This window comes from Homo sapiens, chromosome 1 (genome assembly GCF_000001405.40).
Source record: "Homo sapiens chromosome 1, GRCh38.p14 Primary Assembly".
In the NCBI taxonomy this organism is placed as follows: domain Eukaryota; kingdom Metazoa; phylum Chordata; class Mammalia; order Primates; family Hominidae; genus Homo; species Homo sapiens.
Genome location: NC_000001.11, coordinates 214,345,971 through 214,584,821, shown reverse-complemented (window position 1 = coordinate 214,584,821; position 238,851 = coordinate 214,345,971). Strand labels below are relative to the sequence as shown.

The following is a 238,851-nucleotide window of genomic DNA, read 5'->3' as shown; positions in this document are numbered from 1 at the left end:
GTGTATTATATACTGTATTCATACAGTAATAAAATGAGCTAGAGAAAAAAATGTTGGCCGGGCACGGTGGCTCACACCTGTAATCCCAGCACTTTGGGAGGCTGAGGTGGGTGGATCATGAGGTCAGGAGATCAAGACCATCCTGGCCAACATGGTGAAACCCTGTCTGTACTAAAAGTACAATAATTAGTTGACAGTGGTGGCATGTGCCTGTAATCCCAGCTACTCAGGAGGCTGAGGCAGGAGAATTGCTTGAACCCAGGAGACAGAGATTGCAGTGAGCTGAGATAGCGCTACTGCACTCCAGCCTGGCGACAGAGCAAGACTCCATCTCAAAAAAAAAAAAATTGTTATTAGGAAAAGCATAAAGAAGAGAAAATACACTTATAGTACTGCACTGTATTTATCAATATCATAAGTTTACAAGATGAATCATCTGTCTGAAATGGTGGGCAACTGCAGCTGCCAACCTCAATCTACAGACTGTGCAATTCAACTTTTATATCAAGCAATTCAGCTTTTTCTTGTAATGTCATGACCTTCTCTGCTTCCTGGGAGTACTACCAGTATCACTAGCAGCACTTTGTATGGGTTCCATGGTGTTATTCAAAGTTTACAATATTACACTAAACATGATGAAAAATACACAACAAGCACGAAAGGTAACTTTTTATTGTGATATGAAATTTACTAGAGATGAACTGCTCCCGTGGAGATGAATAGCCTCACACAGCATTTTAAGTTGATACAACACTTGAGCTCAATGCAATAGCAACAGAAGGTGGTTATGAAATTATCACAGTAGTACAGTATGTACTACAGTTAATTTTATGCAGTTATGATTTAATACTGCATTTTTACATTGGTTTACATTTCTCTCGACTGAATGGTACCATGCACAGTCTGTGTTCGTAGGCGTAAGTTTTAATACATTTTAACTTTTTATAATAAATTTGGGCATATTTTATGGTAGTAAATGATAAAATAGACTAGTAGCTACATATATGTTATGCATTTGTAACATATCTTTTTCTTAATGTTTTGATATTTTTAGAATATGTGGTTTCTCTGCAAGTTTTTTCAAGCTGTCAAAAATCTCCAAAAATTTTTTCAATATGTTTATTGAAAAAAAAACCCTCATATAAATGGACCTACACCATTCAAACCCATGTTGTTCAAGGGTCAACTGTATTTCTAAAAATTAACACAAGTTAATCAGGGAAGAAAAGCAAATTTAAAAACTTTGAAAAGAGAAAACATCATCATTCTGGAATCAATTACTTCCCAGAAATTTAAAACACATTCTTATAACTCTTGCAATAGTCATTTTTACGAAGGAACTAAAATGATTTATATATTTTTAAAATCTCAGTAGCTCCTTAGGAAAAATGCTTATCTAATGCTTATTTCTTCCAAAGTGTGAAAATCAATGTATGTTACATTTTCCCTTTCTTGGTTGGAAGCTTGATCCTCAAGAAAAGTGGCTTTTACGAGCCCAAGTTTCCAAAAAGACAATGTTACAGCCAAAATAAACCTCGCGACTTGCAAGACAAGTTTGCTCAAGGAGCAAGTTTTTATCATCGTGTGACTAAGTTAAGGATCAATTTGTCTCTATCTCATTTTCAATAATAGTTTTGACCCAGGTGTTAGATTAACCATGGACTAAGGTGCATGATTCTCCTGAGCTCTATGACCACGTGTCTTCACATCTTGGAATGAAAGTGAAGGAATTCCCTAAATCAGGAATACAGCTTCAGTGCCCCTAAGAATAACATGGAAAATTTTTTTTTAATGTTTAATTTGAGGCCATACCTAGGTATTGGGGTAGATTACAGAAATCCATTTTATGAATGAAGCAGGCATCTGTGTGGTCAACAGATAACATATACATATTTCCTGGTTGACTTCTATTTTCCTGGCACCTCTCTGGTTTAACATGTGTCCCAGAGTTATTGCTGTTGTTGCTTTAACAAAAGATTATTATTATTAGCTGCGTTAAAATAAGCCAGGACTGGTTTAGTGGATAACTTTGAAATAGGACGTAGGACTCGACTCTGGAGGCAGGGCTCAGACACCTGACCTAATTGAGGACTAGTTAAAACAGGGATGGGGTGGAAACACCTTTCCATATAAGACATGCCCACCAGTGTGCCATGTCAGTTTACCATTGCCATGGCAACACCCAGAAGTTACCACCCTTTTTCTAGGAATTTCTGCGTTAATCGCCTCTTAGTTTGCATGTAAATTAAAGTGGGTATAAATTTGACTTCAGAACTGCCCTCAGCTACTACTCTCAGCACACTGCCTGTGGAGCAGCCCTGCTCTGCAGGAGCAGTCACAGAGCTGCAGGACTGCTGGAGCTGTAACTCCGCCACTTCAATACCTACCGCTGGCTTGCCCTTGAATTCCATCCTGGCTGAACCCCAATTTGGGGATCATCTGCCCTGCATCAACTTTGTACTTCCATATTGTAGCATAGTCTTCCCTAGTAGTGTGTGAGATACATGTGCCATAAACAGAGTTCAACACTTAACAAGTGGTTAAGTCTGAGCTATCAGTGATAACTTCTTTCACCTTTCTTAAACCTTTCTTAAGGCACAGGTAACTAACTCCTCCATTTTAAGGATAGCGGCATATCTCATGCTGGCTTGAAAAAACAAAGTGTGGTTGCATACGGTGACTTAGGACAACTAACTTTTCATCCCAAAGGATGTGGGAGAAATACTTGTTGCTGCTGTCCCTGGCACCCATCTGGTGTATGAGTCAGTTGTGCCTTGGCCCCAGGTGGGGCCTGCAAGATGATTAAGGCACAAGGCTGCCAATCTGCCAGACAGTGGGGTCAGTGTGAAATGTGGGAAATTAGAAACGTGGTGAATGTGAAATACATGCAGGAAGTGGAGGCTAAGCATGCCTACCATAAAGCTTACACAAAGTAGTGTGAGCAATCCTGCTAAAATGGTTTTGGCATATACTAGATAGGGTAAATCTACAACTATTTATTTACCCTATCATTTGGTAACACTTTTCAAAAATGTTGTGATGAACTCTCTCAGCAACAAAGAGCTCAAAAAACAAAACAAAGCAAAAAAGCATGTTTAATGAAATTTCAAATGCAGATTTCTCATTTCTAAATAAAGTTGACGATGAAATATAACGTGCATAAAATATTTGCCAACATTTATCAGCCTCCTTGGGGCCTATAGTAATGAAAATTAGAAGACATAAATATGTTAAGGAGGCCCCAGAATTTACTTCAAACCTTAGCTGTTATTTTAAGCTTTTCTTCGACAGGCATGAAATATGAAGCAATAGCTGCTAATATATTTGGTTTAATTAACAGAACTCTGCAAACAGCTCATGATTTCTGTTTTATGTGTCACCAGCTGCTTCAAATTAAAATTTAATTAATTCCAATAATTGTTCAATATTTTCATGAAATTCAGTGACTCAAAGCTTTTGAAAGTTCATCTGACTTTATTGTGTCTGCTATTGCAAATTCAGTGACAAAATTTGTGAGGATCATATAAATACAAATTCTGGTGATGCACACATTATATTTATTGTCAATTAGTTTATTGATAAATAAGAAATCTATAAAGCAGAAATGTTCTAGAAAACTTTTAGAGAAACGCTATTATTAAAAACAAAACTTGGAACCAAGCCAGACATGGGAGAGTGTCTGTAGTGCCAGGCGTTCAAGAGGCAGAAGCAGAAGAATTTCTTGAGCCTACAAGTTCGAGTCCAACCTGGACAACATAGTGAGACCCTGTCTCTAAAAACAAAACAAAAACTTGGAAGCAAAGAGATATTAAAATTTATCCTATAAAAGCAAGGGAAGACTTGAGTGAATAAATAAGGAAAGCTTAATCCATTTACAGTGTTTAATTTTGAAATTCTATAATTGTGCCTTAGAATATCTACATTTCTGGAATAATCTTTTGATGAAGCTTTTTGTAAAAACAATTTCATAAATTTGTATTCTATGCCAGAATGGAATGAAACTGCAAAAACTAATAATTGTGAAGCATCTATATACAAAATATTTTAAAGTATGGAGACAACTTACTAACAAGTTTTGTCTTACAAAACTATTAGTTAAAGACATCTACTCTGAATGGAGGCAAACAGGAGGTATCATATCTGGGAAAATACTTATGCTGAAATATTTACACATTTCAAATAAAAAGAATAATATTGAGAATTTCCTTCATTTAGCAGAATTTGTTCTGAGCTTACCATAAGCCTCACCACCTGAAGAAAGAGTAATTTCTCAATTGAAAATATTGTAAGCTAGATGGTAGAGTCAATTGAAAAAGAGTATAACAGGCCAGGTGTGATGGCTCACGCCCATAATCTCAACACTTTGGGAGGTCGAAGTGAGCCGATCACTTGAGTCCAGGAGTTCTAGACCAGCCTGGGCAACATGACAAAACTTTGACTGTACAAAAAATATAAAAATTAGTTGTGTGTGGTGGTGTGCAACTGTAGTACCAGCTACTTGGGAGGCTGAGGCAGGAGGATCACTGGAGCCCAGGAGGTCAAGGCTGCAGTGAGCCGTGATTGTGCCACTGCACTCCAGCCTGGAAGACAGAGTGAGACTCTGTCTCAAAAAAAAAAAGTAGGCGATTTTATGAAGAAAATTAAAATGATAAGACCACATTAAAAAAAAATACACTCTGTAGAAATATCTCAGTAAGAGAGTATTGGCAAAAAACACAGCTATTCAAAGTACTTTATTTAAAGTACATGAATATGGGCCGAGCGCAGTGGCTTATACCTGTAATCCCAGCACTTTGGGAGTCCGAGGCAGGCAGATCACCCTAGGTCAGGAATTTGAGACCAGCCTGGCCAACATGATAAAACCCCATCTCTACTAAAAATACAAAAATTAGCCGGGCATGGTGGCATGTGCCTATAATCCCAGCTACTCAGGAGGCTGAGGCAGGAGAATCGCTTGAACCCGGGAGGCGGAGGTTTCAGTGAGCCGAGTTCACACCACTGCACTCCAGCCTGGGTGACAGAGTGAGACTCCATCTCAAAACACACACACACACACACACACACAGAGTACGTGAATATGTACCAACAATTATTCTGTTTGTATTATTTTTAAATTCAGGTAATCAACATAAACATTTCAAAACTTTAATGTACATGAGTTACATGTTTTTAAGAGAGATTTATATTTTTGAAAAAAAATTTTTTTTTTTGAGACAGAGGCCCGGTCAGCATGTGGAGAAGGAATGTCACAAGAACTGATCCTCTGAGCTGTAGTTACAGGGAAGGTGCTCCTTACCTTTAATGTATCACCAAATGAACAGACAGCAACTTTTGTGACTTCCTAATACTCCAGTCCTTACTTCTCAAACCAGAAAAACCCTAGACAAATATCTTGCAACAATTTACTTCTTTCCTCTTTGTCCCCAGGGGAGTCCTGACTCTGGTTTCTTTATCCTCCCAATCCTAAAACTACTTCCTCTTTTGAATAGTAATCTACCTTCTGAGGTAAACTTACCTTATAGTAACTTTATAAGCTTTTATTAGCCACAGGAAAGGTTACACACTGAGGTGTTTTTTTGTTTGTTTGTTTTTTGTTGTTTTTTTTTTTTTTTTTGAGATGGACTCTCACTTTGTCACCCAGGCTGGAGTGCAGTGGTGAGATCTTGTTTTACTGCAACCTCTGCCTCCCAAGTTCAAGCAATTATCCCACCTCAGCCTCCCAAGTAGCTGGGTTACAAGCGCCTGCCACCATGCTCGGCTAATTTTTTTTTGTATTTTTAGTACAGGTGGGGTTTTGGTATATTGGCCAGGTTGCTCTCAAAGCCCTGACCTCAAGTGATCCGCCTGCCTTGGCCTCCCACAGTGCTGGGATTACAGGCGTGAGCCACCATGCCCAGATATTTTTGTTTTTGTTTTTAATTCTGTGTTGAAAATAGAAATTTAGGAAATTTTGAGAGTAGATGCAATATTTGATCAGTATCTGGGGCCTGCCTGACTTCATAGGAATCTAGTTCCCAATATATCCATCAAAAAAGCTGAGCAGGGACCAGGTGCAGTGACTCATGCCTGTAATCCCAGCACTTTGGGAGGCTGAGGCAGGTGGATCACCTGAGCTCAGGAGTTCGAGACTAGCCTGGGCAACGTGGTGAAACCCTGTCTCTACTAAAAATACAAAAATTAGCCAGGCATGGTGGGGTGCGCCTATAATCCCAGCTCCTCAGGAGGCTGAGGCAGGAGAATTGCTTGAACCCGGGAGGTGGAGGTTACAGTGAGCCAAGATCATGACACTGCACTTCAGCCTGGGTGACAGAGCGAGACCCTGTCTCAAAAAAAAAAAAAAAAAAAAAAAAAGCTAAGCATTGAAAGAACACCTAGTTCAATGCCAGGCACATAGTGAGTTTACAACAAATATATGTGAAATTTGTGAATGAATGAAAGAACTCCCAAATAGTTGAAAATCATCTAACTGTACACTTTCAGCTATTTGGTAAAAGAAAGTTGTCAGGAAATGAGAAGCAATAAAAAGTTGGTGGATAAACATTTTTCTTTCTGCCTCACACTGTATTAGTCCGTTTTCATGCTGCTGATAAAGACATACCAGAGACTGGGAAGAAAAAGAGGTTTAATTGTACTTACAGTTCCACATGGCTGGGGAGGCCTCAGAATCATGGCCAGAGGTGAAAGGCCCTTCTTACATGGCTGCCACAAGAGAAAATGAGGAAGATGCAAAAGTGGAAACCCCTGATAAAACCATCAGATCTCGTGAGACTTATTCACTACCATGAAAACAGTATAGGGGAAACTGCCCACATGAATCAAATTATCTCCCACTGGGTCCCTCCCACAACACATGGGAATTATGGTAGTACAATTCAAGATAAGATTTGGGTGGGGACACAGAAACAAACCATATCATTCCTCCCCTGGCCCTCCAAATCTCCAAATGTCCTCACATTTCAAAACCAGTCATACCTTCCCAACAGTTTCCTGAAGTCTTAACTCATTTCAGCATTAACCCAAGTCCACAGTTCAGTCTCATCTGAGACAAGGCAAGTCCCTTCCACCTATGAGCCTGTAAAATCAAAAGCAAGCTAGTTACTTCCTAGATACAAGGGGGTGCAGGTATTGGGTAAATACAGCCATTCCAAATGGGAGAAATCAGCCAAAACAAAAGGGTGTACAGTGCCCATGGAAGTCTGAAATCCAGCAGGGCAGTCAAATTTTAAAGTTCCAAAATGATCTCCTTTGACTCCAGGTCTCACATCCAGGTCATGCTGATACAAGAGGTGGGTTCCCATGGTCTCTGGGCAGCTCTGCCCCTGTGGCTTTGCAGGGTACAGCCTCCTTCCCGGCTGCTTTCACAGGCTGACATTGAGTATCTGCTGCTTTTCCAGGCACACAGTGCAAGCTGTAGGTGGATCTACCATTCTGGGGTCTGGAGGATGGTAGCCCTCTTCTCACAGCTCCACTAGGTGTGGGGACTCCAATTCCACATTTTCCTTCTGCACTGCCCTAGCAGAGGGTCTCCATGAGAGACCCACCCTTGCAGCAAACTCCTGTCCGGCATCCAGGCATCTCCATACATCTTCTGAAATCTGGATGGAGGTTCCCAAACCCCCATTCTTGACTTTCTGTGCACCCACAGGCTCCACACTATGTGGAAGCTGCCAAGACTTGGGGCTTGCACCCTCTGAAGCCACAGCCTGAGTTCTATGTTGACCTCTTTCAGCCACAACTGGAGCAGCTGGGATGCAGGGCACCAAGTCCTTAGACTGCACACAGCATGGGGACCCTGGGCCCTGCCCATGAAACCATTTTCTCCTTCTAGACCTCTAGGTCTGTGATGGGAGAGGCTGCCACAAAGGTCTCAGACATGCCCTGGAGACATTTTCCCCATTGTCTTTGGGATTAACATTCACCTCCTCGTTACTTACGCAAGTATCGGCAGCTAGCTTAAATTTCTCCTCAGGAAATAAGATTTTCTTTTCTATCGCATTGTCAGTCTGCAAATTTTATGAACTTTTATGCTCTGCTTCCCTTTTAAAACTGAATGCCTTGAACAGCACCCAAGTCACATCTTGAATAATTTTCTGCTTAGAAATTTCTTCCAGCAGTTACCCTAAATCATCTTTCTCAAGTTCAAAGTTCTGCATATCTCTAGGTCAGGGGCAAAATGCTGCCAGCCTCTTTGCTAAAACATAACAAGAGTTACCTTTGCTTTAGTTTTCAACAAGTCCCTCATCTCCATCTGAGATCACCTCAGCCTGGATTTCATTGTTCATATCATTATCAGTATTTTTGTCAAAGCCATTGAACAAATCTCTAGGAAGTTCCTGTCTTCTTCTGAACCCTCCAAACTGCTCCAACCTCTGCCTGTTACCCAGGTCCAAAAATTGCTTCCACATTTTTGGGTATCTTTTCAGCAACACCCCACTCCTGGTACCAATTTACTGTATTAGTCCATTTTCACACTGCTGATGAAGACATACCCGAGACTGGGCAAAAAAAGAGGTTTAATTGGACTTACAGTTTCATATGGCTGGGAGGCCTCAGAGTCATGACAGGAGGCAAAGGCACTTCTTACATGGCGGCGGCAAGAGCAAGAGAAAATGAGGAAGATGCAAAAACAGAAACCCCTGATAAAACCATCAGATCTTGTGAGATTTACTCACTACAAGAACAGTATGGGGGAAACCACCCCATGATTCAAATTATCTCCCGCTAGGTCCCTCCCACAACATGTGGGAAATACAAGAGTACAATTCAAGATGAGATTTGGGTGTGGACACAGAGCCAAACTGTATCACCCACCCTAGAGCTCAGTGGACAAGGTGAAATGCAAATGAGCCACAAATAAACTGAGGCAATATTTCTATCTCTTTTGCTTGCTGAAAGTTGGAGAAGGAGGAGCAGCTGAAGGAACCCAGCTTTTCTCTCTTGGCTGGTACTAGAGAGAGAAGGGGTATAAAATTACCCCTATAGTTCCTTCTGGGAGAAATTGCTTCTGAGATTCTAGAACCAGAAAACATTAACACTTCAATATTTTAAAAAACAATGAAGCAACACTTTTCGGATTAGCATGACTCTTTGTTTGTTTGTTTGTTTGTTTGTTTGTTTTGAGATGGAGTTTCACTCTTGTTGCCCAGGCTGGAGTGCAATGGCACGATCTCAGCTCACCACAACCTCTGCCTCCTGGGCTCAAGCAATTATCCTGCCTCAGCCTCCCAAGTAGCTGGGATTACAGGCATGTGCCACCACACCCAGCTAATTTTGTATTTTTAGTGGAGATGGGGTTTCTCCATGTTGGTCAGGCTGGTCTCGAACTCCTGACCTCAGGTGATCCACTTTCCTTGGCCTCCCAAAGTGCTGGGATTACAGGCCTGAGCCACCATGCCCAACAACTCTTTAATTACCAGAGAAAAGTTGTTATTTAGTGAAAGTCAAATAAAACAGAATATATATTCAGGATATGTAAAGGTGACCTGTTAGCCATAGCAGTTGAGGAGTGATTTTTTACCTTCTAGATACCTATGTAGTCTGATAACCAGGAAGTAGCACAGCCTAGAGTGTAGGCATTAAACCAAAGACAGGTCCCAGCACTACAACTTGCTAGCTGTGAGGTGTTGGGCAAATTACTCAACCTCGCTTCACCCTTATCCAGCTAAGGGGGTTGTTCTGAGGATTATGTGAAATAATTTGTGTAAAGCTCTTAGCACCACGCTACATGGTGAGTACACAAAAGATAGTTATTGGTACTTACTCTCCTGCTCTTCTGCATAGGTTTTGTCATCTAATCAACTATGATTTCTGCTGGAAGAATGGAGGCAATTTGTATACCTCATAGCAAGTTCATAAGGTATATTAACCACAGGAAAGGTTATATGGTGAGTTGATTGTTGCCTAATTTGATGAGTCAGATTGTTTTCTTTTTTTCACTTCTGTGTTGAAAATAGAAATTTAGGTCAATGTCTTGCTTCGGGCAGAAAAGCATTCTTTTTTGGTTACCTGTCTAAAGTAAGAAAGTAACCACTCTTCATGTCTCACCACCTATCTAGACCCACAGCTGATGTTAATAGATTTCCTTTGGAAACTTGAAGCAGGAGTTTTAGGACAATATCTGTATATGGCCCTTAAACCAGGAAATGTAGATTAAAGTAGAGTTCACAGTCTTATCTCCAAGTGCACCCAAAATGAAAAATTTAAAAACCTAGAACACAGAGATTTTTCAGTTGAAATAATAGACAATTTATGTTTGTGGGCAGTTATACCAGATCAGAGTTCATTACTTCACTCAGCCCATGGTGCAATGTAAAAGAAAGCTTCACAGTGAAAGACAAAGTTGATGGGAATCTTGAGGATAGCTAGGAATAGCCAAGGTAGTCTTCCCATTAAAAGGAGCTAATGTAAAGAATTACTCAGTAGGTTTCTAGGTTGCTAATGATCATATAGCCCTCATTAGCAGTAAACAAGCGCCTATTTAATCAATCCAAGGTCTTAAGGTATTATGAACTCAAGAAAGGTGAATTGCCTGTTATTTCTACTAAGCAGCATAACTTTAACAAAGCTGATAGATTTTAAATGTTCCCAATCTTCTCTCTGGCTCATGAAACTGGGTGCTGGCTTAATAACCTTAGGCCATAAAGTACTGTAACATGTTGGCTCATGCTGGGTGGCAACAGGTTTGTTTTTCATGATTATGTAATCTGAATTCCTTTTCCAAGAAAGGATTTGAAAATGAGCTATTAAATTGGATTGCCAGCAAGCGTATAGTCGAAATGCACATGTTTGTTAACCCTGGTAAGCCCAGACCCTTCCTCTCAAACTGCCACCCCACCACACCCCTCTATAAATTGGTAAACTATAAATCGAGTGTGACCCATGAGAAATGTTATGCGGTAGCTTGTTGATGTATACATAAAGGCTGAAAATGCCTACTAAGAATTTTTAGAGAGGATATTTAATCTGCTCAGTCTTAAATAGCAACCTAATCAGCCACGCAATATGGGCAATTTGTACACTAGTACTCATATTAGATTTGCTTTAAAAACTAATATGTGTTAAAATGTTGTGCTAAGGTACAGACTGCAGCAACTTCAAAGGCTTGAGGTGCCAGGTAGGTATTTATTGACTAGAATGCTATTTAGAAGAGAGGTTCACATTGTTCTTAACTTCCAAGACAAAAACTTAAAACCACAGCAAGTAACTGCTTGGAGTTTCGCATTCCGTACTCCTGCAACTCACAAGCGAACTTCCTGTTCCTTCTTGGCTGGCAGACGTGAAGGCTAGACGATGATGAATGGTTTGATTCTTGTAGTTGGAGAATCTGCCATGGCTTTCAGCCCTTAAGGCTTTGTGTGCCAGGCCAGGTGTTATTAAAAAAAAAAAAAGTTCTTCGCAGAGATTTGGATTTCACTTGATGATAACAGAGCATGGACTGAGGCATTTGGGCAAAGATCATATCTAATAAAGATCCGCACACCCATGTACATCCCAAAAAGGAATGTTTCAGAACACTTGAGAAACAAACCTGGAAACCTTTAAACATTACCTGGAATCTTGTTAGTAGGTTTCAAGAACTAAGAAAAAATAAGAAGAATGGAGGGTGGGGAGAGGAAGAGAAAGAGGAAGAAAAGGAAGAAGATGGCAAGATTCTTGGGCCAACATGTTTTTCTTTTTCATGGGGGAAATGGCAGAGTTTTTCCAAGTGAGAAGATAATTCTGTGCTTTCCTTTGCAGCTTGTATACATGGACATATGTTTTTTATGAGCTGAAAGTTAAATGCTAGGATTTCCTTCATTGCCTTCACCAGCTAGTGCTATATTAAATGGATCCTAGGTCAGAACCTACTAGAAACCGTGGGTGAGTGGGATAGGTTGTAATGCCAGCAGTGTGTGTGTGTGTGTGTGTGTGTGTGTGTGTGTGTGTGTGTGTGAGAGAGAGAGAGAAAAACAGGAAGAGAGGGAGGTAGAATTCCAGAACTGGTCCTTGTCTGGAGTAGCTATGAGTCTGCTTTGAAATTTAAGTGGAAAACAAGTTGAGAGAATACTAGAACAGTAGTTATTCAAATAGCAGGCTCAAATTAATTGCTTAGGAAAAACAGTTCACATTTTCTTTTCTGCCCCATCACTTCAGCAGTTTTAAAGATCTTATGGTGAAAGGACAGAATCTTGAAATTAGGTAATGGGGATAGGGCAGGTGGAGGGACAGGGGGAGCTGAATTTTAACTCAGCTGAATTGGGGACTAATTTCCTTGACAGTTCAAAAGTTCTTAATGAAGGCTTTCTGCCAGAAAGAACCAGCGCAGGCCACTACCCAGGCACGCTGAGGCCTGTTCCTGCCCCTCTTTCAGAGAAGAGGAGGCTTATAGCTGTCTCCTCTGAGGCAGCCCCTCCCTTGGGGAGGGCATTCCCTACCTGAACCTTCTGACCCTTCCCCAGTTCTCCATCACCACCACTGTGTTCATCCTGACTTTTATGCCTTCTTTCACACCCTGCTTGGAATTCTCTTTCCCCACCTCTCTTGAACCCAGCCCTTCACCTCCTTCCAGGCCCAGCCCAGGTCCTCTAAAAAGCCTCAACTCACATGGCAGTCTCCTCTCTGTAAGCCAACTTCAAGTTACTACAGTTTTCACTATTTCTGGTAGAAGCTTTGGGCTAGCTGGTCAACTAGAGACAAAGGCCTTTTCTTTCCTGGCTTTACTTTTTTCTTTAAAAAAAATCATAATTTTATGATCTCTCTGCCTGACTTTTATCATTGTTTACCGTACCCGCAGAATCTAACTGACGGACTTTTCACAGCTGTTGCGTCCAGGCAATATGTTATTTCAACTTCTCAATCTGTTGCACGTCAACCTAGGCCCATATTTGGTTTTTACTGAAGTTCTCTGACATTAGAATTTAAAAGCAATCCAAAAGAATGGAAGCTATTTCTCTGACCAGGACAAGACAAACCAAGGAAGAAATCAGTGCATCGAGGGCATATGATGCTACTTACATTCGTCTTCTCTGAGGGACATATGCAGAGGATTCACGGAGAGGGACTTTTCAGAAATGTGCTCCAAAAACAGTAGGGAAAACCCTTTCTCTATTGGCAAATGATGTTTTAAAGTCTTTTTCGAAGAAACAAATGTAGAAATGTTTTTCTACTGAGGCCTCCTTAAGTTTTAAAATCTCCTTTAAAAATAATACAGGGAATAGAGCTTCCAGGACAGAAATTATTCTTTCTCATGAGTGTAGACTTCTCTACCTAGGGAAGTCTAAAGGAAATTGAGTACAGTCAACCTGCAAGGGTGAGCAGAGATGATTAAAATGCACTGATAATTCAGAATCCCATTTCCACCTCATTAATTTCAACCTCTGTTCCCTTCTGTTGGTACTTCTAAAGATAAGAAAAGCAGACCAAATTGAAGATAATATCCTGTCACCACTCCTGCCTTCTCCCAACCCTGAGTGTTCAATCAGTTGGGTGGAAGATCATTATCAGAAGAAGGAGGCAAAGCAAGTGGTTCACATGACTGACAACCCCACTAGTTTCTCCCTCATCCCTTCACTGTGCAAAGATTGTAGATGTCACTTATTTAATATGGATGAGAATTAATGAAAATCATGTCTAGTCTTTGTCTGCTTCCAATGTGTCAATACCTCAGATTTTGCCATGTTTAAGAACCTTAGCGTCATTATGGCTAAAGAAGTCACCTGACTACAGTAAGTGAACTTCTCCATCTCCACTCTCCCTCCCATTATCTGGTAAGGGGGGAATTTTGCATAGCTTTTTGCAGGACATGCCTGTTAATTGATTGAGGCTCTGTCTCTTTCAAACAATGTTTTCCTCTGCCATTTTACAATGTGTACTCTTCCTATTATTGTATAAGAGGGAAAGTGCATCATTGTTCTATCATTATAGAAGAACTATTTTCTTGCAAGGAAAATTTCAGTATTCACGAATGCTAAATAACACATCTGGATGCTAATTTGGGGGAACTTCAGACATTAAGTATTCTGAAATAATCAGCTTCGAGTGCAAGACTATTTGGAGTTATAGGAATCCATGGTGAAGACAGAGGAGGAAATTAAAGCAAAGATATAAACAGTAGAGGCTAGAAGGAAAAGGAGTCACAGGAGGTACTTTTCTGTGAGTCAGAGTGAGCCTGACTCAAAACCGTGAACTGGACAAACATCTTCCCTTTTCCTTTCTTTACCAAGACCTGCTTAGAATTCCCAATGGCAGGATAACCATCACTACTACTTGTGGAGTTTACATTTTTACAGTGTTTGATGCTTAAACATTATATCTAATTGGCAACATTTTGGAATGGAAAAATACAGGTGAGGGGGAGTTTATAAAAGCAATTCCCTAGCCCAGAAAGTCTATTGCATGTCAAAAGTGTCTCAGTCCAGCCCTGGGAACAGTAATAAGGAAAATATTCTAGGCTCTTATCAAGATACTGATAGGAGGAAATAAGATGCATATGCCAACTACATAAAGATGGAAAAGAGTCAAATCTTTCTAGCAGAGAGTGATTGGCTAGCTTTATGTGTCAACTTGGTGAGGCTATAGTACCCAGTTTTCAATCAAACACTAATCTAGGTGTTGCTGTGGAGGCATTTTGTAGATCTGGTTAACATCTACAAGCAGTTGACTTTAAGTAAAGGAGATTATCTTGGATAATGTGGATGAGCCTCCTATAATCAGTTAAAAGGGCTTAAGAGCAAAACTAAGATTTCCCTGAGGAAGAGAATAAATTCTGCCCCATGACTGCAGCTCCTGCCCAAAAGTTTCCAGCCTGCCAGCCTTTGCTACAAATTTCAGACCTGCCAGCCCTGACAATGTGAAAGCATCTGGCTGGCTCTCTGTCTATCTATCTATCTATCTATCTATCTATCTATCTATCTATCTATCTATCTATCATCTATCTATCTATCTATCTATCTATCTATCTATCTATCTATCTATCTATCTATCTAATCTACCTACCCACCTACCCATCTATCTGTCTGTCCATCCATCCATCCATCCATCCATCCATCCATCCTACTGGTTCTGTTTCTCTGGAGAACCCTGATACAGAGAGTGATCTGGAAGACCTGAGGAAGTGATATTTAAACTGAGCCTTCAACGGATAAGGAGCTGACTATGTGAAAAGCAGAGATTAACCATGCCCCTTACACAGGGAAGAACATACCCAAGGGCCCTGAGATAGGAACAACTTTGGCATAAATAAGATCATGAAAAAGAAATCAGTATGTTGGGCACAGTGCACAGTGATGACTCAGGATGAGGTTGGAGAGGTTTGCAGAGGTTAGATCATGCAGGATTCATAGTAAAATATTTGGGCTTATTTTTCAAACTACTGTAGGAAGCCATTGAAGGTTTTTAACTTGGAGAAAAATGGCTGCATCATGGAAAAGAGATTGGAGGGGCCAGGAATGGAGGCAGACAAACACTTAGAAGGTGACTGTAGCGGTTCAGGTGGAAAATGATGGTAGCTTGCCCTAGTGTGTTGGCAGAGTGTGGGAAGAGGTGAGCTGATTGGAGATGACATGATGGGATGGACGAAGAAGGTGGTGGGAGGTAAGGGCATCAAGGATGTTCCTAGATTTCTGGCTTGAAGAACTGCGTAGATAGTGGTGTTATTTAATGCAACAGGGTAGACTGAGGGAGGAACACAAAGCATGCAAATGATGTGTTCAGGTTTTGTTTTGTTTTATTTTTTGTTTTTTGTTTTTTTGAGATGGAGTCTCTCTCTGTCACCCAGGCTGGAGTGTAGTGGCGCGATCTCAGTTCACTGCAACCTCCACCTCCGGGGTTCAAGTGATTCTCCTGCTTCAGCCTCCTGAGTAGCTGGGATTACAGGCAAGTGCCACCACACCTGGCTAATTTTTTTTTTTTTTTTTTTTTTTTTGTATTTTTAGTAGAGACGGGGTTTCACCATGTTGGCCAGGCTGGTCTCAAACTACTGACCTCAGGTGATCCGCCCACCTCGGCCTCCCAAAGTGCTGGGATTATAGGTGTGAGCCACTGTGCCCAGCCAAGTGTTCAGTTTTGATAGTGGAGCTCAGAAGAGAGGGTTCAAAATGAGATATAAATTTGGGAGTCATAGTATACAGATGGCATCTGAAGTTACATGAATGGTTGTGATTAATCGAGGAGAGAAGACAGAGAGTACTCAGGACTGAACCCTAGGTAATGACATTTAGAGATAAGGTAGAGAAGGAACAGCTAGAGGGATGGGGAAAAAAGCCAAAAACAAAAATGAATGTTCCAAGAGGAGTTGTGCTTCAGGAAAGAGGTCTAAGTCAACATGTGAAATGCTGCCAAGAAGCCAAGCAAAATGAGGACAGAAAAACAAACACAGGGTTTGGCCCCATGGCCTAGCTGTGAGTCCTGATGTCTAGTAATCTACTTAATGCTTTCTCACTTGCCATTTACAACGTGCAACAGGGAGCTCACTGTCACGGCTAATTCTAGGTGGTCACTGGACCTGCTAGGTATCGCTTTTCATAACCTGATGTACACAAGGGCCTGTTTGTTGTTGTTGTTTTCCTGAAGGAGGAAAAAGAAAAGTTGATACCTGGGCACCTGAGGATATAAAAGAAGGACAGGCTGTTCTGCACTCCCCAGCCTTGCCTCAGAGACCATGCATTATCTATAGGAGGCACCCTATGTAAGGATGAATTGCTTTGAAGATTCAAATATCCCAAGTTCTGGGTTTGGAGACTTATTTTCTTCCTTAATATTGTTTTTCCTTTTTTACTTCATGACATTTAACTCAATTTTCAGTTATGAATACATTTGGCATAATAATTTATTTGACATTTATGTCCATGTGGGACTGTAGCTTCCATGAGGCAAAGAGCCTGTCTAGTTTTGTGCACTTGCAACTAGAGCCCAGCATGAGGCCTGGCAGATAGTAAGAGTTCAAGATATAGCTGTTGAATTAATAAATGATGATGGGATGTGTAGAAATAGAAAATTATAGCCATAAGCTTATAGGCATAAACAGAGAATTAAAAGTCAGTGGTCTGTGTTTTCCCACATATGTTAATTTGCTACTTGTTTACACTGCTATTTTCCACTAATAGACAAGTGGTAACAGGCACTAGAAATTTAAAACACTGTATGAGAGATACACAGGAAATTGAAGAAATTTTATGTATTAACATTTTAGAGACAGTCATTAGTATATTTTAGCTGTAGGGCACCTCAGTACCCAGATCCTGTGCTGGTGTTTGGAGACTAGGCGATTATTTTTTATTGGTATATCCTGAAAAACCCAGATGTAAGATAGCTATAGTCCTAGAACTGTGGGAAATCCACTACTAGCGTAGTTCCTACAGCATTAGCCAAAACCACTGCTTTTTAAAATCAGACATTTGGGGGAAGGAACATGTGAGGAAACTGTGAACGTCTGAGGCCAGAAATGCACCAGAGAGTTATCTTAGAGAAATCAGCAAATCATACAATTTTAGAATTAAAGAAGTCTTCAGGCCAATTCCCCTTATTGTATTTTTAGGGTAAAAGGGCCTATAAGTGAACTGCAGAGTCACACAGCCAGCTGTTACAACTTGTCATAATCACATATGTCTGACCTCATGTCCCAATCCTAAATCAAAGGTGTGGGTATGAAAATTAGTGTAGATATTGAATTCATACTTAATAATCAATGCTGCTGCACATAATATTAAAAAGCCTATGCTGACAGCTCTGGTGATTTACCTTGACTGAGAAGCCACCCCCAAAATATGTATTTCATAAGTTTGGAATTTTTATATTAGGTTTTCTCCAAAGTAAGGCACTGCTGAACTTCTGTGATGAAATCTCAATTTTAGTACAAGTGAAAATGTCACTTTCTCCCCTTACAAACTCTTGCTAAGACACGGTGGTGAGCTCACCATGTGTCACACAGGGAGGCCGGAGCCCAGGCATGGCTACCAACAGCTGGAATGGAGGGTCTCTTACACATGAATCATAAATTCCTATCCTGCCAATTTTTTAATAAGTCACTTATTTCTGCACATTTTTGAAGAAACTGATAGTTTTGTACAAATATATATTAACATTTATGTTCTTGGTTACAGAATTTAAGAGATGACTAATCCTCCACAGATACAGGGAATTTCTCAAACTTTTTTTTTGTAACATTTGCTTTCTACACTAAAATTGATACCAGTGCATTTGCTGGCTGCAAATCAGTAAAGGCACGTATTCAGTCATATATTAAATACACAGAGGAATGTAACTCACTTTGCATAACAGCTATTATTTATGAAATGTTTTGGTCCTTATTTTTGCATTGTTTACTTCCTTTGTATGATTTTCATATTTTAGGAATTATGAAGTTAGGATATTCTTCTATGTTTCATTTATAGCTCTTACAGAAAAATGCTATTTTAGAGAAATGATGGTCAATGTTTCTACTGAGGATTGTTTTCTTGAATCTTATTCCTGTTTTCATTTCATGATGTCATAATATTTGTTGAAGTTTTATGTCAAGCATCATTTAATTTGAATGATTCTTCTTTAAAGAATACAGAAAAATGTGGTAGTAATATTCTTCAAGAAAATTAGCTATTGAACATTTTCCCTATATTCTATTATTTAAAAAAAAAACACATTCTTCATCATTATCAAATTTCATGTATTTATTCAAAATGCTTTGTTAAGTACAGGAAGAGAGAAAGATGATGACAAAGACCTGCTTCGGTCTAAATATGGAAGATGTTTTAAAAGTTCAGCCCAAAACATGTCTTACTCAACCTTGTATTATCATCATTTAGCAAACAGGAGGGGCTTATTAAAGGTTTTTGAAGCCAGCCATGGTGGCTCATGCCTGTAAATCCAGCACTTTGGGAGGCTGAAGTGGAAGATCCCTCGAGCTCAGGAGTTTGACACCAGCCTGGGTAACATAGAGAGACCCCATCCCTACTAAAAAGAAAAAAATCAGCCTGGCATGGTGGCATGCATCTGTGGTCCCAACTACTCAGGTGGCTGAAGCAAGAGATCACTTGAATCTGGGAGCTCAAGGCTGCGGTGAGCTATGATTGCACCACTGCACTTCAGTCTGGCTAACAAAGTGAGAGCCCATCTCAAAAAAAAAAAAAGTTTTGGAATTCATGTTAACATTACCTTATGTACATGGGAAAAAATTATCCACATTAGTCAATATTAATCTGCATATAGCTTGTAATAGATTACATTCTACTGTTTATAAGGAGTTTGTGGGAAAACTGGACAGAAACATTATCTCCCTAATTGGAGAAATTTTAACAAAAAGATTACATTGATTTTGTAGAACATATGGAGCTGCCTTAACAGATGGGTGGGAGTAGGTGGTTCCCTGCATGCATAAGGACCCTACAAATTCATCTTTCTGCTTCTTGTCAGAAGACAGAATAATAAGATCCATGCACACACTAAGTCTTTTTAAGTAAGGTCCATGTAGATATGATACTTAGTTTCTATTTATGTTTTTATGCTTGCCGAGTTTATTTTCTCCTTTTCTTTCCTGGACAAGTCTACTGTGATTTACTAACTAGCTATTTTAATGGAACAATTCTAGCTGAAACAGATGCTTAAAAAAACTGAATTAATAGGATTGACCAGTTATTTTTATGCCCAACACAAAGGTTACCTGTCTAAAGACTCAGGTCTCCTGACTTCAAATCCAGATCATAAACCATGGGGTGTGTTTGTAAAGTTGTGCCTAAATTTAACAAAATGTAAAAATCAAAATCAGTAGTGGCATTCACAATTTAAGGGAGCCCTTGGTTATATATGGCTACTTGTTTTTAGTGAAGATTCCTTCTAACCAATCCAAAACAAATTTGTTTCGTAAGTTCAAAATTTTTATATTGTGTTTTCTCCAAAGTGAGACACCTTTGAACTTACTCTGACAAGTTCAAATCCCAAATTTGACACCAACAAAAATGTCACTTTTCTCCATATTGTTAACAGTTTGAGATATATATATATATATATATACATATATAACTAAAAAAAAAAAACTTGTCTCACCCAAATATGTGGAATGACTCACAGTCAGCATTTTATAGTAGCTAAGGTTTAACTTCAGATTTTTCTTGCATCAAAATATATTTACATATATAAATATATAATTCATAATACATTATTTATATAATACATACCACATAAAACTTTTGTCTGCATCAGTATAGAGTTAAAGTGATTACCTTCAGGGAATGTTAAGACAGAAATGGGATATCAAAACAGACAACCCATCTTTTAATTATGTACTTCAACATTGTTTGAGATGAAAATATATTATTTTGCTCTGGGAGGCCGATGCAGGTGGATCACTTGAGCCCAGGATTTCGAGACTAGCCTGGGCAACATGGCAGAGACCCCATCTCTACTAAAAATACAATAAAATGGTCCCAGCTACTTAGCAGGCTGAGGTGGGAGGATGGAGGATGGACGCTTGAGCCATGGGGGTAGGAGGGTAGCAGAGATTGCAGTGAACCAAGATTGCACCACTGCACTCCAGCCTGGGTAACAGAACAAGACCTTGTCTCACCAAAAAAAAAAAAAAAAAAAAGAGAGAGAGAGAGAAAAAGAAAATATATTATTTTGTAATATATATTTCTCTTAAAAACTTTTAGGTTTTTAACTTTATTATTATTTCATACTTTTTCAAAATTAAACATAATACATAATAGTATAATTAACCCCCACATAGCCATCACCCAGCTTCATGAGTCATCAACTCATTGCCCAATCTTGCTTTGCCTATATACCCCTTTCCCATGTCTGTGTTATTTGGAAACAAAACCCAGATGCCAGAACATTTCAACCATAAGTATTTCAATAATACTCTAAAAGAGAAGGATTCTTTAATGTTACATAAACTCAATGCCAGCTATCACATCTAAAATATTTTACAATAATTCCTTAATATCTATCCAGCCAGTGTGCAAATTTCTTCATAAAGAGCATAAATGGCTTTCTTGTTTTAGAGTTTATTTGAATTAGGATACAAGTAAGGTCACATGAGATAGATAGTTGATATGTCTTTTAAGTCCTTTTTAATCTATAGAGTACTCCTATTTGTTCCCCCTCTTTTTGAAATGTATTTGTTAAAAAAAAATTTCCTGCCGGGCGTGGTGGCTCACGCCTGTAATCCCAGCACTTTGGGAGGCTGAGGCGGGTGGATCACGAGGTTAGGAGTTCGAGACCAGCCTGGCCACCATGGTGAAATCCCATCTCTACTAAAAATACAAAATTTAGCCGGGCGTGGTGGCACGCACCTGTAATTCCAGCTACTTGGGAGTCTGAGGCAGAAGAATTACTTGAACCTGGGAGGCGGAGGTTTCAGTGAGCCGAGATCGTGCCATTGCACTCCAGCCTGGGCAGCAGTGAGACTCCGTCTCAAAAAAAAAAAAAATTTGCTATTGTTTTCCACAGCCTAGATTCCTCTGATTGCGTCTCTGAGTCTGTTTGAACATATTCCTTTGTTCAGGTATTTTTTGTAAATTGGTAGCTGAATCTGCTCTACAGATTTGGTAGATTGAGGCTATCTTTCTCAGAACAAAATGGTGATAGTCTAATGTCTGATCATCTCTGTTTTTGTCATGTTAGCAACCACTGATAGTCATGCCTGGATCCATTACTGTACCAAAAGCCACAAAATGGTGGTATTTTAATTTTATCATCCTTTTTCATTTATTATCTAGAATATTTCCATAATGGAAAACCCATTCTCATCTATGACTAATCAGTGGTATCATTTTTTAGAAAAAAAGATGAATGATTTATTTCTATCCATTTATCGTTTTTCAAAATAATAAGTTGGTTCCATTGGTGACTAATTACTTTTTTTTTCTTGCACCATCGTGAACTTAGGGATTTAAACACAGTTGAAGTGTTTCAACTAATTGCCATTATTTTCCTGTTGATGGTAAAATTGGCCCTTCTTTAGCCATGAAAGTGTATTTCAAGGTAGTTTCTGAGTCATTTGGTCCTTTGGTTATGTATAACTTTTGTGCTATTTTGTTTTTGAGACAGGATCTTGCTCTGTTGCCCAGGCTGGAGTACAGGGCTGTGATCACGGGTCATCACTGCAACTTCAGTCTCCTGGGCTGAAGCGATGCGCCCTTCTGTAGCTGGGAGAACAGACACATGCACCATGTCCAATTTTTTTAATTTTTTGTGTACATGGGATCTCGGATATCACTTTGTTGCCCAGGCTGGTCTTGAACTCCTAGGTTCAAGCAGTCCTCCCTCCTCGGCCTTCCAAAATGCTGGAATTATAGGTGTGAGTCACCACACCCAGCCTCTATTCAGGTTTTTAGCCCTTTTTAAAATCAGGTTGTTAGATTTTTGCAACTGAGTTGTAAGAGTTCCTTACATACTTTGGGAATTAACCCCTTATTAGATATACAGTTTGCAAATATTGTCTCCAATTTTGTAGGTTACCTTTTCACTCTGTTGATTATTTTGCTGTGCAGAAGCTTTTTAGTTTGATGTAGTCTCACTTGTCTGTTTTTGCTTTTGTTACCTGTGCTTTTGGGATCATATGCACGAAATCATTGCCAAGGCCAGTATCGTGAAGTTTTCCCCTATGTTTTCTTCTAGAACTTTTACAGTTTCATGACTTACATTTCAATATTTAGTGTGTTTTGAGTTTATTTTTGCATATGGTGTAAGATATGGGTCCAATTTCATTCTTTTGCTTGGGGATATCCAGTTTTCCCAACACAATCTGTTGAAGAAACTGTCCTTTCCTCATTATGTATTCTTGGCACCCTTGTTGAAGATCAATTGACCATATATGTGTGGATTTTTTTCTGGGACCTCTGTTTTATTTCATAGGCTTATATGTCTGTCTTTATGCCAGTAGCATACTGTTTTAAATACTATGGCTTTGCAATTTATTTTGAAACCTTGATACCAAAGCCAGACAAGGACGCACAAGAAAAGAAAATTACAGGCCAATATTCCTTTTGAGTATACATATAAAAATCCTCAACAAAATGCTAGCAAAAAAACAAATTCAACAGCACGGTAAAAGGAGCATACACCATGACCAACTGGGATTTATTCCTCAGATGCAGGGACAGTTCAACATATGAAATCCACTAATGTGATATACCACATTAACACAGTGAAGGAAAAAATCACACCAAAACCCATGTTCTTTTGTAAGTTTTCTTGTATATTTTTCACCCTGAGACCAAGAGTTTGCCATTTCTCCAAGGAGCCCAGGTTTCCTTTAGTAGGAAATATTTGGAATAAAATAAAATTTTTAGCTGGATGGATAATTTGATGTGATCATCTTTAAAGTCTCAGAAAACCCTGAGTGTAGTGCTGGGGTTAAAAGCACAAGGTTTAGAGTCAGACAGATTAGAGTTTGAGCCCCAGCTCTATCATTGACCAGCTTGGTGATCTTGGAAAACTTACAAGGCTTCTGGTTTGGGACAAGACAGAAAAGCAGCATGGGCCGGGCGCGGTGGCTCACGCCTGTAATCCCAGCACTTTGGGAGGCCGAGGGGAGCATATCACAAGGTCAGGAGATGAAGACGATCCTGGCCAACATGGTGAAACCCCATCTCTACTAAAAATACAAAAATTAGCTGGGCGTGATAGCATGCGCCTGCAGTCCCAGCTACTCAGGAGGCTGAGGCAGGAGAATTGCTTGAACCCGGGAGGCAGAGGTTGCAGTGAGCCGAGATCGCGCCACCTCACTCCTGCCTAATAACAGAGTGAGATTCCATATATTAAAAAAAAAAAAAAAGGAAGAAAAGACAAGCAGCACAGCAGCACAGACTGAGAGTTGTCTCCTGGAGGAGATGCCGCAGGAAGATAGAGGAGAAGATGGATCTTCAGGCTGTGCTCAGCAACAAACCGCAGAAATCCTTGGGGTAGATAGAAGTTGATTTGGTCCACTGGTTAGCAGGTGAAGTGGGTCTGAGGTCACAAATAGGGAACGGGTTTGGGAAAAATTTTGTTTTAGTTTTGCCCTTTCCTCATCCCCTAGGCAGATTCCCTGTGCCACTCCCAACTTGGTACTGCAGAGGCAGGACATTAGCAGTACAGGCTAGTGGCAGCATGATAGCTGCAAGGCAGTGCCATAGCTTAGTGTGCTTATGAGCAGATGGCAATGCATGTAGTTGGTTTGACCAGCCCCTGAGAATTAACCCCCTCACCACCGCACACACACATACATCCCTGCTGTCACTACCCTGTGGGCATCCACTTATGATAGAGTGGCTGTGTCCAATAAAAGATTATTCAGAGGTTGCTTGGAGACCAGTTGAGCACAATGCTATGCCCCTCACATAATCACACACAACAACATAGACACCAATTCACCTGGAGAAGCACACGCTTGGCTAGAATTGTGCCCCTTTCCATGGATGCATTTTACTAGTAAGGCAGCAAATGGTCCCAAAGGAACAAGGATAAGCTCAGAGGGAAAATTCTGAGAACTATAAGTTTGAGAAACAACAAACCAATGAAACAGCTTACACCAGAGAAAGTAGAACTAATGGAAAACAGAGAAAGAATTTCAAACAAAAATAATAACAATAATCTGTCATATATTTCAAAATATCTGGACGAAAGTAATTTCTAGCCTAAAGAAAAGAAATATTTGGCTGGGGGCAGTGACTCATGCTTGTAATCCCACCCAGCACTTTGGGAGGCCGAGGCGAGCAGATCACTTGAGGACAGGAGTTCAAGACCAGCCTGGCCAACATGGTGAAACCTTGTTTCTATCAAAAAATACAAAAAAAAAAAAAAAAATTAGCTGGCTGTGATGGCATGTGTCTGTTGTCCCAGCTACTCAGGAGGCTGAGGCAGGAGAATTGCTTCAACTCGGGAGGTGGAGGTTGCAGTGAGCCAAGATTGTGCCACTGCACTCCAGCCTGGGCGACAGAGCAAGATTGTCTCAAAAAAAAAAAAAAAAAAAAAGAAAGAAAGATTGATTTAAGGTGATGAATATTTCAATTTAACTGATTTGATCTTTATAAATTATATGAATGTATTAAATTATCACAAGTGCCATGAAAATATGTACATTTATTATGTATCAATTAAAAATAACATTTAAGAAAAGAACAAATATGCTTGAAAAGTTGAGAGAAGATACTAGAAACATGGAGTGAGAATAGACAGTTCAGTAAAAGAATTAGAAATATTGAGAATGAATCCTGCAGTTATTGAATAAAGAATTTGATGGATTGCTTCAATATTCAAGGTATCTAGTAAAGACATGATCTGGAAGATTAAGTCAAGGAGTTACCCTGGGATGCACTAGGAAAGGATAAGGATAGAGAATGGAAAAAAAAGAGAGAGAAAATGAAGGAATTTGATAATCAGGTGTCCAAGTCTATTAGAAATACCGGAAGAAAAAACAAAATGGTGGGAAGCAAATGGTTCAAGTAATAATGACAGAGAACTTCCTAATGTCACACAGCTAGTAAACTGCAAAACAAGGAGGTCTGCCCAGGCAATCTAGCTTGAGTATACTATATGTGATTAACTGTTATTTACTGCCTTAGCTGCACTACCTCAGAAGCCGGGCTGCAGGGGGAGAATTCAGTTAGGAATAGGAAATAAAGGGGGAGGAATTATAAAATAAACAGAAGAGAGGCAGTGCTTGAAGTGAGGAAGAGAATGTGTTAGGAATGAGGATAAAGTGTGGGTGTCTCAACTCTATGTGACGAGATCCTAAATAAACAAACAAATATCAAAATCCTGAAAATATGGAAAGCCACAATCTAAAATAGCAACAAAAAGAGACAAGTTACTTCATCTCTTTAATCCTTAGTTTCCTTATCTATAAACAGAAGCGATTGTAACACCTATCTCCTAGGGTTGTTATAAAGATTAAATAACAGAATAGATGTAGAATTCAGAGAACAGGAAAATAACTGGCAGTTAGTTATTTTTATGTGAGAAGAGACTCTAATAAAAATAATAAAAATTTTATTTTTTCATTTAATAGATATTTGTTGGGTTGGGTGCAGTGGCACGTACTGCAATCCCAGCATTTTGGGGGTCCGAGGCAAGTGGATCACTTGAGTTCAGGAGTTTGAGACCAGCCTGGCCAACATGGTGAAACCCAGTCTCTACTAAAAACATGAAAATCAGCCAGGCGTGGTGCACGCCTGTAACCCCAGCTACTTGGGAGGCTGAGGCAGGAGAATTGCTAGAAGCTGGGAAGCAGAGGCTGCAGTGAGCTGAGAATGCACCACTGCACTCCAGCCTGGGCAACAGAGCAAGTCTCTATTAAAAAAAAAAAAAAAGTCAGTTCCTCTTTCACCATTTGAAAATTTTTGTCTTGCACGTCACATGAAATCAGAGGTGTCCATCATGGAGTGAAGTCCAGCGTTTGCCTTCATATGTTAATCCGCTTTTTCTGGCTTCTAAGATTTATTATTTTAGAAGACACATCTGCCTCACAGTTGAGGCAGAAGACATCTTAAAACTGAGTTTCCCAGACAATTTGCCTTTTCTCTGCTGGCCACAGGAAGTATCTTTCAATCCTCAGTGGTCATTCCAAACCAGTCCCCTAATTGCCCTTGTCCAGGTCTGTGGGAGTTACTCAGACATGTTTGAAGTACCAGAGTCAGTCACACTCTGAGTCACCCCCTCATTCTAGGGGAGGCAGCCAGGAAGCAGCCGGTCTTGGGGGAGGTTTTGATTTAGTGCTGTTGGATTCTCTTACACAACCCTGCCCATACCCCGTGGGTAACCCTATCTCACCCCTTCAGGCTGGGGTGGCCATGTTCTTTAGAAAGGCATCCCAAACACAACTCGATCCTTCCTCCCCCAGTGAAGGTTGTTCCTTGTCACTAATCACAGCAGAAGATTCCTTTCAGGTCCCATACCTCTCAGAGAGGTGTTCTGGTCACAGCTGCTGATATCGGAAACAAATGCATCCCTGTTCTTATTTGACTTTCCAGACACCTCTGAATTTGTAACCAGTCTGGAAGCCTATCCAGTTTGCATCTTCATGAATCTGGTTTGCATTATTATTTGTTGACAGCTTTATCTAGGTGTTTAAAGTACATTAAAAAAAAACATTAAGTCTCATAGTCCATGCATAAAATTTTTTAAAAAGCCCAGAACTAGGGATATAAAAGACAAATGAATGAATTGCCACCTATTTAGGGCTTTATTTAAATTTGGCATCTAGGACTACTATAAGGAGAAGAGTCAGTGGCCCATAAGACTTAAATCTGGCCGGGTGTGGTGGCTCATGCCTGTAATCCCAGCACTTTGGGAAGCCAAGGCCGGTGGATCAGAGGTCAGGAGATGGAGACCATCCTGGCTAACACGGTGAAACCCATCTCTACTAAAAATACAAAAAATTAGCCTGGCGTGGTGACAGGCTCCTGTAGTCCCAGCTACTGGAGAGGCTGAGGCAGGAGAACTGCTTGAACCCCAGAGGCAGAGGTTGCAGTGAGCCGAGATCGCGCCACTGCACTCCGGCCTGGTGACAGAGTGAGACTCTGTCTCAAAAGAAAAAAAAAAAAGACTTAAATTCAGCTTTCTCAGGCTTTTCCTTCAAATAAGATACAGTTTCAGAAAGTCAGTGCAGCTACAAATATTACCAGAGACAGTGTCAGCAAGAGGGCTACATCTGGACTGGCCCCTTTGATCTAAACATCATCATTATGAGAAGGGAAAGACTCCTAGCTTCAAATAATTTTCTTCCAAGTTTGGTGGGAAAGGACTAAAAAAAATGTACATATTGGAGGAGGGGTATCTGTTGACTATTTAAGTCAGAAATGTCCTGGCTAACTTGACTTTTTACAACATCATCACTTTATCTCCTATGAACAATGATTTCACCTAATATCTATTCTCACTATCATGCCACAAAATGGCAGCAAGTAGGTATTTTGGAGAGTACTAAATGGGGCTAATTACAGATATCATTTACCTGCTCTCATTCAACTCCGTGAAGGTGTTATTGGCTCCTTGGCCACTCACAGTGAATTCTATAGCTGTGTACCTTCCTAGGAGTTGGCCCAGGTAGAGATATAAACAGCACGAAGAACAGTTTAGCTCAGTTCATGAATGAGAAATTAATAACTAACTATTCTTAGAAATTAGGGTATTTCTGACTTTTGGAGATTGATGTCACGAACAAAAACTATTCCACATTCTGAGAAAGTCAAGAAAATGTGACTTCAGGCCCGCCAGAGGCAGCCTCCTGTGTGCTAGAAGGACCCTTCACCCAACCTGACGCCTCTTGGACTCCACGTGGCTAATAGGTGAGGACATTAACTCATAGGAATCTTGGAAACTAACAAAATAAATAGTACCTAGGTATCAAAGTCCTTCGAAAGGACTTGTTCTCTGATCTTACAGTAGCAGCTTCCACTCCCCTTTGTAATGGCTGCGCTCAGAAGAACGTGAAAAAAGAAGGATTTAAAACAACTGGAGACACGTACTCCAGACATGTCTTTTCCCATTACCCCAATTTGATATCAGCGAAGTACCAGCTGTCCCCTGGTAAACTTTGGTGATGGAGAATTTTAAACACACACACTATCTTGCTAATGCTTTTATTTTCTGTTTTCACCATATACTTTCTGCTACTTCCTAATGCTATTCCTGACATACAGCAGTGCTGAATAATCTGTACAGCAACAAGGTGGAATAGAAAGAACACAAACTGGAATGAGAAAGGTCCAGGTTTGAATCTTGGCTCTATCATGTACTTAGGTACTGCATGGCCTGGTACACATATAAATACAGGGCACTTGAAGTCTCAAGTTTATTTCCATGTTAAAGCAGACACACACACACACACACACACACACACACACACACACACACACACTTACCCCGCAACCACTTACCTCGGTGTATTAGTCTGACTGAGCTGCAATAACGAAACAGTAACAAAATACCACAGGCTATGTAGCTTACACAACAGAAATTAATTTTCTCACAGTTCTGGAGGCTGAAAGTCCAAGATTAGGTGCTGTAAGGGTTGGTTTCTGGTGAGATCTCTCTCCTTGGCTTGCAGGCTTCTCATTGTGTCCTCACATGTGTAGAGAGGAGGAGCTCTGGTGTTTCCTCCTCCTCCAAATTTATATGTATTACACACCACACCACACACACACACACACACACACAAATATGATTCCATTTATATGAAGTTTAATAACCAGCAAAACAAATCCATGGTGGTAGAAGGGTGATACTGACTAAAAAGTCACACAAGGGAATTTCCTGAGGAGATGGACGTTTTCTATATCTTGACCTGGGTGGTGGCCCCATGCATGTATACACATGAAAAGGTCTTCAAGCTGCATCTACACTTAAGAGTTGTGCTTTTTATTGAATGTGAATTGTATCTTCCTAAAACACTGTCTAAAAATATTACACTCCTCCCAACTCCCACCATAACCCATCTCTACCCTAGACCCAGGGCATAAGATACAGAAGCAGAGGATTCAGAGAGGATGTATATTTGAAAAAGCTTCCCACTTCTCTCCATTACTCCAAGTTGCTAAACATCCTTTTAGGAATTGGAATTAAGCTGGACTATATACATACATGTACATATAAAACTTAAAAATTTGTAAAAGGCCCCTAGAGATCATCAGAGTTTTCTTAACAAAGCAGGCTTACTTTCCAGTTGGCTTTGATTTGGGGAACTTGTTCTGCTTTCAGTGGCTTCAGCATCTTTGAAGGTGTAAAATGAATGCATTAATGAGAGGAACACATTGGGGCTGGGAGGAATTGTGGAAGCCCACGGGATTCTTCTTTGTATTTGTAGTTTGAATTGGGCTTATAAGAATCTGGTAATTGCTTTGAGAAATGTAATATTGATAAGTTCTTACAATTGCAAAGCTTTAAAGCAAACATGTAGTGATGTGTTCAGGACCTATTCCATGAGTCGAATTCCTTTTCACCCTGATGTAGTATAAGGAGACTTGAGTGTGACAAAGATTTAGGAAATGGGTTTCTTTTTTCTTTTTGAAAGAAGCTTGAAACTAGCTTTTATATATTTATCCTGAGAATGAAAGGTTTTTGTCACTTCAAGCTGTACTTTCTATTTAGAAAATATTCTTTTTTTTTTTTTTTGAGACGAAGCCTTGCTCTGTCGCCCAGGCTGGAGTGCCATGGCGCGATCTCGGGTCACTGCAAGCTCCACCTCCTGGGTTCACGCCATTCTCCTGCCTCAGCCTCCCAAGTAGATGGGACTGCAGGCGCCCACCACCACGCCTGGCTAATTTTGTATTTTTAGTAGAGAAGGGGTTTCACTGTGGTCTCGATCTCCTGACCTCGTGATCCACCCGCCTCGGCCTCCCAAAGTGCTGGGATTATAGGTGTGAGCCACCGCGCCCGGCCTTAGAAAATATTCTTATTTGTATTGCCTTTCTGTGATCTATTCTAAAGAAAAAGAAATATGGCTAGTCAGATACACTCTATAGGCTTTTAAGTTAATAACGCATATTTTTTTTCTTTTTCAAGAGAGGATCTCACTCTGTCACCCAGGCTGGAGTGCAGTGGTGTGATCTCAGCTCATTGCAGCCTCGGTCTCTCAGGCTCATGCAATCCTCCCACCTCAGCCTCTCTAGTAGCTGGGACTACAAGCCTCGAGCTACCATACCTGACTAATTTTTGTATTTTGTGTAGAGTTGGGGTTTCGCCATGTTGCCCAGACTGTCTTCCTGTAAGTAAAATTATCTAAATTTTTAAAATGTGTCCACAGGGTTAGTGCTAAATCTTAGCTTTACTTATCATTGAACACTCAGCCACATTCATTGGAGTCTCAACATTCATTTTCATCTGAAGGCGGTGTGAAAACAGTCCTGTCCCCAGACACTGGCTTTATCCACTGGCTTTATTGCTTAGCTTCCTCCACAGGCATGCCATCTATCTGGAGAAGAGTACTTTGATGGAAGTTTAGTCCTGGGAAAGACCTCAGAGATGAACTATTCCAACCAAGCTCTGCCCTCTTTGCCACACTCTACTTAGAAAATAAATTCAGGCCTAGAGGTGAAGTGCCTTGATCAGGGTCCCAAGGCTGGTCAGAGGCAGAACCGGAACCCTTGTGTCTGCCCAAGAAGGACAACAAGTCCTTTGCTGCTTCTTTTATGCCACAACAGCCTCAGGGTGCTGTGCTCAGTTTGGTAGCACAGTGATGTTAGAGCAACACAATATATTTCCTAGTGTCTTTTCACTAGAAAAGACACCAAGCAAGAGGTCTCCCATCTCCCAGGAAAGAGCAAAGGCCAGAGTTTTACATTGAGATCCTGAAGGCATTTTCTTATCTTTAATCCTAATCCTGTTTGGGTCCAATTTCAAAGAGATGAAGAGCATGCACTTTAGGCCTGACAGACTAGGGCCCTGATCATATCTTCCTAGTTGTATGACCCTCAGTGAGACAGGTAATTTCTTCATGCCTCACTTTCCTCATCTAGGAATGGGGGAGTGCTTTCCACACTTTCTGGAACACAGTCAGGCACTGCCTAATGTTTTCTTTGGAAACCCAGCACGTCTGTACAGCTATTTCCTTTAAAATGTGAGAAAGTTGATTTCCCTTCAACCTTTTCTTTCCATCACTTTTGCATTGCACTCGGCGTTTTCTCTAATTTACAGTTCTAGAGATTGGCAGATGCTCGAAGAAAATCAGAGTCACTACGGATTTATTTATTTTATTTTATTTTATTTTATTTTATTTTTTTGAGAGGAGTCTGGCCGTGTAGCCCAGGCTGGAGTGCAGTGGCGCGATCTCGGCTCACTGCAACCTCCGCCTCCCAAGTTCAAGCAATTAACCTGCCTCAGCCCCAGAGTAGCTGGGACTACAGGCGCACGCCGCCACCCCCGAAACATTTTTTGAATTTTAGTAGAGACGGGGTTTCACCGTGTTGCCCGGGCTGGTGTCGAACTTCTGAGCTCAGCCAATCCCCCAGCTTTGGCTTCCCAAAGTGCTGGGATTACAGGTGTGAGCCACCGCGCTTTTTGGTTTCCAATTCTCTTCCCCAAGAGGCCAGGAATTTTTGCATGAGTTGCCGGACACTGAAGTGATTTGGGACAATACATTGTGTGCCAACGACTTCAAGGTCCCTTTTCAACAAAGGACTGGAATCTTACCGAGATAAATCCCAAGACATGTTTGTAGCAATGCAAAGGACCACAGAAATCTAGACAAATTATTTAATTTTGCAGCTACAGAAACCTAGGATCTCAGGGGCTGGGATACTCCTCAGTTATCCAATCGGGCAGGGCCTAAAACCCAGGTTCAGTCGCCTGGCTCCGAGCTTTTTCCATCATACCAGCTGCGTCTCATTAACTCCACCTCCGAAAGTGCTAAGGAAGTTCCCTCCCAGTGCCTACCCAGGCAGGGTGGGGCGATTCTGTGGCATGGAACAAACCGGGAAAACGACATTTTCCAACTCTCAGCACACAGGCTGCTTTTTATCATTCCTACGGGGCGGGAGGGGGCAGGGAGAGAAGGCTAAGACACCGGGTCCAGTACCCAGAGATTCTAGGGAGAGATCTCTGAGATTGCCTACTTGGTGAGGCCACCTTACTTTCTCCTGGTCTGTTTTCCCCTGTGGGGTGGCTGCATGAAACGTCCTGCTTGGAGGGTTCCCCAATATAAGGTGGACTATTCTGAATGTAGGTCGGGGTGAGCAAGTTCCTGCCGCCGCCCCGTCTCTGCGGTCCTCGGAAGTCTAGGTGGGCTCTTCCTTGCCTTGCCTCTTTCTCCCCAACGGCGGGAGCAGCCCAGGGTTGGGGTGGCTGCGGTCGCCTTGCTCTCTCCACTTCCACGTCTCTTACTCCAGGGAGTTTCATCCGGTCCTCCGTCCTCGGCCCCCACCTTTTAAAACATTTTCCAAAACTACCCCATTAAAAGTGTGCGACTTCTCCGGGCCTGCAGAAGGAGCTCCTGCAGCCCGGCATTCCTCGGATTCCAGCGCTGTGACGTCCCCAAGGACGGCGCGCCTCCAGCTCGGGAGCTCGGGAGCTGGGGCTCCACGTTTCAGCGCGCGCCCGCGGCGCCCCCGGCGCGCGCCCTCCCGGGCCGCATTCCTCCCCGCCCCCGGCCGCGCGCCCAGCGCTCCCTCCGCCTCCCGGCCCCCAGGGCCGCGGAGCCCGGCTCTGGGGTGGGGGAGCCGTGGCCGCCGGCGCCTGCTCCGTCCCCTCCCACTCGCACGGCCCCTTCCTCCCTCCTCTCCCGGCCGCTCGCATTTCCTGCCGCTCTGGCTCTCCCGGCCCCTCAAAGTTCTTTCCAACTTTTTCTCGGCGGAGTGAGCGCAGCGGGCGCAGACTCGGGGGCAGGTTGCTGTGCTTCTCCGGGCTCAGCCGCCTGCTCTCCTGGCTCAGGTCCTCGGGGAGCCCTAGACAGACATCAAGTGGCCACTGGCGCTCCTTCCCCTCCCAGCTGAGCCATCCTCCCCGGCCTCCTCGGGCGGGACAGCCCCGTGCTTAGGTTTTTCTCCTTTTCTCCCCCGGTGCGCCTCTGCTCGGACTCTCGCGCCGGGATCGCGGCGGAAACCTCCCTCCCCTTTCGCCTCCTGCGGCTCCTTCCCTTCGCCCCTCCTCCGCCAGTCACTGGAATCAATTCCGTGGGGAATCGGCTCCGCCGCCGCGAAGGACAGCCTTTCCGCGCGGGACTCCGGGGCGCCACGGGGGCCATGTAAGCAGGTAAGCCCCGTCCAAGCCGGGAGTTGGGCCCGAGGTTGGAGGCCGCCTTGGCGCTCCGGGCGCCCTGCAGATGACTTGGGCAGACGCTGGCAACGCCAACTTGCGATTGGCGCCCCGGGACGCCTGGCAGGGCAGCCTGGGGCGCGGGGTGGCCGGGCCGCAGGGGTGTTATCTCGCGGTGGGAGCTGCCCGCGGTGAGGCGCAAAGCTGGTCCCGGGAGCGAGCTGGAAGGTGAGCGCAGTCTGGGGAGTTTGTGGTTAAACCCACACCCTGGTCCCCTCTCTCCATTCCCTTCTGCGTTTTGGGAACGAGAGAGGGCCTCGGAAGGGCAACTAGAGATACCTAGACCTTGGGGGCTAGAGGATGAAAGACGAACGACGTCGCGGTCGCTGCAGCGGTAGGGGGATGCAGCTGCCCGACGCTCCCAATCACACCCCACCACCACCGGGAAGGAATCTTGAGGGGAGCGGAGTTTTCCTGCCCTCTCACTAGGCCCCAGTGGTGCCACCGAACTCCTGGGCGTCGAGGCTCCTACTTGGGTGGTCGAGCTGGCTCGTAGAAAAAAAGCTGTGGCCAAACAATTTCAGATCAGGTCTTCACCTCAAACTTCCAAAGTTGTAGGTATTAACAGCCTCTCCTTCCCCACGTGACCCCCAGATCTCAGGTTTGAATACTTGTAAATGGGGTTTACACCTTTTCGTTTGGAGAGAGCAGTGAGGTAACGCTGCCCCTATCTCCCTTTCCCTCTCACTTCCTTGGGTTCTTGTTCTCCAACCTTCTCATCCCCACCTACAATTTCAGAAATTGTGGGGTTTCCGCTTAAGTCTAGGGACTGGCTGTCGCAGGTTCTTTGTGAAGGTGAGGAATCTCTAGACTGCAGGTGCGGGCAGTTACAGAGTTTCCACCAATGTGTTAACTTCTTGAAATGGATTAGTTTACTCATTCATCCAACAAACCCAGCTTCTACTCTGCTAGGAACAGGATAGAAAGATGCTAAATGAGATCACAGGGCAGGAGTCTGCAGCCTAGTGGAGGAAACTTGAAGGCCGGTGAAGAATGATAATACATGGAAGAGGGGTTCTGTGAGAGTCTGAGGCGAGCTTGGTCCTGGTGAAGGGTGCACTACACTTAGAGGATAGAGGTTGTGCTCCTCTGGAGGGTGTATTCCAGGCAGAGGAAACAGCTCGTGCAGAGTGAACACAAGAAGGACAGAAAGTTTCCCTAGCCATCTGGGGGCCTGAGGGGCATTTATGGCCATGTTGGTGCAGTGTTGCTGGGATAGCATTCTCTCCACCCCCAATATCAGAAATAAATCTAGAAGCACGTTAGCCACTTATGGGAACCACAAGTAGCTTACCGAGGAGCCAAGGCCTCCCTAATTGGATACACCTCCATGCCTGCTGCTGTTTTACCACAAGCAGCTGTTGTATGATCATCTACATTTTAATTGGCCCATGCTCGGTTTCATTAAAATGGTATTGATTCTTCTTTTTTGTCCCCCACATTCAAGCAATGATTCCTTTTTTAAAAAGGCTGTTTGACAGCCGTAGGTGTGGTAATACCGCAGCATTACGGACCTTGTATTATAAAGTTAGCTAATTGTTTGGTGATGAGGTTGAAGCTTGTGCCATAGAAATGACAGCCTTAATGAGCGGGAGCTGAATGGCATGATGCCCTTTTTGCCCAGTCTGAATGGGTGGCCATGAGGTGCAAAATTCGTTCATCTGTATGTCACTAAGTTTGTTATACTTTTCTCTGCTTTTAAGTCATTACTATTGCTTTAGCACAGTTGTGCTAAAGTCGTTCTTTTCTCTGAAACTTTATGAAAATAGAAAACACTATCTTGCACATTTTTGTAGACTAATGGCCCAGGATTCAGCAAATCCTGCCTAGAAAAGTTTCTTACAATGCAGTAGCATTCTGTACGTGGTTTGCCTTTCAAGGGTGTCTCTTCACTGGACTGAAGTGGTGTTGTAGTATTGTTCATAGTGGCTGAGTCCTGGCTGAGGTGGCAGACATCCAGCTTTTGGTGACCTCAGGCCAGTACATCAGAGTGGGAAGAACACACTGACTTCCTACAACTTTGGGTGTTTATCCAAGCCCCTCTACCAGCATCTTTTCTTATCTCAGGAACAGCCCCTTCACAGAAGTTTTCCTGAAGGTGTAGGGACCTGCATGAGAGAAATGGCTGAAGAGAAGCCCACTCCCACTAATCCCAGACATTTGCCCAGTTTCCATCATTGGCTTAAACATGTAATTATTATTAACACTTGAGTTATTCAGATTTGTGCATACTGTGTCATGCTGGTAGCTGTAATAGAAAGGACAGTTAGGCTTTTAATAGGGAAGCACCATAAGGAATTCAGAGAAAAATCAGAATTTTTAGAATAATTCTTATTTGCCCTGAACGGATGGGCTAAGTGTCAAGAACTATGAGGATTTTTTATTTTCCAGTGCCTTCCTTCCTTATTAGAGGTTTAAATTTGCTCCGGGGAAGCAAACATCAACCCTTTGATTACATATTATAGCCCCCCTGGGTTCCATATTCTTGTCATTTTTGAACAAGGATTTCATCAAATTCTTGCATTTGAGCTTCATTACTTAGTCACCAAATGCTGTGTTTTTAAAAAATTCATTTTAAGCCTGAGAACAGTGCTGTGAGCTTTGTTAGAGATAAGGCATGAGAAAGACAAGATGAAATACTTAATTAGCCAATTAAGGAATGAGGGAAAACAAACACGAAAGCTTTGGTAGGGAGGAGGTTCAAGTTAATGTTAAAATACGCTTTTGGATCTCCCCTTACGGATTTAAATTGATTTAATTTACGCTTCCTCTGTATGCATCCCATGGAGGGCTTATTGAGTGGTCCAAGGGGTATGTGTGGCAAATTCTGTAGCTTTTCCTGGCTGTCAGTGTGCTGGAGCAGGCGGTCCAGGTTTGGGAGTTTGAAATATAGCTAGGTTGGAATTCTAGCGCTGCCATTTTTTAGCTGTGTGATGTTGGATGGACGTCATAGCCCTTCTGAGCCTCAGTTTCTTCATCTGCAAAATGGATCTGGTAACATTTGGCCTCTCAGGATATGTATGGAGAATTCAGTGTCATGCTGTATAACAGTACCTCACACAGAATAGGTCAAGGATGGCTATTTATATGTTCAAGGACTTGTATGTGGCCATGAATGTGCTCTTTGTGTGTGATTTTTTTCAGCAGCCTGAATTCACATGTGTGTCAACATACACATAAAGCTTTGTTTTTGACTTTTTTTTTTTTTTCAGTCTATTGGCTCAAAATAAACATGTTGGCTGGCAGCTGCCATGTGGCTCCTCCTACAAGAGGAAATTGAGAGGTGGGGGACCAGGCAGTAGAGAAGTTTGAGGAGGGAAAGCCACTGAGAGATTAGAAGGGCAGAGAACAAGATCCTTTTCCTTGTATACTTCTTACTGTAATGATGGTCCAGTGTTTTATATAAGGATCCTTGTATTTCTAATGTTGAAATCTAGTTGATTAAAGAATGTTAGGATAACTCTGTCTGCCTTTAACTAGAGTACAAAAGCTAGCTGCTGTATCTTTGCAGCCTTGATTTCCCTTTTTGAAGCCCAAATATAAACAGTAAACTGCAACACTTCTAGTGTAATGCCAGCCACTGGTTATTTGAACTTTAATGTTGTCTTTCATCTGAGAAGCCTAGAGTATTTGACAAACGTTAAATCATAGATCTTCGTATCAACCTCAAAGCGGAAGGGAATGTTAGAAGGAATGAACAATGTTAGAACAATGTTAGAAAAAAGGGCAGGTATGCAGCGTGTGTTCTTGAAACAGGATGGCAAAGAATTGGTTAAATCTTTTCTGCAGGATTGCGTGCAGGGCTGGAGATCATATGAAGGTATCCTACCCCTTTGGGGAATCGGGGAGAGAGCCCAGGAAAATGCAGGCCTGACCTGGACTTTTGTAATAGGAGGGGAGAGGAAATGTATCTTGCCCAGACCAGCAGTGCCTTTGCCATATATTGCATGCATGCTGATTATGAAAATAAATAATCTTATAATTATTTATAATTCTGAATTAAAGGATATGATGCAATGCTTGTGGATGAAGGACACAGAGTAGCTGTGTAAAAGGTAATAGTGACTAAGTGCCTTTTTGTGTGATAAGGGTAGTTCTGGCTCTAGGTTGGGTTATAAATGACATATTAACATTGTTTTACTTTCCTTTCCTTTTTCCTGTTGGTTCTGTGTTTCTTGACTTTTCTTCCCCCCTCAAGCTTTTGTTTGATTTTCTTCAGGATCCTTGCAATTGGAAAAAACATTTCATAGCCATTCTTAGATCAACCTTACATGTAAAATTTGATATGTAGTTGATTTAGCTTAGTTTCCTTAGGGGCTAAATTAGGCCCAGGTCAAGAGTTTCATCTTGAGCCTCGTCAATTAGTTTGACCCCGAGGACTACTGCATATCCAGAGAGCCGTAACCCTAGCTGGCCATCCCGTAAATGCTTTATGTTGGTCAATAGGGAGGAGTCTGGTGAGAAAATGAGAAAGGGATCCTTTGGTGATGTAGCATCGTCTCTAAGTAGAAAAATATCCTCTTCACGTTTAGATTGTTTGAGATTTTAGTGCTGAACTGTATTCCTAAGTTAGGAAGCCATACCATGTGGGCCACTGACTTGATCTACTTTGCCTTACAAGTTTTGCGTTCACAGGGAAAAATTACTCACAGTTGAAAATTAGCCACAGTTCCTAATGCATATTTTCGTATGAAATGTGTACTTTATTTCTACTTAATTTCCTTGTGTCTTTGGAAATTCACCTCTGGGGGTTAATTTGTTCACACTACATTCCTCAAGTAATTGGGGCATTAGCCAAGGCAGTAGATTGTCAACCTCCAGTGAGCATCACCTGCAGGGCTTCTTAAACAAAGGTTGCCGTTCCCCATGCCTACCTCGGTTTCTGGATTCAGCACGTTTAAGGTAGGCCTGAGAATTTCCATTTCCAAAGAGCTCCTGGGTGATGCTCTTGGTCCTGACCAACTGCATTTTGAGAAGCACTGAGCTAAGAAGTCTTGCTTGGTTCACCCACCCCTGTTCCTCAGGCTTGGTATGGTGGTCACTTTTTCACTGCACCAGTTTGAATGATTCCATTCCTGGTTGCTTTAGAGCTGCAGAGAGGCTTGGTTAATGGCCTCGTATCCCTAGCCAGGTTCATGTAAAGCACTAATTAGATGTTTCCATGTTGCTGGATCTCCTTGGCTATCGTCTCCAGTCCAGACCTCTCTGCTTGCTACCAAACAGTTGGGTTTATCTGGTGCTTAGATCCATCTGAGTGTCTGCTATACATGCCACATCCTACCTGTCCCAACTTGAACTCTCCAGTTTCTTGTCACAAAATGTGCTGCTTCCAAATTACCTATCTCAGTGACATTGCTATCTATTGAGTTAGCTGCTCAAGCCAGGCATTTGGAGTTTTCTTCAACCTGTCATTCTTAGCACCCTCAATCCCTTTCTCAAACCCCAGTAACAAATCCCATCAGTCATTAGGTCCCTTCGAGTTTGAGTCTGTAAAAGTATTTTCCATTTGCTCCTTTCCCTCCATCCTTACTGGCCTCTTGAGATTGTTCCAAGAGCATTGCTGTGGTTTGAATGTCCCCTCCAAAACTCATGGTAAAATTTGATTGCCATTGTAAACAGTGTTAAAAGGTGGGACCTTTACGAGGTGATTAGGAGGAGCCTTCATGAAGGGATTAATGTCAGATTTGTTATCTCAAGAGTAGATTGTGATAAAGGGAGTCTGGCCCCTGGTACCTTTCTCCATGTTCTGTGCTTGCCTCTACCTTCCACCTTTGCACCATAGGATGACCCTGGCCAAATACCAGCACCATGCTTTTGGACTTTTCCAGCCTCCAGAACTGTGAGCCAAATAAACTTCTGCTCTTTATAAATTACCTAATCTGTGATATTCTGTTATAGCAGCAGAAAATTATTTTTACTCTTTCAGCGCTGCAGAAAGGGTTTTTGATCTCAAATTTTTGAAGATTTTACTTTTTTGAGTACTATTTAATTGTTTTTCCCCTTATGATATGGATTCCTATCTTCTCATACCCATCTGCTGCTCTTTCTCTCTATCTGTGCTAGCGCCCCTAACACTTAGTGGTGTTTAATTCTCTTCTCCTTTGTTACATTCAGACCCAGAGTGGTCTTACCCCTTCCTGCCTGCTTAACCTCTTTGTGGTCAACTAAGGCTCCACCTTCACTCTGCTCCTCCCCACTGAAGCCTTCCTTTCCTTTCCTTTCTTTTCTCTTTCTCACCTCCCCTTCCCTCCTCTTTTTTCTCTCTCACCTCCTCTTCCCTCCTCTTTTTTCTCTCTTACCTCCTCTTCCCTCCTCTTTTTTCTCTCTGTCTCTTTCTTCTGTTCCCTTCTTTTTTTTCTTTCTCGTTTTGAGATGGAGTCTCGCTCTGTCTTCCAGGCTGGAGTGCAGTGGTGCTATCTCGGCTCACTGCAACCTCCACCTCCCAGGTTCAAGCGATTCTCCTACCTCAGCCTCCTGAGTAGCTGGGATTACAGGCATACAGCCACCACACCTGGCTAATTTTTAAATTTTTAGTAGAGATGGGGTTTTGCTGTGTTGGCCAGGCTGGTCTCGAACTCCTGACCTCAGGTGATCCTCCCACCTTGGCCTCCCAAAGGGTTGGGATTACAGGCGTGAGCCACTGAGCCCAGCCTTTCTTTTCTTTCTCGTTCTTTTCTTTTCCTTCTTTCTTTGACAGGGTTTTACCCTGTCACCAAGGCTGGAGTGCAGTGGGGTGATCATGGCTTACTGTACCTTGACCTCCTGGATTTAAGTGATCCTCCTACCTCAGCCTCTCAAGTAGCTGGGACCACAGGTGCCAGCCACCTTGCCTGGCTAATTTTTAAAAAATTTTTGTACAGATGGAGTCTCCCTATGTTCAAACCCAGGCTGGTCCTGAACTCCTGGGCTCAAGCGATCCTCCTACTTTGGCTTCCCAAAGTATTGGGATTCCAGGCGTGGGCCCCTGTGCCCAGCCCATTCTTTTCTTTATAGTCCCATAGCACTTTGAAATTACCAGCATTAGTAAGTTTACCATATTATGCTTGTTTACCTTCCTATCTCCTCTACTAAGTTACAAGCCTCTCTGGTAGGGATCTTATTCAGTTCATCTTAGGTGGAGGTTGGGTAGCCATAGCCATGATGACGATGATGTTGCCATTTTGCAGATAATGAATTGGAGTTGATTATTTTTTAAAAGTGTGGCCGGGCGCAGTGGCTCACGCCTGTAATCCCAGGATTTTGGGAGGCTGAGGCAAGGGGATAATGAGGTCAAGAGATCGAGACCATCCTGGCCAACATAGTAATAACCCCCGTCTCTACTAAAAGTACAAAAATTAGCTGGGCATGGTGGCGTGCACCTGTAGTCCCAGCTACTCAGGAGAATCACTTGAACCCAGGAGGCGGAGGTTGCAGTGAGCTGAGATGGCACCACTGCACACCAGCCTGGGAGACAGAGCGAGACTCCATCTAAAAAAAAAAAACGTGTTATAGAATCAGTGAATGAATGCATTTCTGAAATGCTGACCTGAGGGATAAGAGCTCAGCCTAGTTTGTGATTTATTATTTATTCTTTGATAAATAATTACTATGCTCTGGGAAAATTACATCTTGTTAATGACTATATGTAATTTTTAAAAATTAAACAGATATCAGTATGTATTATACATATCTTATTATCTTTGTTCATTTGAGGAGACAAATTCCATTTTTAAGCTATTTTCTGAAGTTACTCATACTATGGTTCTTAATATTTTGCTATACTTGGATACTTAAAAAACATGGTAATTTTTCCTCTCATTTTCAAGTCTAGGAAATGTTGTAGATCATGGGAGAATAAATATCACTGAAGGGTTAGGAAGGAGGAACATCTCAGGGTTAAGATATAAACCTTTCAGGTTTGGATTTACCGATTAGAATATGCTTAGTTTCCGTCCTATGCATTATTGTCTTTTGTATCATATAGAAAAGAGAAAAAGGCAGAATACCCCATTATTCAAACTCAAAGTTACTAGTTTTTACAGTGAGAGAAAGTTGGAGAGACCCTATGACACCATGTCAAGGCAGATTTGCCAGCTCACGCATATCCAAGACAGCCTGTTCTACTTATGGAACTATAATAAGCAGCAGTGATATCATTGATATTCCCCCCCAAATCACAAGCTTGGCTCTCACCGTTATTTTAGCTCCTAAGTCAACGGGATTAAGGCAGATTTCATGGTCATGAAAGTGAATTTGTCATGAATTACGTATATACTTCAGCTTGATGTTTAAGGTTCTCCACAAATGATTCCCACGTGGGCGTCTGATTTCTTCAGATTTATGTCCCACTATTCCTCAGGGTTATGCCAAACTGCAGGTGTTTCCTGAACAGGCCCAGTCATTTTCCACCTAATGTTGTGCTGTTTCCTTGCCTAAAAATCCTAACACTCATCATTGCCTATCAAAACCATCCCTCCAAGCCCTCCTTCAATACCACTTTCTCTGGGCAGCCTTCCCTAATCTCTCTCTGGGTCAGGCCCTCTTGCCATTCTGGCCTTGGCATTGACCTCACTGTGCCCTGTGTCCTGGTTAACCTACCTCACCCCCTCACTGGCCTGTCAGCTGCCTGGGAACTGCCACTGCTTCACTCCCCCATGTCCCTGCCTGTAACTGTCCATGCAGGTCTGCCTTCCCCTTGCCCAAGAATGCCCTGTGAGGCTGAGGCTGCCCCCCCGCGTCATTATGACAGACACCTGTTGTGGCACCACTTTGTGTATGCTGTCCCCTCTCTTGGTGCGGGCACCAGTCTCCCTTCTATGCTAGAGTCTTTTCTAAGGTATGTCTGATATTTTCGCTCTCCTGCTTAAAATCTTTCTTGCCACCATATATTGTTTACACATATACACAGGCACACACATACACATTTTCTTTATACCTTTACTACATATATACATGCATACTATATGTGTGTGTACATATAACATACATACTATATGTGTGTGTACATATAACATACATACATATATATGTGTGTGTGTGTAGTAAAAGTATAAGGAAATACCAGAAGGATAAACACAAAAGACAGGGTATGGTGAGCAGGGGTGGAGGTGAGGACAGACATGTGATACTGTTTTGTTTCCTAAGCTGAGTGATGGAAACGTGTGTTTATTACATTCTCCCTTCTAAAATATTTCATTTAAAAACTGCTTATGATTAAAGTACACACTCTCTAGCAGAGCACTCAAGGCTCTGCACAGCTCTTTTTTAAAAATGTAAACAGAAAGTCTCATTTATTTTTGTCTGAAGCACACAGGAGCTCACTCAGCACAATACAATAAGCGAATCATACAAATATTGAGAAAAAATATTCCCATGAATACATATGTATATATTCTTAAGAGCAGCAATCAGGAGTTTAACAACAATGTAAAGTGGTTTTCTCTAAATAATGCTTTCTGATGGGCTTTTGGGTAGGAAATGGACAGGTAAATCACCATCACGTAACAGATGAGCTAAGAATAACATCTGTTACCCAAGTCACTGGAACCCTGTGGCCTGCGAAAGCCCTCTTGGAGTTTACATTTAATTCCGTCATTGGCCTGGTTGACTTCCACATTTCACTAAATTTGGACAAGATCAAGAAACTAACCCCTCAACTCTCAATCTCTCATACTCAGGGATGTGGGAGGGAAGGGCAGGTGAGATCAGGTGTGAACACAGTCAGGGCTCTGCATAGCTCTTGATCACACCTAACTTCCTAGCCTTGTCTGGCCTCTCCCCTAAACATCTCTTGGCTCCCTGTGAACCTTCTCCAAACATTTCTCAGGGTTGAAACCTTGTTGCTTTGACTTATGCTGTTATTGTTACTTTCTGCCCCCACTGCAATTCTTTTTTACATCTGATCACATAATCTCTTTCTGATTCTTTAATGTGTATATGATTTTTATGTCCTTTTTGGAGGTTTTATCTGATGTTCCCTTTTTATTATTAGGGATAATAATATCCCTAATAATAGTTATATTATCATTGCCATCTTCTCTGCCTTCCTATAATACTGTACTGTTTGCTTATTTTCACACCTTTGGAGACATATTTTGTAATTTATTTATACTTGGGTTTATGGCATCTGATGCAGAGTACATGTTCAATAAATGTTTAGGGAATTGATGAGTAATAGATGTAAGAGAAATGTTTCTAATTGAAGTAATTTTTTTAAGAGTGTGTCCAAAAAAACTTCAAAACAAATTGAAAGGAATATTTCTTGGGTTCAATATCTGAAATTTTGTTTGTAAATCTAATGGATTTACACATGGATTTCCTAGCTCTAACCCATGATTTGTATTAGATACTCTTCTTCTGCTTTTCCCATTTGCTTTATGGTGGTGGATTTTTTTTTTAAATAAATAAATAGCTGTTCACGCTCCTCGTCCTTTCTTTTCCCCCATCACCATGGAGTAGCTTCATGGTTGCTGTAGTAGTATCTGTGGACGTGTGTGAGTCCCAGTTGGGAAGTAGCTCTAGGCTGTGAAGTGGTACCACTTGTACAGAGTGATTTCTGCCATCAGCGCTGCTTGCTCTGGGGTGGAGAAGTGACACCTCCATTTAGAGGAGAAGCTGCAGTTTATTTTTGTGGCAGATGTGTCCCACTGAAGAGCTGTAATAACCATAATAAAGGAGGATTATGCCGTATTAGGTTTATGAAGGGTGCACCAGTCTGTTTCTAGGGTCAGTGGTGACAGCTCAAGCCAGCAATTAGGTTTCATTTAAGACTCCAGGAGGCAATTAGCATTCCCTTCTGCCCAGGAAATACTGTGATCTATTAGGCCTATTCTTTTGCATTATACATTTTGTAAAATGTGCTTTAAATGATGAAGGTACACATTTTTTGACACATAAGCAAGTCTTCAATTTATCATTTGAAAAATGGGGCTGACTTTTAGACTCCCTGTGTGTTTAAATCCGTGGGTTATAATGACTAACATCCTGGGTGGATTGTGCTTTTTAAATCAGTACATTTTTAAAAGATCATATATATTCTTTTATTCAAAGGTAAGGAATTTCTTATGGAATATTATATAATTATGTGATTTATGAGGGGAAAAATGGGACTGATGTGAAACAAATTAAAACTCCAAAATAATGAAATGACATCTACCAGTCTTAATTATATTCTTTAGAAAATTATTGTTTTACCTAAGAAGTGTCTAAAAATAAAGGCTGGGGAGGATGATTTGTGCAGTGCTTCTGCTGAGCAGCTGTTTGGTTGTTCCTAAAATGAGGCACGTTTTCTGAGTGCCAGGTTAGGTATGAGTGTGTACTTTGTGCCCCTTCATCCTTATGAATGTGTTTAGGAATTTTAGCTTTGCCCGTGAATATGCACTAATATTTAGTAGTTATTCAAACTGCTTTCCTCCCTCCTCCTCTCTTCCCTCCTCCCTCTTCTTTATTGCCTTTCTCACTCCTCCCTCCTCCTTCTTCCCTTCCTTCCTTTGGAATAAATTAGCTCAAATAATAGTAAATTATTCCTTTGGAATAAATTAGTTTGGAGGATTCTGATAGATTAATTACCGTATATGTATTCAACATTAATATCTTTTTGGGTATGATAAAAGAGAATGCACAGTGAGCAGCACATCAGGCCAGAAGTGCAAAGACCACCTATTTCCATGGGGCAATTAGGCTATCTCCTTATTGTTTGGTTCTTGGTTTACATTTTTTTCTCATTTGTAGATGATAAAACTATAATAGTGACTGAGCTCAGTACTTTGAAATCTGTGTGTGTTGACATTAAAGGCTCTGAGAAGTCTTGCAGTAAATGAAAATGTTTCAAAGCTAAATTCATTTTAGTAAGAATCTTTTAAAAAAAATCTATGTTATGGAACACCTGTAATATGGAAGGGCACTAATAGTAAATGGAATACCTACCAGAGAAATCTTGGTTTAGAAGTTACCTGGATAGAGAAGACATGTTTGTGGTCTTTAAGAAACTCAACATCTAATTTAGACCATGTAGTGGCTTGGATCGTTAAAATGATTAAACATTTAAAGTCATCATTAGCAGACCAGAACTAACTTTAATTTTTTAAATAGCTAGACTTTTGTGTTTTGTAGCACATAACAAGAGCAAATTCAAAGCAAAATATCAGGAATTATTCACAAAATCAATTTTCAAGAAAAGTTTAAAGAGCAGTAGGCATTTAGTTTAATGTCTTTATAGTACATTGAAGAGTAACGTTCAGTTTAAATTTGAGACACTGAGAATCTCATCCTTCAAAGAAAAATTCAGATATATCCATTTGGCTTATGGAGGCTAGAAAATGTGGTTAATATTAATATATACAGTACGGAAAAATCTTTGTTCTGCAAATTCTGGCCTTCTGCCCTCTGTCTCCCCCACTTACTTAGTTAGAATACTGCCAAGAAGCAAGCAAGCAAGCAGGCTGGGGAGTTGTAAGCCACTGAGAGCTTTAGAAATGCCATTGCAATTATTTTATTAATAGCTGCCTCTGTTCAAATTGTTTTGTGTAATTGGGCACGTAACAGGCATTGTGAATATAAATAATATGAACAGCTTTTCTCCACCATGGCCTCTTTACTTATGTCAAGCTAATTTGCTCAGTATTCTCTTCATCGGTTTTCCCCACTCCTATCTTTGGCCTTTTATACAGCAGAGCTTTATGTATAGAAACCCCCTTTCTGCTATAACCTTTAAACTTGTAACAACATTATGAAGGAGATGTTATTTTTATCTATAGTTTATCCTTGAGAAATGTGAGAATTAAAGAAGTTATTTGCTCAGCTCTCACAGCTAGTAAGTGGAGTAAGTGGCATGTGAACCCGTTCTCTCTGATTCCACAGCCCAAGTTCTTAACCACCACGTTAGGCTCAGAAGTCTGTGTAGGTCAAGTACATGTGTTCCTTCCTCCTTCCATTCATTCTTTCCTTTTGTCTATCCACCAGCTTGTTTAATAAATGCATTTTGATGTTTTCGAAAGTGGAGATGTTTTTCTGTGGTCATAATCTTGAAAAGAATCAGCAACTAATAACGTAGCCTTTAGCCCCATGTGGCTGTTTAGCATTTGAAATGTGGCTAGTCTGAGTTGGGATATTGCTGTCAGTGTCAAATACACATGGGACCTTGAAGACTTGTTATCAAAAAAAAGTAAAATATCTCATAATTTTTTATTTATTATATGTTGACATAATATTTTGTGTATATTGAGATAAATCTGTTGTCAAAATTAATTTCACCTGTCTTGATTTACTTTTGTATGTGACTACAAGGGAATCAACAATTACATAGGTGGCTTGCATTTATGGATCACATTATATTTCTTTTGGACAGCACCGTCATAGATGGTTATCAAACTACTCTTAGGAGCCCTAGTTCTTCAGTGATGCCTAAGAGGACTGAAGGAAAAGTAGTTAGAGACAGAAAGTAAAAGTAGTTATAGGTGATGGTAAAATGTAAGCCTGATGACACCTTAGATGACCAGCAGAGAGAGACTGATATTAATTGGCCTTTAGTTAGTATAGTACTTACCGTGTGCAAGTGCTTTGTCCAGTGGATTATCTTTCTTGATCCTTACGGCAACCCTGTGAAGTAAGCACTATCTTTGGCCTATTGTAGATGAGACAACTCGGGCTTAGAAAGGCTAAGTAACTTGCACAAGATCCTACAGCTGGTAAATAAATACTGGTTTACTATGTAACATCATGGCATGCAAATACTAGTGAATGATGGAGCCTAGTGTCAAATCTGGGCATGAATCCAGAGCTTGTGCTTGTATCCACTCTTCATCACCACTTCTCAAAGGCAAAAAGGAAAACGTTACCTAGACCTGATCTGCAGCAGCCCTTCTGCTCATTAGTATCTACCGGGGGTACCCATTATTTTCCCTAGCAGTGAAAGGTATCATCTTTAAACTAGGGAATATAGTAAAAACCATTGATGTTCCAGGAATGAGCTCAAGTTATCAGGAAATGATAAAAATCAAACTGGATGTGCTTCGTTTACTAACTCAAGGTTGTCCTAATTAGAAAGATATTTAAAATAAATTGTTTTTAGAAACTTGAAGCATACCAGATTCTTTTGTAACTGAGAGACGTGGGTATATTTCATAGCAAGTACAGATTTTGTAAATACAAATATTAGACATTTTTTCTCTCAGTGTACCAACATGTTTAAAAAATTGGTATAAACTTAGCCACAAACCTATGACCAGCTATTTAAAAATTTTTTGATGTTTTTTATAGGTTGGCGCAAAAGTAATCACAGTTTTTGCTATTAAAAGTAATGGCAAAACCCACAATTACTTTGACATCAACCTAATAGTTAATGTTCATGTGTAGACATAATTTCATACTTGTAATTTTATATACTCCTTCATAATCTATACATAATTTCTGTATTTTTTTATTTTTTTGAGACAAGATCTTGAGATCTTCCTACCTCAGCCTCCTGAGTAGCTAGGAATACAGGCATGTGGTACCATGCCCAGCTAATTTTTTATTTTTTTGTAGAGACAGGGTATCACTAGGTTACGCAAGCTGGTCTCGAACTCTTGGGCTCAAGTGATCCTCCCGCCTCAGCTTCCCAAAGTGCTGGGATTATAGGTGTGAGCCACCATGCCCAGCTAACTTGTAGTCTTAATAACTAATATTTGTAGTATCTTTACAATTGATATACTATAAATCCTCTTAATATTTTTTAAAAAACTAATTAATTTTTTAAAGACAAGGTCTTGCTCTGTTGCCCAGGCTGGAGTGCAGTGGTGTGATTATAGCTCACTGCAACCTTGAATTCCTGGGCTCAAGCAATCCTTCCACCTCAGCCTCCTAAGTAGCTAAGACCATAGGTGTATGCCAACATCCTGTGCCAAATTTTTTTATTTTTCATAGTTATGGGTTTCATCATGTTGCCCAGGCTGGTCTCGAACTCCTGGCCCCAAGTTATCTCCCCCACCCCCACCCCACCCCGGCCTTGGCCTTCCAAAATTCTGGGATTATAGGTGTGAGCTACTGTACCTGGCCTTTTTTTGTTGTTGTTATTATTGAAAGCATGCACATTTTACATTTCTTGCTATCGCATAGAAGATGATAGTGAAAATGATTCACATTAATACTTTTTTTGCTGTTGAATTTATTTTAGGATTAATTATGAGTGAGATTGATATAGTGAACATTTTTGTGATTCTTGAATCATACAGATGCAATGGAATTTCTAATGTAGGTCATAAAGATAAATTCAGTGGTAACACAGCTTTACCCTCATATAGGTGAGGGTCTTTGAGATCTTGCTTTCACACAATGTTTGATGACAAGGAAGTGGATTATCTCAGCAAATCCTTTTTTTTTTTTTTGAGATGGAGTCTTGCTCTGTTGCCCAGACTGGAGTGCAATGGCATGATCTTGGCTCACTGCAACCTCCGCTTCCCAGGTTCAAGCAATTCTCCTGCCTCAACCTCCTAAGTAGCTGGGATTACCGGCATGCGCCACCAGGCCCGGCTAATTTTTGTATTTTTTAGTAGAGATGGGGTTTCACTATATTGGCCAGGCTGGTCTCCAATTTCTGACATCAGGTGATCTGCCCTCCTCAGCCTCCCAAAGTTCTGGGATTACAGGTGTGAGCCACCATGCCCAGCCCAGCAAACACTTTCTTCTAACTCTTGCTTTTGTCTGTTTTTTACAGTTGCCTTCTTTATAATCTGACAAAAGAATTGTTGAACCCTAAATCGTACATGTGAAAGGTTGAATAATAACCTTTGCACTAGATTTACTTTTGCCATAAGTGTTCACTAATCTTTATGTCATTGAAGCAGACAAAGCGTGTTGGATAGAAATATTTCTGTTATGAATATGGTATGTACAGAATTGTTGAAAAATATATTTATAAAGAGGTAGCATCTAAATGAGAATGAAAAGATGTGGCGATATAGATGTAGGTGCAGATGAAGTATAAACAGATACTTCATTGACAAAAATAATTATAAATGATTATATCATTTTCAATTAATTTCTGGTACTCATTGGCTTGCCTTATATCGATATCTTTTGTGTCTACCTATTTTTTATTTACTTTTTCATGACCTTTTTTCAAATATATGTTTGCTATATCCGCTACTATATAACTTGTCATGTTTTGATGAGAAGTTATTGTCATCAAAGAGTGGTAGTGTAATGAGAAGCATGTAACGTCATTGAAAGCTGTTGTGCGAGGGGATGGTGAATAGGTTGTCTCTTCACATCCCATTGGCCAAAGTATATCACATGACCAAGCCAAGACTCACTGGGTTGAGGACTTCCACTCATCCCACATGATTCCCAGGCAAGTCACAGGGAACTGGATGGGATATCTTATAGGAAGGGAGCAAAGATTCGGGATCAATAATTCCGTCTTTTATTTATTTATTTATTTATTTATTTATTGAGAAGGAGTCTTGCTTTGTTGCCCAGGCTGGAGTGCAGTGGCGCGGTCTTGGCTCACTGCAAGCTCCGCCTCCCACATTCACGCCATTCTCCTGCCTCAGCCACCCAAGTAGCTGGGACCACAGGCACCCACCACCATGCCCGGCTAGTTTTTTGTATTTTTAGTAGAGACGGGGTTTCACCGTGTTAGCCAGGATGGTCTCGATCTCCTGACCTCGTGATCCGCCCGCCTCGGCCTCCCAAAGTGCTGGGATTACAGGCTTGAGCCACCGCGCCCGGCCAATAACGTCTTTTATTATACCACGATTGGTTATTTAACCATTCTCTTGTGGCTTGATACTCAGATTTTCCCCAATTTTAACTATTACAAAAAGTATCACTATAAACATAGATGAACAAATTACATTTATTTTACTTGGAGAGTTCTTCATTAGGGTTTAGTTTCCAAGGTAGGTTCTGTGGGTTAGAGGCAAGAATTGCTTGTAGATCTTGTTACATATGGCCAGATTGCTCCCTGGAAAAACTATCAGCTTATAGCAGCATCATCAATCTTTAAGTTTACAACTTTCCTCACATCCTGCTAGTGCTGGGTTTTGAAATTTTCATTTTGTTGATTTCATAATTGCTTACCATTTAATTTTTGTAATTACGAATGATGGTATTTAAAAAATATTTAGAACTAATTCTATTGTTATTGATCTATTACATTGAGTAAAACAAGAGCCACTTATAATTTTCTTACCTTGTTTTGAAAGTCATTAAAAAATACAAAAACACAACTCATTTTCATCCTCCTTGTTTTCTTGGCCCCATATTTTTCTCAGTATACTACTTTTTTTTTTCTTTTTCTCTCTCTTTTTTTTTTTTTTGTTTTTTGAGACGGAGTCTCACTCTGTCGCCCAGGCTGGAGTGCAGTGGGACAATCTCGGCTCACTGCAAGCTCCGCCTCCCGGGTTCACGCCATTCTCCCGCCTCAGTCTCCAGATTATTTGGGACTACAGGCGCCCGCCACCACGCCCGGCTAATTTTTTGTTTTTGTATTTTTAGTAGAGATGGGGTTTCACCGTGTTAGCCAGGATGGTCTTGATTTCCTGACCTCGTGATCTGCCCGCCTCGGCCTCCCAAAGTGCTGGGATTACAGGCGTGAGCCACCGCACCCAGCCTTTTTTTTTTTTTTTATTTAAACCGCTGAACTTTTTATTGGCCTCCTGCTCCCCAAAGGGTACCCTGCTTCTGCTGGCTTAATGTCTCAGAACTTTAGTGTCGTTGGACTGAGACACCACTTTGCCACTCACTTTGCGGCAGGTGGTGGTCTTTTGAATGGTTTGCGTGGAGTTGCTGCTGTCCATCACCAAGATTGAAGATTGAAGTCCTCACCGTCTTCCAGCAGGCAGCGGTAGGTGGTGACCCTAGCCTCCAGCTTGGCCTTGATGTTCAGCAGGGCCTCGCACTCCTGGGCTTGGTGTTGCGCCTCTTCCTGGGTCTGGGCCAGCCCTGACGCCAGGTGCAGCAGGATCTCGTTGAGCTGCTCCATCTGCAGGGTGTAGCGGACCTCCACCTCCCTCAGGCTGTTCTCCAAGCTGGCCTTCAGATTTTTCATGGAGTCCAGGTCGATCTCCAAGGACTGGACCGTACGTCCCAGCTCCGTGAGTGTCATCTCAGCAGCTCCAACCTGGGCGGACTGGGTGGTGACCACTGTGGTGCTCTCCTCAGTCCGCTCAGACCAGCACTTGTCCAGCTCCTCTCGGTTCTTCCGAGCCAGCTTGTCATATTGGGCCCAGATGTCTGCCATGATCGTGGCGAGGTCCTGAGATTTGGGGGCATCAACCTCCATGGTCAACCCAGAGCTGGCAATCTGGGCTTGTAGGCCTTTTAGTTCATCTTTGTGGTTCTTCATGAAGAGCAGCTCCTCCTTGAGAGCCTCGATCTCTGTCTCCAGCTGTGGCCAAGTGACATTGGTGTCATCAGTGACCTTGCAGAGCCCGTAATGCTGCTCTCCACAGACTGGCGCCTGAGAGTCTGTCTCATACTTGACTCTAAAGTCATCAGCAGCAAGATGGGCATTGTCAGTCTGCAGAACGATGCAGGCATTGTCCACAGTATTTGCTAAGATCTGAGCCCTCAGGTCCTCGATGATCTTGAAGTAATGGCCCCCAGTCTCTGACCTGGGGTCCCTTCTTCTCCAGGTGCTCCCAGATTTTGCTCTCCAGCCTCCAGTTCTCGATCTCCAGGCTCCTCAGTCTGTCCAGGTAGGAGGCCAGGTGGTCTTTCAGGCTTTGCATGGTCTCCTTCTCGTTCTGGATGCCTCCTATTCCTGCCAGGCCCCCAGCCATCCCTGCGGCCAGGCCCCGGGACCCCAAGCCATCCCAGAAGCTGGTGTAGCAGGACACGGAGATCTGGAAACCAGAGCCCCTGGCACGTGCATAGGCTCTGGCCACGCTGTTGACCAGCTGGGCGGCTGGACAGAGCCCAGGGACCAGTAATTGGTGGAGAAGTTGGAGCAAGTGGTGAAACTCATGCTGTCTGGGGAGGAGAACGAGAGGACAGGACCCAGGCTTTGCCAACGACCTCAGTATACTACTACTTCAATACATATTTATTCTGACATTAAAATAAGACAGTGAAAAAGTAAAAACAAAACATACTTGATACAAGGTTTTATAACTTTTATCTCAATCAAATCATAGTAATTATCACTACAGAATTGAACAAGTGGTCAAACCTGCTCAGATTGCTGAGTTTTGTTTCATATTTTAAAGTCTTAGGAGGGAATTTATTTATTGCCCTGTTGCCTAATATTGGATGGCTTTAATTCCATGGTTTTCAGAATTGCCTATTGCCATATGGTTTACATACAAAATACCACCTGAAACATAAGAACGGGTCTTTCCTACGGCTTTCCCCCCACAAACTGTAAATGAAAACTTTTTATTACTGACTGTATCCTCTCATTTGGTTTAACTTACAAGTGTCATGTTGCCTGCTGTTACACTTGTCTTTGGCGTCTGCTCAGAAATAATGGTGTCTAGACAGACCCATAAATATCCTGGGTTATAGTTCCTCATTTAAGGCTCTGAGACTTCACAGCAGGGGCAAGAAGACTTGCAGGGCAGATACGAGAAATCTTCAGGCCACTTAATTCAGAGTCCATTGGCAGAATAGGCAGAGAATGTGTGTGTGTGTGTGTGTGTGTGTGTGTGTGTGTGTGTGTGTTAGGCTGGGTTGTAGAGATGGGTTTTGGAAATGATAGTTGGGTCTTGAAACTACTATTGGAGTGCAAATGCCTCCTCCCTCATTTGGCGGAGAAACGTCAAAAATCCTCAGAACGGAAGAATCCATTCTCTTTATTTTGGGACACAGCCTGGTAAAACTTGTAAGAAATTATGACAGCTCTGTGGGAAGCAAGTGCAAGTGTGGGAGAAGCAAGTTGATGTGTGAAGCAGACATCAGTGTGTGAACCAGAGTTTATTTGAACAGTAGTAGTTGCTGGTGGCAGAATGTTAAAAATGTGAGTATTAAGAGTATTAATGATGTGACTATTAAGACTTGGATTAGTGTTGAAGAAATGTGAACTTGAATAGATTTGCTATGAAAGTCTTCGGATTTTTTTTCCTGTAATGGATTTTATTTCAATTTCAGTTCACTTTATATGAGTCTCCCTGGAATTCATTGCAAATTTCTTTTGAAAGGTAAGGACCCGTTTGTTTATGAAGTTTTGATTTTTTAGGAGGTAAATATTTGAGGCAAAGTTGGTACTGAGGTTCAGAGTAAATGGGAATGAGGATGTTTTATATTAATATAGAAGTTAAGTAATTACAGAGAAAAGCTTTTAAAAATTAGTGCAGTAAAATAGGGTGCTTGTTTATATTGAATTGTTAGATATCTTGGCTGAATTTATAAAAAGAAGGTTACTACTGAACTCTTAAAAGGTTATCGTACTCGTCGTAAATATTTTCGTAAACTGCTAATAGTTTTGACAACAAAAGGAGTGCTTATCTTTGGAATATATTCTCCTTCACTGAATTATTTATTTTGGAAGAGTTGAGGCTAAGGGTGTAAAATATATTATAGAGCCAGGCATCATGGTGCACGCCTGTGATTCCAGCACTTAGGGAGGTCAGTGTGGGTGGATTGCTTGAGCCCAGGAGTTCGAGACCAGCCTGGGCAACATGGTGAAACCCCGTCTCTACAAAAAATACAAAAAGTAGCCAGGCATGGTGGTGCACCCCTGTAGTCCCAGCTTCTTTGGAGACTGAGGTGGGAGGATTGCTTGAGCCTTGGAGGCAGAGGTTGCTATAAGCTGAGATCCTACCACTGATGCACACCAGCCTGGGTGACCGAAGGAGACCCTGTCTCAAAAAAAAAAAAAAAAAAAGAAAAGAAAAGAAAAAAGAAAGTATTATAGATTTTTAGAGCTTTTTGGTTAGGGGTTGATCACTTATGGGACCCCACACTGTGTTGCCCTCAAAGAGTTACTGTTACCATGTTCACTCCCTAATACTTTCTCCTTGCATTTTCCTTCCATTCCTTTTTTCTTCCCTCCTAGCCTGAATGTTGGCCTACTAGTGAAATCTGCTTATGGCCTAACCTGATGGGTAATTAACAGACAATATGTTGTAGTTGTTGACCTAAGAAGGCCTGAGACTATTAGTCTGTTTTAACATACCTGCATCTATGAGGTATCTGTAGTCAGCTCTGTTTTTCTTAAGTAGAGGTTTATCCATTACCAACAGTGAATGTTCAATGCAAGGAATAGCTTTTTAAAACATATGGCAAATTTGTGGTTCTTTAGAATCCATTGTCATATAGTGGTTAATATATATATATATTTTTTTGAGACACACTCTTTCGCCCAGGCTAGAGTGCAGTGGTGCCACTTCGGCTCACTGCAACCTCCACCTCCCAGGTTCAAGCGATTCTCATGCTTCAGCCTTCCAAGTAGTTGAGACTACAGGCATGTGCCACCATGCCCGGCTAATTTTTATATTCTTAGTAGAGATGGGGTTTTGCCATGTTGGCCAGGCTGGTCTCAAACTCCTGGCGTCAAGTGATCTGCCTGCCTCAGTCTCCCAAAGTGCTGGGACTACAGGCATGAGCCACCGTCCCCAGCACATGTTTGTTGATGTCCACAAGTTGTTAGAGGTTGTTTATAAGGAGGATGGTAGCCAAAACTGTTAATTTCTCCCATGTCTCTGTAGAAGGAAAACCTGTGCAGCACGCTCTATTTTGCTAGTGTACTCAGTTGTCAAATAGATAGCCAACTTGTGTGTGACCAATCGTCTTTTCTCCTTCACTCTGCTGCTTTGAAGACCTTGGTCTCTGAAACACATACTTTTGGTCAGGTATCTATGACCATAGAGATTAGGACCCATCTTCTTGACTTTTTTTGGCAGAGAGACAGTGTCTCACTCTGTCATGCCCAGGCTAGAGTATAGTGGTGTGATCACAGTTCACTGCAGCCTCAAACTCCTGGGCTTAAGTGATCCTCCCACCTCAGCTTCCTGTGTATCTGGGGCTACAGACATGCGCCACCACACACAGCTAAATTTTTTAATTTTAATTTTTATTTTTTGGTAGAGATGAAGATCTTGCTATATCCCCAGGCTGGTCTCAAACTCCTGGCTTCAAGTAATTTTCCCACCTTGGCCTCCCAAAGTCTTAGAGCTACAGGTGTGAGCCACCATACCCGGCCCCATCTTCTTGACTTACATAGGCTGTGGGTATCATCAAGCTAAAGCCCATTTTTTAAAACAACCATACCTCAATTCTTTTTTTTTTTTTTGAGATGGAGTCTTGCTCTGTCACCCAGGCTGGAGTGCAGTGGCATGATCTCGGCTCACTGCAACCTCCACCTCCCAGATTTAAGTGATTCTTGTGCCTCAGTCTCCTGAGTAGCTGGGATTATAGGCATATACCACCATGCCTGGCTAATTTTTGTATTTTTAGTAGAGATGGAGTTTCACCATATTGGCCAAACTGGTCTTGAACTCCTGACTTCCAGTGATCCGCCCACCTCGGCCTCTCAAAGTGCTGGCATTAGAGGCGTGAGCCACTGCGCCCAGCCCCCATACCTCAGTTCTTAAAGTATCTCAAGAATATTAAAACCAATTACCCTACCACTCAAGTATATCCACTGTGTTTTTATATATTATTTCTAAACTTTCTATTAATTATATAACTGTAATCATGTTATATATTTAGAATAATAGTCACATAGAGCAATATATTGTGAGAATACTTTTTCTGCTTTTCTTCCCATTTATCTTTTTAGTCACACTTTTCTCTGTTGCCACATATTCTTAATATACTTAGAATGTTAATGGATGTATAGCTCATTGAGTAGTATGTTATAATTAACAATTTCCATTTGTTGACTATTTGGGTTATTTCCAGGTGTTTGTTTGGCTACTATAAATAAAATACCATTAACGTCTTTGTACATATAGTGTCTTTTTTTCTTTCCAGTTATTCCTTTGGGTTGAATTCCCAGGAGTAGGTTTAATGCATGAAATAAAATAACATATACATTTTTATGTTCTTCGTTGCCAAAACTTCTCTTCCAAGGATTGCCCAGTTTACATACTGCCAGATTTTATAATTTGTAAGGCTGTATTTAGTCACTGTTTTGTTTTATACATGAATATTAAATATTTATTAAGATATCGATGACTTAAAGTTAGAGTGTCTTATTGCAATATTGATCCTTGGTAGGTGCTCAGTAACTTTTGACTTTAGAGAGGAGTGACTTTAGAGAGAAGCTGTCGAGAGAAGTGCTTATCAGTGTTACTATTTTCAATATTGTAACCATTCTTCTTTCTGTGTATCTTACTGATGCTTAAACATTCCTTACAGACTTTTAGTAAAAAAGCTATGAAGAGAAAAACATTTTAAAACCACCAGACTGCATTTGGCTGATAGGCTGCAAGTTCAGCTTACCTACTTTCTCTACCACCTTACAGATTTTTCTACTTCATTGTGTTTGACTAGGCATGTGTTCCTCAGCATGCATTTCTGCCTTAGTCTGAGATCCAGTCCATGTTTTAGCCACATGACCGTTCAGAATCTTGGAAGCAAGAGGAAACACTGTTATGTCAATAGAAGTTTTTGGTTAATAGAAAGGAATGCTAAATAGGAAATTATTAAAAAATATATAATTAATTTTTAGAGAAGACTCTGAAATAGCAGTGGAATTACTGATGCATGCTTCAAGCCTATCCTCCTTTCATTATAATGGTTAGGGTGATTAAATCCCTTTATTCAGAATTTTTGAATTCTGAAGTGATTTCCCCAGATACTAGGCCTTTTGGGTTAAGAATGAGCTGAGTCCCCTTGAGAATTAGGGCTTCGCAGTATAAATTTCTAAGTTGGCATTGGTTACTCCTGATCGAATGCATAAGATCAAGTTCTGGAACAGGGAGAGCAAAAGTATAGACCCAATATATTCTGTAGAAACCTCTGCCTGCACGCAGACAGAAACCTACAAATGTCCTTTACCATCTGGTCTAATGTGTATGTCTTGACCGGAGCTTTCCTCTGCAGAAGGTGGGGGCTTTCCTGCCAAGGCTCTGAGATCCGCACCTTCTTGCCTTATCACCTTCTGTTTTTTTTTTTTTCTTTTTTGGAGATGGAGTTTTGCTGTTGTTGCCCAGGCTGGAGTGCAATGACGTGATCTTGGCTCATCGCAACCTCTGTCTCCCGGGTTCAAGTGATTCTCCTGACTCAGCCTCCCCAGTAGCTGGGATTACAGGCATGTGCCACCATGCCCAGCTAATTTTATATTTTTAGTAGAGACAGGGTTTCTCAATATTGGTCAGGCTGGTCTCAAACTACCAACCTCAGGTGATCCCCCCGCGTTGGCCTCCGAAAGTGCTGGGATTACAGGCGTGAGCCACCGCGCCCGGCCCACCTGCTCTCTTTACCACTTCATGACTTTCTTTCCTCTCCTCTGGTTTTCTAATTTTTCCTCTTTTCTGTCTCATCACTTCTTCCACACATCTCAAACCTAAACTAAACCTGGATTTTTCAAACACTGATAATCAGAATGCCTATTCTTCTCTGCTGTGTTTGGGCCAGTCAGTACTTGGATATAATCTTGGGTTCCTTTCATTGCTGTGGTTGTGGTGATCTAAGAACTGTTTTTTTTTCTACCAGAGCTACCTCTCTTTTTCTATTTTTTTTTTCTTTTAACCATCTGGGGACCTTGAGTCCTTACTTAACAGATTCTAAGGGTAGTCAGTCTCCTTGGAGTGTATATTTTATTGGCAATTGAATATATTCAAATGGCATTTTTCCTTTAATTCCTATCTGACCTTTAGAAAATCAGATAGTGACTTTTGGAATGGTATTTGAATTACTGTTGGTATGTGTATACTCTGACTCCAAATTAATGTTAGTCACTTTATTGTCTAAAAACGCTACCCAGGCACCATTAGAAGTGACTCTAGCTTGGCCGGGCGTGGTGGCTCACGCCTGTAATCCCAGCACTTTGGGAGGTGGAAGCAGGCGGATCACCTGAAGTCAGGAGTTCGAGACCAGCCTGGCCAACATGGTGAAAACCCCTGTCTACTAAAAATATAAAAATTAGCTGGGCGTGGTGGTGTGCGCCTGTAATCCCAGCTACCCAGGAGGCTGAGGCAGGAGAATCGCTGGAACCCAGGAGACAGGGGCTGCAGCGAGCTGAAATCATGCCACTGCACTCCAGCCTGGGTGACAGCGCAAGCCTCCGTCTTAAAAAAAAAAAAAAAAAAAAAGTTGACTTTAGCTTGTTCCTTGAGAGTCCCTTAGGCCATGTAAGATGAAACTACTCTGGGCAGATGTGTAACGGGCCAAGTCCATTTTGAATTTTTGCACCTCCTCCTACCATCCCCCATCCTCACCCATGTGGTCTAGTGGAAAGTGCACGCCTGTGGAATTTCAGAAACCTGAGTCCCAAGTCACTAATTAGCTATTTTGGTTTTAGGCAAGTTACTTAGCCACCCATGACTCAGTTTCTTTGTCTTTGTTGACTTAGTTGATCTAGTAGAATATGATTCCTAAGCTTCCCAGCTGAACACCTCTGTACAGATTCATGAATTCTAGAAAACTTTTTGTTTTAACTCTGTGGTTGAATTTGCGGTCAGAGTGAAAGAGGAAACTTCTGTGCTGTTTACTCTTCAGAAGAAACTAGTTGCCAGGTTTGTTTTTGTCCAGGAAAGATTCAAGTAGCAAATTTAAATAGTAAATTTAAACTTTTGTTTTGCTGTGATAAGTCATGTTATTTGAATGATCTTAGCATTCGCAGCTGACCCTTCCCATGAGAAATGGGACTATAACGTATGCAGTATACTTGTTTTTACATTTGTTTACATTACAATTAATTTTGTTTGGATATATTTTCAGAGGTTCACCAGGTTTGTTGGGATCATTTTAGAAAAGTGTCCCGTCAGAGGTTGGAAGTGGTTGGGGTAAGAGGTTTAGTAGAATTTAGCCGAAGTTTTGCTCCACTGTGGAAAAAGATACATATTCTGTTGTACCTCCACTGCCCTCTGCAAAACATTGCCTTCTGTCACAGTGCTGGCACCGACTTCTGAATCTTCGCAGAGATTTAGTGCTGATTCTGTGTAGTTCTTTAAAGTGTTTGTGGGACTGCTATATGTTACATATATACCTCCTTGGCCTCTCCTGAGCTGTGGTTTGCTTCCTTTTGGGAATTGCAACATGATCTCCAGGGTTTTGGGTTTCCTGACACCCTCCATGGCAGATTCCTTTATAGTGTACACTTACTACATTAATTTGTTTTGAAAGTTTCATAACTTATTTTGAAATAATTTGAGACACTTGGGGTGTTTCAAATTCTGGGCTGGAAATCTCTAGAGAACAGGATGTGATAGACAAGAGAGAGAAGAGAAGATTGGGAGGTGGGTGAAGGATTTTGAAATAGGAAGCCATAGCTGATATGTTAGAGATTGCTGGAGAGGAGCATAGTCTGAAAAAATAAATTTCACAGGAGATATGTTGTCTTTCCATTGATCCTATTATATTTTGAATCCTTCTCCACTCGCCCCCTCCCGCCTTTTTTTTAAGAGATAGGGTCTCTCTTTGTTGTCCAGGCTGGAATGCAGTGGCACGATCATAGCCCACTGCAGCCTTGACCTCCTGGGCTCAAGGGATCCTCTTGCCTCAGCCTTCCGAGGAGCTGGGACTACAGGTGTGCAGCATCCTGCCTAGCTAATTTTTACATTTTTGTTAGAGACAGAGTCTTGTTTTTTTGCCCAGGCTGGTCTTGAACTCCTGGACTCAAGCAGTCCTACTGCCTCAGCCTCCCAAGTAGCTGGGATTACAGGCATGAGCCACCACGCCCAGCCCTCTTCACTTTTACTGCCTTGATACGTGCATACTGTTTCCTCTTCTAGGCCCACTTCATATAGAAGTAGTTTCAAAAACTTGTAAATCAGCTTGCAATGAGGAATTGATTTTCTTATAAGAAAATCGTTCTATAGAACGATGTGAAAATTGGTGCTTTAGTTCTCAGCTGTCTGGCAAAAGCCTTCTTGCCTCTTATGTAGCATACTATAGAATCTAGTCAGCCAGACGTGGTGGCTCATGCCTGTAATCCCAGCACTTTGGGAGGCCGAGGCAGGTAGATCACCCGAGGTGAGGAGTTTGAGACCAGCCTGGCCAACATGGTGAAACCCTGCCTCTACTAAAAATACAAAAATTAGCCAGGCGTGTTGGTGCATGCCTATAATCCTAGCTACTTGGGAGGCTGAGGCAGGAGAATCACTTGAACCCAGGAGGCAGAGGTTGCAGAGAGCCGAGATTGTACCACTGCACTCCAGCCTGGGTGACAGAGCAAGACTCTATCTCAAAAAAAAAAAAAAAAAGAATCTGATTACTCTCAAATACTATTTCAGTGCAAAAATAGATTCCCAGCCCCAGTGTTCAGTGACAGGAACTCAAGGATCCTGGTCAGCCACCGCAGGAGGAGGAGGGACTCCAGGCCTTGTGTTGGTGGCCAGTACTCCTGGGGCCAGCAGCCCAGATACCTCCGGAAGTGGGGTCACTGAAACTGCACTCAGGGCCCCTAGTTGTCAAATCTGTGGTTGCTTAACAAGGGGGTATGTTCTGAGAATTGACTTATTAGGCAATTTAGTCGTTGAGCAAACATTATAGAATATATTTACACAAACCTAGATGGTAGAGCCTACTACACACCTAGGCTAGATGGTGTAGCCTATTGCTCCTAGGCTACAGACCTGTATAGCATGTTACTGTACTGAATACTGTAGACAGTTGTAACATAATGGTAAGTATCTGTGTATCGAAACATAGAGCACAGTAAAAATATGGTATTATAATCTTCTGGGGCTACTGTCGTGTATGTGGTCCGTCATTAATTGAGATGTCATGTAGTGCATGACAGATTGCTCTGGGTTCATTCTTGGTTAGGAAGGACTTCCAGTAAGAGGTATATAAGAAAAATGGGATGATATGGGGATATGTGGGGAAGTGGATGTGTTTCTGCGAGAGACTGTGTTGACCTCGGGATGCCAGGTTCAAGGGCACTGCCTCTATAAAGATGGATCTGACCTGTCCTTGTAGATCCTATATTGTGACAATGTAAGGATTGTCCAAGGATGAATAGCACATTAATCTCCCATAACCTTAGGTGCCTCACTAAGTATGATTAAGTCTTAGGAGTGAGAATAATTTTCATTATTTTGGTCTGTAGTCAGCTTCTGATCACCACCACAATTTCAAAAGATCTCGATTTAGTGTTTCCCTGCTTCTGAATAGGCCGAGTGACTGCCTTCTTTCTCCTCAGTCTTATCTTGCCAGCATTTTAAATGTAATTGATATCACCTGCAATTTTATGCCGTCCTAAACAAGGAGTTGCCCACATTAAGTCTTTTAAAACACCATGGCATTTATTTTCACAATTGGTTGTCTTTTGTTTATAAGTAAAGCTTTTACTGCTTGCGGTCTTTACTTTTGCCCTCTGGTGGTCTTCATTTTCACTTTTCTTGTCCTTTATTTAAAACGGCCTTGAATTGGTTAACTGCACTTCTCAGCAACCTCCTCCACTTACCACCATTTGGTGTAGGCTCAATGAATGTTAACTGTTTTTTACGCTGGTTTAAACTGAATATAATTAGGACAGCGAATTTGTTTCAGAACCTGATGGAAAACAGGTATTGCATATATATTTAGTGGTTACGTTCTGCGGGCTTGGATGTTTGTATCCTGCTTGTTCCTTTTCTGAACACAGATAGTTATTTGAGTTGAATTAGCTATTTGTTGACTGGCCATTTTGCAAGTTACTGTTTTTGAAAACAAGATATTAATTTAATCAAAGCTTACTTTGGTAGTGATTGTACCTACTTCCAAACTTGCCGTAGGTTTCCATATTCCATTGAAGCTACTTTTGATCCTTAAGATGCTACATGACTGGTATGAAATCTCTCATAGTTGTGGGGAAAAGATGATATAAGAAGCTTCAGGCTGGACATAGTGGCTCACACCTGTAATCTCAGCACTTTGGGAGGCTGAGGGGGACAGATCACTTGAGGCCAGGAGTTCAAGATCAGCCTGGCCGACATGGCGAAACTGTCTCTACTAAAAATACAAAAACTAGCCGGGTGTGACGGTGCACACCTCTAATTCCAGCTACTAGGGAGGCTGAGGCAGGAGAACTGCTTGAACCTGGGAAGTGGAGGTTGCAGTGAGCCGAGATCGTGCCACTGCATTCCAGCCTGGGCAACAGAGCAAGACTCCATCTCAAAAAAAAAAAAAAAAAAGCTTCAGATTTATATTTTGTTGAAGATTAAGTAAAAAAAAAAACAACAAAAATCTTATGAAACATGGTTTTAGGTACCTTCTGACAAACAACTGGGGGATGTGCTGCATCAGTTCTGCCCATACTTTTCCTAACTGCGTATTTTCCTACCTTTAGTTGTTTTTCTTATTGAAGTCTTCTAGTTCTTTTGTTCGTGTGTGTGTGTGTGTGTGGGTGTGCTTTGAGATGGAGCTTCGCTCTTGTTGCCCAAGCTGGAATGCAGTGGCGCTATCTCGGCTCACTGCAACCTCCGCCTCCCTGGTTCAGGCGGTTCTCCTGTCTCAGCCTCCTGAGTAGCTGGGATTACAGGCACACGCCACCACGCCCACCTAATTTTTTGTATTTTTTAGTAGAAATGGGGTTTCACCATGTTAGCCAGGCTGGTTTCAAACTCCTGACCTCAGGTGATCCACCCATTTTGGTCTCCCAAAGTGCTGGGATTATAGGCGTGAGCCACCACGCCTGGCCGTTCTTTCTTGTTTCTGTTTATACTGTCACATTTAGTATTTATACATCTTTTTCTCTCAAGGAAGGCATCTGCCGTTTTAATTGGATGATTATATCAGAGGGCTCTTTTCTATATCTTAGCTAGAGCAGGTATCTGAGAAGTCCTTTTTGCCATTAACTAAGGGGCCGTCAAGTACTTTGTGAAAACAGCATACTCGTGTATGCATTTATATGAGAAATATTTTTATAAAGCGATTAACATGCCATGTGGGCCATGGATCTCTCACTGATTCATGTGTTTTCAAGAAAACATGTTTTTATTTTTTAAATTGCATTGAGCTTCCTTTAAAAAAACTGTTATTTCTCCAAAGATAAATTTCATTTTCTACTTAGGAAAACAGATGACTCTTTTTCCCTCAAATGCCTTCTGTGAAATGACATGTGGAGCTGTTAGGCATTGTGAATCTGTTTTATTTACCCCAGTGTTACAGAAAGACGGAAGGCAATTTTAGCTTCTTTAAAGAGACACTGGCCTGGGGTAAATAACAATTTAGTCCAGGTGGGTAGAAAAGAATGCTTATGACATTCTTTTCATCAGCTCCATGTGTAACCTCCAAGCAGGAGGTCAGGCAGTAAAACATTTGAGTGAACTGGTGAAATGTTTTGTATTTATTTACAAGGCACTTAAACACAAGACTGATCCCAATAAACTCAACAAGTCAGAGTGATGGAGGAAAGTATATGGTGCATGCAGAACAGTAAAAGCGGGGACTGGAGGGGGGCCTGTAGATTGCATTTAGCCTGCTCCTCTCTTCCTACCGTGGAGAGATGACCATCAGTGCAGTGGTTATGGGTGAGTTTCATGAGGAAGGTAATGAGCCCCTTTCTGTTCCCACCTGCTGCTGAACTACTTGACATTTTCTTTTAGATTCCAGGCATCCTGAAGTATTTAAATTCTGTTTTGCTGAAAATTCTTCATTCTTTTTGTGTAACTTTCTTGAATCAAAACTTCTGTTCCACCATTCTTAGTGTTGTATCTGTTATGCTGGAGTTGATGACTTGATTCCATTGCTTACCACAGTCTAATTTAAAACAAAAGCATTCTAAAACCTTCTCAGTTTCGTCATTTTTATTGTTACTATATATTTATTGGTTTAGATGTAGTTTGTAGAGAATCAAAAGAAAAGAGGACAGTTTCTTTGGATAAGACGTTCATAACCTTTTCTCCTCAAGAAAGCCTGCCACATAGTAAGCTCTGGGGTCAGTAAGTCATTGCCGGCTTAGCTGTTGTTCATTTTCTCATTGCATCTCTACCAAATGATGGGCAGACAGACTGATTCATACCTGACTGTTCTGCATATATTCTGCATATATATATATATATATTTTTTTTTTTTTTTTTTTGAGACAGGGTTTTTTTCTGTCACTCAGGCTGGAGTGCAGTGGCATGATCATAGCTTACTGTGGCCTCGAACCCCGCGGGCTCAAGGGATCCTCCCACCTCACCCTCCCAAGTAGCTGGTACTATAGGCGCTAGCCACCATGCCCAGCTAATTTTTTATTTTTTGTAGAGACAGAACTTTCTTTGTTGCCCAGGTGGTTTTGAACTCCTGGGCTAAAGCCGTCCGCCCCCCTTGGCCTCCCAAAGTGCTAGGATGACAAGCGTGAGCCACGACACCCAGCCTGCTTGCTTATATTTTGAATAAAAGATTTCATGGGGCGGGAGGGTTAAAACTCTTTGTGAATATTAATAATCCAGATTAATTTGAAAGAACTTTCATGTAATATGCTACTCAAAAAACAGTATATGCAAGCGATTATCTCTATCACCTAGCAGAAGGCTAGGCAGGATTGGTTTAACAAGTAAATAAGAATAATTTAGTGTTAGCCTGCTATACAAATAAGAGTGCTTTAGTATCTGAAACTGTCCCTGGAATGTATCAATGTATATTAGGAAGTTACTTCAGTATATTATGGACCAGCAGGCATTATTGAGAACTCACTGTGTTGCAAGTTTGGGGCAGTAACTCTGAAAATAAATAAGGTGCTTCTAGTTGGAGATGGGGGTGGGGGAACAGACTCAATCAGATCATTTTTGGAGTGGTGAGGGCTTTGATACAGGAATGCAATGCTGTATAAAGGTGCTTCCCTCTTGATTGTTGAGTTTTGTTTTGTTTTGTTTTTTGAGACAGTCTTGCTCTGTCACCCAGGCTGGAGTGCGGTGTCATGATCTCAGCTCACTGCAACCTCCATCTCCCAGGTTCAAGCAATTCTCCTCCCTCAGCCTCCCAAGTAGCTGGGATTACAGGTGCCCACCACCATGCCTGGCTGATTTTTGTATTTTTAGTGGAGGTGGGGTTTCACCATGTTGGCCAGGCTGGTCTTGAACTCCTGACCTCAGGTGATCTGCTTGCCTTGGACTCCCAAAGTGCTAGGATTACAGGCATGAGCTGCTGTGCCTGGCCTGTTTCGTTTTGTTCTTTTTAATTAAAGGCAATGATCAAATTATCTAGGAAATTAGTTTAAAGCCAACATACCTAAAATATAAAACAGAACACAAGGCAGATATTCTTAGGACATTTTCCTCAAACTAACATTTATTTATCTTGCTGCCTGAACATAAAGACTTTTTTTTGGGTAGCGTAGTTACTTAATTTTACCTCTTTTTTTGTTTCAGTTTAGCTGAATATAACTTTATCTAAAATAAAGTGAATAGCTGTTGTATTTAGAAGTAGCACAAATAATAGGGTAACTGTACCCCTTCCTTGTTCTGTCCCACTTGCACCCAGCCAACCCATCTGCCCAGTGGGATTTTAAATGGTTTCAGTCCTTGGGCTCAAGAGAACCCAGAGGAAGTTCATTTTTGAAGTCTCATCCTCTCTGTATGAATAAATTCCTTGGTCATTATCTACTGTTTTTCATTCTTTGTGAAATAGATCATCTACCACAGTGGATAATAGAGGATAATACTATTCAAGACAAAAGCCTATATTTGGAATAGTTTATGTAATGTAACATATTTAATATGCTTAATGACCTTAATGAAATGAAGATGTGAAAAATAAACTATTGTCATTCTGGGGATATCATTTATCAGATTCTAAAAGGGCTGTTTCTGAATCTGGTTAGGGAGTTTCTTTTATTAGTAGTGGCGAATAGAGAGTAGTGGTTTGGATATATTGGTGTCATATTTTAGTTGGGTAGAAATATCTCTGACATTTTTACATGATGTGTTTTCCCATCTTCTCCAAAACAATAATTTCATCCTCGGGAAGAGAAATTCATCCCATCCATGGTGGATTTTCGGATACAGTACCCAGTTCAATCTTTTGACAAACATTTATTGTTTACCATGTGCTAGGTGAAATAAATATGGTAGCTCAGGGGTTATGAAAAGATACCAACGCATTGTTCCTTCTGGGGAGGATTTTATAAGTTTTTTATATTTTAAGTACCTTCTTTAGAGGTCTTTATATTATAAGCTTTCTATATTTTATTTTATTTTTAGAGATTGAGTCTCTCTCTGTCACCCAGGCTGGAGTGCAGTGGCACAATCTTGGCTCACTGCAACCCTTGCCTCCCAGGCTCAAGTGATACTCCCACCTTAGCCTCTAGAGTAGCTGGGATTACAGGCATGTGCCACGACTCCTGGATAATTTTTGTATTTTTTATAGAGACACAGTTTCGCTATGTTGGCCAGGCTGGTCTCAAACTCCTGAGCTCAAGCAATCCACCTGCCTCAGATCATGGATATAAAGCTTTGTATAGTCTAGAGGGACTAGGGAAGGGTCCCTTTCCCTCCCTACTCCTCCTGCCTCCTGTTATATTTTTCTTTCCATGTCATCTCAGAAGAAAGGTAAGTTTCACTTTGCTGATGTGTTCCTGCATATTTTCATTTATGGCCTCTGGCTAGTGCTATGATTAGATTTTTGGGTATTTCTTACTTTATGTTTTTTTTTTTTTTAATATTATGCTCATTAAATTTGGTGAGTTGACCTAGCAGTACCATCTCAAGCTTCTTTAGATTCAATGTGCACTTTGTCTTGAGTTAATCTTAACCTTGGTGGTTAGTGTGCCAAGGAGACATACTTGAAGGCTTTTCCCTTCTCCATTTAGGATCCTTAAGTTTTGATGCAGTAATTATTTCAGAAAGGAAGACATATCATGCATTTTGTCATACATACATAAAGTTTGTTTATGTGGAAATTTTATAGTACACTGACCATGCCTTCACAGAAATGGAGGTGACCATGTCCTTGAGGCAGAAGGAGGTAGCTGTGCAGGGCTGGCAGTTGCCCTGTAAAAGATGTGGACACGACATTGTAAAGGCTTAGAGGTAGGACCGATTACATTTGCCTGGATGACAGGTGACAGCCTTAGGAGCGGAGGAGATAGCTGGGCCTGGAAGGTTGGATAGGACATATTTGGTGGGAAGATGAGAAAGAATTTCTCCAGGAGGAAAGAGGGAACATGAACTGTGAGAGAGGAGAGCAGGTGCCTTAAAGTTCAAGGCATAGTCCAGAAGCCAGGAGGAGTATGCCTGGTGCGTAGCGTAGGTGGAGTGGGGTGGGGTGGGGAACAGGAATTGCTATCAAGTGGGGATATGATAGTAGCAAAGGAATGTGTGTGCCTTTTCTGTTTGTAAAGATTAGAATTTCCCTAGGTGGAACACTTAGCACCTGCCTGCCTCTCTGAGTTTTTTTTTAATATCAAAATTAATTCAGTGTTTTCAAACAAACATTGCCTTTCTATTTCCTTTGAATCTATACCCAAGGAAAATAAATATTTACAGTCCTGGTAATACTATGTATTGCTGCGGTAAGCTGTTAGTAGTAGGTAACTTCAAACAAACTTTACCAACCACATTTTGTGTTTGTTTTGCTCTGGTGCTAATCTGGCAAGAATGATGTCCAGCAGGAAAGTCAACATATCTTAATAAACTGTCTGCTTTTATAGGAATGCTAGCTTTCTGGCAGATGTCATATCAGCCCAGCATATGCTGCACAGTGATGACTCTTTTAAATATATTTCAGTGGGAACAGCAATGTCTCTCACTGGTCACTGCCATCCTTGCAAAGGATACTCTGAAGGGCTGTGAATTACTTTTCAATTCATATATGGTACCTTGGCCTCTTGCATTGTTGGCACTGAAAACAAAACCAAAACACACAAGGCATCATAGAGAAATTATTCCTACCCCTTCAATAGTGTGGCTTCAACTGTGAAAAAAGGAAGGGTGAAGACACTGTAGAAGCAAAAATTTGTTTTATTTTAATATTGGGCTCATCAGCTATGCAGGTGCCAATACAGAGAAATTTTCTTGAGAACCTGGCAGTGGCAGGGTTAATCTAGCTCCTCTGGGGTGAGGTGGAGGTGTACTTCCTGCTTTTATGTTATCGAAAGAGGAGTGCAGGAAATTATACCTAGGTATTAAGAGCTTTGAAAAGTTGAGTACAAAGCTCTTTATCAGATATAGCAGGCCTAACTGAGAATATCAGCCCAATTGCAGTTTTTCCAGGAAAATTGTACTTTGCCAAAGGTAACTTTTCCAGGGTCAGTGAAATAGCAAGATATTTCTCAAGAGAAGGAAGTAGAAAGGAAAATCCCTTTTATGGGATTAAAAATTCAGTAAGTATCCTGAACTCAGTTTTTTTTTTCTTTTCTTCACATTTGAGAATCATTTGTTTTTATGCTAGCAATAGAGAATGCTAAGACGAAATTCAGAAAACAATTCCTGTTGCAATAGCACTAAAAATGTTGAAATATTTAGAAACAAATTTCTCTAAGGAGGCACACTGAAAAACCACAAAACGTCAATGACAGAAATATCAGATTTAAATAAATGAAAAGATATTCCCTACTTATGAATTGGAAGCTGTTATTAACATGATAGCACTACACAAAGCAATATATAGATTCAGTGCAATCTTTACTAAAACCCTACTGGCTTATTTTTTTTTCTTAAATAGAGAAGCTGATCCTAAAATATATATAGAATTACAATATACCCTTAGTAGTCAAACAGTCTTGGAAAAAAATAGGAAGACTCACATTTTCTAATTTCAAAACTCACTACAAATCTCCAATAAACAAAAGAGTGTGGTGCTGGCAGGAAGATAGACATATTATCGTTAAAAAAAAAATAAGTGCCTAGTGGATAGTGGATACTTTTACATCTAAGAGTATTTTTTCTCCCAAATGCTGAACTCAGTTTTTAAAAACTCCATTAACTAATGTGTAAATTTTTCATTGTCTTTAATCACTGAAATAAGGCTTTTTTCTACTTACGGAGGGATTTCTCTCCTGATTTATTGATAGTTGACTGGTCAAAAGGCATGGAAAAGCTGCCATTCCCTGGGCTCTGTTGCCATTTGATTTATTTAGAAGATGTAATAGGAGGAAGAATTTCTGTTCTTGCTGTTAGTCCTGCTCGGTCACGGCAGTGGATGATGGAGAGAGATGGATGCTTGTTTATTGTCGGCTACAGGAGGGGAGCTGCCAGGCGACCGAACAAAGTTCTGCTTAGTATGTGACTTGTACCGATGCCTCCAGTGCCTGCTCTGGTCCACATGCTGGGTTTAGGGGCTCTCAGATTCTCTGCTTTGTTCAATTCTCTCAACAGTTCTTATTTCCCTTCTAAAGAGGAAGGACTGGAGGGCACACTGCAAGTCTCTTTTGCAGCCTTAAATGTGTGGTGTTGCACAAAGTGGTTTGAGCTGGGGTCATGGGGTGAAGGCTTGTTTGGATGATGGAGGAGTTGGCACACATCCTCAGTATTATTTTCAGTAGTATGGGGACTGCCTGAGTCAGCCCCGCCCGCCTGCCCGGGAGCACATTAAAACTCAGGCACCAGCACCATCGAGGGGGGACCCCAGGCTCAGGGAATCAGACTGTCTAGTAGAGAGAGTCTGGGAATCTGTTGGCAATCTGCACCTTTACAAATTCCCTGGTGCCTTTTCAGTTGTAAAACCACTGGTTCATACTTTCCTATCCATAGAGGACTGCTCTAAGTCTATATGGCAAATTTGGAAAATCTTCCCTCAAATGCTGCATCTACGGGATGGTGGGTGAGTGGCCCAGAGCAATTCTTATGCATCAGTAGGACCCATACATGCGGCATGTCTTAAAATCATAGTCGTGGCTTCATGATATCTTTGTAGAGCGTTTGAGGGCTTTCAAGCACTAGGTTTATTGCCTTTTAAAATAGGGTGTTTTATCCTGTTTGAGGACTACCTCAGACTGTTAATTTTGCCCCCTGAGGTTATATGTTGACTCTGCCCGCTGCTCTGGAATTTGTAGCCTGGGAGCATCCAGATGGTAAAAGACCCCCTGGAGTTACTGAGTCAACTTTCAAAATTATCCTGGATTTAAAAAAAGACAAGGAGAGAAAAAAGGAAAATTGAGGGAGGGGGAGGAATGGTACAAGAAGGGGACCTTTCACAATTGGGCAGGCCCTGAAATTCTGTCCCTATTTTAAGTATTTTTCTTGCAATCCTGCTGCTGCTGCTGCTGGTTCTAATGATGGTGATGGTGAACAAGAGTAATAACACAGCAACCAAAAATAATAAAAATATCAGGAATTTAATGAGAATCGACTTTTGCCAAGCACTGTGCTACCCACCTTGCACACATTATCTCATTTAATCTTTATGACAACGCTATGAAATAGATACCATTATTATTGCCCCCATTTTACCGATCGAGAAACCGAGACAGAAAAAATATAGCTCAACTGACACAGCTAGCAGTAGCAGATGTGGGATTCGAACTTTGTGAAATCTGACTTGGAAGCCCAGGCACAAGATGGAATGCAGGTTAAAAATCCAAATGCCTATGGGGCTAGGCAGGAAGAGTAAATGAGTAAAGCACACCCGTAGCACACAGAGAGTGGTGGGACTGTGGCCAAGAAGAGAATGCTTGCCCTGTCAATGAGGGTAGTCAGTTAAGTCCTAGATAATTGTGCCTAGACTGAAATTCAGGCCAGTGCTATCAGATTTTTTTTTTTTGAAGAACTAATGGAAATCAGTATTTTTATGTGAGATATTTTGATGTTTAAATGGTGGCAACATGTTCAAATTTTTAAAGAACACTGAGCCAAACAAACATCAGATTGTAAGCGGGGTCTTAAATCTGTTTTGTTTACTTCCACTTGCACAGCATCTAAAACAGTGCTTGGCACATAGTAGGTACTAAGTACATGCTTGTTGAACAGATGATTGAATGAATATTTGTGGACTGCATTACACTTACAGGCAGCCAGTTTCCAACTTTCCTACTGCTTCCCCCAACTATCTTTTAGGTTTTTCTGCTGCTTCCTATCCCAGACCAGATCATTTTTCATTTTTCAGCTAAGTATATAGACCATGTGTACTTCAAAGGTTACATCCTTCTAGTTTGAATTGGTGTTTGGACCAGGATTCTTGGTGGGGATTTTAAAATTGATTTAAAAACTTATTTTTTGGCTGGGTGCGGTAGCTCATGCCTGTAATCTCAGTATTTTGGGAGGCTGAGGCGGGCAGATCGCATGAGTCTAGGAGTTCAAGACCAGCCTGGCCAACGTGGCAAAAACTTGTCTCTACAAAAAAACACAAAAATTAACCGGGCATGATGATGTGCGCCTGTGGTCCCAGCTACTTGAGAGGTTGAGGTGGGAGGATTGCTTGAGCCTGGAGAGAGAGGTTGCAGTGAGCCAAGATTGCATTACTGCACTCTAGCCTGGGCAACAGAGCGAGATGCTGTCTCAAAAAATAATACGTATTTTTTTAGCATCTAAAAACATTGTAGTGAAAAACACATAAAATTTTTTAAGTGTGCAACTCATTAGTTGTGCTGCAATCTCCAGAAATTTTCATCTTGCAAAACTGAAACTCCACCCATTAAACAACACCTCTCCATTTTCTCCTGCCCTCAGCCCCTGGTAACCCCCATTCTGCTCTGTTTCCATGAACTTGACTACTTTAGATAGTTCATATAAATGGAATCATACAGAATGTGGCTTTTTGTGACTGACTGATTGTGTCAGTTGTACCCAAGGGATTTTAATTTTATTAAATTTCCTAAGAAGAAGGAGCATGCCAAACCCTATAGGGCCACATGGAGAAGCAGCAGGATTGGTTAGGAGGCAGAAGGAGTGAGGGGACAGCCTAGGCCAAACCCTTATTTTGTTTTCCTTAGGAAAGGTGAGGTAGGACAGGGTGAGCAGCTAAGACTGGCAAGTTTGAGTAAATCTGGTAGGCTGTGGGGTACAGCAGTCTGGTGGGTGGCCCTGGGTGGATTTAAGGCAAGATGGAACACTGGCTTTTGATAAAGGAGATGGTTGGGGGTGTGGGCACTGAGTTGGTGAGTTTGCCTGTGGAAGATGTGCTGGGGCAGGGGCCTCAGAATTTACTAGCCCTCTAAGAATTGACTAGCCCTGGGAGATGCAGCCTTTCCCCAGTCAGCAAGGCCACAAATCTAAGACCATCGAGAAGGCAGAAAATAATACAATGTAGTTTATAGCAACTGGCCCTGTGATGGATGCCAAACAGAGAATTATAGAATCTAAAAAAAGACAGAACACTTAATCCACTCAGCATAATATCCTCAAGGTTCATCCATGTTGTAGCATGTATCAGGATTTCCTTCCATTGTATGTATAGACCACAAGTTGTTTATCCAACCATTCATGTGTTGATGGACACTTGGGTTGCTTCCACCTTTTGCCTGCCATGAATAATGCTGCTGTGACATGGGTGTGCAAATATCTCTTCAAGACTCTGTTTTAAATTCTTTTGGGTCTATACTCAGAAAGAGAATCCATAGATCCTAAGGGAATTCTGTTTTTAATTTGTTAAAGGTACTGCTGAACTGTTTTCTGTAGCAGCTGCACCATTCTGTATTCCCACCAACAGTGCACAAGAGTTCCAATTTTTCCCACATCCTCGCCAACACTTGTTATTTTCTTTTCTTTCTATTTTTTTTTTTTTGATAAGGGCCATCCTGTGAGGTGATACCTCATTGTCTCACTGTGGCTTTGATTTCTACTGATGATTAGTGTTGCTAAGCATCTTTCATGTGCTTATTAGTGATGCTTTTGTATTTTACAATTTGGTAGTCTGTGTTTTTAAATTGAGTCACACAATTTAAGTGTGAGTTTTGAAGAGTTATAAAAACGTATTTTTTATTAGTACCTTTTGTAGTACGGGAAAGTCTTCTCAAGGTGATTGCTTTTTTGCACAGAGAGGCAAAAGGTTATCCATTCAGCCTAACTTCAGAAGCTGTTAAAGAATCAGCAACTAGCAGTGGCTTATGCCTTGTAATCCTAGTGACTTGGAAAGCAGGAGGATCACTTGACACCAGGAGTTTGAGATCAGCTTGGGCAACACAGCGAGATGTGGTTTTAAAAATAAAAAAAAAAAACCAAAGACTTAGTTTGGCCTGGTGGCATGTGTGCCTGTAGTCACGGATACTCAGGAGCTGAGGTGGGAGACTTGCTTGAGCCCAGCAGTTCGAGGCTGCAGTGAGTTGTGATTGTGCCACTGCACTTCAGCCTAGGTGACAGAGCAAGACCTCATCTCTTAAAAAAAAAACAAAACAAAAAACAAATTGATAACTATACCTGGGGACTCTGGCCTCTGGCTTTAAGCCAGATCTTGGAGGACAGATCATTCATTCACAGAGGACCTACTGTGTGGTAGCCAAGGCATAGAACTGCCCAGACCAAGTCCAAACATATGGAGATGGTCTCTAGCTATGTGTCCAAAGTAGAGGGATTGCCTTACCTCCTGAGAGCACTTCTCTATGGAAGCTGATTAAACTTTTTGGGGTGAGATTGGGAGGGCAAATCAGGTGAAGGAGAAGTAGAACTGAGTGTGAGTTTTTATTCAGAAAGCTGAACCATCTGATAATGGCAGAGTTTAGTGTATTCAGAAAGGATTGAAAAACTAAAGTGGACCTATAGGAAAAGTAAATAAGTGATCTTTGTATTTCATTGCAATGTCATTACAGGCATACACCATTTTATTGCGTTTCACAGGTATTGCTGTTTTCTTGTATAGATGGAAGGTTTGTGACAACCATGCATTGAGCAAGTCTGTTTTTCCAACGGCACGTGCTTACTTCAAGTCTCTGTGTCACATTTTGGCATTTCTCACAATATGTCAGACGCTTTCATTATCTTGATATCTGTTAAAGTGATCTGTGATCAGGGATCTTTGATGTTAATGTTGTAGTTGTTTTGGGGTGTCACAAACTGTGCCACATAAGATGGCAAACTAAATTGATAAAAGTTGTGTGTGTTTTGACTGTTCTATGGCCCAGCCACTCCCTCCCTTATCTCTCCCTCTCCTCCCGCCTCCCTATTCCCTGAGACACAACAATATTGAAATTAGGCCAATTAAGAACCCTACAGTTACCTCAGCAACATCTAGAAATGATTAAATTTAGTGAGGGAGACATTGAAAGCCAAGATAGCCTGAAAGCTACCTGAAAGGCCCCGGTGTGTGATGTTCCCCACCCTGTGTCCAAGTGTTCACATTGTTCAATTCCCACCTACGAGTGAGAACATGTGGTGTTTGGTTTTCTGTCCTTGCAATAGTTTGCTCAGAATGATAGTTTCCAGCTTCATCCATGTCCCTACAAAGGACGTGAACTCATCCTTTTTTATGGCTGCATAGTATTCCATGGTGTATATGTGCCACATTTTCTTAATCCAGTCTATCATTGATGGACATTTGGGTTGGTTCCAAGTCTTTGCTATTGTGAATAGTGCTGCAATAAACATACATGTGCATGTGTCTTTATAGTAGCATGATTTATAATCCTCTTGTGCCAGTTTGCTAAGTTGTGACTGAAAGGAAAAGTTCTTGAAAGAAATAAAAATTGCCACTCCAGTGAACCACATGAATGATAACATGTGCAACAGCAACAGCAAAACAGCCTTATTGCTAATAGGGAGAAAAATTGAGTGGTCTGGATAGATTGAACCAACCACAAACTTTCCTTAAGCCAAAGCCTAATCCCGAGCTAAGCCCTAACTCTCTTCAATTCTGTGAAGACTGAGAGAGGTGAGGAAGCTGCAGAAGAAAAGCTGGAGCTAGCAGAGGTTGACTGATGAAGTTTAAGGAAAGAAGCTGTTTCCATAACATGAAAGTGCAAGTTTAAGCAGCAAGTGCTGATGTAGAAGCTGCAGCAAGTTATCCAGAAGATCTAGCTAAGATCACTGATGAAGGTGGCTACACTAAATAACAGATTTTCAATGTGGATGAAACAGCCTTTTCTAGAAATTTCATAGCTAGGGAGAAGTCAGTGCCTGGCTTCAAAACTTCAAGGGACAGGCTGACTTTCTTCTTAGGGGCTATTGCAGCTGATGACTTTAAGTTGAAGTAAGTGCTCATTGATCATTCCCCAAATCCTAGAGTCTTTAAGAATTATGCTAAATCTACTCTACCTGTGCTCTGTAAATGGAACAACAAAGCCTGGATGATAGCACATCTGTTTTCAGCATGGTTTACTGAATATTTTAAGCTCACTGTTGAGACCTACGGCTCTAACAAAATTTCTTTCAAAATGTTATTGCTCATTGACAATGCATCTTGTCACCCAAGAGTTCTGATGGAGATGTATAAGAAGATGAACGTTGCTTTCATGCTTGTTAACACAGCATCCATTCAGCAACCCATGGATCAAGGAGTAATTTCGACTTTCAAGTCTTATTATTTAAGAACTACATTTTTTAAGGCTATAGCTGCCGTAGATAGTGTTTCCTGTGATGGATCTGGGCAGAGTAAATTGCAAACCTGGAATGGATTTACCATTCTCAGTGCCATTAACAACATTCCCAATTCACGAGAGGAGGTTAAAATAATAATAACAGGAGTTTGGAAGACATTGATTCCAAGTCTCATGAATGATTTTGAGGGGTTCAAACTTTAGCAGAGGAAGTAACTGCAGAGGTGGTGGAAATAGCAAGAGAACTAGAATTAGAAGTGGAGCCTGAATATGGGACTGAATTGCTGCGGTCTCATGATAAAACTTGAAAGGATGAGGGTTACTTTTTATGGATGAGCAAAAAAAGTGGTTTCCTGAGATGGAATCTACTCCTGGTGATGATGCTGTGAACATTGTTAAAACGACAAGAAAGGATTTAGAATATAACATATACTTAGTTGATAAAGCAGTGGCAGAGTGTGAGAGGATTGACTCCAATTTGGAAAGATACTCTACTGTGGGTAAAATGCTGTCAAACAGCATTGGGTTCTCCAGAGAAATCTTTCATGAAAGGAAGAGTCAACTGATGTGGCAAACTTCATTGTCTTTATTTTAAGAAATGGCCATAGCCACCCAACTTCCAGCAGCCACCATGCTGATCAGCAGCCATCAACATCAAGGCAAGACCCTCCACCAGCAAAAACATTAGGACTTGCTGAAGGCTTAGATGATCCTTAGCCTTTTTTAGCAATACAGTATTTTTTTTTTTCTTAGAGATAGAGTCTCATTATGTTGCGCAGGCTGGTGTGCTGTGACTATTGACAGGTTCAATCATAGCTCACTGCAGCCTGGAACTTCTGGGCTCAATGGATCCTTCCGCCTCAGCCTCCTGAGTAGTGGGGACTACAATAAAGCATTTTAAAATTAAGGTAACATTGGCTTTTTAGACATGATGCTTTTGCACACTTTATAGACTAATAGTGTAAAACAAACATAACTTTTATATGCACTGGGAAAGCAAAAAGTTTGTGTGACTTGCTTTATTGTGAGATTCGTTTTATCGCAGTGGTATGGAGCCAAACCCACAATGTCTCCGAGATATGCCTGTAATTGATATTGACTGGAACAAAAGAAAGTTGATTACATCAGTTTGGTGCAAACAGTGGTCATGTCTACTGTCCCCAAATCCTAGAGAAGAATAAATTTAACTCTGTGACAGCTGATTTGTAGTTTCATTGTTAAAAGGTGTTCTATATATGTCTTGAAAGTGTTCTTCTAGGATGAGCTATACTGACTCAGGATTAATTATAAAAAGGTATATATGCTGTGTCTTGACTTCTGAGATGTCCTTTACTGATAGAGCATGGATGCAGGATTAATCAAATCTGTAGCCTTAGAGACAGGAGGCATTCCTGCCTTTCTGGTTTGCAGACATGGAGGGCTGAAAAGGATGGGGGTGGGGCATGGTAGTGGAGATTGTTAGCCAGTGGGTTAATGGTTAATCCCTGCAACATGCCAGAGATACACCTAATCTTTGATGAGACCTACTGCTCAGAATGAATAATGGTTAACCATTCCTTACCTTTGACTAAGACCATATACCTTTCATAGTTTGTTTTTTAAAGTATGTGGAACTGTGAAGTTTTTTTTTCTTTTGCAAATAACATTTGCATATCACAGAAGTTTTATGACTCATTCTTGGTAAAGAAAGCAGGTGATATCCATGAATGGTTTGTCATCTTTTAGAGACGAGTAGAATGATTGCTATCGAATTTTCATTTAACTTAAACACAGCTGTGTAGAGACAATATAAAGTGGTCCTTTCCTCAGTACAAAACATGGAAAAAAAAAAAAACCCGCGCTCTTGTTAGCAGATGTTAGTGTGTTATGCTGCACATGCCACCGAGACATTCTTGTTTATGAGGACCAGTCATCTGGACTGGAAAAAGATTTTTGAAAGAAAATAAAGGGAGCAAAGAAAAATTCGAGGTCTCCCTCCCCTCACAGGGGCTGTTTTGTGCTGGGTGCAGCGTCAGTTATGTGATGGCTGACTCCAGGGAGAGAGCCACCTGTATCCCTGGTTAATGAGCATTGGCCACCTGGCAGAACCCCACTACCACGAAGATACAGTTTCACTTTTACCGTTTGTCACATCCAATTAAAGGTTTTGGCATTCTTGCCTACTTAAAAAACATTCTGTAAACATTAGAAATAGTTTTTATATTTATTTATTTATTTATTTTCTTCTTTTAGACACAGGATCTCTATCTTCCAGGTTGGAGTGCAGTGGCACCATCACAACTTACTGCAGCCCTGAACTCTGCAACTCAGGTGGTCCTTCCGTCTCAGCCTCGGGAGTAGCTGGAATTATAGGCACATGCCACCAACACCCAGCTCATTTAAAAAATTTTAAAAAAAAAAATTTAAGAGACGGGGCCTCCTGTGTTGCCCAATCTGGTCTCGAATTCCTGACCTCGAGCAATCCTCCCACTGTGGCCTCCCATAGCATTGAGGTTACAGGGTGTGAGCCACCGTGCCTGGCCAGTTTTTATATTTAGGAAAAAAGCTAGCGGAAATTGGCTCTTCCCAGTTCTGAGAAGTTTTTCGATTAATGCTATTGATGATTCCTAACTTGTTATCAGTCTTAGTTTCCTTTCCTTAGTAATCGAAGGAATTGTCCTTGGCTTCCCTTCTTCATAGTAATCTCACTGCTGCCTAAGCAGTGGATGCATGGTTACGTGGCCAGTGTCTCTCTGTCTCTGTGTCTGGGCTTAGGTTTACCCTGAGAGAGTTCATTGTAAATCTGTGCTGAACTGACTATTCGCTCTGAGTTGGAATATTTTCTGCTTATTACAAACTCGATTTTTTTGAGACAAAGTCTAACTCTGTTGTCCAGGCAGGAGTCCAGTGGCACAATCATAACTTACTGCAGCCTCAAACTCCCAGACTCAAGTGATCCTCCTGCCTCAGCCTCCCCAGTAGCTGGGACTACAGACACATGCCACCACCTCGGCTAATTTTAAAAAGTTTTGGGAGAGGTGACGTCTTGCTGTGTTGCCTAGGCATGTCTCAAATTTCTGAATTCAAGCAATCCTCCAGCTTTGGCCTCTCAAAGTTTTGGGGTTACAGGCGTGAGACACTGCACCCAGCTGCAAACTATTAAGAAAAAGTAATGAAAGGCTGAGCTCTTTTCTTTGTAGCTAAGCCTCTTGAGAAAGTTCTGAGGCTGCTGCATCTCCCATTCCGTCCTCAGCTCCTTACATCGCAGCTGGCAGCTCCACCACTGTGTGGGCACTGACCACCCCACCCCCCCGAAGGGACCAGCCATCTCCTGTTGGCCATGGTGAATGTTTTTCAGTCCTTATCTGACCTCCCTTTGGAATTGGACATTGACCAGATCCTTCTCCTTGAAGCGTTACCATCTCGGGTAGTCCCCTGCTCGAGATGTTTCTCCTGCTTCCCTGGGTGTTCCCTTTCACTGTTTGTTGAAGGTTCTCCTCCTGCTGGTCACCCATTGAATGTAGGTGTCAGGTGTCATCTAGCATTGGATCCCATGTCCTCCTGTCACACTTTTTTTTTTTTCCCTGGCGGGTATTCACAGCTGGGTTTGTTCACATGACCGCCACAATGAACTCATATTTAACTCAGACCTCTCGTTGGGGGCCCCCAAATTTCAACTGCTTGTCAGGATCTTTCCATGAGACTGGCCACAAGTATCTTAAACAGAGAATTCTTAGACAGAATTCATCTACTTTTTCCTTAAACCTATCTTTTCTCCTATATTCCCTACCTTGGTGAGGGTGTCACCTCTGATGAAGTTAAACACACTGGGGGTTTGGATCAACCTAAACTCATTTTCCTTCACCCTCTTTATGCAGTAAGTACCAAGTCTTTCCTGTTACTCTAAGGTAGTTCCTTTTTCCTAGTCCAAGCCAGTCCTACTTGTCTGCAGATTCAGTATGTTACCTTACCTCCTGCAGGAAAATTCCCCAGCATTCTGTACCCAGCCCTTATCCTGGGATTGGTCTCCCCTCGATTAAGCTCATTCAGGCTGGTGCCTTGCCTCATTCACCATCATTTCCCCAGGGCCTAGCAGGGTGGTGCCTTGGAAATAATTTAATTTGGTGGAAGTGTCTTAGTACGATTTCATGGCTAATGGGTGTGCTACTCTTGTCATTCAGAGATGGGGCTGGGACATCACCTCTGTGGACATTGTGGTCCTAAGAGCCCCGTTCCTGGGTGCCTGCCATTTGCTTGCGTCAAGTTGGACATGACAGCTACGGGAAAATGATTGAGGGCAGAAGGCAGTTTTGGTGCGACAGGAAGAGCACAGGCTTCCAGGGCTTTGCTGTAAGATCAGGAGAGAATAATGCATCAGAAGTACCTGATGCTGAGTCTGTTCTCAGGAATGGTGTGTTTGAGGCAGCTGCCCATTGCCCGGTGCTTGCCATGTGCTTGGATGCAACCATGGCTAAAAGGTTTCCTATCTGGCTATGTGGTGATTGACTGTGGGTCGCCTTCCTATGGTATTTCTGACTCCTCGAGTGTAATATAAAGGTCTTCGCAGAGGTAGGGCTAACGGAGAGGCAGCGGCAGTTGTTCAATGTTCTATAATGTAAATTGAAAGATTTTTCTTTAGTTTTAAGCTGAGTTTTCCACATTCTCATTACTAGTTGGGGAGGAATGGGAAAGTGGTGACATTATTCGCAGCATTCCTATGACCATTCTCTGGTTCTACAGAAGAGGTGTGTTTGAGGAAGGCACCCAAGTTTCCTGACTATTTCTCACACTTCTCCATCACAAGAAAGCCCTATGTACAAAATGATGAGAGTCCCAAGAAGCATCATTTGCTCTAGGCTTGTCCTTACTGTGGAAGCTCAGAGACTCACCTTTGATCTAAAATAAATAAACAAAAAGCCATAAGGCAAACCTTATTGAAGTAGGTGATGTCGGGTGTGTTTGCTGCTGAACGCATACAAACACTTTATATGCAGATAAAATAAAATGACTCACAACATTGCTGACATTAGTGTGTGTTCTTCCTGCAGCTAAGTACATCATAGGATTTTACCGAATTACACCGACTAATTGTTTATTGACCAACATCACACTAGTGGGATCACAAGACCACATATGACAGTGCTGCACTTTGCTTTGAGAGAGGAAAGGGAAGAATGAACCTGAGGAGAGCTGACTGAAATGTAATAATTCTGTACCGAGATTTGAAGTGAAAATAGAATGCCAATTTTGAGTTTTCTGTTTCTTAAACTCTATTTTAAATGTTTATTTTGTCTTACAAATGTACGTCTACATATTAGACATAAAAATGGAAGCGAGGCAGCTGCCGTTAAATTCTGGCTTCAGTCTCTTCTAAGATTCAGTCCTTCTGATTACTGAGCTGTGTCAAAGATGCCATATCTAAAAAAGAAGTCAACGTCTTTCCTACTTCATCTTCAATACTCACATATACTTAGGACAGATTATCTCTTACATGTCATTAGATATTAGTTTTGAAGATTTAATGAGTTCCTGTAAAGTACTTAGAATAGTGCCTTTCATAATAAATACTGTATAGTGTTTGCCATTTTATTATTGTTATTGCTTATTTTTAACAAAAATTGTATTTAAATTTGCTTGTAGTGACATGTTTCTCCAAGTGTATGCTAGTATAATTTTCACAGTGTGAATTTAAAACTCTGAATCTCTCATTTAATTGGATCTTATCCTTTTGGTTGGAATTTCCTTTAGAGATACTTTGTCAACTTTTGTAGAGTTAGGCTGGTAATATATATTTTCAATAATCAATACTAATAGGTTTTTAAAATGACAGATTTGAGCAACTTTTCACTTAATTTTTCTAAGATCTTCTGCAAAAACTGAGGGAAGCCTGAATACATCCTATGCAAATAATTGACATAAGGATAACACAGTTTCATTTATGTTTTCCCTATTTTTTTCTGTGATATTGTTATTTTTAACATTATTGCGCTATATTTTATTATGGAACACTTTTTTACACAACTAAATCACTCTGTCTTTATTTTGATCATTTGTTCCAAGTCTTCAACATTTTTTCGTAACGTTTAAATGCTAAAACTGTTTAGTTGGCCTCGCACAGTGGCTCCTGCCTGTAATCCCAGCACTTTGGGAGGCTGAGGTGGGAGGGTTACTTGATACCGGGAGTATGAGACCAGCCTGGGCAACATAGTGAGATCCTGTCTCTAAAAATAAATAAATAAAAAATAAGTTGAATGAATATTACAAATATTTTTCAAGACCTGCTGTGTGTTGCACACTATTTGCATATGTTTTTCTTGTTTACCACTCTGAGCTGTATTGTATTATAGGACAATGAAGCTATTTTGCATATAGGAAAACAGGTTTATAAAATGCACATCATTGTTTGGCTAGTAAAGAACAGAGTTGGGTTGAACACAGATCTCTCTCTGTTAATCTCAGGCTCTTAATTATCATGGTAAAACTTTTTCAAAATGACCCTACCGCCATCAGTAGGATGGTGGAATAGGGGGTCCAGCCCTCTTCCCCCCTTAGAAGCACCTATTTAACAACCCTCCAGGGATGAAAAATCTTTATGAGAGCTCCCAAATTCAGTTCTATGCATTAAATATATGCAACTTTTTGTATGTCAATCACACCTTATAAAGTGGTTTGAAAAATAACCTTTTTTTTTTTTTTTTTTTTTTTTGAGACAGAGCCTTGCACCGTCGCCCAGGCTGGAGGGCAGTGGCACAGTCTCGGCTCACTGCAAGCTCCGCCTCCTGAGTTCATGCCATTCTCCTGCTTCAGCCTCCCCAGTAGCTGGGACTACAGGCGCCCACCACCATGCCTGGCTAATTTTTTGTATTTTTTATAGAGACGGGGTTTCACCGTGTTAGCCAGGATGGTCTGGATCTCCTGAACTTGTGATCCGCCGGCCTTGGCCTCCCAAAGTGCTGGGATTACAGGCGTGAGCCACTGCACCTGGCCTAAAAAATAACTTTTGAAGTTATGTGCCATGAAAAATGGATTTAACTTGGTTTTTCTCTATACTACGCCTGGTGATCCCAATTCATTTCCTTAATTAGTGTTTATTGAGCCACTAAATATTGTTTATTATTCCAGGCCCAGTGTTAGGTGGGAGTTCAACAGGAAAAAGAGAGGCATAGGGTTACCTCTGAAGGAATTTATAGCCTAATTGTTCATAGAATACTTACTCTGTTTTGGGCTGGGCGTGGTCATTCATGCCTGTAATCCCAGCACTTTGGGAGGCTGAGGAGGGTGGATCACTTGAGGTCAGGAGTTCAAGACCAGCCTGCCCAACATCACGAAGCCCCGTCTCTACTAAAAAATACAAAAAATTAGCAGGGTGTGGTGGTGGGCACCTGTAGTCCCAGCCACTCGGGAGGCTGAGGCAGGAGAATCACTTGAACCTGGGAGGCGGAGGTTGCACTGAGTTGAGAGTGCCACTGGACTGCAGTCTGGGCGAAAAGAGCGAAACTCCGTCTCCAAAAAAAAAGAATACTTACTCTGTTTTCATGGATTAAGTTTTCTGTGTTTAACCAGCTCTCACATGGCTTAATAACAGTCACACTGTAACATTATTAAAATATGAAAAGACGAATTTGGCATTTTACCCAGCTCCATGAGACGAATTGCGCTATTTATCACATTATTCCTTGAACTTTGGTGTTGCCTTAAAATTGTACAGCCTATCAATGAAGAATACATTTTTATCTTTGCTATATTTAGTTTTCTCAAGCTGCTCTTGGGCATGGTGAATCTTTTCATTGTTAGTGTTTTACATAGTTTCTAGCAGTAATGAATAATTACGAAGGACCAGATGTTTTTAAACCTTTCCTCTAATGCTCACAGCCATCCTTCCAAGCTAATCTGCCTTTTCTTCATGTTAATGATGAGGGACCTGAGGCTCCACATGCCCCACAGATGTTGTCATTCCAGGGTAGTCAGGGCAGTCATTTGCTGGCTTCAGATTTCTTTCAATAATTTTTTTTTTCTTTTTTAATGAAGACCTTAGATAGGATGTAACAGATTATCCCCTTTTCCCCTTCTGTGAGAGCCAAGGTGCCTTATATCGGTTAAAATCTGGTGAAACCTGTGGTGAATTGATTGTTTCTGTCTGTCCCTCAGTGGTTCTGAAACATTAGGAGGTTGTCCTTGAGAGAAATCTCAGCACTTCACTCAGTGAGCCGATGCCTCAAGCCACTTGTATTTGGAACCATAAAAGAGCTGTCAGTTCACCAAGTTGAAGGAGGAGGGTGTTGGTGGCTTTCTTTGTTGCCGGAAAGATGGATCTGATTATAAGAAGCCTCTCAAGTAGAGAGTTGAATCCAAAGAACTAGGAAAATCTGGGTGTTTAAACAAAGTTTGAGTTGACATGGGATGTTGTTGAGATTGCAGCTTATTTAGGAAGGGAAGGGGGTAGATCTCTGGCTCCTTCTAATTAAGAGTTTGTGTCCAGAGTCTGCCTTTGTCCCAGGCTGCTAAGATTATTTTTCCGGTGTCTTTGACAATTGCCACAAATACAAGAATATGGACCCATGTGGGTATGTCTTACATATTTGGGGGAATATTTTTCTGGAAACTTTGATTCTTGGTCATATCCTTATTGATACATTAGAATAAAATATAAAGCAAAAATGCCGTAAACTGGAATCATGATCCATCATCTAGAATGAGAAAATGTCCCACATTTGTGGACATTTGCGGACAATGTGTGACATTTTCTCATTCTAGATGATGTTGCTTCAAGAGTGTTACTGAAACGCTCTGGAAGGTAGAACCATTTGTCCTTTCCCCTCCTCAAGCCTGCTGGCACAGAAGTGTCACGAGGGTAAGAGTTCCTGTAGGAAATGTAATGGCTTTTGAAGTTGAGTTTCCTGTAATGTGAAGAGGCTTTCTGTATTTGAGACATAAAACTGAGTATTATTTTCTTTTTAAGAGTTGTCTCCTAGGCAATCTAAAAAAAAATGAATGCTTAAATTAGAAATAATATAACAAATTTATGGAGCATTCATTTGATAGCCTAACCATTTAAAAAACTGCAGTTACGTGAACTCTGGCAAACTTTCTGAATTCACATAAATGGATAGTTTTACCATGTAAAGTGTTAGCTTTGAAGTTTTCTTTTGAGGGAAGAGATACAATGTGTTAAAATTAAATTATGTTTGTTTTTGTTTGAATGGCTGAAAGATGAACATGATGCAAATTTTAAAAGTACAAATCTTTTTGGCATACAGTAAGAAGTTTTCATTTCACTCCTGCTCGGCAGCCTCCTGGTCCACCTTCCAGAGGCCAATAGTTGATAGTTATTTATATATTCTTCAGAGATATTTTGTATGTATACCAGCATATATATATATATATGCCTACCCTCTTTTTCCACACACTCATTCTACTGATCAGTCTCTCTAGGGTTCTATATCACTATGGTCTCTTATTTTGACAGGCATTAATTCTAGTATATAGCGAGCCTCCTCATTCATTTTTTTCTGTTACGTGCACAGACTGTCCACATAACCTCTCTGTGGTGCAGTTTCTAGGTTGCTTCCAGATTTTGCAGTGAACGAAGAATTTTCTCACACAAGTATGAGTCTTAGAATAAACTCCTGTTAGTGTAATGCTAGGTCAAAGGGTGTGGGCCGCCAGGTGTGATGGCTACTATCTCTTATCCCAGTACTTTGGGAGGCAGAGGTGGGAGGATGGCTTGAGTCTGGGAGTTTGAGGCCAGCCTGGACAACATAGTGAGACTGTCTCTATAAAATAAAAAAATTAGCCAAGGGTGGTGGCGCATACCTGTAGTCGTAGCTTTTCAGGAGGCTGAAGTGGGAGGATGACTTGAGTCCAGGAGGTCAAGGCTGTTATAAGCTATGATCACACCACTGTACTCCAGCTTGGGCAACAGAGTGAGACCCTATCTCTTAAATCAGAACAAGGATCTCGCAGGAAAAAAAAATTTTAAAGGGTATGGGCATATGGGTATTTTAAATTTTAATTTATATGGCCAAATTGTTTGCCATGGAAATTATACCAAATTATCAGCAATATATTGTGGTGCCGTGTAGACTATTGGCTTTGAACACATTTTCTTGTGGATGGGAAATTGAGAATTTTTAAATATGCATCTTTAGAATAATATGTTAAGTATATATGCATATTTGGATATGTTTCCATATATTATTGAGTAATCATATTTGATTCTCTTTTTGGAGGCTAGGTAAGTTTATGTGGCAGTTTTCAAACATTGAGAGCTATTAGGTTGAAAAAATATGGATAATAAGGTAATCTGAGGAACTTTTAGTTTCTTGCCCTTTCTCTCTTACATCCCTCTGAATTATTTAAGATCCAACTGAGTCTTGCCTTCTTCCATGAAACCTTCCACAATTATTCCAGCTCTTATTGACCTGGGATAGCAGAGCCTGTACTCAGTGATATGCTTTTATTAGAATGAATCTCTACAGTATCATGTTTGTGTGCCATGTTAGGAGACTCACAGCGTTAGAAGGGAAAGAGCAAGGAGGAGCTTAACTCTTGGCTTTGCCCTGTGATTTTTATCTAGCTCTAGGGACAGAAACAATAACATTCAGTAGATACTGTTTTCTTAGTTTTAAATAAGAAATACTTCCCCCAGTACTTTGTTATAATATTTTAAGCATAACTTGTATTATTTTTCTGAATATAAAAGTAATAATGATCATTATAGAAAATATAAGAAATATAAAACATTTTATAAAGCAGAAAATAAAAATCACCCAGAACCCTATCAGCTATGAGTACTCATGGCCATCATTTCTTTTGTCCTTTTCTCTCTCATTGTGTTTCTCTCTCTCTCTCGTGTGTGTTTCTAATGAAATTGACAGCAACATGCTGATATAGTTTTATATTTTCCTTTTTTTTCCCCCTAAGAATAGCTGATGGCTTGGGCTGTTTCCTCACAGAACTTTTCCTATGCATGTATATATACATAATATGAAATGTAGAGAAAGTTTTGAAAAAAGAAATTAGAAACAAAATTATACTATGCATAATGCTGCATTTGCTTTTGCCACTCGGTAATATATGGTAAGCTGCCTGTCTCAGGAGTAAGTATAGATCATTCTAGTTCTTATAAATGTTTTGTACCTTTGCACCAGGTCCCATAGGCTTCCAGTGATATCATGTTTTCTGTATTATAAATAATGCAAAAGTGACATCCTTTTTCATAGATGTATGTAGAAGCTTGTAGCATAGATTAAAAGTGGAATGACTGGGCTAAATGCTATACACACTTAAATTTTGATGGATAATGCCAAATTTCTGCTTAAAAATGTTTTACCTGTGTGTATGCCAATAAATAGCCTCACTATCCTCATCAGCTCTGAAAATGATCTCTTTAATTTTTTTAACTTGATAGATTAAAAACATTGCCTCTTGTGCATGTTTAATTTACATTTTCCTGATGGTGAGGTTGAATGTCTTCATATGCTTCTTAGCTGTGTGTCTTTCAGCTATAAATTTTCCATTTTTCTAGTTTCTGATCGATTATTGAGATTTCTTTGATACTAACTTTTTTTGTCTGTTACATATGTTGCAAGTATTTTCCTCCAGGTTGTTGTTTTCTTTCTTTATTTCTTCCCCCCGACCCCCCACCGCTGCCCCAATAGAGCTCAATTTCTGGAGACCAGGTTGTTGTTTGCTAACTTATTTCTTGTTGTCTTGAGCCATACAGGAGTTTTAATTTATTTAATAAAATCTGTATGGTCTCTCAGTTTTGGATCTTATTTACAAAGACCCTCCAATTTAAAAATGTATTTTCTTATGTTTTTTTTCTAGCACTTTTATGATTTTGTTTTCTTACAAAGACTGAGCTAGACTGAAGGAATGATTGAACTTTATTTCTTTTCCTTTGTAGTTTAATCATGAAAATTGATATATTTTTATATAGGATTTTTATAACTTACCAAAGCAGTTCTGTGGAATATAGATCAAATTAGATATTAAGTTAAAACTGAATCATAGAAATTCAGATTATGGATAAATTGTTCTTTAGGACTTTAAAAATCTCTCTCCAGCTGTCATTTAGTTTCTAATAGTGTTCTCTGGTCCCTTAGGGATCCCAGCACTTGGGTAGGGGGTAAGGAGTGTTTAAAAAGAATATACAGGTATCATCAAATCAGTTCTGCTTTTATCTGTAATATTTCATTTGAAAATAAAGGTGCTGCTGAAAACAAGAAACAGAAAACCCACAATTTGCTATTCCATTGGAAGTTTGGGGAGCAGGGCAGGTACTAGTAACTCATTTTCCCCGAGGGGTTTCAGTGAGTTGGTATGGGTCATGAGTGAGGTCAGTGTGCAGTATAACTAGAATTCCTTGCCCCTGAGGACCTTGGCTGAACTCCCCTTGACAGAGCTGGGCTAAGCCTAACACTGGGCTAAGCCGTATCCTGTTACAGTTATAAAGTATGTTCCGCAGTGTGACCTTCTGCTCTAGAACACTTTGCACACTATTATTCCACATTTCCTCTTGGGTACCTCTCTCACCTGTTCACTGGGATCTAGTTATGCAGAAGCAATAAATACTGCAGAGCAAAAGTATTTTTGTTAGGAAATGAAGTACGTTTCTAAATCTGTGAGCACAAAACTGAAATGGAAAATTACTGAGCAAATTATAAGCTCAGGACCAAGAATGCCAGGAGAGTTTTTTTTTGTTTAGAAAAGAAACATGAAGTGTTGTTTATCTGTGGGTATGAAAAATGTATTAAAATAACACATGAGGCCGAGTGTGGTGGCTCATGTCTGTAATCCCAGCACTTTGGGAGGCCGAGGCAGGGCGGATCACCAGAGGTCGGGAGTTCGAGACCAGCCTGACCAACATGGTGAAACCCTGTCTCTACTAAAAATACAAAATTAGCTGGGCATGGTGGCGTGTGCCTGTAATCCCAGCTACTCGGGAGGCTGAGGCAGGAGCATCGCTTGAACCAGGGAGGCGGAGGTTGCGGTGAGCTGAGATCGCACCATTGCACTCCAGCCTGGGCAACAAGAGCGAATTTCCGTTGCGAAGTAAATAAATAAATAAATAAATAAATAAATAAATAAATAAATAAAAAAAATAAAATAGCACATGATAACTGTTCTGAAAAGCACTTTTCCTCCCCCATCTTAATTTGATAATGTCAGTCTTGTCTAAGTACCTTTTCTCCTGGAGTGGATTAATTGGAACACTATTTTTTTAGACTCTTGAATTACTGCAGATTTTCTGACCAATTGTTATTCCTCTCCTTAATGGTACTTAGTTTGCTTCAGAAGATTTGAATTAAATTTTGGTTTTGGTGTCATCTTTCACATGTCCTTTTTATTCCTTCAGTGTTGATTTTTAAACCACTGTCCCCCTACTTGTAATAGCTACAGTAATAGGTAATTATTAGGCATTGTTATCTGGGCCAGGGACTCTGATAGTGCTTTATATACATTATCTTATTTAATCTTTTCACTGACGCCGTGACATGTAGTTACTGTTTTCATCTTACAGATGAGGGAACCAACGCTCAGAGAGTTTAAATAGTATGCCAAAGATTTTACAGTTGGCTGAAATTCAAACATAGTATTGAAATTCAGTGCTCTTTCTTCAGATCCCAAGCTTTTCACTAGTATAGTGTCTTTAGATTTTTTCACCTTAATGAGTAACTCTGTGTGTCCCTTTCTGGGATGATGCTGAGAGAGGAGAAAATACATCTCACCACTAATGCTGGTCCCAGTTCTCAGACAGTTGCTTCTAGGTCCAAAGTGATTTTATTGTGCAGTCATCTCTAAGACCTGTTGAGTTTCATGAGTCAAGCAAGAAGAATTCCAGGTCTTTCAGGCATCTCCTTCCCTCAGGTTCACTTGTGGTGAAGATGACACGTGGTCAGTGTTTCTAATTATACTTTGGTCTTCCTTTTCCTTGAATATTGTCAAGGAACACAACTGCCCTTCCCCCTTCTCTCCCTTCCATTCAGTAGTGTAGTGGTAACTCAGTCTTAGAAACATCAGGAGAGGCCACTCTTCCTTTAGACGTCCAAACATTTTGTTAGCTTTAGTTCTCCCTGCTTTGTTCATGTAAAGCTTCATTTATATGACCAATTCCGTGTCATCTCTTTCTACCCTTGCAAAAAAAGAGCTTAATGTTAGATGACAAGGCAACACAATAACAATGCACCACAACAGAGCATAAAGTTAAAGTTGGCTAACTTGGCAGGGTAAAAAGAAGTACATCCAGGGCTTGTTCCTATTTTGACCAAAAAGCATTAAAGTGTATTCTTATATGGCAGGAATCGCCAACCTCTCTAAGCTTGGGGAACATTAGCCTGTGTGATAGGGCTGACAACAAGATGACTGGTACAAGGAGTGAGGTAAGAAAGAGAGAGGAGGGGCCGGGTGCTGTGGCTCACACCTGTAATCCCAGCACTTTGGGAAGCCAAGGCGGGCGGATCACAAGGTCAGGAGATCGAGAGATACCATCCTGGCTAACATGGTGAAACCCTGTCTCTACTAAAAACACAAAAAATTAGCTGGGCGCCTGTAGTCCCAGCTACTCTGGAGGCTGAGGCAGGAGAATGGCGTGAACCTGGGAGGCGGAGCTTGCAGTGAGCTGAGATCGCGCCACTGCACTCCAGCCTGGGCGACAGTGCGAGACTCTGTCTCAAAAGAAAAAAAAAGAGAAAGAAAGAGAGAAGAGGAAAAGGAAGGCACTAAGGACGGGAGAGAGGACACTTGTGGAGTGCTGCCAGTGATTTCTTTGGTTCTCTTTCTTTGATGTGTCCACGTAAATTGAGTGCTACACCTTTAGAAGTGGTTCTTTTTAAAAAACTTATTTGTATTTTTAAATTTTTTAAATTTTAAGTTCTGGGGTACAGGTGCAGAAGTTGTTCTTACTTTTTTTTGATAGATGCCAACAAGAATATGTTCTGTGAAAGATCTTAACTAGTGTAATCATTCTGTCATTTCACATTTGAAATCTTGACCATATATGTGTGACATTATATATACGAGTCTTGCATATAAAGTGTGTTTAACCTGGGTCAGTATGTTAGCATGTATCATTGTCACTGATCCCACTGTGTCTCTGAATAGATTACAGTTATGTATAAAAGATCAATTTCCTGTTTTGCTCTCTCGCCATCTCTCCTAATTCATTGGAATGTGATGACTCTTTATTGATTGCCTAATTCATTTCTTTTTTTAATACTTTTTTATTTTTAATTTTTGTGGGTACATAGTAAGTATATATACTTATGGAGCACATGAGCTATTTTGATACAGGCATATAATACATAATAATCACATCATGGAAAATGGGGTACCCATCCCCTCAAGGATTTATCCTTTGTGCTGTCTTGTACATGGTTGGTGGGAATGTAAATTAGTACAACCACCGTGGAGGAACAGCTTGGAGGTTCCCCAAGAAACTGATTCACTTCTTTTTCATCTCTTGGAGCCCTTCCACCTGCAGGTTCTTGATCAGAAGTTCCTGTTTCCAACACATCGCCCAGGCCATCACTCTGACCATTGGCTTCACTTGCAGCTGTCCCCAGTCAGAACCTCGTAGGCAGTCCGTTCTGAGGCTTCCTCGCACCCAGGACCCCTCTGCCCTGCAGCCAGCCCAATTTGGGCCTTCTGACCTCCGAACATGTCTTGCTTTCCCACTTAGGAATTAGAAACACTGGGAATGATCATCCCCCCTCTGAAAACAGTCACCACCACTGCCTGTTGGAATCCTGCTAGACATAAATAAAGCCTTAGCTCAGTTTCCTTAATGGCACCTTTCTCATACCCTCATACCCTCCTGCTATGTGTTGTGAATTCTGCCGCATTCTTTTTTTTTTTTTTTTCTTTGAGACAGATTCTTGTTCTCTTGCCCGGGCTGGAATGCTGTAGTGTGATCTTGGCTCACTGCAACCTCTGCCTTGCAATTCTCGTGCCTCAGCCTCCTGGGTAGCTAGGATTACAGGCATGCACCACCACCCCCAGCTAATTTTTGTATCTTTAATCGAGACGGGGTTTTGCCATGTTGGCCAGGCTGGTATCAAACTCCTGGCCTCAAGTGATCCACCTGCCATGGCCTCCCAAAGGGCTTGGATTACAGGTCTGAGCCACCATGCCCGGCCGACAACACATTCTTTGTAGCCAGGCATGCGGCACCAGCAAGGAATGCCTCATTTGATGATACCATTGTTACACTCTGTCATCATCAAATGTCCCAACGTATACACAAAACTTTAATCTGATTCTCCTTAGGGTCATGCAAAGCTAAAATTATTTATAAAGGCATTTAAATGAATTGTGCCATTAAAATTAAATCAGTGTTATATGTGTGTCTCTACAGGTTTGTAACTCATTATTTATGGACCTTTGGGGTTGAATTTACAGATGCTGAATCTGCAGATGCCAGAGGCCCAAACTGATTTTCCTAGGGGCCATCTTATCTCCTAAGTGATAGCTACATGGTTGTGGACATGTCTGCTTATTTCTTCTGCCTTTTGGGGGGCAGGGATGATCTTTTACTCATTATTATATTCTCCCGAAGTTTTTCTTTTTCTTTTTTTTTTTAAACACAGTATCCTGCATTTGATAGGTTCCTTTAGTAAATGTGTCTTCATTAAATGAATTAATGAATATCATATTTTAAAATAAAATCTCATCCCAAAATGGAAATAAGTAGAGAATGGAGTAGAAAAAGAAAATCCTCTATTTGAAATGAGGATGGGCAGCCTGAAAATGGAAGCGACAAGTCAGGGTTTAAGAATAGACTGAGTAATCTAGATGTGACTGTAAGTGCTGTATTTGTGAGATATGACACCTGGGTCTTTAAACCAAGATCGAGTGTAGTAACTAAACTGCTTTTGAGGGGGAGGATAGAAAAGAAAAGAATGGAAGGAAGCAGGTGGACGTTTGCTCTGGCAGGTGACCCAGATGAACTAGACTTGGGGAAAGATTTCCCCAAGTCTTGTGTTCCTGTCTTGTCCTTTAGTCTCCTTCCAAATCCAGCTTTCTAAGTGCTGCAGTTTTTCATTGTAAGCCTAGAGGGCCATCCAGTTGTGCTTTATCACAGGGGTCCCAGACCAGTACCAGTCCCTGGCCTGTTAGGAACTGGCATCACAGGAGGAGGTGAGTACTGCCTGAGCTCTGCCTCCTGTTGGATCCACAGCAGCAGTTGATTCTCATAGGAGAAGGAACCCTATCGTGAACAGCTCAAGCCAGGGATCTAGATTGCACACTCCTTATGAGAATTTAACTCATGTCTGATGATCTGAGGTCCAACGGTTTTATTCCAAAACCATCGCTCCCCACTCCCATTTGTGGAAGGATTGTCTTCCTTCAAACCAGTCCCTAGTGTCAAAAAGGTTGGGGACCTCTGCTTTATCGACCAGTGAATAAAAGTTGGAATACCCTGGCAGAACAGGCAGCCCACAGCCGCTGTAGATAGAGCTCATACACAGCAGTTTTACCTGTGAACTAACATTACATTGCAGCATTGTGAGAGCATATAAAATGAAGTTTGGGTTTAGAGTTTTACCAGACCATTCTCAGTCCTACATCATTACTATCATCTATGGATTTAAAAATCATATTAAAGAAAATATAATTTAAAAAATCTTGCCCATGCCACTGGGTAGGGGGTTATGCCATATTAAGCAATTTGTCTTTCTTTCTTTCTCTTTCTTTCTTTCTTTGTTTTTCTTTCTTTCTTTCTTTCTTCCTTCCTTCCTTTCTTCCTTTCTTCCTTTCTTTCCTTTCCTTCCCTTCCTTCCTTCCTTTCCTTCCCTTCCTTCCTTCCTTTCTTTCTTTTCTTTCTTTCTTTCCTTCCTTTCTTTCCTTCCCTTCCTTCCCCTTCCCTCCCCTCCCCTTCCCTCCCCTCCCCTCCCCTCCCCTCCCTTCCCTTCCTTTCCTTTCCTTTCCCTTCCGTCTCGCTCTGTCACCCAGGCTGGAGTGCAGTGGCGCAATCTCGGCTCACTGCAACCTCCACCTCCCGGGTTCAAGTGATTCTTCTGCTGTAGCCTCCGAAGTAGCTGGGATTACAGGCGCGCACCACCACGCCTGGCTAACTTTTGTATTTTTAGTAGAAACAGGGTTTCACCATGTTGGCTAGGCTGGTCGTGAACTTCTGCCCTCAAATGATCTGCCAGCCTTGGCCTCCCAAAGTATTGAGATTACAGGTGTGAGCCACAATTTGTGTTTCTTAAAGGAACACAAATATAACTGTGAATTCTAACATCTTCCACAGTATTCTCATTTATGCATACACAATGAGAGACACTCGTTTGTCCTATTTATAGCCAAAGATGCTTTGTTGAATATGACATGAAACAATATGATTTTTAACTATACAGTTTTACTGTGATCTGATGATCAACATGATACAATTAATAGTGCTCTGTCAGAGGTAAATGTTAACAGCAACAGCTGCTTTATTCTCAGCTGGGGTATCAATTCCCAGGGAAATGCTTATTTTGGGAGAAAAGATTTATTTCAAGGTTATATGTGAAACATTTCCCCCTTGTAACTTTGTGGAAAAACCTAAAGGATCCTTAAATATCTAGCTCTGGAAGGGACTTGGGTTGGTTGACGAAGTGATTCCACCACCCCATTGCCTCATTGTAAGAGGAGTGACTTTGTACTTGCTCAAAGCCTTGGGATTGGAGGAAAAAGCAAAGCTGGGAACCAAGGGCAAAGTGGTTTATTATAAGAGGATTGGCTTTGGCCTATACTTTATTACTAGTAACTAACATTTATTAACATATGTGTCACTTACCGAGCTAAGCTGCAAAATCTAAACTCTCAGAAGAGACTTTAGAGCTAGATGCTACTGTTAGCCTTTATTTTATAGACGAGACACTGAGGCTTAGAGAGGTTAAATAAATTGGCCAGTTGATAAGAGGTGGAGTCAGGACTTGAATTCAGGCATCTCTAGCTCCAGAGAGACCATCCTAGAATAAGTCCTTAACTTCAGTTCTCTTTCTCATGCATTTGTTCAGTCAGCCAACACAGTGATGTGATGCCTGCTGCTAGTAAGTACCCTACGAGGCTCTGGAGCTGCAGAGTTGAATATAAAATGATCCATGACCTTGAGCAGCTCATGACTGCATGGCACAGTGGGACAAGTGCTGGGAGAGAGGGAGTCTATGTCCAGGGCTAAGCAAATCCAGAGATGAGGCATCAAACCTTAGAGAGGGGCAATTTAGAGAACTTTCCTGGAAGGTTGACTCCAAACGCGTTCTGAAAGACAAATAGGAGTTGACTGGATGAAAATTGGGAAGTGTGGCCTCTCAGAAGCAATAATACTCAAAGGCTTGGAGATTAGAAACGGTATGGTGGTTCCATGGTTCCTGCTCTTTGCAGGTGACTGGCGCATATGGGAAAAGGGTGGGCAAGGGGAGAGGGCATGGTACAGATGGATACGGTTTTGGGTTTGGCTCTGCCACTTCCTGGCTTTGTGTCCTTGAGCAAAATCTCAACCTCCGCAAGCCTCAGTTTCGTCACCCATAACATGAGGATAAGTAATATACTTACCTCAGTACTGTTATGAGGGCCAAATGATATAACAAACTGAAAATGCTTAACACCATGCTTGACACATCATAAATGCTCAGTCCTTTGAAGCTGCGGTTACTAATCACCATCATTATTGTCACTATCTTCCTTTTCCTCATTATTTAGGTAGTCAAGGCCCAGATCTTAAAGGACCTTTCTCAAACCACCTTATGTTGTCTTTCGATGCAGCCTTAGCTACACCATGAACTAGTGGAAATTCTGATGTCTTTGAATGCTGGGTGGAAGGATAGAGAGAATTTCATATTTCGAGAAGCGGTGACAAGTTCATTTTGATGAAATGTATTGCAACATAGCAGAGAGGTCAAGAGCCTTTTCTGATGTCTGTGCTTGTGATGGGAAAATTTGTATTGAGGAAAAGGCAATAATATTACAGTGTCACTTTTGCAAAAATCTTCTTAAGCACAGCTGTCAAAAACCTCTTTCCAGAGAAGGCCATTTGCCCTCTGTGATCCTGAAGAATTCATCCCCACTAGATTATGAGCTTTCTGAAGACAAAAGCCAGGTTGTACTCATCTTTAGATCCACAGTGTCTGACGCCTTTCAGTTGCTCAGTGAAAATGGGTGAAAGTTAATGATGCTCCTGAATGTTCTGGTATTTGGCATTTTACAAAGGGCAGATATTGTTAAGAAAAAGATAAGACTTATGACAGCATGCTATTTCATTCCTTTTACATGGGTTTTATGTGCTCAGCTCTGATATTGCCCTGCTTAGATGCTTTAGTGATTTTGATTCTTTTGTGTGCCTGTACAGAGAGTTGTTTTGGGGATGATTAAAGTGTTTTATGGTAGGTGGGCTTTGTGAGAGCAGCACAGCTGTGTCTGTCTTAAACAGTTTTATCCCTATTGTCTAGTGTAGTGCCTGGCCCCTACAAGGTACGTGATAAATATTTGTAATAATCAATTTCTATTAAAAATGTGGCTCAAATTACTGTGAAACATAATCTTAATTTAACAAATTTAACTTACTTTTCTTGGCCCATAAGTACAAGTAGAAGATTATCTGTGCTCAGTACAAAATTTCATTCAAGTTTGGGTGGAGACGCTCTTAATGTTTAAAAGGTTGGCTTCTGTGTTGTATGGTGTATAGGACCCTTGCTTTCTCCCTTGTGCCATTCACTGTTGTTATAGGGTAAGGTCTTTGGGCTGAATGGCTACAGTGTTTTAGATGTGGACTTTAGGTCCCAACTCTGCACTGCATCTGTCTGCTCTTGCTAACATGACTGCAATGTTGGAGGAATGTCATAGCATCTCCAGGAAAGCGATCCTGTAATGCTTGGTCCTCCTTCTCTCTCAAATGCAGCTATTTATGTTGCCATTGGCCCAAGATCATATGGACAGCATCTACCTCTTCTTCCCAGGTGTGTTAGAGAAGGGGCCTTACAACCCAGCCAGCTTATCTTTCATCTTTTAGGTCACTGCTTAACATGTTAGCTCTCAACAAAGTGCTTTCAAACCTTCTTCACAGACTAATTGCAAAGTATATATTGATGGAGCTTTTTTGCCCTGTTGCTCTTCTAATTGGATGTAACAGTCGTTTTTTTTTTTTTGAGACGGAGTCTTGCTCTGTCTCCCAGGCTGGAGTGCAGTGGCGTGATCTCTGCTTGTTGCAACCTCTCCTTCCTGGGTTCAAGGGTTCAAGTGATTCTCCTGCCTCAGCCTCCTGAGCAACTGGGATTACAGGCACATGCCACTATGCCTGGCTAACTTTTGTATTTTTAGCAGAGACGGGGTTTCACCGTGTTGGCCAGGCTGGTCTCGAACTCCTGACCTCAGCTGATCTGCCCACCTCAGCCTCCCAACATGCTGGGATTACAGGCATGAGCCACCGCACCCAGCTGGATGTAATAGTCTTTGATGCACCTTCTTTAATTCTAGTCTGGCTGATCTCTCATAAGGTGTTCCCTGCCTCCTCCTCCTTCCTTCACTTTAATTCCTGTCTTTCACTTTAATTCCTGTCTTTCCTTCTCCTTTTCTTTCTCTAGTCATATGTGAACTACCCATGAATTAGTGACTTTAGGATTGTGCTTTGAAAAATAGGCATATTTTACTTGAATTTGTTTTAGTATAGGAATTGGGTTAAAAGAAGTGGATGCAATGCAGTTCATTTCTGCACTTACCTGTGAAAATATAAAAGCATACAGATTTTTTTCCAGTATTTATTATTTTGTGGTAGAATGAAAAAAAAAATAGATGCTTTGGGGATCTGATCAAAGCGCATAAATTAATGTGAATAGCTGAAGGTTGATGCATCTGGGTGACGGGGTCAACTTTTCCAGATTTACGGAGATGTACCAGAGTTAAAGCATGGGATATGCCATGTAAACATCTGAGAACTTTGGCATGTTTTGATTTATTTTTTTCACTGCAGTATTGAGTTTGGCCTATGTTCACTACTAGGGGGAATGGGAGAGGGTTCAGGGAGGTTGTTTTTGTTTTTCAAACAGAAGGGGAACAATGCTTAGCAAATGCCCCTGGGTGTGTGCCTCCAGCAAACACATACATTGGGTCAAGACCCTGATTTCTAGCCTCCCATTGCCTCTCATCTCAGTTTTTTTCCGTTTTGTTCTGGGCCCTGGGTAGTCTAGCAACTTTGTTCCTATTGTCCCAACCCTAAGTACTCCGAAGAATCTATTTCTCTAATGTGGTAAGTAGTTTTATACAACACTGTCAGCAGGCGGTGAGCTGTAAGTTATATTTCCATTGGGAGAGACTTACTTTGCTGTATCCCACTAGAATCTAAGGAAAAATCACAATAAAGGCTCATACTTTAAGATATTCTGGAAGATGGGAGACCATGTAGCCTAATGGAGACAGTATGAGCTCCATCACTAGCTAGTGTATCTCAGGTAAGTTACTTAGACTCTGTAAAGTTTGATTTACTGTTCTGTAGACTGAGGATAATGCCTCTACAGAGTTGATGACATGAGTATGAGAGATAACATATGTACAGTTTAGTATGGAGGAAGTGCTCCATAGATGGTAACTATGATTTTTGGTTAAATTAGGGTATGGTTTTGGGACATGAACATTTATTGATGATAACTTATTAACACCCCTCCCTCTACCCCTGCCTGCAGAGTAATTCTGATCATTTTAAGTGCCAGCACCTGTGGATATCTGTGAACAAGGACTCACCAATGAAATATAAAAGACTAGGCCGGGTGCGGTGGCTCACGCCTGTAATCCCAATACTTTGAGAGGCCAAGGCGGGCGGATCACGAGGTCAGGAGATCGAGACCATCCTGGCTAACATGGTGAAACCCCGTCTCTACTAAAAAATACAAAAAATTAGCTGGGTGTGGCGGCGGGCGCCTGTAGTCCCAGCTACTCGGGAGGCTGAGGTAGGAGAATGGCGTGAACCCGGGAGGCGGAGCTTGCAGTGAGCTGAGATCGCGCCACTGCACTCTGGCCTGGGCGACAGAGCGAGACTCCGTCTCAAAAAAAAAAAAAGAAATATAAAAGACTAGATGTCTTCAGCCCTGTGGTGGTTCCTCTTCATGCATTTAGGCGCAGTACAGAAACTCTCCATGTCTGTGGTTACATTCGCCTCTGTATTACTCAGTGGTTGGAGGTGAGGAGTTGGAAGTCTAGGTCAGTTGTACTTTGAATTTACCTGTAGGTCCACTTCTGCCAGCTCAGAGTCCATTAGCTCTTCCATATTCATCTGTTCTCAGCAATTACAGGAAGGAGAATTTCATACCACTTGTCTAATGAGGACTTGATCCCGGTGGTTATCACAGATTTCCCAAAATTGAATGAAATGCTCCTCTTGTTCCCCTTTCTGAAAGAATTCCAAAGCTTCCTTCAATGCAGTCAAGGGGATCCTTCCTTCCGCTAGAAGCATTCCTCTGTTTTGAGTCTAGAATGCTTCACGGTGCTTTTTGTCTTGTGGCAGCTTCCTGGGAGAGATACGAGGCTCACTTATAAGTGCTCAGAATAAAAATACGAAACACAGTAAGTGCTCAATAATGTTAGCTAGGATGGTGGTGGTGGTGGGTGATAAATGATTTAATCTCATTTATGCTCCATCTTCTCCTCCACTGTCCTTCCAGGATAATTAGCAGCACTAATAATCTGGTTAGACTCAGCTCAATGCTTTCTATTCGATATGAATAAGTGATTATTGTTTACTGCTAAGACAAGTGTGGTGTTGAGATGGCATTTTCTTTGTTGAACACATTTTTGTTTTTCCTTGAGAAAATGCCTAACCTTTTCATTCTCTTGGTTTTCCTTGAACATCTAAGTCTTCCCACACACCTCCAACTGCTTTGTGAAACAAACGCCTCTTGTATAACTTTCCACATTGTCCAACCTTTTCAGATAATCTCAGCACCTCGCACTTTTGCTTCCCCTGAAGACATCCCTCTTGGAGACCTTTAATGACCTTCTGTTCCCATCTGCATGGAGAGGAATAAAGACATTCAAACAAGTCTCCTATTTTCAAGTCCTTCCCTACCCATAACCTACCCATTTCCCTCGCAAAACAAAACACCTGGTACCTTGTGTCTCTAAAGTTAAGTGTACAGACAGCAAGTTTAGCTTTCTCTGCCAGGTTTTTACCTTCTGTATTTATATGTTGTGTTGGGGGGGTTTCTGAAACCCCCTTGTTTCATCAAACATGGAACTCTTTGCATCTGTATCTTGTTTTCTCAATGATTTGAAGCGATTTTTCAGTTGGGGAAAAAATGGGAACACCTGCATTTTACCACTTTAACTCAGCCATCTCCTAACTTCTAATTCCAAATTCATGTTTATTTATTATTTTTTAAAGAGATAGGGTCTCACTCTGTCACCTAGGCTTAGTGCAGTAATGCAATCATAGGATCATGGCTCATTGCAGCCTTGATCTCCCAGATACAAGCTATTCTCTTGCCCCAGCTTCCTGAGGAGCTAGGACCACAGGTGTGTGCTGCCATGCCTGGCTAATTTTTTAATTTTTTATAGAGACTAGGTGATACTGTGTTGATCAGGCTGGTCTTGAACTCCTGGGCTCAAGAGATCCTCATGCCTTGGCTTCCTGAAGTGCTGGGATTACAGGCATGAGCCACCACATCCAACACCAAATTCCTAATGATTGACTGGATTAAAATAACCATGCCAGGCAAGGAACTAAATACACCTATATTTTCTAGACCCATTCTACGATTTCTTTTTCCTTTTGTCCTATTCTTTATTATTGGATACAAATGATAACATGCTTATCTTTTGGAGATGAAAGGGTCTTTCTCTGGTGAGAACTCTTTTCTTTCAAATGCAGATTTTATGGGAAAATCCAACTGGCCTGCTCTGTGTTTTCTGTTAAATAAGCCCATCTCTATGAGTTAGGTGGTAAAGGTAATTTGTTTCATTTTAGTGCTATAACTTAAGAAGACAAGGAGAATTTAGAGTTAAGGGAGAACCACTGAGATAATTAAAAGGTGAAGAAATAATACCTAAAAAGAAAAAGTAAGAAAGGTAGGATTATTTATATCGGAGTATATGAGGGAGTGAGTGTCATAATGAGAGTTAAATATATAAAGGTGCAGTGTAGAGAAGATGGCACCCAGTTGCCCTTTTAAAATGAAAGACTTCAAGAGGAAATAGATTAAATTAGCAGTAGAGTCTGTAAATAGCATAACAGAGTATAAAAATAGCAGTAGAGTAAGTATATTTTACAAAGAAGAAACTTCAAGACAGTGAAAGTTGTTAACTGGAGGCGGGTGGGGAAGGGTCGCAGGCAAGATTACTAGGCGAGGCTTGTGCGCCCGCTCCCGCCCTGGCCACCAGTGCCCACCCGGTCGGCCTGGCACAGCCATGATCAAGGCGATCCTAATCTTCAACAACCACGGGAAGCCGCGGCTCTCCAAGTTCTACCGCCCCTACAGTGAAGATACACAACAGCAAATCATCAGGGAGACTTTCCATTTGGTATCTAAGAGAGATGAAAATGTTTGTAATTTCCTAGAAGGGGGATTATTAATTGGAGGATCTGACAACAAACTGATTTATAGACATTACACAACGTTATATTTTGTCTTCTGTGTAGATTCTTCAGAAAGTGAACTTGGCATTTTAGATGTCATTCAAGTATTTGTGGAAACATTAGACAAATGTTTTGAAAATGTCTGTGAACTGGATTTGATTTTCCATGTAGACAAGGTTCACAGTATTCTTGCAGAAATAGTATGGGGGGAATGGTATTGGAGACAAACATGAATGAGATTGTTACACAAATTGATGCACAAAGTAAGCTGGAAAAATCTGAGGGTGGCTTAGTGGGAGCTCCAGCCTGTGCTGTATCAGCTGTAAAGAATATGAATCTTCCTGAGATCCCAAGAAATATTAACATTGGTGACATCAGTATAAAAGTGCCAAACCTGTCCTCTTTTAAATAAAAATGTAAAAAGGCCACTCCCAGGTAAAATCCAGGGGGAAGAGTCATCTAAGTTTACCATGCAGTTGTTTACCAAAAATAGAGGAGGAGAGTCTTAACTTTTGCTCTTGGATTTAAGTCAAGGTACTATATAGAAGTTGTGTAAAATCAGTATGAAAGTTCAACGTTGCTTTTCTTGCTCAGTGATTTTAAAGAAATTGAGTAGTTTCTATGTGATTTTTTTTTTTTCTTTTCTAAACTGCATTCGGGTGCCCATCTACGGCATGCCTCTATGTATTGGCTACTACAGTGTTTTAAAAAGTGTTTCAGATATTTCTTTAATTATGTGCAACCTAAAATGTTGGTGTTTTGTATGGATCACAAGTGCAGCATTCCTTAATTCCTTCTGCTATTTGTCACACAATTGTTATTTAAAGAACCAAGTATGTATTGCATGAAAACATTATGACTTTTTTCTCTTAGTTTAAATAAACTCCAAGGTAACTGGACTTCTAAAGCACCTTTCTGTTTGCCTGATATCTACTTTAGCAATAATTTTTTTTACAACCCTCTGACTCAACAAAGTAAATAAAAGTATATTTTATCACTAAAAAAAAAAAAAGTTGTTACTGGAATGAGCTATCAAGGGATGGTCACCTTGAATAATTTTTATTTGATAGTGTTTAGCATCACCTACAGGTTCTAATTTAGCTAATAAATGACTAAGCACCATTACTTTTTTTGTGTGTCCAAATCAGTTCATTTTGTCTTGAGTGTCTTGAGAGTATCCATGCACAGGTAATAGCAAGAAGTCTTCATTCTTGCCTTTTTTTTTTTTTTTGGAGACAGACTCTCGCTCTGTCACCCAGGCTGGAGTGCAGTGGCGTGATCTGGGCTCGCTGCAAGCTCTGCCTCCTGGGTTCACGCCATTCTCCTGCCTCAGCCTCCCAAGTAGCTGGGACTACAGGTGCCCGCCACCATGCCCAGCTAATTTTTTTTGTATTTTTAGTAGAGATGGGGTTTCACTGTGTTAGCCAGGATGATCTTGATCTCCTGACCTCATGATCCACCTGCCTCGGCCTCCCAAAGTGTTGGAATTACAGGCGTGAGCCACCGCGCCTAGCTCATTCTTGCCTATTTTAATGTCTGTATTGGAATCCTTGTTTACCAATCTTACTTCAGAGCAGCAGTACTCTTGAGAAAACTGATGACTTCATAAGGCTCCAGTGTCTGTGTAAATGAGACAGTTTTCAAAAATCATATGTAATAGATAACTAGAATATTTTAATTTCTATTCTTTTTTTTTTTTTTTTTTTTGAGCGGGAGTTTCGCGCTTGTTTCCCAGGCTGGAGTGCAATGGTGCCATCTTGGCTCACAGCAACCTTGGCCTCCCAGGTTCGAGCAATTCTCCTGCCTCAGCCTCCCAAGTAGCTGGGACTACAGGCGCATGCCACCACGCCCAGCTAAATTTTTTTTGTATTTTTAGTAGAGATGGGGTTTCACCATGTTGGCCATGGTGGTCTCGAACTCCTGACCTCAGATGATCTGCCCACCTTGGCCTCCCAAAGTGCTGGGGATTATAGGCGTGAGCCACTGCGCCCGGCAGTTTTTATTCTTGTGCTGCATTTGTTTGACCCTGCAGTTGCTTCTGTTTCAAATGTTGCATTTATGTGAAATAAAGTGAGATTGGATATAATCTTTACACAAAAAAATCTTACTTGAAGTTCTTATTTTCTCTTTGAGCCATTATGTACCCTTGTCATCTCCTTTTCTCCTTTTTTACTTGACACGTTTTGTAGATTATCCTGAGCCCTAGAACAGTGTGTGGATGGTTGCAAATTTTCATCTGCTGCTTGTTTCTTTCTCGCCCTTGCCTCTGTGTGGGCTCTTCTCTTCCCAGCCGCCCAGCATATCTGCTGCTCTATTCATATCCTTACCTATCACTTCATACGACTTGGTAGGCAGAGAGGGTGCCTTTTCTTGTTCTTTGGGGAATATTGAGATCAATATTATGTGCTGTGGGAATAATGGTTTTTGAGAAAATGATATATAAATATAAGGGAGTACAGTCATTTGATGTTTGGGCCAAGTAATGTTTCTGTAGTTAACACTTGGTGGGGGGCAACAGTATTACATTTTTCAAAAGCTATCCTTAGATCTGCTTCCGAGGTTGAGGTGCTGTGACATGGCACTGTAGCTATTGAGAGATAGGATTGTTGATATTTTTGATGGTTGATCATACCCAGGGCCATGCCTAAGATTCACAGTTCACCTATTTGTTACAGACTGGATTTTGGGAGGCTTTCTGCTTCTTAGACTTCCTGTCACATGAAGACATTGAGACTTTGAGGTATCCCTTTTGGGATCAATATTCTCCTTTACTAAAGCTTTTCTGCCATCTTGAGGAATCATGCTTAAGGTAACCCAGTAAGAGAAAAAAGCTATAGCAAGAACTTGGTTCTTTTGACTCCAAGCGTGGGTCTTTTCTTTTTATGGAAGTGGTTAAGAAAACATATTGTTTCAGTCATCTTATAAGTGAAGAAATGGAAATCATAGTCATTTGTGATAGCCTCTGCATTTAACAGTTATTTGGGAAGCAATTTAGGAGTATGCAATAAGAGACTTCTAAAAATATGTAGTTTTTGACTCAATAACAGTCTTGAAGAATCTATTCCAATGAAAGAATCAGAAGTATAGGGAACTCTTTTTGAAAAATAGCAAAAAATTAGAACCAACCTAAGTTGTCAACAATAGCAAATGGTTAAATAAATGGTGATCCATACACTGGAATATTATGCAACAGTTTAAAATTGTTTTTGAAAAAATTTTAATAGCATGAGAAAATAATACATAGTAATCATAAATAATGAAAGATATCAAATAAGATGGTACAATCTCAGTTACACAATAAATTAAACATAATTAAAATGATGAAATAAAATATGCAAACATTTTAATATTGGTCCTCTGTGGGTGGTGACGTGGGTGATTTTTTTCTTTTAGTTTTCTGTCATTTCCAATATTCTTATAATGAATTATAATCAGAAAATATTAAAGGTTATTAAAATATTTAGGTAAAATAGAAAACGACTGAGCTTTCTAACCCTAATAATTCAAAAGAATAAATTTCAGGACATAAGCTGTTTTAATAAGTCTTTTTTTGTTTGTTTTTTTTGGATAATAAAGACAGGGTCGGGTACGGTGGCTGACGCCTGTAATCTCAGCAATTTGGGAGGCTGAGGTGGTAGATGAACTGAGGTCAGGAGTTTGAGACCAGCCTGGCCAACATGGTGAAACCCTATCTCCACTAAAAATACAAAAATTAGCCGGGCTTGGTGGTGGGCGCCTGTAATCCCAGCTACTTGGGAGACTGAGGCAGGAGAATCGTTTGAACCTGGGAGGCAGAGGTTGCAGTGAGCCAAGATCACGCCATTGCACTCCAGCCTGGGCGACAGAGCGAGACTCCATCTCAAAAAAAAAAAAAAAAGACAGGGTTTTGCTCTGTTGCCCCAGTTGGAGGGCAGTGATGCAATAGCTCACTGCAGCCTTGAACTCCTAGGCTCAAGCAATCCTCCTGCCTCAGCCTCCTGAGTAGCTGAGACTACATGCATGCACCACCACATTCAGTTAATTTTTAAATTTTTTGTAGAGATGTGGGTCTTGCTTTGTTGACCAGGCTGGTCACAAACTCCTGGACTCTAGTGATCATTCCACCTCGATCTCCCAAAGTGCCAAGATTACAGGCATGAGCCACTGTGCCAGACCAAAAAATTCTGATTTTAAAAAGGAATGCTTGATCCTTTTTTTTTTTTAAGCAAAATGTACTATTTTGTACATTTTGTATTTAGTCAATGTATGATTGTATATGGTGCTGAAAGCCATGTGATAATGGGAGAGTGCTCTAAATAGTATTTATTAATAAATAATTGACTATTGTTACTTATTTTATTATGTAAATGTACATCTTATGGTATAACCTAATGGTGAAAGATTGAGCTTTGGAGCCAGCCTTTGCCACCTGCTAGCTCTGGAACTTTGGCCAGGTTATGTAGCCTCAGTTTCCTTATCTGTAAATTGGACGTGTGAAGATAAATGAGAAAATACACGTAAAAGTCTTTAGCACACTTCCTGGCACATAGTAATCATTTAAAGGCTATTATAGCTGAAACGATCAATGAATCATGAGTGTTCTACTGAAGGAACCCTTCTTCCAAATTTTCTTACATATAGTATTTAGGAGGGACATATGTTAGGTGATTAAGGTTTTTTTGTTTTTTGTTTTTTTTCCAAATACAATGGTGATAATCCAAAGATTGTGTAAGAGAAAGTAGATGTTTCTTCTCTGTTCCTCCTCTTATATCTCTGAGTATGGAAATACTCCCTGGTTTTCTCCAAGCTCATATAAACCTAAACATACACAAGGTAACTGGTTTATTTGCTTTGGTTTTGCCTTATATATTACTCTGCAACTTTTCCTACTTAGTAACACATCATGAGCATTGTTCAGAGCTAATATAGATTGAACTCATTTTTAATAACTGCAGAATAGCCTAAATAATGTAGATATGCCAAAATGTACTTGAACTATGTATTATGGATACTCAGGTTGTTACAAATTGCCACCCTCTACTACAAATGACGTTGAATGCAGCATCCTTATACAGAATTTTTAAGATTCATTGCTTTTATTTCCAATGAAAGTTTCCCTAGAGTGACACTGCTGAGTTCAGAGTCAGTGCTAATTATAGTGCAAAGGGATTTGGGGTGCAAATAATATATAAAACTTTGTTGGTTTCTGCCCTTTTATAATCTAATTGAAGAAGAAGTACGCATGTATTTTTCTGTGGATTTCTTTGCTTATGTACAACAATTTTAGTAAATGGTGTTTATTCCTAGGGAGGTTTGAAATCCTTAGCATTCTGAAACATAAATCAGAAGAGCAAAAGGAGTCTCTTGAATTAGGTTTACTCTGTACAGTATTTGCTGTATTTATTAGATACAAATTTGTTAGAAATTGTACATAGTTAAGTCTTGCAGTTTTTAAGAGCTAAGAGTCCCACTTGAAAACTGAAGCACCTGACTTTTGCCCTCTTGTTCCTTAGTGTGCTTACACCCTACAGGGTTGCAGACAGGGGAAGAGCCATCCCCACATGCAGTATCTCATCTCTAGAGGCCCAGGCTTGCTCAGCACGGATGCAAGCAGCTGAACAAATCTTGTTTTGAGGTCACCGATGGTAACAGGAATGATAGTATGCTAACAAATTATTTTTACAACAGTAAAGTTACTGTGTTAGCATTAGACAGGTTCTTTTTCTTTGTAATATCACTGAGAGCTACTTAGTACAACATAAGTTGTTCCAAGTGTCCACTTAAGTAGTGTGGGGTATGTGTGTGTTGTGTGTCTTTACAAGGCAGGGGACAGAGAGAAGAAAGAACAATTGTAATGGGTTTGTGGTGCATGTACGTGCATGTGTGGCCGCAGTATACCTTTAATGAGCAGCACGACCATGTCTGTTTAGAAGCTTTGTTTTTCCCTGTTAGTAATTAACATTTGGTTACATCAGTTGGGATTATACAACTCTTTAACAGCTGATACTAGTTCATACCTGTTTTCATTCTTTCTCCCCTCTGATTCAGCTTCTTGGCTCTGGAGAAGTGATTGCGTTATACACTAGAATCCACTTGGTTGTACTGATTCACTGGAGTGGTCACATATCTGAAACCCACTGGGCACCCTGTTGCGGTTTCCAGTCAGTGGGACCTGTAGTTGCATGTTTTGGTTTCATATTTTTTCTCTTAGTGATGAACAGCCTTAACTTTAAAAATTCTCTGCTCTGTAACAATTGGCTTGTTGGGAAAACATTTTTACAGCTGTGGTATTTAGCAGTCATTGTGTTTCCTTGGGTTTCCTGCAGTATTCCGTGAAGTAGCAAGGATAATAATGGCGGTGATAGCAAACACATAACCAATGCTTACCATGTGCCAGGAATTTATAGATTATTAACTCATAACCCTCCCAACAACTCTAGGTGGTGGGGACTGTTTTCATCCCCATGTTAGAAATGCAGGGAGCGAGCCAGCTTCGGACCCATGGTTATGCAGTGTGTAAGTGGCTTAGGCATGGAAATGACTGCTTCTGGGTGAGGCTTGCTGGTGGGGCTGGAGAAACTGGTGAATGAGGCGACATTCCCAGGGAAGCTCAGTGCTGGATGCTCAGACCCAGATGGAGAGAGCTGGCAGAGTGGCTTAGCTGCTGCTCACTGTTTGGATAGGAAGTGACACCCTGGACATGGGAGAGAAGTTGAGGGAACTCACTCAGGCATGGGAGGAAGGAAACGGGGGAAAGGAAGGTGTGGAAAGCTTTGCTGAGGGAGGTCACAAGCAACAACTGTCTCTCCAGGAGAGCCCTTCTTTCTTGGCTACTTCTGTCCCTGCAGGGCGCACCTCTCCGGAAAAGAGCGAAGCAAGCTCAAGGTATGTTTATCCTCAGTGAGTTTCTTTTGATTTGATGAGTGAGTCATCTGCCCTGGCTGGAAAACCTTTCCATTTGCTTTTGTGATTGTGTTTTTCAAATTGGTTTTTGAAGAGGTTCTATGCGACATGCTCAGGTTCTCTCATTCCACAACACAGTGGTACAGTAGAATAGGCCATCTAGGTAAGAGGCTCTGGCAGGGTGCTATGGCTGGGATGGGACCCTGATTCTGCCACCATGCCTTCTGGATAGAGCTTCCTTGGGCTGAAATTGGGTCCCAGCCTCAGGGCCCCCTCCACCATGTCTGAGTAATGTCCGCTGTGGGTGAGCAAAGATAAACTGCTGATGGTATGTCATAGTTGTTTTTTGTAGAATGTGGGTGCTTGCTATTGTCATTGTTACTTTTATATCATAAGGTCATAGCTGATAACCCTCTTTCTGCGTCATATCAGCATGGTTCATTGGGTAAGAACATGGGTTCAGATGGAGCTCTGGGTTTGAACTTGATTGTCTTTAGTCACTGAGTGATCGTGGGGGGAAGTTATTTCCTCTCTTTAGCCTCAGTCCTTAGTGTGTAAAATGGGGTGATATAGTAAGAGAAGCCCTGTTGTCGTAGGGGTGTTGAGATTGTGCTCAGCAGAGTGCCCCCATCAATGTGTCTGCTTCACAAATGGCGGTGCTGATTATGGGGAATTTCCCATTCTGATTTTTAGGTGTAATAAGCTCTGACATTCCAGGACATACATCATTGTGGATATAGATACTGACAGCAAAAAGAAGTGGAATTGAAGAGTTGCAGAATGCACATCTCCCAAAGAAGGGTGGGGTGTCTTACAACAAAGCATTCCTGGCGTGACTAGACAAAGCTCATTTGAGAGTAAACCAGAGTCAGGTATTCTTCTGATGGAATTGATTATGCAAGCTGGACCAGGAAGAGTCCTTTATTTTATGCCCAATTGATGGTTCTTTATATTTTAAAGAACTTGTCATTTTACTTACAGAAAGAATTTTTCCTACTGCCTTTTAATAAGGAAGGGAAAAACTATTGCTTTTGGTTTTATCTAGTGAAATCCAAGTTCTGTTTTGGAAGGACAAAGGAGTTAGTTTGGAGGGAAAATTCTGACCCTTTTTAGTGAGCACTGTTATCTGTTTTACCAGGTTACTTTAAAAAGTATCATTTAGTAAATTTTTTTGTTTTACAAGCTCCAGCTTATTATTATGGAAATTTTAGGCACATACAAAGCTGTAGAGAATGGTGAGACCCCTGACATACCTGTCTCCCACCTTCAAGAACTGTCAACTCATAGTGGTGCCTCATCTGCAGCCCTACTCAGTTCCCAAACCCTCGTGATTTTTTAAGCAAATCCCAGACAACATTATTTTATCCATAAGTATTCAAGATGTACTTAGAATGCCTTCAGAGGAAAGTTTCGCTAAGGTCAAAAATGAAAACCTGCATGTTCTAAGTTGCTTCCTGTGGGAAAATCATGTCTCTCTGGAAATCTCAAGACAGTAATCCTTAAAGCAGGGGGTGGAGAAATGATCTTTTTAAACAATAACCAGGGGAGCTTTTTCAGACTAACTTGTCCTCCTAGAAGATTGCCTGCTGAAGCCACCCCCTTATTCCAAGAGTTCACAGAAAGTGTTAGAGATGTACAAGATAGAGAACCACCTCTTTGGGGAAAGTGCTTCCGGGTTATGGAGGCTTTTTAACCACCATGGATGGGACTTACTTAAAAATGTATTTATTTTCTTCCTTCTTAAACAGATTATGCTGGGTACTATTTAATTGTTCCTATTTACTACAGGGAGTTTTGGACACCGATTTGTATGCTGTGGAGTGTGTATGTTAATCATTTACGTGTCACCTCCCTTGTTGCCATTTTTTATCCTATGTCAATGTGCTTGTCTGTAATGACAGCCCCTTGTCTCTTTGAAATCTGTTAAGGGCTGAGAAGTCAGGTCAAGGAACTTGTAAAGAACTGTACTTAAAGTCAGAGTAAATGAACTGAGGGTGTTCTTTTGTTTCCTGAGCAAAGTGTATGATGTTGGAATTAAGGATTTGGTGATACTCAACTGCTCAAAGGATGTTTTGGCTCCATTTCTTGGTTTTTGGCTGTGTTCTACATAGATCAGGTTGCTGTGTAGCCATGTTTCATATAGGTGAGGTATTACTGTAATGAATTATAACACAGTAGGAATCTTTGTTTTCCAATTTCACATACAGCTTTAGAAAGGCTTGAAAGGTCATTTACGTGGTTAGTGCGTAAGAGAGATGGAAAATGTGTTTTAGGACAAGTTTCCATCTCACCACTGACTAAAAGTGAGTTAGGAGGGAAATAATGGAATCTTAAAATGTGCTTTTTACAGTTTTTGTTGTTGATGTTATTTTCATTAGCAACTAAAGTCAGGGGCTTGTGTTTTAAACTTTGCAGAAAAAGCTTTACTTGGCTAAAAATAATTTGATGTATGGATATGATTTGGGTACTGTACAGCTCTAAAACTGATTGATAGAAGAAACTAATAATCTCATTTGCACTGCACAAAACTAATTTCCTTTCTGCCTTCCTTTAAAGGAAAATAAGAGTAGACATTTTTAGTATTCTTTTATTTCCCATCCCCTCCCACCTCATCCCTTCTTTTAGCCTTTCCTTAGGAAAATGACCTAGTACTATCAAAACTGAGCTGTGCCCTATGCAGGTTTATACACAGCACAGACTAGTTGCATCAGTTTTTCCTTTCTTACACCCTCACCAAGATTACATAGCTCTGTGAGATGTCCTTGGGAGTTGTAATAGTATGGAATGCTGGAGAAATTCCAAAGACTGTTGGTAAATATAGGATGCAATTGAATAGCAGTTAGCTTCTTTTGGTGATTTCAGAACTTATCTTTAAGAAAAAAAATAAAGAGTTAAGTATACATAGCATAGCATGGGAACTAAAAAGAAAGTGCGGTGACCATGTTTAGGATTTGGATTTGAACTTCTGTCTTTCATTTGCCTGTGCAGGTAATTCAATAAAAGACTAAACACAGACTGTGCTGGTAATTCAATAAAGAGGAATACGCTGCATTTGGTTGATATTTGTGAAAGATCTCTCCTCTGCTTATCCATCATATTTAAAGATTTACTTGCTCTGCCAAATGACCTTTTCTAAATTGTGAGAAAGCTGTCTTTCTTTGCTTTGTGTTTTTAACTTTGAAATTTTTTTTAATTAAAAATGAGAGAACAAAATACTGGAAATCCACAGTTAATAGGTAAAGATCGAAACTTACACTTTAGAGCTTAGGAAGCTGATTGACTACTCAGAAGTGAATTTTAGAAGTGCCTGAAGGTTTTCTGTATGTTCTCTTGCAATGTAGCCTATTCTATATAAAAGACCTTTAAGATGTGATGTTTACAGAGCAAATATCTCAACGAATTGCTTTCAGCAAGCATGGGCACACTACAACACTTTTTATCATCTCAGTAGTTCCATTGTATTTGTTGCAAGGAACGTGTCTGGATCTGCAATCTCTGTCTGTGAGAATACCCCCAGTATAAGACAGATCAGGGGCTAGAAAAGGAAAACTTGGGTGGTGGGAATGTTCTTTTGGAAACCCAAGTTCAATTTTTTCCCCTGAAAAAGCATGAGTCAGTGGAATAACTTAACTCTCATCCCTTTTCTCTGTAGCTTAACCCTCTCTTAAGAAGCCAGAATTCAGACCCATCTAAGGTTCCAGATTCCTTAAATGATTTGAAGAGTCACTGAGGTCATGCTGGAGACTCCTGCCCTGCCTTAATGTCAAAAAGCTAGTGATCTCAGGATTCATTCTTTCTTCATAATGACTGTGTTAGTCTGTTCTTGCATGGCTATGAAGAAATACCTGAGACTGGGTAACTTACAAGAAAAGGGATTGAATTGGCTCATGCTTCTGCAGGCTGTACAGGAAGCATGGCACCAGCATCTGCTCTGCTTCTGGTGAGGGCCTCAGGGAGCTTTCAATCATGGTGGAAGGTGAAGGAGGGGAGCAGGCATCGCATATGGCAGGAGAGGAGGGGGCAAGAGAGCGAGCGGGGTCAGGGGAGGTGCTAGACTTTACAACAACTAGATCTCGGGAGAACTCAGTATCCTGAGGATAGCACCAAGCCAGAAGGGATCCACCCCTATGACCTGAACACCTCTGATATCGGGGATTACAATTCAACATGTGATTTGGTGAGGACATATATTCAAACCATATCAATGAGAAACATTTATTTCACTTCCTGCCATGTATAAAGCTCCATGTTATGATTATAGAAGGTTACAAAGCTGACGCCCACACAGGTCTTTCCCTTCAGGACTCTGACTGGGGAGGTGAGACACACCTGAGAGTGATTGTAGGATGAGAGACTCTGTGATACACCAGGAGCTGTAGAGACATGGCCTCATGGATTTTATAAGACCAAGGGAATGTCATATCAATTTCCCCTGGGGAAAAAAAGAACAATGGGCAACACTGGATGATATACACATGCTGTTGGCTAGAATAAGAAATCTTCTTCCCACCCAGGATGGGCTCTTCAGAGGACATTTAGTCTAAGATTCTCTCCTTTATGCTTCAGGTGTCTGAGTTTGTGGGATAACCAGGTAGCCGTGGTTGGACTAAGAGAATGCATGATTCAGCATTCTACTCGGTCAGTTTTTCCATGGGATTGTCATAGCTTCATGTTAAACTCTATGCTTTGCCACCTCACCCCCCACCTTCATTTTTAACCTTTTAAAAGACTTTCTCTACAGTAGGTCAAGTACTCAATTTCCTCTTTGCACAACTGCTTGGCCATGCTTTGAGCAAACCTAGCATACTCTGAAACTATGAGAAGAGTAGGAAGGGAACTTGTCCACACTTTCTGAGTGCTCACTAGCACTGTTTTCTCATTTACTTCTCACAAATAGGTAGGGTATGTATTAACTTCATAAGTGAGTAGACTGAGGCTAAAAGAGGATAAGTACTTTGCCATTCATTCTGCCCCTCTCTGGTTAAAGCCAGTACTTGCATGAAAGTTTGTGCATGTTCCTATCCCTAATAGTAAACCTTGGTTCTTAGAACCCCTCAGCTCAACTTCAGTCGAGTGAGTATTTTTCCCTTTCTTTAGTCTTTAGTTTTCGGTTTCCAGTTGCTTTACTGAGACAAAGACCCTAGAAGTTGAAGAGTCCAGGGTTTACTGCACTTTCCCTGTCATTCCCCCTGTACTTTGTATTCCAAATTACTTTCATCACGGAAAGGTGAAAGTCTAAGTCTTTAAAAAAAAAAAAAAGATTTAGGGGGTTCAAGTGTAGTTGTTTTTTTGTTTTGTTTTTTTTTTTTTTGAGATGGAATTTTGCTCTTGTCACCCAGGCTGGAGTGCCGTGGTGTGATCTTGGTTCACTGAAACCTCTGCCTCCCAGGTTCAAGTGATTCTCCTGTGTCAGCCTCCCGAGTAGCTGGGATTACAGGCACCTGCCACCATGCCCGGCTAATTTTTATATATATATATTTTTTTTAGTAGAGATGGGGTTTCGCCATGTTGGCCCGGTTGGGCACTCAAGTGCAGTTTTTTTTTTTTTTTTTGAGATGGAATTTCACTCTTATTGCCCAGGCTGGAGTGCAGTGGCACGATCTCGGCTCACTGCAACCTCTGCTTCCTGAGTTCAAGTGACTCTCCTGCCTCAGCCTCCCGAGTAGCTGGGATTACGGGCATCTGCCACCACACCCGGCTAATTTTTTGTATTTTTAGTAGCGATGGGGTTTTACCATATTGGCCAGGCTGGTCCTGAACTCCTGATCTCAAGTGATCCACTCGCCCCGGCCTCCAAAAGTGTTGGGATTACAGGCCTGAGTCACCGTGCCTGGCCAAGTGCAGTGTTTTTACGTGGCTATATTGCATAATGGTGAAGTCTGGGCTTTTAGTGTAACCATTACCCCAATAGTGTCCCAGGCTACTTTTCTTTATAAGATGCGCCTAGGAAAAAGAGGGTTAGAAGATTGTTTTGAAATTAGAAAAAAATCACAGTATTGAAAAAAATTAGGAGTCAGCATTGTTAGCTTTATGATCTATATTTTACTTAGAAATAGAGTCTTGCTGTATTGCCTAGCTGGAGTGCAGTGGCATGATTATAGCTCACTGCAGTCTCAAATTCCTGGGCTCAAGTGATCCTCCTGCCTCAGCCTCCCAAGTAGCTGAGACTACAGGTGCACAAAACCATGTCCAGCTATTTTTATTTTTTATTTTGTAGGGTCAAAGTCTCGCTATTTTGCCCAGGCTGTTCTTGAATTCGTGGACTCAAGTGACCCTCCCACTTTGGCCTCCCAGATATGTATAGTTTCTTTAATTTCTATAAATGGGTCTCAGCAAGAGTTGCAGCTTTGTAGTATTTATTAGATATGTTCTTAAAGAATAGATCAATAAAACTATATATTAAGTAACTTATTTCTGTTTATTTTTTAAAAATAGACTCGATTTTTGGGAGCACTTTTAGGTTCACAGAAAAATTGAAAGGAAGTCTTAAAGATTTCCCACATACCCCCGCCTTTCCCCATGCGCCCCCACTATCACCATCCCCCTACTAGAGTGGTTCCTTGGTTACAATTATTGAACCTAAATTGACCCATCTCTAGCACCCAAAGTCCATAGTTTCCATTAGGGCTCACTCTGACTTTTTATTTTTAATGGACCTTTCTCTTAAAAAAAAAAATTACAGTAAATATAATGAGGGCTCTATACTTTTATCTCTTTTGAAAAACAGTTTTTATTAGGAAAATCTAAAGTGTCTAAACCTGTGACCTTTCTATGAGCATGTGGCATTTAGTTCCAGATTTTATAATGTATGTGTGATAAAATGAATATGATGGGGCCCCAGAGAGCCACATGGGGAAAGTTGGAAAGGTTCCAGGAGCCAGACTATTTAACAGAAAGGAGATGCTTAGAGTGGATTTCACATCAAGTCCATTTTATAGTGGATATTTTGCTCCCTGCTCTAATGACAAAGCAGAGGTATTCCTATTGGACATAAAATATAGGAGGGAGCTGAGTTTGAGGTGGAACTCTACGCCTGTGTGAATGGCTAAAAGATGGAATTTTAACATATGTGCAATGGCTTTTTTGAGAGCTTAAAAGTAGTGGATAAATTCATAGAATATAAAAATGTTGAAATGAAAGGGACTAAGAGATCTTCTTCTCTAATCCTATTGTTATAGATTAGTGTCAAGCAGATTGTTTACCTGGAATAATTTAGGTGTAGCCTTTCCTAAAGGTAAGAGATGCCTTAAATGAGTGCCTGAAAGTTCTTTCCAGAAGCATGGCTCTGTGGCTGTGCAAATTCTGGGTGAAAATGTCATGAGCTTTTAATGTAGGTAAATGATGTGTGTGTTAGAGGTGAAAAAAATGTGTTTCTAGCTCTGAGGAAGTTTAGTGTCAAAGTGTGCTGATATTTTTAACATAAGCTAGATTAGTGTATTAAAATAAGCACCAATGGCTGTGGGAATTCAGACAGAAAAGATTACCTGTGATATTAAGGATCAGAGAAGTCCATAGAAAGAGGCAGCATCATTTAAATTCAGCAGTGACTAGGTATGAGCATGTTTACTATCGGCATTGAGGATTGCCTTCTTTTTAACTTTTGATTATGAAAACTTTTAGGTATATAGAAAACCTAAAAGAACAGTAGAGTGAGTATCTGTATACTCACAGATTCAACAACTGTTAACATTTTGTATATTTATTTTAACTTTGAATTTATAGATGTGCTTATGTGTGTATGGTGTATGTGTTGGTTTTTCTTTTCTTTTCTTTTTTTTGTTTTTGAGAGTTTTTGCTCTGTTGCTCAGGCTGGAGTGCAATAGTGCCATCTCAGCTCACTGCAACCTCTGCCTCCTGGGTTCAGGTGATTCTCCTGCCTCAGCCTCCCGAGTAGCTGGGATTACAGGCACACACCACCATGCCTGGCTAATTTTTGTATTTTTGGTAGAGACTAGGTTTCACCATGTTGGCCAGGCTGGTCTCAAACTCTTGACCTCAGGTGATCCACTGGCCTTGGCCTCCCAAAGTGCTAGGATTACGGGCGTGAGCCACCGCACCCAGCCGTATGTGTTGGTTTTGCAAAAAAACCATTGGAAAGCAAGTTACAGGCATCATGACTTCTTTACCCCTGCTATATCCACTGGCATCTCTTAACACAATTCCATCTATTCTCCTACATAACCACAATTCTATCAAAATCTGAAGAAAATTAATAAAAATACATTAATATCATCTAATTTCTGTTTTTCAAACTTCCCTAATTATCTGTATCTTTTACAGCTATTTTTTTTTTCACACTTGGATTTAGTCAGGGTTCACACACTACATTTTGTTTTCATAATTCCTAAATCTCTTTTATTCTACAGCAGCCTGTACGGCCTCCCCCTCCTCATGCCCAATTTTTGTTTCATGACATTGACTTTTAAAAGGACCAGACCAATTTTCTTACATTTTGTTGATACCGTATCTTGCAAGTATTTTTGTCAACTGGAGATTTTAAAAGTCTTTTAGAAATCAAAATGTGTATTTTCTAGGAGATATATTACCAGATTATCTGCTAGCCATGAATATAAAGCCATCGCTCCTGATACACCATTTTCAGTAGATAATGTACTTTAAAATAATCTTTATTTACAAAAATAATATAAGGCAGCTGTAAGATGCTAGAACAATGTAGAAATATCTAAGGTTAGAATTCTATTTAATATCAAGTAGCTCTGAGATAATAATTTTGCCAAACTTACATTCTTTCCTCTTTGTGTTTTTGTATATCATAAAAATTCCAATCATCTATACATGTTGTTTAAAGTTTACTTTTTATTTCACTAGTTATGCATTGCAAATGATATCCCATAGAATATGTAGTAGAGATTGTTTTTGCTGGGATAAATGCGTACCAAGCCAGCCACATTCTTTCCTAGGTGTTTACAGTGAGACACACCCAAATGTAAAGTGCCTGGCTCAGGGTTAGAAATGTGGCTTGTGCCCACAGAGCAAATATTTTTCTCTGTTTGAGGCTCTCTGGTTAATGCAGGAATTGAATCTTGGCCTCTTGTGTTCTGTGCTTTAATAAGTTGAGGGGAATTCATGAGTAGTAAACATCTAAGGGCTGTCTATTTGAATTTTGGCTTCCCCCCACTGTTTTTCTTTGGGTTGGGGGTGGGTGGGTCATTTCATATTCTTTTCTGTACCTATCAAGAAATCAGATTGGCTTACCTTAGAGGTAAACATGATACTCTGCCAACATAAAGTGATTTAGAAATGTTAATATATTTTACCAAGCCAGAGTTTCTAGCATATGTATTTTAAGCCGTCATAAAACATATACCTGTCATGTTAAGGAATGTGCCCACGGCAAGTATCAAAGACCTGCTGTGGGAGGCTGAGGAGTGTGTTTTGCTATGTTGCAGGGTTATAACCTGACAACCTCCATGAGGCATGAGTACTGGCAGGGAGTGGTTTATAAATATTGAAGCTATTTTATTTATTACTTTAAGAATTCCTACAAGTAGTAGCTATTCCTATTTGTACATCCAAGTGTCTTGGGGCTCAGGGGGTAATCCTGTGTCGGCAGATGGATGAAGAGTGTAAATCCTAGTGGATCTGCCTGAGTTAGGGAATCAAGTTAACAAAACAATCAGATGAGCAAGAGATAGTCTGTTGGGCTTAATGGAGAACAGAACATTTGGACAGAAAAGTTTTCTGGACATTTCTGGCTTCTTTGAAAGACAAGTTTAATGAGCCTCCCAGCAAGATTGCTGGCTCAGGGTGGAGCAATAAGGCCACTTTTGTTGTTATTTTATTCTTGTGTTGTCCATGGCAATAATGTCATCATTTTCATTTGGTGGGACATCAGGGTGTCAGTAAGTCTTGTTACTATAATAGTAAATTAAATTATCTGTGATTTGGTTACAGGACTTTTGCATCAAGATTTTGTAAAGGAACAAGATGATGGTAGGGTGGTTCCCCACATCTGTCTAAATATTTGTTAAAAAAAGGACAAAGAGTTGTGATTTTTAAGTGCTTTGAATAATTCATGTCTTTCCATTAAAGAAAAAAAAAAAAGGAAGTAACTGGCCGGGTGCGTTGGCTCACGCTTGTAACCCCAGTACTTTGGGAGGCCAAGGCGGGTGGATCACATGAGTTCAGGAGTTCAAGACCAGCCTGGCCAATATGGTGAAACCCCGGCTCTATTAAAAATAAAATTAAAAAAATAGCCAGGTGTGGTGGCGGGTGCCTGTAATCCCAGCTACTTGGGAAGCTGAGGCAGGAGAATCTCTTGGACCTGGGAGGCGGAGGTTGCACTGAGCCAAGATTGCACCACTGCACTCCAGCCTGGGCAACAAGGTGAGACTCCGTCTTCACAAAAAAAAAAAAAAAAAAAAGGAAGTAACTGATTATATTAAATGCATATTGCCACCACTTTATCATTCATTCTAAGTAAATAATAAAACATAAGACATGAAAATAAAAGTAAATAATGTTAATAAGAGTAAAGAGGCAGTGTTACAAAGAGTGAGGAGGAACAAGATCAAATTTTAAATTCAGTGAGGCACTTAAGTCATTAAACCTTACTTTTTTCATCTGTAAAATAGACACCATAGGGTTGTTCATGAAGTTGGAATGAGACAATATATTTAGAAATTTAAAAAACAAAACACCAGTGTTCAAGTTCCACTCCTAGTGGGCTTTTTAATTTAATTTAATTTTTTTTGTTTGAGACAGAATCTTACTCTGTTGCCCAAGCTGGAGTGCAGGCATGATCATGGGTCACTGCAGCCTTGGCCTCCCAGGCTCAAGAGATCCTCCCATCTCAGCCTCCCAAGTAGCTGGGACTACAGGCACACGCCATCATGCCTGGCTAATTTTTATTTATTTATTTATTTTTTTGTAGAGACAGGGTCTCATTGTGTTGTCCAGGCTGGTTTTGGACTCCTGGGCTTAAGTAATCCTTCCGCCTCAACCTCCCAAAATGCTGGGATTACAGGCATGAGCCACCACGCCCAGCCTCCTAACACTTTCTTGAGTGGACAGCATTGCATAGTGAAAAACGCATGTGAACTGAAGTTACGTAGACATTGGTTTAAATTCTGGCATTGCCATTTACACTGTGCACCTGTGAATGAATGCTTTAATCTCTTTGAATCTTCCTTTCTTCAACTGTAAAGTAGCTTTTATCGTATCACCCTTGTAAGATAAGGCATAGGGCATGGGCTCTGCCAAGACACTTAGGAACTCCAGAACTTGCAGCTTATCAAACCTGAGTGTTGATCTGTTTGGCGGGGTGGGGGGGGGGGGGGGCTTCTGTGTGTGTGGAATATGGTACCATTGATAGGTCCCTTCTGGAGCATGACCATGGCATTTCTTTTGCATTTACAGCTATCTTCCAGAGGGCCACACTGGGCATGGACACCCTTTTCCCTGCCTGGAGGAGCACAGGTGATAGTGTAATTTTCCAGTCACGAAACTGCTAAGGCCATCTCAGGGGCGTGTGCGCCAGGATAGGCGGGCGGCGTCCGAGGACCACATAGCCATGCCTTTTGGTCTGAAGCTCCGCCGGACACGGCGCTACAACGTCCTGAGCAAGAACTGCTTTGTCACACGGATTCGCCTGCTGGACAGCAATGTTATCGAGTGCACGCTGTCGGTGGAAAGCACAGGGCAAGAATGCCTGGAGGCTGTGGCCCAGAGGCTGGAGCTGCGAGAGGTAAGAGGGGTGTGTCTGTGTGCGCATGTGCGCGTGCATGCGTGTTGGGTATGTGAAGGAGAACTCACCGAAGGGACCAGCCATCTGTTTTTTGGCATCTGTTGTGTTTTTTGGCCTAAGCGACGATGTGTTTATAAGAATCCTGTTATTCTTAGCACGGCTGTGATCTTATCCATCATTGGATGGGGAGACTTGAACACCGCCTAGAGCTGCATGGCGTGGCAGGTTTCCTTTTATTTCAGCTGGGGAAGAGGTTTTGGGGGAGTTGAAAATGAGAGACTCTCCCCACCAAAGTCATCTTCTCTCTTTAAAACAATTGAGTGGGTAGCTGGTATTTTGGCATTCTGGCTGCACATTAAGGAGAAAAAACGCCCACATACGGATGCATGCAGCTGCCTTTTTTTTTTTTTTTTGGTTGTTTCTATATTTTCCTCTAAAAAAAAAAAAACCCCACCGAATAAAGAGAAAAAGCATTTAGAGTGAGCATGACCAGTGAGGCTTTTTGTGGGAGCCTGTAAAACAGAGGTTTTCTTCTTTTTAAGATTCCTCACAGCCCTCGTTGCCTTCACGCCGTCTGTGAGATGGCTTTTAAGCAAAAGCAGGGCTGACCACTTAGAAAGTCATGCTATCACTCTTTAGAAGGGACTTTCAGAGCAGTATGTTGTTTTTGACAGCCAAGCCCTTCTTTTTTCAGTCATACAGACGTTTAGGACAAGAGACTTTTGTGAGCAATCCACACTTCAGCATCTGTGTCTTGAGAGCTGTCTGACATATTGAGCAGTGGGGAAGGTGGTATGGTTGAGTGGTTGCCAATACTGAATGACTGCAAGCCCCTGAGGCTGAGACATTCCTGAGGGCAAGGAAAAGCTGTGGGTAATTGTCCTAGGTCCCTGGGCTCTTGGAGAGTCCAAGTGACAGCATTGCCCAGGACCTCGATGACAGAAGAGGGGTGGCAATCACTGTTGGAAGTGATTGCATGTGGCCTCTCTCCACCTGCTTACAAAGGAATGGGGGCCCAGGAGGGTCTTCCTCTCCCCTTTCCTGCTCTGAAAGTCCCTTCTAAAGACGTCTTCCACAGGCTGGCTGTTTTTCTCAGGGAAACTGTTTCACCTGAAATGCATCTGTCTCCTGCTGTTCTTGGTGTTTATACTTTGGTTTCAGTGATCAGGTATTCCTTTTAGGTATATTTTTCTGTGCAGGAGACTGTCTTGGACAATGGATATATGTATTAGTAGCTTGGTAACTGCCACAGTAGAATAAATATGTGAAATGTTCTCATCTTGTTGATGGGTAGCTGGCTCTCTTTTTCTCGTTGGTATCACATTAGGATACACACATTTAAACACACATTTGCATGTATGCATGGGCATAAAGGAAAAACAAATACTGATTGGGGAAGAGACTTGTCTAAGTTCTTATAGAAAACTAGTATTTTTACTTTTAAGTACTTCCAGTCACTCAAATTAGAGCAACTAATTATTCCTCATATGCATCGGGGGACAGTGTAGCATGTGGTTACAAGTATAGGCACTGGACTCTTGGTCTTGGGTTCAGCTTACTCTTCTGTCATTTATTAGCTGGGTGACAATGGAAAAGTTACTGAGTCTTTTGAGGCGTAAGTTTCCTACCTATAAAATGGCAATAATAATGCTTACTTCACAGGGCTGTTGTAAATATTAAAAGAGTTCCTGTATGGAAAATGTATAGTGCTGTGTTTAATAATTTATAATTGTTCAAATTTGAGAGTCTTAATAAACAACTTAAAAAAAACCCATTTTTTGTTAAAGAAAATATTGAACAACCATCTTGTGCCAGGCACTTTTTTAGAACTTGGTGAAATGAAGATAAATAAGGTACAATTTTACCTTCAAGACATGCACAGAACAATAGGGGAGTCCAGCCTTTAAATAAACAGTTAATATCAAATGTGGTCCAAGCTAAAATAGAATGCAGGGGTAGGCCCAAAAGGCGATGGCTGTCCTTAGTGTTGTGCAGTGTGCAATCCAGCCCACTGAACACTGCAGTCTTGCTGGTGAGAGTGAAAGAGTTGATGGAAGATGAACATAGCCTTCACTCTGAACCAAAACTTGAAGGACATGTATCAGTCCAGCAGGTAGAAAAGAAGGCCATGTCATCTTTAGTGTGGGGGACTGGATTATCAAAGATCCAAGGATGTGAAAGAGCAGCCAACATTTTGGGGGCTGAGAAGGCATCCCTCTGAATCACCAGGTCAAGCTAGAGTTTATAACAAATGGTGGGAGGTGTGTGGAGATGTGTATGGTAATAATGGCTTTCAACAGACTATTGGTTTTCTCAGTGAGAAGGCAAAAGTCAACCCTGGATCATCCCACAACTACCTTATCACAAAGAATAAAGCAGTGCATTGCCAAGTGTGTGCCGTAGTGTGATTGACATTCCATTGCTGAGGTGGGGTTTGTGTTTAATACTGACTTTATTTTGACACGTCCTAATGGGTGCATCCGCATTCGACCAAATCACTTTCTTTTTGAATTTTATGCTTTCCTTCCATGACAGATAACATTGAAGTTGTGCCCTTTTGGGAATCAGTCCTCTAGATACTCCTGAATTAAAGGATCAGATAGAGTAATCTGATACTTTGTTCTTCTTTTGCACACACACACCTTAAAGAAGAATGCATCCTCTATCCAAAAGCAGAAGTAAGAGGAGGTGAACTCAAGGTCTGCTCCTCATACCTTGAATTTGTATTTGGGTCATTTTTCAAATAGAGCCGATGCTGCTTTAGAGGAGAAGGTGACAACCAATCTAAGATATAACAAAAAGTTTAGTCTTTTTTGGGAGGGGTGTTGGGGCCTAACTCTATTGCACAAGATGGAGTGCAGTGGCATGATCATGGCTCATTCAGCCTCCACCTCCTGGCTCACGTGATCTTCCTGCCTTGGTCTCCCAAAGTGCTGGGATTACAGGTGTGAGCCACACACCCAGCCAAAATATATTTAATCTTTTTTTTTTTTTCCAGTTGAGACAGGATCTTGCTCTATTGCCCAGACTGGAGTGCACTGGTACGATCATGACTCACTACAGCCTCAACCTCCTGAGCTCAAGTGATCCCACCTCAGCCTCCCAAGTAGCTGAGACTACAGGCACATGCCAACATGCCCAGCAAATTTTTAAATTTTTTGTACGGATGGGATCTCACTGTATTGCCCAGGCTGGTCTCAAACTCCTGGGCTCGAGTGATCCTCCCGCCTCAGCCTCCCAAAGTGCTGGGATTATAGATGTGAGACACTGTGCTCAGGGTAATATGTTTAGCCTTTATGAAGTCTTGGAAACTAGATTATGGTGGATATTTGGCTTTGCCATTAGAAGTAGTTTAGGTATATCATAAATTTTGTAATAGCTTTATATTAGGAAAGGATGTATGGTGGATTAAAATTTTTTTATTAAATTTTTTATTTACATTAATTGTTTTGCCACTAAATTTTATTAGATAATTTTTAATACTTTATTTTTACTTTTAAGACTTTGATTTCTTAGAGCAATTTTAGATTCACAGTAAAATTGAGAGGAAGGTACAGAGAATTTCCATATACCCCTGGCCCCGTGCATGTACACCCTCCCCCACTGTCAACATCACCCCCTGAGTGGTACATTTGTTATGATTATTGAACCTACATTGACACATCATTATCATGCAGAGTCCGGAGTTTACATTAGGGCTTACTTTTGGTGTTGTACATTCTGTAGGTTTGGACAAATATGATATGCTGCTATTTAACATGGCTTTCAGAAGGATCCAGGCCTGGTTCCTATTGTCAGCAAACAGTCATGCTCTGGGAAAGCTGAATGTGCTAGGGTCCCTGCTCCCAGAAACCAGATAGGGTCTTTGCTCCTAGAGTTTAGAGAACAGGACAAACAAGAAACAAAGCAAGGGGAACTGCTTGTGCTGCGGTACAGAAACAGGAAAGAACATGGAATTTTCAGGGAAAGGCGGAATTCAGTTTGCACTGATGTGTGTGTGTGTATGTGTGTGTGTGTATGTGTGTGTGTGTGTTAGAATTTTCAGGGAAAGGCAGAGTTCAGTTTGCACTGATCTGTGTGTGTGTGTGTGTGTGTGTGTGTGTGTTGGAATTTTCAGGGAAAGGCAGAGTTTGGCTTGCATTGATCTGTGTGTGTGTGGAGGGGAATTTTCAGGGAAAGGCAGAGTTCAGTTTGTTTGCACTGATGTGTGTGTGTGTGTGTTGTGTATGTGTGTGTATGAAAGGGTCATGGAAGGGAAGGAGGGTAAAGGAGGAAGGGGCAGGATGGAGTCTGCTTTTGAAGGGTTTGCTGTGTCTGCCTAGGGAGTTTTAACTAGATCTATAGGATAGTATTTCTAAAATAAGTTACAAAGGATAATTACCACCTTTTGATTGTATATACTCTGCTGAGCAGTTTCCATATATCAGCTCATGTAGTTCTCATAACAAGTCTGATGTGTCCCTACTCTTGCTGTTCCTATGTTACAGATGGGGAGGCTGCAGCATAGGGTGACCTGCCCACAGTCACTGGGCTGGTAAGTTGTGAGGCCGGTTCAAACCCTGGCAGCTGACGCCACTGTTCCAGTTCCCAGAGACTTGTAGTGGGGGAGCAGGGAGTATGGTAAAATGCTTTGGGAAACATTCTTTCCTCAATTCTGTAGTAAAAGAAAGAAAACGGTGTTCCAGTAAGTGTTTCACAGTTATCTTAGCCTTCCAGAAAATACTCTTTTGAACTATGTGGGGAATAAAACATTGCTGTGAAGTGTAAGGTCATCAGAGGACTCCAAGGAGGAGCATGACATAGTTACCTTGCATGTTAGGTAAAGAACTCAGTAGCACTCAGTAGTAGAAAAGAGTGGGGATCGGCCAGGCGTGGTGGCTTGCGCCTGTAATCTCAGCACTTTGGGAGGCCGAGGCAGGCGGATCACGAGGTCAGGAGATCGAGTCCATCCTGGCCAACATGGTGAAACCCCGTCCCTACTAAAATACAAAAATTAGCTGGGCGTGGTGGCACATGCCTGTAATCCCAGCTATTTGGGAGGCTGAGGGAGGAGAATCACTTGAACCAGGGAGTTGGAGGTTGCAGTGAACCAAGATCGCGCCACTGCACTCCAGCTTGGTGACAGAGTGAGATACTGTCTCAAAAAAAAAAAAAAAAGAAAGAAAAGAGTGGGGATCAGCTGGGCACAGTGGCTCATGCCTGTAATCCCAGCACTTTGGGAGGCTGAGGCGGGCAGATCGCCTGAAGTCAGGAGTTCGAGACCAGCCTGGCCAACATAGTGAAACCCCATCTCTACTAAAAATACAGAAATTACCCGGGCAAGGTGGTGCATGCCTGTAATCCCAGCCACTCAGGAGGCTGAGGCAGGAGAATCGCTTGAATCTGGGAGGTGGAGGTTGCAGTGAGGCGAGATTGAGATTGTGCCACTGCACTGCAGCCTGGGTGACAGAGTGAGACTCTGTCTCAAAAAAAAAAAAAAAGAAGAAAAGAGTGGGGATTGGAGGCGAGGAACAGAGATGCCAGTGGGCACAACTGTAAACCTGGCAAGAGGTCATGAGATGAACTGCTTAGGAAAAGTGTGTTTTCATTGTTTTAAAGATGAGGGAAAAATCAGGGATAAGTTGCTGCTTGGGAGCTCTATTAACAAAGACAATTCCAGAGATATAGGAAGCTCAGAAAATCAGAATTCCAATAATGTCATTATAATATGTCTGCATCAGTGGGTTTAACCCTTTTCTGCAAATCTTTGGTGGAGCATGGATGTGTAAATGGAGCTGGGCCTTTTACAGAGGAGATAGGATATCTGGAGCCCTATCTCAGTTTGAAAATAACTAGCCTAGGTTAAGGGAAAAAGAGCTAAAACAATGGTGCCTTATGACTAATTCTCACGGTTTAAAAAAGAAGTACATGAAAACACAGCAGAGTTTAGTGGCTAGGAATGTCAGCTTGGACCAAACTGCCTGAGTTTGAATCCTGGTTCTGCCATTTACTAGCTATGTAACCTTAAATAGAAGTACCCTGTGCCTCAGTTTTCTTATCTGTAAAATGGAGATGGTAATAGTAGCCACCTCTACAAATTGTTGGGAGGATTCAGAGAGTTAGTTTTTCATAGTTGCCACAGTCTCACAGTGCCTGGCATAGGAAGCACTCGATGTGGCTGCCTTCTTTGCAAAACACCACCCAAGCCATCCAGCCTCTGCCATGACACTTCCAGAGACTGGGCTGTCACCCTTTTGTAAGTCTGCTTGTTCCATTTTTAGATGACTTTAATTATTAGAAACTGGGGCCAGGCCTGGTAGCTCACAACTATAGTCCTAACACTGGGAGGCCAAGATGGAAGGTCACATGAGCTCAGGGGTTCAAGACCAGCCTGAGAACATAGTGAGATCCATCTCTACAAAAAAAATAAAAAATTAGCCAGGCATGGTGATGCATGCCTGTAGTCCCAGCTACTTGGGAGTCTGAGGCAGGAGGATCCCTTGAGCTCGGGAGAATGAGGCTGCAGTGAGCTATTAACATACTACTGCACTCCAGCCTGGGTGACAGAGTGAATCTCTCTGTCTCTCTCTCTCTATCTCTCTCTCTCTCTCTAGGTATAGATATAGATATAGATATAGATATAGATATAGATATAGATGAAACTGTGATCTTATATTGAGTTAAAATAGCAAAGTCTTTCAGTTCCTCGAACAGCTAGGATTAATTTAAGGTTGTGCTGTCCAATATGGTAGCCACATGTGGTTATGGAACACGTGAAATGTGGCTATTTTGAACTGAAATGTGTGGTAAGTGTAAAAACACATCAGATTTTGAAGACATAGTATGAGAAAACTAAAATACTCATTAATTATATGTATGTTTGAGTACAGGTTGCAATGATATTTTGAACGTGTTTTAAATAATATTTATTAAAAGTAATTTCACTTTTGGTACTTTTAAATCAATGTGGCTTCTAGAAGATTTAAAATTAAATATGTAACTCACATTTGATTTCTGCTGAACAGTGCTATTCTAAGAAACGCAAAGGGGGCATTTAATGGTAATAGTGAGTATAAGCATCCTAATAAAATGTAAAAATATGCTAGAATAACCTTGGCTCTACTTTTAACTTAACAAGTGGAAGAAGGATAAATGATATAACAAAGGCACCTGAGATACCCTTCAGTTCATTGGTAAACCCTATTTGAGGTAGAGAACTGCTGTGAGGAAATCCAGCGCTCTGGAGAATGGTGACTTTCATAACTCTCGGCTCTCTCCTAAGGCTAAGCCTAAGAGCCTTGGTTTTTAAAAGAGTGTAAAAAAGCTTTTAAAAACCAAACTATAATCATTTCAAAGAGTAAGTCCTTATCCTCTAATTTATCCCCTTTTTCTTTTGCAAATTTATATTTTGATCTTTACTAAAAGCTGTTTTACCCAAAGCTATCACTACAGTAGAAATTTTCCACATTTTGCTATTTTCATAATGACTAGAGATTATAAAGATAAGAAACTTAACATGCATTTCCTATTATCACATAAAAGTTAACTTACATGAAGAATATTTCTGTGGTTTGATTTCATGCTAATCTTTTGGCAATTAATAATTTATGTGGGATTTGGGGGGTACTCAATTAAATGCAACACCTCATGCCCTGGCAGATAATAGTGGAATTCTGCTGTATTTTATAGCTTGTTTAATCACGTCAGTATATATGTGTATTTGCAAAGGATTAAAATAATCAATGCTGATTAAGAATCGACTGAAGAGTAGACTGCTGGGGGAGATTTCTCATCTTTAAGTTTTGTGTTGCTTTTTGTCTTTGTAAAAATGACAGTGTGAAACATTATTAGCTTAATGTCAATCCTAGAATGTAATGGCACCGGCATCTCCATTTTCTAGGTATAGAGATTGTGGGTGAACTATTCGCCAGTCTTAACTTGTACGTCTTCATCTTTCTGTGTATTCTAGGTGAGTCGTACAGTCTCAGAAGAGTGGTTTTTCTTGGCTATGGGACTTGCTTCTTGGGTCTGTGTTACTCTGCATTTTCTTTTCATGTACTTTTATAAAGAGATTGGCTAGGAAAATGAAGAGGGTGCAGTTGTTAATTATAGATGTGTCAGTTATAGAAATCTCAGACCTACCCAGAGTAGAGGTTGATTACACACAAGTTCTTTTCTACCGTTATCCAACTGATGTACAGTGGCTTATTTTCCAAAGCCATTGGAATGTAATTGCATGAAGTGCTATTTCAGAGTCTGCTTATAGTCATCTTTTGAAGTATTTTCCATGCCTCAGTGAAACTGTTCGTGCTTGTATAATATGTAATTCATATATTTTATGTGGAAGCACACCATTTCTTAATTTACAGCTGAAATATTGGGTAAGATAGGCAACCTATTACAACTTAATGCAAGATATTTTAAACTTTTGCTTCTGGATGAGTAACTCTTCAAAATGCTTGAGATAAGATCATGGCTTTAATCCTTGGTAATTGCCAAGACTGCATCTAAACCTCTTACAAATAGCATTAGTCTGTGCCATTGTCACAAAACTGGAAAAACAAAACCCTCAAAAAATATTTCCCTTTTAATAGCTAAGGTGGGGGATTATACCATCTCTTTACAAATAAATGAACAAACAAATAAAAACCACCCCAAACTACTTTTTAATAGATTTTATTTCTTTAGAGCAGTTTTAGTTTCACAGCAAGATTGAGCAAAAGGTACGGAGAGTTCCCATAATGTCCCCTGCCCTCAAAACTACTTTTAAGGGCCCTTATTCTCTAGAATCTTTCCATAATACCAAAAGATGGACATTTTGACGCTGTAGTATCCACACACCAACCTGCCACTGAAGAAACTAGCCGATTTTTTAGTATATGCTTAAATGTATGTTTCCTGTGTTAAAATGCAGTACACCAAACCAAATAAATGAGGAAGCTGCTCACATAAAAATGACATTTTAGTGTGGCTTTCCCTACTTGGTTTCATCGTAGTGCATTTTTTGTAAGTGGTTCAGGGATGTGGTTCTTGTGTCTGAGGACTGGCTCTTCTGTCTTCTTTTCTCATCATTGCAGTAAACTTATTGCAGAACTCATGGCACCAGAGCTGTGTGTTCTAGTTTTCTTAAGAAAACTGGAGCAATAAAATGGGATTCATACCTCACCCAGAGGAGGTATCATGAGGATTAAATGAGTCTGGCTTACTTTTGGTGCCTGAGATATAAACAGAACAGATATTTCAGGCATTTACTCAGGTAATATGATGGGATCCTCTTGGTGTCATGGAGAAGGTGGTTTCTATTTGCAATCATCCACCATGCTTTCTTCAACCATGTGGCAATGTTTAGCAGCTAAGCTCAGCTTTCAAAATTGAGCTAGAGTTTAAATTGGCAAGTTAACCACAAACCAGCCTGGTGGGGTCTCAGCTGGGCTTGACAGGATTAGTAGTTCCTTGGATAATACACAGGAAGTTGATTGGTGCACATGCTAGTTGAAATGAGAGCCTAGGCTCTGATTCCATTTCCTGTGAGGCACTGTGTAGACGTGGGAGAATAAACATGTGCTGTATTGGACTTTCAAGGCAGGGTCTTTCTACTCCAGAGTAGGAAAATAGCTAGAGGAAGAACGGGAGGAGTAGGGTGGGAATGGAAAAGGTTACTTTGGGCATAGCTTCAAAAATCAGGGTGGGGATGGACTTTTCTTCCTGCTAGAGAACTGAATTTGACAGTTCTAAAGTTAGGATGTTCTGGCTGTGAGTAGATACAAACTCTGTCCTCCAGATTACCTGCCTCCCCCAATTCTGCCCTGCACTGGACACCCCGTTTCTTCCATAGTTATGTAATTATTTCACTGGATAATTACCTGGTGAGTCACCCTGAAATATTCTGTGTCCTCTGGAAGGTGCTGTACAACAGCAGTGATAAATTTATGCCATGAATTAGGTTTTTCTATTAGAAGTGGTTTACTTTGTTATTTAGAGCTCTGGCTCAAGATTATTGCCTTACTATCATTTCTCTTGTACCTCATCATCCTCCTCAACATATCCATATGTGTGTATGCACAGGAGTGTGTGTATGTGCAGCTGTAGTGTGCATTTTGTGTGTGTTGTATGTGTGCACATACATGTTCGTGTGTATATATTCCATGGAATATTCTTTCTCTGAGGGATTTCTGGGGTGGAGGTCAGGTCTGGTTTAATGATCTGGATGGATGGGAATGAGAAAAGGAAATTTAAAATAGCTTTCAAGACACAGAAGCAATAAAAATTTTAACCGTTTTTTAAAATCGATTGTAGAACATTTATGCAGTTACTGTGGCCCTCTATAATTTGAATATTACTAATTTGAATGAAGTGTGGACCATAAAAATATCTCCCAAATGTCAAAACTACTTTTAGTGAAAGATGATAAATCATGGTTAGCCTGTTAAGCAATTGTGAAGTTGCCCTCTGTTTCTCCACTAATGCTTATAAAAGGGCTCTTTTCCAACTTTAATAATTGCTGCATAGCATGTTAATTACATATATTACATAATTTATTATATGGAGACTCACTCCTAGGCATCCAAAATACCGTGGAATACCCTCATACAGCCCTGTGTTCCATACAGGAATTCAGTATAATGCAGAGCTACTTTGGACCCTTTTCAGATAAGTTTCTTGAATTGAATACCCAAATGACTTCATGTTAAGGTTAGCTTAAGCCTACATCATAGATCTCAGAGGATAGCATCAGAGTGATGTTCCAGTGTCCCAATATCATCTCTCATGAGATCCTCAAAATCTTAGTGGAGGTATAGCTTTGTGATTTTTTTCCTTACATCTTTTAAATATTTATGTTATTTGTAGATGTTCCAGCTTCTACCTTTGCCTGCTTTTTCTCATTGACTCCCAGATAACCTCTGTTTCCTGATTCTCTGGTTCACAGAGATGTCAGTAGTGCTGATGAAAAAGATTTATGAGGTTTACCTGCTTTGATTTACTGATGATGATGATGGTGGTGGCGATGGTGGTGGTGGTGGTGGTAACAGGAGTAGTAGTCGTGCAGCCGCAGCAGCAATAGAAGGTACCACTTATGATGTAGTTACTTACCATGTGCCATGCAGGTGATTGACAGGCATTATCTCATTTACACCTCTCAGAGCCTGTGGGCAAAAGTTGTAACCATCATCTCCATTTTGCAGAGGAGAAAACTCTGAGAGTCTAGAAGGCTCAATGACTTGTGTAAAGTTACTGAGACAGTGAGTGCAAAAGATGGGAGATGGACTGACCTCCAAGTCTGTTTTCTTTCTATTCAGCCACATTTCATTTCCTCTATGTCATCACTCAGGTTGGAACAACTAATGGACTCAGTGGAGCTAGGAAATGAATAATAGGGTCAGAATTCATCCAAGTAAGTTTGTCTAAGTTGATAGAAATATAACCTTGGCTCTGGTTGGCATTTTGTTGCTCAAGAAATGCATAGATTTCTGATGTGAACTTGTCCTTTGGAACATCATGGGAGAAAGCTAATCAAATCATTACCCCCATCTCAAAGTAAATCCATTTAAAATATCTTTAAAGCATCTGGGTCTGCAGCTTTATATAGGCAAGGGCACGTCTGGTTTTCTAGTAAAGTCAGAGTCATAGCTTCATGAGAGATTTTGGTGGGGTTGTGGCAGGGATTGATCTGTATAATGTTGAGGGGGCAGCCAGCTGGAGTGGGAACATCAGCATAAGAATGCCTTTGGAAATTGAACATTGTAATGAAAACATTCTTTTGAAGGCAGATTTCCAGGTGTGCTGTAAACCATTCTAGGCTATAATTGAGATATAAAAGAATCTTCAAAAGCAGTGATCTATTTTTTGGTGATTGTTGTGCTAATCCTGAAATCCTAGCATGAATTAATATAAAAGATGGGATTGGGTGCATAAAAGTACCTGTTTTAATCATTTAGCATGTTGTTCAAAACTAAACTGGTTTAGGCTTCAAGTCTAAGGGCGAAAATCTCACTTTCATCTAACAAATCCCACCATAATCTGCCAAGAACAGCCACCAGGGGCTCCTGCAGCAGCTGTGAGGAGGCGATCCTTCCTCTCTCAAAGCTTGATATGGGGAGAGATTTGCTGCAGTTCGTGTATAATAAAGTGGAAGAGGATGATACTTTTTAAAGCACACGAAAAGAGTGAATAAATTCTCCGTTAAAATCTGGTACTGTATGAAAATATTCTACAGTGCAGAAGCTTTCAGTTGGCAGGCGGTTTTGTCTTAGGAATTGAGTAATAAGTTACATTGCAGCAGGTGCAGGAGCGGTGTTGGTCTTTGCCAGTGTGCTCCATGTGAGATCATGAAGCATGCAGAAGGCACACAGAAAAGGCAGTCTTCAGATATCAGGGGAAAAGTCAGCACTATCCCTTCCCTGCGCGACTCCCCTTACCTCACATGGGCGCTTTGGTATCTGCAAGCACAAACAGTAGTAATGAGTAGGGATACTGCATCTGGATACTCCATGTATGTTACAGTAGTGTGTGGTTGTGGTTTCTTTTGATTAGTCCCAAAGTTATATGTCAAAGCTGGATCTTATATATGGGCTGGGGAACCCAGGGTGGGATGCAGCATGCTGGAGTCTCGTTTCTTGTGTGGCCTTGGGATGCTTGTGGTGAGCATGAACTGATGCTATTTTACCCTTTTATCTAGACGCACTACTTTGGCCTTTGGTTTCTCAGCAAGAGCCAGCAAGCACGATGGGTGGAGCTGGAGAAACCTCTGAAGAAACATCTGGACAAATTCGCTAATGAGCCTTTGCTTTTCTTTGGAGTCATGTTCTATGTGCCAAATGTGTCATGGCTTCAGCAAGAGGCCACAAGGTAGGTGCATTTTCCCCCTGTGTGCCATATAAGGGTGTTGACTAACTGTGAAGCTTCCAATGAAGTAGATGAGCTGGTAGATTTAGGGGTGTGTGGGTGTGGGTGCGGGTGTGTGGTGGGGGAGAGGGTAAAATAGTTGGGGGTTGTTTACTCATTGCTTTGCAGCTTTAGAGTTTTGGTTGAATCCATGTAGCTAACCCCAGCAGTTTTCTGTAATGCTGGTAAGGTAGTAGGGATCCTGAGCCAGGCAGAATTTCATCTCTAGCAGCGTGGAAATATTCATCGGAGACTGTGGGTAAAATAGGCATGCAAGAATTTAATAAAAAATTAATGACCTGGCCAGGCGTGGTGTCTCATACCTGTAATATCAACACTTTGGGAAGCTGAGGTGGGAGGAGAGCTTGAGGCCAAGAGTTTGAGACCAGCCTGGGCAGCATAGCAAGACCCTGTCTCTACAAAAAGAAAAAAATATAAAAACTAGCTAGACATGGTGTTTTGTGCTTTTAGTTCCAGCTCCTCGGGACACTGAGGTTGGAAGATCACTTGAGCCCAGAAGTTCAAGGCTGCAGTGAGCCGTGATCATGCCACTGTACTCCAGCCTGGGCAACAGACTGAGACCCTGTCTCAAAAACAAAAACAAAAACAACAAAAACAAAAACAAAAACCTAATTCTGTTTTGTCCACCCTTTTCCTAAAAATATCCCCAAACAAAATGTGGTATCAGACTTCGAATTTGAAGATTGGAAAGGTAACTAAAAGTGGGAGTAAAGTTAAGGAGGAAAATGTTGCGAGAGCAGGAGTTTTGATGATTGTCCCTACTAAATAAGAGGAGACAAGAAGCCATCAGTAGAAGAGGAGAACAAGGTATTGCAGCTACTCAGTGTCTGCTTTAGCTTGGAGAAACCGTGTGCTGCCTTTGAAATGATGTTTTCCCCTCTCATCTGTAAAGTGAGGGATTTGTGTAAGTTCATAAAGCATATTCAGTGAATGGAATAAGTGCATTTTTTTGATGTTGGTATAGTTCATTTATTGGTAAGAGTTTTCCATTAAAATACCTGGGAAGTCTCCTCATCAAATGGATATTTCTGGTAGGAAAAGGAATCACATAAACCCTTTACTTTTTGCCTTTTACCCGGACCTTGTCATTCTGAATGCTTGGGAAGCAATGCGGGAACATGCTTTGAAGAAGGAAGAGTATTCTACCTGACTTTTGTGTAGTTTTTAGATTTTAAATTTCTGATATAAGGATGCTCTTGAAATTTTTAAGTGTATTTTAAGGCAATATTCTGCTTGCTTGCTTTTTCTTTTTCTTTTTCTTTTTTTTTTTTAATTTGAGACGGAGTCTTGCTCTGTCACCCAGGCTGGAGTGCAGTGGCACGATCTTGGCTTACTGCAGCCTCCACCTCCCAGGTTCAAGCGATTCTCGTGCCTCAGCCTCCCGAGTGGCTGGGATTATAGGCGCCTGCCACCACGGCTGGCTAATTTTTGTATTTATGGTAGAGACGGGGTTTCACCATGTTGGCCAGGCTGGTCTCGAACTCCTGACCTCAAATGATCTGCCCGCCTTGGCCTTCCAAAGTGCTAGGATGACAGGGGTGAGCCACTGCGCCCGGCCTCTGCTTGCTTTCTTTAATTTGGCTTTTATTTATTTATTTATTTATTTATTTATTTTGAGATAGAGTCTTGCTCTGTCACTTACACTGGAGTGCAGTGGCACAATCATAGTTCACTGCAGCCACAAACTCCTGGGCTCCCGCAATCCTCCTGCGTCAGCCTCCTGAGTAGCTGGGACTACAGGCATGTGCCACCAAGCCTGGCTAAATTTTCTTCTAATTTTGTAGAGATGAAGTCTCGCTGTATTTCCCAGGCTGTCTTGAACTCCTGGCCTCAGGTGATCCTTCTACCTTGGCCTCCCAAAGTGCTTATTTTTTTCACTTTCGTTCTTTCCTTTTTTTTTTATTTTTATTTTTAAATCAAAAGGTATTGTAAGTAGATGGCATAATTGCAAACAGAGGCCGTGAGTTAGCTTACAGCTTGATCCAAAAAACCTAGTGTTCAGTTTTTCATGTGATAGACATTTAAAGCACTCTGTTGCATACCATTGCTCCCTGTTTTCAAGTTGATTCACATATCCAAGTTCTTCCTGTACAAAAAATTATTAACTCCTCAAAATGTGATGATTTCCGTTGGCTTTTGAATCCTCCTTGAGTACTTTACACGGTGCTAGGAACACAGCATTAAGTTAATAAATACTTGCTGATTCTTGGCTCTCGGCCATTAAGTGCAAGGTAATGAGTGATGAGGGTGAAACATGGACTAGAAATTAGTGTATATTGAAAAAAGTTCTGTCTGTAAGAAAAATGAAGTATTGTTACTCTAGACAGACCTATCCTGTAAGGCCTATTGGTGAGAAAGAGCAGTTGAAATAAAGAGGGACTCAGAAGTTATGCTTTATGAAGTTAAAAGAAAAAGGTTGTTTAAGCTTAGAAAAATTAAGTCGGCCGGGCGCGGTGGCTCACGCCTGTAATCCCAGCACTTTGGGAGGCCGAGGCGGGCGGATCACGAGGTCAGGAGATCGAGACCATCCTGGCTAACACCGTGAAACCCCGTCTCTACTAAAAATACAAAAAATTAGCCGGGCGTGGTGGTGGGCGCCTGTAGTCCCAGCTACTCGGGAGGCTGAGGCAGGAGAATGGCATGAACCCAAGAGGCGGAGCTTGCAGTGAGCCGGGATAGCGCCACTGCAGTCCAGCTTGGGCGAAAGAGTGAGACTCCGTCTCAAAAAAAAAAAAAGAAAAATTAAGTCTTACAAGGGCACAGTAGTAGCTGCCTTTAGATATTTACAGACTGTTGTAGGAGGGGGAATTCTTTGTCAGTTCTGGAGCACAAAATTAGGGTCTAAGTAAGTGAAGTCCAAGGAGCCAAAGAACTTTGACTATTTGGCTCAATGTAGGAATACAGTTTCTAGTAACTAAGCCATCTAAAAATGGAACAAGACTTACAAAAGGGTGAGAGCACTGGTCTCTGTGAATGTTGTCACGTGGACCAGGTAGCCCATGTGGTATCCTGTAGAGGGAGCCACCATATTGGGTAGGATGTTGGAATAGATCAGTGGTTCTCAAAAGACCAGGGCCTGCTGTATCATAGTTACCTGGAGCACTTATAAATATGATTCTAGAGCTGTACCAGAAGTCTGGTTGTAATGTCTAGAGCTGAGAATCAAGAGGATGTTATTGTTTAAAATGAATAGGCCGGGCAGTGTCTGACACACGGTGGCTCACGCCTGTAATCCCAGCACTTTGGGAGACCGAGGCGGGCGGATCACGAGGTCAGGAGATCGAGACCATCCTGGCTAACATGGTGAAACCCGATCTCTACTAAAAAAATACAAAAAAAAAAAAAAAAAATTAGCCCGGCTTGGTTGGGGGCACCTGTAGTCCCAGCTACGCGGGAGTCTGAGGCAGGAGAATGGCGTGAACCTGGGAGGCGGAGCTTGCAGTGAGCCGAGATCGCGCCACTGCACTCCAGCCTGGGCGACAGAGCGAGATTCCATCTCAAAAAAGAGAAAATGAATAGTACTCCTCTGGTGTTTCTGACACTCACCCAGCCTCAGGAATCAATGAATCAGTTAACCTCTAAAACTCTTTACAATTTTAGATTTTCCAAGGAAGTAAACTTAATGCTGCATTGTTTGACTGTCAATGTTTGCATTCATAGACTAAAACAAAAGGTATTTAAATTTCAAAGAGGGAGGTATAGAGTAAAAAGTTTTGGTAGTGGTGGTTATTAACTGTGGGATTTAGGAAGGACTTTTCTTTTTTCTTTAGAATTTCTTTTTGCTTAATTAGCCTGGTTTATTTCAGATGAAGGTTGATAAGGAGGGAAAGAAGTGTTTTCCAACACAGGATTTTGAAGCAAACTGTGTTGCTGACATTTGATCAGAAAAACTAACAAAAAATTTTAAACTTTGAAAGATATTTTTAGATTTAAGCGCTGGAACTAAATTATGTAGATTTCAGGTCTAACCAACTCTTTATGGCAAAGAATGTTGAAAGTTAGGAGTTGGATTAGCATGCAACATTTTGTCTGTGCGTGAGTATGTGTGTATGTTTGCAGCATTGCAGAAATTTTTGTTGCCTCCAAGGGGCCCTAAAACTGGAATGTGCCAAGGGGTGTCAGAGTGAGTAAAAGATTTAAGCTGGGAATATGGAGGAACATGAGAAAAAAAAAATGTAAGAAATCAAAGAAAAGTTGTTAGGAAGAAAAGAATAAAGGAATTACATTTATTTGGGAAGGTTGAGGGCCACCAACAACGATCAGGTGTGATTCAGCAAGACATGCCGTAGGTTGTAGGCTTATGGACTAGAGAATAAAGGAGATCTGGTTTGGACAGAATAACATTTTTAAATGCTTGAGTTTTCTCGGTGTGGTGTTGGAGATGGACAGATGTGCTCAACACAAGGTGAAAAATGCTACAGTCCTTAAGAGCCTTTGGGAATCTCAGCCTTCTTGGGAGGTTTTAGCAGCATCTGAGGTCCGAACTGAATATTGAAACTGCCTTCCAGGCAGCTCAGCCAAGGGGAAGCAGTGGTGGTGGGGCAGGATTCCAGAGGAATGTTTCACAGAAGGCCCCAACAACATTCATTAGGAGCGGGTTAATGACTAACTCTCCAGTCATCCGCTGTTATCCCAGTTACCAGGCATCTCAGGTGGAGATGGGCTTTGGCATCTCTGAGAGCACCTGGGATCTGCAGTGTCTGACACAAAACAGTTAGTCTTTGTGATGCCCTGCAGAGTAAGATATTTGCATAGATTAGAAATAGAAATCTGTCTTTCATTTGCGGGCAACCCGTTGGAGGAGGCAACCATTCAGCCATCTGTGCTGAAAAAAATAAGCCTTTGTCTGGAGCCAACCAAACTTGTTTTCATCCAACACATGTTTGCAATGGTTTGGCTACTTCTGTTTGAGAACAGGTTCTATAGCATTAGTCATGACCAGCCATTTCTTCTCTCTGAACAAGGACAAAGAGTCTAGATTAATACTCTGGTTGGGTTTTCCTTTTTTTTTTGCTGTGTATATGAACCCATATATATATCAAGACACATAGGAGTCAAAGGAAAATACATTTAAAAGCTGTTTATTTAATTTGTTGTCCCCAGAGAATCACACCCATGGAAATTTTTAGGTCAGTAGTGTATTCAGAACAACACAACAAAAATTTGAGAGTGACATTGATTGCAAATTGTTTAATAAAGTGATTGGCTTTATTAAAATTATCAAGTCCAAATTGGTTTAAATTAGAAAATTAGGAGGCACTGCTTTTTTTGACATTAATTTGACATACTGTGTCTCATCTGCTAGATATGGCTTTTGAGGGGCAAGTCCCTTCATAAGTGAGGGAAACCTGCCAAGACACTATGATTGTGTTGGATAAGAAATGGATAACTCAGGCCCTACTTTAAGGTGTTAATTGAATGAGAAAACAAAATATATTAAAAGGAAAATACACACAGGGCTACAAATAAAAGGAAAAAAGAAGAAATCCCTTGATATTGTTATAGAAATGTTAAAAGAAAATAGTGAAAAGAAGGACACACTCTGGTAGACAGATGGGGGATGAGTCATGAAACCATAGGATTTAAAGAGATTAAGAACCACCGAGTTTGTTAACCCCAAACTGTAAGATTTATTACCTTGGGGCTTTGAAAATGTTAGTTTTCCCCTGTTGGTTAAAATGACTCAAGGGATGGGACCACTGTAATTTTTTCCATTTTGCTTTGCTTCTCAGATTCCTTTTTGCCAGCTTTTCTGTCCAGCAAAGGGACTCTTGAGCAGTTCATCTTCCCCAGCATGTTCTCCTGACTCAAAGGAAAGATTTTTGTAATGTGTTTTAATGATTTGCATAGCAACAGGCTCATTATAAACACATGGTTTTCACATTTTTCTGGACACGGAAAGAAAAAAGATGGCTTCTGAGAGGTGGATAAATTCTTACTCAAACAGAAGGATACTTAATAATAGCAAGGGGAAGCCAGAAAATTGCTGGCCAAGATCACTGCTTTTAGTTTAGGTCTGGGGTTTTTCCAAGTCTTCCTCAAGCATGGAAGTCCCTCTTTAATTTCTTCAATACTAAAGAGAAAACTTTTAAAAGAAAACTTAATTTTTGAAGAGTGAATTTAGGCTACAAACTTCTAAGTTGCTGAGTGCATGCATGGTTTCTAAAATTTTTAATTTTGTGGTTTTTTTTTTTTTAACCAAAACATGTTTGTCTTTGCATTACTCACTGTTGAATGTTATGGTTGCACAGTGCACAGGAGCTTCTAATTGTCCTAATGAGGTCAGATAACATTTCCTACTTTTCCAGGACATCTTAGTAGCCTGCCTGTTTGGGTGGGGCTGTCCACCCTATTAATGGTGAGCACTCTACAGAATTGACAGAGTGCAACTACTGCTGTAGCCAGCACGGTCATTCCATTTGCCAAGGATGATTTTAGTACACTGTCGTACATCTGGCAGACACATCAGGCCCACAGGACCTGTTCCAAGTACCCTCTATCTGGTGGATGCTATGTCTGTTTTCGGTGCTTCTCAGCAGCTATGGGTATCCCCTACTCTTAGGATCAGTGATCTATTGTACATCTCCCAGTTCTTCCAAAGTCCTGGGTATTCTAGTCAGCCAGGTAAAACTGCCTAGCAGTTATCACCAGGAGGATTTTTAAAATACTTAATCTCTGTATGGGCTTGCATGGAGCATTCTTAAATGTTAAAGATAGTTCCTGTCTGGGAAGAACCAAGTGGACAGGTTGTCTTTCAACCAACTGAGAATAAATACCCACATTTAAAGCTGTGCTGTTTAGGTACCAGAAAGAGGGTAAGTGCATTTCAGCGTGTGAAGTGAGTGACAAGGGAGTTAGGTTAATGCATTTTTAAACTATGATGGGGGTCCCCTTTTTCCAGTTACGTATTTGGGCCCATGGCATGTTGATGGGAAAGCCAGACTAAGTGAAGCTGTATATCTTCATAAGGGTTAAAATGGTGTTTTGGTGTGTGCATGTGTGTGTCTCTCTGTGTGTGTGCATGTGTGTGCTTAAACTAGGTTTCAGGAAGTGACCTTACAGTAGCTTTCTTCACATTTTCTTTCTTATAAATACCAATACTTTTCCCCCTTAGACTCCTGCAATCTGCCTTGTGTGCTGTTGTAAACAAGTTAGTGTTCAACCAGTGTTTAAAGTGTCTGTTTTAAAAGCTCTAATTATGGTAGTATTTCCATTTCCTTTTACAACACCCTTTATTTTGTTCCTCCAGTTCTTTTAGTTCTTTTATTATTTTGAAATGTCATTTTACTGGATATTTAAAGTCTACCCGTGGGCTGGGATACAGGGACTCCCTTCAAGTCTTAAGATTAAGCATGAATTCCCTGTGGATAATATAATTTGCTGAGAATAGCAAATTCTCCTCCTGGCCAGCTCCAGCTAGTGAATGGGAAATTGTTCTCTTTATGTTGGTTATTGAGAATGGAATTATTTCTGCCAGATATTTTAGATATTTTAAGATGCAGTTGACATTGGGATCTAATCTCAAACATTCTGTGTGGTTAATGTAATGTACAATGTGATGAGAGAAGATGGCTGTCTGTAATAAACAGTGCAACCTTGGAGGGAAGAAGAATTACCTTCCCAAAATGAGATAAGTTGATTGTCATTTGCATTGTTTTTTATTTCAACCTTTATTAAGTACCTATTCTGTGTTAGACACTTTGCTAGTTAGTGGGAATGTAATAACAAATAGGTCTCAACTCCCCACCTCCCTCCCACTCTCACTCCCACCACAGAGCTGTATCTCCAAGCAGCTTTTATTTCATTTCCGTGTATTTGATTTACTAGAAGTTTATTTGAATTTGTCTTTAACGTCTACATTGCTGACCCTATTTACTTCCAGGAGAAGGCAATGCCACTGCTTTGGTGAAACCCAAGGGCAAATGTCTCCTGGGACCAGGACCAGCTTCATGGGTCTGTGACCTGTGCAGTTAGTTGCACAGTACCCCATGCTCAGAAGTGCCCTGTAGTTGGTTTAGTGCTCTGCTGTTGCCATCCTGAAGTTTTTTGGTTTTTCAACAGTGGATTCTGCATTTTCACTTTGCGCTAGACTCTGCAAATTAAGTAACCAGCCCTTCCCAGGACAAGGACAGCCTCCTGTTCCTCATACATGCATCTCTGTTCGTTCACCTCTGCTTGTTTTGTTGTTATCTTGCGATTTATTCTTAAGTATCGGTGGATTTACTGATTTGAATCTACTGTTATGGGTGTGATCAAAGAGAAAAAGTAAATTTAATAAACCCTCAAGGGAACAAAACTAAAATTTTCACTGTCTTTGCAAATAAGAAAATAGAAATGTAGCGCTGGTAACCATTTCTGCTTCTGGATCTGACTCACTGGGAAATCCTTGCAGGAATTGGGGAGGTGGTGTAAAGTCAATTTGATTTCTTTTAGGAAAGCTGATTGGATTAGCTTGTCTTGATCCTCAACTAGGATTTTCTTATGTTTTACTGTGAAGAAGACTATAAATCAAGACTATACAGTAGATGCCTACTTCATAGTACAAGTTGTCCAAATACATGAAGTTGCTTCTTGTTTCTTTCTTTGCTCTTAAGAAAAAGATATGGTGTGAAAGATATGCAGTTAGGCTGGGCGCGGTGGTTCACGCCTGTAATCCCAGCACTTTGGGAGGCTGAGGCGGGTGGATCACTTGAGGTCGGGAGTTCGAGACCAGTCTGACCAATGTGGAGAAACCCTGTCTCTACTAAAAGTACAAAATTAGCCTGGCATGGTGGCACATACCTGTAATCCCAGCTACTCAGGAGGCTGAGGCGGGAGAATCGCTTGAACCCAGGAGCAAGAGGTTGTGGTGAGCGGAGATCGCACCATAGCACTCCAGTCTGGGCAACAAGAGTGAAACTCCGTCTCAAAGAGAAAAAAAAAAAAAAGAAAGCTATGCAGTTAGGTAGTTAGCTATTGAGGCAACCTACTGCTACTAGAACAATGAAGTATAGACAAATAAGATGAAGTTAACTTAGCCGAAGTTAACTTAGCCGTAAACATAATCTAGCTGTTTCTCTGATATTCTTTCCCTTTAGGGAAAACAAATAGTAAAATAAATCAGTGTTCTTTTGTAATATCACTTGGCATAACTTATTATTTATTGTAGGTGTCCTATAATGAAGAGGAAACTCAGAATTTCAAAAGGAAATAAATCAGAGGCATTATTCGTATTTCAAAAGGAGTCTTCATGTAATGTTTGTGTTCTTTAATGCATCTGAGATGTTTGATTGAGATGCTTTATAAAGCAAGATATGCTTATACGTATGTTTTAGCCATTAGAAAAACAAAGTTTACCAAAAAAATAGGTTGAGCATCCCTAATTCAAAAATTCAAAATCTATAATGTACCAAAATTGAAAACTTTTTGAGCACCAACATGATGCTCAAAGGAAATGCTCGTTGAAGCATTCAGGATTTCTGATTTTTGGATGAGAGATGCTCTACTGGGTAAGTATAGCAAATATTTCAAAATCTGAAATCCCAAACACTTCTCGTCCCTAACATTTTGCATAAGGGGTACTAACCTGTTTAGTATACTTCAAAGAAGTGATAATTTTATTATTACATCTTTAAATCACATGGTTAATGTGTTAGTATTTGGTCTATTTGGAACTTTTCTCAAAAGCAAACAAAAATAATGTGCTATTGAGCTATTTTGAAAATAAGTTCTTAAGCAGAGGTATTGATTTTTATCCTTTGTGAATTCCTTGATTTTCAAAGATACATTCATTCATTTGTTCATTCATTCATTGATTCCAAATTGTTCTTTATTAGTGTTACATTGCAGGACTGAGAAAGATTAAACAATTGAACTCATGAAATAATAAAGATTTGTAATAGAGCATGAGTCAAAATGTTAAAATAGTCTACTTTTTCTAAAGCTTGAGTAGAATACGATGATGCCACATTGTAGTGTTTACCTTTAACAAAGGTGTGAAAAGAAGGGGGAAAAACAACAGAAGCTATATGAAGAGGTGTTTTGTCATGTTGAAGCATGCAGGCTGTGCCTTATGAATTTTTAAGAGACATCCGCTTCCCATAAAGGATTCTCAAGATTGTAGGGGTATCATTACAATGGGTGGGATTGAGAATGGTGTGTCAATTTCAAAAATGGATTTTAAAAAAAATCTTGACGTTGGAAGAGGTGCAAAGAATAGATGTTTTATAATTGTTTGCTCTACCTTTTTTCCTGAATATCAGCATTGGGACATTCAGTTGGAGTGGAGTGGGTGGAGAGGAAGGAAGTGACAGATGTGCTACATCCACACGTTAAAGAAACTTACAGTGTCTGAGCAGCAGCAGAATCTAGAAAGCACAAGAATCCAAAACCTCAAAACTTCCCCAGCCTGAGGATATTATAGTTCTGTGTGGTTCTGTGGAAAAATGTAGTTGCGTTCCATCACCGGATATAATGTAACAGTAGTAGTCATGGTAGCAGCTAACATTTATGTGCAAGATGCTATGCTAAGTATCTCAGATTATTATCTTTTTCAGTCTTCACTAGAACTCTATAAAGTGGGCACCCTGAAAAAGAACTGTTTGTTTTTTAAATAACAGAAGTTTTTTCTCTAACAAGTGGAGTAGATTTAGGTCATCACATAAATGGAGTCTTTTATATTACTTTGCCAGAGAAATACATCCGTTCATGCCTTTCTTCACTGGCTTTATCAGAGTAACAGGGAGTTTAGTTCCATAAAAAGTCAACAAAGAAATCCAGAGGGCTGACCTACCAGTAAGATCAGAGATTATTAACTAGTACTATGAGGGCTGATTCTGGTCTTCAGGTGGGTTTTGTTTCACCAGGATCATTTTTGAAAGAACTGAATTGGGACGCCTTGCAGAGAGGCATGTGCTGTCTAACTGGGCCTAGTTCTCCACTCCCTAGGGAGTTAATAGTCAGCAGCATTTACACATTCTTGTGACCTGTCTGGCCTTGTAGGTATTTAGGTCCTGACTGCCGATACTTGCACTTTCTGTATAACTTGAAGTGCATCTCAGTACTTGGGTCAGCCCATATCTCTTCATTGACCCAGTTGATTTTATGTCATTCAGTGTCCAGCTGTATTAACACTTTAGCTGCCTATAAGAGACTGTAGGTGGTTGAGCTGAGTGTGAGAGTATAACTTCCCTAAGTGCTCATTTGAAAACTTTATTTCTGTGTAAAGATCACTCCGGAGGGCTAGATTATATGTCCCTGTCAACTTTCTACTGCAGAGCCATGGCTCAAATTATTCAGATTTCCTCTCTTTATTGCTCACAATATCTGTCTCATCTCTGATTACCCATAAAAGGTTCATGCATAGAAAGAGTACCAAGCGTCTTATAGGCCAATAAAGACATCATTCAAATCTTAAACAAACACAGCCTATTTGAGAAAGAGCCCTTTGCCTTATATCAAGACAGACCAGAATGATAGAGTTTTATATCTAAATATGAGACCCCACATATCAATAAATCACAGAGACCAGTTGCTTTGTTTTACAGATGAAGAAACTGAGAAACAGACAGATAAAGGGACTCTGCCCATAGTCACACAGCTGTTTAGTGACAAGCCTGGCTCTTAAGGTGGTTCTGGAATGGTTTTAGGTGAACCAAGCATGCTGACATGGGAGAGCCCATAGATAGGATTTATTTAAACGTTCAAAAAGTCTTTGCCAATCCTCCCCTCCCCTCCCCTTAGCTGTAACAGCTAAGACACACTGTGGAATTGGAAGGGATGAGTTTTGTCAAAGAGAAGGAAGTAGTTCAGACAGAAGAAACAAAGGGTAGAGGGAAACAGGCACTTCTTTGAGTGAGTCCTTTAAATAGCGAGCATTATGTAGAGAGTGGAACTAAAATGGGTTTTATTTAACGTCTTTATCAGTGATCTCCAGCCCTGGGCACATAGTGAAAGTGCCAAGCTTTCAGATGACACTGAGTCCTTTAGAAGGGTGGAAAATTGAGACATTGCAAGTAAACAGTAGAAAGGTGTCAGCAGGTGTCAAGTTACCAGGTGTGACTCAAATAATGATACTGCTTTCTGGTGTACTTTGTAAAAGCAGAGGAGGCGTAATCATAGCGGGACATGTTGCAACATGTTTCGGTTTACAGCCTCCTAACTCTCAAGGTCAGCTCGTCAATCTTGTGCTTGCAGCTGGGGAGAGTGAGTAGACATTTCGCCTGACGTTTGCTGCCAGCATAAAAATGAGTTACCGTTATTCAGAGCAAATCCCAGCAACTTTGACGTAAGTTTAACTGAAATGCGAGTTAGACACATGGTCCTTTAGTAGAAAATCACAGAGATGAAGCAATGTTGGAAGCAAATGCTTTTGACCAGCATAAATGTTTTGAAGAAGGTAGAAAAGATAGATGTTTATGACAGTGACTAATGTGAGAAACCCATAGGTCTAACTAAGGAAAACATGAAAAAGGTCGGTAATTTGGATCCTTGAAATAAAATGGCCAACTGTGAAAAGATAGCTACTGATGAGGATACTGATGGAAAATTTGAAGCAAGTTATGTATCTGCTAGAGCTCTGTATGTTTTGAATGATTGTTGGAATCAGCAAAGAACTAGTATTTTTTGGTTTAATCTTCAAGGAAAATAATAGCTGGAAATAAAACAATAAAAAAAACACTACAAAGGAGAACATACATTAATGTGGGAAGTAGGGGGAAAAAAAGGAAAAAGAAGGAGAACAGACTTGAAGACCTCACTCTCTGGTGTTTGTTTCTTGGTCAGGCTCTGTAAACTCCCCAAAATTAAGTTCTTGTGTTTAGAATCAGGAGATGATGCTAGCATAGCTATTGTAAGGATGAGTTCAGAAAGCATTTGCCATTGTGCTTAGCATATAGTAGGTCTTCAAATAATATTTGTTTTTTTTAAATGAAAAGATATACTAGAAGGTAGCAGGAAACTGCTGCATCCCTCAGAGAGCTGTGCTGGTATCAGTCACCTGGCAGAAGATTCTCTGTGACCCACACTAACCAGAAACATAGGGGAAGAACATTCTGGGAAATGGAGTGCAGCCTAGTCAGGTTGAGACATTACAATGCCACTGTGAGGCTTCGTACATTATTAATGATTAGTAAAACCCAAATCACTGTAAACCATACCCTACTAGAAACTCTACTGAGTACAAATTTTGTACTGACTGGCGATTTCCAAAATTCAGAATTACTCCCTCAAAACAAATGATTTGATATTATTGAAGATAACTTCAAATTTGTCCCTAATTCCCTCAGGCAATTCCCAAAAGTGGAATTGCAAACAATAATTTAAGCAAACATTTTGTGTTATTATCATAGACATGTATTCCCAGGGAGGTTCCCCACCCTCATTCCAGTCCCATATGAGGGAGCAGATCTGCTGCAGAGGACGCGGCCTGGTGCTTTGTCCTGTGCCGAGTGTAGGAAGGCTAAGGTTATCAGGCCCGAGCAAGGAGACAGGATAAAGCGGGCCTTGCCTCACAGCTTCCCAGATGGTCAGAGCAGCTGTTCAGAACAGGGAAGCCAGGTTGGCTGCCACAGGACGGGCCAGGCTGACCCAATGGTAATCTCACAGTACTTGTAACTTGAAGAGACTGTAGTCTGAAAAGATAAACAGATTCCAGTGAAAGATTATTTAAAGAGATGATAGACTCCTGATGAGTGACAGTTATTTAAAAAATAAAAATAAGACATTGGGAGCCTGTTGGTTCTTTGAGTGTGGTCTTCACACTACGTGCATCAGTATTGCCTATGGCATTTTAAAAAATATGTAGGTTATTGTACCCCAGTCCTGACTCCCTGAATCAAAATCTGTTTTTGATCATTGCCATGGGTGATTCTTATCATTTAAGTTTGGTTAAATGGAAGACAACTGTATCCTGATGTCTTTTCAGCTGTAGCTGGTCTTTTCTGTTAGTAGATGGATGTTGGAGAATCTCAGGGGGGATTTTGGGGAACTGGGAAGGAATTAAAGAGTTGCAAAGCTTAAAACATTTGGTTCAGGCTGAGGAATTTAGAGAATAGATGGCGTGGTCTTATTTAGTAGAAAAATTGTGGGCGTCTTCCTGGGGATCCTAGAAGGAACAGAATGGAGAATCCAAGGTTCTTCTGTAGCAATTTTGTACAGTTTGATTGTATTTCCTCTCTTTCAGAATATTTTAGCCTTCTAGGTAGTTCAACTTCTGTAATGCACAATAGATTATGCATAATATAATGAGTAATACATCTCCTAAATAGGTTTAGGGGATATATTAAATACTATTTATTGCATAAGAATTTAGCCTTTTGTGCATCCTTTATTTATTATTAAATTTATTATTCCTATAAGAATAATAAAAACTGGCCTGAATTATACTACTCTAGGACCCTAAAACCTTAAACACAACTTCCCACTGTTTCTGCAGGCTTTGAAGTTACAGATTGAATTTTAATTTTTAAAGTGAGAATTTTGCAAAACTGAGAATTCTACATATGGATTTCAGTAATTCTTTTGCCACTGTCTGATTTATTGATATTTACTGCATTTAGGTAAGTGTAAGATGAAATAATAGGTAAATTAAGAAAAAAATAAAATAATTTCAGCCAAATAAAATTCAAGGTTGTGAAAACATTATTTCTTTCCATTATCAGTTATTTGAAAAAATATTATTTCTGGCACTGGTTCATGAAATACTTGATTTCAACTACCAACTAGAAGTACACTATATTTAAGTAAAAAAAAAAAAAAATACAGAGAGGCTTGGTTCTAGATAGCAGTTATCTTAATTTTCCAGACATCTGTGACTACTTCCTTACTATATACATTGAGAGATTTTGTGTGTTGCATTTGCATGCATACAAGCACACCCATGATTTTGTGATGTGCTGACTCTTGTTAAGAGTACTTGAAAAGCATTATCCTGAGAGCTAATATTCTGACAAACCTTTTTTTTTTTTTTTTTTTTTTTTTTTTGAGACGGAGTCTTTCTCTGTCGCCCAGGCTGGAGTGCAATGGTGCGATCTCGGCTCACTGCAACCTCCGCCTCCCGGGTTCAAGTGATTCTCCTGCCTCAGCCTCCCCAGTAGCTGGGATTACAGGCGCCCACCACCATGCCCAGCTAATTTTTTTAGAGAAGGGGTTTCACCATGTTGGCCAGCTGGTCTTGAACTCCTGACCTCAGGTGATCTGCCCGCCTCAGCCTCCCAAAGTGCTGGGATTACAGGCATGAGCCACTGTACCCAGCCCTAACTGTCTTTAACCAAAAATCTCACACTTACTTGAAAAAATATGGTTTCAAAATATTTTATCCACCACAAGTTGGCAAATGGCAGGTAAAAGAAAACTGTATTTTTTTTTAACTTTATTTTAGATACAGGGGTATACGTGTGGGTTTGTTATATAGGTAAATTGTGTGTCACGGGAGTTTAGTGTACAGATTATTTCATCACCCGGGCAATAAGCATAGCACCTGATAAGTAGTTTTTCAATCCTTACCCTCCTCTCACCCTCCATCCTCAAGTAGGCCCTGGTGTTTGTTATTCCCTTCTTTGTGCCCATGTGTTCTAGATGTTTAGCTCCCACTTAAAAGTGAGAACATGCGGTATTTGGTTTTCTGTTCCTATGTTAGCTCACTTAGGATAATGACCTCCACCTGCATCCATGTTGCTGCAGAGGACATGATCTTGTCATTTTTTGTGGCTGCATAGTATTCCATGGTGTATATGTAACATATTTTCTTTATCCAGTCTACCACCGATGGATATTTAGGTTGATTCCATGTCTTTGCTATTGTGAATGGTGCTGCAGTGAACGTACATGTGCATGTGTCTTTATAATGGAATGATTTATATTGCTTTGGGTATATACCCCATAATGAGATTGCTGGGTCGAATGGAAATTCTGCCTTAAGTTCTTTGAGAAATCGCCAAACTGCTTTCTACCATGGCTGATTTACCATGACTAATTTACATTCCCACCAGCAGTGTATAAGCATTCCCTTTTCTCAGTTATTTTTTGACTTTTTAATAATAGCCATTCTGACTGATGTAAGGTGGTGTATACCTCATGGTGGTTTTGATTTGCATTTCTGTAATGATTAGTGGTGATGAGCATTTTTTCTTATGCTTGTTGGCCACATATATGTCTTCTTCTGAAAAGTATTCATGTCCTTTGCCCACTTTTTAATGGGATTGTTTGTTTTTTCCTTGTTAATTTGAAAATCTATATTGTTTACACCCAGTTCACTGAATACTTTTTTTTTTAAAGGGTTTCATGAACTATTTAACCATTATACTCTAAAGCAGGCATTTTTCCTTTCTGGTTTAAAATGATTATTTTCTAATTTAGGACATTGTATAATTATAACATAATTATAACTAGAATATGATTAGAACTTCATTTAAAGCTTTGAACATCTAAAGAAGAATGGTGGGTTGAATTACGGATATTGTTGCCTGTTGCTCTGTGATACTTGCATTTTATCTCAACACACACACACACACACGCACACACACACACAGCAGACACACTACCGGACTGAACCATTTTACTTCTTTTCATCCTGGCCCAATATATAAATAATTGATTAGAGAGCATTAAAGTAGGTGAGGGGGAATCAATTTCACTTTTGATAACGGGAATGAAGTACTCCTATATTTTTAATTGTCTAGATCAAGTTTGTGCAACCCGCAGCCTGCGGGCCACATGCAGCCTAGGATGGCTTTGAATGCAGCCCAATACAAATTCACATGGGCATTGTACAGATTCTCCTCTTGTGGCTTTCACTTAAGAAACAGAATTTTGTAAGGATAAGGGCGTTACAAATCATCAAATTGAATCCCTCTTTCAAGAAACCAGTCTCATAGTCACATGATTATTGACCAGGGCAAAGAAGTCCAGGCATGTGCTTTTGGAATGGCATCCTGTGCCACATCCTCCACTAAACATGTTTCGCCGTGGGTCCCTCTCCCACCCTGTGTGCAGCCCAAAGACCGACTCCCTATTCTGCTCTCGGTTCTTCCACCTTTTCTCTGGGTCCTCAACACTTCATCCAGGGCGACTCCAATTTCATGTAATTTTCAAATATCTTTAATATCTGCTTCTCATAGATTCCTTGCTTTTGATTTCCAACCACACTTTGCTTTTTCTATATTAAAAATTAACCACAAAATATTTCACACTTTTATACTTCCTAATTACTATTTAATATCTCTACTACCATTGGATGCCTTTTCTTTTTTTTTTCTTTTGATTCACTTTCTGTTAACTTACTCATTGCTTTCATCAGTTTTTATCTGTTCCTTCTTGAGTCCTTGAAAAAGCATGTCCATCGTTGATTTTGCTTATATTTGCCTCTTGAAGGTTACCAGAGGACACTGCCAGCCCTGGGCCAGGGGCCTTTTCTCACTTTTAGACAACGTTAGACATGGAGAGCCCACTCCTCAAAATCCTCTCTTTCCTTGGCTTTTGGTGACCTTCACCTTATCTCATCTCTGACCTGCCTATTTTCATCTTGCAATCTCCAATTTACTGGAACCCTGTCCTTCTAATTTTTTCCCTCTTTATATTTGCTGTGCAATACAGCTCAATTGTCTTTAGCCTTTAGAAGTACTTTTTTGGGTTTTTCTTGAGACAGGGTCTTACTCTGTTGCCCAGGCTGGAGTACAGTGGCACAATCACAGCTCACTGCAGCCCTAAACTCCTGGGCTCAAGTGAACCTCCCACCTCAGCCTCCCAAGTAACTGGGAGCACAGGCATGCACCACCATGCCTGGCTAAATTTTTTGAGTTTTTTTTTTTTTTTTTTTTTGTGTGTGTGTGTGTGTGTGTGTGTGTGTGGAAATAATGTCTCACTATGTTGCCCAGGCTGGTCTAGAACCCCTCGGCTCAAGCAGTCGTCCTGCCTCAGCCTCTCAAAGTGCTAGAGCTACAGGCATGAGCTACCACGCCCAGCTCTAGAAGTAATTTTTGACAGATGTGGCCTAACTTTGTACCATTTACCCACATTTTATTCTTGATTTCTTGCTGACAGAAGACAGTCATTCATTCGTTTATATATTGAATATCTGCTGTGTGCTGGGAACTGGACGTATAAGCAGAATACAACCTTTTTCTTAAGCGTATATTTATGGCCCCTCTGCTTGTTGTTACATTCTTGCTTCAGTGTCCTCAGAGTGGTGATGACGACTATTTGTCAATCATCTCTACCCACAATACTCTGGCTCAATCAATCCTTGTAGGAATCAGAAAGGTAGACAGTGATGAACTGTTAGTTACTTGCTGCCTTCTCTTGATTTTAAATCCTCCCTTAAATATCCCATTTTTCTATAAGTAGCTCTAAGATTCTTTCACTGTCACAAATTGCAAATCTGTCACCAGAGCCCCCCACTTCCTCATGTCATTTGTTACACTAGACCCTGCCAGTTTCTTCAAGCTCCACCTCTGCTTGGTAGACATTTTCCATACTTGGAGTCAAATTGTTGTCTTTGTGCTAGTAGTCATTTTTTAAGATAGGCTTTTTGGTGAAATATAACATATGCACAGACAAGTGCAAAAATGAAAAGTGAGGCCGGGCTCACACCTGTAATCCCAGCACTTTGGGAGGCTGAGGTGGATGGATCATGAGGTCAGGAGATGAAGACCATCCTGGCAAACACTGGGAAACCCTGTCTCTACTAAAAATACAAAAAAATAGCCGGGCGTGGTGGTGGGCGCCTGTAGTCCTAGCTACTCAGGAGGCTGAGGCAGGAGAATGGTGTGAACCTGGGAGGCAGAGCTTGCAGTGAACCGAGATCGTGCCACTGCACTCCAGCCTGGGCGACAGATGAGACTGTAAGAAAAGTGTACAGCTCAATGAATCTTTGTAAAGTGAACACACCCATGCAGTCAGTCACTAGTTCAAGAATCAGAGCATCACCAGCCACTCAGAATCCTTCATTGTGCTCCCTCTCAGTGTTTATGGATCAGGATAACCATGATCCTGAATTCTAATATCATATATTAGTTTTGCTTTTCTTTTAAAAAAAAACTTTTTAGGTAGAGTAATACAGTATATGCTCTTTGATGTCTTACTTCATTGATCAACATTTTGTGAGTCATCTATATTGTTGTGTATAGAGATCATTCATTTTCATTGCTGCTTAATATTCTATCAAAGGAAGACATACATTACAATTTACCCATTCTACAAAGGACATTTGAATTGTTTACATTTGGGAGCTATTACAAATGGAACTGTGTTGCTGTGAACATTTCTAGTACATGTCTTATGGACAGTCTCACACAGGCTCTCATGAATGTACTTATTTCTGCTGAATATGCATATGCTAGTTAGTAGTTTTCCAAAAATTGTATTACTGCCAGCGAAATGAAAAGCAAATTGTAAGGCTGAGAAATCTTAAATACTTGGTCTTATGTTTCTTTTTTCTTTCTTTCTGTATTGAATTTGTTATTCATTAAACAAATGTTAAGTACCTTTTATGTTTGAGGCTCTCAAGGGATATCAGTAATCATAAAAGCAAGTATTGTGGCATTTATTTAGTTGCAAATCCTACTGATTTTTTTTTTTCTTGAGACAGGGTCTTGTTCTTTCATCCAGGCTGTAGTGCAGTGTTGCAATCATAGCTCACTGAAGCCTCCTGGCCCATAGTTCCTGGCCCAGGAGATCCTCCTACCTCAGCCTGGGTGTAGCTGGGACTACAGGCATGTGCCACCATGCCTGGCTAATTTTTTAAAAACTTTTTTGTAGATACAAGATCTCACTGTATTGCTCAGGTTGGTCTTGAACTCCTGGGCTCAAGCAATCCTTCTGCCTTGGCCTCCCAAAGTGCTAGGATTATAGGCGTGAGCCACTGCGCTTGGCTGATCTTTCTTAATATTAACAATGATGACTCCTGACATTTCATGAGTGTTTATGGCCAAGCACAATTCTAAGCTCTTCATCCATATTAACCCATTTAGCCCTTGTAACAACTTTTTGAGTTAGTACTATTATTCTGATTTCACAGAATAGGAAACTAAGGCACAGAGAGGTTGAGTAACTTGCCCGCACAGTTTGAGTACATGACAGAGCTGTGATCCAAGCCTACACAGTGTAGCTCCAGAATCCACACATTTACCACTATGTGCCGTACCTTTCCAGTTAAATCCATTCTAGTCCGCTGTGCCCCCAATTTATGTCTTCTTACCTCCAGCCTTAAATATAACGAAATGGTAAAGAGCACAGGCTTTACAGTCAGACAGACTTGGATTTGAATTCTGCTCTGCCATTCACTCTTTGTATGTTCAGGTGAGTTATTTATCCTTCTTAAGACTCAGTTTCTCCATGAACAGAAGCTCTTGTGAAGATTATACTGGTTAATAAACAGAAAAGCACACTTTGTAGTACCTAACACTATCATCATTATTATTTGACCTCCCAATTTGTATCTGTACCACCCATTTATATAATGTGGTGTACATACCAACTCTAAAGCATCCTTCTAAAGGATTGCTTTCATCATTTTCCTTCCTTTGTCAAAAATACATAATGTCTTACCATTGCTTAGAAGATAAAGACAGACATCCAGAGGCATTTGAAGCATGGCAAGCCTCTGTCTTCCTTTTTGTCTTCTGCTTCCTTACATAGCCCTATTTTACTTGTCTGTGCCGTTCAATGTCTCTGGACACCCTGGGTTTCTCACTTCTTCCTCTGCTCTTTGCAGTACTTGAAGTATCTCCCTTTTCCTCTTTCCTTCTTGCCTTAGAAGCCTCCTTTGCCTTCCAGACTCACCTCTGGGCATTCATTCAACACATTAATTATTTTCAAAGTATAAGGTATTCTGCAAGATATAGAGTGGCACAAGATGTCAGTCCTGTCCTGAATGGGGTTTTCAATCTATTTGGGTAGATTAGATGGTCACATAAAAATATTTGAGCAACATATTAGTATGTGTTGGATGCCAGCTGAAGGTACCTTTCATGGGTGGAATGATAAGGAGGAGCTTTGGAGACGGGCATTATTCAGTGATCTCCAGAGAAACAGAACTAATGAGATGTATATGTAAATAGGGAGAGAAACTTATTTTAAGGAATTGGCTCACATAAATGGAGAGACTTGACAAATGCAAAATCTGCAGGGCAGGCCAGCAGGCTGGAGACCCAGGGAAGATTGAAGTTCAAGTCCAAACACAAATTCTTCCTTCTGCGTGGTCCATCTTTTCTCTGTAAGACCTTCAACTGATTGGACGAGACCCATTCATATTGTGACAAGCATTCTGCTTTACTCAAAGTCTACTGATTTAAATGTGTTAATCTCATCAAAAAATACCTTCACAGAAGCATCTAGAAAAATGACCAAATATATGGATATCGTGGCCTAGCCAAATTGACACATAAAATTAACCATGACAAGAGATGTCCCTGGAATTGGGGCTTTGAAGAAGACATTGGATTTTGGTGAGTCAGCATTGTTAGGCAGGAAAACAGCCTGGACCAGGGGCTATAAGCCTGTTATCTCTCCCAAATACCTAAAGCGGTAGCTCCCATCAGTATCAAGGGCTCACTGATGGATGAGCGGAAAGTGTGAAGGGAGAACATTCCGAGCCAAGGAAATTATGTAAGAGGGGAGGAAAATTGCAATGCAAAGTCCTCAAGGATACCTAGAATGTGGTAGGAAGCAAATAATCGTAGCACAGTTAGCCCTGGATTTATATTTCAGCTAAAGAATTTCTTAAAGTTCAAGGTTTCCCTATTACTGTTGGGTCACACGTTCACAGGATGAAATCTCCTTCTGTATCTTGAAACTAAGTCATGCAATTTCTTCTTTAGAATTTTAATCTGATGAGGTCATTAAGGAAAAATATTTTCTTAATCTAGAATTCCCAGTATGTTCATTATAAAATAAATTCCTTTTCTTTCTTCTCATAAAACCCTGTTTTGAAAAAATGTATCTACCTTTAGTACTTCCTAAAATTATTTTGTCAAATACCCTATATTGATCCTTAGCATGAAGTAAGTAGTGTAACTTAACACAATTTTACATAATTAATATTCTAGTTGGCTTGGACAGCCCATTTTGGGCAAAATATCAAGGATTTTTCATTCATTGTTCATGCATGCATTCAATAAGTTTACTTGAAGACCATTTGGGGGATAAAAAAATAAATATTTACTGAGCATCTGTTATATACAAGGAAACTTCTGGTTACTGGTAATACAGCACTGAACAAAACAGATGAAGTCCTTGATCTCCTGAAAGTCACCTTTTTTCAAATATTTGTAGTAGTTTATGACTGTCAATGTTTTTACAGAGTTCAAATTAAGAATTATAAAAGCATGTAGTACTCTAGCTATCTGAATCATCAAAATCAGCTACCAAATTGTATTCTCTCAAACAATTGTGAAACAATGCATTTTAAATACTAAATAATAGCTTGTTTTCATGTAATATTATTACAGATCTCCTTCACTGAGAAGATAATAAACATATAGAAGATGGTCATGTGAACATATCTATTTCTGGGTGGTAAACTATAAAGGAGTCCATTATGTTTATTCTTATTTGCATATACTTATGATCATATTCTTCTTTAGACTTAAATCTGTGATCATGACTTTTATGAGGAAATCATCCTGTCTATAAGCATGGTCATGCCTTTAAGAATTCATGAAAATTATACGGAACGGGCTAACATGAAAAAGTGAGGCAATATTTGGGATTTCATTCTGTGAGGAAAATGTACTGGACTTAGTTTACTAATGTAAAGTCGGTGGTGGCTCTAGGTGAGTTTTCATAGAAACAAGAAACTTCAGATGGCAGAAATGCATGGCTTAGTAACTATATTATTAATTGCACAAACTTGTTTTTTCTCCCCAATCTTTTTAGTGCATGCCTTTTGATCAAGTTATACTGCAAAGACCATTTTTAAAGTTACAAAAAATGATGATGTTTTTAAAGTGTAGTGGTTTGATAATAGGGCTCAAGTGGGAAGAAAGGAAATACCCTTTATTTGGGCCTTCCAGAGATTTTGCCAAACCCTGGGTGAGAGCAGTGTTTCATTTCCTGATTCCTACCACCTGTCCACTTATTCACTGCACATTTACTACATGGTCTCTTTGCCATTCTTAATCTGGACTCAAAAGTCAAATAATAGAAATCAGAGGGAAATATGTGTGGACTTCGTTCTATAAAGATAGTTCTTTTACAAAAATAGGCAGAGGATTTGAGGGACAAGGAAGAGGAAGAAGATGATAAAAAGGAAAAGGGAGAATCCATTACTATATCAAAGATACTTCCTCTTTTAAAATGATTAGATAAAATGTTTGACTGACGTGGTTTGATGACTATTTTGAATATGTAGGTTTTAATGAAAGATTATGTGGTTATAATTTTTAGAAGACAGTCAAATCCGTTTCCCCCAAATCTGTTTTGTCTGTCAGTTTTCAAAAAGTGAGAAGTCTTTATCTGAAAGGTTTAGTTTAGTTGCTCAGGCCAAAAATCTTGCAGTCATCCTTGAATTCTTTCTCCCATACACCACATCCAGCCTTCAGAATATGTCTGGATTCTGACTACTTCCTTCTGCGTCCACTGTAACCTCTCTAATCCAGTCTGCTGTCATTTTTTCTGACTGGCATTTCCGCTTCCACCCTTGCCCCTCCCAGTCCAGTGTCTACAAAGCAGCCAGTACCATCTTGTAAAATGGGTGCCTGTTTATGCAGCTCCTTTGCTCAGTACCTTCCACTGGTTTCCCATCTTACTGTCGTCAGAACCCTTACCGTGCCCTGCGAGGCCTTTTGTGGTTTGTACCACTTCCTGCCTTTTCTGTCAGCCCAACGATTCATCCTCTTGCTCACTCTTTGCTACATTGACCTCTTGAACATTCATGAATGCACGACACTAGCTCTCCTGAAAGCCTTTCTACTTGCCATTCCCTTTGTTTGAAGTGAAAACCTCCATCCCCCAAATATCCACATGGCTAGCTCCTCATTTTTTTTTCAGATCTTTGCTCAGAGTTCGCTTTTATTAGAGAAACCTTTCTTGACCACCTCCTACCTTGCTACTCTCTGTGTCTCTTGCCTGCTTTTTTCTCATTGGACCTATTGTTTATTTACTTGATTTTTGCTTGTCTTCCCCACTAGACTGTGAGCTCCATGAGCAAGAGCAGAGAATGGGTTTGTTTTGTTCACTGTGATATCCCTAGTGCCTAGAATAACTCCTGGCATGTAGTAGGTGCTCATTAAGCTTTTGTCAAATATGAATGAATAAATAATGGAATATATGTATGTATATACTTCTGATATTTTACCAGTAAACTAAGTTGGTTTACTTTTTAAATGAAAGTACTATAAAAGGATAAGAAATCATTATACTAATTTAATAGAATCTGACAGCTTTTATAATGATTTCTATTCAATACATTTTATGCTGGTTTCATGAACATTAACAAATTATAGGAGGCCTTATATTTTCTGCAATCATAATTTTTTTTTTTTTTTTTTTTTTTTTGAGATGGAGACTCACTCTGTCGCCAAGCTGGAGTGCAGTGGCACGATCTCGGCTCACTGCAAACTCCAACTCCCTGGTTCAAGTGATTCTCCTGCCTTAGCCTCCCGAGCAGCTGGGACTATAGGCATGCACACCATGCCTGGCTAATTTTTGTATTTTTAGTAGAGATGGGGTTTTACCAGGTTGGCCAGGATGGTCTCGATCTCCTGACCTTGTGATCCGCCCGCCTCGGCCCCACAAAGTGCTGGGATTACAGGCGTGAGCCACCACGCTGGCCTGTAATCATAATTTTTTTTAGGAGAAGCCTGCTGAGATTTTTTTATTTTATTTTTGTTTTTAAAGAGAGAATTTGAATACCTACTTAGTACTTCTCTTCTGGAGAGTGCTCTCCTTTGAATATGGCCTGATGCCCGCAGGGTGTGCCCCGTACAGCCACTGACTGCCCCACACTGGCATCTTCCCTGGGCTTCACGCCCCTGAATTTTTGGTTCCTAAAGAGACATTTAATGCGCTCCTATTCTGGTTTCTAATGAGAGAGTTTTAAGTTCTTAAGTCTAGGATGAAAAGGAGGAGTGTGTTTGTAGCAGCCTTCTTTCATGAAATGAAAGAATTGAAGAATTTCTCTGATTTGGGAATTATAGTTCTCTGCTTGGCAATCCTCCATCCCTCTACCCATGTCCTAAACAAAAGGTTTCCTATATTTATGTGTAGTTACTTGTCACTTTGGCCATCATTTTTTTTTTTCTCTAGGAAGTTACAGTTTCTAACTTAAAGTTTACTATGTGTCAAGAGTTATAAAAGATGGTCTTGTAGAAACTAAGGCAATTAGAAAACTAAAACTCTAAAAGAAGAAAGGATGTTCAAAATGATTTTTAAATTGCATTTAACAAATGAAGTATCTCCTCCTTTAATCCTAGAGCCTCAAGAAGGGTTTGAAAGGAAGAATTGTAGAGAGACATTTCCATGCTTGAAAATATCAAGCATGATTTTGGCAGAAATCACAGCATAGGAAGATACTAGATTCTTGGGCAGTGAGATGTTTGCTGGTTTGGTATTTTATCTCTGGCAGTTGTTGCCACATTTGATGTCTTCAGCTGCTTTGAAGATTCTGCAAAAGAAAATTATTCATTTCTAACATTAAAAATTCATTATGTTGTCAATGGATTCATGTTGTGATCTGTTTATAGCCTTCTGTAGTTTTTTTCTCTTCTTCCTTCCTTTTTTTTTTTTTTTTTTTTTTTTTTGCGATTTATGCTCCAGATTGTAGAAACTATAGACTAACCTACTACACAGGCACAATGTTGTAATAAAAGAGCACTTGACTGTAAAATCAGAAGACTTGGCAAGTCACCTACCCCCTGGGAGCCTCCGTTTCCCCGTGGATAAATGGGATAGTGGCTATCTTGCAGGGTTGTTGCGAATATTAAATGACAGGAAATATTATACATGACAATTCTTGGAAAACAACTGCGCAAATGCAAAGGGCTATCATTGTTAATAACTATTTGAAGGCTCTGATTTCTTAATATCTAGAGAAATTGATAAAAATTCCAATTGTGGAGAATTCAGTTCTTCCAAAGCTTTTGATAGACATGTGGTGTGTTTTTATTATTTTTTTCATAGTACACTAGGAACAACGTAAAGTTTCTTTCAGCCAGTATGTAATTGACTGTCTTTTAAATATGTGGCCATAATAATATCCTGCTTTAATGTGAATGCATAGTAAGGCGGTCTGTTGGGGGAAATACAGACATGAACAAGGCAGTCTTATAAAACAGCAAAGGAGGCAAAATAGATGCACATAATTAAGTTGTTTGATCAGTACCATGTTAGAGTTACAAAATCAATGGGAACACAGAGGGCGGAATGAGTTATTCCAATTTGTTGACTGGGGAAAGGCTTTATATTATGTAATACCTAGAGTGTAGGTGATTTTGTTTTTTTCTTTCTGCTGAGTCCAGTGTTGTTTTATGCCACCTATTTGGGTGGCTAACTTCCAGAAAAGCATTCTTTTTTACCCACTGGGTGTCTCTGAGTCAGTAAATGATCATAATGCTTTTTGTGCAACTACCAAGTCTAGGATCATCTACTGAGTCTGTGAATTGTAGAATAGAGAGAGGTGGTTCCCGCCTTCAAGGTACTTCTGGGCTAGTAGGGTGCTAAATAGAGATTGATGGGCTGGATGGACCTGGTGGCCCATGGCTGTAATCCCAGCGCTTTGGGAGGCCGAGGCAGGTGGATCACTTGAGGCCAGGAATTCGAGACCAGCCTGGCCAACGTGGCATAACCTCTGCCTCTACTAAAAAAAAAACAGAGATGGATAGGCATGTTATCATTACAAATGCATAAAATCTTTAATATTAAATTGCTGTGATTGGGGAGAGGCTGAACATGGATCATAGTGGCCACATGGAATGTAGGGTGGGCGGGCCGGGCACGGTGTCTCACACCTGCAATCCCAGCACTTTGGAAGGCCAAGGCATGGAGATCGTCTGAGGTCAGGAGTTCAAGACCAGCCTTGCCAACATGGCAAAACTGCATCTGTACTAAAAATACCAAAAATAAAAAATAATAAAACAAAGTTAGCCAGGTGTGGTGGCACACACCTTTAGTCCCAGCTACTCGGGAGGCTGAGGCAGGAGAATCACTTGAACCCGGGAGATGGAGGTTGCAATGAGCCAAGATTGCATCACTGCACTCCAGCCTGGGCAACAGAGCAAGACTCTGTCTAAAAAAAAAAAAAAGAAAGAAAGTGGGGTGTCCCACTCAATTGTCTCACCACAGGTCCATGCTATGGAAATTAAAGTCATCCAGCAGGATCTCCGAATTATCTCTCATATTGCTGACTTCTGAGCAGATAGCCCCTATTTTGCTATTTCTGATAAACATTCCATCCAGCTTTTGTGTTTGTTTGTTATGTCTGTGTTTTCAAACGTTCTTTTAATATGGGTTACTTGTGTGGTACTCTGATTTTTTTTTTTTTTAATAGAGTCTCACTCTGTTGCCCAGGCTGGAGTGCAGTGGTGCAATCTCGGCTCACTGCAACCTCCACCTCCCAAGTTCAGGCAATTCTCTGCCTCAGCCTCCTGAGTAGCTGGGATTACAGGCGCCCGCCACCACACCCAGCTACTTTTTGTATTTTTCATAGAGATGGGGTTTCACCATCTTGGCCAGGCTGGTCTTGAACTCCTGACCTTGTGATCCACTTGCCTCAGGCTCCCAAAGTGCTGGGATTACAGGCATGAGCCACCGTGCCCGGCCAGTACTCTGATTTTTTGTTGTTACTGTTTTGTTTTGAAACTGAGTCTCACTCTGTCACCCAGGCTGGAGTGCAGTGGCGCGAACTCTGCTTACTACAACCTCCGCCTCCCAGGTTCAAGCGATTTTTCTGCCTTAGCCTCCCTAGTAGCTGGAATTACAGGCGTGAGCCACCATGCCTGGCTAATTTTTGTATTTTTAGTAGAGACGTGGTTTCACCATGTTGGCCAAGCTGGTCTTGAACTCCTGACCTCAAATGATCCACCCACCTCGGTCTCCCAAAGTGCTGGGTTTACAGGCATGAGCCACAACGCCCTGCAGGTACTCAGATATTTTTAAGCTGTGAATATGAGAAAATGCGCCTTCAGTGATTAAGAGAGCATGGGGTGAGTAGGGGCACCTGCAGTGATGAAGCACGAAAGCCTAGAAGCCAGCAATTAGAAATTTTCAAAATTTAGACTGGCCAGTAAACAAAGCATCAACCAAAGTTTAAAGTTAGGCTTGGCTGGCTCTTAGGGACAAAACTTGGAAAGTGGGCTCATGGTTACAGTGACAGAGATGCTGGAGTAAGGAATGTAGATGGCACTCCCATCCATACAGAGTCTGTGGTCACCGGAAGTGTGCCTAGCCATATGACTTAACATGGGCTGGGAATTTCTTTTTCTTATCTTTCTTTTTTGGGGGGTGTTGCGGGGAGACAGTCTCATTCTGTTGCTCAGCTTGGAATGCAGTGGTCCAATCACAACTCACCGCAGCCTCCAAACTCCTGGGCTCAATTGGTTCTCCCACCTCCACCTCCTGAGTAGCTGGGACAATAGGTGCATGCCATCACGTCCAGCTAGTTTGGCTGACTTTCCTTCCCCTCCCTCCCCCCTTTCCCTCTTCCCTTTCCTTTTTTGTTTCTTTTGGGTTTTGCCATGTTGCCCAGGCTGGTCTGGGCTGAAGCGATCTCCTCACCTCAGCCCCTCAAAGTGCTGAGATGACAGACATGAGCCTCTGCTTTTGGCAGGAAATTCTATTCTTTCCATTTTTGTCATAGTCTCGAGGGATATAGAATTAAGTATTTACTTCCATTGCCTCATTCGTTCATCAGACATTTATTAAGCACATAGTTTTCCTACTCATTTCTGGGACATTACTTCATCGACAGAGAGTTGACATCTTTTAGCAGTTGCTTACCTGTGAAAAGGTAGGGACTACCTTTAATTAGGGATTCTAGGGAAGAACTTGTGCCCATTCACAGAGATGATCTTCTTGCCTTTCATTTGTTGATTTTTATGTATTTTATCCTTCAGACCAGGCATATCAGTAATAACAGCACTGTATTTCCGCCTGGTAGCTCACCAAAGCTTCAAGGATGTTATGCAGAATCCTTAGCCGGGAACGTGGCCGTTTACCAGGAAGACAGATCTTTGGGCAATTGACTCACCCGGCTTCCAGATATAATTTGAGTTCCCTTTTCCCACAGTGAGTTGTAGGTAATATTATGAACACACGATTTTCAGGGCAGGCAGATATGTATTTTGAGCTGATGAGTCAAGACATATTTATTGCTAGTGTAAGAGGGATGAGGCTCCGTAGTTGACAGCTGCAATTTAGAGGAGTAGTTTTGGTTGGCCGGTTAGCATGGAGCATTGGTGTTCCCTGATCTGTGCTCCTTTTGCCCACCTGGTTTAATGCTGTTGGTCCCTGACTGTGATTCATCCTTGAGTTCTTTCTTTGCTGCATGGTGGCTCAGAGATCAGTTTAAGTCATTTAAAAATAAATAAACATTTCACACTGAATGAGTAGTTTTGCTCTTTGCATAAAGACAAGTTTCCCAAGACTTCCTGCTTGATGTGTGATGAGTTCCATTTCTAGAATTTTTAGGCGCTCTTTCATATTATAGAAATAACATCTAATAGCTTTGCTAGGAGGTGATTAATCTTCCTCCCTTTCTCCCTCCTTTCTTCTGTCTTTGTCTCTCTGTCAGTATTTCATCTACTCAGAAATGTTTATTGAGCTTCTACTTAGTGCCAGGTACTGATCACGACAGAGTTGGGGAGGCGCTGGTGCCAGTGCAGGAGAGGCCTGGGGGAAGTATAGTGGCGGATGTGAAAGGGTTCACTAACTTGTTGAGAGGGTTTGGGAAGCTTTTGGAGAGGAGATACATTTCCTCTGAGCCTTGGAGCATGGACAGATGATTGGGCAAATGGAGGATAGGCAAGGGTGGTTAGACCAAGGAAATGGCGAGGAGGCAGGAAAGAACATGGCAACTATTGGGGAGCACCGCACACTTACGACAGCTCAGGTATGGGGTGTGTGGTGAGATATGAAGTTGGAAAAAAAAATAGTTTTGACTGGATCGTGAAGAGCCTGGTGTATTGTGTCAAGAGTTTGGATTTTTTCCTGATTAGGATCATTGGGTGTTTTGTTCTGATTTTTTTGAGCTAAAATCCACATAATGTAAATTCACCATTAAATTTTTTTTTTCTCCTCACCCTTTCTTATGGTGCTGAGTAAATCCATCATTTTAACCACTTTAAAGTATACAATTCAGTGACTTTTAGTGTTTTAACAAAGTTGTGCAGCCACTGTCACTGTCTAATTTCAAAATGTTAGCAGGCATTCCTCAGCCTCTTCTTCCCTCAACCTCTGGCAACCATTCGTCTATTTTCTGTCTCTATGAATTTGCCTATTCTGGACATTTCTTATGAATGGAATCACACAGATGTGACTCTTTGTGTCTGGCATCTTTTACTTAGCATAATGCCTCAGAGTTCATCCATGTTACAGCATGTATCAATATATCATTCTTTTTATGGCTGAATAATATTCCATTGTTTGAAGAGACCGCATTTTGTTTATCCATCCATCAGGTGTTAGACTTTTGGGTTGTTTCCTCTTTTTGGCTGTTGTGAATAACATTGCCATTCATGTATCAGTTTTGGTGTGAACATGTGTTCTCAGTTTGTGTGGCTATATACTGAGGAGCATAATTGCTGAATCATGTGATAATTGTATGTTTAACTTCTGAAGGAACTGAAAAACTTTCCCAAGTCATTGGAGATTTTTAAGACAGATCAAAACAGACTCATTTCATTTTAACATCAAACACTTTAGCACAGTATTTTCTTTCGATGCTAACTATTTCTACTTCTGTTGGCATGTTTTCCTAATTCAGGGCATCACAGCCCTCAGCAGGGAACCATGTCGGGCCCTTTTAAATGCTATGGATTGATTGCTATAAAGAAATCTGTACCCAATAGCATAGGATAGGACAGAAAGAAGTGGTGTCAGGACATTCTCTCTCCCTGTATGGTGTATTTCAGAAATGAGTTTTTCTTTTCTAAACAGAACCCCTGATTAGATGATAGGCTACTATTAGGGAATTTATTATACTTATAAACAGTACTTGGATTCCCTGTAATTTGTTATAATTAATGCAAGAGTTCAAGAGCAGAAAGCAAGGATCAGGTCGTGGCATGTCTTTCTCTTTTGCAACACCTTGCTATCATTGGCTTTTTTTCACTAGTTAAGGCCTGTGTGTGTCTTTGTATGCATTTAAACAAATATTATCCTTTTTAGGAAATAATTGCAATCCTTTGGCTCATTGAAACTGAAGGAATCTTATTAAGAAGTTGGGTGTCTCTGGCAAAATAGGGTATTTATTGATCAATGAATGTTGAAAACTTCTAGACTTGAACGTTTGCCAAGAAAATCTTGTCTGTGTTTGGGTATATGCACATGCTTTTCTTCTCATGCATGTACATGTATTAGCTTATAGTATGAAAAAGCCTAGAAGAAAAACTTTCCCTTTTAAGGGTATCTTTGCTAGAGTTTTAGTTGTAGCTTTTCCTTTTGTTTGTTTGTGTTTTCCCCCTCCCTATGGGGTTATTTCAGTTTTGCATAGTTGCAGGAGTATTCGCTTTGTAGTTTGTTAGACAGTGCAGACTTTTAATTGACTGTCAACTTGAACAGTCATTAAATGTAAAAGCTTTTAGATAGTGCATGGGTCAGGTACCAAACGCATTATTAGACTTTAATAGTCATAAACTGAAATTCTTCTCAAGAGTTTTGAGGATAGAGGGATGGAGGGAGGGAGGCATTCAGGTTTATCTGGTTGCATGCCTGCATACATAGTATTTATCTGGTCCTGGCAGACAGAGAACAGCATGGGCCACCCTGTCCTTTATCTGGATTTACAGCTGTGAACACCCGCTGGAATGGATGGAATGTGTTGGTTCCTTCCTATGGGTATCTCTGTCAATCTAAGATTTTAAATTATTCCCCTTTGCTCTCCTGTACCCCAGGACTCTAGGACTACTTGTCTCTTTTCCCTCTTTTTTTTGTCTTTTATAGTAGAGAAACGTTTCCATTTGCAGAATATAACATCAGCCAGAAACCAATGCTGTCTGGCACTTTGGTACATGCTGCACTTGGGAGAACTGGGTTCCAGTACATTCTAGCAAGATTCCTCTGATATTGCTAGTTATGAAGAAAGTTTTCTAGTGAGGAAAGCACATTTTAAGTCTTACCCTGCTCTTCATAACAGTGACAGGACAATTTGTCTTTCCGGGTCCTGGTCTGGTCCTCCACTCCAGTAGTTTTATGGAAAGGCTTCAAAAAGTGAGGAATTTAAGGATGGCCCCTCTCTCCAAATTGTCACATCCCTACTGACCGTGCCTATGGGGAGAGATAAGTTGGTTTAACTAAATTTGAACTCTAGAGGAGGGAAGAGCAGACCAGGAGCCGTGTGTGATGATAATGATTCTGCAGGTTGGTAGTTACAGCTTACAGAGTGCTTTCACTAACCTGTTTTTCAAATTAGGAAAGAAAGTTTTCTTTCTTACTCAGACCTCCTTGAGAGTAGGGGGAGAAGGAGTAATGAATAGTTGATATGTGCTATTAAATTTGGATAACATTTTTTATGATCGATAATATAGAAGCTGCTCAGTGCAAACAAGTAAACGCCTGTGTGTGATACTGACGATGAATTGCATTTTACTTTTTAAAAATCTGCATTTAGAAATATATACACATAAGGGCCCAGTTTGTACCTGCTGTTGGACATAGCCACTCCTTCCAGATGGGAGCCTACAATCAGAAACTCTGGTCTGTAGATTTTACTTCTATCCCTCCATCCTTCTTCGAAAATTAACATGTAGTTAAAATGTATAACTCAGTCTTCTTTCCCTTCCTTCTATCTCTGGGGCAGAAAAGTGAAATATCTCAGAGGCTGCTGCCAGGAGAAAAAACAGATCTGAATAACCATTGGCCACAATATGAAACATGTCCTGTAATAGGATTTTTATGGAAAAGTTTCTCATTTCAACATTTGCCTCATATGCTGTAGCTCAGACTGTCTAAGTAGGGGTGGAGAAAAGCTTGGTGATTGAAGCCCTTCTTTAGAAGCATCATAAAAATCACCGGGTAGTGGTGTTTTATTTTCACTTTTATTTTTAGACTTCAGTGAAATTGGTGGTTTGCCCAGAATGGGCAGGGATCAGATCCTGCCTTCATCCCTGTGGTTGTTCATGCCCAGATCTGGTTGTGGCCATGTCTTTAAGGAAGCAGTATTACCTTGGACAAGTCATTCTCCTCCCTCAACACAGTTGCCTTCTCTAAGAAATGAAAGGATTGGACTGGGAATTTAAAAATCCTTCCCTTATTAAATAGCTTAGGCTCCATCATGCTGCAGTGATGTATGGCCCCCAAGCTTCTGTGGCTTTCACAAACAAAGGTTTATTTGCTGCCCACCTGACAGATCCACTGTGGGTCGTCTGAGGCTCTGTTCCCAGCTGTCTTTGCCCAGGGCTCAGGCTCACTGAGCAGCCTGCCCTCCCTGCTCACTGCAGGCCTCAGAGCAAAGGGAAGCAGAGGTGGAGAACCGGTCACTGGCTCTGGACACTTTTGCTTGGGAGCAACAATCACTTCCTGCTTCCATTCCCATTTCACTGGCCCCAAAGCTAGTCCCAGGAGTAATGAGGTAGGCAGGCATGACCCTGTTGGGAAGGCAGCAGACATTTGGAACCGTGGCAAGGGCCCTGCTCCTCCTGTCTTCACCATCCTGTGACTTACGCTGAGCATGTTGCATCCTAGGGTGGTAGTATGACCAAAATCAGATGCCAAGGCTTTAACCGTTTTACATGGCTCTCTCCTGTTTTGGGCACGTCTGCTGAACTGGACTTGGAATGAAGATTTCACTTGTGGGGAGGGGTGGGTGAAATATTTTAAAAGCAACACGTACCCGGCCTCTGAGTTCCTGGTGCCTTATTTGTAGTTCTGTGGTAATACAGCCCATGCTTTCAGAACACCACACGGACCTGCTCACTCTGAGAAGCATGAACAGAATTGCAAGTAAAACACAGTTGCAGACGTGCTGAGATAAATTCCTCATACATGAATTTAAAAGAGAGCATGAAGATCTTAGCAATTCATCTCTAAATGTTGAAGATATTGTTATGGGCTATAATTTTGAAGGGATCCTTTGATACTCTGTCAAAAGTACTGAAGGCTCTGTTGATTTGACCCAACAGGGCATTTTTTCAAACTTGATTTTTCAAACTCCTATGGGAGGAAGTGACTTGGATAAGTCACTTATTTTCTTACCATCGGATGAGGAGATTCTAGATAGATGAGGCCCCCAGAGACTAGGTCATAGCATGTTAGTTCCCAATAGATAACACTGATTATTAGGACGCCTTTTTTATTTCACCCCGACAAATCTGTATTTAATAAAAAGTTAATCTTTAAAAACAAAATTTAAAAATTTGAAAATACAAAATTTTACCTTCATTCGAGAAGCAAAATTATGTTCACCAATTCTTAGAGGCAGAGCAGAATCCTAACCTAAAACCATTCATTGGGCCTCAAGAGTCAGATGGACTATTTCCAGGTCTTTGAATATGAAAAATATTAAAAAGTTTTCCTTGTGAGCTTGGATTTTCAAAGAGGATCTCTTTGGAAAGTTGGCAAATGCTTACTTTCCTGGCATGAAAATTGTTGTTTTTTTTTTTCCTTTTCCCCTCCACCCAAAGCTATGACAGGGTGGAGTATACTTCCATGAAATTGCATGCTTCCAAAATAGAATTCACTGTTATATTTTACTACTGTTATAATTGAATCGCTAATGAGAAATAAGCAAAGAGCAGGCATTCTAGAAATAGAATTTCAACTCCTGTTGTCAAATTTAGTCATCATATTCGATAGAATTATAATATTTTATAAAACTGCCTTTTGTGCAAAATTGTACCAGCCAAACAATTTTCAAAGTGGTTTGAATTTCATTCTCGTTTCTGCAGTCTTACACAGTAGTACCCACAATCTCGTGGTAATAGCACCCTATCATTGCTGCTGTTTAGATTCTCTCCTAGTTTGGATGGCTTCCAGGAGAGAGCCCTGCTTGCTTCAGCTCCTTATTTTTATATTCCAGCAAAATCCTACACCCAACCTACATGATTAGGAATGTTCCTGGTGTTCCTTGCTAGTGGATTGTGAGTCACTGTTTCCTAGGATAGAATGGATCTGTAATAGAACTTGCTGACACATTATACAAATGGTAGCTGTAGATGAAAGTTGGAAGCAGCAGATTTTTAAGAACTAGAGCTGTTGTTTTGGTGGCAGATTAATTGGTTACTGGTCAACTCCCAAAGGTATTCTCTAATAAATAATCTTAGCTGATCATTTTCATCTCCAAGGTAACAGGTAACAAAGCTCTACCTCTGGCAGATGATGCCAGGTTAACACCTTTTCAGATGTTTTACTCCTTGGTTCTTAATCACTGAATCCTTAGATAGTACACTAGACAAAAACATGATCACAGCGATCAAAAAGATATGTGCATCCTTGTAAGGTGGAGACTGTTTTAGCACTCTCCAAGATACTACTCAGCATCTAGCAGACTTACACCCATAGAAAGTGCATGAATGATAGCTATGGGTTAAAATATCTGTTTGTCTTTCTGGCTTGGAGAGCAGCAAATAAGTCAAAACCACTCCAGAAAGATGAGAAGGAATGAATGGCATGTAGATGAGATTCAAACATTTTATAATTAGTAGGAATCAGTGAAATTTACCATTCTTTTCTACCTTGAGATTTTGCTTTTTGTTTTGCTTCGTGATTTTTTCTAGCCCATATTAGGTTTGACTAAAAAGGATTTTTAAGTAACTCCCAGTGTTTGCCCTTCTGATTTGAGTATAGGTTTTTCCCACCAAAGAGTGGTATGGCTGTCTTTATCCTGTTTAGTACACCCAAGAGGAGAGAAGAAGGACTCTACTGGAGCATGCACGGAGCCCAGTTCCTTCCCTCAAACAGGCATTGGATTGACTGATGTGTAATGATGCCTGTGACATCAACATGGTAGAGCCAGCAGTAATTAGCTCTCAGCGCCGATTGCCTCTCTCCAGGAAAGTTGGGCTTTGGTTCACTTATGGGTTCCCTTGATTGAGATGCCAAAGTGAAGTTAAAATACAGAGTTACAGTTACCAGGAGCAAAAGGATTGTTAGCATTTACCAGGAATTAATGCTAGAGAAATGTGATTGTTGTCGTTGTGACTATGTGTTGAGAGTATGGGCAAAGGAAGTGGAGTCCTGGGAAATAAACGTCTTGAGTGAGAAGTTTTCTAAATGTTTTAGGTAATTCTAAGAGGGCTATTTTATTGGTAGGGAAACAGTACACTGTATTAGCTCCTGAGGGCACTTGTCTAGTCTGAGACTTGATGTGTTTGGGCACGATTCTGTCCATCTGTACTTTGCTGGTTTGAGAATTTACTTCAGTTTCGAAAGTTGCATCAGATTAGATTTTTCTGATTCACAGATGTGTAAGGTGAAAACTGTATTTGATTTTTTAGTGGAATTACAAATTATTTGGCCTGTTTGTGATCTGCCTTACCGAACTTTTGAGTTTGAAAGGTGATGTGTTTCTAGAATGCATTCAGGAACGCACACTGTTGAGTGTAGCTTTGGCAGTCGTGTTGTCGTGGGTCTCCAGGTGTGCAAAAGTATTTTCATTCTCGGATTCTGTTATGAGGACCTGGTCCTTATCAGTGGTTTATCCCGCTGGCCTACAAATAAGTGATGTGATGAGAATCCTCTCAAGCTCAGAATGAACAGGATGTGGCACCTGCTACATCAAACAAAGATAAACACAGGCAGAGGTCACTTTCCATCTTTTATAGAAATGACCTTTATCAGCATCACAGGCATGTCCTGCTGTGTACACAAGGTTTTACATCTAGAGGCATCTGTGTTGTGGGAATATATTCCAAGTATGTGTTTTTAAGGTTGTTTGTTCCTCTATTCCCATGAACAGATATCAGTATTACCTGCAAGTCAAAAAAGATGTGCTTGAAGGGCGATTACGATGTACATTGGACCAGGTGATTCGGCTAGCCGGCCTAGCTGTGCAAGGTAAGACATAGTTATGAGCAGCATGTGAAATTCCATTTTCTGTTTGATCATGGTGTTGCTGGCCTCTCAGAGTGAGAAGTTAGATTTACTTAAATGATCCCTTAGTAATGCTCCCTTTTTATTTCAAGTTATCTTACGTGAAAAATGCAAAGTTAGTGATTTTTGGTGGCTGGGTGGTAGATTTCTCAAAGCTGTTTGCAAACTGCTCATGCTTGTATAATTACAGTTTTATATGAGGAAATAGCAGCTTTTATTCTGCCTTTAATTAAGGCTACATTTCAGGGTTTGTGGAACATTTTCTCAGAATTATTCCAAGGCACAATGTGGTCATATTCTGTAGCTTGATGCTGCAAAGGTGTTACTATCACAACTTCTTTGAGTGTGATAGCTTTAAACATTATAGTATAATGCATTCTAATGCAATTAAAGAGGTAGATTTAAAATCCATGATTGTAACATGAAACAACAAATGTGTATTGGACTGAATTTATCTTTCAATCCATCCTATAAAGGTTTATATTACATAGCTGTTTTTTGCCTTCTCTAAATTGTTATGTGTGGGACTTTATATGTATATTTTATACATTATGGTTTATTGAGTGGTGGCTTAACTGCCTTCAGTTATACTGAAAGCAAGATAGGCCATATTGAAAGCAAGATAGGCCAGCGCGGTGGCTCATGCCTGTAATCCCAGCACTTTGGGAGGTCGAGGCAGGTGAATCACTGGAAGTCAGGAGTTCGAGACCAGCCTGGCCAACATGGTAAAACCTTGTCTCTAATAAAAATACAAGAATTAGCCAAGCATGGTGGCACACGCCTGTAATTCCAGCTACTCAGGAGGCTGGAGCACGAGAATCGCTTGAACGTGGGAGGTGGAGGTTACAGTGAGCTGAGGTCACACCACCACACTCCAGCCTGGGTGACAAAGCTAGACTCTGTCTCAAAAAGTAAAAATTAAAAACATTTTTTTAAAAAAGCAAGAAGATGGTAATATAGTTTTTGAAAAGAAACTTTTCCTTTTAGTCATTTTCTTGAAAACCAGCTTATCTGCAAGTGTGAGCCAGCCAGCAGCTGGGTTCTTCCTGCATGGACTGTTGTTTTAGAAGGTGTGAACTGACTTCCCATCCCAAACACTGGGCTGAATTGAATCATCTCAGATTTAAGTGTCTGAAGAGGCAGCCCTTCTCCTGACCTCTTTCATTCTGAAGTATTAACAACTTAACAATTTCTGTTAGAAGTGTAATTTCTATACAGTTAGCTTCTGTTGTAATTCTGTGGATGGAAACAGGCAAAATCTGATGTATCACCTCTGTCTGCTTAAAGACTGGAGGGGAAGAAACAATGGCCAGTTATGATAGAGAAATCAGAGGTAGCATTGTTGAAATAATGGAGAAGATCAATATGTCCCTCATTGTCAAATTGGGTCTTTCTTCTTTTAAAAAGCTTTCGTTGGGCTGGGTGTGGTGGCTTATGCCTATAATCCCAGCACTTTGGGAGGCCAAGGCAAGAGGATTACTTGAAACCAGGAGTTTGAGACCACCCTGGGCAACAAAACGAGACTCTGTCTCTACGAAAAAAGTAAAAATAAAAAATTAGCCCAGTATGGTGTTGTGCACCTATAGTCCCAGCTACTCAGGAGACTGAGGTGGGAGGATCGCCTGAGTCCAGGAGTTTGAGGCTGCAGTGGGCTATGATCAATTCACTACACCCCAGCCCAGATGACAAAGCAAGACCCTGTCTCTAAAAAAGTAAATAAATAAATAAAAAGCTTTGTTTACTGCATGTACTCTTTCCTCTCACTACTCAATCATTAGGCTTATTGTGGGCATCCTGGATATTGGAGGATCCTCGAGGAATTTGGTGAACTTACTCTGGATTCCCTTTTTGTTGGGTCCTTGAAGCTAGCTGTTCAGTCTGATGAAACCTTCTCTAACTAATCCTTTTCAAATAACTTTTTTTTGAGAACGCTTATTGCATTTTTAGAAAGATACATCAACAGAAATATAAGTTGTGGTGGAATGTGATAACCAATTATTGAACTTGGAAATAGGCAGAGTGAGTGATGTTTGCTATTCTTGAATGCTGCACCTAATTGGTAATTTGTTACATGCTGAGTTTGTAGGTTGACGTTTATTTTTTACCTTCTAGCAACTTCTCAACATTGGTGCATGGTGTGTGTATCCTCTCATCCTATATCTCTTGTTACCTTAAAGATACCTGGATCCATTTCTATCTGATGCTAAATATTTTACATGAAATTAAAATTTCATTCAAGTTTAGTTTTTAGGAGAGCAAGCAAGATAAGAAGCAAGACTTTATATATTTCATTTTGCATGTGCTCAAACTGTACCACGGTGACATGAAAACAGGGAAAACAGAATTTTTGGCATCTTGTAACATGTGAAGTTATTTAGAAGGTGTAAAGATATTTGAGGTTGCTTGCCAAGGGTGATTTACAGTGGGAATTTCCAGCTGCATATATATGAAAAGATGCAGATGGGTTTGGCTCTTCAGTTCTCCAGATTAACCTTGAGTTAAAAAGTCCTCTTGGCAGATATTCTTAAGATATGAATTGATGCATATTTAACAAACAGATAGATATAGGTTTGTTTAAAATTTTTTAAATGGCCTTTAGGAATTGTTTTCAAATTTCTTCATTATTTCTAAAAATTCATGTAGTGGTGCTTACATGCTGATATTTACCATATTGTTAGATAAAAGTAACTATGTCAAACATATCTTGGCACTATTTTTATTTAATAATAGTGAGAAATAGGATGAAATGTGAAGAATAATGTAGTGATGAGTTTGCCCTATTTTATTCCATCTTTAATTTCATATAATAAATACTGCCCTTCCATCTTCTTTTCTTCTCAGCTGATTTTGGAGACTATAATCAGTTTGATTCTCAAGATTTCCTCAGAGAGTATGTGCTATTTCCTATGGTAAGTGTAATTTCATTTTTCTTAATTAATTTTCTACCTTCTTTGGACATTTAGTTCTTTCCTTTGAAAATTTCAGGATTTTACATATGCATATTCCCTGGGGAAAAAGTCGATGGGTTTATAAAGTAGGGGCAAGTTTTATAAAACACACTGAGAAGGTAAAAATGCCTTCTTCTGCCTCAAGACACTTCCCTAATTTCTTTTTCAGATAGTTTCTTATTAGTATATAAAAATGCTACTGATTTTTCTATGCTGATTTTGTAACCTGAAACTTTACTAAATTTGTTTCTCAGTTCTATCAGTTTTTTTGTGGAATCTTTAGGGTTTTCTACATATAAGATCATGTCATCATCAAGCACAGTTTTACTTCTTCCTTTCCCATTTGGCTGCTTTTTATTTCTCTTGCCTAATTGCTCTGGCTAGGACTTCCAGTACTATGTTTAATAGAAGTAGTGAGAGTTGGCAGAAAACAATCCCATTTACAATAGCATTAAAAAAAAATACCTAGGAGTAAATTTAACTGAGGAGGTGAAAATTCTGTATGCTGGAAACTATAAAACATTGATGAAAGAAATTTAAGATGACACAAATGGAAAGATACCCCATCTTCGTGGATTGGAAGAATCAATATTGTTAAAATGTCTGCCAAAAGTAATCTACAAATTAATGCAATCCCTATCAAAATTCCAACATCATTCTTCATGGAAATAGAAAACAATCCTAAAATTCATTTGGAGTCACCAAAGACCCCAAATAGCCCAAGTAATTTTGAGCAAAAGAACTAAGCAGGAGATACCACACTACCTTATTTCAAACTGTATATCAAAGCTATAGTAATTAAAACAATATGGGACTAGCAAAAAAATAGGCACAATGACCAATGGAAAAGAATAGAACACCCAGAAGTAAATCACACACATCTAAAACCAATAGATTTTTCAACAGAGGGGCCAAGAACACACTGGTGAAAGGGCAGTATATTCAGCAATTGGTGCTGGGAAAACTGGCCATCTACATGCAGAGGACTGAATTTGGATCCTTATCTCACCCTTTGTACAAAAGTAAATTCAAAATGTATTAAAGACTTAAATGTGGCCAGGCGCGGTGGCTCACGCCCATAATCTCAGCACTTTGGGAGGCCTAGGCGGCCGGATCACAAGGTCAAAAGGTGGAGACCATCCTGGACAATATGGTGAAACCCCATCTCTACTAAAACTACAAAAATTATCTGGGCTTGGTGGCACACACCTCTAGTCCCAGCTACTCAGGAGGCTGAGGCAGGAGAATCGCTTGAACCCCTGGTGGAGGTTGCAGTGAGCCGAGATTGTGCCACTGCACTCCAGCCTGGCCACAAAGCAAGACTTTGTCTCAAAAAAAAAAAAAGAAAAAAAAAAGACTTAAATGTAAGACCTGAAAGTATAAAACACTAGAAGAAAACATGGGGGAAAAGCTACATGACATTGGTCTGGGCAGCGATTTCTTGCATATGACCCCAAAAACATAGGCAACAAAAGTAAAAATAAATAAATGAGATTGTATCAAACTAAAAAGCTTCTGTGCAACAAAGGAAACAACAGATATAAAGAGACAACCCACACATTGAAAGAAAATATTTGCAAATTATACATCAGATAAGGGGCTCAAAATATATAAGGAACTCAAACTACTCAACAAGAAAACAAATAGCCCTATTAAAAAAATGGTCAAGGGACCTGAATAGACATTTCTCAAAAGAAATATACAGAAGGCCAACAGACATATGAAAAATGCCCAGCATCACTAATCATCAGGGAAATGCAAATTGAAACCACGATGAAACACCACCTCATACCTGTTGGATTGGCTGTTATCAAAAAGATGAACAATAACAAGTGTTATTGAGTATGAGGAGTAAAGTCTTACTGAGCATGAGGAGTATTGAGCATGAGGAGTAAAGTCTTACTGAGCATGAGGAGTATTGAGCATGAGGAGTAAAAGATAACAAGTGTTACTGAGCATGAGGAGTAAAGGAGGTATAACTTCCAGCCATTTTGGAAAACAGTGTAGAGGTTCCTTGAAAAATTAAAAATAGAACTACCATATAATCCAGCAGTCTCACTTCTGGGTATATATCTAAAGAAAATGAAATGGTATGTCAAAGAGATGTCTACACTCCCATGATCATTGCCACATTATTCATAATTGCCAAGATATGGAAACAACCTAAGTTCTCACTAGCAGATCAATGGGTAAAAATGGTGTATACTCACAATGGAATACTATTTGGCCTTAGAACAGAATTTTGTCATTTGCCATAAGATGGATGAATGTAGAGTACATTATGCTAAGTGAAAAATCCAGGCACAGAAAGACAAATACTGCCCAATCTCACTTGTATGTGGAATCAAAAGAAGTTGAACTTATAGATGTAGAGAGTGGAATGGTGGTTACCAAAGCTGAGTGCTGGGTGGAAGGAGGAAATGTTGATCAAAGGGTACAAAGTTAGGAATAAGTTCTGGTGATTTGCTGCACAGCAAGGTGACTATCGTTGATAATAATGTGTATTTCAAAATTGCTAAAAGAGTAGATTTTAAATGTTCTCACCACAAAGAAATGATAATTATAAGAGATGATGGATATGTTAATTAGACTAACTTGCCAATTCCACAATATATACATGTGTCACAACATCACATTGTACTATAAATAGATGCAATTATTATTTGTCAATAGAATTAAAGTTTTGTTTTGTTTTAACAAAAAAGACATTTCCCTGCTTTGCTTCCCTCTCTCTCATTTACTCTCTACCCTCTGGCACGCTGGCTCTTTTTTTTTCTGAACGTACTGAGCTTCTCCTCACCCCAGAGCCTTTGTAGGTGGGTTTCCTCTGCCTGGAATGTCCTGCTCCAGATCTTTATGACATTCAGGTCTCAATTCAAATATTACTTCCCAGAGAGCTCTTCCTTTCCTTAACCACCTGTCTCATACACCCTCACCATCCTTCCTGTTAAATCAGTTTTCGTATGTGTAGTTCTGTATCTGGCGTTATTCATTCTTATGTATGTACATATGTATGTATTTATTATTGTCAGCTAGATGGTCAGTTCTATGGTCTTTAAACAGGGACCCTGTCTTCTTCACTGTCATCTGGCACACAGCCTGTGCTCACAAACATTTTAGAATGAATCAATAGAGTAAAATGCCCATTCCTGGGTTGAAGTAAAGATAAGACTAGGTTTTAACCCCTGGGGAATTTTTGTTGGTTGGTTTGTTGGTTGGTTGGTGGGTAGCTTCAGAGTAAAAGAGAAGAGTGTTAATGAGGAGGGATTAAAAAATTTTGAAAGCCATTTTAGGGAACAGCTCTAACCAATCAACATTCTGGCTCTGGTTTCAGAAATCATGATCATTCACTACTTATTTTTTCCGTCAACTCTTTCACCCCAAGCACTGACCTGGGGGACTAACACCCAGGGGATGAAATTATATAAGAAATGGTGCTTGTTTTCAAGGAGACTACAGTGTGGTTGGTTAAATAGGAAGTTTGCAAAATCAGAATAAAAAGCCAAGTGTGATAAAGTGTGATCAAAATTTTATATGGGGAGAGGTCACATGCCCTTGGGGGATTAGGGAAGGCTGAAAGACTAATGGCATGTGTGCTGTTAGGCAAAAAGATAGGGAGCAAGGAATGATTTAGACAGAGAGAGAAGGAGCAGAGGCAGTGTGGCCTGGGTGTTCAGAAAGCATCCACTGGCTGGTTTGACTGTAGCTACGGGTGGAGAGTTGTGGCAGATGAGACTGGAAACTTCTGAGGAGTTAGAATGCATGGGCTCCTTTGAGTTCTGCAGACCCCACACTTTGAGAACTGCTGGATTCAAGCTGGTCAGCTGGGAATCTTGTTGTGTTCTGGGCAAAGGATATAATTTAGGTGTTAGTGAAAGAAAAACAAGAAAGCAAAGCAAGGGATATTTTGAAGTAAAATAGGCAAAATCTGGCAACTTATCAGTGATGGCATATGGGAGAAAGTAGAGTGTCTGGTGACAAAGGTTTTAGGTTTTGAGAGACTGGGATAGGTAAGTCTGGAATTATCCATATTAGTGCATGAGGTCAGTCTAAATTGGTCCAAAGCTAATCTTGGTCTTAATGGTTAGGGAATATTGCACATCTCTAACTTTTCATGAATAACTCCATTCATTCTTTTTTTTTTTTTTTGAGACAGAGTTTCACTCTTGTTGCCAGGCTGGAGTGCAATGGCACCATCTCAGCTCACTACAACCTCAGCCTCCTGAGTAGCTGGGATTACAGATGCCCACCACCATGCCCAGCTAATTTTTTGTATTTTTAGTAGAGACGGGGGGTTTCACCATGTTGGCCAGACTGGTCTTGAACTCCTAACCTCAGGTGATCCACCCGCCTCAGCCTCCCAAAGTGCTGGGATTACAGGCGTGAGCCACTGTGTCCAGCCTCCATTCTTATTTTATTTCCCTCCAAGTAAACAGTGGTATTATCTGCTGTGCCTGCTGTTTTCATACCTTATTAATTCTACTCATTAAATGAAACTCCAGAGATTAACATATTACTTAACAGAGCAGTTCTTCTTAGGGCTTAATGTCAATATGCTTGAGTCAACATTTCTAATGTCTCAGAAGCTCATCCCAAAAGTCAGGGTGTTTCCCAGCGTGCTTGGTGGGAGGGAAGTGAGGCTCAAACCTTAGAATTTTAGAGTGTGTACATGTTTGTGTCAAATGGGGTAGTTGGTATTGGAGGGTTGATAATTTCCTATTTCTTATTCGCCTTACTCTCATTAAAGGCCTTTATTACGTTGCCTTTAGGAAGAGATCAGGTTTGGGTGCTTCTCAGAGTTTTCAAAGGTGATTACCAGCATGATATTTATGAGTTTGTAAATGGTAAAATGCTCTGACAGGTTAAAGTGCTATGAAGTAGTAAAGGAGTTATTTCGTGCATCATACCTCTTTCAGAATGAGACTGTGTTTCCACTAAACTCTAGGCAAATCAGATATGTAAACAGCATAAACTTCATAAATCTCATCATTGGACAGACAGATATTGACATTGTTATTCTTGGATCTAAAATGGCTCTCTTCAGGGTGGTAGCTGCTAGCCATGTGTGGATATTTATATTCAAATTTAAATTAATGCAAGTTAAATAAAATTAAAAATTTAGTTGCTAGATTGCATTGGCTACTTTTTTTTTTCTTTTTTTTTTTTCAGACAATCTCGCTCTGTCACCCAGGCTGGAGTGCGGTGGCGCAATCTCAGCTCACTGCAACCTCCGCCTCCTGGGTTCAAGCGATTCTCCTGCCTCAGCTTCCTAAGTCCCTCCTGTGACAACAGGCATGTGCCACCATGCCTGGCTAATTTTTGTATTTTTAGTAGAGATGGAGTTTCACCATGTTGGCTAGGCTGGTCTCAAACTCTTGGCCTCAAGTGATCTTCCCTCCTTGGCCTCCCAAAGTGCCGGTATTACAGGCTGAGCCACTGCAACGGCCTTGGCTACATTTTTAGTGCACCATAGCCGCATGTGTCTAGAGGCTACTGTATTGGAAAGCTCAGATATGGAACACTTTCGTCATCCCAAAAAGTCCTGTGGGATGCTGAAGATGATGTGGCAGAAGCCTTATCCGAGTTGTGAATATTCCTAGGCTTTAGTTATCAGCTGTCCACTTTCAGCCCCTGCCCCTGCCCCATTGTATCCTGGGTGCACTGTGACCTGTGGTTGGCAATCTCGTGGCACCTTTGCTAGGCAGTGCTGTGACCCTATCCCAGCTGTGCCTCTTATTGGCTATATGACTTTGGGCAAGTTTTTTAACCTTTCCAACCCTCAGTTTTCTCATCTAAAAATGAGAATAACAAGCCTAATTTCGTTGTAAGCATTAAAAGACATAATACATTGTGAAATACCTAGTATGAAATACATAATACAAGTTGCCACATGGTAAATTCTCAATAACTGTTTATTTAGTTGTCATATTATTATTGTTATTAGCACTATTATTCTGTCTCTATGTCTTGCAAATATAAGACCGTTGAAGAGTGTGTTTTCCAGGTAACATCACTCTATGCTTTTTTTTTTTTTTGGATTTTGTTATGTGAGCAGACAGAGTGCAGGCAGAAGGTACAAGTGATTGTTAATCAGCTCTGTGTAATTAAACTTTTGTTTGACAATATGAAATTTACATGTCGCATAGTGAGTTCAGTTCAAGAAGCATGTATTGATCACTTACTATATATTTAGCCCTTATAAGCTGTCATTGCACAAAAGCCCTATGATAGGCCCCTTAAGTGATATGAAGAAGAATTGCTGCCCTCGAGGAGCCTGTACTCTGATAGAGGGTGGGAGACAAGGATCAAGGATAAGACGAGTATACACATAACTGTGTAAGAAATGCAGTAGGCAGAATACGAGAAGAGACACGCACAAGGGGAAGAGGTAGTTCAAAAGGCGAAAATGCTTACGTCCAGCTGGGGAGAGAGGAGAGCCCTATTGAGGGAAGTGGTAGCTGAGACAGGACGTAAGGATGATGTGGCATTTCACACTGCATGACGTTATGGGATGGTTCTCCCAGAGGGGATGGGCATGTAAAGGCCCATCCTTTCCGAATGGAAATGTAAAAGCAGTGTGTGTTAGAAGAGGTGTCGGCCTGGGGCTTGACCTCTTGGGCAAGGAGGTCTGGAAGGGGAAGCTGAGTCACATTGAAGAATGGTCTGCATGCCAGGCCCAGGTGTTGACCTTGCTGAGTAGGCCGGGGGTAGTCTTAGAAGGGTGTAAACTTTTTCCTTGGTTCCACTGGAGCTTTCAAAGAGAATGCATTCCTTTGGTGGGGGAGGGAAGATAGGATGAATGGCTGTGTTTGATCTTATGAAGTAATTGAATTTGTTAAATGGCATTTCTTCAGCAGAGAAAAGAACAAAGTCAAGTACACAAGGCGCTCCACAGGTGTGTGGCTGTGTACAGGCATGCATTCTGCCATTTTTCATTCCCACAGGGCCATGCTCGCACTCTCCCTGGCAGGGCACATACCTCAGGGAGGCCCCAGGTGCAGATGGAGGCGGTTAAGTTGAGAACAATAGCAGAGGGGGTACCTTTGGGCTTCTTTTTAAAAGTAGGAAACGGAGATTTAATGGAACACTTTTTGATCTTCACTTTATTTTATATTCTGTTGCCACATGCCCTTCATTAGCTTTTCAAAATTAATGGGGTTTTTACTCAATACCTGGATGCACATACATAGCTAACTTTCTAAGCCTTGTGATATCTTTGTTACTCCACAACATGAAACTAAAAATGTTGAGCTTATTTCCTATCACGGACTTGAGTCATTTCAATGGATGGCTAAACAGGAAACCGCAAATTAATCAGTTATGTGAAAAGTAAGAGCTGCCATAATTCCCCGTCTGCTCTAAAGTCTCTCGTGAACTCTAGAATTAGCAGGATGTGCAGAGCTATAGAATTTTTAGCATACATTTATGTCTGTGCTTTCCAGTTTTAAAATATATTGATTTTTCAGATTTTAATGATTTGAGATGGGATGTTTTTCACAGTTTTGAGGTGTACATTTTTAGGGGTAGTGTTTTCATCCATGTAAAGTTAAGTTGGAGATGAATCTTTATATAAGTGGTATTTTAGAATCAAAGGAATGGGGCGTTTGGTATGATTTCTGCCAAAACATCAGTCCCTACCTCCCATCCTAGTAGGATGAGCTTCAGGTACCCATCAGGGTGTAGCTCAGAGTTCCTTCTGACATCTGCTCTGGAGGTCACAGGAAAATGGTGCCCATCTGTGACCCTCTTGGTGCTTACTAGCCTGGAATATGTGGGACCTGCTGCCCAGGAAAGCTAGAGGCAGCTGGCTTGGGGCTTGAGCCCCAGGCCACCACAGGCATGAGACAAACTCTAGAATCTCTACCTCTATCAATTTCTCAAGAATGCATTGCTTCGGTCTGCTTATTTTGGATTATTCCTCTTGATTCCATCTCACCATCCTAAGCAGTGCTTCCCTGGCCAGTGTTTAGCAAGCCTATTTCTGTGATGTAAATCCTCCCACTGTGGTGTTACGGAAGGGTAGTTGGGAAAAGATGTGTGTAATCAGTTCTTCTGAGCCCATAGTAGTCAGCACATCACAGGTTCCAGGGGCCTGGGGTTCAGCTGGTAGAGATGCTGACTAGTCAGCTACGCAACTGTTGCCTTACAGAGCTCTCTGGAGATGTTTTAGCCGTCATGGCTTCCTCTGCCCCCGTGACCATCAAGTAACATCAGAATGAGCCTACTCTGCCTTCAGTGGTTTTGAATTCGTTTCCTGGTATACAGAAAGGCCTGGCACAGTCCCTTCCTAGGCTCAACTTTTGAAGGGATGATGGCCTGGAAACTCATTGGCCTATACCCCAATCATTAGAAATATGTAAGCACACGCAAAGCATTTTTTATAAACGTACATCTGAGAGGCAGGCGGATAGGGAAGAATGAATGAAAAGAGCTATTCCCTGGCACCACAGAACTTACGCGGCAACCCAAAATATGCCTGGAAATAACCTGTTATAATGGAGAGCCGTGTTATAACAGTAGAAATCATAACTCAGTTCTAAAAATTACAACCTTTAATTCTACAGCAGTAAAGGAGATATTGAGGAAATGTGACTAATCAGGAACATCTGAGGAAGGGAGCTTTAAGATTTGCAAGCAAAATAGCAAATGCCCACACCCTCATGTGACCTTAAGCACTTTCTATTCTTATAGGATTTGGCCCTGGAAGAGGCTGTTCTGGAGGAGCTGACCCAGAAGGTAGCCCAAGAACACAAAGCCCACAGGTAAGGCAGGCAGAGGGTAAGGGGCTGCCTGCACAACAGATGTTTACAGCCCATGGGGCAGGAGGCATCCATCTCCCTATCAGCAACTCTGGGCTTGAGCCAACACACTTGTATTTATTCCACCACGTGACTCAGCTCTGTACTTCCGTTCTGCAAAAGTGAATGTCCACTTGAAAACTGCTCCGTTCCTTCCTTCCCTCCCTCCCTTCCTTCCTTCCTTCCTTCCTTCCTTCCTTCCTTCCTTCCTTCCTTAGAGAATCTGGGAAGCCTGAGACAGCCTGTGCTGAGAGAGTGAAGACCTAAAGTGCTGTGTTGGGTGGTAGGCAGGTGAAGGAAAGAAAAAGAGAGAAACTTTAATTCAAGGAAGCACCAGGAGTTTGATATCGAGGCCTATGCAGTGATCCTAAGTTCTCTCATCGTGGCTTTTTTTTTTTTTTTTTTTTTTGACAGAGTCTCGCTCTGTCACCCAGGCTGGAGTGCAGTGGTGCGATCTCGGTCCACTGCAACCTCCACCTCCGGGGTTCAAGCAATTCTCATGCCTCAGACTCTCGAGTAGCTGGGATTACAGGCACATGCACCACCACACCCAGCTAATTTTTGTATTTTTAGTGGAGATGGGGTTTCACCATGTGGGCCAGGCTGATCTCAAATGCCTGACCTCAAGTGATCTGCCTGCCTCGGCCTCCCAAAGTGCTGGGATTATAGGCATGAGCCACGGCCATTTGACTCCCAAAATATTATCCTCATGATAAACTTTTTCCTTTTTTTTTTTAATAATGAAGATTTCTCCCAGATGGGAGAAAAATAACTTCTTTTTAAAGTAGGCAACATATTCGAAGGGATGTCTGGAATAATGATTTCATGTTTACAGGGCTGTGGCTCTTAATTAAATACTTTACCTTCCTCTTATTATTCGCTGTTAAGTAAAAGGCTACTGGGAAAGATGTCAATGAATTACTTAGTAATGCACCCTACCCTCACAGTTGGGTAATGATTGCTCTTCCCAGAAACTAGAGCTAAACCACAGCTCTGGAATTTGCCATCAGGAGAGTGGGATCTTCCACTGGCTGCCCTTAACCATTTCTTCCTTTGATGCTATTTTGATTTTAGTGGAATCCTGCCAGCAGAAGCTGAACTGATGTACATCAATGAAGTTGAACGTTTGGATGGATTTGGACAGGAAATCTTCCCTGTAAAGGTAATATGCTGTGCCCTGTGCTGGCTTTAACCTTCTCAGACCGGTACTGGCATTTGGAAAACCATTGTTGATAGCAGTGGGCCAGAATGGCTTGGCCTTCTTTTTGCTATGCAGCCTTAGTTGGCAAGTCCAATTTATTATAGATAAACAAATGCTTTTTCTTAACCAAGACGTTTTGAAGTTTGCCATGGTCCTCAGCAGAATAGTTCAATAAGACAGTCCATCTAAGTGAGTACCAAGCATCAGCCAATCCGGCACCTTGGAGGTATCAAGGCTGATATCCAGCCTTATAACAGGACAAGTAGCCAATGTCATGTGTAACATTAATGAAGACTCTAGTCAGTAGTTTTCTTATTCTCTTTTTCTCTTCATTGAGCCAATACAGGGATAATCGTTTGTGAGGTAGAATGAAACGTTTCTTGTATACAATCATGCTTTATTTCTCCAGCTTTATAGGGCCCTCCCCTGTGGGTTCCTAGCCCCTTTGGTGTTTTATGGAAGCTATGCCTCGGAAACTGCTATAGCACATCACATCCTTTGCAGCACATCCACCTCCTGAAGTGGGTGTGGTTGGGGGGGTCATGGATCATAGTCATTTATAGAGCTGAGCCCATCATCCAAACTCATTTTCCACTCTCTGTTGACCAACTTTACAAAAAATGGAGATTTATCAGAAACCTAAAGCAACTGGCACATTTCAGCAATTTGGGAGATGCCTGCAATTTCAGCACAAACATTTCACTCCAGACTAGCTCCACTGGCTGTTTTATAAGTGTTCAGTTCCCCCTCTGTTGCACGTTTGCAATTTGCCTTAATGAGAACTGCCCATGTGCATCAAGTAGAATCGAGCAGGGTGGCCGCAGCTTTCAGAAAGGGCTAAATGGCTCTTTTTTAGATTTGTTTAATTTTCTTTTGCTTCTCTAATAGCTGCCCTTCATAGGGTTGTAATCCATTTTCCTTGCCATAATGCCTTATGAAGCCATCTGCATCCCACTTACATTTCTGCAGCCCATATATAGTCATATTTTGGGTCATTGAAAAATCAGAGTAAACTTTTCTCTGCTTCTAGAAAACTGACTTCTCAATCTCTGGAAGTTGGAGGTTTTGTTGTGGCAATTTGCTTGTGTTGTTTTTTAATGTGGACTGCGAGAAACAGGGGCAGTTGAGGTCATGTTGAAATCTGCTGTGGTTGGTTCTGATGTGCTTTCTAGTATGTTCTTTCTTTAGTGGGACCAACAGGGTTATAATACCTTCCTCTGAGTTGGAAGATAGGCGCTTCTGACTTATTGCCAAGCTCGGGTAACTGAGCTGGACTGCCTCTTTTTCTTCTCTTTCCCCCCACATATGTGTGCATATCTAAGGTGACCACCTATAGACCGCATGATTCCTGGTGACTCAAGGATGAGGGTGGGAGCAACAGTACCAGTGGGGGGTGGTAATGTGGTCAGCTCTGCAATAAGTGAAAAAGCAGACAAGAAAATATGCAGGGAAAGACTGTGAGTAGGACTGGAGTCTCTTTTGATTGGTACAGGTTCTTATTGACAAAAAGCATGTCATGATATATCCTAGGAAAAATACTTGAATTTAGCATGAACTTTTCCGTGAGTGGTTCCTCAAAAATTTTCAAGAGTAGAACAGCAGTGGACTGGCAGATGCAGATGTTGTACAGGAAGAAGAACCCCCTGCTCAAAATACTATCCAGTGAGCCTCAGGATATATTTTTTTTTAAATTTTGCTTCCTTGAAGGAGTAAGATACTTACAAAAAGATGCATCTAGAAAACAAAAATAAACTCTGAAATTTAAAATGTGATATCAGAAGTGTACAACCTAATAGACAGGTTAGAAGATAAAACTGAGAAAGTCTCACCAAAAAACAAAGTAATGGTAAGTCGGGGACAGGAGATAAAAGAATTAGAGGACCTGTCCAGGATGTCCAATATTTGAATAATGGGAGTTCTAAAAAGAGTGAACAAGGGAAACAAAAGGTAATTATTCGAGAAAATATCCCTGCACTGAAGAATGGGAGTTTCTGCACTGAAAGGGCCAGAGATGGTAGCTGCAAAGAGACACATCGAGAGCTTTAAGAGGTGAAAGTTTTGGCCTCTGTGCAGAGGAAGTGGTAGGGACAGGTCTCCTCTTGGCTTCCTTTAAACAAGCCCTGAAGAATATTCAACTCTTCAAATTATTGCATGTATAACGATTTAAAAAACAAAAACTTTGGTAAGGTTGAAAAATAAAAGACATCAATAGATGTTCATGAAAGAGAAAATCCAAATGCCAATGAATCTGAGAAAATCCAGAGATTGTCTCTTAAACTGGACATGTGTTGTGACAAATTGAGAAAAAAGGAAAAAAATATCTATCTCTCTATCTATATAGTCCACTAGGATGTGTGGTGGGTGAGTTCCTGTAGGACCTGACCCCGCCGACACAGCTGGTCACCTTATTGCTGTGATGTTGTCTATGATTTATTCTACTCATGGGTGAGAAATGGGATGTGATGCCTGTGGGTTTTGAAATAACGTGTATATTGTGGAGTGGCTAAATCAAACCAGTTAACATATGCGTTACTTCACATATTTCTTTGTGGTTAGAACACTTAAAATTTACTCCTTTAGGCCGGGCACGGTGGCTCACGCCTGTAATCCCAGCACTTTGGGAGTCCGAGGCGGGTGGATCACGAGGTCAAGAGATCGAGACCATCCTGGCCAACATGGTGAAACCCTGTCTCTACTAAAAATATAAAAATTAGCCAGGTGTGGTGGCATGCACCTGTAGTCCCAGCCACTCAGGAGGCTGAGGCAGGAGAATCGCTTGAACCTGCTGGGAGGTGGAGGTTGCAGTTAGCCGGGATCACGCCACTGCACCCCAGCCTGGCAACAGAGTGAGACTACGTCTCAAAAAAAAAAAAAATTTACTCTTTTAGTGATTTCAAGAATACAGTACATTGTTGCCGGGCACAGTGGCTCACACCTGTAATCCCAACACTTTGGGAGGCCGAGGATGGAGGATCACTAGCCTGGGCAGCATAGCAAGACCCTGTCTGTAAAAAAAAAAAAAAAAAAAAAAATTAGCAGGGCATGGTGGTGCATGCTTGTAGTCCCAGCTACTTGGGAGACTAAGGTAGGAGGATTGTCTGAGCCCAGGAGGTCAAGGCTGCAGTGAGCCAAAATTGTGCCACTGCTCTCCACCCTGGGCAACAGTGAGACCTTGTTTCAAAACAAACAAACAACAACAAACACCAATATATTGTTACTAACTATGCTATGGTCACAATGATACCTTGAACTTAGTCCTCCTGTCTAACAAGGCTTGATTTCCTTTGACCATCATCTCCCCATTCCTCCCATTCTCCAGCCTCTGGTAACCACCATTATACTCTATCCTTCTATGAGTTCAGTTTTTTAGATTCCATGTGTAAGTGAGAACACGTGTTATTTGCTTTCTGTACCTGGCTTATTTCATTTAGCATTGTGTTCTCCAATTCCATCTGTATTGTGGCAAATGCCAATTTTATTCTGTTTTAAGGCTGAATGGTACTCCCTTGTACACACATGTACCACGTTTTCTTTATCCATTCATCTGTGGATGGACACTCAGGTCGATTCCATATCTTAGCTATTGTGAATAATGTTGCAGTGAACATGGGTCATCACAAGTATCTTTTGTTGGTCTTACCCAGGACAATCATGGAAACTGTGTACACCTTGGCATTTTCTTTATGGGGATTTTCGTGAGGAACAGAATTGGAAGACAAGCGGTAATATACAGGTAGTCTTATTTGTTTGTTTTTCTTTTTTCTTTTTTACCTTGAGGAACTGTAATGTTAATGTTACATTAACATCCAAATGAGTTAAGAGCCAAACTGTGGATAAGATTTGACTTCTCTCAGCTCATATAAGGTGAGCCCTCTGCAGGATTTAAGCAGTTAAATTCATCTCACTTTTCGTAGAAACCCATCCCACCTGATTCCAGGAACTACATTGTTGAACTCTATTGAGTTAGAAGGATGAAACTAAACTTCGTGAGTCTGGTTGAAAACTGGCTCTCCAGTCAGTCATTAACTCTAAACACTTCTTTCCATTGTTCTGAACCACCTGTGCCACAAGAGTGCCAACTGATTTTTATGTGAACAAAAGGTGATTAGTTTTAAAAATGTGTTTTGAAAAAGCAATCTATTTATTATGATGAATTAGGGGGCTTTGGTACTTTTCATTATTTTGACACTTCAGTCCTCTTTTCCATTTATCAGGAATGGCACCAGTGTAGAGATGCAGCCATCTCCCCCCTGCATTTCATGTCAGTATGCTTGCTTTGTATTGGTGCCCATAGATTTTATCATAATGCCAATGATCTGAAAAACTGTGTTCTAGCTTTCATTTACAAGGGCAACATGGCCCATGATTGGAAGAACAGCTTTCTTGTATGTGTGTCTGAGGCGGATCTGTGTATCCAGGGCACACTATCAAAGATAGCTCTTGGAGGCAAGCATAGCCCACCTTCTGGAAGTGACTCTTAACTGGCCATGTACTCTCTGGATCAGTAACCACAGCAGGTCATTTTGAGACAGTTTTCTAACCAAAAGCTTCCTGGTAGGCTTTTATTTTCCTAGATCCCCAGTCTGTCATTGTTTTTATGATATTCTCTTGCTCTCTGAATAGAGACATTATTGAAGCAGGAGTGACAAGAGAGATCTTTCAGGCTATAGAATAAATTTTTTGACTTTTGGACTTACTGTCAGCTCCATATATCTGCCACAAAGTATAAATTAATTGAGGAAAATATGTAAATATGTGCAGAGTTGTAACTATAAATTTTTATACCCATTCAAAGCTATCCAGGCATTGAGTCCTACCAGTTCTTCATAGTTAAATCAATGTTTCAGTTTCTGTTTGAACCTACAGCACAGCAGAGAAGTAAACAAGTCTTGCACACCAGCTACTGAAGTGAAATAGAAGAAAATTGCAATTTGGAAATTTCATGAGCATAAGCCACTCACAGGTTTTGCTTAGTTTCCTTAGAAACTGCTTCCAGACCTTTTCATTTATCTTGAAACCACTACAAGATGAGAATTCACATCTACTGTAGTGTCATGTTAATTATACCACTAGATGAAGTCATGTGGCGGGGCTCCGAGTATATCTAGGATTTCAGCAGTTGATTTGAAGGAATGAGGCCAGAGGAAACCAAATATCTCTTATCTCTAGAGACCTTCACTAAGGAGCATGTAGCTATGAGTCCACGTAGATGTAATCTGATAGAACTGTAGGTTGTGAAGCAAGCTGGGTGCAGCACTATTAGAGAGTATTGCCCCAGCAGAGGTACCTAAAAACATTTAGTACTGGTATAAGGGAATGATGACTGGAGGAAAGGCTGGAAACCCCAGGTAAAGAGCTCATCCATCCTTGACATAGAGAGTAAACATGCTAAGTCAGGTACTTATTTGTGTCTATATTGCCTCATTTTTAAAGTAGGAGCAAAAATAGCTGCCATAAAGAGTTGGTGTAAGAATCGGACTCTATACAGCTAAGAGACAATATTATTGCTTTTTATTCTTCTAGCAGACATTTATTGAGTGCTCTGGGCCAGGTACTCGATTCAGTGCTTGGAACACAGAAACGAAGAAGGCAGAATCCCTGCACCGGGTATGGGGCCTGTGGTCTGCTTGGTCTCATCAGAGATCTCATCACAGAAGTAAAAATTATAATGCAATGTGGTGACCGGTAGGGGACTGCAGCAGGCTCTTCTCCTCACGTGTGGGTAGGGGGATATGATGAAGGGATTCCTAGAGAAGGTGACTCCCAGAGCTGAGTCTCAAAATTATTATCCAAACAGAGGATGGTAGAAGTATTAATGAGCAGACGCATCATATGAGTGAAAAAGCGGTGGCAGGGAATTACAGGTTGGGGCACCAGGTGAAGGGTAAAAGATGGTTAGAAATTGGTTCCAAGTAGGATGGGAAGCAGTAGCTTATCTTTCCTCATCTGGTGCTTATTTTGGTGTATCTCCTTTTAGATAAGGTCTCCATGAAGACAGGGAAGGAAACTCTGTGTGTGTGTGTGTGTGTGTGTGTGTGTGTGTGTGTGTGTGTGTGTTGTTGGGTCCCAAAGTGTAGGCACATTAGAGAGTCAATTAATTTATACTTAGTGGCAGGCATATGGAGCTGACACTAAGTCCAAAGTCAAAAAGTTTATTCTATAGCCTGAAAGATCTTTCTTGTCATTCCTGCTTCAACAGGCGTTTTTTCTTAGTGGCATCATGAATCTGTAGTGCATATTGCAATACAGAATATGTGGATTCTTCTATTTAGGTTCCTGGAAACACATGATTTTTAATAATATGTGCTCCTCCATCATTAAAAAGTGGTGGTCATGGGAAATGTTTTGTCACTTTGGAAATGTGAAAAAATGGGAGAGGGAGAAGTAAAAGTCCCTTGCAGATTTTCCTCATTGCTAGTCACAAAGAAAACTATAGTTTATAAATAGCGATGTCTAGACGTATTTTATGTAGAATTTTTAGCAATTTGAATGGATATGTGTTGCATTTTCTTTTCTCGTTTGAAAGAACATTTCACTTAAAAAATAGTTAAATCATAGTTTGTTAAATGAGACTTGATAGCAGCAAACAGCCCTCCTCTGCTGTATCATAAATGCCTGGAACATTGTTGAGTAAACACAGTGACATTTCTTCTAACCAGGTGGAATGACATGGGGAATATCACTCATAACAAGTCGACCATTCTAGTGGAGCTCATCAACAAAGAAGAGACTGCCCTCTTTCACACGGTAAGCACAACAGACAAACAGTCAGGGTCTGACAAGACACTGGCTTTTGGACTTTTCAACTCCTAATGTCCTTTCCTTGCTCTCCCTATCTTGAGATAATAAATACTCCCTTGAAGAGATGCTTTCTAATACTTGGTCAGTGCTGTCATTACTCATTCCAGGATAGTGGTGATGAAATACCCATGTTTAAAATACCAAGTTTCTGGCTCATGCCTGTAATCCCAACACTTTGGGAGGCCGAGGCCGGTGGATCACTTGAGGTCAGGAGTTTGAGACCAGCCTGGCCAATATGGCGAAACCCCATCTCTACTAAAAATACAAAAATTACCCAAGCATGGTGGTGGGCACCTGTAGTCCCAGCTACTCGGGAGGCTGAGGCAGGAGAATTGCTTGAACCCAGGAGGCAGAGGTTGCAATGAGCCAAGATTGCGCCACTGCACTCCGGCCTGGACAACAGAGCTAGACTCCATCTCACAAAATAAAATAATAAAATAAAATAAAATACCAGGTTTCCAAGCTGACTTTTGACTCTAGGACTCTGGTCCCTCCAACTGCCTTATGTGTGATGGATCACATTGTCTGGTGTGCCGCCTTCCTCAGCACTCTAGTTACAGCCCTCATCTAGTGACCCCTGATTCTATTGCATTCCATTTGCTTTTGCTGGAGGACCTAAGTTTTCTTTCCCATCATAGCCTTAGCTTAATCTGAAGTAGCTGAGGGACTGACCTCCTGTTGAGTGCCTCCTCGAGAGCCAAGGCATCTCACTGCCTCCAATTTAAGAAGTCTGGTGTTTATTCTATGCTGTGCCTTGATTCAGTTATTTATTTTGAAAGCACTTGGTCGGAAATTACATAAAGACATGCTGGTTCATCAGTGTAACCCCAGCACTTTGGGCATAGGGATTCCTTAGCAGACAGCAGGTTCTGCCACTCTTTGGCAGGCTTTGTAGGCATAGCTGCTGCTGAAATTCAGCAGGCTGGTTTACCTTGCTGGCCCATGTATTATTTTGTGCTTGAGATGAAGGTTGGAAGGGATGTGTGTCCCTCCTCAGAAGAATCTTAATGAAATGTATAACTAATTCAACAAATGTTTATTTTTTTCTCTGTCTCTTCTTTTCCAAGGATGATATCGAAAATGCCAAGTATATTTCTCGGTTGTTTGCCACACGACACAAGTTTTACAAACAAAACAAAATCTGCACTGAGTAAGTAAACATTTAATCCCCCCCGACTTGATGGCTTTGTCAGATTAAATTAATGTCCTTTTGGGGTGCTGTAGATCTCTTTTCCTATTCACTCTTTTTCCTTGTTCCTTGTAGAAGCTAATGAAGTAAGCTAAAGCCAGGGCAGGAATGAAAACTTTAATGATGAAGACTGTCTAGTGTCGTGCATATGCCTAGAGAGAGAATAATTCACAAATTGACTGTGAATGCTTGGCTGCCTGGATGGGTTGGCCCACATTAGCGCCTTTCCAACCCTCTGCTAGAAGTTTGGAGAAGCGGTGCAGTTCCCAATTTGCCAGGGTGCCCCTTCGTGTCAGACGTGGAGTGTGTTCAGAAGTGGGTAACAGAGTGACGAGCTAGCTTGAAAGAGAAGACGCTCCTGTCATCCTCAGCCCCGTGTCGCTTACACAGTTGGCTAACCCTGCGTGTGCTCCTGGGTCATGTCATCTGACTGTAAATGAGAGGCCAGGGTAATTAGAGGAAGATGTGGAAGACACTCATAGGTGTCACAAATCCGTGTGTATTTTTTTAATTTAATTTGGAAATAAAGATGATAAAGAGGCGTGTGATGAGGGCACTTAAATGCGGCCTGACCTCAGATGGAGCGTGCTGGGGCTCACTCTATCGTTGTCTTTTTCTTGGTTACCTTCAAAAGACGTTCCTCAGCTGAATACATTCAGCGGTTTGGGCGCCCAATGTGTTTAATTTTGTTTCAAAGAGCGTCAGGGTTATAAATGCAAGAGAAGAACTGCTTTTCCACTCCCACAGTGGACACATCCGAGAGTATGTAGAGTATTGTCCTAGAGCAGTTCCTGCTGAAGAACGCGGCTGCTTTATAGCTGGAGCGCCAGGTCATGGCAGACTTTTTTCTCCACACCGTGGAGGCTCTTTCAAGCCAGTCACTGCAATTGGTCACTGTCGGGGTCTGAAAGTATGTCTGACAGTATTAGGCCTACCTGCTTGGTTTGCAAATGTGAATCAGAAGAAGGCCTGATCGGGGAGTGGCAAGTGAAGCGGCTGTACGTTTCTTCTAGACACATTCTCGCATGTGCCGCACCACACCATTCTCTTGAGCAGGTTCCTGATAGGTCACTTCTGTGTATTTCTACTCTGCTGTTGCCTTTGACTTCTGGGGGTGTCTTTGACATGAACAAGAATGCTATCCTTGACTTCTGTAGGATGAATTTAAAAACTGAGAACTGGATTTTACTCTTGTCTTCTGATTTAACCACAGCTCAGCAGATGGTTTTACTATAAAATTTACGGAGTGTTTATTTTCCTTTTGTGGTCGTTTCCTTCAGTATTAGTGAACATCACATATTAGTCTGAAAACTAAGAAGAAATTCTGTTTCTCAATTCTGCTTCTGTAATAACCATTCCTTTCTTCTTCCTAACCAAGTATAAGAGGTTCCTAACCTCTTACCTGATTAAAACCTGGGGCACGCTCTCAAAATTATACTCTCTCTCGCTCTCTCTCTCTCTTTCTCTCTCTCCCCCATTAAATTCCATATGCAGTTCAGCGTCCCAGCACGATGTTATGGCCTGGGGCATCCCTCTGGAGTTCTGTGAACTGGCATAATCTTAACAGCATCCTTCTCCATGCATGCACAGCAGCATCCTTCTCCAGAGGGCGATACTCTCTGACCTCTAAAAGATCGTTATTGATTTTTCTGCTCCTGCAGAGCTGCTGCTTGTCATCTGGAGGTATAGCTCAATTGAGTGGCTCCTCAATTTCTTGTTATAGGGAGAAAAATTAGGCGGCGGTATATATAACATAGGTCTGATAATATTGTATTATTTAGCCAGTCATTTAAAAATCCACCATTGCTATATTACCTCCATCATTTCATAAAAGATATTTTATCACCAAAAAATTAGGAAGGATGAAATCTCAGAATAAGGAGAGTCCTTTAAATTGAAGAACTTACCTTAATAAAAAACTGTACATGTCCTGGGTTTTTTTTTTTTTTTTATGGTAACACTGAGAATGAGGGAAAGTATTATAGCATTTGGGACCTGTTGCTTGAAGGCGTCTTTGATTTCAACTCTAAAGAATTTGCTAATACTTCCAATTCATTTTTTAATCTCTACATTTAAAAATATGTTGCTTCTTAGTCTGGAAAATATCTGATCAATGTTTGTAAAATGTGTTATCTTAATAAAAAGTATCTTTATATGGTCACACTAAAAATATTGTATCTATTTTGTATTTTCATTTGACTGGAAGTATTTTAAAAATATTTTTTCTTGCATTTTTTTTAAAAACTGTGAAAGATTTTACATATATACAACAGTAGAAAGAGTACAATTTTTTAAAATCCATGTAATAATGGTGATATTTTTCAGTCTGGCTTATTTCCCTCAGTCTTTCTATAGAAATAAGCCTCCATTGGTTTAATATTACTTTGTAAAATTTATTCTAAAAGTATCCTTATCCGAACATTTTGAAAATAAAGAAAAACAAAGCAAATCAAGATTGTTCTTAGTGTTACCACCCAGAAATAAGCCACGTTTATGTTTTGATATAACGATTACCAGTCTTGTTTATTCTCTTCCTCTCCTTCCCTTGTCTATCTGGTCTTTTTATATCAATAATAATAACCATTCTCATTTTTTCACCTCTTCATGTAGACAGTCAAATTCTCCACCCCCCATCAGACGCCAGCCCACCTGGAGCCGATCCTCTCTGGTATGTATAGAAGCTGCAGTGATCAAGTGATCTGACTGTTGAGCATTCTTTGTTATTAATTTGAGGTGGGGGGATGATGAGGGCATCATGATGAGGTGAAATTTTGTGAGAACACAGAGGCGTCATTCTGTCAAGCAGATGCGATGGACACCCGTTTTGTCCCCCTTGGACCCATCCATGCCCACCACTACTCTAAGTGTGGCTGAGGCTGAGGGTTTACCCTGAGAGTAGGTCTTATTCCAGGCCTGTGGGACCATGTTCCATCAGCATACAGCCCATGGTGTGTTTTCATTCCCTTGCTCATCTGTTCTGGTTGTTGTGTGAAGATACATCTTCAGTTACGAGCTCCACAAATTCCTTTGTGTTCACTGCCGTAGAGAGAGCTTAATAAACTAGTGAGAAAATGCCTTCTAAATGAGCAAAAATTGAACGGATCTAGTTGATGGTCTCAGGCAGAGTATCTGATGGGGAAAATTGATTGCATATTTCCTAATTTTAGGCCTTTTAAAAAAAATCAGAATTCCAAAGCACTTCCATAATTTTAGGCTTTAATTAGCCAGCAGAGTTTGAATTGACCTAGCTTTAGCTGCTGCTTTGTTGTTTGTTTGTTTGTTTGAAGCTGCTCTCCTCATCATGTGAATAAGGAAACACAATTAATTTCAATGCATGTGTTCTGTCTTAGGCTATGTTTTATTTTGAGGATTACTCAAGGATAACAGATGTTAAGAATTGGTTTTCTTTAATGTTTTCCACTTGTTTTAACTCACAATTCTTTTATTTTAGGTCATGATTTTTTTACACAAAATCAAAATAAGCATATGACCTTTTAACTTCTCTAGATCAACAATTCTTTCAAGCTGATAGAATGCAATTGAATTTTTCTTCATATTCAGTGTATACACTATAGCATGTCTTTAACTTGTCTTTTGAAGGGAGCGTTTTGAGAAAAGTTTATTTCCTTGAAAATGCTTAGATGTGGACTCTGAATTCTTGAGTTGAGTCATTATATTATCGCAGTAATTCCTGAGTGCCTGTGTGAATATTATTTCTCTCAGTATTATGCACAATATCTCACATGTGGTCCTGGGCCCTGAAAATGTAACAGATACGTTGGGCTTTCCCCCGAGTACCAATAGATTTGTTCATGGCACTGATTTATTTATTCTTCTCCTTTATGAATGTTATCTTCCTTTTCCCTTCTTTAGAGTATAGATGTCTTTATTAGCAAAATAATTTTTCATTTACACCCTTGAAACCCTATGGGAGGCAAAGTGTTTTAAAGCTCTCTTGTGATCTTATCTTGTCCTCATTATCCAGAGAGGATGCAGAGGCTTACCTATTTTATTTGGATGAAGACAGTTTATAGGAAGTCTGATCCAATTCATGGCTTCCCCCTTTCCCCTGTCCTTTAGGTTTAAACCATTTCACCAAGAGTTTCTTACAATGAGTGAGTAAGACCAAATAACACTGTCTCTTGGCTTCCTTGCTGATAACCAGGACTTCTCATTGCTGTTTTTCACCTGCCCTCTTCTGTCTATATTTTGGCGTCAAGTTTGTTTCTCTATTAGCAGGTCTGGGAAGAAATGGAATAATGTATTAGAATATATAACGAGATGAAATAAATAATATAATCCTGAAATGATGTTTGAGGGATTAGCTATTATTGTCCTTTGACAATGCTGTTTGTGAACTGGCATAAGTCTGCTCATTTATGTCAGTTCATAAACCGTAACTTACTTATTGGTTTTTTTTAAATAAGGCAAGAAAACACAGTAAACCAATTTTGCCTTGCTGTGTATTTCTATTCCCTTGTACAAATCCCTCCCCACTGTGTTTTTCTTTAAAGCCTTAAAATGGTTGTGCTACCATGGAAAAATTTAGTTGAATTATGTATTGCCAAGAAAAGGAAAAATATTTTTAAATTGCAACTCAAAAATCAGCCAAAGGGAGACTTGGGAATATAGCACCTTTTCTTTGGTAGGCCCGAACTGCTTTCTTAGATTGATTTCAGTTCTTCATTTCTTCTGTCTTGATTCCTTTTAATTCTTGGATCCCTTTTTTTTTATTACCCCTTTGAAGATCAAGCATTGTTTGTGGCAAAGAAAATGATAGGTGAGTTATTCACCCAGCTTCAAGCTCTTGGCCAGTGCGTTTCTTCCATTGAGGGATGCTGAGAAAGTGTGACCCCTGCTGGATTTGGGTTTCTTGGTTTGATCTGAGATTCTTCTCTCAAAATAGTAACCTTTAAAATCTATAAGGCTAATAGAAATATAAGAGATTGGCTGGGCACGGTAGCTCACACCTGTAATCCCAGCACTTTGGGAGGCCAAGGTGGGTGGATCACTTGAGGTCAAGAGTTCAAGACCAGCCTGGCCAACATGGTGAAACCCCGTCTCTACTAAAAATACAAAAACTAGAAGGGCCTGGTGGCACAGCGTCTGTAATCCCAGCTACTAGGGAGGCTGAGGCATGAGAATCTCTTGAACCCGGGAGGCGGAGGTTGCAGTGAGCCGAGATTGTGCCACTGCACTCCAGCCTGGGCAATAGAGTGAGACAATGTCTCAGAAAATAAAAAAAAAAAGAAAAAAGAAATATGAGAGATTATCCTGTTCGGTGGCTTACAAACGTAAGCGTTTTGAGGGTTTTTTCCCCCGCAAATCAAAACTCTTATTTCAAACAAATTCTTACCTGGAACCTCAGTACATAAATAAAATGGAGAATGCTTGAGGTAGGGGAAGAGAGGAGCTTGATTTGACTGACGGGAAACTGAGACCGACTGAGGTTAAATGGCTTGCTCTAGATTACATTAGTGCATAACCGTCTTTCCTTTGTTGGTTCACCAAATATTTAATCCATTGAAGTTTTTTTGTTTTGTTTTGTTTTGTTTTTTTCTCTGAAAACTTGTCCCTCTTCCGCAGCATGAAGTTATTCAGGTTCAGTCTAAATAGCCATCTTTAACAGACTGTGGAAGATTCTGCACTGCGGTGGTGGGTAGACAGGGCCCTTTGCACACTTGGTTCTGCAATGGGGAAGGTCAGCAAGTGGTCTTGACAGCTACACACTCATTGTTGTGGGCCACATTTTAGATATTTAAATAGATTCACCCTGGGCTCAGCTTAACACTAACCCTGTTCCTATTTAAGGTTGATGTGGAGCTGTGAACTGGGGTCTCAGGCACAGCTATGTTGATGTGTAGGAGCTTGTGAATGGAATTTTGAGAACAAAACAGGTGTCCCCCTTATTCTCATTTCTGAGATGGGTTATAATAATTTACTTTCTCTTTCTTTCTTTCTTTCTTTTTTTTTTTTTTTTTGACGGAGTCTTGCTCTGTCGCCAGGCTGGAGTGCGGTAGCATGATCTTGGCTTACTGCAACCTCCGCCGCCCAGGTTCAACGACTCTCACGCCTCAGCCTCCCAAGTAGCTGGGACTACAGGTGCATGTCGCCACGCCCAGATAATTTTTTTCTTTTTTTCTTGGAGACGAAGTCTCAATCTGTTGCCCAACCTGAAGTGCAGTGGCACGATCATGGCTCACTGCAACCTCCAAGTCCCAGGTTCAAGTGATTCTCCTGCCTCAGCTCGCGAGTAGCTCGGACTACAGGCATGCGCCACCATGCCTGGCTAATTTTTGTATTTTTAATAGAAATGGCATTTCAATGTGTTGCCCAGGCTGGTCTTGAACTCCTGAGCTCAGTCAATCTGCCTGCCTTGAATAATTTACCTTTTCTAAAAGTTATTCTTGTGAAAGAAGGCATAGAGAACTTTGCAAATATATTAGAACATAGATAGTAAATGGTTACATTTAGTCTTTGATGGTGACCTCTTTCTCTTTCTGATCTTGAACCAACTTCATTTCTCCCTTACTGTTTCTCCAGTTCCAAACTTAGTGATGAGATGGGAGTGCAGACGGGTAGAAGAAGGTTGAGTCAAAGGGGTGGCAGGGACAGCAGCTGCCACGAGCCTCCCTTACAACGTGGCGGGACTGCCGTGTGCCTGGGCCGGCTGTGTGAGTCACCAGCCGTGTCTGCCCAGGCCTCCCCACCTCCTCTGTGTTCTCTGTTTCAGCCCAGGCAGCAGCCGTACATCCTGCCTCCCGTTCACGTCCAGTGTGGTGAGCACTACTCGGAAACGCACACCTCGCAAGGTAACTCTGGCTTGCCGTTCTCCCTTCTTAAGACAAAAAGTTGAATACCAGTAAGCAGTAAAGAAGGCTTTAAAAAAAAGATGACAGGGATGCTTTCTTTTCAACTTTGTCATCGTCTGAATGACAGTAGCTAACAGCTTCAGTTTGTGGAAGGCCTAGACTGTCAGTTACCTCTGATCAAAAAATTTCCCCAGTATTGGCTGCTCAGGGAGTCGGGGCCAAGGCAGCGAGCAAGTCCTTTTCTCCTCCCTTTCCTAAGGGAGCTTAGAGAAGAGAGTATGACAGCTCAGCCCAAGCGAATGCACTTCACCTTCATTGCCAGTATCAGAAAGCTCGTGGCAGTCACTCAGCTTTTCATGGTGACGTAGAACACGGGCATGCAGAATAATTGGAAGAAATAAACAAAGTCAGCCTTTTCTTTTAGCTGTTTTTCTCATCTCTTTCTCCAGCCCCTTTCTTGGTACACTTGCTTTTTTCTTCTCTGAGTAAGGTAAATCTGTTTTATTCCTCTCTTTCTCCCAAAACATCTCCCATGCAAAATGTGTGAAAAAGCTTCTTCTGCTAGTAATGACTCCATGATAACAACTAACATTCATAGAGCAATTGTGGTATTGCTGTAAGTACTTGCTATATATTGTCTTATGTCATCCTTAAAATAAACCTATAGGTACTATTATTATTTCTATTTTACAGTTATAGAAATTGGAATACAGAGAGATTAATGATGGAACTTATATATGAAAATCGGTAACTTGTAATCGTTATGCTAACTGCATTTCAAAAAGAGAGATGGTAGAAAACCGTGGATGTTGGAAATGTAGTAAATGGATAATATAGTTTCTACGTTATCAACTCCTGGCCATTTTGAATCCTCTGCTGTCTGAAAGTGTGAGCATGAAAACCAAGACAATCAAGACTATTTAATTTAATAAAAATAGTACTTTTTATAAGGAGACTGGCAAAGTTACCACATTTCTATGGGAAGGCGCCAAACCCCATGGGAGGTGGATAAATTGCGGCACATTTGTCTCTGTGTTCCCCCTGTTTTTTGTGCCTGTCTCATCTGATCAGATCTCTTTCCACATTCTTCCTCTTCAGACAGTTGAATGTCTTCAGTCACCTTTTCTGTTTTTCACCTTCTCTGATTTTCTGTTTCTCTGTTTTGCTCATGTTTAAATCTGTAGTGTGAAAATGAATATATTTTGGCCACAGAAAGGCAAGAGGTTGCCTTCCTTGGGGTGTGTGTGTGTGTAAGAGAACACCAGACACCTGATTGTAGAAATCAATCAGGTTGGGCCTGATTGTAGAAATCAATCAGGTTGGGCCTGATTGTAGAAATCAATCAGGTTGGGCCTGATTGTAGAAATCTGCTTTTTCTCTCTTTAGGTACCTCTTTAAACTATAATTAATTTTTACTTGAATTGACCTAAGTGATGAAACCAGATCTAGAGGGGATTTGGGGAATTACCAAAAAGAACTCTTGATTCTAATTTTGCCCTTTATTGCTGCTCAGGATGAACTAGCTGTGCGGACACCCTGGCTACATCATTTGTTTTGTGTCTTTAGAATGCCCTGCAGTCCCCTGGGTGAAGGGGCTTTTTCCATTGCCGTCAGGAAGAGCAGCTCTGAGCACTTAGTAATTGAAATCTATTGCCCTATTAAAGTTCTTGACTGTCTTGTCTAAATATTCAGTCCTATTGCCGAGCCCTGCACAAGAGGACAGGCCTCCCCAACTGGAGGGCTGTTGTTGGTGCCTGATTTCAAAGCTTATGGCAAAATTGAGAACTTCCTCAAGCGACACTTACTCCAAATGTGTGCATGCCTTCTTCCATTAGGTTCCCTTTTTCTTTTCAGTATGTCTTAAGGTGTTCTTTCTGTATGTTGGCATTTCATCCAAGATAGTATCTGTTATTCTATAGAACATGTGGGTGGAGACCATGGGATTTCACTTTTTATGATTTGTTTAAATTAAAAGTCACCTCATGAGTATGAGGATGTACTTTGTTGTGGCAGGATGGCTTGGAGGTTCACGTGCCTTTGTTTGACTTCTTGTAGACAGCATTTTTCATGGGAATGAAGAAGCCTTGTATTGCAACTCTCACAACAGCCTGGACTTAAATTATTTAAATGGCACTGTCACCAATGGCAGCGTGTGTAGCGTTCACAGCGTCAACTCCCTCAACTGCTCGCAAAGTTTCATCCAGGCCTCCCCTGTATCCTCCAACCTCAGTATCCCTGGGAGTGACATCATGCGGGCCGACTACATCCCGAGCCACCGGCACAGCGCGATCATCGTGCCCTCGTACAGGCCAACCCCCGATTATGAGACAGTCATGCGCCAGATGAAGAGGGGGATCCTGCATACAGACAGCCAGAGCCAGTCTCTGAGAAACCTCAACATTATCAACACCCATGCCTACAACCAGCCAGAGGATCTGGTGTACAGCCAACCGGAGATGCGGGAGAGGCACCCCTACACTGTCCCTTATGGGCCACAGGGGGTCTACAGCAACAAACTTGTCAGTCCATCTGACCAGAGGAACCCAAAGAATAATGTGGTACCAAGCAAGCCGGGGGCAAGCGCCATCTCGCACACGGTGAGCACCCCAGAGCTGGCCAACATGCAGCTGCAGGGCAGCCATAACTACAGCACGGCCCACATGCTTAAGAACTATCTCTTCAGGCCACCGCCCCCCTACCCACGGCCACGACCTGCCACCAGCACCCCAGACCTGGCCAGCCACCGCCACAAGTACGTCAGCGGCAGCAGCCCGGACCTGGTGACCCGGAAGGTGCAGCTCTCGGTGAAGACCTTCCAAGAGGACAGCTCTCCGGTGGTTCATCAGTCTCTCCAGGAGGTGAGCGAGCCCCTCACGGCCACCAAGCACCACGGCACTGTGAACAAGCGCCACAGCCTGGAGGTGATGAACAGCATGGTGCGGGGCATGGAGGCCATGACGCTCAAGTCGCTCCACCTCCCCATGGCTCGCCGCAACACGCTCCGGGAGCAGGGACCGCCCGAGGAGGGGTCAGGCAGCCACGAGGTCCCCCAGCTCCCTCAGTATCACCACAAGAAGACCTTCTCTGATGCCACTATGCTAATCCACAGCAGCGAGAGTGAGGAGGAGGAGGAGGAGGCTCCAGAATCGGTGCCCCAGATCCCCATGCTCCGGGAGAAGATGGAGTACAGTGCCCAGCTGCAGGCGGCCCTGGCCCGCATCCCCAACAAGCCCCCGCCTGAGTACCCCGGTCCAAGGAAGAGTGTGAGCAATGGGGCTCTGAGGCAGGACCAAGCCAGCCTTCCTCCCGCCATGGCCAGAGCCAGGGTGCTGAGGCATGGGCCAGCCAAGGCCATCAGCATGTCTCGGACTGACCCGCCGGCTGTCAACGGGGCCTCTCTCGGCCCATCCATCTCGGAACCCGACCTGACTAGTGTGAAGGAGCGGGTCAAAAAAGAGCCTGTGAAGGAGAGACCTGTGTCTGAAATGTTTTCCCTGGAAGACAGCATTATAGAGAGAGAGATGATGATCAGGGTGAGTGTCCTCCTCTCCCAGGGCATTTTCCAGTGTGAAAGCACATGCTTCAGGCACTGAGCAAGGGGCAGGGCTTATGCAGGGAACGTGGTAGGTTTTTAAGGAATCATTGAGCATTTAAAAGGTAGTACTTTATTACACAAAATGTTGAGTTTTTGCCCTTTCAGATAAATCTTCCATTCTCATTTGTGGCTTCTAACAGGTGTACTTGGTACGTTATTGAGGCCAGTGCCTCAGCCAGCATTTTGCTGTTTATTCAAAGCTCAGACTTCCAATTGGGTAAGCTGGTATTGGGGAAGTTCACCTTGCTGTGTCTTTTAGTGTTTTGTTTTCTTGAAGGAAAGCTGTCCCCCACATCCAGTTAGGTATTAAAGAGCAACATCCCTATACCGCCTTCTGTATAGATCCGTAAGTCAAGACTCACCAGTATTGTCTGGACTGTGATATGTCTAGCTTTGTATTCAGATTTTCTTTCAATAGATGTTTCACACAGATTCAAGAAAATTATAGTAATTGGATATATAACTTAGTAATTGGATAAATAATTCTCCATTGAACTTATTCTGTCAAAAATTCACACACATACGTGAATACACACATACATATATACATACATATTACCACTTGAAGATCCATCCTAGTACTAGACATGAATAGCTCTTCTTCATAATATGTACAGAGCCAGGTATGGTGGGGGACACCTGTAGTCCCAGCTACTTGGGAGGCTGAGGTAGGAAGAGCACTAGAAGCCAGGAGTATGAAGCCAGCCTGGGCAGTATAATGAGATCTTATCTCTAAAATAAAATAATAATAAAAAAAGAACCAGCCAGACATGATGGCAGGAGCCTGTAGTCCTAGCTAATCAGGAGGCTGAGGTGGGAGGATCGCTTGAGCCCAGGAATTCAAGGCTTTAGTGACCTATGATTTTGCCACTGCACTCCAGCCTGGATGACAGGACTAAACCTCATCGCTTTAAAAAAATATATTGTACAATTTGGGGAGACAGTTAAGTTGTCAGAACAGGACTATGCAGGCACATATAGAACAACGAAGTGAATCTGCTCTTACTAATGAGAAAATGTTTGGATTATAGCTACTTTAAAAAATCTCGACTGGGCACTGTGGCTCACGCCTGTAATCCCAGCACTTTGGGAGGCCGAGGTGGGCAGATCACAAGGTCAGGAGTTCAAGACCAGCCTGACCAACATGGTGAAACCCCATCAGTACTAAAAATACAAAAATTAGCCGTGTGTGGTGGCGTGCACCTGTAATCCCAGTTACTCAGGAGGGAGGCAGGAGAATCACTTGAACCCACAAGGCGGAGGTTGCTGTGAGCCGAGATGGCACCACTGCACTCCAGCCTGGATGACAGAGCAAGACCCCGTCTCAGAAAAACAAAAAAAAATCTCCATTGCTGCTTGCCATGAACATTTTCACTCCTTTAAAAAAAACCTATTAACTAGAACTAATCAAAGCCAGATTGACTTCTCTTCATTCACCATGGCTGCACCATAAGGTAGCCAAGCCTAATTTTAGGAACTCCGAAACAGTTGTAACTTAAAATTTGCTTTGATGGATTCCATTAGGCCACCTTCATTTCCAGGTCTTCCTAACCCATCACTGGGATTCAACCTGAAAAGAACAATCAAGGCCCAAAGTTTTAAGGAAGCCAAGTTCCTGGGGTCAGAAATTGAATCTGTAGCAACCTTGTTACTTTTGGAAAACCTTAAGAACATTCTCAACCTCACAGTTCTGGCCAGCCCCACTAGAGTAGTGCTAAGAGATTTTTATACAGATATGACTTTTTGCAAACCTAGAAGGAAATTGTGCAAGGTGTACCTTTGCCTCTAGCAAAGAAAACCTTTGGCTTGGAATGGAAGAAATGGGTAGGTGCTGTTGGGAGAGAGCTTTCCCAGCATGGAATAAAGCAATTTATTGGTAGAAAATGATTTTTCAATACTTCTTCCAGACCACTTAAAAGCAACATTAGCATCAAGAACCTATCAGTCTAAGCATTTAATTTAGCTATTTCCCCTGCCAACTTGATACTTAATGATGTCCACATGGTCCCATAACCTCATTTTGGTTGTATTCATCCTCTTCTCTTGTTACTCGTATTAAACAAATAGCCTGTAGCCAAAATCTTGGCATGGGTCTCCTCCTTAGAGCTCCTTGCATTATCACAAAGGAACAAGGAGATTTTCACTATTGTTTTTTCTCCAGATGCTTTTCCATTCCATTCATGTGGGTAATAATGACTAGCAAATTTTAGCCATTAACCTTTAGTTCAAGAAAATAATTACCCCATTTCTACTTCATTTTCCCTGTTGATTTTTTTTTCCCCCAAATCTGCTACACTCAGGAGCTCAAGGACACCGGCAGACCTTAGAGTTGGATTAGGAGCTGCTTCAGTGAGCCAGGAGGCCAGGCAAGGTGGTGACAATGCCAGTGGCTTTGAGCCCAAGATGAGTCTCCATCTGTTTTGTTTTTAATGCAAAAACTCACCCCATAGCCTAAGCAACATCCCCACAGGTCAGATACTTCTCTGCTCTCCTCACTATGGGCAGCTTTTGCCAGCTTGATGGGAATTCATGAGAGGTGATGGCCATTCTAAGGGCCCTCTTGATCAGAACACAATGAGAAACTTTTAGCAAAAGAAAACTCAGGGGCTGGCGGGGTGTGCAGGTATGGTGAGAATTTGCCCTCTGGGCAGCTCTCCTGGAGCTGCTTGTCTGTTTGATGGATGGTTCCGCCGCTTTTATAGCTTCTCATTCTGGCTCCTACTGCTTCCTTGAAGATACTTCCCTGCTTGTAGTCCCCTAGCCAGAAGTTGATGCACTGAGAAGAAAAGGCCCTCTGATCACAGATCAGAGCTTGTGAATTATTATTATTTTTTTTATCTCTGGTAACAAGCTGATAGGGTGAGTGAGAAGGATCAAAGAGACATACTTTGATTTATCACTGAGTAATAATCCTTTCCCGAGAAAGACAAGTTAATTACTTTTTGTCTTAGACCCAGTTAGGGTCACCTTACAGTGCAGGTGGAAAGAAAGCAGGACTGCTGAGAGGAGCTCAGGACCCATTTTTCAGGACTATTGCCTTCTCAAAACTTTGGAGAGCAGTGAAAATAGATTCCCAAGTGAAAGAGGTGGCAGAAATAAAAAAAAAGAAAGAAAAACTCTTTCTCCCCAAAACTAGCAGCAAGCAAACAAAGACCTAAAAATTTTAATCCAGAATCTTCCCCCAGGGGGTTCCCGAGAATTGAGAGACCAGGGTCATTTGTAAGAATATTATATCTTTTGGTGGTAAGTCCTTGGGTACTGTAAACCCAGAAAATCTGAGACAGGTCTCAGTTAATGTAGAAAGTTTATTCTGCCAAGGTTGAGGGTACACACCTGTCACACAGCCTCAGGAGGTCCTGATGACATGTGCCCAAGGTGGTCGGGGCATGGCTTGGTTTTATACATTTTAGGGAGACATGAGACATCAGTCAATATTGTTTCTGTCTGGAAAGGCAGGACAACTTGAAGCAAAGGCAGGAAGACTTGAAGTAGGGAGGGGGCTTCCACGTCACAGGTAGGTGAGAGGCAAATGGTTGCATTCTTTTGTTTCTGATTAGCCTCTCCAAAGGAGGCAATCAGATATGCATTTATCTCAGTGAGCAGAGGGGTGACTTTGAATAGAATGGGAGGCAGGTTTGCCCAAGCAGTGCCCAGCTTGACTTTTCCTTTTAGCTTAGTGATTTGGGGCCCAAGATATTTTCCTTTCACAGTGCTTTTCTCACTTTCTCCCAGTAACCTCCTCTGAGATACTCCTTTGGTTTGTCTGATGAGTCGGCTGCCACCAGGATAGGCATCCTGTTGTCAGTGTCACTCACACAGGCTTCATTCTGATTGTAGGTGACATTGTGGAGACACATGGAAGGGCGTCATGCAGTCCTCCCACCCGCAATTAGAATAATTCATAACCCTGTGGGATGGCTCCGTCAAGACCTCTTCCTGGGGAGTGAATTTATACATCATAGAATAAGGAAAAAAGTCTCTCAAGGCTTGAAAAGAAACCAAGGATTCAATGGCTCTTCATCTGTGTCAGTCAAATGAATCTGCAAATTGGTTGCCCTTCATTGTGAATCAAAATCCTAAACCCTGCAAAACTCATCTGCTTCTATGAGGAATGCCTGTGTTCTTCCCTTAACTTCAAAGACACACTTAATTTTAGGAAAGGCCCTTCGTGGCTTGCTTGAAGTGAGCATAAAGAGAGCTTTTTCATACTCGGTTAGTTTCAAGGACCTGAGGAAGCACAGCAGGAGGCTAAAAACCAGCCCTGCCCAATCCAATTTCAATTTAGAGGTGAGGGCAGAGAGGATGGAAATCAAAAAGCCACAAACCAGGACCAGGTGTAAACATCAAAACCTTTCCCTAAGTGGTCTGCTCAGTTCCGGAGTCCATGTTCCCCCATAGCTCAGTGGCATGCAGTGATGTCCCACCATTTGTGTTGGGAGGCACCGTCTCTGTTACTGTGGGCCCTCTGGGTGAAGCCTGGAGGGTGATGCCTGCGGATCATCTTAGGTGACCCCAGCCAGGCTTTGCTGTTAGTGAGTTTGCTAAACCACATCAGCTCTCAATTCTGGGGATGACACACCCTTAGGTATTCCAAGGATCAGAGATTAATTATAGAATTAACGTCCTCAGCATTAGCCCCTCAGGACGGAAACTTAGGAAGATTTTCCTCTACAGTTTATGTGTGTGGATCTCTCAATCAACAACAAACTGTTTTACAAGTTTTGCTCCGTTCCGTCTGTGCAGAAGGTCCGTCACTGTGATTGGATTAGATGGTTCATATAACCCTGTTTCTCTTTTCCTTGTCCTGTCATCTTTACCTTTCTAAAGTGTATCGCATGTACCCTATTTTGTTTTTGTTTTGTTTTGTTTTGCCCTATGGCAGGGTGTATTTGTAGGGAGTCTTTTTTCTTATTTATTGGTCTATCTAGCTAAGGAGTTAATTAAGAATAAAAGCTCAGGAGTCCTGTAGGAACTGGCTTCCAGGGGCCCAGTGGGAATAGTGGGAAGGCTGTGTTTGAATTTGCCCTACTGATGGTGATTGTCTGCATTCCTTGGCTGGGGAGTTACAGATTTGAGGAGATTAAAACACATTCCAACATTCTACTAGTATTATAAACAATGAGCACATGCCTTTTCTTGCCGCAAGAATCTAGAGAAGCAGAAGATGGCAGGCCTGGAGGCACAGAAGAGGCCGCTGATGTTGGCAGCATTGAATGGGCTCTCGGTGGCTCGAGTCTCAGGGCGGGAAGAGAATCGAGTTGATGCCACCCGGGTTCCCATGGACGAGAGGGTAAGTGGCAGGCTTGTCAATGTGACTCATTCTCTGTAGTCTTAGGATCCCAAAACACCCTCCTTGCCCGAATATGCCAGCATTGAGATTTGTGTGATGCATTCTTTCTTCAATCTGAGATTAGGAAGATCAGGTATAACTGTGTTGCATTAAATCAGTCCCTTTCAGCATCTCATGTTTCTCCATTCCGGTCTTCCTGCTTTGTCCGGTTGGCAGATCATTGGTTGACTAAAACCATCAGCCCCTAACATGCTGTATGACTTGGTCAAGTCACTCAATTTCTTTGGGCCCACTTCCTGTTTTGTAAAATGCACAAGTTAAACACTTGCAGTAGCTCTGAATTTCTGTGATTTTTGTGAGCAATTGCCACTTCTTAGGAAGTGATTATTTTATCCAAGCATTTATTTTTATTTTTAATTTTTTTAAACTTTTATTTTAGTTTTGGGGGCACATGTGAAGGTTTATTACATAGGTAAACACATGTCACAGGGGTTTGTTGTACGTATTATTTCATCACCCAGGTATTAAGCCCAGTACCCCATGGTTATCCTCTCTGCTCCTCTCCCTCCTTCCACCCTCCACCCTCAGGTAGGCCCCAGTGTCTGTTGTTTCCTTCTTTGTGTTCATAAATTCTTATCATTTAGCTCCCACTTATAAGTGACAACATGCAGTATTTGGTTTTCTGTTTCTGCTTTAGTTTGCTAAGGATAATAGCCTCCAGCTCCATCCATGTCTCCCGCAAAAGACATGACCTTGTATCCAAGCATTTATAGAGTTCTTTAAAAATGCTGTCCCCTCGTATGACCATAAAATGAGGCTGATTTATAATTGTCTGGATAATGCATTGTGACAACATGGGTTTTGAAAAGCAGAAAGCAGCTGCATGGTAGTGTTTCAGAAGCGAAGAAAGGTGGATCCTTAGTTCCCGAAATTGCTGTCAGAAGGTTAAGAAACAGGTTGTATAAATGTAATAAAGTACTAATAACACCAGGGTGTTCGATTTCTGCCAGTATGTATCCAGAATTAGAATGTTTTTAAAGCCAGAAGGGACTTCAGAGAAATCATTTAACCCAATTAATACCATGTTATTGGAATTAGTAGTTTGGCCAGGAAGGAGGAAAAAAGAGAGTGATTTAATCCTCAGAGCTATAGAACTGTGGACCAGTATCATCTTAAAAACAGCTATATAGGTGGAGGAAAGGATGTTTGGATAATTAAGATTAACAGTCTCTTTATCATTAGGACTTTAAACAGAGTTGTTAATAGCAAAAATATTGATTTTTGAATTTCAACTCTTGCTAGTTCTTGCAGATTTGTTCTACTTATAATATGAGTAAGAAGGAAAATGGTTATTAGACAAGGGAAAATATCAATATGGTTGATAATGAGACAAACCAAGCATTGATTGTAGAACTTGAAATCTCTTTTAACACAATCGCTAAATATTTAAAGAAATTTGGTTGTTTCATTGAGTTTTTGGATCAGATAATTTAGAGAGCTGAAGATCAATTTCTGTTGCAGTTCAGAACCCTGAAGAAGAAACTAGAAGAGGGAATGGTGTTCACAGAATATGAGCAAATTCCAAAGAAAAAGGCGAATGGCATTTTCAGCACAGCAGCTCTGCCAGAAAACGCCGAGCGCAGCCGAATCCGTGAAGTTGTCCCCTATGAGGAGAATCGAGTAGAGCTGATACCAACCAAAGAAAATAACACAGGATACATTAATGCCTCCCACATCAAGGTAAGAAGGCAAGCCTGTTAGAAGGTTTGGTAAAGATGGCTGGGTTAAAGGGAAAAATGCGGGGAGAAGAAAATGTGTGGGCTGCAGTTGTACCTTTTGGCTTGTCCCCAGACCCTCAGGGATTGTTTTTGAACTCCTGTGCTTTTCTTAGTCAAGTGGAAGGGCATGTCTATCACTGCAGAGAGAAGGAAGTCTAGCAGCCTCAGGAAGAACTTCAGGTCAGCGATTTCTGAAGCTCGCTCATTACAGAGGCTTTAACTTTTCCTTCTCTCTGTGGGCTGTAACTCTCTCTATACTCAGATTATCCTTTTCAGTTTGTAATTAGCAGGTGCTGGAGACTTTGGAAGTTACAGGTATTGCGTTACTGACATAAAAGTGTCATGTTCAATAACAATAGAAACTATTGTTTTTCCCTTATAATACTGCAGGTTATGCATTTTATAAAAGCGCGAGTCCTATTATTGCATGGTATTTAGAAGAGTGGAGTAATTTTCACCTACACTATAAAAGTGTGGTTAATATTGAATCTTGAAAGATTTGCCACATTAGTCAATGAATTTGTGTTACTAAATTTTTGTTGTTATTTCAAATACTTCAAACCTTTATATGTCAGTATTACATAGTTTAGCACTTCTGCAGTTAAAACTTTGACTTATGGATACATGTGTACCTGTAGTTAAATGTTTCTTAAATAGCTTACCTTCCTCAGAGTCCCTGTTAACAGAGGGACACTTATTTAGAATGTCACCATTTGCTCTGAACTCTGAAGTGGGAGATTTGTTCATCTATTAATGTTAAAGCCAGTGTTATAGGTGTTGTTAAATAACACAAGGTTCAATTGATAGTCCACTGTGATCAATAGCCTTAGAAACCTGTTTTCGGCCTTGTCTAGAATTACTTACTTTCCTCATTGGACTTTTCAACTGTAGCAGAATTATTAACAGGTTTTTTTAAGCCTGTAAAAGGCGAGTTAGATATCTAGCTTGTGTATCAATTATAACTAGTTTTGATACAGAATGGGAAAAGTATAGTATGGTTGGGTATATACTATTTTTATTAATATACACAGATAACCATAGTTTTTAATAATTAGAAAGTACTGTCAAAAGAAATATAAAAGAGTAACTATCATAGATCATATTACTAATTTTAACTTGGATTTTTGAGAGTGAGAAGTAAAAAGTGAACTCTAGGAAACTCTTAAATAAACTGTCAGTGGTGGGTTTCATGGGCTTAGTTTACATTATGAAACAATGACCAAAGTAATGTATTCCAACAAAGATGCAGATCACACAGCTGCTTCCTGATAGAGTGTCTATGAAAATCTTACATAGAAATATTATATTATCTTCTTCTTTTGGCCAGATCTCTTCCACTATTTTCCATCTGCTCTCTGAAAAAAGCTGTCACTTTGTATAAACTGTGCCCATCGGGCATTGTTAACCGAGGAGCATTCCCTTCCTTGGTATTCTCTGTGGCCCACATTTCATCCTGTGGATCCGGGTTAGACATGGGTGCATTTCATAGACCCGTGGACCTTGCAAGAACTTGTCCCTGTGTTTTGGAATAGAGGAGTATATTTTGCCAGTGTTTTCCCCCCTGGGTTCCAAGCAGCCGTTAACACAGAACAGAGATTTATTTGCTCCAGAGGTGGAATCACATGTGTGAAATCTACCTCAGCAGCACTGCTTGTTGTGTTTTTAATGCAGTTTTTAATACCCTTCTGTCAATACTTGGAATATACTGAAAGGCCCCAGGCAGCAGCAGCATTCTCTGGAAGTATTTATGTTTCCTATACGTTGGGTGCCAGAGAGGCTAATGTTTAAAATCACAATTCCACGGATAAACCAAACTCCTAGCCAGCAAATATATGAATGTTATCTCCCACCAGTATTTGGAAAATGGATTTTTCTTGCCAGCTTTGACCTAAACATGCCTTGTGTAATGAGACAATAACTTACATTGTTTTTGTTTGAACCAAGTTAGCATACAGTTTTATCAAATAAATGAGGGGAAAAAGTTTCAAACAATGATTACTTCATTACTTTTTGAACTCTCCAGAGATCTGCATTGTATAGATGTAGAAGGGACCTGACTTTGCAATATCAAGGCACAGACCTGGAAGGGAGAACAGAAAGAATTCCTCCAAAGGCCACCATTTCACCTTGACAGCATGACCTTTAACACTTTGGGTACAACTTCTTATTTATGGTTCTCAGCAGCTAGTATTTATAGCTGTAGAATTATCTTCCCCTGATCACCCTGAGCTGCAGGGGTAATAATTTTATTATCCAAAGTCATGTCATGACTGTAGTTCAGTTGGATGCTGTGGTACTACCAAGGTGAAGCTATTGATAAAATATATGCTGTTGACAAGAGCATTCGTAGCATCTCTGCCGTGCATGGCACCACAGAGCAGCAGTGACAGCAGAGGTTTATGATACACTTCATCTCAGATCCACAGGAGAAAGATAGTGCTCCAAAAGGGATGTTGTTTCATGATCTTTTTTTTTTTTTTTATTGTTTAATTGGATGCCATGAAGCACTGCTTTTCAAACTGGATTACAACACAGTGGTAGAATGTGAAATCAGTTTAGTGGTCATGACCAGGTGTGTGTGTGTGTGTGTGTGTGTGTGTGTGTGTGTGTGTGTGTGTGTGTTTCAATGAAATCGACTAGAAAAGAGAAAAGAATGGAAAGTGTTAGAGTACATTGCACATAGTAAGCAGTAACTATTATTTCTGTAACAAGTAAATCCTAAGTTATACATGTTCATATATATGCATCTATACATGTGTGTATGTGTATGGTTTTTAATAGGCACTAGTTTGCATATACTGTGAGTTGCAAACAAAGATCAGGTAAAGGCCAAGCCTGGTGGCTCAGGCCTGTAATCCCAGCACTTTGGGAGGCTGAGATGGGCGTATCACCTGAAGTCAGGAGTTCAAGACCAGCCTGGCCAATGTGGTGAAACGCCATCTCTACAAAAATACAAAAATTAGCCGGGCATGATGGCGAGTGCCTGTAATCCCAGCTCCTTGGGATTCTGAGACGGGAGAATTGCTTGAACCCAGGAGGCGGAGGTTGCAGTGAGCCAAGATCGTGCCACTGTACTCCCGCCTAAGCAGCAGAGCAAGACTCAGTCTCAAAAACCAGGATTAGATAAATATTTAATAGGCTTGAGTGGCAAAAAGTATTTTCATGTGAGAATGTGTCACTACACTAGCCTCTGTAGTCTCAGGGTTTTTGTTCATTGAACTAATTCATTCGGCCCCAAAAATATATCCAAGGTTTTAAGGTGGATACAGATGGACAGGTGATCAGCAGGTAATGTTGTCCGGACTTGGGGTTTATTTACCGATACTTTTCTTGGTTTTTAGGTGGTGGTTGGCGGGGCAGAATGGCACTACATAGCCACCCAGGGGCCCCTGCCACACACGTGCCACGACTTCTGGCAGATGGTGTGGGAGCAGGGAGTGAATGTGATTGCCATGGTCACTGCAGAGGAGGTAAGGGGAATGGCCTACTCCACATCCTTTTTCCCCAGGGGAAAGGGTGGCCAGAAGATGGGCTTTGTGCTGTCAACTTTGCTACCCTATCCTTCTTCCTGCAGTGCTGTTTCTCTGCACATGCTTTTCTCTTTGGTATACATCTGTTTTCTTACTTCCAGATAGATATTTTTTCCCCTGGAGATAATTGATTGTTGTAGCTTTTCCTCCTCCCATTTTCATCTGGCTTTTAACTCTTTTCCTTGGATTGTAATGCACTAAACTGAAAATAAAACAACAGAAAACCAAAAATGACAGACTTTAGTTCAACCTGCTGACTTTCTGTGCCAAACGAAAACAGTGATCTTTCCACTGGAATTTGGGAGTCTCAGGCTGCTCTGGGCAAATCGACATAGACGCCCAACTCCAGGCACCCAGCTCCACATGCCATCATCCTTATCAGCTGAAAAGAGACCAGAAGCCGTTGTTCCTGGAGAGTCCTCTGTTCTTTGGGGGAAGAAAAAATATCTTTTTCTTCTTTTGCCAAGCCAAACATAGTTTTTCTGCTGTAACTAGAGAACTCTATGTGATGTTATAAAAAACCAGCCTACACTGCCAGTCAATCCAGTCGGTGTTGAGCTTGCTGTCTTTGTGGGGAGAAGTGTTGTATTTCTTCTCTTGTCACATTCTCAAAATTTCTTTAACCACCTTCTTTTATTTCTTTCATTAAATTCCAATTTATGTTTTGAAATCATTCAAGGGACTAGTTTCATGTGTGTTTACCAATATCCATGGTATTGCAGTGGCCTTTCCTAGCTATGTTAAAGGGGTCAGGAACAAAGAAAATTGGGGAGGAAAAAGTCATATTTTCCTTCATTGACTGTGTTGAGCATTTGCTTCTCAGCACAGTCCATTAGAAGAAAATAATGAAAGGGACATCAGGCTCTTTAAAGCCAGTTGTACTTCCCTGGGCTGACCTGTTTGACCTTCCCACAAAGAGAATGAATCCTCCTTAAAGCTTCTAGAATAGATTTATCACCTTATCAGCTCACACCATTGCAAGGCATTCATTCACCTAAATACAGCATACCATCTGTGCTAACTTCAGGAGTACACGGTAAACGAGACAGGCACCATCCCTGTCCCCATAGAGCTTATGTCCTAGTGGGAGGGACATTCAAAAGTGAACAGATAAAATCAGTGCAGATAGCAGTAAGTGCCGTGGCAGAAATGGAAAACTATAGTCCAGAGTGGGTCTGGGTGAGTACAGGTCCTCCTGCCTCATCCCTCCTCCTCTTTGTGTGGGTTTCAGCTGCAAAACTGTCATTCACGCTAGGGGACTCCTACTAAAGGGTGGCTTCACGATGTGCAACCCTGAGCTCCAGGCTCTGTATCATGTTGCACACTTGCTGGAAGGCTGGAAGTAAAAACCTTATTAATAGTAGCATAAATTCAAGGGAGAAAATTTTTAAAAATGGAAAAAGGGTTAAGAAAGAGAGTGACTGGGGTCTACTTTAGATCAGGGGGGTGGCCAAGGACCCTCTGAGGGAGTGGCATTGGAGGTGAGACCGGAGTGACAAGGAGCCAGCCTTGCCAAGACAAAGTAGCATCTAGTAATCTGTGGGACAGCTGGGGACTTATAGTCTTTTAAAATCCATAACTGATTTAGACACTCAGCAGAAATGTAAATTCGAGGTAAATCTGCTTTCACAGGATTGGTAAATAAAAGAGGAAGGTATGCTTCCAATTTAAGGAGACTCAATTAAACCAAATGAAGCCAGGCAAGGTAATTTACATATTCCGCAAAGATGTGTTGCTTTACAAGTGGGCTTTACAAGAGGAACTCTAATGTTCCTGTAAACAGCCATCAGGGTTCCCAGAGCCTGTCACCACTGCAGCTGTATGTGTTCAGTGCTCCTTCTCTCTCACCACCTACTCCTTGCCCTGAATCTCCTCAGCTACCACCTCCTCCACACTCCGCCCCTTCTCCAGAGATTTTAAAACGGTGCAAAGCTGAAACATAGACCTTGTGTAAATGGTTGAGAATACATATTCTCAGAAAAGTTTATAAAATCAAGGGAGAAAGAATGGTGATGTAAGCAGCTGTTCTCAGTTCTAGTTGTAGATTGAACTAAAACGCATTGGTCAGGCTGAAACAAATGTGAAATCGACACTAGATAAAGACAGCATCGGTAGTCAGTGTGCTGTAACAGAAAGAGCTGTGCGCTGAACATCCGAAAGGAGTAACGTGACCTACAGCGATTGCTGGAACCCCTTCCCGCCTTGTTTAAAACCTTTGAATGACTTCCCGTGCCCATGGGATGAAATCCAAACTTTCCACCATGGACTGTGAGGCCTTTCCAGTCTCCTCTCTGATCGCCTGGCCCCTCACATGTCACACTCCAGCCACCCCGAAGACCTTCGTTTCTTTTTTCTTTTTTTTTTTTTTTTGAGATGGAATCTCCCCTCTGTTGCCCAGGCTGGGGTGCAGTGGCGTGATCTTGGCTCACTGCAAGCTCCGCCTCCCGGGTTTATGCCATTCTCCTGCCTCAGCCTCCCCAGCAGCTGGGACTACAGGCACCCGCCACCGCGCCTGGCTAATTGTTTGTATTTTTAGTAGAGATGGGGTTTCACCATGTTAGCCAGGATGGTCTCGATCTCCTGACCTTGTGATCCACGCGCCTTGGCCTCCCAAAGTGCTGCGATTACAGGCGTGAGCCGCCACGCCCGGCTGACCTTTGTTTCTTGAATGCACGAAGCTTGTTCCTGCTTCTAGACTGCACTTGCACTTCTCTCTAACATTCTACTGCACCTCGGTTGTGAATCTTTTAAATTTTCCATTGATGTAACTGTCATTGTAAATTGTGTTATTGGTCTTAACTAGCATGTATAGGATCTACCCTGTGGTAGACACTGCAGAGTGCTACTGAACTAGCGATTTAGAAGCTATTTGCATTTTCTTCTGTCTTCATATCTTAGGATTAAAAGGATGAGAGCTTCCCTTGACCTATTTCCAATTTTGCTTTTATATGTGATTTAGGAGGGTGGACGAACCAAAAGCCACCGATACTGGCCCAAACTAGGTTCAAAGCACAGCTCAGCCACCTATGGCAAGTTCAAGGTCACCACGAAGTTTCGAACGGATTCTGTTTGCTATGCAACCACGGGCTTGAAGGTCAAGCACCTTTTGTCTGGGCAAGAAAGGACGGTGTGGCATTTACAATATACTGACTGGCCAGATCACGGCTGTCCAGAAGATGTCCAAGGATTTTTATGTAAGTGTTTTTCTTCCCAGTCTGCTACCTGACTGACTTTTATGATCTGTGTCAATAATTCATCTGTTGGAGATGAAATGGAAAAAGAGGATGCTTTCTCTTAAGTGGCAAAAGTATTATAATATTGAAATATATATTCCTTTCTTACTATGTAGAACAGAGTATAATAATACATGTCACTTATTCTGTTTACCTTTCATGCACGTAAGCTAAGACTGTGATCAACATATTGGCTCTACCTTGATTCAGACCTTTAGCTACTCATTTAATCAGTAACTATTCTGACACATGTTACAACAAGGATGAACTTTGAGGAATGATGCTGAGTGGAAATAATCCAGTCACAAAAGGACAAAAACTATGTGATTCCACTTATATGAGGTTCCTAGAATAGGCAAGGTCAGAGACAGAAAGTAGGTGAGAGGTTACCAGGGGCTGGGGCAAAGGGGGATTGGGAAATTACAAATTTTTTTCTGAGGCGGAGTCTCGCTCTGTCACCCAGGCTGGAGTGCAGTGGCACAATCTCAGCTCACTGCAACCTCCGCCTCTCAGATTCAAGCAATTCTCCTGCCTCAGCCTCCCAAGTAGCTGGGACTATAGGCACAGCCACCACATCTAGCTAATTTTTGTATTTTTAGTGGAGATGAGGTTTCACCATGTTCGCCAGGCTAGTCTTGAACTCCTGGTCTCAAGTGATCTGCCCGCATCAGCCTCCCAAATTGCAGGGATTACAGGTGTGAGCCACTGTGCCCAGCCAGGAATTACATTTGATGGGTGCAACATTTCTGTTTGGGACAGGGAAAAAGTACTGGACATGGATGATGGTGATGGTTGCACAACTATGACTATGCTTAATGCCACTGAACTGTGTACTTAAAAATGGTTAAACTGGTAAGTTTTATGTTGTGTCCACTTTAGCACATTTTAAAAAAAAGGAGAAATAAAACTTAAAAATAGGCCGGGCATGGTGGCTCACACCTATAATCCCAGCACTTTGGGAGGCCGAGGTGGGCGGATCACCCGAGGTGAGGAGTTTGAGACCAGCGTGGCCAACATGGTGAAACCCCATCTCTACTAAAAATACAAAATTAGCCAGGTGTGGTGGCGCATGTCTGTAATCCCAGCTACTGGAGAGGCTGAGGCAGGAAAATTGCTTGAACCTGGGAGGCGGAGTGAACCAAGATTGCATCATTGCACTTCAGTCTGGGCAACAAGAGCAAAACTCCATCTCAAAAATAAATAAATAAATAAATAAATAAAAACGAATAACATTAAAAAAATTGTTTTCATGAAGGTTTGCATCTCACAAGACCTATATTTCCCTACAGTTGAGCATCTCAGTACTTTCTCGTACTTTCTCATATTTTTATGAAGACACTAAGAAGTATTGAAACCCTCTTGTAGTTTTTGAAACTGAAATTTGCTCAATGGCTAATTCATTAATTTCTGTGTATGTGTACTTTTAGAATGTGGTTATATTAGAAACTAATTCACCAGATTATGTGCAGTATTTTTATTTGAAAGACCCAAAATTGGGCATGTACCCACTACGTGCCAGGCACTGGATCGGGCTCTGAGAATGCAGAGATGACACTGAGTTCAGTCTTCACTTCCGACGTACTCAGAGCCTAATGGGAAAGACAGGCCAGTCATCATCGTCCAAAGATGAGATCTGATACCCTCCTCTGCTTTTCAGCGGTGGCTGCAGCTCTCCCTCTTGCTTTCCACATGCTCATCTAACTGTCCTGTGCTTGTCAGGAGACCCCGTTCTTTACTCACCCACCTGGAAAGGAGCCCCAGATGCTCCCTGTAGCCTTGTGCCTGCTCTGTTGTTGACTCTCCAGCTAGTGGAAGACCTGTGACCACCATGGAGGGACCATGATCCAGATGTTGGATCATGTCAAAACCTTGATTTTATTTTGGTATTCATTTAGAATGGGAGAAAAGGGGAATGACAGAGGGAGAGAACAGGTTCTCAAGACCTAAAAATACTGATTTACAAGTTCCAATAAATATTCCGATGTGTACTTATCCAGCAATACAAGCATTTCATTTCCTTGAAAGTGACGATGGTACTTGAGGGGTTTGGCACTGAAAGCAGAGAGTAGAAGGATGATTGGAGTCAGAGAATCTAGAGTAAGATCCAGAGAGGACTCGTGATTTGCCTGAAGTCAAATGGCTTGTTATCTGTAGCTTGAAATAAGGGCAGTGACCTTTACAGAACTTCTTTTCCTCCTAACAGTGCTCATTGTATTTCTTTCACCTGATCACGTGCTAATTGACTTATTAAAATTTTCTCCAAGAAGCAAAAAAGGGAAATAATATAAATAGATCAGTTTGTTGATTGGCTAACAGCTCTGATGAAAGAGTGAGCTTATAAGGCACTTTAAAGTATAGTCTTTTAAATCAGAACCAATTAAGGAAAGCCTGTCTAAATTACCAAAAAAGACATAGTATTTTTTTTTTTTTTTTTGAGATGGAGTCTCACTCTGTCACCCAGGCTGGAGTACAGTGGCAAGATCTCGGCTCACTGCAAACTCCGCCTCCCGAGTTCACGCCATTCTCCTGCCTCAGCCTCTCCGAGTAGCTGGGACTACAGGCGCCCACCACCACGCCTGGCTAATTTTTTGTATTTTTAGTAGAGACGGGGTCTCCATCTCCTGACCTCGTGATCCGCCTGCCTCGGCCTCCCAAAGTGCTGGGATTACAAGCGTGAGCCACCGCGCCCGGCCAATACATAGTATTTTTAAAGAATGTAAATGTATGTATTATGCTTTTAGGAAAGTCAATACACGTATTCTGTGCAGGGCATTAGAAATGTTGAATCTGTTTCTCCTAGGTTTTAAAAGATTTTTGCCCATGTTTAAATTAGATTACCTGGATGCAGAGTACCTGAGCCAAATTGTTTACTGCCCGCCAGAAGTCTTTATTGAGTTACAGCGTAAGGAACTTTATTAGTATGACTGATAGAGGAAACATCCTTTGAATCCACCTTCTCTCCATTACATGAAAAGCTCTATTTGAAAGTGGCATCTACCGTATTACCCAACATTCCTTTTATTTTTCTTCTTAAATTTAGCTCAAGTAAAGCTTTGTCTCTTGTATGTAAATATTGCCTTTGGTCAGATAGAATACTCAGTTGCCTAATGTCTTTTCCCCCTCGCAGAAAAATTGTAAAGAAGATTCCACACACAATATCTAGCTTGTATTGGTACCTAATAGTAACTACTCCCTCTATGCATCTCACGGCATCTCCTTTTCTTTTTCTTTTTTTAATTGAGGCGGAGTTTTGCTCTTGGTGCCCAGGCTGGGGTGCAGTGGCGGGATCTTGGCTCACTGCAACCTCCGCCTCCAGTTTTTAAGCAATTCTCCTGTCTCAGCCTCCTGAGTAGCTGGAATTACTAGCTGGGATTACAGGCTCGTGCCACCACATCCGACTGATTTTTGTATTTTTAGTAGAGACAGGGTTTCATCATCTTGGTCAGGCTGGTCTCAAACTCCTGACCTCAGGTGATCCGCCCACCTCAGCCTCCTAAAGTGCTGGGATTATAGGCATGAGCCACTGAGCCCAGCCCTTCTTTCTTTTTTATTTTGTCCTATCTCATTGTACATTACTACTACTAGTAGTACTGCTATGACTAGTACTAATAACTACTACTAGTCATCATCATCGTAGTAGTAGTAGTAGTGATAATAATAGTTTGGTTTTTTGGTAAAGCACTTCAGATTATTTTGTAATTAGATAAGTTTATAAAGGAAAGTATGGATTATTTATATATGTCTGTAAACAGGTGCTTTGAAATTATTTGAATGGTTCAAACCTACTTTTTTCTCTTCAACAATGTAAACATTTCCCCTATAGTCTGGTTTACACTTTTGCCTTAGGATGAGGTTCACTGAGTATCAAGAACCTTTAAACCTGTTTCTGTCCTGAGCTACTACAAAATCTAAATTATTAATTACATTTTGGGGGTTTTTGGAGTGTCTGAGGATTACATTTCCATACTTTTCTCTTTTGTCATGGTTGTGAAAAAGTCATTAAGGCTTGGAATCCTGTGATTTTTCTTTTGTGCCTAATTGGAGTCATGAACGCACCCCTCCCTGCACAGCCCTGCTGAGCCAAGCAGATGCTAGAAGGCATGGGGGGTATCATGACCCCCTCCACCTCACACACATGTTGCCTCCAGAATGGGGGTTCATCTTGGGCTACTCACATAGCCCCGTGGAATCCATGCTGAAAAGCAGACTCCCCAAAGTCTACTTTAAAACCCAAAAATGAAGTCAAGCCTCAGTTGACATTCACTCATCAGTGAGGGGAAGGAAGAAGGGGCAGATGGATGCTCTCTCCCCACCAGAAATTGGCTCTGACAGGCGGGCGTTTCAAGGGGACTTAGCAGTTGTTCTGATCCCAGTCTGTTAATAGCAGGAATTGCTGTAAGTAATGTCTAGAATCATCTGCTTGAGGGACTTAGGGATTTGCAGAGGGGAAAACAGAATTTAATTTTTAAAAAAGTACTATTTAATTTAAAGAACAAATTCTCCCACGAACTAATTGACTCCCAGCTGGTCCTGTCTGGATCCAGGACTGTACATTGGGTACCAGCCAAATAATTAGTGTCTTGTAAGAACTATAAATTATTGTCACTTAAAACACACACACACACACACACACACACACACACACACACACTCACCATCAGTTCTCTTCCGCTCCCCCCTCCCCAACTTACATGCGAAGCCATGGAGGACTTTGGTGACAGAATTTGCATTTTGTCCTGCAGCCTACTTGGAGGAGATCCAGTCGGTCCGTCGCCATACCAACAGCATGCTGGAAGGCACCAAGAACCGGCACCCGCCCATCGTGGTCCACTGTAGTGCTGGGGTGGGAAGGACCGGCGTGCTCATTCTTTCTGAGCTGATGATCTACTGCTTGGAACATAACGAAGTGAGTCATTCTGGGCTTCTCTCCGGATACTCCACCTTGGGGACAAGTCTACACCCTGGCCAAACCTTTGCCTGCACCCTTGCATTTTCAGTGGTTAATTTCCTGTCTCCCAACCAGAGTTTTCCAGGCTCCTGGTTCCTAGTTTGACTCTGACATTTACAGCCCTCCTTATCTTTTTGCCCTCCCACTGCTCCGTGTAGATACCCAGATAAAACAGGAGAAATGAGGGTGTGCAATAGAAAACACTTAGAAAATGTGATCTTAGGCGGCATCTACTTCCAGAAGTCTTTGGCATTTTGTAGATAGCCTGGTTTTATTGTGGGTAATTTTCCATGGTGAGTTATTTGACCCCATATAGTTTCGATGCATCTTGCATTTCTAGGATGTGTTCTGGCCTAAATGCTAGGTGAAAATGTGTCTACTTGGAAAATGTTTTTCATTCTTCAGAGTGAGGTTTGAGGGGTTGTTTGCTTGTCTAGTCTGGTTGTTGCGTGGTGTAGCGGAGCAGAGTAGATACTTTGAGCACGCAAACATCCCCGTCTTTGCATCAGCGGGTCACCCTACCCCTTCTCCCTGCAGAAGTGGGGTGCTGCTGAGCCTGTGCACACAAGGTGCGTGGCATTCCTTTGCTGCTGTAGGATTAGGGAGTTACACTGAGAGACTTTCAATTTTGTGTAGGTGAGACAAACAGCAGTCAAAAGCTAAGGAATAGTTCTACCTTCTAGCTACGTGGGACATTAGAAGTTTTAAGGGGCTTTTGCCTGCCATATCAGCCAAGTAGAGGAGCCATGAACATGTCACTCTTCCTATTTCACAGAAGAGGAAACTGAGGCCCAGAAATAATTACATGATTTGTCTAGTGCCATGTGGCTCTTACGCAGTGGTACTGAAGCCAGAAGCAAGGTCTGTGTCTGGGTCCAGAGTTATTTCCTGTCTTCACTCTGCCTCCAAACGCTGAGTAAGATTTGGTTCTTACTCAGTTTTCAAATTATATGGCTTGAAAAATTAAAGGAAACTTGTGGTTTGGTAGTTTTTAAATTACAGAATGATTTGTTGCAACTCTGTGGAGGAATTTATATGATAATATACCTATTTATTCAATAGCATGAATCGTTTGAAAATCAGATTAAATATTGCTACATGAAGTTTGTCATATTGAATCATCCAGGAAAACAACGAATGCTAAGCTTAGACATTAAACTCTCTGCCCATGAAAAGATAATTTTGAGAATCTTCCAGTCTGTCCATGGGAATGAATGTTTGTGCTGCTAAAAATTGGAAAAGGGGCAATCCCAACTGTAGCCCAATGTTAGAAAAACATAAAACAAAGCTTGAGCGAAATGTTCATCATGGAATCAGTTGAGACTACATAACAGAAATGTCATTGCCCTCTGAGTTTTTACCATTTTGCCCCACATAGGATTTTTTTATTGTTTGCCTCTCTATTCCCATCACTACTAGAGGTCTCTAGAAATCTCTAGAACAATGAGTAACCTGCCACTGAGTCTCAATCCATCCATTGCTAGGAAGACAAAATAAGATGAGGTAGAATCAGTGTGTGCATGGCTTGAGGGCCTCATCATCACCTTCCCCACCTAATCGTCCTTTCCTTCCCTTCATATCACTTTTGTCACCAAATTCCCCCCTTGTTTTCTTTTCTTTTTTTCTTTTTTTTGAGACAGGGTTTTGCTATGTTGCCCAGGCTGGCCTCAAACTCCTAGGCTCAAGTAGTCCTTCCACCTCGGTCTCCTGAGTTGATGGGATTACAGGCGTAAGCCTGGCCACTCCACTTCTTTCCCCATTCCCTGTGCTCCGCTCCCTACTTCCCCTTTTCAACTCAAGAAGCCATTCTGTCTTGTCTGACACGAAAGACTATTCTGTTCTGAGCTCTTTGGAGACCCATCAAAGGCTGAGCCTCAGTGAGGCAATGACATGGGGGCTCACTGAACACCAGATGTTACTGGTCTGGCAGAGCACAGACAAGCATATCAAATCCGGAACAGTTTGGAGTAAGGGATTCGGCCAGTGTGGCCTCCTGTGGACTTGGTGAAGGCTCAGGGTGGTTAAATGCTCTATGGTGTGTCCAAACATAGCGGATTTCCTCAGTGCCCAACTGCATGCCAGAACATTCTTTGCTGGGACGTGGTCAACCCAAAAAGAACTTCTGTTCCCATTGATATTCAAAGATAGCAAGATGACTCATATTTTTCACTTCTCTTCCCCTAGCACAAATATAGCCAGTCTTATCTGTCCTATTTCCCATGGTTGCTATTGGTAGATGGTTAGCGGGGAGAAATGCTCTCCTTTTGTTCTGGTACTGTTCAGGCCTGGCTAGTAAGATCCAAGCCCCTATTTCAGGAGAAGAGTAGACCATGTTTAGTTTATTTTGTGTTTCAAGCAAAGATTTTAACAAATATATATTAAATTGTGGGACCATTTTTCTCCTGTCCAAACTCCCCTGCCTTCTTTCCACAGCTTCTGGATTTAGCATACTTTATATTTTAGTCTGTAATTCATGCAGTTTTAATTCTGTCAATGAAATGGCCTTTCTTTTTCCTGGACTTGTCCCTCTCAGTCTCATTCTAAACACAGAAAAGTTGAGCAGAAACAATGAAACACAGACACTTACAATGAGGTTGGTAGCTGTGCAGTGGGGAGTGGGGACAGCTGTCCCAGGCTGCTCTGGGAAGCCTCCCTGTGGCCCAGTGCTTTTGGTCACTGAGTGTTAGCTGAGACTTTTTAAGGTGCATAGAGTTTTTCAGAAAGCACTCGTTTTATGGTCTGCAGGACACTCAGTCCCTTGGATGTAGCTGTCTGTTCCAGCTACAGCTAATTACAAAAGGTCAGGATCTCAGTAGCCAAAGGGCAGATGTCTTGATCTTGCTGCTTTTCTGAGTAAGTTATACCTCCTTCATAAAGTGAGGAGGAGAAAATGTCTTCTAGACAAGATTGAGCAATTGTCAACTGCTTTGTGCTTCCTTGGCTTGGGGGCAGTTAAGAGCAGAGCCTGTGGGAGTGAATGAATCTTTAAGCCAGCTGGGACCCTTTCATTGAAGACCAGGAGAACTTTCTTTGTCATATCCCCAGACTTGAACATATCAGACAATATACTGTCATTTAGGCTCAGTCCTACAGGTAATTGAGATGGGGATGATGGTAGAGGAGGAGGAGGAGGATGTGGTGGTGGAGGAGGTGGTGATGGTGACAACATTGAAAATAATATCGTAACAGCTAACTTGTGTCTAGTGTTTACCATGTATACGCACTATTCTAAGAGCCTGATAGTATTAACACAAGTAGCCTTTGCAGTGACACTGTGAGCTAAGTCCTGTTAGTATCTGTGTTAGTCCATTCTCACACTGCTATAAAGAACTACCTGAGACTGGGTAATTTATGAAGGAAAGAGGTTTAGTTGACTCATAATTCTGCAGGCTGTACAGGAAGCATGGCTGGGAGGCCTCAGGAAACTTACAATCATGGTGGAAGGATAAAGGGGAATTAAGCACGTCTTCACATGGCAGCAGGAGAGAGAGAGAGCAAAGGGGGAAGTGCAACATACTTTTAAACAACCGGATCTCATGAGAATTCACTGTCACAAGAACAGCAAGAGGGAAATCTGCCCCCATGTTCCAATCACCTCCCACCAGGTCCCTCCCCCAACACTGGGGATTTCCAGTCAACATGAGATTTGGGTGGAGACACAGAGCCAAGACCATATCAGTATCCTCACATAACAGAAGAGAAACTGAGTCATAAGTAAATGAAGTAATGTGCCCACTTCCCACAGTCAAGAAGTGGTAGAGCTGAGATTCAGCAGATGAAGCCTTACTCAGAGCCTGTGCTCTGAACACCAGTGTGATCCTGCCTCCTGGCTAAAACCTTTGGTGGGTAGGGGAGGGAACAGCCTTATTCTCTCTATTCTTTTATCTTCAGTGCCCAACCGCAGAGTAATCCTCATCAAACATGAAATTAAGTTCATTATTAGGTGGCTCTAGGTCACATCTTATACTGGTCACTTTGCAATATAATTTAGGCAGAGACCTACTTGTTACTGTCAGAAGCTTATAACCTAGGCTCTGTATTTTGATTCATAGTTCGAAGATTCACATGCCTTTTTTTTCTTTTCTTATTAGGCAGGGACTTGACTTTGTCCCTTTGCACCACTGTGATTGCACCACTGCACTCTAGCCCAGGCAACGTCGCAAGTTTGTGATATGCATTCCTTAGTTGGTGTTGAACAAGAGTGACTGATGGCACGTGTCATGTCATACCTATACACGGCTTGGAAATAGCTTAAATTATTTTTTAAGGTTCAAAGGTTACAAAGTCAGGCATACAGCTGAGTTTTTATTATTTTCTTTTAAACACTTGCTTAGCCCTTGAAAACTTCCTGGGTGCCATCATTTGCCCTGGGTTAAGAGCTCCCAGAGCAGAGTGAATGTGCTGAGGCCACCATGGCCTCCACAGCTCAGGGGTGCTCCAGCCGTATGTGTCCTGGCTAGTCCAGGAGGATGGACATGGTGAAGGTGAGGGGAGAGGACACTGTGACAGCCTCTGATCTGCTCAAGTACCCATGACACTGAATTAATTTCCTTTCATTAATGATAGTATATATCATCGTATATATTCTCAAAGAATTCACACATAGGCAATCTCATTTAATACTCAAAATGTTCTCATTTAAGACTCAAGGCTAGGCACAGTGGCTCATGCCCATAATGCTAAGACTTTTAGAGGCCAAGGCTGGAGGATTACTTGAGCTCAGGAGTTTGAGACCAGCCTGGGCAACAGAGTAAGACCTCGTCTCTACACAAAATTTTAAAAGTTAGCCGGGTGTGGTGGTGTGCATCTGTAGTTCCAGCTACTCAGGAGGCTGAAGTGGGAGGATTGCTTGAGCCTAGGAGGTTGATGTTGCAATGAGTTATGATCGCACCACTGCACTCTAGCCTGGGCTACAGAGCAAGACTCTGTCTCAAAATAGGTGTTCTCGGCCAGGCGCAGTGGCTCACGCTTATAATCCCAGCACTTTTGGGAGGCCGAGGCAGGCGGATCACGAGGTCAGGAGTTCGAGACCAGCCTGACCACCATGCTGAAACCCCGTCTCTACTAAAAATACAAAAAAAAAAAAAAATTAGCCAGGCATGGTGGTGCGTGCCTGTAATCCCAGCTACTCAGGAGGCTGAGGCAGGAGAATTGCTAGAACCTGGGAGGCGGAGGTTATAGTGAGCAGAGATTGAGCCACTGCACTCCAGCCTGGGAGACAGAGTGAGACTCCGTCTCAAAAAAAAAAAAAAGAAAAAAAGTGTTCTCAGTTGAAGGCTTTTACTCCAAGTAGGACTGGTGTTCAGAGATGGCGCTTTGACATTTTAAAGGTTTACACTTAAATTATCTCACTTGATCATGACCACAGTCCTGTGAGATTATAATTGCATTAATAACATTTATTAATGTTAATAAAGGAATAATGAGGTCAGGCGGGGTGGCTCACGCCTGTAATCCCAGCACTTTGGGAGGCCTAAGTGGGCGGATCACCAGAGGTCAGGAGTTCAAGACCACCCTGGCCAACAGGACGAAACCCTGTCTCTACTAAAAATACAAAAAATTAGCCGGGCGTGGTGGTGCGCACCTGTAATCCCAGCTACTCCGGAGGCTGAGGCAGGAGTATTTCTTGAACCTGGGAGGCAGAGGTTGCAGTGAGCCGAGATCACACCACTACACTCCAGCCTGGGCAACAAGAGTGAAACTCTGTCTCAAAAAAAAAAAAAGGAATAATGAGTAATATTTATTAAGCACTCACTGTGCACTAAATGCTTGATATGTGTTTCATCATTTGATCCCATGAGGCAAATGTTATTTCATACCCCATGTTATTGCTGAGGAAATGTAACTAACTAGGGCAAGGCCACACTGCTGTTAGAGGAAAGCATTATTATCCTGATTTTACAGATGAGGAAACTAAGACCCTGAGAGGTCTTAAATCCTGTCATTGGGTTGCAGGGGAGTTGAGAGTACCATTCAGGTCTAACTCCAGCCTTTATGTTTTAACCAGCAGACTAGTCTGTATTCAAAATAATACACCAGGACAGGTGTGGTGGCCCACGCCTGTAACCCCAGCACTTTGGGAGACTCAGGTAGGAGGACTGCTTGAGCCCAGGAGTTGAAGGCTGCAGTGAACTATGACTGTGCCACTGTACTCCAGCCTGGGTGACACAGCAAGACCCTCTCAGAAAATTTGAAATTAAATAAAAATAAAATATCCCACCAGTGACACATGATGACCAGGTTCTCCAGTTGCTGATATAAACTGTTTGATGCATAAAACCCAGCCAGGGCAGAGTCCCTTGCCTTCTCTTGTACCTGGACATGGGCAGTGGGTGAGTGCTTCCTGAATGAGGGAATGAGGAATGCTCAAAGGGAAGCCTCCTGTCTCAGGACCTTGTGCTTTCTCTCTTTTCTTGCAGAAGGTGGAAGTGCCCATGATGCTGAGGCTCCTCAGGGAGCAGAGGATGTTCATGATCCAGACTATCGCTCAGTACAAGTTTGTCTACCAAGTCCTCATCCAGTTCCTCCAAAACTCCAGACTCATTTAATCACCCCAATCCAGCTCCTGGAGGAGGGACCCAGCTCCATCGCGCTGGAGGAGAGTCACCTCCAGACAACATCTGCTCCCCCCACAGGGGTGCAGGTGGCTGGCAGCAAACAGGCTCTCTGAAGACAGTAGCCAAGATTATTCACACATACCATGTATTATTTTATATGAGATAATTTATTTTTTTCCCCTTTGGAATAACTTTTGTGAATTATTATAATGCAGTTTCCCTAGTAATATAGTACTTTTCATTTGAACCACATCTTGACTGATCTGTATTGTAATATATGTCAGCAGGTAAGGTTGCCTGCTGGATCATTTTGAGGACAGAGGCATGAGGGAGCACATCTCTTGTGAAGTTGCAGCCAGATTTGTAACCAACCCTGAAATTCATCAGCTTAATTCATTTATCAGCTTGATTCATTCATCATTCATTGCTTATATCCAAAGCAAAGACGGTAAGAAAATGAATTCATCCTGAAATATAAAGAAAAGGGTCTGAAGGAACAAACACGATTCTCTTATATTTTGGGGCTCATGAGCCTTGATAGACAGTTTCCTCTCGTCTTCATTTCCACCCCTCATCCTCAGTAGTCTCCTCTCCCCCACGCCCCACCCCAACTTCCCCCCCAAGCTTGAGTTAAAGACAGAATAGCTAAAGACAGTGCTGCCTTTACAATGCAGTAATTGCCATCTTTGGGGCCGAAAGACAAGCTCTGTGTTGTGCTTTTCTTGACCACCCCTTATCCTGGGCTCTGGAGCTTGTGTTTCCCTGCTGGCGACTGTACCTTGGGTATTTGTTGCTACCTCTCCTGTTTGCTCAGTAGGACCCTGTCTGGTGGCATTGAGGCTCTGGACCAGACCATCTGTGCAGTTAAGGCTCTACCCTGATTGAGAGAGGATAGCAGACCTAGAAAGAGAAAGGAGTTGGGCAGGGCCTTTGAGGATTGTGTTTTTCAGGCAGGGCCTTGATGATCATTGTTTTTTATTTAAATAAGATGTGTGTGCTGGACAGAGACCTAAAAGTTGAGGTCACTAAGTCATTGGAAAGGCCATCAAGGAAACAGATGGGGAAGCTGATTTATGGGAGCTGTAAGGCATTTAGCTACATAACAGGGGTCCTGGCCAGGAAACACATCAAATGTGACCCCCGCTGTGCTGATATCATCTTCAGGCTTTGGTCTGCAAGATCAGAATTAATCCCACTCGGGACCCCATAGTCCAAACTTGGGGCCACTTGATGAACGATGGTAGAATTGTCATTGGCAGAGCCCTGTGCTTCTTTCCTTTTCTTCATAAAATCCACTCGCTGGTCAGTTATCTTCACTTTGAAGCCCAGTTCTTAGTTTCTTCCTATGGCTTCATTGGTCAGTGTCCTTCTGAATTTCCAAGGATGGTACACAATAAATCATGTTTTGTACTTTTTTCCTCTTACTGCATTTTGGGGGATTTATCATTCTATGTCTACCTTTTCTTGAGTACAGCTTTGATATGCACCTGTTGTTACGTGGTGATGGGAAGTCACAGGCGTGCTCTTTCTAGTTAATTTGATGCCACATCTTCCTTGTCTTTTCAGCTTGGGAAAAAGGCGGCAGTGGAGGAAGGCATGGAATGCCCACAGTGGTCAGTTCAAAGAACAAACGTGCAATTAAAAAACTGTAGTCAGCCAGGCACGGTGGTTCACACCTGTAATCCCAGCACTTTGAAAGGCCAAGGCGGGCAGATTGCTTGAGCTAAGGAGTTCGAGACCAGCCTGAGCAACATGATGAAACCCCGTCTCTACAAAAAGTACAAAAATTAGCCAGGCGTGGTGGTATGCCCTGGTAGTCCCAGCTGCTCGGGAGGCTGAGGCAGGAGGATCACCTGATTCTAAGAATTCGAGACTGCAGTGAGCCGTGATCTTGCCACTGTAGTCCAGGCTGGGCTACGGAGAGACCCTGCCTCCAAAAAAAAAAAAAAAAAAGGAAAAAAGGTTGTCAAGAAAAACTAGATGTTAGGAGAAAGGAAAATTTAATTGCAGTTTTTTTTCTTAGAATTGACTGCTGTGAGAGTTCCATATGCCTTTCTTCATTGCTGCTTTTGTCCCCCGTGAGCTAAAAAGATGGAGTGACATCAAATCAACCAGAAAAAGTATGCCTTTGTGACATCCCATCACCACATGCCAACAGGTATATATTCCCCATTAAGTTCTTCGGAATAGGAATCCTCTGTTTCAACCTGGCCAGGTGTTGTGGTGGCTGTACTCTAGTTAGACTCGGAATATCTGGGGATGGAGGGCTTCCCCTGTGTCTTCTACTTCAAGGTCTGAAGGCTCAGTGAAGGAGTATAATCTGCTGATCTTTGTAGATTCTGGAGTTTTGTTGTATGTCCTGGAAAGAAACCCATTAGTATTACATGTATTTTCAGTGAACAGAGCTTATAACCCTTATTATAAGAAGCTCATCAATAAGCAAAAAGATACTTGTTTCCTTTCCTTGGAGGTTTTTCCATCCTTGGGATATTCTGCTGTTAGGGATGTTTTAGCAAGTGGTCTCAGTTACTGGTTTATTGCGTGATGAACAACATCAGTATTTATCTTTTATCTCTAAGCCCCAAGGTGGGCACTGTTAGAATATGTCTCATGTGGACAGCATATAGATCTGGTGCGTCTTTGAGGTCGTCAGAGCTCATGGGCTTCCCTGAAATTCATCCACTGTCCCTGCCGTATGCTACGGGAATATTCATTAGTGTACAAAATGCAGGGAGGAAGTAGGTTTAATATTCAACTTTCTAGCCAAAGTTTATATTGAAACCCAAAAGAAAACATTTAAGAGTTGTTCCACATATTTCACTTTTAAAAACAAATGCCTTTGGTTCTTTAGCACATTTTGCATTCCTTTTCACATCTCCAGTAAATGCCAACATATCTCCTGTTAAATTAGCAGCAGCCATTTAAAGTCCTTTCGGTGGCATCTGCATAATAATTGCCCAGAGATGCTTTATATCTGGGAAGCAAGCCAAGGAATAAACCTTGAAGCAAAGTGTATTAAATTAGTTATCTAGTTAGAGCTTTTGGAATGATTTCCTGATGATGTATCAAGTCTGAAGCTGGAGCTGTCAGTGTCTATTGCTGCAGTTTGGATTTGAAGGGAGAAAATGTAAAATGGAGGAAAAAAAAGTTACCATCTCACAACAAAGCCATCAAACATTTTCCAGCCGCTGTTTTCGAGGTTTTCCAGTTGAACTGTTTGGTTTCTTTCATCCACACTCATTTGGATACATTGACCCGAGGTATTCATCCTTGTTTACTGTGGTCCCTGAATCATGGGGGCTGAATTTGATGTCTTCATCCTTGAGATGAGCCTGCTGGCTTAGCTGAGGAATGTCCTGCTGAGGTTTCTTAGGTTTCCTTGGGTTCTAAGGATATACTGGATATACCATCTTTTAGCAAGAGTATCTGGTAGCATTTACAGATAGCATAGACATTGGTATGCACTTCTTTCCCCAGATAGGAAGTAAAGGAGGATTTAGTTGCATGAAAAAAGGATGTTAAACATTGATTACATAGGAGTAAAGATGAATGAGCTGCAATATTCAGTCGGAGCTAAACAATAAGATCAGGGAAGGTAAAAATACCTATGTGGAATATTTTGAATCGTAAGCTTTTGAGGAGCTTAAATTGAGAGAATTTTACTTTTAATTTTGTAGATTGAGAAGAGGAACCGCTTTTTAAAATTATAGCTAAACTGTCATTGTTTTCCTAAGAGTCACTTGGCCATCTCTGGCCCCCTCTTTCATCAGCCTGAAGAGAGGGTCTTTGTAGACTGCTGAGGGTGGGCCTTGTAGGACTTGACCATGGCTTACACCTACTTAACCTTTATCCTGCTTTCTTTCAGCTTGTGCTTTTCAGTTATAAACTCCAGTGGGTACAGCAGGCTGGCCTTTTCATCCAGCTGATTATTTTTCCAGCTTAATATAGATTGACCCATATGAAATTTCCAATAATGGACCATATTTTCTGCAAATAGACAGTACTCGCATGGATCACCTATATCTTCCCCCTGATACACTGTGGGTCCCAACACCAGATGTCATTTCTCCAGAGCAGTGCTAATGAACACAAAAGGTATACCCTGGGTGGCCCAGCTCTTTTCACGAACGTGCTGCCCTGCTCATAGTGATCCTTGCATCACTTGGTGAATGGGCCATCTCCTGGGACATGGAAGTTGCAGAGGTAGATAGTGCACTGCAGCTTCTCTTAAGCCGGATTGGCCATCAGGCATATCACTCTGGAGTTTTTAGCTGCTGTCCTTTCCCGATGAACAGTCTGTATTAGCTGACCTCAGCCTACTTGTTACGTGACGTATGGGTCCCAAAAGTGTCCTTTGTCAAAAAGCAGAATGTGCCTTCTAGTCTCCCTTTCCCCATCTAATGGTGTATTCGATGGTGAAGATGAGTACAGTTGACCACCCCTATCTGTGGGTTCCACATCCCTATATTCAACCAAGTACAGATTGAAAAATATTTGGGGAAGAGGGGAAACCCACAAAGTTCCAAAAAGCAAAAGTTGAATTTGCCACATGCTGAATACTACATTGAATTCACACAAATGAAGTGATGTGTAGGCATTGAGTTAGGTATTGTAAATAATCTAGAGATGATTTAAAGTATGCAAGAGATGTGCATAGGTTATATGCAAATACTGTGCTATTTTATATAAAAGACTTGAACATCCATGGATTCTGGTATTCTCAGAGGGTCCTTGATTGCCCCCTTTGGTAAAGGACAACTATTTCGTTACTGATTTTCGTTTGGGGAAGATCTGTCAATCCCTTGAGGTGCGGGGGTTGGGGGGATGGAGGGTACAGGGCATTCTAGGATGTGTGCCAGGGAGCACAGATTCAAGGGATGGGATTGAGTCAGACCTGTGTTCTTACTCAGTGTCAGAAATAACTCTGTGGAGCTCCTAGAGTAAGACATTTCCGGAAGCACCACATAATTACTGTTGGGCTCTTAGGGTAGCCCTTTTAGGGAATTGAGCATTCCCATGTTTTACCAACAATTATTCTGCTGCTGTGTTTTATTATATTGCCAATGGTTTTGAGACACTCATCATGCTCTTATTTAGTGATTTCTTTTCATGAGCAGAGCAACAGCTCATCCAGCATGGTTTCCAAATGGAGAAATTTGGGTCTTCTGTAGAAACCACACAAATTCTCCAATGGCCTACAGCCTTATGGTTGGCACACTAGTTGGCCCTATAGGGTGGAAATAAAGCTGTAAGATGTTAAACTGCATTTGATACTTCTCTTGAACGCTGAGCAAGGAAGCAAAATAGTTCTTGTCTTTACTTAAGCTTCTAAGACATTTTGGGGCAAAGGACCTTACAGATGGCGTCTGTTGAAAGTAACAGCAACGTGCCAGGGAGAAATGTGGGGGAAATCTCATCAAATTCTGCCACCTCAAATGTGTTGTCCAGAAGTCAGTGTTATTCAGGGGGCCCTGTGAAACTTGACCACCAGCTTGCGCCATCAACACTCAGCCTTTATCCAGCCTGCTCTCAGCTTTTGTGTTTCTGTTAGAAACTCAGATAGGTAAGTATTTTTATTCAGTAGACTACCTTTCTTATCTTTTCAGCTTAATATAGCTGCATCTTCTTTCTCAAAGCCAAACTAAGATATTCTCTATTAAAATGTCCATGAGCCTAGCATTGAGTGTCTGGCATCCATCAATTTCATAGACTGGAAAATGATTGTTGTTTGGTACAGTAAAGAAGAGGATGTGCATCAGTTCCTACCGTTTGCAGCTTTGTTTTTAGCCTTCCCATTTTAAAAATAAATTCAAGGACATTGAGTTACAAGGCAGGAGGGCTGGAGCTACTGGGCAGCCTGAATATGACAAGCATTTGTGTGGAAAGTCATTGCTCCTTCTGCCACACTTTGGGCCATCAGGATCATTCTTTCCCAGAAGTGCCATAAACTTGCTCAAAAGTTTCTATAAATGGGAAGAGGGAGAGGAAGGATTTTTGCATCAGTCCTGAAGTTGCTATCCAAAAGTTCTCTGTTTCACAAATAATTTTCTGAACTCTGGAATGCCTCTCCTACTCCCTGCCTCCCTTTCTGTAATGTCAGAGTGATGGAAACCACCAAGTGGCATGCTAGGGAAAGCCTGCAGCAGTGTTGGAGTCTATTTCACCCTAGCTCATAGTTTTAAACTGTCTTCACTGTTGAGGTAGAGCTTGATGAATGTCATGGATTATGATGTGTGGTTTATCATATTTGCCTGGATTTGCTGATCAAAAGCACCATCTTCCCTCGCCTGCTGCTGGCAGCCTTTCCTTGCCTTGCTTGTTAGCAGAGCATTCTGCTTACCCATGTGGCTCCCAGAGTTAGCAGCCCCGGCTCTTGGATTTCTTGATTCTTCTCCCCTGTGATCTCAGAGGTGCTGCAGAGGACATTCCCCTTTAGAGCAAGTCATGTTTCTATTCAGGCCACAAAACTGGGATGTACATGCAGTGACTTTGGTGTTCCTTGTCTTGTTCAGGGGAACGGGTGGGACTGTTGTGTGCTGTCACCCTCTTCATTCCATGAGCACCTTGTTCACTTAGGGTCTGCTGCCTTTTTTTTTTTCTTTTTCTTTTTTTTTTTTTTTTTAGTTTTTGAGATCGTGTCTCACTCCTGTTGCGCAGGCTGGAGTGCAGCCTCCAAAGTAGCTGGGATTATAGGCGTGCACCACCACACCCGGCTAATTTTTATATTTTTAGTAGAGACGGGGTTTTGCCATGTTGGCCAGACTGGTCTCAAACCTCTGACCTCGTGATGACCCCCCTCGGCCTCCCAAAGTGCTGGGATTACACCCAGCCTCTGCTGCCTTTTCATATTTCCCCATCTGCTTTATGGATCAACTCTCAACAGTACACTTTTTCTTTTCTTTACCTACCCTATGAGTGCAACCCAGATGTAAGAGTTAATCCTCGTCAGAGAATCATTGCCTTAAACCTCTCAGAAATATGTAATTAGGAAATCTTATTTTAATTTTTTAAAAATTGCTTGTATAGTTTCAAAGAATAAGATCTGGCAAATGGCCAGATGTGGTGGCTCACACCTGTAATCAAACCAGCACTTTGGGAGGCTGAGGCAGGCAGATCACCTGAGGTCAGGCGTTCAAGACCAGCCTGGCCAACATGGTGAAATCCCGTCTCTACTAAAAATACAAAAAAAAAAAAAAAAAAAAAAATTAGCCAGGCATGGTGGCACATGCCTGTAATCCCAGCTACTCAGGAGGCTGAGGCAGGATAATTGCTTGAACCCGGGAGGTGGAGGTTGCAGTGAGCCGAGATCATGCCACTGCACTCCAGCCTGGGCAACAGAGTGAGACTTTGTCTCAAAAAAAAAAAAAAAAAAAAAAAAAGATCTGGCGGATGAAAATAACCAGAATGAAAATAGCTAGAAAACTCAGCAAGCAGGAAGCTCCCTTTCTCACCCTTTTGTTCCCTTGCCGATAGAATCAGTCACTATTAGAAAAAATGAAAGACGCTCTGTTTAAAACAATGATGACAGCAGTACTTAATATGTATTTCGAGGTGAACTTATATAGATTGAGAGAGGCTGCATTTGGCAGACTGATGTATAGGAAGACCCATTTGTTTCTAGCTTCTCCCTGCAGGGAAAATGCTTTCGTCATTATAGCCTCTTTACACAGACTGGCCATTCTAGTGAAACAGGTGGTAAACCTTTGGGCTGCCCAGAAACATTTTATCTGTTTTCACTTACCTAGGAAGGGGAAAGATTAGCGGGTCATCCAAAATCTGTATGTAAGCTATCTTCATTTTCTTCCCCAACCTTCTCCTCCTGGGAAACACAAATGCTATCTCATCTGACAAAAGGTTTTAGAGGATAAAGCTGAAAAGATTGGATTGGGATCTTTTTGTGGCTTGGGGCGGAGCCTTTTGCTAAAATCTCAAGAATGCTGCTTTGAGTTTAGCTAGGGTGGCTCTCAGAACTGGGGTGCCTGGCATTCTCAGCATTTCTCAGGGGCCTCCCACCTCTGACAACTGCAGTGTTAGCTAATACATACCTTGAGCATAGAACTGAATGCTGTAATTCAGAGCCATTTTTTTTTTCAACTTGAACATTGTACAATTTTACTGCAATTTCCTTTGAACTTTCTTGCCACTGTTTGGAATCTTAAAAATTCATTAGCCTTCTCCTTTCTGACATAAAGCTACTCTTCATCAGAGATGAGTTCCTATGTATGTCCTTTGTTCCTTCAATAGCTAATTAATGTGCTTGAGGATACTTCAGTGGAAAAAAAGGTTTAAATATGCAAATTACTAATAAATGTGTAACCTTATGTAACTTGTGTTACATCAAGTAACAAGCTAATCTAGTTTGTTTCACTGGACTAGGCTTGTGCTCCCTACTTCAGTATTTTGATGCTTTCCTTGATCTTTGTTTCACAAAATGTTGTGAATTTTGGTATCATTCAAAACAAATGACATTTATTAGGTTTCATTTTGAAACGATGTACAGACAAGTCCCCAACTTAGAAACCGGTTTGTTCTTAAGGTTCTTGCGTCAGCCCATAGAAGCCCACTGACCTCCACCACAGCCCAAATGGAGGGCTGTGATAGCCAGATCTGGTTGGCTTTTGTGGGCTGACCCAGACATTTAATCACCATCTCTTATGTTGTTGCCGTAAGAAATGCATTCCAGGTTGGGACTTGGGATCCTGAGAGCACATTCGCCCCCTGTGGTGGCCGCTTGCCACCTTGCAAGATGGAAGCCCAGTCTCCTTACTACCAAACTGTAGTTGTAAGCAGAGGGAGGGGTGAGATGTTTATAGGACATTCCCTAAGCTGGGGAGTGATTTTTATCACTATTCATGTCAACTGTACTTTGGTATAGACTCCCTATCAATTTAATAATATGAAAAGCCTAAAATAAAACTATGCATGCTATTCTATGTGCTATTTTATATCAGTAAATAAGCTTATGCTTGCCAGTTGTATACACAGTTATGAGGTGTATAGAACTGACTTTGACAGTATTTTTTGCACTGTTTCCTATCTGTTTTTATAAAGTCTTATTTAGATATTGGACCTTGTTGATGTTCTCACTGCCCTTGTGCTTGCTATAAAATGTTTCATATGTGCCTTTACAAATGTGAGATCTTTATTCTAACCTTTTTTTGTAAAAGATATCTATTGATTTCCATATGCAATAAACCTTTTTTTCAGAGAAAAGTTACATCTTCTCTTTTCTGTACTGTATATGTTTGCATTAGTTGAAAGTGCCTGGGAAAACCTGCATGCTTTGTTTTCTAAAGCCCATTTATTGCTACCCAGTTTTTAGTCCTGCATAACCTTATCATACTGAAGATTTAGTTTGAAATTCCCAAGGTTGTCACTGTTAGAAGAAACCTGAAAGGGGTGATCACTAGGCAAGTGGAGTGAAGAATACATAGAAATGGGTCTTTCTCACAAATGCAGCAATAAGCCTCGTTAAGCTCCAAGCCCCTACTCACTCCTCCTTCACTGTCATTTACTCAGGTACCAAACTGTTGATGTGGAAAAGGCAGGCACCAACCAGGCTGCTGTAGAAAATTTAAATTCTTGCTTTTGCCTTTCAGCTTTATAACAGCTCAACTTGTGTCCAGGTTTAAAGGTGGCTGTCCTGTCCCAGACTTTCAGCCAGTAACCACCATAGCACATTCACGGTGAACCCCTCATATGTGGGTAGATGCTTTATGTATCCTTGGTAAGTAACAGAAAAGTATAACAACTTCTCCCAGTAATGCATTGACAACCCCATGACTATACAAGCAGTTGTTGAACTACCAGAGATCCCAACTAGTTTCACATCAAAAAAATGAGAATACTGTAAGCCACTCTGGGGTGAGAGGATATGGCAAGCAAATCTCATTAAACATACACTTAATTCTCTATGGTGACTGTGGCAACAAAGCAATTATAATTATTGAAAGAAAGGCTACATAATGTTAAAAAAGATGATAGTAGACAAAATAGGCCAATGAAAATGGAGATAAATCGGGTAGAATGGCAGGAGAACAGATACACTAATTCATTTTCTCTTTTGTGAGCTGAGCAAATAGAACCAGTTTCTTTTCTTTGGTTGATAAACAGAAAAAGTAGAGGTTTGTTACATAATTGAGAGAGAAAACAGTAACCTGGTAGACGTATTTGTCTCCAAATATACTGTTAGCAGAGCTGGGGAAGAAAATTTTTAAAAAGAGAGAAACAGAATAATTCCCCACAAAACTAAAGATAAGTATAAGAAACAGCAACGCACACACACAAATATGCAATAAGATGACAATACCAGAACCAAATATGGCTATTTTATGTGATTTTACCTCTTATTTTATTTAATGAAAATAAATGGGAAAAACTCACCAGATTTACTAGTTAAGAAACATAATGGGTGCAAAAAAAAACTCAGCTAAAGAAAAGAAACATCTAACAAAAAGAATAAATGAGACTTGTATAAACACAGCAAAACTCCTTCTGAGGCAAAACTTAGACAAATTGATAAACTTACCACATTCTTGAATAGGAAGACTCCTGAAGAGGCCAGTTCTCTGTATATCACTGACTCTAGTGCAAGTCCAATAAAAAAATCACAACACCACCAGAAAAATTCAAGGGAACCCAGAAGGATTAGCCCTAGTATATACTAAAAGTTTTGCAGTGCAACAATAGAGTATTTTACTGGCACAAGAATAGATCAATAGAATGAAATACTGCAGAAATAAACCAAAGTCTTAGAGAAATGATAATGGTACCCTTCCAAATCAGCATGGGAAAATAATAAATAATTCAACAAGTAATTCAATAAATGAAAACTAAAATTTATTAAGGAATACCATGGGATATTTTATTATTTTTATTTATTTGAGACTGGGTCTCGCTCTGTCGCCCAGCCTGGAGTGCAGTGGCACGATCTTGGCTTACTGAACCCTGTGCCTCCTGGGCGCGGGTGATCCCACCTCGGCCTCCCAAGTAGCTGGGACTACAGGCATGCACCACCACGCCCGGCTAATTTTTGTATTTATTATAGAGATGGGGTTTTGCCATGTTGCACAGGCTCATCCTGAACTCCTGGGCTCAAGTGATCAGCCCACCTTGGACTCCCAAAGTGCTGGGATTACACACATGAGCCACCATGCTTGGCCTGTATATCTTATTAAACAATTCTGCCCGGCGTGGTGGCTCACGCCTATAATCCCAGCACTTCGGGAGGCCGAGGCGGGTGGATCACGAGGTCAGGAGTTTGGGACCAGCCAGACCAACGTGGTGAAACCCTGTCTCTACTAAAAATGCAAAAATTAGCCAGGCGTGGTGGCGCATGCCTGTAATCCCAGCTACTTAGGAGGCTGAGACAGGAGAATCGCTTGAACCCGGGAGGCGGAGGTTGTAGTGAGCCGAGATTGCGCTATTGTACTCCAGCCTGGGTGACAGAGCGAGACTCAGTCTCAAAAAAAAAAAAAAAAAAATTCTAGCTAGATGAAAGATTTAAATAAAAATTAATATTACTTTTTACAATAAACCAGTAATAGTTTTATTCACTTAAAGATGAAAACAATCTGCTTTTGTACAGCAAGGGTCATGAAAAATAAAGTTAATGGACAACTAGAGTAAAAATATTTTTAATATATGACAAGGAGCTAATACCCCAATATATACAGAGCTCAGAAGTTATTATGAAAGACATTAACATATAGCAAAACAAGCAATGGCCATGTGGTATCACAGAAAATTCTGGAATTTCATATCAAGGGTGATAGGAGGCTCTTTTGTTTTAGTGAGACAATTTTTTTTTTTTTTTTGAGACACAGTCTCGCTCTGTCACCCAGGCTGGAGTGAAGTGGTGCGATCTCGGCTCACTGCAAGCTCCGCCTCCCAGGTTCACGCCATTCTCCTGCCTCAGCCTCCCGAGTAGCTGGGACTACAGG

The 238,851-nt window shown here is 41.2% G+C and overlaps 1 protein-coding gene, 1 long non-coding RNA gene and 2 pseudogenes across 7 annotated transcripts, besides 16 other annotated features; 2 read left to right on the top strand and 2 right to left on the bottom strand.

Moving 5' to 3' along the window:
* Positions 32,094 to 32,914: an enhancer, noted in NCBI's record as "NANOG-H3K27ac-H3K4me1 hESC enhancer chr1:214725251-214726071 (GRCh37/hg19 assembly coordinates)". NCBI's record gives its function as "activates a minimal SCP1, AML or CMV promoter by ChIP-STARR-seq in primed H9 embryonic stem cells {active_cell/tissue: H9 hESC(primed)}" and the evidence as "EXISTENCE:reporter gene assay evidence [ECO:0000049][PMID:30033119]".
* Positions 32,915 to 33,735: an enhancer, noted in NCBI's record as "NANOG-H3K27ac-H3K4me1 hESC enhancer chr1:214724430-214725250 (GRCh37/hg19 assembly coordinates)". NCBI's record gives its function as "activates a minimal SCP1, AML or CMV promoter by ChIP-STARR-seq in primed H9 embryonic stem cells {active_cell/tissue: H9 hESC(primed)}" and the evidence as "EXISTENCE:reporter gene assay evidence [ECO:0000049][PMID:30033119]".
* Positions 33,220 to 236,122, top strand: PTPN14 (protein tyrosine phosphatase non-receptor type 14). Of its 6 annotated transcripts, XM_024448759.2 has the most exons (21): positions 33,220 to 33,639; positions 51,415 to 51,505; positions 52,296 to 52,358; positions 119,865 to 120,192; positions 132,848 to 133,017; positions 170,096 to 170,193; positions 173,071 to 173,138; positions 181,869 to 181,939; positions 183,050 to 183,137; positions 186,821 to 186,909; positions 189,836 to 189,923; positions 191,045 to 191,127; positions 193,777 to 193,834; positions 197,900 to 197,978; positions 200,034 to 201,511; positions 206,720 to 206,863; positions 208,385 to 208,603; positions 211,983 to 212,111; positions 215,131 to 215,365; positions 220,147 to 220,310; positions 226,772 to 236,122. In XM_024448759.2, exons 4-21 carry the CDS (start codon positions 120,019 to 120,021, stop codon positions 226,898 to 226,900), a joined length of 3,564 nt encoding a protein of 1,187 aa, XP_024304527.1. In that variant the 5' UTR covers positions 33,220 to 33,639; positions 51,415 to 51,505; positions 52,296 to 52,358; positions 119,865 to 120,018; the 3' UTR covers positions 226,901 to 236,122. The 6 variants fall into 6 exon arrangements, with proteins under 6 accessions (XP_024304527.1, XP_016857430.1, XP_047282323.1 ...); XM_017001941.2 differs by lacking the exon at positions 52,296 to 52,358; XM_047426367.1 differs by having other exon boundaries at positions 51,415 to 52,358.
* Positions 33,736 to 34,557: an enhancer, noted in NCBI's record as "NANOG-H3K27ac-H3K4me1 hESC enhancer chr1:214723608-214724429 (GRCh37/hg19 assembly coordinates)". NCBI's record gives its function as "activates a minimal SCP1, AML or CMV promoter by ChIP-STARR-seq in primed H9 embryonic stem cells {active_cell/tissue: H9 hESC(primed)}" and the evidence as "EXISTENCE:reporter gene assay evidence [ECO:0000049][PMID:30033119]".
* Positions 51,298 to 52,677, bottom strand: KRT18P12 (keratin 18 pseudogene 12; annotated as a pseudogene).
* Positions 58,311 to 59,194: an enhancer, noted in NCBI's record as "H3K4me1 hESC enhancer chr1:214698971-214699854 (GRCh37/hg19 assembly coordinates)". NCBI's record gives its function as "activates a minimal SCP1, AML or CMV promoter by ChIP-STARR-seq in naive H9 embryonic stem cells {active_cell/tissue: H9 hESC(naive)}" and the evidence as "EXISTENCE:reporter gene assay evidence [ECO:0000049][PMID:30033119]".
* Positions 69,982 to 70,276: a silencer, noted in NCBI's record as "tiled region #6950; K562 Repressive non-DNase unmatched - State 21:Repr". NCBI's record gives its function as "represses a minimal TATA promoter and a strong SV40 promoter by Sharpr-MPRA in K562 cells {active_cell/tissue: K562}" and the evidence as "EXISTENCE:reporter gene assay evidence [ECO:0000049][PMID:27701403]".
* Positions 78,841 to 79,818: an enhancer, noted in NCBI's record as "H3K27ac-H3K4me1 hESC enhancer chr1:214678347-214679324 (GRCh37/hg19 assembly coordinates)". NCBI's record gives its function as "activates a minimal SCP1, AML or CMV promoter by ChIP-STARR-seq in naive H9 embryonic stem cells {active_cell/tissue: H9 hESC(naive)}" and the evidence as "EXISTENCE:reporter gene assay evidence [ECO:0000049][PMID:30033119]".
* Positions 100,533 to 101,241: an enhancer, noted in NCBI's record as "NANOG-H3K4me1 hESC enhancer chr1:214656924-214657632 (GRCh37/hg19 assembly coordinates)". NCBI's record gives its function as "activates a minimal SCP1, AML or CMV promoter by ChIP-STARR-seq in naive H9 embryonic stem cells {active_cell/tissue: H9 hESC(naive)}" and the evidence as "EXISTENCE:reporter gene assay evidence [ECO:0000049][PMID:30033119]".
* On the top strand, positions 101,343 to 102,603 carry AP3S1P2 (AP3S1 pseudogene 2; annotated as a pseudogene).
* Positions 134,117 to 134,616: an enhancer, noted in NCBI's record as "H3K27ac hESC enhancer chr1:214623549-214624048 (GRCh37/hg19 assembly coordinates)". NCBI's record gives its function as "activates a minimal SCP1, AML or CMV promoter by ChIP-STARR-seq in primed H9 embryonic stem cells {active_cell/tissue: H9 hESC(primed)}" and the evidence as "EXISTENCE:reporter gene assay evidence [ECO:0000049][PMID:30033119]".
* Positions 137,698 to 138,384: an enhancer, noted in NCBI's record as "OCT4-NANOG-H3K27ac hESC enhancer chr1:214619781-214620467 (GRCh37/hg19 assembly coordinates)". NCBI's record gives its function as "activates a minimal SCP1, AML or CMV promoter by ChIP-STARR-seq in naive H9 embryonic stem cells {active_cell/tissue: H9 hESC(naive)}" and the evidence as "EXISTENCE:reporter gene assay evidence [ECO:0000049][PMID:30033119]".
* Positions 144,703 to 145,674: an enhancer, noted in NCBI's record as "OCT4-NANOG-H3K27ac hESC enhancer chr1:214612491-214613462 (GRCh37/hg19 assembly coordinates)". NCBI's record gives its function as "activates a minimal SCP1, AML or CMV promoter by ChIP-STARR-seq in primed H9 embryonic stem cells {active_cell/tissue: H9 hESC(primed)}" and the evidence as "EXISTENCE:reporter gene assay evidence [ECO:0000049][PMID:30033119]".
* Positions 145,049 to 145,388: an enhancer, noted in NCBI's record as "active region_2533". NCBI's record gives its function as "activates an Ori minimal core promoter by ATAC-STARR-seq in GM12878 lymphoblastoid cells {active_cell/tissue: GM12878}" and the evidence as "EXISTENCE:reporter gene assay evidence [ECO:0000049][PMID:35858748]".
* Positions 156,893 to 156,942: an enhancer, noted in NCBI's record as "active region_2532". NCBI's record gives its function as "activates an Ori minimal core promoter by ATAC-STARR-seq in GM12878 lymphoblastoid cells {active_cell/tissue: GM12878}" and the evidence as "EXISTENCE:reporter gene assay evidence [ECO:0000049][PMID:35858748]".
* Positions 164,709 to 165,271: an enhancer, noted in NCBI's record as "NANOG-H3K4me1 hESC enhancer chr1:214592894-214593456 (GRCh37/hg19 assembly coordinates)". NCBI's record gives its function as "activates a minimal SCP1, AML or CMV promoter by ChIP-STARR-seq in primed H9 embryonic stem cells {active_cell/tissue: H9 hESC(primed)}" and the evidence as "EXISTENCE:reporter gene assay evidence [ECO:0000049][PMID:30033119]".
* On the bottom strand, positions 164,850 to 167,664 carry LOC124904508 (uncharacterized). Its single transcript, XR_007066875.1, has 3 exons — positions 167,576 to 167,664; positions 165,843 to 167,117; positions 164,850 to 165,468 (listed from the first exon to the last, which is right to left on the bottom strand). It is a non-coding gene; the product is annotated as an uncharacterized LOC124904508 (long non-coding RNA).
* Positions 203,489 to 203,988: an enhancer, noted in NCBI's record as "NANOG-H3K27ac hESC enhancer chr1:214554177-214554676 (GRCh37/hg19 assembly coordinates)". NCBI's record gives its function as "activates a minimal SCP1, AML or CMV promoter by ChIP-STARR-seq in primed H9 embryonic stem cells {active_cell/tissue: H9 hESC(primed)}" and the evidence as "EXISTENCE:reporter gene assay evidence [ECO:0000049][PMID:30033119]".
* Positions 203,989 to 204,490: an enhancer, noted in NCBI's record as "NANOG-H3K27ac hESC enhancer chr1:214553675-214554176 (GRCh37/hg19 assembly coordinates)". NCBI's record gives its function as "activates a minimal SCP1, AML or CMV promoter by ChIP-STARR-seq in naive and primed H9 embryonic stem cells {active_cell/tissue: H9 hESC(naive and primed)}" and the evidence as "EXISTENCE:reporter gene assay evidence [ECO:0000049][PMID:30033119]".
* Positions 214,645 to 215,145: an enhancer, noted in NCBI's record as "H3K4me1 hESC enhancer chr1:214543020-214543520 (GRCh37/hg19 assembly coordinates)". NCBI's record gives its function as "activates a minimal SCP1, AML or CMV promoter by ChIP-STARR-seq in naive H9 embryonic stem cells {active_cell/tissue: H9 hESC(naive)}" and the evidence as "EXISTENCE:reporter gene assay evidence [ECO:0000049][PMID:30033119]".

Excerpts from the sequence above, each read along its gene's own strand:
- PTPN14 (NM_005401.5), top strand. The coding sequence starts at position 120,019 with ATGCCTTTTGGTCTGAAGCTCCGCCGGACACGGCGCTACAACGTCCTG. Across the intron at positions 197,979-200,033 it reads GGAAACGCACACCTCGCAAG|ACAGCATTTTTCATGGGAAT; the intron begins GTAACTCTGGCT and ends GACTTCTTGTAG. Across the intron at positions 215,366-220,146 it reads AGATGTCCAAGGATTTTTAT|CCTACTTGGAGGAGATCCAG; the intron begins GTAAGTGTTTTT and ends TTTGTCCTGCAG.